The sequence below is a fragment of the Vigna unguiculata genome, chromosome 7 (assembly GCF_037176805.1).
Source record: "Vigna unguiculata cultivar grain cowpea cultivar isolate G323 ecotype 2 chromosome 7, ASM3717680v1, whole genome shotgun sequence".
Lineage (NCBI taxonomy): Eukaryota > Viridiplantae > Streptophyta > Magnoliopsida > Fabales > Fabaceae > Vigna > Vigna unguiculata.
The window spans coordinates 35,030-294,300 of NC_140798.1; the positions used below are offsets into that span (position 1 = coordinate 35,030).

General features: G+C 33.1%; 23 protein-coding genes, 3 long non-coding RNA genes and 2 pseudogenes across 67 annotated transcripts; 13 read left to right on the forward strand and 15 right to left on the reverse strand.

The window, feature by feature from the left end:
* Positions 1-5,214: 5,214 nt before the first annotated feature.
* LOC114193923 (uncharacterized) lies at positions 5,215-17,059 on the forward strand. 7 transcript variants are annotated; one of them, XR_014996470.1, is made up of 12 exons: positions 5,215-5,350; positions 6,107-6,349; positions 7,626-7,752; positions 9,774-9,912; positions 9,992-10,080; positions 10,767-11,098; positions 11,791-11,936; positions 12,668-12,836; positions 13,448-13,546; positions 13,818-13,900; positions 14,355-14,566; positions 16,600-17,059. XR_014996470.1 is itself a non-coding variant. In XM_085675434.1 (11 exons), exons 2-11 carry the CDS (start codon positions 6,107-6,109, stop codon positions 14,479-14,481), a joined length of 1,554 nt encoding a protein of 517 aa, XP_085531560.1. In that variant the 5' UTR covers positions 5,215-5,350; the 3' UTR covers positions 14,482-14,846. The 7 variants fall into 7 exon arrangements, 3 of the variants coding, with proteins under 3 accessions (XP_085531560.1, XP_085531561.1, XP_085531562.1); XR_014996469.1 differs by having other exon boundaries at positions 16,678-17,059; XR_014996468.1 differs by lacking the exon at positions 16,600-17,059 and adding an exon at positions 14,700-14,846.
* A 2,431-nt stretch (positions 17,060-19,490) lies between these two features.
* On the reverse strand, positions 19,491-26,315 carry LOC114171658 (uncharacterized). Of its 6 annotated transcripts, XR_014996472.1 has the most exons (9): positions 26,091-26,230; positions 25,796-25,897; positions 24,683-24,806; positions 23,531-23,620; positions 22,281-22,592; positions 21,729-21,870; positions 20,553-20,654; positions 19,817-20,475; positions 19,491-19,739 (listed from the first exon to the last, which is right to left on the reverse strand). It is a non-coding gene; the product is annotated as an uncharacterized LOC114171658 (long non-coding RNA). The 6 variants fall into 6 exon arrangements; XR_014996473.1 differs by lacking the exon at positions 19,491-19,739 and having other exon boundaries at positions 20,140-20,475; positions 26,176-26,315; XR_014996474.1 differs by lacking the exon at positions 19,491-19,739 and having other exon boundaries at positions 20,140-20,475; positions 24,724-24,806.
* An 885-nt stretch (positions 26,316-27,200) lies between these two features.
* Positions 27,201-38,722, forward strand: LOC114193928 (uncharacterized). 2 transcript variants are annotated; one of them, XR_014996479.1, is made up of 4 exons: positions 27,201-27,591; positions 28,660-28,767; positions 29,523-29,761; positions 38,229-38,722. It is a non-coding gene; the product is annotated as an uncharacterized LOC114193928 (long non-coding RNA). The 2 variants fall into 2 exon arrangements; XR_014996478.1 differs by having other exon boundaries at positions 27,201-28,767.
* Positions 38,723-47,741: 9,019 nt separating this feature from the next.
* On the forward strand, positions 47,742-55,578 carry LOC114171935 (uncharacterized). Of its 3 annotated transcripts, none has more exons than XM_085676258.1 (8): positions 47,742-48,193; positions 49,578-50,609; positions 50,740-50,846; positions 50,928-51,004; positions 51,077-51,143; positions 54,368-54,455; positions 54,538-54,597; positions 54,796-55,578. In XM_085676258.1, exons 2-8 carry the CDS (start codon positions 49,746-49,748, stop codon positions 55,399-55,401), a joined length of 1,869 nt encoding a protein of 622 aa, XP_085532384.1. In that variant the 5' UTR covers positions 47,742-48,193; positions 49,578-49,745; the 3' UTR covers positions 55,402-55,578. The 3 variants fall into 3 exon arrangements, with proteins under 3 accessions (XP_085532384.1, XP_085532385.1, XP_085532386.1); XM_085676259.1 differs by having other exon boundaries at positions 47,742-48,167; XM_085676260.1 differs by having other exon boundaries at positions 47,742-48,130.
* Positions 55,579-65,935: 10,357 nt separating this feature from the next.
* Positions 65,936-67,804, forward strand: LOC146884497 (uncharacterized). Of its 2 annotated transcripts, XR_014996699.1 has the most exons (5): positions 65,936-66,074; positions 66,188-66,289; positions 66,391-66,439; positions 66,545-66,819; positions 66,909-67,804. It is a non-coding gene; the product is annotated as an uncharacterized LOC146884497 (long non-coding RNA). The 2 variants fall into 2 exon arrangements; XR_014996698.1 differs by having other exon boundaries at positions 66,188-66,439.
* Positions 67,805-68,373: 569 nt separating this feature from the next.
* Positions 68,374-74,742, reverse strand: LOC114190888 (methylenetetrahydrofolate reductase (NADH) 2-like). 2 transcript variants are annotated; one of them, XM_028079959.2, is made up of 12 exons: positions 74,564-74,742; positions 73,846-74,268; positions 73,155-73,215; positions 72,963-73,045; positions 72,475-72,648; positions 71,886-72,059; positions 71,696-71,796; positions 71,498-71,609; positions 70,750-70,830; positions 70,482-70,659; positions 68,860-69,194; positions 68,374-68,756 (listed from the first exon to the last, which is right to left on the reverse strand). In XM_028079959.2, the coding sequence occupies exons 2-12, from the start codon at positions 74,248-74,250 to the stop codon at positions 68,673-68,675; spliced, it is 1,788 nt and encodes a 595-aa protein (XP_027935760.1). In that variant the 5' UTR covers positions 74,251-74,268; positions 74,564-74,742; the 3' UTR covers positions 68,374-68,672. The 2 variants fall into 2 exon arrangements, with proteins under 2 accessions (XP_027935760.1, XP_085532021.1); XM_085675895.1 differs by lacking the exon at positions 74,564-74,742 and adding an exon at positions 74,364-74,382.
* A 3,000-nt stretch (positions 74,743-77,742) lies between these two features.
* Positions 77,743-78,505, reverse strand: LOC146884498 (uncharacterized). Its single transcript, XM_085675504.1, has 4 exons — positions 78,495-78,505; positions 78,222-78,389; positions 77,953-78,046; positions 77,743-77,883 (listed from the first exon to the last, which is right to left on the reverse strand). The coding sequence occupies exons 1-4, from the start codon at positions 78,503-78,505 to the stop codon at positions 77,743-77,745; spliced, it is 414 nt and encodes a 137-aa protein (XP_085531630.1).
* A 265-nt stretch (positions 78,506-78,770) lies between these two features.
* LOC114191947 (BolA-like family protein) lies at positions 78,771-85,801 on the forward strand. The gene is made up of 3 exons (XM_028081421.2): positions 78,771-79,160; positions 79,252-79,319; positions 85,465-85,801. Exons 1-3 carry the CDS (start codon positions 78,894-78,896, stop codon positions 85,628-85,630), a joined length of 501 nt encoding a protein of 166 aa, XP_027937222.2. The 5' UTR covers positions 78,771-78,893; the 3' UTR covers positions 85,631-85,801.
* Positions 85,802-86,934: 1,133 nt separating this feature from the next.
* LOC114191539 (P-loop containing nucleoside triphosphate hydrolases superfamily protein) lies at positions 86,935-96,858 on the reverse strand. Of its 2 annotated transcripts, none has more exons than XM_028080763.2 (7): positions 96,037-96,855; positions 95,060-95,368; positions 93,700-93,983; positions 90,677-91,708; positions 89,872-90,040; positions 88,881-89,038; positions 86,935-87,438 (listed from the first exon to the last, which is right to left on the reverse strand). In XM_028080763.2, the coding sequence occupies exons 1-7, from the start codon at positions 96,680-96,682 to the stop codon at positions 87,196-87,198; spliced, it is 2,841 nt and encodes a 946-aa protein (XP_027936564.1). In that variant the 5' UTR covers positions 96,683-96,855; the 3' UTR covers positions 86,935-87,195. The 2 variants fall into 2 exon arrangements, with proteins under 2 accessions (XP_027936564.1, XP_085532004.1); XM_085675878.1 differs by lacking the exon at positions 86,935-87,438 and adding an exon at positions 87,445-87,643 and having other exon boundaries at positions 96,037-96,858.
* Positions 96,859-99,835: 2,977 nt separating this feature from the next.
* Positions 99,836-101,772, reverse strand: LOC114191882 (HXXXD-type acyl-transferase family protein). The gene is made up of 2 exons (XM_028081328.2): positions 101,223-101,772; positions 99,836-100,987 (listed from the first exon to the last, which is right to left on the reverse strand). Exons 1-2 carry the CDS (start codon positions 101,658-101,660, stop codon positions 100,040-100,042), a joined length of 1,386 nt encoding a protein of 461 aa, XP_027937129.1. The 5' UTR covers positions 101,661-101,772; the 3' UTR covers positions 99,836-100,039.
* Positions 101,773-111,286: 9,514 nt separating this feature from the next.
* On the reverse strand, positions 111,287-112,369 carry BHLH92 (basic helix-loop-helix (bHLH) DNA-binding superfamily protein). The gene is made up of 2 exons (XM_028079819.2): positions 111,957-112,369; positions 111,287-111,724 (listed from the first exon to the last, which is right to left on the reverse strand). The coding sequence occupies exons 1-2, from the start codon at positions 112,329-112,331 to the stop codon at positions 111,416-111,418; spliced, it is 684 nt and encodes a 227-aa protein (XP_027935620.2). The 5' UTR covers positions 112,332-112,369; the 3' UTR covers positions 111,287-111,415.
* A 657-nt stretch (positions 112,370-113,026) lies between these two features.
* On the reverse strand, positions 113,027-116,171 carry LOC114192479 (protein SIEVE ELEMENT OCCLUSION B-like). The gene is made up of 7 exons (XM_028082214.2): positions 115,916-116,171; positions 115,690-115,779; positions 114,900-115,312; positions 114,730-114,818; positions 114,501-114,637; positions 113,911-114,390; positions 113,027-113,825 (listed from the first exon to the last, which is right to left on the reverse strand). Exons 1-7 carry the CDS (start codon positions 116,102-116,104, stop codon positions 113,223-113,225), a joined length of 2,001 nt encoding a protein of 666 aa, XP_027938015.2. The 5' UTR covers positions 116,105-116,171; the 3' UTR covers positions 113,027-113,222.
* A 2,228-nt stretch (positions 116,172-118,399) lies between these two features.
* On the forward strand, positions 118,400-131,353 carry LOC114169299 (uncharacterized). 11 transcript variants are annotated; one of them, XM_085675893.1, is made up of 14 exons: positions 118,415-118,602; positions 118,835-121,258; positions 121,401-121,468; positions 123,515-123,582; positions 125,993-126,100; positions 128,774-129,028; positions 129,153-129,374; positions 129,468-129,709; positions 129,788-129,994; positions 130,066-130,158; positions 130,244-130,345; positions 130,428-130,646; positions 130,828-130,938; positions 131,025-131,353. In XM_085675893.1, the coding sequence occupies exons 9-14, from the start codon at positions 129,923-129,925 to the stop codon at positions 131,085-131,087; spliced, it is 660 nt and encodes a 219-aa protein (XP_085532019.1). In that variant the 5' UTR covers positions 118,415-118,602; positions 118,835-121,258; positions 121,401-121,468; positions 123,515-123,582; positions 125,993-126,100; positions 128,774-129,028; positions 129,153-129,374; positions 129,468-129,709; positions 129,788-129,922; the 3' UTR covers positions 131,088-131,353. The 11 variants fall into 11 exon arrangements, with proteins under 11 accessions (XP_085532016.1, XP_085532017.1, XP_085532014.1 ...); XM_085675892.1 differs by lacking the exons at positions 130,066-130,158; positions 130,244-130,345; positions 130,428-130,646; positions 130,828-130,938; positions 131,025-131,353 and adding exons at positions 123,937-124,745; positions 124,887-125,012; positions 125,096-125,201; positions 125,279-125,895 and having other exon boundaries at positions 118,403-118,602; positions 129,788-129,995; XM_085675883.1 differs by lacking the exons at positions 130,066-130,158; positions 130,244-130,345; positions 130,428-130,646; positions 130,828-130,938; positions 131,025-131,353 and adding exons at positions 123,937-125,012; positions 125,096-125,201; positions 125,279-125,895 and having other exon boundaries at positions 118,403-118,602; positions 118,835-118,903; positions 121,100-121,258; positions 129,788-129,995.
* Positions 131,354-134,060: 2,707 nt separating this feature from the next.
* Positions 134,061-137,574, reverse strand: LOC114191916 (protein SIEVE ELEMENT OCCLUSION B-like). The gene is made up of 7 exons (XM_028081371.2): positions 137,302-137,574; positions 137,128-137,217; positions 136,523-136,956; positions 136,254-136,348; positions 135,679-135,812; positions 134,980-135,465; positions 134,061-134,888 (listed from the first exon to the last, which is right to left on the reverse strand). The coding sequence occupies exons 1-7, from the start codon at positions 137,509-137,511 to the stop codon at positions 134,250-134,252; spliced, it is 2,088 nt and encodes a 695-aa protein (XP_027937172.1). The 5' UTR covers positions 137,512-137,574; the 3' UTR covers positions 134,061-134,249.
* Positions 137,575-142,535: 4,961 nt separating this feature from the next.
* LOC114191591 (pentatricopeptide repeat-containing protein At1g80270, mitochondrial-like) lies at positions 142,536-148,402 on the reverse strand. Its single transcript, XM_028080853.2, has 3 exons — positions 148,231-148,402; positions 147,483-148,017; positions 142,536-143,976 (listed from the first exon to the last, which is right to left on the reverse strand). The coding sequence occupies exons 1-3, from the start codon at positions 148,263-148,265 to the stop codon at positions 142,732-142,734; spliced, it is 1,815 nt and encodes a 604-aa protein (XP_027936654.1). The 5' UTR covers positions 148,266-148,402; the 3' UTR covers positions 142,536-142,731.
* A 9,157-nt stretch (positions 148,403-157,559) lies between these two features.
* On the forward strand, positions 157,560-159,142 carry LOC114189923 (auxin-induced protein 22B). The gene is made up of 4 exons (XM_028078650.2): positions 157,560-157,892; positions 158,133-158,320; positions 158,427-158,526; positions 158,757-159,142. Exons 1-4 carry the CDS (start codon positions 157,669-157,671, stop codon positions 158,830-158,832), a joined length of 588 nt encoding a protein of 195 aa, XP_027934451.1. The 5' UTR covers positions 157,560-157,668; the 3' UTR covers positions 158,833-159,142.
* Positions 159,143-164,116: 4,974 nt separating this feature from the next.
* Positions 164,117-168,062, reverse strand: LOC114191666 (serine/threonine receptor-like kinase NFP). Its single transcript, XM_028080998.2, has 2 exons — positions 166,742-168,062; positions 164,117-165,409 (listed from the first exon to the last, which is right to left on the reverse strand). Exons 1-2 carry the CDS (start codon positions 167,894-167,896, stop codon positions 164,672-164,674), a joined length of 1,893 nt encoding a protein of 630 aa, XP_027936799.1. The 5' UTR covers positions 167,897-168,062; the 3' UTR covers positions 164,117-164,671.
* Positions 168,063-169,470: 1,408 nt separating this feature from the next.
* On the reverse strand, positions 169,471-170,835 carry PNSB5 (NAD(P)H dehydrogenase 18). The gene is made up of 5 exons (XM_028079688.2): positions 170,564-170,835; positions 170,408-170,471; positions 169,969-170,031; positions 169,830-169,888; positions 169,471-169,761 (listed from the first exon to the last, which is right to left on the reverse strand). The coding sequence occupies exons 1-5, from the start codon at positions 170,768-170,770 to the stop codon at positions 169,531-169,533; spliced, it is 624 nt and encodes a 207-aa protein (XP_027935489.1). The 5' UTR covers positions 170,771-170,835; the 3' UTR covers positions 169,471-169,530.
* An 865-nt stretch (positions 170,836-171,700) lies between these two features.
* Positions 171,701-178,810, forward strand: LOC114189573 (acylamino-acid-releasing enzyme-like). Of its 2 annotated transcripts, none has more exons than XM_028078179.2 (18): positions 171,701-171,873; positions 172,233-172,337; positions 172,652-172,967; positions 173,281-173,505; positions 173,589-173,813; positions 173,936-174,004; positions 174,552-174,690; positions 175,063-175,214; positions 175,304-175,386; positions 175,476-175,597; positions 175,692-175,770; positions 176,449-176,626; positions 177,128-177,188; positions 177,323-177,445; positions 177,532-177,729; positions 178,206-178,274; positions 178,369-178,445; positions 178,518-178,810. In XM_028078179.2, the coding sequence occupies exons 2-18, from the start codon at positions 172,241-172,243 to the stop codon at positions 178,624-178,626; spliced, it is 2,322 nt and encodes a 773-aa protein (XP_027933980.2). In that variant the 5' UTR covers positions 171,701-171,873; positions 172,233-172,240; the 3' UTR covers positions 178,627-178,810. The 2 variants fall into 2 exon arrangements, with proteins under 2 accessions (XP_027933980.2, XP_027933979.2); XM_028078178.2 differs by lacking the exon at positions 171,701-171,873 and adding an exon at positions 172,102-172,120.
* Positions 178,811-179,206: 396 nt separating this feature from the next.
* Positions 179,207-189,633, forward strand: LOC114189572 (acylamino-acid-releasing enzyme-like). Its single transcript, XM_028078177.2, has 18 exons — positions 179,207-179,395; positions 179,475-179,620; positions 179,709-180,018; positions 180,790-181,014; positions 181,106-181,324; positions 181,425-181,493; positions 182,760-182,898; positions 183,578-183,729; positions 183,823-183,905; positions 184,000-184,121; positions 184,212-184,290; positions 184,972-185,149; positions 186,712-186,772; positions 187,027-187,149; positions 187,889-188,086; positions 188,505-188,573; positions 188,682-188,758; positions 189,376-189,633. The coding sequence occupies exons 1-18, from the start codon at positions 179,238-179,240 to the stop codon at positions 189,437-189,439; spliced, it is 2,472 nt and encodes an 823-aa protein (XP_027933978.1). The 5' UTR covers positions 179,207-179,237; the 3' UTR covers positions 189,440-189,633.
* Positions 189,634-190,456: 823 nt separating this feature from the next.
* LOC114191826 (Tetratricopeptide repeat (TPR)-like superfamily protein) lies at positions 190,457-194,520 on the forward strand. Of its 5 annotated transcripts, none has more exons than XM_028081240.2 (5): positions 190,457-193,047; positions 193,393-193,527; positions 193,802-193,934; positions 194,003-194,244; positions 194,333-194,520. In XM_028081240.2, exon 1 carries the CDS (start codon positions 190,554-190,556, stop codon positions 192,909-192,911), a length of 2,358 nt encoding a protein of 785 aa, XP_027937041.2. In that variant the 5' UTR covers positions 190,457-190,553; the 3' UTR covers positions 192,912-193,047; positions 193,393-193,527; positions 193,802-193,934; positions 194,003-194,244; positions 194,333-194,520. The 5 variants fall into 5 exon arrangements, with proteins under 5 accessions (XP_027937041.2, XP_085531590.1, XP_085531591.1 ...); XM_085675464.1 differs by having other exon boundaries at positions 194,014-194,244; XM_085675465.1 differs by having other exon boundaries at positions 194,152-194,244.
* Positions 194,521-196,313: 1,793 nt separating this feature from the next.
* Positions 196,314-205,762, reverse strand: LOC114191827 (uncharacterized; annotated as a pseudogene). The gene is made up of 11 exons (XR_014996737.1): positions 205,336-205,762; positions 204,970-205,255; positions 204,210-204,370; positions 203,441-203,501; positions 202,936-203,001; positions 202,747-202,832; positions 202,524-202,587; positions 200,294-200,506; positions 198,457-198,522; positions 197,249-197,328; positions 196,314-197,167 (listed from the first exon to the last, which is right to left on the reverse strand). The product of XR_014996737.1 is annotated as an uncharacterized LOC114191827 (transcript).
* Positions 205,763-205,880: 118 nt separating this feature from the next.
* Positions 205,881-209,967, forward strand: LOH1 (RNA-binding CRS1 / YhbY (CRM) domain protein). 4 transcript variants are annotated; one of them, XM_028079174.2, is made up of 4 exons: positions 205,881-206,439; positions 206,583-206,928; positions 208,585-208,992; positions 209,284-209,967. In XM_028079174.2, the coding sequence occupies exons 1-4, from the start codon at positions 206,351-206,353 to the stop codon at positions 209,806-209,808; spliced, it is 1,368 nt and encodes a 455-aa protein (XP_027934975.2). In that variant the 5' UTR covers positions 205,881-206,350; the 3' UTR covers positions 209,809-209,967. The 4 variants fall into 4 exon arrangements, with proteins under 4 accessions (XP_027934975.2, XP_027934976.2, XP_027934977.2 ...); XM_028079175.2 differs by having other exon boundaries at positions 205,882-206,439; positions 206,604-206,928; XM_028079176.2 differs by having other exon boundaries at positions 205,884-206,439; positions 206,570-206,928.
* Positions 209,968-211,031: 1,064 nt separating this feature from the next.
* LOC114190455 (tRNA(His) guanylyltransferase 2-like) lies at positions 211,032-214,142 on the reverse strand. Its single transcript, XM_085665120.1, has 2 exons — positions 213,873-214,142; positions 211,032-212,866 (listed from the first exon to the last, which is right to left on the reverse strand). The coding sequence occupies exon 2, from the start codon at positions 212,632-212,634 to the stop codon at positions 211,099-211,101; it is 1,536 nt and encodes a 511-aa protein (XP_085521246.1). The 5' UTR covers positions 212,635-212,866; positions 213,873-214,142; the 3' UTR covers positions 211,032-211,098.
* On the forward strand, positions 213,852-223,370 carry LOC114190454 (neurochondrin family protein). 6 transcript variants are annotated; one of them, XM_085665118.1, is made up of 19 exons: positions 213,852-214,065; positions 214,842-214,939; positions 215,031-215,208; positions 215,281-215,428; positions 215,512-215,648; positions 216,142-216,245; positions 216,376-216,471; positions 216,959-217,052; positions 217,877-217,997; positions 218,080-218,279; positions 219,381-219,472; positions 219,916-219,971; positions 220,322-220,411; positions 220,490-220,589; positions 221,849-221,950; positions 222,036-222,108; positions 222,622-222,785; positions 222,883-222,925; positions 223,008-223,370. In XM_085665118.1, the coding sequence occupies exons 2-19, from the start codon at positions 214,892-214,894 to the stop codon at positions 223,061-223,063; spliced, it is 1,902 nt and encodes a 633-aa protein (XP_085521244.1). In that variant the 5' UTR covers positions 213,852-214,065; positions 214,842-214,891; the 3' UTR covers positions 223,064-223,370. The 6 variants fall into 6 exon arrangements, 3 of the variants coding, with proteins under 3 accessions (XP_085521244.1, XP_085521245.1, XP_027935147.1); XM_085665119.1 differs by lacking the exon at positions 213,852-214,065 and having other exon boundaries at positions 214,399-214,939; positions 223,008-223,086; positions 223,285-223,370; XM_028079346.2 differs by lacking the exons at positions 213,852-214,065; positions 214,842-214,939 and having other exon boundaries at positions 215,034-215,171.
* A 648-nt stretch (positions 223,371-224,018) lies between these two features.
* Positions 224,019-225,554, reverse strand: LOC114192455 (CBL-interacting serine/threonine-protein kinase 7 pseudogene; annotated as a pseudogene).
* A 19,641-nt stretch (positions 225,555-245,195) lies between these two features.
* On the forward strand, positions 245,196-247,195 carry LOC114192220 (3-ketoacyl-CoA synthase 11-like). The gene is made up of 2 exons (XM_028081862.2): positions 245,196-246,113; positions 246,198-247,195. Exons 1-2 carry the CDS (start codon positions 245,331-245,333, stop codon positions 246,978-246,980), a joined length of 1,566 nt encoding a protein of 521 aa, XP_027937663.1. The 5' UTR covers positions 245,196-245,330; the 3' UTR covers positions 246,981-247,195.
* A 1,855-nt stretch (positions 247,196-249,050) lies between these two features.
* Positions 249,051-252,380, reverse strand: LFR (ARM repeat superfamily protein). The gene is made up of 8 exons (XM_028078157.2): positions 252,095-252,380; positions 251,542-251,711; positions 251,260-251,402; positions 250,870-251,126; positions 250,131-250,236; positions 249,916-250,054; positions 249,700-249,827; positions 249,051-249,618 (listed from the first exon to the last, which is right to left on the reverse strand). The coding sequence occupies exons 1-8, from the start codon at positions 252,363-252,365 to the stop codon at positions 249,363-249,365; spliced, it is 1,470 nt and encodes a 489-aa protein (XP_027933958.2). The 5' UTR covers positions 252,366-252,380; the 3' UTR covers positions 249,051-249,362.
* Between the last annotated feature and the right edge of the window lie 6,891 nt (positions 252,381-259,271).

Below are 259,271 nucleotides of genomic sequence, written 5' to 3' on the forward strand. Positions count from 1 at the left end.
CGCACACACACACACACAAGCACACATGCACGCACGGACACAAACACGCACGCACGCACACACGCACACACGCAGACTAGCACATATTCGCATGCACGCACGCACACAAGAGTTTAAAGTAAATCCATATAAAATTTGTGTATTATTTTTTATCACTTACTAGAAAGTCTAGCAAGAAAAGAGTTTAAGACTCTATTGAATCCCTCCTTCCATAACTATTTATTCCCTTTCTCTATTTTTCTTCCTATCTTCTTTATATTTTTTTTTCATAATTTGTTTTTCTTATTTTTATCACTTTAATCCACCACATATGGACCTTTAGATTTTTAATTAAGATGTGCTAAAAGGGAAAAGTTTTCTTAGTGCATACCAATAAAGTATAAACCAACGTCTTTATGTGATTTAGTGAACAACTTTTTATAATACCAAGGGTTTATGCCCCGTTATTTTTGTTACATCATCTCTATTATTTTGAAAGTCTCTTTCTCTAATTTTAAAGACCTAAAGTATGAAGTTAATTCACCGTCTGTTAAATGTGTTGGTTGATTAGAAACCTTCTAAATACAAAATATTTTTAAATAATGTTCGGAGATTTTATATCTTTGCAAATATAATTAAAGTAAAATATGTAAATAAATATAAATCTCGGAAGTTCACTCTATAAAATGGAATTGAATTTAAACTTATTTTCTAACTCTGCAAAATAAATAAAATGGATCATCAAACTTGAACATTTAAAATATATCCAGTGACGCATGAATGTGAGATTAAAAATAAAGATAATTTAGTTGGGTGAGTTCAGGAAATTATTTCTATGAAACGATAATTCACTATTATGGAAAATTATTTGAAGGATGTTTCAAAGAGGTTTCATAGAATTTATTTAAAGTCATTATACAAATACTCGTGTTTAAGTTTATATTCAAATTGTGAGAATTTTCTAAAGAGATGGCAAGTTTTTAGTTAAATTGTATTGCGATGCGAGACATACATATTTAAATAGAAATTGAATACACACAAAAATTGATAAATTTTCATATTATTTCGCCTTTCATTTATAACTTTTTGAACTTTTATCATTTTCATTATCCAATGTTTCTCTCAATTGTCATTTCAAGATCTTAAAAGAAGATCAATTAATTAATATGATTGAAGATGATTTTGTAGTTATTTGTCGGTATAAAATGAAATTCTTTGCATAAGTAAACTCTTAATTTCATCTGGACAGTAATGTATGCGTGTTTTTCCAGTAATAATGTTAATAATATAAAGTATATAGGCCTTGGCCCGGCCTCCATGCTTTTTCTCTATCTTCATCCCACACACTTTAATATTTTTCGCTTTTGTCTTTCCTTGTCCTCTGATTGTTGCCATAAACTAGTTAATATTCCCCATCCCTCTCATCACATAGAGAAGCTAGAAGTCCATGGGGTTTCAGCTTGTGAAGAAGAAATGTGAGAAAGATCTTGGTTTAAACTAGTGCCCTCAACGCAAGCAACAACAAACAACCAACAGCCTCACCCTACAGTCCTAGTAGAGTGCAACAGAAACAACCCAGCTACTACTATCTAATGGGGTCGGAGCAGAATTGATTTCCTCAGCACGAAAGAGTATCTTTCTCACTCCTTCAATCTCACGTGTCCTTCTATTTACTCTTCACGAATTTCATTTCTAAACCACAACACTTATGCTTTGTAGATTATTTGCCAGTGTTATAAGGGTTTTTCGGGTTAGATCTGAGGTCCCTAGTACATAACCTAACCCAAACTTGTATATTTTCGGTTGGGGATCGCTTCTCATGTTTTTTCATTGCCGTTTTCATTCTATTAAGCACATATCCTCCTCAGATCTCACGTCAGACGACGATAGTTGCTTTAGTTACTTAGTTTACATATTGGGTGTCATTGCTTTTCTGTATCGTCTTCTGGTTATACTTGAATCTGTTAGCCTTCGAGAACATTATGGACGACAAACAATTCTCACGGCCAGAAACCCGCCCGAGCTAAACTTGGACCGATCTGATGGCTGAATTATTAGTTTTCAAAGCTACCATTTTTTATCATTTAGTAGTAGCTTTGTAGAGAAATATTTCCCCATAAGCTAGTGTGAAGGGCGGCTTACTTCACTCCTTTTGGTGCAATTGGCCTTTTCTTTTTTATATTTCATTTCAATTTTGCATTCAGAATCTAGATCCATAGTATCACATCCACGCTTGCTTTATGTTTTGTTGTGTTACGTAAACCGTGATTTTGAAAAACTACTGAGAATTCTGTATGCAGAAGGATTCTCATGTTTTTGTATGCTATAGAGATAAGAAAATAAACCCATACAATCAATAACTATTTGAGATTGTTTTGTTTTTATCTTTTGGTAGGTATTGAAAGAATGCCTGTCTCTTATATAATAAATAGAATTTTTGCTTTATCTTTCTTTTAACAACCAGTAGATTCTTTCTTTCTCTTTCTTTTTTCCCTTTATGTGTGTAGGTTTGTGTCATATCCTAATAGCTTGGACTACCCACGTGGATAAGGTTGTCAAACTTTCACATTAACTCATAAACTGTTACAATTTTACGAGGGGTAAAAAACAAACTAACTTTCTAGATAAACTCCCATCAAATTTTGAGTCAAGAAGCTAGCTTGAAATCAAATACAATTTTTGACCCCCAAAGTGGCTGTGTCTATCAAGGCCCAAATGATTTGGAGAAATTAACTCCTTTTTAAAATATTTTCACTTTAGTAACTTATGTTTCAATTTTTGAACAAATGATTTTGTCATTGATGTAGTTTGATCTTTTAGTTCTAATGTACTATCAAACCTTATTATTGTGGTTTGATACTTTGCTTTGTAATATTAAACAAACTTTAAGGGTTCTGTTATATGGTTCTTATATATATATATATATATATATATATATATATATATATATATATATATATATATATATATATTTCTTCATAATTAGGAAGTATATGATGTAACTTGAAGCTAGAAGAATCTATACTTTTAAAATAATAATTAATTACTACTTGTATACAATTTTAACATAAGTTTCAGATTCTCATTCACAGAAGGAAAAATAGTATTAGAGTTAAATTGATGCTTTTGTGGAATGAGTCTTAAATGACTGTAAATTTTGTGTGCCACTGTAAATTATGGCTATTGAGATAATTACTTAAGAACGAATGGGGTGAGAAGATGAAGAGTCCTGTATTAGTTTATGATACAAATTTTGCTATCAGCAAGATAAAATTATTTTTAAATGCACAATTTATGTCAAATTTTCTGAGATTTGTCCTATAAAAGCTTTATAACGTCAAATAGTTCTGCAAATTGGTAAACAAAATCATGTTAAAACTTGTACTGTTTTTGTGGTTTTGTGACTTTTGATTTTCATGTAATTTCATAATTTGGTAAGTAAGGAAAGAGTGGAACTAGGGGAGTTATAAGATTAAGGAATAAGTCGTAACTTCCTGAAGGATTGCCCAGTTTTCCTTACATCCGCCAAAAGCCACTGTCATTTCAAATAAGTTATTTGCTATTTTTGGGGTTATATACAGGGTTCTGGCTCTCAGTTTCATACAGTTTCTTTTGATTAGCATTTATGGGGTCATGCTTAATGTAGTGCATTTTATTTATTTGGCTTGAATAAACTGCTTTTATATTTCAAGAATTATTTTCAGTTTCAACAACATTGTTTATTTTTACCCTTTATTGATTGGCCTATGGTCTCCATAAAGGAGCCTTCTTTAATAGATACATGCAGATTTTGTAATGCCTGATTCTTCTTATTTTTTCCTTGCACTTCTGTTTAGGAGTAGGGCTTATTCTCCACTATTCTGAAATCTTTCTTCTTTCTCATTAATAATACTGGATTCCAAAAAAAGAAATAAACCAAAGTAAGTATCCTCAGCTTGCCGCATCTTTGTATGTATCTCTTAAAAAGGGGTCAACCATTCTTTTACTCCTATGCTCTTTTTCTTTTCGTGTCTATCAACCTTTGGGATAAAAATAACTTGAAAAGTTTGGAGTTTTCTTTCAGTGCTCTAAACTTAGTATGCTATGAAGTCAATAATGTAACTATCACAATGAATGGGGGGCACACTTTTTCAAAATCTGAGCTTGGGTGACACAATAGGTCCTTGCATTTAGGAAAAACAGTTGTTATATGTGAAGGAAACATGGAAGTCTTGCATCTTTATGTCTGCAATTTGTGAAGCATGGCCAAAAGTCGAAAGCCAGACAGGTTCTTCAACCTGTGCCTGTTGTTGGACAGTGTGTGCTGCATGCCCCTTTGCAGTGAAGTTGTAATTGCACCTTTATTGTGTGTTTATTGGTTTAGGTCTTTCCTATATATATATATGTGATTATGTGAGTATTTAGGCTATAGAAAGAGGGTTATGGATACTGATGTGATGGATTTGTTTACAAATAAAACAATCAAGAATTACAGAGTACATTGAAAAATTTTGGAGAAGGGTTTTGGGTGAAGATAAAGAGTGAAAGAGATCTAGAGATAGGGAGTGAAATGGGGTCCATTGTTTGTATAAGTGATTTGTTTGGTGGTTATTCTGTGATTTGTGTAATGAGTAATTGTAGTATTGCAGACATTACTAGTAAAAAATGAAGACAACATTACACTAAAATAACTTCAACGAGAGCTTTGTTACCTTTTAATATTATTTCTTTTTTATGTTTATTGAGTTTTTAAATGATTGAAGTTGTAATATGCTAGAGTTGCTCATGCCTAATCAATTTGAAAGTCTTGGAGCCAAGCATCAGTAATTTGCATATAAATGTTTTCAAGAGAAAAGAATGTACTTTACTTTTGAGTGAAATGAAAAGAACAGTCTTTTGATAACATGATAATATGATCTGTCTTAGTTGCCTACTTTGTGAAAGAGCTATGGTGTAAGCATTTTAATTATTGAGAAATTTTTTAGCACAATACGATGTGAGCCATATTATGAAACTCTAATTTCTGTGTGCAGATTTATGATTTACTAAAAGAGAATCACGTGGTTTGTCTTGTATGCAGCTTTAAGTATCCATGCTTATATGTCTTTTAGCTTTAAAGTTATTGTATTCTTTGTTATTTCTCTCTGATAATGCTTGAATGGTATGTTGCTAGCCTTTATGTCAACATACTCTGTTTTGTGGAAATAAAATTTGAAATGAAATGTTTCTCCTCCCTTTGTTTACCTTTATATCAAACAATAGCCCCATCTTACCTTGTGTCTAGGCCTAACCCCAAGTTTCAATCCGGGGATTATTCTGCAAGTGGTTCTTACTTCAATTAAGGATTGCGGCTTAAATTGATTGTTTTGGGTCTTCTCAGCCAAAACTGGAGGTAATTCATCCTTAGTCTTTCTTAAACTTATGGTTCTAAGCAAATATCAAAGAACACTTAGATTATACACTTAGATTACACATGTTTATTGCATTTATTATTGATTTAAAGATTAAAATTTGTTTTTACTACAATAGATATTATTTAATGTAGTTCTAATTTTATATTTTTTGTTTGTTATTCATATTTTTTAAGAGATAGTTTTGGTTACGTGGAAATATTAGCATTAAATGGGACATCTTATTTAAAATTTATGAGGGTTAAAATTAACAATTCTTTAAAGGAATTGAAAACCTAATGAAGTTAAATTTAGAACCATAGAAAGGTATATTATTCGTAAAGAAATAGGAAAGGAAGTCACCCGTAACATTAATGTAATTGAATATATGATATTTTTCACTTTTCATAATATGAATATGTACCAACTTTTACTTTTAACATTTTGTGTCATTAGGTTTTTTATTTTATAATTGAGATTGAGAGAAATCACTTAGTTGTTAAAAACTTCTGTTTTGACCTTTTGTTCATACTTGATACATTAGATAGTATCTGGATTTTAGTAATATACTATAGCTAGGGTCACTTGGTTAAGTTTATGATATGAAGTTTGTCTTAATCAGTTTGACTGATTGTTAATTGATTCTGAGTGATTAATCATGTTTTGGACATCTTTGTAATTAAAAAAGAATTAAGGTAATTGTATATGTAGTTTCATGGTAGACACATGTTGAACTGTGACTATTGGCTTATTCATAGATGCTACCATCATCCACTGTTCTGTCTCTCGCCGGTGCTGGCACCGTACTGACAGTGATTTTTTCCGGCGAATTGGGTCATCTCAAAGCCAAGTGTTCTCCCAGACCCAGAAAGGTTTTCAGCCGTTGGTGCATAAAGGAGCTTTATTTACAGCAACACTCCATCAATGGTTTCAAGTCCAAGAAGCAAAACTCACTTTCAAGCTTCGCATTCGGTAAAAAAGCCGAAGACAGCTTTTTCTCGGTAAAATATAATCTTGTTCCTTGCAATTTTCGGTTTTTTTTTTTTTAAATTGTTGGTTAATTTAATATAGCTGCATAATATCATTTTAAAGTCCAGTTACAGTTTGGATAACATTTAGCACTTCATAAATCTTCTGGGTTGAGTTTGAATTTTGGGTTCCAAGGGAGAAAAGACTTAGATACAATACAAGTATCCTTTTGTTTATATTTGGAGTTTTACCTTATTAACATATATTGATTACCAACCTTTATTATGACAATTATTGATTTGAAACTCCAATTCTGGTTGGAAAACATTATAACTACCTAAGGAACAACAAAGTTTTGTCTTCCAGAAGGTGACGAATTGAAAATTTGAAAGCTTACTTTTATAAAATGTTGACTTAGGCATGTGTTCCGGTCTGGAATTAGGGACCGAACCAGAACTGGGAATCAACTCTGCCATCAAAGACCCCCCCTCTTTCACCCGTCCCTCATATATATATATAGGGTCTTTCAGTCTTCAAACGGCTATCTTACTGCCAGATCTTTAGCTAACCAACCTACTCACTTCTCCACTATTATCTCCTGAAATCTCGCATGGGGGGTGGTTATTCCTAAAATCCAGGGATATTTGTTTGTCACCTCGGCTACCTCGGCCCAAATGCTAGTCACCTCGGTGACCTCGGTCCAAATGTTCGTCACCTCAGCCACCTCAGCCCAAATGCTCGTCACCTCGACCACCTCGGCCCAAATGCTCGTCACCTCGGCCTGTGACTGAAATTCGTTGTTTTATGATAAATATTGATCGAGTCAGAATCCAAATGAGCATGTTGAGGTCGGCCATTCCTTGGACGGTACATCATGCAATTGCTTGCTTTGAAGTTTTCAATTATACAAATTTAATTCACCTATTTCACCCTGATTTTGGTGAAAAAAAAAGAGTATTAGTTTTCATGTCCTTTATCATCATGACAACAAGTGAACCTTGTCATCTTCGCCACATTTCTTTTTCCAATCCCCTTGTTATTCATCGCTATATATTCTAGTCTTGAAAACAGTGTACCTTATGAACTCACTTGGATGTTAACTGCTAATATTGAGAATATAGGTCAATTGTCTTTTATAGGACTCTTTCACATTTTATTTGTTTGTATGCTGCATGGATTTATAACATCAAATTTCAACTGACACCCTTTCTAAGGAAATTTAGATACTTTTGTAAACTTTGTCATGTTAATTGCAGTTGATGATCATCATTAAGGGGACGTAAGTAACAAAACTTGTGTACTTTGCAGGATGTAAATGAAGACACAGATGACATGTATGAAGATTTAATTAATAATTATGGAAAAGTGGTATTTAGTAGAAAAGACAAAAAGCCTGCTAGCGCAGAGATTGATGATGATGCTGAAAGCCTGTCATGTAAGCTGAAAAGAAGTCTTGTCAAAGAATTTATTTCCACCTTGTTTACATTCATGTACAATCTGTCTTTCAACCTTTTGGATTATATCAGGTTTCTTTAAGAAGATTCATCTGTCAGACTATCTGAAGGATGATAAATTACATAAGAATCTTGTAAAGCAATTTAGGAATAACAATATTAAAAAGTAGGGAGTTCATTTCTATAGTTTTTAGGTAGGTATATTACTTAGAGATTTAAAAATATATATACAATTTTTGGAGGTTACGCAGCGATAGGAACTTGGTTATTGTGGTGTGCTTAAGTCACACATTGAGTAACATGGAATCTTTGGTGGAGTATTTAAGTGCTTTGTTCTTGCCCGCTTAATGGCTAACTTTTGAGGTTGAATTTCCAAGTGTTTTAGTACTTATGAATTGGTATCAAAGCCAGTTGTTGGTGTGTCATAAAGAACTATGGATGTTCGATTATGTATTGAAGTGAATGGTTCTCTCTCCTTAATAGCCTAGACTTTTAGGGTGTGTTCCCCAAGTACACAGATACACATGCAACTATGAAACATAAATTCTGGGAGAATAAAGTTGAAATAAATTAATGCAGAAGAAAATAAGGAATATTCTTGCTGCCATGGGGCTGTAAAAGGAAGTGAATACCCATAAATACCCTGATATGCCTTCACCTTTGTTGGGTGATTGGAGCCTCATTTAAATAAATAACCTAAGCTCCAATGTTTTTACTGGACTCAGCTTGTTTGATATTTTGAATTTGTTTAGTTTATCTATTTGTTGGTGAAATTTTTTTATTGATATCGTTGTTTAACTGATAAATGTAATTGTTTTCATGTGTGGTTGTAAAAAAAATCATGGTACTTACCATGCCTCCATGGCCACTCTCCACCATATACCTGTTGTGCTTGAATTTGGCCAGGCTTTCAGTTCTGTGTCATTCTGACTTAATTGATGAGTAAGTAGATTCTGTTTTTAAGAATATTACTACATATGTGTGAACACAGTTAATCTCCATGTTAATTGTTATAACATTAAACATATACAAATAAATTTTAGTGGTACAGTTATAATTTTATTAAGTACTTGAGTCAATCTTCTTTGTGTGTTTCGAAGTAGAAAATCCTCTGCTAACACCTAATTTGTACATATGTTTTCTCACATTAGTTTTTACTTTTCTGTTTAATGTTCTGTACCATGGAATCTTTCTGTAAGATCATGTTATTTTCCCTTAAATACTAATACAAGTGTGTTCATGATAGGACTAGGAAGGTATATGTTAGGAGGAAAGTTGTTAAAAAATAGGTGGTTATAGGTTGTTGTCTGGTAGTTTGGAGGGGGGAGAGACTTTCAATGGAAGTTTATATATAGGGATAGGTAGCCTTGTCTTAGGAGGAAGGTTTTTGTAAAGGGGAGTGAACAGGATTATTGCTATCCTGTGTGAGGAGGGAACAATGTCCCTGGAAGCTTTGTACGTGTTACTTTGTTGGTTACAATCGAATAATCATAGGGTATTCAGTATCTTCGAGTGTGATATCTTTTTCTGTGTGCGAGTGCCGATAAACTGGTTTCACTTATCTAGAAACCTAACGGTTCAACTGTTGGAAAAACTAGTTCAGTTACTTTCTTCTTATACAAAACTATTTAAGAGAGGGAGAAATATAATGAGCCTCAAATACTGTCTAATTACTTAGTGTCATATTTGTAGTTGCTATGGAACTGGCTTCGGTTGCAAGCAAGGTTAAGGCAGCAGATATAAAGGTCTTGTTTGTGAAGCCACTTGTTTACTTTGTTGGTTACAATGGAATAATCATAGCCTATTCAGTCTCTTGGAGTGTGTAATTATTAATATCCTTTTGTGTGTGCGAGTGCTGATAAATTGGTTTCACTTCTCTCGAAACCTAATGGTTCAACTGTTCGAAAAACTAGTTCAGTTACTTTCTGCTTATATAAAACTATTAGAGGGAGAAATATAATGAGCCTCAATAGTGTCTAATTGCTAAGTGTCATATTTGTAGTTGCTATGGAATTGGCTTCGGTTGCAAGCGAGGTTAAGGCAGCAGATATGAAGGTCTTGTTTGTGAAGCCACTTGTTTACTGGACCCGATTTTTTATCATAGCTACAGCATTTTCCCGTCCGCAGATTGATGCTATCGGGTAAGGGCTTTGTCATTGATATCTTTGTACTGAGAAGGCAATGTTTGAGGATTTCATTTTTGTTGATATTGCGTTTTAGGTCCAGGATGAGAGATCGAGCTGAGAAAAAATATGGAAAAATTCCAACAGGAGATACAAAGCCCAACTCATGGACCCTGTTGGACTTCGGTAAGTGATTTTAAATTATAATATAGCATAACCTGCTAATAGAAATCTTGTTTTCACTTAAGAACAAAGCTTTACATGCCAATGCCATCGTACTCCAACCTCCCTTCTAATAGGTACCATGTAGTGCTGCCACTCAAATTGATGCCATCTTACTAAAGAACGTGTTTCTTAAGTTTTATATCTTACATTTCTAGCCAGTTTCTTTTATGATGAAAAGAAGAAAACTTTTAGAAAGGGAGGAACTTCATTTTCTTGAAGGATAAAATATCCACCTGAAAATTAACGAAGAACAGAGCCTGCTGCAGAAAGCAAGAGTACATCAATACAGTAAAGCCCTTTAATTGTCTCCATTTACCCGAAGAAATCCCTTGAAGTTGGCCATTGCACTCCAACAAGATGTATAAAGCATACACATGCAAAGACAAAACTTGTTAAATACTTTGTACTCCAACATGATGCAACAACATAACTTAGAAGATTCTACCCTCTTTGATCCCACCAGAGCCGTTTTAGCCAATCAACAAAAAATTGTGTCCGAATCCAAAAAGCCTATATAACCGCCGTATTATACTTTGTGACAGCAAGAATTACGACATTTCAAGAAACCGTCGCTCAAGTAAATAACGACAGTTAAAAATGACGTAAATTACAAAAATAAACGTCGGTATTTACATGTTTTTTTGTAGTGAACATGCTGTTGGCTCAACCCATTTTCTTCTCTCCCAACTTTCCCACTCTCATCAAGAAGACAAATTTGAGAGCTTCACTTCAGCCCCACAACAATTTTCCTCCTCTCAGAGTTTCACAAATGCCAAAACCACTTGGTGTGAGAGCAAGACCCAAAACCCTGTTGGCTCCGCTTCAGAAAAAGAGTGGTGTCCAAATCTGCCATAGCTTCAAGAAAGAGAGCGAAGTTGGTGGGAATGACGAAAGAGACTGGACAACCTCCTTTTTGCTCTTTCTCCTGTGGGCAGCACTCATCTACTATGTCTTCTTTCTCACCCCAAACCAGACCCCGGTATGTTCTTCACTCTTCCTTCCATTTTGGAATATGCTAATCGTAATATATGCTGTATTTTCGAACCAAGATTGGATATTCGTATGTGTATTACTTGTGATTTGTTTATATCAGTTCATTTGAGAATGAAAAATAATTGTAGAAGAAATATAATCTCCACCACAACAACAAAACCTTCTAATATTATTTGAGAATCAAAATTATAGTTATTATCCACAAAAGGATTTTTGCTAGAATCGTTGGCAAAACTAGTTGAGCTGAGGGAAACTAGTGGCAGGTCTAAAGAGATTCAACAATGTTAGAGTCCCTCATGGACTAAAATAGGAAATCAATATACTGTGTAGGATCTTTAAGGATTCAATATACTCTTTGGTCCTCTTATAAGAGCAAAGAAGTAGTCGGTGGCGAACCCAGAGTCATTATAAGGTACATAGTTGCACCTCCACATTTTTGTGAAATTACAATTACTGTATTAAACTTTTATTCTTTTACAGCCTTAAATTTATGTATTACCCTGCAGTTGAGTGAGAGACTCATATATTGATGTAATAGTATGTGATTATACTCAATGCCCCCCACTTGTGCAGGGTCTTGGATTCATCACAGAAAGTAGCCTTTGCAGTTTTTATCTTCCTATGCTTTTATTTTTCCTTTTCTTTTGACTTAACCTGTGAGGTTTTACTTTCTTTCAGTCAAGGGATTTATATTTCCTGAAAAAGCTCCTGAATCTGAAAGGGGATGATGGTTTCAGAATGAATGAAGTGTTAGTATCATTGTGGTATATAATGGGCTTGTGGCCATTGGTATATAGCATGCTCTTGCTTCCTACAGGAAGAAGGTACTTTCCTTTGATATATATATATATATATATATTTGTCCAACATAAGTAATATGTTTCTTTCATCAGATTTCAAGCCACTCATAAACCTCTATCTTTTAGTTGTGTTATGAAAATTTATAGTTCTACGAATTGAGCATGACTAGAAGAACATAGAGAAAAGAGGGAACCTTATGGAAGAAACTTTTCATTTAACCTTTTAAGCTTATATAAATTCTTAATATCTTTCACTAGAACTGGTAAAAGAAAAGTAAAAGGAGAAAACAACAAATCTAATTATGTGATTAATATCAGTAAGCACCACGTTGTACCAAATCATTCATGTATCATACTATTCAGTGTCATTTGACTTAAAACATTAATTTTAAGCCTAATTCAATCTTACAAAATAAGTTTGTATGGTAGAGTTCGCATCCATATATATATATATATATATATATATATATATATATATATAAATATGTATATTTATAATTTGATCATATTTTTAGTCCATGCGAGATTTCTAACCATTTCAGATTCAATAGATGATACAAATTGCTGCCTAGTTGAATCGTACAACAAAAATTGTGAACCATAAACATTGAATTAATTTGCAAATACATAGTTTATTAAGCCTTGCCGCCCTCCCTTGTGCCAGCATAAATACAATAATTTGTGTTTTCTTATGTATATGTCCTATTTGATAATACCTGAAGCTAGTTTCATATCTTCCTTTTGTTGTTCTACAGCTCAAAAAACAGTATTCCTGTATGGCCCTTCCTGATACTTTCATGTTTTGGAGGTGCATATGTACTTCTTCCTTATTTTGTACTTTGGAAACCGCCAGCACCTCCTGTTGAAGAAACTCAGCTTAAAACATGGCCCTTGAATTTTCTGGAATCAAAAGTAACTGCATTGGTAATGCTCATCTCAACCTGATTCCATAGTTAGGTGATTTTGCATGATCATAAGAAAAAAAACAACCCATTTGCAATCTCATGTTTATCATTGGCGAAACACTTAAAATGCAGTGTAGATTTGAGTTATAAAATGATTAAAAAAAGCCATTGCAGAGGTTGCCCCTTAGTGTTTTATATAAAAACATCATAGTTGTATGTCATTAGAAAACACACACACAACCTGCTGCATACATTGGTGCAGTGAAAGAAAAATATTTGGAAGGTTTTCATATTCAACTGCTTTTAGTCTTATTGTTTGATGAAATCAATCTATTTTTAACGTTTTGGATTCCTCTTCCTATTCTTTTCATTCTTAAACTTACCTGATCAATAAAAGCAGAATATGATCATGATGAAATTGAACAACCATGATGATTTGTAATAGTTTTCAAAAGGCCCTCTATTAGTCCTCATTGAAAAACTTTCTTCCTAGACATGCTTGTCAGCATGCCCCTTTTATGGAAGATCCATGGGAATAGCCCTATGGACAAATGTATAGCATAATCTCAGTAGTCTCTTCTTTTTAATTTATTTTATTGAAGGATGTAACTTATCGTACTTGCACATCAGATATCACTTGTTGCAGGGGTAGCCATCATAATTTATGCTGGTTTAGCTGGACAAGATGTGTGGAAAGAATTTTACCAGTACTTTAGGGAAAGCAAATTTGTAAGTTCATACCCACCATTTCAACAAGTTGGCATGACTATTCATTGTATTCATTATATAAGCATTAGCAGTGTCATAGACTTTTTCAATCTTGTTATCGTGATCTTTGCTAAATGAAATGCTAATGTAAATTCAACAATTGCTGGTCTACTAGGCCAAGTTCATGACTACATTAGAATGCAGTTCTTAGACTTCATGTTCATGATTTACACTGTTCATTTTTCATAAAATTGGAAATGTTAGGTGCTAAGGTTGAGTTTTCATATTGCAGATTCATATTACCTCCATTGATTTTATTGTACTTTCCACATTTGCACCATTCTGGGTATACAACGACATGACTGCACGAAAATGGTAAATTACTTGCCATATAAGTTCTTAGTTTAATTTTTACATTCAGTTCCTAGTCCTAGTTATATACTTCATCCGTTCCATGATAACTGCGGTTTTAGTTATTTAAAAAAAATTCCAAATTGACTGATGCTCTCACATTCCAATGAAGTATTAATTCTTTCTCTTCCTAGTTTATCCTCAAATTAATCACTCTTTTTTTCTCATTCAGAGCAATTTATTTATTGAAAAAGTGAGACTATTTTAGCAAAATTATTTCAAAAAGTGATATACTTATTATTCTTAATCTGTGTGAGAAGTGTCAACCTAGTTGAGATTAGAGTCGAGACAATGATGTTTTGGTTACCTATTTTGATTAAAAAAAACCTGTGTGTGAAAACCTTAAACTGCAGTTATTGTGGAACGGAGGGAATAAAAGACAATGTAGCACATATTTTAATGCTTGTCTAATTTGCAGGTTTGACAAAGGTTCTTGGCTTCTTCCCATATCATTGATACCATATTTAGGGCCTAGTTTGTACCTTCTCCTACGACCATCATTATCAGCAGTGTCCATTTCGCAAACTCCTGTTGAACCAGAGTGAAATTACATGTGATGACTGCCAATAATACATGTGCACACTTTCTATGCAACAAAAATGGATCTGGTTTCAAGTTTGGTTCAAGAAGGTAATTTCATTCTACGCAGTTCACAACAAACTGACATTAGCTACATTTTTATTATTAGATGGGATCCAGTTTCAAAGAAAAAACATTATTGTTTCTGTGACATCACTTAGCCAATCATAATCTTTGTGCTCAGGTAACTCAAGGAAAAAATCCATCTCTCAGCACTTTGTTGCTAACTGTGGTGTCAATGAAGTTAGTATGACAATAATATCCATAGTTATACTTTCCCGCATATGACATACTCAATTAATTATCTTTTAAATCAATTACTATCTTATAATTGATTATTGTCTTATATATTTAAATAATTAGTAATTATGTTACAAACCAAAGAATATAGTGATAAAAAAGAACAGAGAAAATGAGGGCACTGTGATTTGTATGTTATTTGCAATGAAAAGGAAACTACAATAGGAGGAAACCTCCAATTGCCCAGAGCATAGCTCCTATAACAGAGAATCACATAGTGCCTTGCCCTTTTTGCCTCATCAGACTAAGTAACAGAAAATACTCTCTCACCTCTAGCGACCTCTCCACTTACTCATGCCACCTCAGCATCCCCATTTCCCTTCTTTCTTTTGCGCACATAAACCTTCCATATCTTAGGTGTCATATGCCCCTCATGGACCAATGGCTCTTTCAGCCCATAAACTTGTTGGGTTTCCAACAACGTCACTCCCTTCAACAACAGGCTTGTCCTCAATTGGAAAGGAAAAGAGAGGCAAAGAAGAGTTACTCACCTAACCACTACTATAATCACTCATGGAAGGGAAAGGATAAAAAGAAACATGATAAGTCCCTTTCTAAGTTTCACCAAGAACCACCAAGTAAAAGTAAGTCACCAAGTGGTCATACTCTCCATTCCACTTCTCAAAGATTAAGTTCCATTAAATGTTTTAAATGTTTAGGTATGAGCATATTGCTTTGACTTGTCCAACCAAGAGGACTATAATCTTAAAGAAGAGTGATGATGTTGATAGTGAGCACCCATCTCCCCATTCTCCTTCAAGAGAAGAATCTTCTTCCTCTAGTAAAACTAAAACTTGTGAGGGAGTCTCTATGTTAGTGAGGCACATGATAGACCAAGTTCAAAGTGAGGTAAGCCAACTCAAAGATAAGACATTTTTCAAACAATATGCATCATTAATAAGTGGATTTGCTCTTTAATTATTGATGGAAGAAGTAGTACCAATGTGGTTAGCACAAGGTTGGTGGAAAAACTTAGCCTAGAAATCGTTCCTCATGCTAAGCCTTGCAAGCTTACTTGGATAAGTAAGGAGGGAGAAATAAATGTCAATAAACGAGTCCTAATTAACTTTTCAATAGAAAGCTACAAAGATGAGGTCCTATGTGATGTTCTCATGGAAGTCACACATATCTTACGAGGTAGGCCATGACAATTTGATGAACAACTTTACATGATGGCCATACCAACAAATACATATTTTTCATACATGGGAAAAAGATCACTTTACTACCTCTATGACTTCTAGTAGTTAATAAGGATGAAAATATAATAAAAGAAGAAAAAGAAGAAAAAGAAAAAGGATCTTTACCAAGGTGTTAGTTGCCTACAAAAAGAGTTTTCCAAAGCAAGATGTGCACCACCATTCTTCCTCTTCTTCCCAAACCAAGAAAGAAGAACAAAGGCACAAGCAAGAGAGGAAGAGTGACTTAGAAAAGTAACATGGCCTCTCCAAGGCTAGGGTTGGAATCCTTAGAAAAGATGGAGAAAGATCTCAAGAGAAATTACTTCCTCAACTCAAGTCAAGCTCCATTAACAAGGGTTTCAAGAATTTGAGGTCAAATTCTCTCAAAGAAGGGGAGGATGATGTAGGCTTGACCCTTACCAAGGATAGTGGCCCAAGACATATGGTTTGGAGAACCCATATGTTTAGATAGGGAGTTACCTAATCCCTTCCATTGTCTTAGCTTTCATTATGTTTGAATTTTCCGAAGTTGACTTTGGTTGACTTGACTTTGATGGACTTGTTGACTATTGACTTGAGTTGACTTGTTGACCATTGACTTAGGTTAACTTGTTGGCCATTGACTTAGGTTGGCTTGTTGACCTTAGTTGACATGGTAATCCTTATTTATTTGTTTTGTAGGTTTGCTTATGGTAATTAGGAGAGAATGAACACTAATGGGAGTGGATTAAGACATGTCTACATTGAAAGCATAAAGCATAAAACATGTGTGATGTGGATGAGAGAGGAAAACATAAAGCATAACACATAAAGCAATATGAACATATGGTCCTCCTTGTACCTTGGACGAAATTCACACAAAGAAACCACCTAGTCTACTCCATTTTTGTCATCTTATGTATTAGGTTTAACCTAGTTTCTAGAGGCTAGAGTTTTGTAATTGTTTAGCTACCCTTTTGCACTTTTGGTTTTTGTTTAGAGGCCCCTAGAACTTTCTATTTAAGGGGTGCTCTTTGACATGTACGATGGTTGATCAATTTGAGTATTTTCTATATTGTTTCAACCACATTTTCGTGAGCTTTTCCTCCAAGGAGTGGAGGTTCTCCTTTGCCTTGTCTTAAGTAATCAAGTGACGACACAACATCACTTATCTCCAAGGGTTGGTTAGCCTTATGACCCCACTATGAGTGGCATGCTCCCTTGCTCCATTACCATCTTCTTATGCTTCCATATTCTTCTTGTTTTCCTTCATTTTAATTTGGCAATTGTGTTTGTGTTGTTATCTTGTTTCATTTTCTTGTTCAAATCATTGCTCTCCTTCTATTGAACACCAAGAGTCTTTGTTCTTGAGATAATCTTATCAATGGCATACTCACACCACCATTATGATTATTTTGTCTAACTTCTATTAATTGATTAATGTAAATTAGATTATAATTGATCAAAATTATGATATTCATACAATATTACAGTAATATTAGTGTTATTGGATTATTGCTATGTTCCATCAAATGCCCTGATTTTATCAATATGGAATCCGTCACGATTTGGAAGATATTATCCCATGAAACTGATTGATTATGTGATGTTTTGAATGTTCCGAGCTTCATCACAACATTTTAGAATATGCAACTTCAATCATGTGCACTATTAATGACATGAATCTTATGTTTTTGAAAGAACCTCAAGGTGTAGTTGGATAGAGTATTCTAATAAAGCAATTCATTTTTTTTGGAGAATTTAAATTTTTTTGTAATGAAATGCTTTGTTTGAAAAGAGAAATTAAAAAATATTTAAAATATAAATATTTTTTAAAGTATTTCAATTAGTTAAATTATTAGAAATTTAAATACCCTTAAAATAAGTAGAATTTGAAAAAAAATTTCTCTTTCACGACCTTACACTCTGAACTAATACTTAAGTTGACTAATACGTTTTAAATTTAATTTAAAATTTTTATACATTAAAATAAAGACTTAATTATGTTTTAAGTCTCTTTTTGGGAACTTTCAATTGGCGTCCCCAATAAATTGTTGTGGTCTCTCCTTCAAATTTAAAACTTTTCAATTGAATCCCTACTCTTAAGTGTGTCTGTTAACTTTATGATGTGACAGTTATCTTGCACTCTCATTTTCCATAAATGTTGCAGATATTATTTGTTACAAAAGACGGTTATGACTTGATCTTTTCCTATATTGATTACATTTAAAGAAAATAATTTTTAAATTTACAAAAAAGTTGCAAAAAAAAAATTATAAAATATAAAACATGTAACTGGAAAATTATAAAAGAAAATTAAAAATATAAAATTACAAAAATTAACAAATTATAAAAATATATAATTCCATAATTCCATAATTACAAAATTACAAAATATATAAATATATATTTTATTTTATAATTTTATAATTTATAATTTTATAATTTTATAATTTTAGAATTTTAGAATTTTAGAATTTTAGAATTTTAGAATTTCATAATTTCATAATTTCATAATTTTATAATTTTATAATTTTATAATTTTATAATTTTATAATTTTATAATTTTATAATTTTATAATTTTATAATTTTATAATTTTATAATTTTATAATTTTATAATTTTATAATTTTATAATTTTATAATTTTATAATTTTATAATTTTATAATTTTATAATTTTATAAAATCATTTTATCGTTATCCTTTTATTTATATGGTTTACTGCACTCTTGTTTTAAAATAATTTAATAGCGTTTTTTATTTTTATTTTTATTGTATTTTCTCATCAAATCTATTGCTAAGTAAATTGTATTTTTCTTGGAGAAAGTAAATATTAGACTACCTGCTAATCCTGTAATCAAATTTGAATTATCTTCTTTTGATTTAGTAATATAGATTTTTTTCTTTTAAATTAAGTCTATTAACGTTACGAACACTACAAGAAAAAATATTTTTAACGGAGGTTTATTTTTACATTACTCAGGGTTAAAACCTCTACTAAGTTCTTTACCCGGAGTTTCGATTTCTCCCGCTAAATCATCCCTGAAGAATGTGTTAACCAGGGTTTTTACGAACCCCAGGAAGCACCAATCAATAACGGAGATTTTTTATCCTCTTGTATTTAACATAAGTTTTAAAACCTCAGTTAAGTTTTGTGGGTTTAAAACCCCGATTAATTACCATGAATTTTGAAACCTCCGTAAAATATCGTGGATTTTGAAACCTCCATAAAATACTATAGGTTTTAGAACCTCCATAAAATAACATAGGTTTCAGAACCCCCATAAAATACCATGTGTTTCAAAACCCCCTAAAATACCCTGGGCTTCAAAACCTCCATAAAATATTATAGGTTTCAAAACCTCTGTAAAGTACCATAGATTTTTAAATTATTATTATTATATTATTTTACTCATTTATCATTTATGTATTCATATATATTTTTTCAATCACAATTATTTACATTTATTCTATTTTTTTAATTATATTTAATGAAATTATACATAAATAGATATAAACTCATCAAATTGACATTATTTATAGATGACTAAATGTATATCAAAGTATAACAAATATACGAATTCAAATTCAAATTCAAGTACAATATTAGTCAGCAAAAACTATCATGAAGTACTGCAATGGTTCTCAAAACATAAAATGATTCAATTAGCTTCCACATTATATTATATTCTTCAACTATCACATGATTTTCCTCATGTACAGAACTTGTTGTATTAGTTGGCACACTTTCTTGATCAGAAACCTACAATATAAATGTGAATCATAATTACAAATGTAAACTCTGAAAAATAAAAGAAGTTATCCAGTCTTAAACATTACCGATGCAGGATTGAACATAGTCAACTCAGGAGGCAATTGACTTTGATAATTTTGAGAAAAGAAGTTCAGGAATTACAGTATGCCTTGGATCCATCTTACAATGTAATGAAAAGAAAGATTAATCATAATCCAAGATTCAAGTTGAGTGGATGAGAATGAAAAAAATTTAATTATAATTTGTCAACAAAAATTTTCCAATAAATTTCACGAAAATTATATCAGATAGCTACAACACCATAATAGTACTTCATGTAGCATATGCATGATTTCTAATGTAATTTGAAATATATTATTGAACATCTTTAAATGCAATGCGATAAGGATTTAGATTCTGTAGAAGTTAGTAGCTCTATAATTCCATTATTTAGCATCAATACAGTGATTTCTGTTAACACAAAAATAAAGACCATAATATAGTGATGTTAGATCTGGAAACAAGCTAAAGATATCTAATGGAAAAACAAATGAAAAAAATGTCTCCTGTGCAAGACCTAGAGCATGATATCCAGCACCTAGTGCACCATAGGCACCGCCAACCAAACCATAACCGACATGTTGTGGATAACTTGCAAGCAATCCTGGTCCTGACTTCTGTGTGTTTGACCCTCCAGACTTTTGATCAGACCGTGGCTTTGCCAAAGAGCACTCTAAAACTTTACCTGAAACATAGAATAAAGCTAATGAATATTGACAAACATTCACAAAAACAATCACACAAGGTTGGACAATGTGCTACCTTCTAATTCATATCTTTCAGTGCTTTCATAGCATTGGACCTCTCTGCAAAATGTACAAAGCCAATTCTGTTCTTTTCTTGTCCAGATTTTTTATCATATTGCTATAAAAAATTAGTCAAGTCAATTTACTTTGATTGTACTGCAATGAATATATTAAAAAAAATTGAAAGAACAAAACATCTTTAAGTGCATCAACACACTAATCCACCACAGCTTGAGTCAAGCCGGGTTGCAAAATTTTTTACTCACCAAAAAGTGAGTCAGGTTGAGCTAACTCGTATTTAACTCAACCCGAAGTGAGTAAACCCATGTGAGCCAGATTGGCTCAATTTGACACCCCTAGATACAATGTAGGTCCCTTCAAGACTCTAGTTAGCTAATGCATTCACAAAAGGACTTCTCTAGAACAATTTAGGGATCTCACGTTGAAGGGTAGTGTTGTTATACCAACTAATAGAATTTAATATTAGTCCCTTCAAATTCTTAGGCTCTTGAGCGGGCGTAAAGTCTTTTGTCTCCATAACACATCAACCTAGGAAGCTACATGACTCTAACCATGACATCACAGCCAAAAACCATCTCCCTGCCCACACCTCAAATTTTTTAGCTATAGAATCCATTTTTGCAGTATTTTCATGATTCACTTTTTCACAGTCGTGTAGAATACATGTATTTTTATTCAAAAACATGAATTGCATCCTCAACTTCTTTACAACAAAAAACAAGTATGACCTCTGCTTTCATCTCTCATCTATCCTAGCTCAGCAGTATCATTTCCAGCTAACCCAAGTATTTTCTAATAGACCACTGCTCTCCAATATAAGGATCTCTGTTCACTCAGCTCTTTGCTCGAAAGCCTTCATACTTTTTTCAACTTCTTTTGACTCTCCTCACACGTAACTTATGTGTTCCATTCTTATGTATTAATTCCGTCTTTTATTTATCACTTCATTCCAGTGTTCTCATGCCAGTTAATATGAATGTGCCTATAGTTGTGAATAGTTTTTGGCATTTATATATCTATAATATAAAATCTTTGATACGAAAGTCACCCAACTACAACATTTTTGTGGTCAGCCACTCCTCATTGTGATTGATAACTATGAAGCTAAAGAAACTAATAGATGATGATGTAAATTTAATGACTTAATGGGTAGACAGTCTGAAATGTGTACCTGAAAAAGAATGAGCACCCTTAAATCACTTTTTCTCAACTCCTCAAGCATTGAATCAAGAAGTTGCAACTTGCCACTTGCTTTTAAATCAAAATCAAGATACTGAGACGGTTCGAGACCCTTGTTAGGGATGACTACAACACTGTCGAGAGATACCACAATAAAAATAAACTATTAAGAAAATACACAAACACTTGACAGCTCTGGAGTTAATAAAAAAGAACACCAAATCAAATATAAAAAAAGTACACGTTAGTATATCAAATTCATTTTAATTATGAATCAGAAACACCAAATCAGAATTAGCATCAATTCATATGCAGCATAGGATGTTGAAATGAATTCAATATAAAACAAAATCAATTTTTATTAATAATACTGAATTGATTATATTGATGTCATACTCATTGTAATTATATCGCTCAGTAGTAAGAACTTGTTAACAGTTTAGCACTAAACATCTAATAATAATAAATACATTATTTCATGCAACTTTATATTGTTTTTGATGTTATGATATGCATGCAATTTATTTAGAAAGTAAAACCTAACCTTCCGAGTTAATATAAGAACATCACGAACAGCCTCAATGCTATCAACCTTTGATGAGGAGCGCAGAATAGAAGCATTTGACAGTAAAATAGAACAATATTGTTCAAGCTGCATATTAGATATTTGTACAGGAACCCAATACTCAACAAACCTAACGGAGTCAGACTTGCCTCTGTATGGATTATGACTTGACAACCTCTCCTTCAGTTGAGTGACACTATTAATGGAATTAGTTATTAAACCAGCTTCTTTTTCATTATTAATTTGAGAGCCCTGCAGCATGCTTGCAGCAATAGAATCCCCATCTTCAAGCTGATGAAAAATTACCAAGAGATCAAAGATGTACCCATAGATAAGCATAAATTATAACTATATGTGTGTTTGTGAGAGCATGTGTGCAAACCTGTGAATAAGTAACCAAACATTGATAATAAATAGAACTAGGTAACTGGTTATTCAAACTTTGAATAAGAAAAAATTTGGTCAAATGTGAACTCATTAACTATAATTATTGTATACAGACCAGCAACATTGTTACAGTCAAGTAGTATGCTTAATTTGAAGTAAATGCAAATTAAATGTTTCTTATAACAAAGACATAATCAGATTTTTTTTTCCACAGCAAAAAATGCTAAAACTTTAGAATCTAAAAGTGATAGAGCACCAATAGGTGAACCAGCACGCAGAACATGAAATCAAAAACAATGTAGCAAAGCAATGCACTTGCTGTCCGACAGACATCCTACACAGTATTATTCTCGGCAAACAAACTGCAAATAGCAATCCCCTTTGCCTAATTACACACTCTACAACTTCTAAATAACTGCCATCAGTTATTCTCTACGAATAACTGTCATCACAGTAGTATCTAATTCTAATAAAGAACTGCTGACGCAATGCAAGTTATTTTCTAGCACATATTCTACCCATAACTGCCAACATGACTGATATTATTATACTAGCATCTAACAGTACATGACTGCTCATACCAGTTATTATCAGTTCCTATTAAAAGGTGGTTGTTGTCCTCAATCACTGTCACCTTTAGAAACACCATTTTATCCTCTATTTCTTTCCCAATAAGCAAACCTTAACTTCCTTCTCTCCAGCAATACAAAATACTTTTCACTAAAAATAAATGGAAATCTGAAATTCATAATATAACATATTTCCTTCAAGGGTTTATCCTATTGTACCGATAAACCCTTTCCAACATTATGTGTATGAGTAACATTAGGATTGACTTTAACCTTTTCCAACAAAGTTGCTTTCTTAGGCTTCTCTTCTCTTCGAGCCTCTCTCTCTTTTTCTCTTTCCTTGCAGTTGTCATTATTTTCTCCCTGTAAAACAACAACCACTTTATACTATGATAAACTGCTATGAACATTTAATTGCGACATCAGCTTAAAAAATAGAATTATAGATAAAAGATACAACACAAAATGTATGACCTCACCTTAAACATAAAATCATATTCAAAATAATGCATAGATACATACATGTGTATAAATAAAAGATAGGAAGAATACCTATGAAGTCACACATTCAAAATTAACTCCAATTTAAGTTGTGGAAAAAGGAATTTATACTAAAATTTTCTAAGTAGAGTTTTTCAAGCACTTAAGGAATTTACTGTGGCTCATGGACAAGCTCAAAAGGTATTTTTTGTAAATACAATGCAATAATTGTGTCTCATTTGTTTTTAATGATGATGCCAATGATTTTTTTGTATGGGGATACTAACAGACTGCAAAAAAATTTCCTAAGCATTATAAGGGTCAACTAGATGTTAAAAATTCTAATATTAATATTGGTGGTGTACTGGACTTGGCATCTAAGCAAACCAAATGATTTGTTAAGGAGAGAAATAACAAATGCTAAAACTACGAAGCCAGACATCCCTTCGACGAAAAGGAGAAAATGTGTCTTTGAATCTGTTGGTTTACATAAATGCTCTACAATCGAGAAGCAACATAAGATACCATCAAAACAATTTGGAAAAACAATAGAGAGCAACCTGCTTTCGTCAAGTGATTTTGTGTGCTCTAAGGGTTCTCGTAACTATCTTTTAATAGCTAGTAACTTTATTCTCGTAAGTTACTCAACAATTATAAAACTTAACACCATGGTACAATACACACTATAAAGCTGTATACATGATCATACATTAAAATATCCCTACTTACCTTTAATATTTATGATAAAAAATAAATATTAAAAATATAGATTTTACTAATAAACTGACAAAGACAAAAATTATTACTTTTCTTCCAAAATATTTTCTTTAACTATTAATTTAATTATTTCTTAAAGAGTGTAGATAAAAGTCAACTAAAAGTCCAAGTTTCTATCTATCTAGTTCCAGGCTATAAAAGAAATGCATAGCATTGAAGACTTTCAACCTGGACTACAGCAGAAACACCTGAAAAATGAAATATTCAACCTTCACGTTTATAGGCCTTAGATTGGATACAGAACATCTTTTAAGAAATCCTTGCCCTCCCACTCTAGCATTTCAAAATTGAACTGCAAAACAATTCCTAACAATTGGTACGTGATTGAAAACTACGGTTAAAATAAAATATAAAAAAACTGGTAGCATACTGACAGTGTACATTACACCATAGTAATATTAAAACACATTAACAAAATTATTAAAAATAATGTATTATTACTTTTTATAGATTCACGAGCACTCGAAAGAAACATTATGAAAATATTGCCGAAAAGAAAAGTCAACTACCTACATCAAGGCAAAAATCATATAAAAAAAAGAAGTGATGCTTTAGCTCTAAAATTGATAACAAAACTTATCACTATTAATTCTAAACTGTTTGACTTTATTAGTGCCGCTCATTTCTCCTTATTGCACCATATTCCAGCAGTTATATTTATCTTTCTAATTTCATATTAGTTTATCAATTTATGAATGAAAACTGACTAAAATAACAATAAACTAGTTACTTTTGTATTATCAAAGGAACTATATGATTGGTATTCGTGAATCCAACTGGCAACGTTAAGCAAATCAGCACAACATAAAAACAGAGTTATTAACCAAATTCACATCAACTTAAATTGAGACATAGTAAATTTATGCTCAAACTATGCAAGTGTATTTAATTAATTCATACTTGGTTTCAAATGGCGTTTAAATTGAGACATAGTAAATTTATGCTCAAACTATGCAAGTGTATTTAATTAATTCATACTTGGTTTCAAATGGCGTTTACTTGCTATATTAAAATGCTATGCACAGGTCCAAGAATTTCATTCAACTAGTTGTGACACAAACATGGCAACAACAGCAGTTACCCTTACTGGACTATGACAACATCAAATCACATGGCCGCAAAAATTTTTAAGCTGTGACAGTAAAAATTATGTGACAGCAGCAGTAACCAATTCAGGTCATATTCACATCAGGAATTTTAACTCAACAACAATTCCCAATTCAATTCCCAACATTAGTATAAAATTAATATTAAGCTCACTAGTAAGGTTACAAACTCTACCTTATGAGGAGGTTGCAGACCGAACAATGATAAGCACCATTGCACCTTTTGCAAAACATGAACTTACTTGCAAAACACTTTCTTTCTCTCCAGCAAAATACTCTGCATCAAACAATAAATTAAAATTGTTTCAATAAATTTTCCTAATTATACAATAAAACTATCAAAATTATAGAAAATTGAAATTTAAAAAACTTGAATTCATATTCTTTTGGACAGACTAAATGAGTGTTTGATTTAGTGTCTCTTAAATGTTTAAATCGCAACAGAGTAGGATAAAGAGATAAAAACCCACCGAAAAGAGCAAGTTCAACACACCACACAAATCAATTGAGCTTTGTATCGGTTAAAGATTTTGAAACCCTAGTTATTGGGCTCACCGTCTTCGTCGTGTTCATCACTAGCGTCAGCTCCACCTTCGTCTCCGCTCTCATGCTCGACATCGTGGTCGATTGCCTCCATAGTGCCTTCCTTGTGCCTGAGGAACTATTCCTCGACGAGCCAGACGCCTCTCAGACCATCTGATTCCTCTCCTTCCTCCGCAACCTCGCCATTCTCGCTGCTGCCATTCTAGCTGGGCGAGGATCCTTGGATGTGACGCTCTCTGTTCGCTCACCTCTCCGTTCGCTCACCTCTCCGTTCGCTCTCCGTTTCTCCTTTCTCCTTTTCTCCTCTTCGTTTCCCCTCTTTTGTTTCACCTCTTTCTCCTTTCTCCTTCCTTCGCCTCCATTTGCACCTCCATTTGCGCCTCAGTCCACGATTGCCGCCGTTCGCATTTGCTCGATTGGGTTATTTGGTTCGATTGCTCGCATTTGCGCCTCAGTCCACTCCTTTTCTGTTTCTGGTATGACATTCATCAATGTATTGTTGCGTTTTTGAATTTAATCTTGCCTATTTTTGATTTGAGTGGCCAATTTTATGATTAGGTTCTGTGCGAGCAACATTTTTGTGATGTCTATACCTTGTCAAAATATCTTGAATGAATGAATGACTTTATTTCTGTCGAGCTTGAGTGGCATTGACATATTGTGTTGATTGCATTTCATCTTCATATCGTACATAGTTCGCCGTTGTTGCTTGTGCTTGCGGATCACTTGTCACTTGCAATTGTCAGTTTTTTAGTCACTTAAAGAATACTACCACCCATGTTCTCCTCTCATAAAGTCCGATCCATATTTCTATCCACACCCTGTCTTTTTCTTTTTCACCTAAAAATCCTTACCCACTGTATCGACTCCACGTGGCAGATTTTTCTCGCTTTCCACATCTCACACTAACACACACTTCTCTAACCCACACACAATTTTTTTGACGTTTTTTCACACACTCCTCATCCTAACAAACTTCAGAACAACAGAACAACACACGAAAAAAAAGATAACACCTCCTCGCTCATTCACGAAAAACCTCACCGGAACCAAACCCTCACAAAACACTCCCCTTCTACGATTTCTATCTCTTGTCGCTCCTCCTCCGCAAGCCGCCACGCCTCAGCCTCCTAAAACCTCATCCACCACGACCATCAGCGTCAACTACCAAAGCTCGCGAACTGGGCCTCCGACGGCAAGAGCCGCCGCTCGCCCTCGCCAACTACTGCTGTGCGGTACCTGAGCCCTAAGCTGCCAGTCGCCACTTTAATAGGTCTCAAATTCAGTCCTTCGAAATCAAGTTCGTGCGTGAAGCACGAATCTTCAACTAGAAATTTGAGAAGCTCAAACCCGCTGCCGAGGAGGTCGAGCACGTGGTGGCGCTAATGCTTCCCCTGTGAAGGTCAAAGACGGTGTTGTGATTGTCCTGTGAGATTTTTATCGTCGTTCATTATAAAATTGTAGACATTTGTTTATTTTGATACATTTTTGTGTTTGGGATTGGTATTGGTTTGGGTTCTGAGATTTTCAGTGATATGATATGGTTTTCCAGTGAAGTTGTAATTGCACCTTTATTGTGTGTTTATTGGTTTAGGTCTTTCCTATATATATATATATGTGATTATGTGAGTATTTAGGCTATAGAAAGAGGGTTATGGATACTGATGTGATGGATTTGTTTACAAATAAAACAGTCAAGAATTACAGAGTACATTGAAAAATTTTGGAGAAGGGTTTTGGGTGAAGATAAAGAGTGAAAGAGATCTAGAGATAGGGAGTGAAATGGGGTTCATTGTTTGTATAAGTGATTTGTTTGGTGGTTATTCTGTGATTTGTGTAATGAGTAATTGTAGTATTGCAGACATTACTAGTAAAAAATGAAGACAACATTACACTAAAATAACTTCAACGAGAGCTTTGTTACCTTTTAATATTATTTCTTTTTTATGTTTATTGAGTTTTTAAATGATTGAAGTTGTAATATGCTAGAGTTGCTCATGCCTAATCAATTTGAAAGTCTTGGAGCCAAGCATCAGTAATTTGCATATAAATGTTGCCAAGAGAAAAGAATGTACTTTACTTTTGAGTGAAATGAAAAGAACAGTCTTTTGATAACATGATAACATGATCTGTCTTAGTTGCCTACTTTGTGAAAGAGCTATGGTGTAAGCATTTTAATTATTGAGAAATTTTTTAGCACAATACGATGTGAGCCATATTATGAAACTCTAATTTCTGTGTGCAGATTTATGATTTACTAAAAGAGAATCACGTGGTTTGTCTTGTATGCAGCTTTAAGTATCCATGCTTATATGTCTTTTAGCTTTAAAGTTATTGTATTCTTTGTTATTTCTCTCTGATAATGCTTGAATGGTATGTTGCTAGCCTTTATGTCAACATACTCTGTTTTGTGGAAATAAAATTTGGAATGAAATGTTTCTCCTCCCTTTGTTTACCTTTATATCAAACAATAGCCCCATCTTACCTTGTGTCTAGGCCTAACCCCAAGTTTCAATCCGAGGATTATTCTGCAAGTGGTTCTTACTTCAATTAAGGATTGCGGCTTAAATTGATTGTTTTGGGTCTTCTCAGCAAAAACTGGAGGTAATTCATCCTTAGTCTTTCTTAAACTTATGGTTCTAAGCAAATATCAAACAACACTTAGATTATACACTTAGATTACACATGTTTATTGCATTTATTATTGATTTAAAGATTAAAATTTGTTTTTACTACAATAGATATTATTTAATGTAGTTCTAATTTTATATTTTTTGTTTGTTATTCATATTTTTTAAGAGATAGTTTTGGTTACGTGGAAATATTAGCATTAAATGGGACATCTTATTTAAAATTTATGAGGGTTAAAATTAACAATTCTTTAAAGGAATTGAAAACCTAATGAAGTTAAATTTAGAACCATAGAAAGGTATATTATTCGTAAAGAAATAGGAAAGGAAGTCACCCGTAACATTAATGTAATTGAATATATGATATTTTTCACTTTTCATAATATGAATATGTACCAACTTTTACTTTTAACATTTTGTGTCATTAGGTTTTTTATTTTATAATTGAGATTGAGAGAAATCACTTAGTTGTTAAAAACTTCTGTTTTGACCTTTGTTCATACTTGATACATTAGATAGTATCTGGATTTTAATAATATACTATAGCTAGGGTCACTTGGTTAAGTTTATGATATGAAGTTTGTCTTAATCAGTTTGACTGATTGTTAATTGATTCTAAGTGATTAATCATGTTTTGGACATCTTTCTAATTAAAAAAGAATTAAGGTAATTGTATATGTAGTTTCATGGTAGACACATGTTAAACTGTGACTATTGGCTTATTCATAGATGTTACCATCATCCACTGTTCTGTCTCTCGCCGGTGCTGGCACCGTACTGACGGTGATTTTTTCCGGCGAATTGGGCTCAAAGCCAAGTGTTCTCCCAGACCCAGAAAGGTTTTCAGCCATTGGTGCATAAAGGAGCTTTATTTACAGCAACACTCCATCAATGGTTTCAAGTCCAAGAAGCAAAACTCACTTTCAAGCTTCGCATTCGGTAAAAAAGCCAAAGACAGCTTTTTCTCGGTAAAATATAATCTTGTTCCTTGCAATTTTCGGTTTTTTTTTTTAAATTGTTGGTTAATTTAATATAGCTGCATAATATCATTTTAAAGTCCAGTTACAGTTTGGATAACATTTAACACTTCATAAATCTTCTGGGTTGAGTTTGAATTTTGGGTTCCAAGGGAGAAAAGACTTAGATACTGTTGAAATAATTATTAAATTTATATTAGAGTAATTATTAAGTCTAAAATAGGGAGTTGTGTGTTGGGAACTACTTCCAGCTGTATTTATAAGTCTAGTGCACTCTATGAGTTGTACCTAGGTATTTAGGGTAGTCTTTTGATCTTTCATCTTCCATTGTATTAGTTTTTATCATTATAAATAGAAGGTTATGAGAGGATCTATCAAGACCCTCCAATTGTGTATTATCCTATTATTTTCACATGGTATCAGAGCAGGTGGTTTAAGTTTCGTTGTGTTTGTGTTGCTCGCCGGCGGCCAATGGCTGGCGGAGTCAAGTCTTTCAAAGACTCATGTCTGAAGTATCTCAATGTGATCCTGCTCTAGTTTTCGTCTGGTCTGTCCACCGCACTTGTTGCCGCTGCGGCTGTCCGCCGCCATCCGCCACTATTCATCATTGTCTGCGGCTGTCCACTGCCATAAAACACTATCCAAAGCTACCCGCTGCAACTGTTCTCTAAATCGTCGTTGTCTGCCACTGTTCTGCCATTGTTCCGCCGTCGTCCTCCATTGTTCGCCGTCGGCCGCCGTCTCCGGCCACCTCAGTTTTCGCCGGCGACCACTGGATCTGGAGCGCCTCTCCGAGCGACAGCCACCCTCACCGATGCCGGAACCCAACACCCCTCCACGCGCCACCACGCGCCACGTCTTCTCCGCTGCGAACAGGCGCGTGCAGTCCACGCGCCGCCTTCTGCTGCTTGGAATGTCACGGTGCCACCTCCATAATGTTCGCCAGAGCCTCCTTTGTCGGTTCTGACCTTCAAAAGTTCATTTCGGTGAAGTCCAGAAGCCACCCTTATGAAAGTCCCGCTAGGTTTTTTGGTTTTCTTGTACTGTTTAGCATTTCGTCACTGTTACCAAAGTTAACGGTTGGAGGTTGCTCACGGCGTGAGGGGGAGTCTGTTTATGGTCATTATGTCTTCACGAACTTGCTTCTACTGCTATGCATATACTGTCTGCCTTGCCAGCCACGAACTTGCTTCTGCTGCTATGCATATACTGTTTGTCTTGCCAGCCACGCCGTTCAATACATGTATTGTTTATTTGCCATTGTCCACGCTCGATGGTAATTTTATAGTCTGCTGCAATGTGTAGCAATCAGCCATTGTTGGGTCTGCTGAGTTTGTCGCAATCAGCCACTGTTGGCCACCATCTGTTCTGATGGCAATCTAGTTTGTCGCAGGTTGTCGCTGTCAGCCACTGCTAGCCACCATCCATTGTTGATGGTAATATTGTCTGGCCGCAGTTTGTCGTTGTCCGCCACTGTTGGCTGCCATTTGTTGATGGTAATCTTGTCCGCCGCAGTCTGTCGCTGCTTGCCACTGATTGCTGCCAGCCCAAGATCGATGTTTGCTGCCAGCCCAGATTGATGTTCGCTGGCCATTGTCATATTGCAGTAACCTTCTTTGTCACAGAAACATCTCCAAATATTTTGGGAAGCAAGATGTCTACTTTGCAGTTTGTGCTCAAATCGTCTCTACCAGTGGAGTTCTGTGGACTTAATTGTTCTTTTGGTTTTGATAGCACACTCTTGAAGTCCATTATAATCAGTCATCCAATTCCTGTAGTTGTTGGCTGTGTCAAGGTTCCCACATCTATTGTCTCATCCAAGAAAAAAAGTTGTCAAAGAAGTTTGTACTATGTTTGTCAGATCAAATCAGCTTGCAAATGTGCTGACAGAAGAACTTGGATTGAGTTTATCTATTCCAAGCTTGGGACATACAATATGTATGCTCCAGCTTGAGGGGAAGTGTTGAAATAATTATTAAATTTATATTAGAGTAATTATTAAGTCTAAAATAGGGAGTTGTGTGTTGGGAACTACTTCCAGCTGTATTTATAAGTCTAGTGCACTCTATGAGTTGTACCTAGGTATTTAGGGTAGTCTTTTGATCTTTCATCTTCCATTGTATTAGTTTTTATCATTATAAATAGAAGGTTATGAGAGGATCTATCAAGACCCTCCAATTGTGTATTATCCTATTATTTTCACAGATACAATACAAGTATCCTTTTGTTTATATTTGGAGTTTTACCTTATTAACATATATTGATTACCAACCTTTATTATGACAATTATTGATTTGAAACTCCAATTCTGGTTGGAAAACATTATAACTACCTAAGGAACAACAAAGTTTTGTCTTCCAGAAGGTGACGAATTGAAAATTTGAAAGCTTACTTTTATAAAATGTTGACTTAGGCATGTGTTCCGGTCTGGAATTAGGGACCGAACCAGAACTGGGAATCAACTCTGCCATCAAAGAACCCCCCTCTTTCACCCGTCCCTCATATATATATAGGGTCTTTCAGTCTTCAAACGGCTATCTTACTGCCAGATCTTTAGCTAACCAACCTACCCACTTCTCCACTATTATCTCCTGAAATCTCGCATGGGGGGTGGTTATTCCTAAAATCCAGGGATATTTGCTTGTCACCTCGGCCACCTCGGCCCAAATGCTACTCACCTCAGTGACCTCGGTCCAAATGCTCGTCACCTCGGCCCAAATGCTCGTCACCTCGGCCCAAATGCTCGTCACCTCGACCACCTCGGCCCAAATGCTCATCACCTCGGCCTGTGACTGAAATTCGTTGTTTTATGATAAATATTGATCGAGTCAGAATCCAAATGAGCATGTTGAGGTCGGCCATTCCCTGGACGGTACAGCATGCAATTGCTTGCTTTCAATTATACAAATTTAATTCACCTATTTCACCCTGATTTTGGTGAAAAAAAAAAGAGTATTAGTTTTCATGTCCTTTATCATCATACTTGAGACTGAGACTTTAAAATATGAGTAGTGGACTGCAGTACCACTCTCTTCCTCTCCTATTTATAATGAAGCAAGCACGTACATATGAAAAGATATGAAAAGACTACTCTAAGATACTAGGCATGATTACATGCAACAGTAGATATGGCAGTAGGTAGTTTCCCACACTCAACCCCCTACACATAGGGTTAATGATACAATAGGTATAGGTAATAATTCTAACACTCCCCCTCAAGCTGGAGCATACAAATTGTATGAACCAAGCTTGGAACAAATGAACTCAACCTGAGGTCCCCTTAATGACTTGGTCAACACATCTGCAAGTTGGTCATTTGACCCAACGAACTCAGTACAAATTTCCTTGGTCATCAATTTTTCTCGAACAAAGTGGCAGTCAATTTCTATGTGTTTAGTTCTCTCATGAAACACTGGATTTGATGCAATGTGGAGAGCAGCCTGGTTGTCACAATACATCTTCATGGTCTGAATTTCACAGAAGTTAAGCTCTCGAAGAAATTGCTTTACCCATATGAGTTCACACGTGAGAGACGCCATTGCCCGATATTCAGCTTCAGCGGTGGATCGAGCCACTACATTTTGCTTCTTACTTTTCCAAGAGATAACATTTCCTCCAAGGAGGACACAATATCCCGTAGTAGAGCGTCTGTCAATAGGAGAGCCTGCCCAATCAGCATCACAGTACCCAGAGATTTGAACATTTCCTTTATCTTCATATAGCAAACCTTGTCCTGGAGCCTTCTTGAGGTACCTTAAAATACGGATGATGGCATTCCAATGTCCAAGACATGGAGTCTGCATAAACTGGCTAACAATTCCAACTGCGAAAGATAGATCAGGCCTCGTAATAGTGAGATAAATTAACTTTCCAACGAGCCTCCTATATCTCTCTGGATCGGAGAATGATTCGCCTTCTACTGTTGTTAACTTCTGATTCGGGTCCATAGGACTCTCTACTGGTCTGCAGTCAGTCATACCTGTTTCTTGTAATATATCAAGAGCATATTTCCTTTGAGAGATTACAACTCCATCTTTTGACTGAGCTACTTCAATGCCCAAGAAGTATTTGAGGCTTCCGAGATCCTTGGTTTGAAAATGTTTACACAAGTGTTCCTTCAGTTGAGATATTCCAGTAGTATCATTTCCTGTAATAACAATATCATCAACATATACTATTAGGTAGACACATTTCCCAGGAGAGGTATGTTTGTAAAAGACTGAGTGATCTGCCTCACTGCGTCTTAACCCAAATTTCTGAACAATGGAGTTGAATTTTCCAAACCAAGCTCGTGGTGATTGTTTGAGGCCATATAAAGATCGATGCAATTTGCATACCATACCAGACTCCCCCTGAGCAACAAACCCAGGAGGTTGCTCCATGTAAACTTCCTCCTCAAGATCACCATGAAGAAAGGCATTTTTGATATCCAACTGATGAAGAGGCCAGTGACGAATGGCTGCCATTGCAAAGAAGAGGCGAATAGTAGTCATCTTGGCCACGGGAGAGAAGGTGTCACAATAGTCAAGGCCATAAACCTGAGTGTACCCTTTTGCAACCAATCGGGCTTTGAGTCGATCAACCTGACCATCAGGGCCAACTTTAATTGCATACACCCATCGACAACCAACAGCCTTCTTACCCAAAGGGAGGGGCACGAGCTCCCAAGTATGATTGCTTTCAAGAGCCTGCATCTCTGCAATCATGGCTTGTCGCCATCCAGGATGATCAAGTGCTTCATTCACATTTTTGGGAATAACAACAGAAGACACTGAGGATAAAAGTGAACAATAGGAAGGCGATAATCGGTGATAGCTAAGAAAATTATAAATGGGATGTGGATTTCGAGAGGAACGAGTACCTTTTCTGAGAGCAATGGGCCAACCTAAATCACCTTCACCAGGAGTCGTGGGATCAAGAGACGAGGGAGAAGAATCTGAAGTAGGGGATTCACCATGTTCTTGAACAACTGGACTATTCGTCGGCGTCCTGTGTTGGAGAGAGTCAATAGGTGGAGATGATGGCTCAGGAGGACTTTGGTCGAGACTTGGAGGGACAGGCACATTGGAAATATTGTACTCAACCACGGGAATAGGAAGGACCTGCTGGATGACATGGACATCTTGAACAGATGGAGAGAAGTAAGGGGTCTGTTCAAAAAATGTAACATTGGCAGACATGTAATATTTCTTGGTTTCAGGAGAGTAACATCGATACCCTTTTTGAAGTCGTGAATAGCCCAAGAAAACACATTTGAGAGAGCGAGCAGAAAGCTTGTCTAACCCGGGAGACATGTCATGAACAAAATATACACAACCAAAAACTCTAGGAGAAGTGTGAAAGAGAGGATTGTCTGGAAACAGAATGGAGAAAGGGACCTTATGATTGAGAGAGGAAGATGGCATCCGATTAATAAGAAAACCTGCAGTTAAGATGGCATCTCCCCAGTGATGGACAGGAACGTTGGCACTAAGCAAAAGGGTACGAGCAGTTTCAACTAAGTGTCGATTTTTCCTTTCTGCTATACCATTTTGTTGTGGCGTATGAGGACAAGTAGACTGGTGCAGGATACCATGGGAACTCAAAACATTAGAAAGAGCAGACGAAAAATACTCTTTGGCATTGTCACTTCTCAAGATTTTAATTACTTGACCAAATTGATTTTTGATTTCATTCAAAAAGGATGTGAAGAGGGATAATAATTCAGAACGATCTTTCATAAGATAAACCCAAGTACATCTCGAATATTCATCAATGAAAGTAACAAAATACCTAAAGCCAAAAGATGAGACACGACTAGGTCCCCAGATATCGGAATGGATGACAGAAAAACTAGAAGTACACTTTGATTGAGATCTTTTAGGAAAGGTAGATCTAACATGTTTTCCTAGTTGACATGACTCACATTCTAAAGTCTGGAGACGACTAAGTTCAGGAAACATTTTCTTTAACTTGGACAGGTGAGGGTGACCAAGCCGATCATGTAACATTTTAGGATTGGGGGCTGCAACACATGACACACGTGGACGAGATCCAAAATGGTATAATCCGCCCGCTTCATATCCTTCTCCAATCCGTCTCCCCGAGCCACGCTCCTGTATAACAAAAGATTTGTCATCGAAGGTTACAGAGCAATTCAATGTTTTGGTTAACTGACTTAAGGAAATTAAATTGAAAGGACAATTAGGGACAAAAAGGACAGATTTTAGATTTAAGGATGGAGATAAGATGGCTTGACCGACTCCCTTTGAGGATGTTTTAGAACCATTTGCGAGGGTTATAAAGTGAGATTTTTCTTGGAATGAAATGGTTGAGAACAAGGAGGTATTACCAGAAATGTGATCAGAAGCACCAGAGTCAATTACCCATGAATTGTGACCTTCCATGGATTGGGAGATACAAACAGTTGATGTACTTGGAGCTTGAGATGACTGTGCCAAGCTGTTGGATTTGAGGCGTAGGTACTCTTGATACTCGTCCTCAGTGAACTTGGAGTCAGTAGTCTCTGCCTGGGAGACATTGGCTATTTTGGCAGGAAATCCATGTAAGGAGTAACAGTTTTCTTGAGTGTGACCCATCCTCTTGCAATACATGCATTGAGGACGTCCACGACCTCCACGTCCACCTCCTCTAGGTCCACGTCCTCCTCTTCCTCGAGTAGCGGCCATAACAGATGAATCTACTCGAGCATGAGATTCTTGAATTTCAAGTGTTGGGACTTTCGGGACACGAATCATACGCTGGATCAGGGTGTCCATGGAAGGGACCTCATGAGAGGTCAACAGTTGATCTCTAATGTGATTGAAGTCTGGATGAATGGCGCGAAGAATCATCACCATATAGTATTTGTCCAGCTTCTTCTTCATTTCATCTGAAGCGTCGACTTCGAGAAACATCCGCAGGTCTTCCACGGCTGATTGTGCTTCATTCATGAAGGAGATCATGTCATGATTGGTCATTTTCAGAGATGCCAACTTGTCCGCCGAATCATATAAGCGTTGGATATCGTTGGCATAGATATTCTGAGTCCTCTTCCAAAACGAGTGACATGTTTTGAATGCCCTAAGAGACATTAATAGTCTCGGTTCCACGGATTGCCACAACAAGGCACACAATTGAAAATCTGCTTGCTTCCACTGTTCGGCTTTTTCTCGAGGCACATGGCTTCCGTCTTTCTCAAGGTGGTCATGATGTCCTTGACCAAGGAACCACATCTCGACAGCAGCGGACCAAGAGAGGTAATTTTGTCCATCTAGCTTCTCGGAAGTAATGGAAGGACTTCCAGAGAATGAAATAACACTTCCAGAGGCCATTTCTGATCAAGGGAACAAAAAAAACAGAGAGCAGAAACACAGAAACGCAAAAAAACAGTGGAGATTTTTAAACGACCGAGGGAGATGTCCGCAAGGGTGACGTCTGGACCTCACTGAATCGGAGTTTTGAGGGTTGGAACAGCAACAGAAGACTCCGGCGAGAGCTACGGAGGTGGCGCCGTGAGGTTCCGAGCAGCAGAAGGCGGCGCGTGGGCTGCACGCGCCTGTTCGCAGCAGAGAGAGAAGCGGCGCGTGGCGGCGCGTCGACGGGAGGCTGGTTCCGGCACCGGTGGGGTTGGCTGTCGCTCGGAGAGGCGCTCCAGATCCAGTGGTCGCCGACGAAAACTGAGGTGGCCGGAGACGGCGGCCGGCGGCGAACAGTGGCGGACTGCGGCGGAACAGTGGCAGACAGCGACGGTTTTGTGAACAGTGATAGTGGGTAGCTTTGGATAGTGTTTTATGGCAGTGAACAGCTGCAGACGGTGATTAACAGTGACGAATGGCGGCGGACAGCCGCGGACGATGGCAACAAGTGCCAATGGACAGACCAGACGGAAACCAGAGCGGGATCGACCCGCTCTGATACCAACTTGAGACTGAGACTTTAAAATATGAGTAGTGGACTGCAGTACCACTCTCTTCCTCTCCTATTTATAATGAAGCAAGCACGTACATATGAAAAGATATGAAAAGACTACTCTAAGATACTAGGCATGATTACATGCAACAGTAGATATGGCAGTAGGTAGTTTCCCACACTCAATCTCGTACACATAGGGTTAATGATACAATAGGTATAGGTAATAATTCTAACAATCATGACAACAAGTGAACCTTGTCATCTTCGCCACATTTCTTTTTCCAATCCCCTTGTTATTCATCGCTATATATTCTAGTCTTGAAAACAGTGTACCTTATGAACTCACTTGGATGTTAACTGCTAATATTGAGAATATAGGTCAATTGTCTTTTATAGGACTCTTTCACATTTTATTTGTTTGTATGCTGCATGGATTTATAACATCAAATTTCAACTGACACCCTTTCTAAGGAAATTTAGATACTTTTGTAAACTTTGTCATGTTAATTGCAGTTGATGATCATCATTAAGGGGACGTAAGTAACAAAACTTGTGTACTTTGCAGGATGTAAATGAAGACACAGATGACATGTATGAAGATTTAATTAATAATTATGGAAAAGTGGTATTTAGTAGAAAAGACAAAAAGCCTGCTAGCGCAGAGATTGATGATGATGCTGAAAGCCTGTCATGTAAGCTGAAAAGAAGTCTTGTCAAAGAATTTATTTCCACCTTGTTTACATTCATGTACAATCTGTCTTTCAACCTTTTGGATTATATCAGGTTTCTTTAAGAAGATTCATCTGTCAGACTATCTGAAGGATGATAAATTACATAAGAATCTTGTAAAGCAATTTAGGAATAACAATATTAAAAAGTAGGGAGTTCATTTCTATAGTTTTTAGGTAGGTATATTACTTAGAGATTTAAAAATATATATACAATTTTTGGAGGTTACGCAGCGATAGGAACTTGGTTATTGTGGTGTGCTTAAGTCACACATTGAGTAACATGGAATCTTTGGTGGAGTATTTAAGTGCTTTGTTCTTGCCCGCTTAATGGCTAACTTTTGAGGTTGAATTTCCAAGTGTTTTAGTACTTATGAATTGGTATCAAAGCCAGTTGTTGGTGTGTCATAAAGAACTATGGATGTTCGATTATGTATTGAAGTGAATGGTTCTCTCTCCTTAATAGCCTAGACTTTTAGGGTGTGTTCCCCAAGTACACAGATACACATGCAACTATGAAACATAAATTCTGGGAGAATAAAGTTGAAATAAATTAATGCAGAAGAAAATAAGGAATATTCTTGCTGCCATGGGGCTGTAAAAGGAAGTGAATACCCATAAATACCCTGATCTGCCTTCACCTTTGTTGGGTGATTGGAGCCTCTTTTAAATAAATAACCTAAGCTCCAATGTTTTTTTACTGGACTCAGCTTGTTTGATATTTTGAATTTGTTTAGTTTATCTATTTGTTGGTGAAATTTTTTTATTGATATCGTTGTTTAACTGATAAATGTAATTGTTTTCATGTGTGGTTGTAAACAAAATCATGGTACTTACCATGCCTCCATGGCCACTCTCCACCATATACCTGTTGTGTTTGAATTTGGCCAGGCTTTCAGTTCTGTGTCTGTTTCATTGTGTATGTCCAACTCAACGGGCCATCCGGCTTGTCGGCACTATTCGGGTCATTGGCGTCGTCTGGATCATCTAAATCGTCATGTTTGTTTGGGTCGTTGGCCCGTCCGGATCATCAAGCTCGTTTGTGTCGTCAAGCCTGTCTAGATCGTCGAGCTTATCGGGATGGTTAAGCCTGTTCGGGTCGTCAGGCCTGTCTGGGTCATCAAACACGACTAAGTCTTCAGGTTTGTCCATTTTGTTGGGTCGGTTCATGATTTTAGATGTGACCCAAACCAGAAAATGAAACATCAAGCTAAGAAAGAACAGTTTGATCACATTGCTGCTAACTTTGAACTCAAGTTTGGGGAAACTGTGAGTATGGTTCAACGGCGTGAAAGAATTCTTAGGGAGCTTTTTTATTCTAAGCAAAGGCAGCAGTTTTTCTAGAATAATCAACAAAGGATGATTCCACAACAAGCAAGGCCAAGCATAGCACCCAATTCAAGGCAATCACAATAGATGAGGCCACAAAATTTTGTGCCATAGCAGTAGTACAGAACTGACCCTACAATTGAAGTTGTGTTCAAGACTTGAAAACTCAAATAGGGCAGTTGGCTACCTCCATGAATGAGTTGATGCATAAGAAATCTAGAACCATCACAACCCAGCCCGTGATTAGCGCTAGGGAAAATCAGAACCAGTGATAGAGGCCTAGAAGAAACACCAAAAAGAGGAGTTTTTACATTCTGTTTTAGAAATTTTTTCTGACAGTGAATTTTCTTTTCTTTTTCTATTTTTCTTTGCTATTTTGATCCCCTTGCACCTTGAGGACAAGGTGTCATTTAAATGTGGGGGGAAAGGCTCTTAAATTTTTGAAATTCCTAGCTGATAGTAATTAGTTTGATCTTTTAAGGAATTTGAGTCAAAAAAAATTCTCTGATTTTGTTCCAGTTTTACTGTTTCAGTTTGAATTGCTTTTTCATCAGTTTACTAGTTCTCTTTTTTCTGTTTTGATCATGTTAATAGTATATATTAGTAGTTTAATTCCGTGTTTTGAATTTTGAATGGACTAATCAGGTTTCCTAGCTCTATATTATTCCTTTGTGCTGAATTTTTTAGTTTCACTAACCGTTTAATCTGTTTTGATTTTTTTTACTGTTTAAGCTTTCTTACATGTTTCCTTAGCTTTCCTAAGTTGTTTTGAGTTGTAGAAAAGTGTTTTTGAAAGTCTTTAGGTAGTTCTAACAGTTTTTAGCTATTAGAGTTGTTGTTTTCAGCTAGTTTTCTGGCTTTGAGCTATTTTTGCTCCCCTTCACAATTTCTCTCTGTTTTTCAAACTTCCTAACATCTTTCTTTTAAATTTTTTTTAGCTGTAGCAAGTTGGTTTAAGAGTTTTTAAAAAGTTTTAACAGTTTTTAGCTATTAGGAGTTGTTGTTTAGATTTCTAGTCTTCTTTTTCTCGGTTTATGTCAGCTTTCATTTTGAGTCAGTTTTCTTTTCTGTTTTAAACCTTTTAACATCTTTCCTTTGTTGTTTTAAGTCTTAGGAAGTTGCTTTTAAAGTCTTTTAATGGGTTTAAAGATGTTTGAGTATTGGAGTTTCTGTTGAGTCATTTTAATCAGTTTTCAGTTTTAAATTCTTCTCACAGTTCTCATTGTTTGTCATCTCATTGCCTGGCTGCTGAAAACAAATTTATGGATGACATTTATGTTTGGATCACGTGATGTACATGGAAATGGGAACGAGAAAATGCAGAGAAAGCTTGAAATCCGTCAATCTGAAATTTTAAGAAAAACATGGATAAAGCTACTTAAGTAAGAGTAAAATGTTAAAATTAATTTTTTTTCAAATATATCATACCATTATCCCCTTCCTCTAAACAAAATCATTTTCATTATCTGAAATCAATTATTAGGCTACCAATAATCAATTCTCTCTCTGGCATAATCTAGTTCACATTATGAATACCCAAAACTGATAGTAGAAGAGACATAAATGTAATTGGATAGTTGCCGGTGAAAGAGATGCATGAAATCAATTACGTTAAATCATTCCAAAAGTCTTCCTCTTTTTATTTGACTCAATTTGATCCCTAATTTTGAAAAATAGCAACAATTCAGCTATAATCGTTAACTATGTCAGTGACGGTTAAATGAACAGTGACTAGGCATGTTGATGTGTTGTTTTTAAGTGATGTGGCTTTAGTTGAAATAATGAGCTGGAAAAAATTATATTAGTTGAATAATATAATTAGGGATTGGACAGAATAGAAGGGGACGAAAATCTGATTAGGGGAAACGAAACGATTTAGGGTTCTTTGAGAAGATAAGAGAAGAGAAGAGAAGGGGGAGGAGGGTGTTCAAATCCAAATACAATTGTGGTAGTCGTTGGTCTAAATCGCGCGTTCATTTAAATAGAAGGGGGGAAAAGGTGAGTTTCTCTCTATAATATGTTCATTTGTTTTGTTCGTTGTGTGTTGTGGTGTTTGTATTTTGGGGAAGCAGAATATTGGTCATGGGGCTTGTGTGTTTTGGGGGAACCACAGTATTGATTATGGGGTGAAGGTGTTTAAATATGGTTATGTTGACCCACCATATGGAAATGCTTTTACGATGTGGTCCCCCATGTTTAAGGTCGTGTTGAAGTGTCTCTTTCAGTGTGGTTTGTATTTAATATATTTTTTTTTGTCGGTATTTGATTAATATATAGGTGATGAATACATATTTTTGCCCTCATTTAATGTTTAATTCTGGGTATTTAATTGAATTTGTGTGCTTAAAGATTGATTTAATTGAGATTTCCTATAATTGGGTTTATTGAGCATGAGATACAAAAACATGTTAAAAATAGCTTTTTAGTTGCATAAATGTTCTTTGGATATTTTGAGTGTGTTAGTGTAGTGGCAGCTAAGTTAAGCTCATGGAGGTGTGGAAATAAATTGCTTAAAGTTTCATGACACCTTAAAGATAAATCCAAGAATAAGAAATTATCAAAAGCACAAAAATCCTAGCCAAGCATTCTTTGAAGACGGCAAGAAAAGCTTGAAAAAGTGAAGAAGTTTGGCTAAACCAAGAAGAGAGCAACAAAAAAATTGGACCTTGCGATTTTCTTTATCTTTATGATAGAACATAATTTGGGAAAAATATATCTTCAAATATTTTATTTAATATTTTTAAATAATTATCTTATTTAACTATATCATAAAATATTAAAAGATAATAACTACCAAATCTTTTTAAATATGACAAGATCTTTTTGAATCTTTTTAGATCCACAACAAACAAATATATCTTAAAGATATTGGATTATTTAGAAGATAATTTGAGGAGATTGCAAAGGGTTGATTTGGAAAATTAATACAAATATTAATTGGTGATAATTTATCATATACTTTTGATTAATTAATTAATTTAATTATATTAGATATTGATATTATCAACCAACTATATTTGTCAAATAGTCTATATCTCTCCAAATATTTTTAAATATTTAGCTTTATCTTTATTTTAAAAGATATTTGAGAGATTTTAGCAACCGAAAAGTCCAGTCCAAGTCCTATATAAAGAGAACAAGGGGGAAGCAAAAAGAACAAGCTCGGGAATTCGGAGTTCGGGAACCCTTAAGGGGGGCCTAATTTCGTTTCCTTTCTCTCTCTATTCTTCTTTTATTTTATTTTATGTTTCATGAAGTGCTAAACTTCTTGGGTTGATTCCATTGTAATTTCATTATGGATTCTGAGTTAGAATGAAATAATTTATTTGTTCTTTTTATTATTGTTGAGGTTTTAATTCATCTATGTCTTTTATCATTGAATCACTTAAAAAGTAATAATTTTAAATCTATATACATGTTGATCATATGAGTTCAAGGGTTTTTAAATTGAATTTAGACTTTACTTTGATTTTATTTAGAAACTTTCATGTGATTGAATGAGTTTTTACCAATATTTGAGACTTTACTTTGATTAAAGGTATTTACTTTAACGAAAATTAATTGAGACTTTAGTTTGATTAATTAAGCTTTTTATTTAGTGAGGAGATAAAAGAATAAACATGATTAGGCATAGTAAAATTTGATTGAGACTGTACTTTGGTTGAATTTACTGTGGATAATCTAAAAGTTCTCACTTTTAATTGAGACTGTACTTTGGTTAAAAGTGAGAACGCCAACAAATTAATTGAGCCTTTACATTGGTTAATTTGTAAATCTACAAAAATAATTAATTGAGCAATAATATTTAGATAACCGATGATGAATCTATTTTGAAAAAGCAATGGAATCAATCTATTTTCTTTACTATTGTTTCTATCTTATTTTATCTTTTTATCTTAATCCTCCCATATTTTTATTATTTTATTTGACTAACCGTTTTGTATATATTTTATAAGAACTAACTTGTTAAAAATCAATTTCGTGTTCGTTGGGAGATGACTTTGGATTACTTTACCCTTTCTATTTATTGACTACTATCTTAGCAATATTGACGTTGCTATAATTTAGTAGTACTAATTTGATCGCGTCAACGACAGCGTTATAAATAGGTTTATGTATCTATCTTTATACTTGTTTGCATCATGGACGGGGATTTTGAGGTGGTTTTTCACCATGGAGGTAAATTCTTAAGTGATGGGAAGTTGCGGTACAAAGGGGAAAGTACTACGTTGTCCTTCGACCTAGACATTTGGAGCTACTATGTTGTTTTAAGTGTGATAAAAGGGTTAGGGTATGTTGGAGAGAATCAATTGTGGTTCTCTATAGGAAGTGTTTTAGTGTTGGATGACATATTGCAGCTTCTATGTGATGACACTGGTGCGATGCATATGGTTAATATCGCGAGGCTAAAGGGTCAGGTTCATTTATTTGTGGAACTCACATTGTCTGAACCCCAGGTGATTGAAATGTTGGAATATTTTATGGATGAACCTGACACACAAGAGGAGGGGGCTGCAGCTAGTTTAGGAGAGGGTGTTGAGTGTGAAGGTGAAGGTGAAGGTGATGCTGAGTTAAGGGAGGAGGGAGGACAATGTGAGAGTGTTGCTGTTTTAGGAGATGTTGTTCAATGTGAAGGTGATGCTAAGTGTAAGACTCGAGAAATTTAAATAATTAATTAAATAATTATTTAATAAATGCGAGTAGTAGGAGTCTTTAAGGCATTTAATGCGGATTACTATGACGTGGAAAAGTACTAGCTCAAGTGGTTGAGAGTACTTGATTGTGTGAGAGGACTTGGGTTCAAGTCTTATGTATACCATTTGTGTGTCATTTAATTATTATTGTTTTTAATAATATGCTAGAGCATGTTGAGTGATAATATAATCATAAAATTATATTAATCATCACGAAACATGAAGTGGTTGAATGGTGGAACATTGATTTGGTCTTGGCAAGGTAAGGGGTTTAAACCTTGGTGAACCCAAATTAAACTTTATTTTTGCCAAAATGTTATTTGGCATGAAGGTGAAAGGGCAAGGAAACCCTAGCAGCCAAGGGAGGTCTGGAAAACTATCATAAGACAACAAATTGAATGGCATTAACCTTAGTTTAATTGTACTTTCGTTTTGCATCATTAAACCCACATTAAGACACCAATTATTGACCAATTAAGGGAAAAAGAGAGAGGTTTTGTGTCAGAGTAAGGTGAGTATATTGAGTGGGGCATTGAGGCTAAATTGAGGAGAACTAAGGAAGGCCATTGGAAGCAAGGGAGAACCAAGGGCTACTCAAGTTTTAAGCAAAGGAAACCAGGTTAGGGGAGCTGGACTCCGTCCTTTTTACTTGTGTTGTTAATATTGCATGATTAATTGAATAATTGGATGCATGTAATGGAATAAAACTGTGCAAATTCACGTTTCTGGAAATTTTCCAGAAACCACCTGGCGGGTGATGAATTTCCACTAGGCGACTCATCCCAGTTATGCTAATTTTGGGTTCCGGAGATGGAACCGCCTAGCGGAACGAGACGGTCCGCCAGGCGACACTTGGTGATTTACACAATTTTGGGTTTTCTAATGAGGAGCCTGGCGGTGGTGATTGAACTGCCAGGCGACGCGAGCCATATTGGCTCGATTTTGCTGTTTTTGGGGTTTTGGGATATGTTGGTTAGCGTAATTGGTATTGTGATTACGAATTCATCAAAAAGAGATGATTAAATTGTGAACTTTTAGTGCGACACGAGAGAATTAAATGAAAGTGGTGATATATGAACCAATCTTAAGGTTGGCACATTGGGGGGTTTCATGATTATGTGTGTTTATGGTAACTTGGTCATAGAATTGTGTTGGATATAGTCTAGTTGGAGTCTTGGTATCACGATGAAGTGGATCATGTAAGAAATAGTGAGCTTAGGCAGAGGAAAGTTTCAAGAAATAGGTAGTAGGGCAGTGCAGGTGCAGAAATTCTGGAATTTCACCAGAACCGCATGCACCGCCTGGCGGCACGGGGCTCGCCTCTAGACGCCACCGTAGAGACTGGGATTTGATGTGGTCGCGAGTGTTAGTTTATGGTTCTGGATTTTTGGTGAGTCAGGTCGTGCTAATTGGGGAATTGGAAGGATTAATTGAATAGAAGCATAGGTGATAATATATTGGGTTAGGGGTGTAATCTCTAGGATTTGAATGGAAGATGACTGTCATGGTAATGCAGTAGGAATTGCAGTTAGAGTGAGATATAAAGTGTGGATAATCTACTGTAATATGAATCATAATAAGACATTGCTAGGGTAAATAGGGGATGGTGAGAGTAATTGGAATTGAGAAATGTGAAGAATGATGTAAATATGACTAGGTGATGGGGGCCATGTCACGTAGAATTTGGGGAAGGCTTGGTAACAATTGGTAAATTAATAGAAGGAAGGGAATGAAGCTAATAGTGGTAATCTGATTTAGACATGTTGAATCTACGACTTAAATCAAAGGACTATAAGTGAATAAAGGTAAGAAGGAAATTGTATGCCAAGGAATACAATGTATAGACTAGTAAAGTACTGAATAGAAGGGTAATAGATACTCTGGAAGTGTGTAAGTGCGTGACTGGAAGATTGTAAATAAATAAAGTTCAGAAAAACAGTACAATTGTTGTACTGGTGTCGCGCTTGGCGATAGAGCTGAAGCCGCCAAGCGATAGCTGCCCAACAAAGAGCTACTGGAATGTGTGCTCCTGGTGGTGACGGTCTTCCCGCCAGGCGGTATCTGCAACGTGGATGAATCAGAGGCGCTACACGCTTGGCGGTACGCATCACCCGCCTGGTGGTATGTGTCCCCCGCCAGGCGATTTTACTGCAGCAACCTTGGGTTGTTGTTTCTGCGTGCGTGATCTACAAGGCTTTTAAGATACTTTAAAGGTCGGTTTGCTGGTGTTCCTTGAGTTGAGCTTGGAACGTATCCCTTGAGTTGAACTCGGGATAGGAGTTAAGCACGTGACATTCCTCGAGGTGAGCTCAGAATGACATCCCTTGAGTTGAGCTCGGGATGGCGGATGAACACGAGGAACCCTTGAGTTGAGCTCAAGTTGGCGAGTGTTGCCGGTGTGAGTGTGCTGGTTGTGGCCAGTACGGATGGGTCCAAATGAATTGTCCTCCTCAATAATTAGCTGACGAGTTTGGTAGTCTTGGAACGTTATGACTATGTTCGTATTTGGAAACTCCACCTAGCGTTACAGCGTGTGATCCGTAGCATGGTTTCCCGCACGTGCTCTATCGGTTGTGGCCGATAGGTATGGCAGCAAGACATCTTGAGGTACTCACTAAAAGACATAGAACACGAATAACATGGTTGTGGCCATGTGGTTTGGAATCAAAGGAAGGAATTCCTTTGGTGTGTTTGTGTGATATATATATATATATATATATACCTGTGCCATATATACATTTTTATTTTATTAGTTCACCCTATCTGCTTGTGTTTGGCGATGATCGTGTACGTGGTACACGGGAGCAGATGATGTTGCAAGTGGATCTGGTGAAACTTAGCAGCGGAGCGGGGAAAACTCATGGGAACAGTTTTATAGAGTTTTATCATTCATGGTTTTGGAATAAAGATGTAAACTATTATGAAACTGTTTTGGTATTTTATTGAATTTTGAGAAGATTTGAACTTAGTGTTATCTTTACTATGAAATAAATTATTTAAAATTTCTCTCGTTTTTGGAAAATGGATTTATAATAAATGTGATTTTATTTTCTCATTTTATTTTATTATTTAATTCCATAATATCAGGTTGAGATGTTTCATTTGGTATCAGAACAATGATTTTTAAAATATTTTTGAACCTTGATAAATGAACTTGACGTGTTTCGATTGTAATTTATGTGATGTGGTACTTGACTCTATATCTCTAATCTTAATAACTCAATATTAATAACGGTCAACACTTCGATTAAATGAAATAGAATTTGTAAAAAGAAAATAAAAAACTTAAAATGAAAAATAATAACTTTAGTCTATGACCCAACTTGGGCTTAAAAAAAAAAGAAAAATGATAACACTTCTCCACTAACTCACGAAAAACCTCACTGGAACCAAACCCTCACAGAACAATCCCCTTCTCCGATTTCTCTCTCTTGTCGTTCCTCCTCCGCAAGGCGCCACGCCTCAGCCTCCTGAAACTTCATCTACCACGATCATCGGCGTCAACTGCCAGAGCTCGCGAACTGGGCCTCCGACGGCAAGAGCCGCCGCTCGCCCTCGCCAACTACCGTTGGAACCTCACTAGTGCGGTACCTGAGCCCTAAGCTGCCAGTCGCCACCTTAATAGGTCTCAAATTTAGTTCTTTGAAATCAAGTTCGTGCATGAAGCACGAATCTTCAACTAGAAATTTGAGAAGCTCAAACCCGCTGCCGAGGAGGTGAGCTCGTGGTGGCGTTAATGCTTCCCCTGTGAAGGTCAAAGACGGTGTTGTGATTCTCCTGTGAGATTTTTAACGTCGTTCATTATAAAATTGCAAGACATTTGTTTATTTTGATACATTTGTTTGGGATTGGTACTGGTTTGGTGTTCTGAAATTGCAAGATTTGGTTTTCCAGTGTAGTTGTAATTGCACCTTTATTGTGTGTTTATTGGTTTAGGTCTTTCACACACACACACATATATATATACTTGGAATACTCCAAGTGTGAGTTAAATCCCATATTTTATAGAATAGACAAAGTTAAATATTATATAAGATGAAAGGCCTATAACTCCATTGGCTTAAGATTTTAGATTTTGAGGATAAAAATAGTAAAAATTGTGTCAAACGTCTTATATGTGTAAGACCAATGTCATATATATAGAACCATAATTAATGACTATAACCCACCCATCAATATGTGATTATGTGAGTTTTTAGGGTATAGAAAGAGGGCTATGGATACTGATGTGATGGATTTATTTAGAAATAAAACAGTCAAGAATTATAGAATACATTGAAATATTTTGGAGAAGGGTTTTGGGTGAAGATAAAGAGTGAAAGAGATCTAGAGATAGTTTTGGTTACGTGGAAACATTAAATGGGACAACATCTTATTTAAAATTTACGAGGGTTAAAATTAACCATTTTAAAAGATTCAAAACTAAATGAAGTTAAATTTAGAACCATAGAAAGGTATATTATTCCTAAAGAAATAGGAAAGGAAGTCACCCGTAACACTAATGTAATTGAATATATGATATTTTTCACTTTTCATAATAAGATTATGTACCAACTTTTACTTTCACATTTTGTGTCATTAGGTTTTTTATTTTGTAATTGAGATTGAGAGAAGTCACTTAGTTGTTAAAAACTTCTGTTTTGACCTTTTGTTCATGTTTTGTACATCTTTGTAATTAAAAAAAAAAACTAAGGTAATTGTATATGTAGTTCCATGGTAGACATATGTTGGACTGTTACTATTGGCTTATTCATAGAGTTTGGTCATGTTAAATAACTTTTCTTTATACTGTTTTGGGTTCAAACATTGTAACAGCTTAAGCCATGATATCATTCCCTCCAAATCTGACCATCAAAGTTTGTGCATATTCGTTTTTTCTTTGAGTAAAATGTTCATACTACAGTTGGAATCTGTTTAGAAAATGGGCTTAATTAGTAACTGTCTATTGGCTTAATTAGAAAATGTTCCTTTGTCACCTCTTTTTTATTTGTCTTATTATTCTCTCTCAATTGGTAAGCCTTCTTTCTCAACAGTTATTTGCCTCTGATTGTCACCTCTTTTTTATTTGTCTTGTCATTGTCTCTCAATTGGTTGTTGTTCTTCCTCAGTTGTTTGGTTCATTTCTTAACTGATATTTCCAATCTTGTTAAATTTGGCATGCAGGCAGATTCCATATATTTAATGATCGCAATTGTGTTTAATGGAGGTTGCTGTCCTTTTTTGCTTTGACCACGTTCAGAGTTATTGTGTTCCTTCCCACCCTTCAGATTCGAAAACTGTGTTTAACTGAAACTTTGAATTGTATAAGTTTCTTGTGTTTATGTTAACATAATGGCTAACAATGCCAACTCCTCCTCCAAAACCCAACCCCCTTATGCTCCTAATCCTAACCATCAAAATTTCTTACAAAACAATGGTGTGGGCATGACACCCCAGCCCCAATTTTGTTCTGGCAACCACCAAAGCCAAAGCCTGTCACCCCCTTTTATGCAGCGACTACCTATGAATGTGGCACCTTTCATGAATGCTGCAAATCATAATCATTTTCCCTTGCAAAACGATCAGATGCATCTGTGTCAAATGGGTATGCCTGGTCATCAACAGGGTCAACCCCTTGTGGGGGTTTTAGGTCCCCAAAATAACGTTGGCAATCCCAATTACAGCAATCCAATGTATCCTGTTCAGGGACAAGTCATACTGAATGCAGCTCAAATCAATTTGTCTCATTTACAGGGACAAATGTTGGCACAGAGTATTTTGAATATACTTCAGCCGTCTAATGTGAATATGAGTATGCCAAATGGCCAATTTCGTGCCCCTTATCCTATGCAGAATATGAATCAACAGTTACCTACACAAATGTCAAGCCCTTCTCAAGTGGTTCCGCATGGCATGCATCCTGGTTCCTTCCCCATGTTTGGGTTTCCAAACCAACTGCCTCAGGCTATGGTCCCTCAGAGTTCATTACTTTCTCCAAGTCCACAGTTAGGTTTTGAGCCTGGAAGGCATGTCCGGCTGCATATTGACCCGAACGAGAAAAACCTTGCTCCACCAAACGTGAATGCAAATGCTTTTGTATCACAGTCGCCTTTTTCATCTCATCAATTACAAGGGAATACTTATGGGTCACTTAATTCTGATTTGGCTCATACAAGTAACTCTCAACCTCCTGCACTTTTAAATTCGCACTCACAGGTATTTAAACTGAAGTGTTTTATGTCTTTTCAATGTATGTTAGCAGAATTTATTGTTCTACTACATGTAAATACTATTGTAAATGAAGCTGTGGTATTATATTTACTGCAAATCTCAATAATTGTTGCAGGTGAATCCTTATGGAAATATTAAAACTAATGTTCCAAATACCAACTGGAATGGATCACCCAGCAAAAACTTCAAAAATAGACCAACACGAGGGGGGTTTAAAGGAGGGTATGTTATTTTTTTTTCTCTTTGTTACTCTTGATCACTTGCATGTTTTTCCTCGGCGTTACAATTGTCCTATTTCTTTAGATTCCAGAAGTCTAAATTTAATGATGTGAATAATGGAAAGCGCAGAACTGGGTTTCTTAAAGATCATAATGGAAGAGGTTTGAACTTTTCTACCTTGTTACCCAGATGAAATATTTTCTATGGTTAGGCTAATGTTGTGATGGAAACAGGCCCTTACAGTGGGAGGGCAGCACAGGATAGTGTAAGATCAAAGGAACTTAAGCAGCAACTAGAAAGGTAGCTTCTGCTTCACTTTCTGATTCTTTTTTATCTGGTACCAGTCTATTACTTGTTTGCAGTCCTTTTTTAATTGTCTTTGTTGATAATGATAATGTGTAACAACGAGATGCTAATTAAATAGTTCTTAGTTTATTTGTTACTTCCTGAAATTGAAGGTTATTTTACATTGCTGATTCTGGAGTGCTAAAAATGATGCTAGTAGATATCAACTGAATGTAATATTTTCTTGAAAATGTGAGAATTTACTTGAAAAAGAATGATGTACACCACAAAAGTAGAACAATGTTAATAGAAAATTCTCGCCACTCAGCTAGAAGTTTTGGCATATTATCCTTGATTCTGTGTACAAATGTCCAGTTTTCTTAACTGTCATTACTCACTACCTATGGGCCATAGGGAAAGCCAACTCTATATTTAACCCTTATTTGTAACCAGCTCTAATACATGCATTAATCAACTATTCATTTTAGCTAAAGGTTAGCAATGTAAAAATTGTTGGCATATAAGCATATTGTAGTACAGGAAAATATTTCGGTCTATTTTAATTTTGAACTGTGAGATGAAGCATGGTAGTCAGAAAACATCTGAGACTGAAAATACTAGATGGACATAATGGTAACCATCAAGCCATGTTACAGGCTCACAATTGTGTCCACCACTGTACTTTGTAGGTCATGCTTTGAACATCTCTGAAAACAAAAGTTTATTTGGGATGACTGCACACACTCTTGCAGTGTATGTGGCATTAAGGGTCCAACAATGGTAACTTTTTTTTCCTTTTAATGGTTCTTATATAGATTCATGGGTATTTGATATTGATGATTAGGTGTTAAGAGGAGTTCCTTGGGTAGTTAAATTTAGTTTTAGAAGTTGACCTTATGTTTTTCTTTTAATAGCCATAATAAGCAAGGAATTTGATATGGTTTTACACACATGATTCAAAGACTAAGCTACAGGACATGCTTGTTCTCCTCCTTCCCATTTATCTCAACACACTTCTCCTAACCCTAACTACTATAGAATTCTTACCAAAATGGGGCATGCTTGCCTTTGTTTGAGTTTGCCACCAAGACATGTCATCGGGTTCTAATATTAGGAATTTTCTACGAGGATATATTGAAGAGATTTAATACCAATGAGTTAGAGCAAATCCATATAAGAAAGCATGGCACCATTTTCAACCCAAAATCTTAAGGATTTGTGTTTGTGGGTCTTTTTACCTTATACATCACTCAACTTTTTCATTTTTACTCAATGAGGAACTTTCAACTCATACTTAAATTTCTAACTAGCCAAAATATAATAGAGACCAAACAAAGATGATTTTTCTCCCAATTAACATTTTCTAGTTTGTTATGTTTAGGAATCATGGTAGGAAAAATACCAATTGATGCAGATGATGCAGGGTTTGTCATAGATAGGAAATCCACCTTAGGATATTTGCATGTTCTTGGGTAGAAATTTGGTGAGGAAAAGTAAGAAACAAAATGTTGTTGCAAGGTCTAGTGTAGAGGCTAAATTCCAAGCTATGTGAATTGTTATGGATGAGAATTATTCTAAATGATCTTAAAGTGGCATGTTAAGAACCTATGATTCTTTATCTTTTGTGATAATAAGTCAGCTATTAGCATTGTTCACAATCCAGTTCAGTATGATAGACCAAACACATAGAGATAGATCGACACTTAATTAAATAGAAATTAGATAGTGGCCTTGTTACTACTTGTTATATCCCATCTGAACTTCAGTTAGCAGATTTGTTTACAAAAGGTCTTCCTAGTAAGTGATTTCATGATTTCACATGCAAGTTAGGAATGATAGATATCCATTCCACTAGCTTGAGGGGGAGTGTTGTTAGGATATTAAATTACTAGAAGTTGTTAGTAGATTCTAAAGATCTCTTGTAATTATTACTTTAAGGTTTGAGTTCTCTATATATAGAAGTGGATGTACTGTTTTGAATCAATTGAATAAAAATCTTCTTTCGTTTACATTAATTCTTTCAAGTATGATAGTAGAGCGGGTGTATGTGGGGTGGTGGCAACAACAATAAGGGTAGTGAAAATGGTAACAGAGGCAATAATGGGAGGGATGGTGGCAAGAGCAGGGACAATTATGACAGGGGTGGTGACAATGATAATAATGGAGTTGGAGTGGTGTGAGAGTAGAAAGGTAGACTATTCTATCATGTTGCCTTCTAATCTAGCTCTTTTCATAGGATAAGAAATACATCCCACTAAGATAGATAGTAGAATTAGGGATGACAAATAAATCTACACTCGAGGAAATCTGTGGATAAAATTCGTAACAAATTCTAAAAGAATATTATTAATGGATAACCATGGATAATGGACAAGAGTATTTCAATTACTCGGTTCTTAATAAAACGGGTATGGATATCATGGTATCCAACCCACATATACTTGCTAATCATTATTAGTGAATTTTATTTGAATATTTGAAGAAACAAGTGGTAAAAAATTTAGTCACGAGTGAGAGAAGTATTATTCATTAAAGAATGTTTTAGAATTTGATTTTATATATTTATATTTGTTTTCTTTAGACCTATGAAATTTAAATTATTTCTAGAAAGATTAATTCTTTAAAACTTATTCTTTGGCGCAACTCAATTAAAGAAATCATATATGTTGCACCAAACAATTGATTAATAGAATCTTTTTTGCAAAGATGCTCTCGACTAGAAAGGTGAAACAGTTGGCAAAGACTTACATATGGAAATTTCTGTTGGAGGGAAATTTTCCAAATTGATTCTTGTAATGGAGGCATGATAAACAGATAATACATCTAGTATAGTATTTTTAACTTTTGCATTCAACATGGACATAAGTATGTGTTGTGTGTAAGACAAGTGTGGTAGTCAAACAACACATGTGGTTCTATATAATTACATCGTCCTGCCTCCCTTCAACATATTGAATCAATAAGGTTGTGGCCTTTCACAATTTCGGTACCAGACTTGTGATTTTTGTCCAAATAAATGTTTTCCAGAATCCAGATAACCTTCTAAATGAAATTAGATTTGCTTTTGGTGTTATTTTTATAAATTGTCTGCTTTCTTATTAGATTTTTATTGTCTTTTCACTATTAAATTACTTTTCTTAAACTTCGAATTTCTCAACTTATTCTTTTATACTGAAAATACCTTAACTCTAACCCTGATTTTTTAATGATTGCTATTATTTCATTTCTTGAATGGTTAGATCTTTCTCTGTGACTTACACTGAGCAAGAAATCAAACAATGGCGTGAAGCACGGAAAAAGAATCATCCTTGTAACAACTTTCAGAAGGTTGTAAACAAACTGATGTATCTACTGCTTGTGTTTATCAGATGTTATTTTCTAAATATCAATTCCTGAATACTAATTGCAGAGGCACTGTGAATGGCCGATGGACTCCAAGGTCATTAAAAGGGAGGTCTTACAAAGAGAGGTATACTTAGAGGGATGTTATTAGCATGTAACACTTCCCAATATAATATTATCATGTAAAATTTAATAATGTTGTTCAATATATAAGTTAAGAAAATAGGCTTTTTTAGCAGGAAATATATGTGCTGACATAAATATTCCTTGAACTCAGCAAATGGTATTCCAATTCATTAGCAGTGTATATATCTTGTCTTTGCAGCTTAAGGAGGTTTTAGCAAAGCAAGCTGAATTGGGAATCGAAGTTGCTGAAATACCATCACACTACTTTAAGAATTCTGATAATCAAGGTCTTCAGAATGAAGGGAAAAACAAATTTAGTGACAAAAGAAAGTTCCAAAACAAGTTCAACAAGAAATTAGACAGAAAAGGTCGGTTCGGCAAGAAGCAAAAGTTTGCTGACTTTTCAGAAAGCCCTTCATTAAAAATGAGGAAGCCAACTTTATTGCAGAAACTCTTGAGTGCAGATATAAGCAAGGATAAGAGCCACCTGTTTCAGGTTTTCAGGTTCATGGTAATAAATTCTTTCTTCAAACATTGTCCTGATAAGCCACTTAGATATCCATCAGTCATGGTTAAAGAGAACTGGTCTGAAGTTGACACTAAAAAAGATGTTCCTAAACGCGGGAACGAGGGAGCTGTCAAAAAAATTGCTAGCCTAAATAATGATGATCATAGTAGTGAAGACGAAGACAGTGATGTGGATGAGAATGACTCTATTGTACATAATAATCCACACAAAGAACTTTTTTCCTTGGTTAAAGAAGGATTTGAGAAATCTGATGAAGAGGGAGAAATTTTAGAATGAAATTCGAATATTGGTGCTCCACTTTTTGCAGCAAAGTTTTGAATACTGTAGTGGTAACATTTTTTGTTTAGTCATTTGTTTCCCTTATGGTTTTACCATCATGCGTAATGTTACAGTAAATATATTTTTGCAGCAAAGGTTTCTTAATACTAATATTACACACTATATTTGCGCAAATGTCTATCTGCTGCTTTTAGCAAAGGATTCAAAGATTAGGGAAAGTTTAAGTAGATATTTTTAATATATTTTGATTTGATTTCTTATTTACTATCCGAGCCTTTTTCCCATTTTTTCTTATTTTTCTTTTCTGCTAACATGTTTTTTTTACTATTACCATTTTTTTCTCTATTTGCACATTTCAGTAAAATTTTCCTCTCCATATTATGTGTATATATATATATATATATATATATATATATATATATATATATATATATATATATATATATATATATATATATATATGAGAAAAAACGAAAGAGATAATGAGAAGCGTCAAAAGTAGATTAACCCTCAAACTTACATTTTCTTTTTCTAAGTTTCGTCCTAAACTTTTTATATAGTTATTACAAATATTCATTCAGATATCATTAATTTATTTATAGAAGGTTGCATATTGTATACTACATTTAAATAACTTATTAATTCAAGTAAGGGTGACTTTTCCTACACCACCATAAGATATGAAATTCCTATATTAAATCTCATTAAAATTATAATAAAAATTCCTACACCTTATTAATATTTTCGATTTTTGGTTGGGTATTCCAGAAGTAATTTCTGGATTTAGAATACAAATATTTTCGAATTTTGAAATAATTTCTGAAACACTTGTTTTGGATTTTTTTTTTTTATTCCGAAATGGTTGGTACGGAAGGTATTTTTAATATGGATGGCACAAGCGCAAGGGGAAGGGGAAATGGGAATGAAAAGTAATTTTGGATTTTTACTTTGAATTAGGGGTAAAAGGGGAAATTTAAAGTATACGGGGTGCTGGAAGAAAAAAAAGTGGTGCGGGAAGTAGCAGCCTTCAAGTAATATGATTGTTACTAAGATTAGTTTTTCAAGCTTAGACAAAATTAATTGGGCTGCAGCATTTTTCTTTATTAAATGCATTTAAGTGTTAGATTGTCAAGGTTGTGTTTATAGTTCTTTATGAAGTATGTAATTGTATTAAAACACACGTACTCATATTTCAAGCATTTCAACAACTTGTATTTCTTTATTTGTAGAAGGTTAAGATCCATGAATACTTTCATGTATCTTTAATCATATTTCTTGTAAAAACTTTTCATTTTCATTCATTTTTTCATTTTAGATGAAGCAAGTAACACGTAAAAGGTATGCACAATTCGTATCGTTGTCATTCTTAATTTTAGGATGTTTGATTCTTCTTATGTGGTTCCTAATGTCTCTTAAGGTTTAGATAAACACTTTACAGAAAATGTTAAATATATTTTTCTAAAATATTCTTATGTTAAAAAAACAGATACAAATATAACCCTTCAACTACCAAAAGGTATGATATGTTACCTAATGTCACATTTTTTAGGACACATGTTTTCCCTTTTTAATCTTTGATCATTTTATGATTCCAAATTCTTATTATTCTAACCCTAATGAAAACCAGTCTAACATTGACTCATCTTACATACCAACGAAGGACATAAGTAATTACTCTTGCTCTTGTGTATTCTTATATGGAAAGGTATTTAGTCTACTTGTAATTCATATTTTGTTTTTAATTATTTTGAGTTACCATAATATATCTTTATCATATTTAGCAATGGAGGGAGGTTTCCTTGCCACGAGGATTTTCCTTTTATGCTTAAGTTCAAATTTGGAGCTTAATGTTTCCTTGCAGTGAAGGTTTCTTAAAATGTTACTTAGCGTCAAATTTCATCACTTAGTTGTAGGCTTAAATTTTACTTTTTCTTAGTTCATCTTTCTGGCTTGAGCTGCAACTTTTGGGGCTTAGTAACAACTTCATATTTTCTTCATTTTACTTGCAAAAGAGCATAAAATGTATCAAATTTCACTTTTTATATTTTCTCATAACCACAATATGTGTAATTAAGGCCTTTATGATCATTCTTTCATAGAATTAATACAAGATAAGTGTCTAAATGACATGCAATTTAACTAATACTAGACACTTAACAACATGTCCCAACTTTAGCTCTTTACTTGTCCTAAAAAAAAGCTTGAAACAGTTCCACAAAATGGTTTCAAAAAGATTTGATCATGGTTGTTTAGAAATTCATAAATCACACTTTATCAAAAAGCTAAGAGAAATGCAATCAAATACTTGAATTAGAACTAATGAAATCAGTTTGACACAAGTTATCATAGTTAAAGATTAAACACAAGGTCTCTCAAATGATTTTCTGCTTAAGTGCATAATTGCATCCTTCGAAGTTGTTAAAGTGTTTGTTGTCTTATCATCCTTTACAATTGTCCACTTAGCTCTTTGTATTTTCATTCTCCACAGCTATGTAGACATGATTGGCAAAGATCACAAAGGTCTTTTGGGCTTGTAACGTGGTTGGACTATCAAAAAACTTTGTTTTTCAAGACAAGCAAGACTTACTGCTAAAAAGGAAAACAACAATTTGCAAGTGCTATGACTCTAGCCTATTCCAACCATCTTTTTGTTTTGTTTTTCTCTTCTGCCAATTTCTTTTCAATTCATTCCTATTAGGTACTATTTGCTTTGATTTATCATTTTCAGATTTGAGGTGTCCAATTTCAATTTCCTTTTTGCTGCCATTTTCATTTTTCTTTGCATTCTTGGGTATGCTTTCAGCATACCCCAACTTTATTCCTTCGTCTATTTCACAAATCACCAATCCATTCATGGCACACACACATTCATTATATCCTTCTCATCATTAAGAAGGGTTTGATTTCCTACATTCTATGCTCAGGTGCATGTTTAAGGCCAAGGTTCAAAAGGATATTTTTCATTCATAATGAAGTAGGGTGGTTGTTTGGCCTTGGTTTATACAAAATATTCATCTAGTGTTTAGTACTAAAATGTTGCCTAAATTATACAATTCATTAGACTTTGAGTTCTCTCTAGCGTAGCTCCCTCTTCCAGACTTCCTTCCTTAAGAGTTGACCTCACTTCTCCTTATAAAGCTTTCTTCCATCTTCATGTATATCTTAAAGGAGTTAGGAGAGAAGTCATCATGGACCCTCTTGAAAGCCCTTTATTGTTTATATTTATAACACCTTAATGCATATTTTAATAAATATTTCTCTAAGTAAAATTCTTACACTTAATTTGTTGATTGACGATTGGGGTTTGCTTAACCATATTTATACTCTTTTCTTTACTCTTTATGCACTAGTGCATTAGGAGAGTGACATTTATTTGGTAGCATCAACGATAACTTATCATTATCTAAGAGCGATTTACGTATTTATGAAAATCAAAAGTTGTTTATATACTTGTAAGAGTGGTTTGTGTACTCAACTTATAATCATTGATTTAATTTGTAGAATCTCTTAAGCATAACTCAAGAGTTTAAAGTAAATCCATATAAAATTTGTGTATTATTTTTTATCACTTACTAGAAAGTCTAGCAAGAAAAGAGTTTAAGACTCTATTGAATCCCTCCTTCCATAACTATTTATTCCCTTTCTCTTTTATTTTTCTTTCTATCTTCTTTATATTTTTTTTTTCATTATTTGTTTTTCTTATTTTTATCACTTTAATCCACCACATATGGACCTTTAGATTTTTAATTAAGATGTGCTAAAAGGGAAAAGTTTTCTTAGTGCATACCAATAAAGTATAAACCAACGTCTTTATGTGATTTAGTGAACAACTTTTTATAATACCAAGGGTTTATGCCCCGTTATTTTTGTTATATCATCTCTATTATTTTGAAAGTCTCTTTCTCTAATTTTAAAGACCTAAAGTATGAAGTTAATTCACCGCCTGTTAAATGTGTTGGTTGATTAGAAACCTTCTAAATACAAAATATTTTTAAATAATGTTCGGAGATTTTATATCTTTGAAAATATAATTAAAGTAAAATATGTAAATAAATATAAATCTCGGAAGTTCACTCTATAAAATGGAATTGAATTTAAACTTATTTTCTAACTCTGCAAAATAAATAAAATGGATCATCAAACTTGAACATTTAAAATATATCCAGTGACGCATGAATGTGAGATTAAAAATAAAGATAATTTAGTTGGCTGAGTTCAGGAAATTATTTCTATGAAACGATAATTCACTATTATGAAAAATTATTTGAAGGATGTTTCAAAGAGGTTTCATAGAATTTATTTAAAGTCATTATACAAATACTCGTGTTTAAGTTTATATTCAAATTGTGAGAATTTTCTAAAGAGATGACAAGTTTTTAGTTAAATTGTATTGTGATGCGAGACATACATATTTAAATAGAAATTGAATACACACAAAAATTGATAAATTCTCATATTATTTCGCCTTTCATTTATAACTTTTTGAACTTTTATCATTTTCATTATCCAATGTTTCTCTCAATTGTCATTTCAAGATCTTACCTTAAAAGAAGATCAATTAATTAATATGATTGAAGATGATTTTGTAGTTATTTGTCGGTATAAGTAGCCGTTATTAAGATGGGCAACGGCTAGGAGTAGTGACACGGTGACATCACCGTCTGAAATTCGCTTTTCATCCTTTCTTTATACGAAAATGATATTCGAACATAAAATTTGAACTCATTTTTTACATGGGTGACGTGGCACCCTTTTTTTCTTTTATTTTTACTTTTTTTAAATGAAACTGAACCCATGGTCACGTACGCGAAAGTTTTGTGCAGTAAATTCTTTTTGACAAAACTAAAGGAGACGTGGAGAGAGAAAGTAAGACAAAATGGAAAACTTGTAGAGTGTTCGTGAGACAGAGAGAGAGAGAAAGTTGGAGGAAGTGGAGACAGCGTGAGAAAGTCGGAGAGGCGGAAACAGCGTGAGGAAGTCAGAGGAGAGGCGGAAACAACGTGAGAAAGTCAGAGGAAAGGCGGCGACGGCGTGAGCAACTCGAAGGAAAGGCGGAGACAGCGTGATCAAGTGTGTGGAAAGGTGAAGACAGCGTGAGGAAGTCGGCGGAACGGCCGAGAGAGACTGAGATAGTCGGAGGAAGTCGAGATAGAGAAGTTGTGGTGTTATAGAAGCGAGGCGGAAGGCGGTCACCGTGAGAGGACACACCTACAACAGCGACGATAGTAGAGGGGATCGAATCCAGTGGAAGCGAGTCGACGGCAACGACAACCATTCCACCGGAAGCCGTTCCGCAACACCGTTTTAGTGTAAGGTTCGTGTTTTTTTGTTCACCATTCGAAAAGGTTTAATCTTTGGGGGGAAAACGTTTGACAGAGTCGTTGGTGTTGTTTGCATTGTGGTGTAGTTTTGTAGTCTTGATTTTGTAGTGGCGTGTTGTGGTGTTTGACAATGTTGTGACAACTGAGGAAATTTTATCATGTGAACTGGTCATGAATATTTTGGTTTTTGTCTCCCAGTGTTTGTGTTCTCAAGCAATGAACACTCTGAAACTAAGGAAATTTTATTTGCTGGTCAGAAAGATGATCTTTAAAGGGGTAGTAGAACCATCAATTACGTTACAAAGTGGGGAGTAAAAGTACCCCAAATGGGGAATGCTGTTATATATTCTGGTTCATAGTACCAGTTTTAATAACCATGTTAAATTTCAAAATTTTGTTAAGATATTAAATTTTATTTTTAATTACAGCCAATTCCAATTTAAAATAACAGTTTTAATAACATTTTATTTTTGGAAGGAAATAAAATGTTCTTTAAACTTTCAATTACGTTACAAAATGTGGAGTAAAAGTACCCCAAATGGGGAGTGCTGTTATATATTCTGGTTCACAGTACCAGTTTTAATAACAATATTAAATTTCTACATTTTGTTAAGCAATTAAACTTTACTTTTAATTAGGACCAATTCAAATTTAGAATAACAGTTTTAATATCATTTTATTTTTGGAAAGAAATAAAATGTTCTTTAAACTTTCAATTACGTTACAAAGTGGAGAGTAAAAGTACCACAAATGGGAAGTGCTGTTATATATTCTGATTCTGAGTACCAGTTTTAATAACCACCTTAAATTTCTAAATTTTGTTAAGCAATTAAAGTTTACTTTTATTTAGGACCAATTCAAATTTAGAATAACAGTTTTAATATCATTTTATTTTTGGAAGGAAATAAAATGTTCTTTAAACTTTCAATTACGTTACAAAGTGGGGAGTAAAAGTACTCCAAATGGAGTGTTGTTATATATTCTGGTTCACAGTACCAGGTTTAATAATCATCTTAAATTTCTGAATTTTGTTAAGCAATTAAATTTTATTTTTAATTAGGACCAATTCAAATTTAAAATAACAGTTTTAATAACATTTTATTTTTGGAAGGAAATAAAATGTTCTTTAAACTTTCAATTACGTTACAAAGTGGGGAGTAAAAGTACTCCAAATGGGGAGTGCTGTTATATATCCTGGTTCACAATACCAGTTTTAATAACCACCTTAAATTTGAAAGTTTTCATAAGCAATTAAATTTTTTTTTATTATGACCAATTCAAATTTAGAATAACAGTTTTAATAACATTTAATTTTTGGAGGGAAATAAAATGTTCTTTAAACTTTCAATTACGTTACAAAGTGGGGAGTAAAAGTACCCCAATTGGGGAGTGCTGTTATATATTATGGTTCGCAGTACCAGTTTTAATAACCATCTTAAATTTCTAAATTTTGTTAAGCAATTAAATTTTTTATTTTATTATGACCAATCAAAAATTCGAAAAACAGTTTTAATAACAACTTTTATTTTTTGTAGGAAATAAAATATTCTTTAAAGTATCAATTACGTTATCAAGTGGGGAGTACAACTACCCCAATTGGGGAGTGTTGTTATATATTCTGGTTCACGGTACCAGTTTTTATAACCATCTTAAATTTCAACATTTTGGTCAACAGCCCCAATCTGCTTAAGCAATGACAAATACGTGTCAACCACAAACTGCTCAAACTCAACTTCATGCAATTGAAATTACAAAATTTCATAAATGGGTCAAAATCGGGGACTGCAAAACAATTTCCTGGGGACTTACGTTCAACATTGTGGTTCATAGCCCCATCCTGCGTAAGCAATGACAAATACATGCCAACCACAAACTGCTCAAAGTCAACTTCATATGGTTGATAATTCCTGGCCTCCAAAATATAATTCCCCAGTAGATTCAGTGAGGACTTCTATTACATATTTTTTATCTCACAGCAAAATGGGGAGTGAAGGGAAATTAAGTGGGGTGTTGTGTTAAATAATTTGGTTCTACCACCCACAACAAACAAACAAATATTACTGCTGCACAAAATAAATGCAAAACATCTAAAACCTGCAACATACATTTTCAAAACAAAAACACATAATAGAATCATGGACAAACTTTGTCCTGTAAAATTCATCCATAACAAACATTCATAAATAACTCAAAATAAAATAGCAATGGTGTTTTCAAATTAACAAAATCAACCAATTTGTAGTGATTTCAACTTCTTCTTTCCATAAACAGAATATGGTGTTTTTGTGGCAACACTCTTGAACTGCATCCGAGGTCGAACCTTCATACGGTCATACATATTGCTTTGTTATGCACCATCATCTTTTTCATCACTCATTACATCAGCACGTGGATCATTGAAAACATCATCACCAACTTCATCTCGGACCTCATCCTTCGGCTGTTGACCCTTCCAATTTGCAACCAACTCATCCAATGCGGACATAGATTGTTCCAAATCAACTATCTCTGCTTCATGATCTTCTAGCAAACGCTCTACCTCTTCCTTGTCTTTCAAATCTTGGGTTTTGTATTCAGTGCCAAAATTAGGGGTGGCAAAACGGGCTGGGCCCAACGGGCCAGCCCGTCAGCCCGTGCTAAAAGGAACGGGTTGGGTTGAAGATTTCAACCCGTCAGCCGTTCTGGCCCGTCCCGTCCAGCCCGTCAACTTGACGGGCCAAAGTACGGGCTGGCCCGTCCTGACCCGTTGGCCCGTTTTAAAAAAATAAAATAAAATAAAAATAATTAAAAAGATTAACTTTTTAGATTATATATTTTAAATGTAGAAATATATAATAGTATTGTAATTTAAATCATCAACACCTACAAATTAAGTTTGAATAATTTAATATGTAAATTTAATAATTATTTTAACTTATCTAATTAAAAACATTAACTAATCAATTAAAATTTAAAATAATATTTTATTTGATTAAATATGACTTTAATAATAATTTATATGTATATATAAACAAATTTAAAAAATAAAACAAATTAAAAAATTTGAAAACTAATTAAAAAAATTAAAAAAAAAACTAGACGAGCCAGCCCGGCCCGGCCCGTTAGCCCGTCCTATACGGGACGGGTTGTGATTATTGGCCCGTTTCTATTTGACGGGCTGGCCCGGCCCGGCCCGTTTTTTGACGGGCCACATACGGGCCAGGCCAAAACGGGCCGGGCTGGCCCGTTTGCCACCCCTAGCCAAAATGTTCAAATACTTCTCTTACAATAGCATGATCAAGTTCTTCCTTTGACACCGCCACATCAACAATAACCTATACAAGAAAACACATGTCTGACTTCAATAAAAACTTACAGATTTCAAACATAACTAATATAGTTAAACACGTCCACACCATGTCGTAATCAAATGCAGTCTTCATGACCTTGTCACCCACGCTCACATTCATCCAATACAACAATCGTGGGAACAAGTTCATCTTACACTTGAACGTTGACTGGCAAACAACCAAATGATCAAATGACAATAACTGAAAACATAAATCATTAATAAAATCAATTTATGGAAAATAAAAACCATATGTAAACAACATTAGAAAACATAAATCAATTTACCTCAAGCAAATAGGCACATCCAACCACATAAAACTCAAATCGACTTGGTTCGTTCTGCAATGCCAACGAAGCACTACACAAGCTAAACACCAAATACTCATACACTAATGTACCCCAATTATATTTTCCAATATTTTCTATGTCATCAAGAATTTTAAAAATAACGGGGAAAACACAACCCTTTTTACTTGCAAGCAAGAACTCTGATATTCCTAACACAACATATAGCTTGCAAAATAATTCAACATCACCAACATCATCATCAAATTTCATCAAAAAATCATATATCAACTTAACATCAACTCTTTGACGCCCAAAAGTATTCCACGTCTCACTCTCCACAACTTCCTCATTTAAATCAATTTTTTCTCCGACCACCCTCAATCCTAACCCTAAACAAACGTCTAATAAACTAAAGTCCACCACTTCACCACCAACATCAAAACCACCCCTTCTTTCAACCCATTTAATACATAATTGAGATAAAACATTTCTACTTATCTTCAATGATTGCTTTAACATGGGAAACCACCAGAACGGGGTGCTTGCAATATACTCCTTTTGTGCCACAGTTAACTTTTCGTTCAAAGCACCAATGCACTTCGCTTTACAGCAATGACGAAAATACATATCTGTAAAAAATCATAATGTTACGAATTTCACAAATATTATATACATTAAATGAACAATTATTTCACCACCTCAATCAATTATTTCAACACCCCAAACTGCCATGTTTTGTACACTGATAAAAACAAAATCAACAATACACCCAAATGGAAATTTGACTTTACTGAACCAAAAGCTCAATACGTGATTCCATGATTGGGAAACCCTACAGATAAGTAAAACCGAATTCAAATCGCACAGTTTCTGCCATATAAGAGGTTATTAAAAAAATCAACGATTAACAAATACATTAAGGCCAGAAAAAGGTTTCTATCCACCGTGGTCGTTGTTGTGTGCCGGAAGTCTTGGATTTTTGGAAGCCCCAGTGGCCGTCTTCTAAAAAAAGCACTAACTCTGAAAACTACGCCGTCGATGAGTTCTGGTCAGACACCTGTTCTCCGGCAACCACAAAAGTCTTCTTCTATGGCTTTTGATCTCTCTCTTTCCCTGTTTCTCCAACAACTGGGCTTTACCCACACGTTCCTATCTCTTTGTCTGCAACGCCTTCCTCTGCCTCTACTCTGACTTTCTATCTCATGCTAACTCCACCCTGCAAGGGCTTCCGATCGCCTTTCTCTCTCCCTCTCTCACCAACACTACCAAATTTTCCATTTTATCTTACTTTCTCTCTCCACGTCTGCTTTAGTTTTGCCAAAATGAATTTACAGCATAAACTTCCAAGCATGTGACCATGGGTTCAGTTTCATTTAAAAAAAGTAAAAATAAAAGAAAAAAAGGGTGTCACGCCACCCATGTCAAAAATGAGTTCGAATTTTATGTTCGAATATCATTTTCGTTCTTTTTATTCTGCTCATTGGCTCTGCTGTCACCTCCCATTTTCATATTTCATTTTCTTTTTCTTCGGATTCATACAAGCGTGGGTGAGCAGCATAAGGGTCTTCCCAATTATCTTAATTTTCGTTTATGTTCTTTCAACGGAACTTGCTTTTCTTCATCTTCTTCCGAATTTTCTGATTAATCTTTATGGCATTGCACGCACACATAGTATAGCAAAGTCAATGGACGCCTCAAAAGAAAACCGTCTGCCCTCTTCAGATCTTCAAGGTTGGTTCCTTCCTTATCCATTCTTTTCTTTTTAATAATAATAATACTTGGATACGAGGATGAGACTGAGTTTTCGTTGTTTTTAATGTTTCTCCTTTCCTTGAATCACAAAGGGCATCCAAGAATGGAGGAGAATCTGAAGCCCATCCATCACCGGTTGCCTCTCTGTAGTATCAATCAGAATTTTATGCCTAACAGAAGCCCTGTTCCTTCTCGTACACTTTGAAACCAATCTCTCTCTCTTTGTTTGTCTTTAAGTTTGACAACACTTCGATATACGTTCATCATCTTTTTTTGAATTTCTTTGATGATGCAGCAAGAGCAAAGGACACACAGTTCTGCATCACCAACCCCCTCATCCTCATGTACTCTTCCCTCTCCATAAACCACATGTGGATCATTTTATTTTTTATTTTATTTTTTAAAATTTGTTTACTCACTTGTCTTTCCTATCTATCCTCTTATGTAAGGTAACTAAGAAACAGAACATGTTGGTTCCCAACCCGAGTTACGACTTAGACTATGAAACCATAGCTATCGACGACGATGATGATGTCGGTGACAATGCAGTTCCAGAATTTGTCAAGCATATTGAAGCCATGCCCGACGAAATAGACAGGATTCTCAGTCTTTGAACGTTTTCTTGAAGTTGGGGCTTTGTTTTGTCGGTTGGAAGATGTTAGAAAAGGGCCCTGATTTCATTAATGAGAGGATGAGAGCCATTCTTGTTGACCGGCTTATTGAGGTACATTATTTACATTTCCATGTTGATGTCAAGGGTTGTTGAAGTTAGCTTCTCAAAACTTAATAAAGCTTTTAACGGGCTTCTAACAGGTTCACTAAAAATTTGAGCTTTTGGAGGAGACATTGTTCCGTACTGTCAATCTCATGGACAGGTTCTTGGAGCGTGTCAAGCAATGATCAGAAAGAAACTTCAGTTAGTTGGCGTAATAGCTATGATAGCTTGTAAGTATGATGAGGTAAGGGCTTAGGGGTTTAGGTGTATGGGGGTGTTGGGTGTTGGGTCTAGGGACGGGTCGGGGGACCCGGGGTCAGGGAACCCCGGATCGGTCGACTCGGTACGGTCGGGGGACCTAGTTGGAATCGGGTCAGTCGGGGAACTTGGGGTTGATCGGGGGACTCGGTATGGTCGGAGGCGTTGGGACTAGGCGCTGGAGTTCGGGACCTAGGGACGCGTCGTGTCGTGCCAGCGCGACTGGAACCCGGGGGCGCGCCGTGCAGTGATGGGACAAGGGGGAGGTGCCGTGCCGGGACCCAGGGCATCATGTTGGGACACGGGAGTCGGGGGCGCGTCTTGCCGGAACCTGGGGGGTCCCCACCCGGGGTGGCGTTGCCCCACCCGGCCAGGACGCGGGGCGCGTCAGTGCCCGGAAACGCGCATCGTGTCGGAACTTGGGGACACGCCCGGCGAGGGCGCGTCGTACCGGGACCCGACGTGCCCAGAAACGCGTGTCGTGTCGGAACTTGGGGACACGCCCGGAAACCGAGGGCGAGGCGTGTCGTACCGGGACCCGAGGCGCGCAAGTACCGTGCCGTGCCAGGACCCGCGCCGGGACACGGGGGATTGGGACACGGTGGCGTGCCGGGACCTGTGGGCGTGCCGTAGGGGGACCTGGAATCCCCTGTTGCGCCAGAGGACGCCCCCGGGACGAAGATGAAGGAGGTGTGTGGGGATCTAACAAAAAGTTAATAACATTTTTTTTATCCGATATAGCATTATTTATTAAAGAAAAAAGTTAACAACATTAACTTCACTTCATTATATCCACATTTTTAATTTAATACTTTAATAAATAATTGTCATTTCAAATTAATAATTAACTTGTCAATTTTATCAAATCACTATTGTTTAAATTTAATCACTGTTTTTTAAAACTTTAATTATTTGTTATCAAATTGAAATAACTTAATTTTTGTTATTATAGAAACAATAAACACACTATTCTATACTGGTTTTAGACTCTTTATGCTTGACGTTAAGTTAAATTAAAAAAAATCAATCTAATAAAAGTGAAAATAATACTGAATTAATACTGAAAAACTGATTAATACATTAATCATATTAATCTGCCTTGCCTTTTATGTAATTTTTTTCTTTTTTTGTTAATTTATTTTACTTAATTTTCACATTGGATTCTAAATTTTCCTAATAGACAGCCGATGCAGATGCTAAAGCGAGGATATCAACTAATTAGCAATTGGAATACATCTAGTGTCAACATAGGACAACGAGGTTGTCGAAAACAAAGAAATAGGGGAAAATATAAAAGGCACGACGAGACTCTAAACTTTTATTTTCGCAGTTCATTCATGTAAATATTTTAGGAAACAGGAATTCGGTCGTATACAACCATCAAATTCAGAGGACGGAGTAAGTTCTCCTCAAGTCTACGTACAGGTTACTCCTGCCACTATGAAAAATGACAAAAACAAAGACGCATGGGACACAAATATACCCCAAAAATAATTTGCCACTTCAACCATGTCTTATCATCATATTGAGAAGAAGAAAAAAAAAGGAAAAGAACTTGACAACCAAGTAACATTAGTAAAGAACGAATAAATAAGAAGCTCGCGTCAGAAATCTGCAAAGGCCGCAAAAAGATCACCATTGATGTAATCGTTGTCCACCAAACTGACCAAAAAGTAGCTTCCACCCACCTGTGACACAAAGAATTATCAAAGCTGCATGTAGCTGAAAACAAAAACACGGCACTGCCATCAAATACACATGTTTTACAGGACCATAGCCTTATGAACTAACCTCTTCAACAAATTTCCTGGATGCATCACCCTCAGGGTACAAGCTGGCCCATCCTCTTGACCAAATTTCAAATGCCTCATCCTTCCATACATTGAAACTGACAGGATCTACAATGGTCGGTTGTTTTATCTCCTTAGCTGGGAAGACACCCCATGTCACAGCATTAACATCAGTTTGACCCACATTAGATTTCCAGCATCCTTCTTTATTCACGGCCATATAAGTCAAAAAGGTTCGATCCTTGCATTTATCAACAAGTGTATCCAGCTTTTCCTTGGAGCAGAAGAACTCTACATATGCCTTCTGATAAACATACCCACCAGGTCCACCCCAGCCTAAGCCATATATCAAAAACAAAGGATTCAGTGTATGTTTATCGTAAACCCACAAATACGGACAAGATATCAATACCCTCAGTCATAAAATGCACTGGATATTCTGCTCAGAAAATCTCAATATATGTTCTGCATCCCTATTTTGTTTTCAGTATTCTGTTCAATCTTCCTTTTTAATTTTACAAGTATAGATAACCCTTCCCGTCATCTGGCCGTAGTAAGTTCAGTACTATTTCCTAATCGGCTTAACGTTAGTTTAGGATTCTAGGCTATAAACAATTTAAAGTAATCAATAAAACACTAGACCACTGTATCTGTAATAATGTAAATTTTACGAACAAAAATCATAGTAAACACCAGATTCGACATAATGTAACTTTTACTAACAAAAAATAAGGAAAATAAATTAGAAATATAACATAACTACAGTTCCCCATGTGTAGTCACATTCCCAATTGTGGCACCATACTAGTTATCCATTAGCAACACCATCAGATTTAGCAAACCAACAAGAAACATGAAAAAGAAAATACTAGGAAATTAAAAGGAAAAACAGATCTGCAGAGACAAAAATAAGAAATTAAAAAGGCTGGATTCTATGCTTTGAATTTACATTTGCTTCTATAGAATTTCCCTATTTAATCCAATCACAAGCTTCAATATTCAGGTAATTAATAAAGACAGGACAGAAATCAGACAGCCAGTGCTAAAAGTTAACATTCCTACTTATCCTTGTTGAAAATTTGAACCAAAGATTACCTACTGGAAGACCGTGTTCAAAGGGTAATCAACCTAACTGTTAGTAGCCTCTTTGACAACTAGTAAACAAATGATAGAAATAGCAAAAGGTATCAAAGTATTGGGGAAGGAAATGAGCCTTACTCAACCCTAATGGAATAGGATGTGCAATTCTTGTAGGGAATATTTTGGCAATATAAGCTAGACATCTTGGCATACTCCCATATCCCAGAACTGGCCATGTGCAGGTAACCTAACACCAAGACTTTAGGCTCTGAACCCCCATAAACTAGCTAAAAGGTAGATGGTTGTCAAAATCTTGTTGTAGCGAGTACTCTAATCATATCTCTAACAAATGTGGGATATCTTTGTAATATATACAAGTTAGGACAGAAAGGGGAAAGGTTGGCATACATTTGACCATAACCATGTAGTCGTTTGAGCTTCCATCCTGAACCTCTAGAAATGTTCAACTATCTAACTTCAATCAGAAAGTTAGTCATCTTTCTATATCATGCATAAATAAAAATAAACTTCTTTTACACCTACCTACAGTGGGAGAATCCGACTTTTCCCCATTAACAGCTGGCTGGCTATTGATTGTGAGGAAGCCCTTTGCGTTAATCCTCTCCAGCTGCTCATTGATGATCTTTGTCTCTGGCTGAAGACCATCTAATTCTGACCAAGGGTTGGTTCTCAACTTTCCAATGCAGTACATTCTAAACCTCTGGTATATAACAAAGGGGGTAAATTTAGATGATGTTTAAGTGTTAGCAAGATTATTCTAGCAATGTTCGAAGTGAAAAAATAACTCCACCTCATATATATCTTCAACGCTTTTCAAGGGAACTACCCATTCTTCAATAAGCTTCTTGTCCCGTGCACGAGGTCGCATGAACTACAAGAAAATAACGATGAATTCTAGCCCTAGCAAATAACAAGACATGTAGTTTTCACACTTCTGCTTCTGCCTTGTAATATGACCTTTCTATTCATTTTTTTTTTCAAAACAAGGATTTTATACAGCATCATAATCACACACAACAACATATGCTACACAAACCCTTGATTTCCAATGTAGGGCAACTAATATAATTCACATGAAATCCAAGGTTTCAAATTGCAATTTACACTACAACCATAATTGTAGCCACAATATTGTGGTTTTGGAGGTTACCACAACGGCATCAGAATCATAGTTGTGATTGCATCAACTACATTTGTCAACAATTTTCCACATTTCAATATCAACACAATTGTGACCAGAATTCAAAACCTCGACCTTAACCTATTCATAATAGAGAAGTATGCAAAGAGCCAATGTTTCTTAAAGGACTATTCTTATTAGATCCATCACTGCAGTATGTTTCACATTTGGATTGATGCTTTGCACTTTTAGTTTCTCCACAAAGTAATAATAAAATTTAATTTTAGATAAATGGTCTACTGTTAAACAATCGATTTTGATCTACTGATAGTGTTGAGACCATTTTATCCTTTGGGAAAGAAAATAAAAGCGTTAAATAATATACATAAAAATAAAATCAATAAGTAACCGTGTGCACCTGATAATCAGTTAATGCACCATATGATGGGTTACAGGAATCACCCCAACGCCCATGTGGGTATTGATCCCATCCTATGGTTCGTGATATGTAGCTTTTTGGACGATTTGCCCTATAATAGTTGTACAAGGAAAGTAAGAAATCCTTCATACAGATTCACTCATATTATGGAACACGACAATTGCAAAGGTAACATACCAAAAGATTGGACGGACATCTTCTTTAACACGAAAAACATTGGTGGGACGTCTCCATGGTAAGGATCTAGAAATCTTGGACTCTTCAATTAAGCCAAGGTTCTGCCAGAAAAAACATTAATATCAACTTTCAATCAACTTAAGTCTTCCAAAAATAACAAATGTACACATCACAGGCCATACGAGCCAACCATTAGTATTGCTAATGCTGATTTCTCCATATTTAGTGTATAAAGATGCAACGTCTTAATTCCATGAGATAAAATCTTTTTGCACATTTCAGTTCCCAAGTGAACTCCATAAGACTTGACAGCTTCTTCATTGTCCTTGATAGGCTCTAAAGCAGACATAATGTCAGCTGGTATCTAGATTATGTCATTGAAAATAAAACAATGTATTAGAGTCCATGGCACGTAAGTAATATAACAAATTGGTAAAAAGTGACAAGTACACGAATACTAAGTAACAAAGACATATTATGTGAAAACATTTTATCTAACATTCATCCCTAGTATTAGTTAAATATGTTCACTCGTCCAACACAACAATCTAGTACGGGATCAATCATTACTGCCAATGTATATTCAGGTTTATTTTTTATTAATATTCTGAAAGCACGACTGATATTTTCTTCCAGTATACTATACATGTATAAAGAGAGATCAATATTTAACATTCAAGTGCCTTTTTATTCTTTCTTTAGACCCCATCCAGCAACGTTCTTGAGATTTTTAAACATTTCCCATACTTAATACTTGGTCTACACACAAAAAATCTTACCTTTGTTTTACAAAACCCAGTCATGCGGAGAAAGCCCTTGTAATTATTAATGGGCATAATGCCAGGTACGATAGGACAAGTTATTCCAATTTGGCGACAGTCATTCACAAATTTAAGGAATGTATCCGTATCATAAAATAACTGGGTGACAATGACATCTGCTCCTGCATCGACCTGTAAAAAAAACATGAACTCAGATTAGGAGGCCCAAAAAAGAGGCAGACAGATCAACAAAAAATACCTAGCAAAAGAATCCTTCACCACTGCCTATCCCTCACTTGCTACTTTTCATTTTCATTTAGAAGAAGAATAGCCAAGTTTATCCAAGAATGCAGCATTTCTCTTAGGTATTTTTTTTTTCTTTTTGCCCTTCTTGTTTAAGAAAGAGTCATAGATTAAAGAACTCCTTAAATTATGTTCTAGACTGATAAAAAAGAAAAAAAAAAATTAACACATAAAATGGGTAGATTCTATTTCAACGACTAGACCTTGCTCTTCAGGTATTCAAGATCTTTTAGATAACCTTCTGCTGTAGCCAACCCATCACTTCCTATAACATCCGGATGTGCCTCTGAAGAGAAAGACTATAGATTTTAAGAGAAAATGATGGCAGGAAAAGGACCAGAAAAGCGCTTAACAGAATGAGATAATGAAGTTGAAAATAATGAAAAGTGTGTAACCTGGATAACCGGCGACAGTAATGCCAAAGTAGTCACCATATTTAGCTCTGATATGTTTCACCTACAAAAACATTAGCATCCACAAAATCAGCACTCAAGACCAGACAAACTGAACTAGCAGGATCAACAGCTAGTATAAAATTTAATGAAACTAAGCCCACAGCTTTATCATCACTAAGAATGCAGTATAATATTCCAGAACTCATTAACGATGGATTTAAAAAGTTTCATTCTTTGTATTTTCAGCCAGTGCAGAGTATCCAGGTGCTATGCCGATAACAAATTTCCATCAAGGAACATGACTGACCCACCTTTAGTGGGGTCTCCCCTCCCAAACACATGTTTTTCCATCCACAAGACTTTAATCCAAATCTAGTTCAAAAGAAGCAAGCCAATTCCACTCCAACAAACAACTTGTTGGTCCAGCAGATCTCATATAGAATAACAAATGAGACACTGACAGGTTATAAGAGAGGAGTCGGTCTGTGCAAAATCGAAATCTTTTTCTTAAAAAAAAGGGTTTCTACGAAAATAGCTATAAACCATCAAAGTCCTGCCAAATGGAGTCCAGAATTGGTAAAAGAGAGCCTGAGTGAGGGTGATATGGTTCTGTAACTATCCGAGCTGAGATTGGCAAAAATAGAATGAATTATATAAATATGAGGAAATTGGAGGCGAAAGAAATTGGTACCAGGTCGCGTGCACAGGCAAAGCCGCCTTCAACCTGCACAAATTTGTCCTGGCCATGTGGGGGGTCACCTCGAAGAGCAAGCACATTCTGGAGGCCATTGGACTTGATGGTCTGGAGAGCATGGTCTATCTTCTCAACAGGCATGTTAGTGCAGGTGAGGTGCATCATGGTCTCCACACAGACAATGTTCTGCATCCTGTTGGCAATTTCCAATGTTAGATCAGCAGTGGTTCCACCCGCACCCCAGGTGATATCACAAAACGAGGGATTGTGAGCCACCATGCGGTCCATCCTCTCAAACAAATTGTCCACACCATCCTCAGTCTTGGGCGGGAAGAACTCAAACGAGAACACCACCCTGTTTGGATCAGCTGCGGCCGCGCGTATTTTCTCTATGATCTTCATTTTCTACCTTTTTTATAGCTAAGACCAGGCCAAACAAAGCAGTAAGTAGATCAGATCAGCTAGATCCAACAACAGTCGATCGGAAAAAAAAATAAGAGATTGATTATTCATACAACAACATTTTACAGCTCCATCTCTCGCCGTCACATCATTTCACATTTAGTTGTAAAATTCGGGTGTGTAATTGTAAAGAAATGAATAGATACGAGTCATGGAAAGCAAAATCCTGAGCCGAATTATGAACATTTTATAATAATAGCATCAAGAAGGAAAGGGAAGGAAAAGTTGAAAGGAACGAGAGCAATAGTCGTACCTTGTGGTGTGAGGTGAGGAAGGGAGAGATAGAGCAAGCGCGCAATGTGAGGAGTGGAAGTGTGGTTATAGTTATATATAGACGAACCGACACATAAACAAGGGTAGATCTGCTGCGAGAGACGATAGTTGGTGGCAACTGGCTACCGGGTACCGGGCCTTGTTCAAATTTTCTTCACATTTATGGGTGAGTGGGGACAAGTAATGCTATTATGTTTTTTTTCACATTTCTTCACAAAAACTTGGAGATATTCTTTTTCAACCTTTTATTCAAAATGGGTTCAGCTGCCACTGTCATTTCGAATAAATAAATAATATATATAATGTATTGCTGGGACAATTTTTCGATATATGATACATGTGAGCATTTATAAGATGTTGTCTCTTTTAAAAATAAACTATAATAAAATAAATTCAAAATTGAAAGTTCACTAAATAATTATTGTACTCATATTAAATAAATATATATATATATATATGTCATAAAAAAGTTTTAACGACATTTCTAAACAAAATTTACCATTCACATATATACTAACAGTGTATAAAACAGATTACTAATTATATTAAAAGAAATCATTAAAGAAGGAAAGACGTGCAAAAGTAATAGATTTACAAGCAACAAAATAGTTATAATTTGATTTGTTTAAGAATAATAATTAAAATTTATTTTGAAGAGTAAAATAATAAATTAAAATATACTGTGAATTTTTTTTTTCTTCCCTATGATTTGAAGGCGAGTCTTTTATTAAGTTATTTTGAAGAGTTTACAAAAATAATTTAAAGACATCTTCCAAATATTTTTTAGGATGGATTCTTTCAAATATTCTACAGATTACTTATAACATTAAATCAATTTAAATAATCTGTTATTAAAGTATTCTGAAAGGACCTTAATTTATCCCAGCATACTTGATAATAAAAACATAGCTCCTACCTTGTATTATTCTTAGTTATATCAAAGAAATCACATTCAATCCTCTTTTACCTATCCACAAAAGTTGTGCTACTTGGCTAATCTAGGCTAAAGTTTTAGAAAAACTAGTTAAAAGCTGAGAAATTAACGTTTATAAAAACCTATTAATAGATAACTATTAAATTACAAGTTCTTAAAAGAATATCTATTAAAATAATTGATAATATATAAAATGATAGAAACAAATATGTTGGTATAATATTTGAATATAAAATTTATTTGGAGTACATAATTGTTATCTTTAATTTTTTTTTATAATTTTTATTTATAGATCAATGCTTTAAATTGCATTTGTTTTCCTTAAATTATTATATTTTTAAATTGAATGTTCTACTATTCATCTTATAATATATATTAAAACATATCCAATGATAAAAAAATTATTTGAAACAAACAAGAAACTTTCAATTATGAAAAAAACTTGTTGAGTGGGCAGTTTCAATTTTACAAACATATAAACACTTGCAGTTCATAACGGATCGAAATAAGAAAATAAATGTTGGCAAAACTATAGGGTTTTATATATTAATTTAACCTATAAATTTTAAACACAAGTTATACAAAGGATTAAATATATTTTTAATTAAAATTTATTTTTATTTGAAACTTAAGTATATTTTTTTTCAAACTTTAAAAATATATTGATATACTTATTTTAAACTAATTATATTGAATTTTTATTTTATCTGACAAACACATCTAATTGTGTGTTTTTTTAATGCCAACTAAAAACACATTTAATATATTAAAAAATTAATATAATTAAGTTAAAATAATTATGTCTTTCATTTTTTAAGTTTAAAAATTAAAATAAAAACAAAATTATAATCTCACGTGAAAATTCAACCTAAAAATATATTTACCTCTTACCTAAATTACTGTAGCAAACTTGCATTTACATTATTATTATTATTATTATTATTATTATTATTATTATTATTATTATTATTATTATTATTATTATTATATATTATTATTATTATTATTATTATTATATATTAGTTTGAGCTCAAGTGCTATTAATTCTCACATTCCTTTTTAATTTTATATAACTGCTGTGCTGCAGTTGGTGGCTTCGGTAGGTAAGGATTTGGTGGTGGACCAAATACTTGGGTGGTAGTTGGTGGAATTGGTATATTTGCGATGTCTTTTTAAAAATAGAGAAAAATAAAATATCCCTTATAGTTTTTACTCTTCTTCTTGAATATATTTTTGTTCACTTATAAACGTGTGACGAATCTTAATCGATATCTATTTAATTATTATTATTATTAATAATATTAATATACAGGTTTTTACTATCTCGTGTTTATTAAAAAATAATTAATATGTATTGATTAATTATTTTTATATTGAAAGTTAGAATAATTAAATACATTAATTAAAATATAAATATTTATAATAAATTTATAAAGACAAAAATGTTTTTTTAAATTTTTAAATAATAACTTTTTTATACAAATAAATAACTTTGGAATTTATAAAGTCTTTACTAAAGTTAAAGAAGAAAAAGAAAGTAATTGATATGCTAAGAGTCAATTTGGTGAAAATTTCAAATATGAAGGTTTAATATTTGAAAGTATGTTTTTAAGCTTTTGTGGAAAATAAAATAAATTCTTCAAAGTGATGAAATTATTACACTTTTTGTGGAAAAATTCTGCCTTCCTACTACTCTTTCCAATTAATTTTTTTTTTTTTAGAATATGCTTTATGAATGATAATTTGCTCATTGAATGGAGATAGTGGTAAAGATAAGAGCAACAATGAAAGAAATTTTGATTTGAATAATTACCTATAAGAGACAAGTTTTCTAGGAAATGATTGTTTAGGAATATTTGAGCATGATTTAAATTATGTTAATTTAAGCTTTTTTATGTTTAACTATATTTAATTTTAACAACATTAAAATATAATTATTTATTAATTATTTATGTTTTAACTTTTATTGATAAGTGTTAAATAAAATATTAACCACACATGTATAAAACTTATAGATATTTTTATTCTTTAAATAAAATAAAATTGTATTAATAATTATTAACTCAGATTTCATTTAATATCACATCTAGCTATGTATTTTTGTAAGACTAAATGTGTATTAATTATCTTAACCAATTCTTTTGTGTGACACCGTCCAAATCACTATGGGAATACTTTACAAATAGTACTATTTGTATTACATTTAATTGTGGAATTGTGGTGTATTACATGTACAGTAGAGCTGGAGTAATTAGCTCATACCCATTATTACCATCTTCATCTTCATCGTCAAAATCCCAGCTCAAATCATCTTCCTCATTTCCGAAAATTGCACTCTTCACGAGCTTAGTTCTCGCATCCTCGACCTTCAGCTTATGAAGCTTATAAAAATATCTGGTCTAGAAACTCTCGTGACTAGTCCTACTAGGTACAACCTTCTCATAAATTTTCTCAACAACCTCATTCTCTTCAAACAAATCCCTAATATCCTCCTCCTTCTTGTCTAACTCAAACCCTGATTTTCGGTCACTAAAATTTTCTAAATCCTCAAGGTCCTCTAAATAGTATTCACATATACCATTTCAAATCCAAACCCCGATAACTACTACCACCACACAACAATTCTTGCCAGCATTGCTATTGTTACTGTCATAATTGATCGAATCGAATGAATCAAAATCAGAGGCTAAAAACGAGTCCTTACCGTGAGAGATAATCAGTGTCGTCGAATTCCAAACGGTGATGTCGATCGATGTCGTCAATGGCTTGGCCAACGAACTCGAGCGACTCCTGCACCAACGTCGAGTACGCCAGAAGGTCCTTAACGACATGTGAGGCAGCTTCGCGGATCACTGTTGTCTCCTTCCTTAGCCTGCATAATCCCTAATTGCAATGTTTGCTCCCAATTTTTTAATTTGAATCTAATTACTTAAAAGTCTATTATCGTTTAAGATTATATCATTCCAAAGCCCTTCACCCTTTCTCCATCTCCCCTTTATGTATTTGGTCTGCCTTTATACATTTTTAAAATAAAATTAAATAAAATATGTAAAATATAATATTAATTTAATTTAATTTAATAAAATATATATTAAATTTTATTTTAATCAAATTTAATCTAATAAAATATAAAATTTTAATTTTCTACGAATAATGTTTATCTACCTATATTTATTTATGACATGTATTAAATCATATTTCATTATTAACATTATTTACTAATAATACCCATTTAAAATATTGAACATGTAAGCATGGATATTTTTGCATCATCCTGGTAGAGAGGAAAGGAAGGGCACCGCGCGTGGTTTATCTATCCCCATCCATTTCCAAGAAGAAGAAAACCAGCGCAGAGGAGATTGGAGATAGCATAAAGATGCGATCTCTGGTGTTCTCGCTCTCAGCCAACACCAACTTTCTGCGCCAAGCTCTTCCTCTTCTCGTTAAACCCTACAAAACCATTCTCTCTCCCACTGCTCTCACCTCCACATCTGGTTCACAATCCCTCCTTTGCAATACTCCACTTCTTGCACCCCTCAACCTATTCCCCACCAGTCCTCTTCGCAACTTCACTTCACGCGCCACCCATGTCAACGACGCTGGCTCCGTCGACTTGCCTCTTATTCAGTCCATGCAGAACAAGGTATTCTTTCCCACGCATAACAACCTATTCAGTCCATACAGAACAATATTTTCTTACACATCTTTTATTAAATGTCAATTTTCCCCAACAGATAAAGGAACAACTCAATGCAGAATCTGTCACCGTGAAGGATGCTTATGGCGATGGTCGGCATGTTAGGTGAGATTTCCTTTTAACCGATGAGTTGAAATTTTGTGTCTTAGAATTTAATTTAGTCTTTTAATTAAAGATTTTTTGGCAGGGATTAGATATCCTCTAAAACATAGAAACTGAAATGCAACGAAGTGCTTAAGAGCCTCAAAAGGCAATAAACTAGTAAACCTCCCTAATCCTTATCAGAAATGCAACTCTTAAAATAGACCATGAGCTGAACACCAGAGAAAGTCCACAGACTGGATAACACAACATATATTGTTGCAAACAAAAATCCCTTAAGAAGTATACACTTTGCTCCTCTCACTAACACCCCAGAATGGTCTTGACTATTGAGCTGTACTCCCAGGCCTATTGGCGGATGCCTTCATTTTCATGACTAAACTACACAAATATTTCTTGTTGAGTTGCATCACGAGTTGGGTAAGGTTCAAATTTAAATATAACTATACCAGCAACCTTGTATCGGTCAACATCAGAATACCTAACAATTTGAGTTTTTCTTTTTTCTTTGTAAATAAGGTTTTGTCAAAAGCATTCTTAATATATGTTTGGATCCACATATCTGCATTCCTATGGTCTTAACAGGGAAAGTTTAAAAGTTTATAAAGGCAGTGTGAAAATGAGTCACAAAGAGATAACATAGGTTACCAACTAACTTTAAGGATCTCCCAAGGTCTAAATACAACTCTCCTCGGTTAGGTACAAGTTTAATACTTGGATCCATTGGTGTCTATTAGCTTAGCTTCTAACATTCCCGTTGTTCTAAAATATCTCGAGCATATTTGCTCTGCGATATGACCAAAACACCTTGGACTGAACAACTTTAATACCAAGGAAGTATTGCAATTGACGAGGTTCTTTTATCTGGGAATGTTAAGCAAGACATTGTTTCAGATCTTTATCATTATTTGTGATAACACTTAAGATTAATAATAAAGAAAATATATTTTAGAGGGCTTGAATATGTTGGGTTTTTAATAAACTTAAATGTATTAACCATTATAAACTAACCGTTGTGAGTGGTTAATGCACTAGCCGTTGGAGTCTAGGTAGTTAATGAGTTAGCCGTTTATAGCCGTTTACAGTCGTTTATAGTCGTTGGGAGTACAATGGTAAGGAAATGTGGGTCTATAAATATATTATGTATTGTATGAATAAACAACAAGAGGTGAATAAAGTTTTTTCACAAGATTATAGAGTTGTTGTCTAACAAAGTGGTATCAGAGCCAGTTAGCTTGAGTGTTTGAGTGAAAAAAAGAGAGCTAGAGAGCTTGAGTGCTTGAAAAAAAGAGCTAAGTGTTTGAGAAAAAAGAGAGTGAGATGGCTAGTCTTACAAACAGTATTTCCCTGCCCAAGTTGACAAAGGCTGTCAACTATGACAATTGGAGTCTCAAAATGAAGGCCCTTCTTGGATCCCAAGAAAATTGGGAGGTGGTTGAAGATGATTTCGATGAACCAGCCAACACTACAGGTTGGTCAAATGCCCAGTTGAAAGTGCTGAAAGACGCACGTGTGAAGGACAAGGCAGCTTTGTATATCCTGTACCAAGCTGTGGACGAGTCTGGCTTTGAGAAGATTGCAAGTGCTAAATCTTCAAAAGAAGCGTGGGATATTTTGGAGAAGGCGTATAAGGGAGATGACCGAGTGAAGCAGGTGCGACTTCAAACACTTAGAGGCAAATTGGAGAGCATGAAGATGAAGGAGACAGAAGGAGTAGCCGAGTACATTACTCGGGTTGAAACTGTGGGAATCAACTTAGTAGAAATGGAGAGACGTTGCCCGCTAGCCGAGTTGTGGAAAAGATTTTGAGGTCTCTAACGGATGACTTTGAGAACGTGGTGTACGCGATTGAAGAGTCCAAGGACTTGTCAATGCTCACGGTTGAAGAGCTTGCCGGGTCCCTTGAGGCGCATGAGCAGAAGAAGAAGAAGAAGGTTGAGCCACTTGATCAATTACTCCAAACGAAGATGTCAATTAAAGATGAGAAAGCTTAGAACACTCAAGATAGAGGACGATATCGAGGAGGTATAAGAAGTGGTCTTGGTGGTAGAAGTCGAGGACAAGAAGAGAAAGAACAATCCGGTCAACAAAATTGGCACGGAAGAGGACGAGGTCCATGGAGAGGAGGTCAATCAAGCAACTCAAATGTTGAGTGCTTTAAGTGTGGCAATAATGGCCATTATGCAAAGGACTGTTACTCAGGCAAGTGTTTCAATTGTGGTAAGTCTGGACATTTTGCCAAAGATTGTAAATCTGAAAGTATAAAGGAAGAGACGATCAACCTCACAAAAGATGTTGAAGAAGAAGCAACATTGTTGATGATGGCGCGTAGCTCGGGAGCCGAGCATAAGCAAGTGGTGAACTCGACAAGAAGACCGAGTAGCATGGAGAATTCAACAAGAAGGCTGAGTATAGTTGATAACTCGACAAAACAGTCGAGTAGCGTGGATAGGTCAGCAAGACAACCGAGTAGGTTGCATAGGCTGGTGAGACATGTAGATAACCCAAACAGGGTGGTGGAGCGTGTAGATACCCCAGACAACATGGTGGATCATGAGACCAACTCGGTTAACTTGATGGAACGCCTACATAGCTCGATAAGTTGGTGGAGCGAGTGGATTACTCAGATATCTCGGTGGAGCATGTGAAAAGCTTGAGTAGCTCAGAATTTGAAAAAGAAAAGCTTCTAACCCAAAGGTTAGAGATTGCAAAAGGAGACTTGCAACAGAGTATTGAAAAGGAGGTTAGAGACAATTTAATTCTACAAGAAAGCGTAGAGGGAAGGAAACAAGCTTTGCAAAAGCGGCACTTGGAATTTGAAGAAGATGTTTCAAGTTTGCAAGAACAATTACAAGTTGAGAAGGATCTGAGAGTTGCACTGGAGGTGCAAGATGAGAAGTGGCTACTTGAAAAGGATGAGGAGATTGAGCACAACAATACATGGGTGTGGTATGATCTTTCAAAAGGAAATCGGCCTATTGATAAGAATTCAGTTAATGACAAGTCGGCCACAAAGACAAAGAACCCAATGAGTAACAAGTCGGTCAAAGAGAAGAACAAGTTTGCCAGTAAGGATGTAAAAACTGAGAGAGCAGAGAACAAGTTAGTCACAGGGAAAGCGAAGTACAAGTCGATCATAGATAAAGTGAAAGGGAAGTCAGTCATGAAGAAAGCAAAGAACTTAACTATTCATGAAAGGGACAAGCATAGTGTGAGAAGAGTTATTGCACGTTGGAAGCCGTGATGAAGAATAAAGGAACAAAGATGGAGAATAAAAGAAACATTTAAGTTTAAGGGGGAGTTTTGTTGAGTTTTTAATAAACTTAAATGTATTAACCACTATAAACTAGCTGTTGTGAGTGGTTAATGCACTAGCTGTTGGAGTCTAGGTAGTTAATGAGTTAGCCGTTTATAGCTGTTTATAGTCGTTGGGAGTACAATGGTAAGGAAATGTGGGTCTATAAATATATTATGTATTGTATGAATAAACAACAACAAGAGGTGAATAAAGTTTTTTCACAAGATTATAGAGTTGTTGTCTAACAAAGTGTTAACAAAATACACCTCTCTTATGATCTCATATTTATAATTATAGAATTTTGATACAATGAGAAGAGTACAAACCAAAGGTCCGAACTAGAAACTTAGGTACAAAACTGGGTACAACTCATAGGTACAAAAGGTAGTAGTTTCCAATACAACTACTTTCTACCCGAATTTAATATTTATTCTAACAATGTCAATGTCATTCACATATGTGTGGAACCAAATACACATGGGGAAGATTGTATACAAGGGAACGAGGATGTAGTTTTTGCTATCAACGACTCCATTTTGAGGAGTATGAAGACATCAAGTTTGATGAAGCATATCATTGGATGCCATGGACGGTTGGAATTGGCGAGACAAGTAGTCACTATGAAAAACACATATGGATGTATCTAATTATGTTTTATTTCATTAGAAAATGTTTGCTAGATAGGAATCAACTCTAGTTGATTTTTAACTAACCAAATTGAACTGTATTTAGAATAATCATTAATAAAAGACACATAATATTACTTACATTAAATGGACATTATTACTTCATCAAATGTACATAACATTACTTACATTAAATAGACATTATTACTTTATCAAATGGTGGTTGATTAGCGCCTTTTTTTTTCTGCAATACAAACAATTTCTTGATTGAAAGGCAAGTAACTTAATAGAAAGATAAGAATGAATATATATATATATATATATATATATATATATATATATATATATGTATATATATATATATATGTATATGTGTACAATAATAATAATTATCCATTGTTAGCATTCATTTGTTGGTTGTTGCTACAAAGTCAATAGTGGTAGTAAGATGGGATTTATGGCCCAACCAGTGTTATCAAATTTCGGCCATAGCAGCGCCATGGTGGAAATCGGCGACGGCGGCTGCTTTGTGCATATCGGCTGACGAATGCGAAACGGCGATGGCGGGAAAAAACGGAGTGGAGAAAGGAGAAGATGAAGAGAGACCACCGGGAGAAGAAACTCAGCAGCGGCAGCGCAACATTCTTGGAGAAGAGAAACCTAATCAGCTAGGATATATTTATTCTTTAAGGTTTAAAACACATGGATTGGGTCAGGTCCAATAACATCTAATTTAACCTAAGAGGCACACCTGGGCAGCAAACAGGTTTAACCACATGGTAAAAAAGATTTAAAACACATGGTAAAGAAGTAGATCAGGCCCAATAAAATTCAATTTAACCTCATATACACACAATAACCCTCTCTCTCATTCTTCTTCTGCCTCCTCTACCCTTGTTGTTATTGTCACACATTCAATGATCAGGACAACTTAAGAACATCCCACAAAATACACCTATTTTGCATTATAATTATATTTCCGCCATAACCCAATATTGATATCCGATATAACTTTATAAAGGAATTTTAGATATCTGATATTTTCCGTTATCTGATATTATCCATCGATAACACTGGCCTAACCTCTTGAACCATAACCTAATTCAAGTGAAATAAATAGATAACAAAATTTCTCATTCTATTTTGTTTTCTTATGAACCTTTTCATCCTTTACCTCTTAAAGTTTTTGGGTCTACATATTTTTGTTCATAATTTTAGTCCTGGTTTTAGTACATTATTTCCTAGGTCACACAAATGTGTCTTTTAGGATTCACTAGATCACAAAAAGATTATAAGTGCTTCTCTCTTTTTAACCGTTATTTTATCTCAGCAGATGCCACATTCAATAAATCTTCTCTTTACAAAGTCTCCTTCGTGTGTGTCTCTGTTTACCATGGTCAATATTCCTGTTAGTATAACTCATTACCCGTTCAAGCAATGGCTCAAGAAATATGTCAAACTTTTATGACTGAATATTATATTGGAAGACATGAAGATAGATTGGGATGAACCTATAAGGTTATATTATGATATTTAATTTGCGATTAGTATAACTCATTACCTTGTGCAACATGATAGAAGTAAATGTATTGAGGTAGTCAAACACTTTATCAAGGAAAAGCTAGACAGTGGCTTGATTAACACTCCATGTGTGTCCACTCAAAATAACCCTGTAGACATACTTACCAAAGGGCTGAACCGAAAGAATTATTGTGCTAAGTTAGGAATGAAGAACACTTACTCACCAACTTGGAGGAGTGGGGGAGTGTCAAAATTGTGGTGCTCATTGTGTATTTTGGGAAGTTTTTTATGGAGTATATAATTGGTTTAGTACTACAACTTACAAGTATTGACATCTTTCATTTTTAATACAATAAGAAAAAAAATTACATTCTTAGTACAATAACTTTAATTTTGTTAATTTTATTTGAACTTTGTTAATGGTTAAGATAACATGTTCGGCCTTTTATAATTGTCACTTGTGTTTGTTATAAGAATAATTAACGCTAATATGCAACTATGCTTGAAAGAACCACTAAAGATTTTAAATTTATAAAGCAGAAAACTAAACATAAAAGGTTCCTTTCAAGAATAATTGTATTTTAACATTAATTTTTCACTTAATAAAAACACATGACAATAATTTTTGTGCTATTAGCTGCTTTTGGGACTTTGATCACAGCTTGGGTGGGACATAACCCTAATATGTGGTGTGATGTTGCAGTATTGATGTGGTATCTACTGCCTTTGAGGGACAATCAGCCGTTAATAGGCAAAGGATGGTCTATAAAGCTATATGGGAGGAGCTTCAGAGTGTAGTCCATGCAGTTGATCAGATGACTACTAGCACTCCTGCTGAAGCAGCCGCACGAACTGACAGAGGATCATGAGAGCATACTTTGACTTCTTATTTACGCTCTTTATAGATTTTTGCATTGCTGTTTTCTAGGAATGAATTCCTAATTTTAAACTACCATTACAGTATTTCACATGCTACTGAACATCAGGTTTTCAATGCCACACATCCTTGGAGTTTCTACGTTAAATAATTTGGCAGTCAATTACTTGGCCAATCTTACTAGGTGAGGTCTTTTACATGGATTAAATTAAATAAAAATAATGCAATAAAACTCCATGGACAAACCTATTGACATCTAGATCCTTAAAAGTATTTGTCCATTCCTACTATCCTACATGATCTTATAATTAATTAGACGTGATTAAAATCTATGTACTTTCTTGCTATTATAAGTTCTTATTTTTTAAAAAGTTTCACTAAATATTGATATTATTCTCAATTATTGTATAGTTTTTCTCTATAATCATGATTCTATATATTTCATCCATCTATATGAAAATATGATAGTTATTTAATAGACTTGGGTACACGTAATTAAGTTTGTGTAACAATTTTTTAATTTTATCGTAAAAAATTATTAAATCAATTTCTATATGTTAAATGTTATTGATTTAGTTCTGATTACCCTGTTACGGTCTCAGTTTAATTAGTATAAATGTTACCTATTTTAATTTGGTCACTAGGATCAAATTAAAAAGGCACCACCTATGTTGATACCACTGGGTCTTAACACTCCATTAAAACTTGGCAGTTTCATTCATAATAAGTATTTAAGTTATATTTGTTATTACTCTCAAGAATGGTTTACACAACATACATCTCACACAAACTCTATAAAAAGTGTTCGACCAGGAAATACTATTTTCACTTAAACATTCTCCCTATTTAAGTATTAGAGTCCCTATTTTTATTTAAGTATGAGTCTTTTGCTGTATCTTCCCTAGGACCTTACCCTTGACTTACAGGCGCAAAATCCAAACCTGATAAGAACATTTTACATTATGCTGAACAAAAAAAAAACAAAAATTTACATATATAGAATTTAGTTAGCTTTTATATACAATGAACAATTAAATTTTGGAAAAACGTGAAGATAATCCTAGAATGTATGTTTAACCTAATTATTTTAGTTTGGGTTTGAAATAAAACAAACAAATAACTATATTAATTTACATTAACTTAATTAGTTACTTTATATTATTGATTTCATCATAATCATGTTTTTTGTGTTCGTTGGAGTCGATCCAATCCTGTAAACACGTCCAGAAGTAAAAGATCACAAAATATAAAACATTCAGTTTCTTAAATTACACATGATATGAAAAGTCAGGTCTGTAATGTGAAATCAACCATGCCATTCCAATTTTGAGGGTTTCAATGAGCTTTTGTTCCCGATTGTCATGCACGTGCGGTACTTTATATGCTACACAATATTGAATTTATGAATTGCTATACAACTATACAAGTTTTCACGACACGAAAGGAAAAAAGAAAAAAAAAAAAAAAACTATTCACCTGTACTTCCCGTCCCACATTAAATACCCATAGAACAATTGATAGGTAATTTTTAAATTTGTTTCATGCTACTATTGCACACTAATTAATGGAAGGTAATATTGGATTCATCCCAAGTCCGTATCCTCCAAAACTACCTGGCTCTGCATGCTTCACCCTACCAAAGTGTCTAATATGACGAAGAAGTCTTGCTAAGAAGGTATTGTGGCATATAGTCGAGCTGTCACAGACCAAAGCTACATGTTTGCGTGCTCTTGTGATGGCAACGTTGATTCTTCTGCTATCCCCGAGGAATCCAACAGCTCCCAATGTGTTTGATCGAACCTATTTTATTATTATTATTGTTAAAGGGGCAACACAAGTACTAATATGTCAGTTCATATGGAAGACGATAATCAAATTGTTTTTCAAATTCAGAATCTCTTACATGGATTACGTATCTCAGGATTTGAAGGTTCAATAATCAAACTGGTAGTGGTAACTAATCGTATGTCTCACCAATCATTAAAGAATAACTTTACATAACATCCTATATGCAGAAGTTAATTATGAACAAGTAAAATGAGATAGTGAGTAGAAGAGGACATTATGGAAGCAATGCAGTGACAGTATCAATTTTTAAGGAGTGAGTTTACATACTTCAGAAGATGGTGGTTAATGACATAGAATCGAGGTGTCCTATTGACCAAGTGATTAAATGTTTCATCCTTGTTATCACTATGTTTTAATAAAAGTAAAAATAAAAAATTCTATTGGGTCCATGTCCATATTTCAAACCCAAAAAGCTCTTGCATAAGGAAGCACAAGAGAAATAAAAACCATTCTTTTAAATGTGGTGACTAAAATAAACATAAGATGACTAAACTTCCGTTATTGAAAAGAGGGTATATGATGAAATCTTCAATAGTAATAGGATGTAAGGGACTTCATTTAACTGGCTTCATCTTACTCTAAATGTTGTACTGTGATCATACTTTAACTTTCACATGTTTATTGATACTTTCCAAACATTTATTTTTGGGAAAATTGCACTACCTCATCTTAAAGTCCTTTTAAATGATACTCACAACCCCTTTAATTCGTATAGGACAAAACTTACATTCACTACTATAGGTGCTCCTCAATTATATTTAAAGTTTCACCTTGGTAATATGCCTTTTTATCAAATGCATTACATATTACCAGAGTAAATCTCTGAAAATGATTGAAGAATAGCACCAACAGTACTGTAGGTACTGTATGTAAGTTTTTTCCCTTTAGATGGACCTTTACTCTGTAATGTCATTTTAATAATGTGACACAAATACTCCTTTATTACTCCATTTTTTTTCCAAGTGTCAGATTGTGTGTGTTTTGAGTTCAAGATTAATTAATTTTTCTAAATTATATCCTTACTTTCCATCTAACTTTTAATTAATTTACATACTTATCATAAAGAGTGGAAATGAAAAACAACTCATGCATTTATTGTATAGTATAAATGAAAAGGCTAAATTAAGAACTTCATAACTATATTAGGGAAAAAATTGTTTTTCTTGGTACGTGCACAAAAAACTTATATGATACTTAAAAAGAAACAAGTGTGGTATTGTATAGGGAATGATTGTATTTTGAAAACTAGAAAGGATATAATTGTCATTTAAGAAGACCTTAAGAGAGGTAAGCGCAATTTTTCTTTTAATTTTTCATTAAGTAATAACTTTCTTTTATTTGCTAACCAGAACATTGTTGAAATAATGGATCTAAAAATTGGATTTGGATCATACCATCGATAAAATTACTGCATCAGCTTCCCGACCTTGAAAACTGTCAATGGTTGCAACCTCTGTGCCTGCGGCTTCGGGAAACTCATCAAGCCTGTCCCTCAAAAGTTGTACTTGAGCAACATAGGGGGATTGCACGGCAATAGCAGCTGGGCTAACACCTGCATTTCCAGTTCAAATTAACAAAGAACTTACATCAGCAAACACAAATGACAAATTGAATCAAAAGATTTCAAAAATGTGAAAGACAACTTACTTTGCTAAAATATGATAACAAAAAGTGATATGCAGTAATATCATTTTCTTTTTCCTTGGATTGAAAATACTATGCTCAAATATTAAGGGGGGGATTGCACCGCAATAGCATAGTGGTTAGGTGAACGCCGCATTTCAGATTCAATTTAAAAAGAAAATCTTACATCAGCAAAACAGAAAATAAGGTTTCAAAGCTTAAAAGCCTGAGTGCATTGTGAAGTATGATGACATAAAATAAAATGCAGTAATATCCTCTCTTTTCTTTTTCTTGGATTAAATATAATATGCTTTATATATTAATGAGGTTTTGAAGCAGTAGAGAGACGCTGACACTATTTTTTCTACTCTTTCTATACATTCTTAATTATTGTGTGAAAACCTAAACTTTGACATCCGTTACTAGTCAAGACGGTTAATTTTAGATATCGAGGAATGAATTAATTATCTATTTGTAACAGTAGATTTTGGCCTATAAAGAGAACAGACTCATGCGCCAAGGTATGGACGAAAACACCCTTTGGAACAGACCACATTGGTCTAATGTTAAAGGTCCATTCACTATAGTAGTTGGGCCGAGGGGTAGTGACCAATGTACCATTTATTGCCCGCCTGTCATCTTTCAATCTTAATCATTGAGTTTTGTTCTTGCAATTTCTTTGTTAATCGTAAAACATTCACAAGGGAAAATGTTATGTTATAAGCTATTGCCGAAATTGAAACCTTAGTCAAATGTCATTACCAGCATAAATTAAGGAAAAGACATGCTGCAAAACTATCTCAGCTTCTCCTTCATTATAAAGTGAGCCTGTTCCAGCTGGGTCTAGATGCTCTTCGCAACCAACTGACAGACTTCCATATGGCATTCTGGTATCTAACAATAGTAGTGGGCATTGTGTTATCCAGGTAGGCTGCAACAACAGAAAAGTCAAACTTTCCATCCCTTTAATAAGCAAAATATGGCAAAAGTAAAACAGTCCATATAATTGCAACAAACAAGAAGCTAATCTTTCATTTGCTACATTCATACAGTAATGCTTGATAAATCTCTTTCATGAAAAGTTGTCTTTTGAACATTTGTAGCATTATATTGTCTATCGAGTTCATCTTCAATACAAAGGTTAAATCATAAGGTCTTATTTTAATTTATGTGGGTTTCCACAATGACACATCACTCTTAAGATCTTACAAGTTTTGCTCTAATGATCAGGTCCGGTACACTTTTTTATTTACACTTTAATACAAGTAAAACCTATGAGAAAGTGAAAAATAATGTTTTATTCTTATGATCCAAAGTCTTATCTAAGACCCTTTTAAGACCTTGTCAGGGTAACAATATCAAAGAAGCATGATACTGTCTAGAAAGATTTGTTTTGTAGAATGTTCATAAACTACTTGAAAGATTTTAAGTAGCATCTCTAGAAATTAAAGACCGGCAAAATAAAACAGCAACAGGAAAAAGGGTTTGAGACACATTAATTAGAACAAGATGTAAATAGAAATCCTCAATTCAATGAAAATGGAGATATCATTGATGGGCATACTACCTTAACGAAAGGAGAGTCTACAAGAAGATGAGAAGATACAGTCTCAGAGGACTTCAACAATCCTCCGTACATCTCCTTCGAAGCCCAACTAGAAATAGCATCATTCATTCGATATTGTGTAGTTAACCTAGTGGTGAGAATCCCTTCATGCAAAGTTGCAGCTCTTTCCAATAGAGATGTTCTTAGACCACCTTCCAAGGCCTTTCTGGATAGTATGACAGGAGCAAGTTGGCATTGATCACCAGCAAGAATACACCGCTTACCTTGCAATATAGGAATCCAACAAGAGGGTTCAATTGCCTGTCCAGCTTCATCTATGACGACCAAGTCAAAAGTATCTAGTCTTCGAATCAAAGGGTCAGCTGCTCCAGTATTTGTGGCAAGCACAACCTGAGCACTGGATAGAACTTCATTTACTATCTGTTTTTCCTTTTTCTTCAGTGACCTTCCCAGCTGCTTCAGAAGTTGACGTATGCCAGCAGCTAGTGAATCATCCCTTAAACAATGTCTTAGATCTTTTCTTAGATCTGACTTCTTCCTCTCATACTCTTCTCGAAAACTTGCAAGCTTAGCATTTACAATTTCTTCCAAAGACTTTGATCCCACTGTTTTTGATATCCGGGCTGGATTTCCAACCCGCACAACATTTAATCTGACATTTGAAAGTTTTTCAACCATGTTATCTACGGCTGCATTAGTAGGTGCTGTAACAAGAACCCGTTCACCTTGCTGAACAGCACATGCTATAAGATGCTTGAGCAAACCAGTCTTGCCTGTTCCGGGAGGGCCTTGGATAACCAACACAGGCCTCTTTTTATTCAAACCCAACGCAATTGCTCTCCGTTGAGAATCATCAAAGCTGTCACTTCCTAAAATTCTATCAGATTTTTCTTCTGCCCAGTCGGCGAAATTATTCTTCTCTAGCCATGCAACATCTTCCGCATCTCCAAACAGAGTAGCAACAACAGAAATCGAAGGATTCTTCTTACGCAAACCATTCTTCTGAAGCAGCATTAGAGCTTCACAGTTCCGCTGATAAAGTCATAAGCTTTATAAATTATGTGTATTTACACATAAATTAAGTGAACTAAGCAGTACAATTGTAATGAAATTAAAAAAATAGAACCATCACTGTGAATTATCTTAATTATATTAATCTGTACAAAGCTGAGATCACCAGAATGTAAAAATATTTTTTGGCAGAAAAAGTAGGTGCTGGGTAGTTAACACCTTTTAAAATATCACAATGCCTGACCTTTCCATAGCAAGTGGCAGAATGTTGTAACCACATGACATGTTTTACCCCACAACTCAAAATGGTAATTGAATTGATTACTACGTATTCACTTTATCAACATATAATAGTTAAGTTATTCACTTTCATAGACCACAAGAGCACTGAAGAAATAAGTTCACTAAGGACAATTAATACTATTTTTCAACCTCGAAGGCAAAGGAAATAAAGCAAAAGTTAAAAAAAAAAAAAGGTGCTGATCCATGTTTTATTAACAGACTAGGTCATGCAAAACAAATAAAAAGAAATAAGACAGCAACTGCAGGCAACAAACTATCCACTATAAAATAAAGTTGTTGAAATTATAGAAAAGAAATAGAATATTCTGAAATCAATATTGATTTTATATGGCATAATGTCACACAACATTTAACATTGACCCTTATCTATATTAGTACAAGACTCATAATCTGGATTAAATGAGGAAATAATTGATGAAAATATAAGCAAATATGAAAACAAATCTCAAGAGATAATCTAAGATATTTCAAATTACTCCAAGACATCCAGATTTTTTCATGCACTCTTCTAACAGAAGTAACTGAAGGATAGTAACTAACAAAGAACATCATTTACAAATTATTTCAAGGCTAAAAGTACATATGTTTCCGGATCAAATGCAGTTGATGTGCAACTTAAAACTTTGAAGTAATGAATGACTATTCTTTAGAAAAAGAAACATACACTTTTTAATCATGGCTTAAGACTACATACAACGTCTTTTTGTATCTTATCACCAAATCATGCTTCCTAATTATTAACAGAAATATTGACAACACTAAGTCCACTGGAATTTTTCAGTTCAATTCTTATTGTTTCCATCACAGTTCAATAGATGCTCATGTATGATGAGCGATCAACATATAATAATTAGAACAGAATATATAAGTATTATTCATACATAACATCAGCAATCCCTTAACCCCTAGAGCCCCTTGGCAAGGCAGAGAAGACAGCTATAATAAATCTAAGATTTAACTTAAGTAGATCATAGAATTTATTAAATACATCGAGACATACATGTTTCTTTTTTCATAAGCTTGGGGAAGACCTACGTAATATAAATAAGAAATTTTGAATCAACTAACTTCCACAGCTAGCCAAGCAGACAAGAGAGCAAAGTCATTATGATAAAAGTGGTCAGAGGTGATAATCTTTCTATATTGTCAACTGTCAACATCGTAACATCAACTTTCTAGTAGTAAAGAAGTTGTGGACTAGTATTACGAAAAGGAAGATGCATATTGACAGTTTATATAGTAAATATGTTCATTAGTTGAATTAACTAATTAATAGTTGACCATTTTATTTTTGTCTTTAGATACTGATGATTTTATTTTATTGTACTTGACTAAATGCAAATAGTAGACACTCATTACACCTTGATTTGGATCTCTACTCAAAACTTCTTAGCCTCAGCTTTCATAGAACTCATTGCACCCTTTCGCAATTTTTTCACAAATGTTTCTTAGAGCCACAAAAAATTTTGGTAAACACATAATAAAAAATGCTAGCAACACGCTCTTTTGAAGACAAACTATTATTGGATAAAAATTATAGGAAAACAAATATTTCTGTGTTCCATTCCACTTCCTATTTAATGAGTCCCTCTCATCTTACGATTTTGTAATTTTCAGTAAATTTTAACTAACAGTAGAGAATGTGTTAGAAAGAGAGAGTGTGTTGTTAAGAACACTAATCCAAGAAATCTAAAAATAGATTGCAATACCTCATAGGTAAGTGTATCAGCCAGTCCTTGAATACGGTCAATGCGCACATTCTTCCCAAATAGTTTAGAGAATGTAGGGTCACCATGGCGTGACTCTAAAGCAATTGTAATACTACAGCCATCATCTCCAAAACTGTTTACAAATCCTTGTATGCAAGAAGTTGTAATTGCACCCCTGCTGTCATATGTTCTTACACAAACCATGTCTCCAGGTGAAAGAGCAGTAGGTGGTAACCGGTGGTTCCCTTCAACCTTGAATAACACCAAATGCATTCCCCCCAGTCCTGTTTACAAAATGAATTATGACCATAGCACGCAGACTGGATTTGAGTACAAGTTACAAAGACTAAATTCATATAACTAGCATCCTATGCATGCATCCCATCAGTTAAGACAAGATGCTTATGCATCATATAGACGTCTACATATAGCTTATTGATTTTCTTAGGGTTTTTAACTTAGACTATAGACATCCAAGTGATCGAAAAGACCACACGTAATTATGATTTACATTCTAAACCTAGATGAGTAAAGGTTCATCTAGGTCTAAATCTATGATTGGGATTGGGACTTCAGTATGGAGTACCTAAGTCCCAAATCGAGTGTGAGATGTTTGGCAGAGTACTTAAGTGTTTGGTTCTATCTCCTTATTAGCAAGGTTTTGAGGTTGTGTTTCCAAAGTGTTTGGGTGTTTACCATTCTACCTTCCACGTTTATCTACTTCCTAACCTCAGTAATATATACTTTCACCCAATATTAGATACAGTAAATCAAGCATGTTCAAGTGGTTTTAGTAAAGATATCAACATTCTGCATTGGGCAGCCCTGGTTTGCTGACAGGCATGATCACATAATGATTGGTGAAGAATGTCAAGATAATCTATAAATGTTTTAAAGAACTAAGACAAATGTTGACAAGCATGATCACTTTGCAAAGAACAAATTGGAAAACCGAATTGAGTCTTTATTTCATGACTGATTTTCCATTAAAAACAATTGGGTACAATAAGCATAAATATCAATAAAATCAACAAATATAAAATCTTGAGTAGATGCAGTACATTTATGAGGCTTCCTCAAAATGAACAAAAGAAAATGGAGATATATCTCAATAACTGAATTGATTGGAAAACAGACTGCGAGTATGTTTCACCAAGATGTTTTATATAGTCCATATCTAAAATATTAATGAACTTCCTGTAGTTTACTACATCAGATCATATAACTCATTAGCATGTGAACTGTTCAACTTCTTATATAGCACACCAACATAAAGGAAAGACTAAATTTTAGAAGGAAGGTCAATGCAAGGTCATAATTTGTCTGAATAAGTGAAAAGAAAAGAGAAAAAGGAGAAGACCTGTAGAGGTACTGATGGCATTTAAATTACAAATGGTGTCGCAGTGTTCTTGTTGAGGCTGGCTATGACTAACCAAGAAATCAAGAGGTTTTGAAGAATCAGAAACATCATCTGGTTTAGGAACGGCATCCAATTCCTCCTGAGTAAACTCCAATTCAGCATCCCTTTCGACACAGAGTAGTTCTGACATGCGATTGGTGAATTCATCAATCCTGTGCTGTATTGCTTTGACCTTTCCCAAGTCCATTCCTAAAACACCTTGGACACTCTTGGGTTGTGCTATCTTTCTCACAACTGCCCTATGCTGAGCTGTAAATGAACCATTAGACAGTAAGACCATTTATTTTGAGTTAACAGAAACTGATAGAAAAATCCACTCCCATTGAACACGGATCAAAGATATGAGATACACACAAAGACACCACAAATAGAAACAACACAGCTTCATCTTAACACATTTTTTTTGTAATCAAGTAATTGGTATGGAATATTCACCAACTTTACCGATGACTCATCTCTGTCCTAATCACTGTTTTTTTTCTATCAACGAGGCTCGATCCTGAAAATTTGTCCATGGGGACCGTATCTCGTATTTTTTATGTCATAAGATTACAAGTTTTCTCGACGAAAGAATCATCTCCATTACACGACGGCTCTCAGTCAGAGTGTAACTCATTCTTCAGGTTGAAGGTTTTTCTCACCCCAATAACCTCTGTTTACATAGTAGTGAATGACTTATACAGACTCTGAATAAGCAACAAGTAATTGTTTCTCAAAATTCCAAGAGTCACCCCCTTCATAAATTGTAGCAACAGTTGCAACCTTTCACTTGTCAACTTATTAGATCTTGAATTCACATTAGAAATTTGAATTGATTTTCTCAGCACAGTTGGCTCAGGCGGAGGGAGCACCGAATGCATAATATAGTAAATTAATTTTGATTAGTAAGTGTTATGTAAGGAGAAATAAAGAGAAACCTGAATTGGCGAGCTGCTTAAGCAGTTTCCAAGACTTGGTGTCCCGCCAGTCCTGAATGGAGTTGTCGTTCTGCAGGTCTTGGAGAACAGCGCGAAGCTCCCTCTGAAAATGGTCGAACAGAGTGGGGTAGTGCGTGCAGGCCTTCAAGCAAACACCTTCAAGGCCAATGGGCATAGGAACAGCATTGAGATAGGGCTGTGCCTGCATAATAAAAGTGAGACCCGGTCCCATGCGCTCCCACAACTCCATCTCTCCCTGCATCTCCGCCGCAGCTAAATCAGATGACATGGCCCTCATGCTGTCGCGAATCCATCTCGTAACACTCTTCCCGAGATCCTTCTTCCCAATTGGGTCTCCGTTGTGATGGACAGCAGCAGCGTCCTCCACCACCACCTGAGTCTCGCAACTTCTTCTTCTCCTTCTTCTGGTTTTAGAGTTGGTGGAAACCTTGGGTTGGCTGGTGTTAGTAGCGTTCGGAATTAGGCGATAGAGTCGAAACGAAGGGGGGAAGGAAGAACGCAGGTGGGTGGAGGCATTGTTACAAGGGAAGTGGTGAGTTGGAGTTGCAGTTGCAGTTGCAGCAGGCCCCAATTTGGGCGTGGGTGGGACTCTGCCACAGAAGAAGCAAGTGAGCGCAGTTTCCATTACTGCAACTCAAGAAAGAACCATGGTATTACTAACTTGACTCATTCAGGAATTACTAGTAGAGCATAGATTTTTGTTGGAGAAGCGGCAAGAATAAAAAGATGCCATGGCGGAGAATTTGAACCGCGAACTGCATTTGAGGCGTGGAAGGAAAGAGGCTTCGTTTTATTTCTTTTTCTTTTCTTTTTCTCTCTTCGTTTATTTATGTGACACGAGTGAAAAGGAAAAGTAAGAGAAGGGCAAACTCAAGATCCCAGCTCTTGCTCTAATTGGCTCCTGCGATTTTGTGGCCTCACGTGGCACCCTTTAACCCTTCTACTTCCTGCTCACGTGTTTCCATCCCAACCCAAAGCTTTTTTATTTTCAGAATAATAAATTATTGAGCTGTATTTTAATATTCGCAAACGGTCACTATTTCTTTGTTTTTTTTTTCTGAACTCACTATTGTTGCGCCTTGTGCGCAATTTCTTCCTTCACTCGTTTTTTTCTCTTACACCTCATTCTTGAAAATGTGTATTTGACCCCATTTTTTTCTTTATTATTCAAACAATACTCATTGCCGGCATTAGTTGGTGTTCTTACCTGTGAACTCTTGTTTTAGACAATACATTAATAAAAAGTATTGTTGAGGAAATGAAAGTTGTATAGGTGTTAAAGTTACTTAAGTTTTTCAGATATACGTTTTTTTAATTTTGAACGATTTTAACAATTATGAATTTCACATAGATTTTTTTTAGTTATTTATGGATTGTAATTTTGAATTAATTAATCCAAAATAATAATTTCATATCCCGTGAACTTAAGGATTACACTATTTGAAAGTCAATTATAATTTCAACTTTTAAATTGTGAAATTCCTAAATTATTTTCAAAACATCTGATTCAAAAATATAATTTAGTTTTGGACCATGTAAAGTGGAGATGCATTCTAAACTATGCAATATAAAGTAAATATATTATAAATTATATAATTTAAAAAAATATTTCAGATTATATAATTTAAGAATATATTATATTAACATTTTGAAATTTCTCATATATCTTCTAATTCCTTGCATCTTCAGTGCCTTTTGCGTATTTATTTCCACTTTCCTTTTCTTTATTACCTTTCTCTCTCCATTAAATATATCTTTGTTGACTTTTAATTCATTTATCATTTAATCTCTTCTTGTCTACAAAATTTATTTGGGAGAATTTATAGTTCAAAACTTTTTCCAACCTTTTCTCTCGTTATCATTTGTTTCATTTTCTATCTTAAATTTTTTACATTATTGATCATTTTAAACGCCCCCTTATTTTCTAGGTAATTGTTTTCTGTTTCTAATGAAAATAATTTTTAAAAGGTTAAAATATTTTATTGGTCTTTGTTCAAAAATTTTAAGTAAGTCATCATATTTTGATTGTTCCAATTAATTTTCTATTTCTAAAAATATGATGAAATTTGGTAATTTTTGTTAGAACGGTATATATAATGACCTTAACTCATGTGTCAGTTTTATGTGTTTTTCTGTTCAATGTCATGTGTAAAGTAAGTGTGTTGCTACGTAGAGACAATGTGATGTGGTAATATTGTAGTACCAGTATAAAATCTTAATTTAGTCCTTATATTTATTTTTTTATTCAGTTCAATCCAATTTTTTAAAAATATTTGCATTGGTCAAGTGTCAATGTAGTATTAGTGGCATTTTTGAAAATACTTGTATAACTATAAGTTTCGTTTCTACGAATAATCTAAGTTTACCTAAGGTTAAATTTTTAGAAAAGTTACTTCTCTACCACAATATTTGTAGACTCATGTTCCTCAGAACCCTTTCTTCTCATGTTTTCTCTTCTCTCTTGCTTTCTCTTTTTTAACAAAAATAAATGGGAAAATCACCTTGTTTATTTATTTCAAACTGGTATATATACATATTGGGTGCATTATTTTCACTAATTCCTACTTACAAATTTGCTTAAGAATATTTAGTCCATAAATGGATTACTTGATTCTCACCCAATAACATAAATTCTCAATATATCATCAATCACATAATTTCCTAAGATATCAACAATTAACTATAACACCAATCAACATAATATATAAGCTTTCATCCTAACACTTTTAGTTTCTCTTCATTTGCTTCCTTCATTCGCAGGTTCTCATTGCATGTCTAAAGAGGTATTTGGTGTTTGGTATTCTAATGTTTTTGTTTGTTTTTTCATCATTTGCTCACCATTTAAAGAGCTCTCATGCTTGAGTATTTTTTTCATAGTGAATCATTTAAAATTATGTTTATAGGTTTGCATTTTCTTTTTTCGAACCCTAAAAATGATATGATGATATATTTGATTTATATATATATATATATATATATATGTATATATTGTAAATTCATGAAAATATTTCAATATTGTTCTCAATTTTTACATATGTTGTATGTATTTTGTTCATCCGATGGTATTAAATTTTAGTTTAATTGTTTAAGTTCTTTAATATAACGTGAGAGTTATTCAATGATTTTTTTTTAAATCTACAATAGACTTCAATTTCCCAATGAATCAAAGCCTATAATCGAATAGGCTTTAGTTGTTTTTTCAAAACCGAAGCCTATTTTTATTTATTTATTTATCTTATAATTTTGTATTTTTTAGGTTTTGATTTTAGAGACAATCGAAGTCTAACATCAAAGGTTATGTTTCAGTTTAAAACCGAAACAGAAAGACTTTTTTTTTTATCTCATTGATATATTTTGATTCGGGAATCGAAGTACAATATAAAAAATAACCGGTGTCAAAAATCCGTCACTGCAATAGTGTAACTACGGTGATAAAATTAAACTTATGAGAATAAGTAAGAAAATAAAAATGTTTATAAAACTTTATAAAAAATATGATAAAAATAAATAACAAATAAAAACATTAAAAAAAATAAAAAATGATTAATTGTGTGTTTTAAAAACAATTTGATAAACCATCGGACAAAACAAATAAATAAAATAAATGTATATTTAAGGGTATGATAAGATGAAAAATACTTAGAAGATTTAAGAAATGTTTTTAGATATCAAAGATAAGTTTTGTAAAGTAATAATGGGTTTGTGTAATTTAAACTTGAAATTGAGAATAACTATTTTCATATAAAAGAATATATTAAAAATGAGTGGTAATCATACGTAAGACATGAAAACTATTTAATTAACTATAATCCGCACAAAGTTGTGATTAACTATTTGATTAGGAGTTTTCTCAACTCTTACTTTACTTTATATAGAGACAAGGATACAATGGATAAAAGATTGAAAATGGATAACATTTGGGGAGAGAGAGAGAGAGAGAGTGATAAGAAGGTGGAATTTATTCCTGGATTGGTAATTTAGACTACAAGGAAGAAAGAAGGAGGTGCCTGGAATTTGAAGAAGGAGTATTAATAGTTGGTGGAAGGCGATTGTTGAGCACAGAGTCCAACTCCTTCTCAAACCTCTGCATGGCTTCAGAGGGTAAGCAAACGGGCATCACCAAACCTTCTTCGCCCTTATCATTTCTGAAGGGTATGTAAAAGCTAGCCACACCAGGAATGGCTCCAACACCTCCTTTGGCGGGTCCTCCATACACAGCTTTACCCCACCCAAAGTCAACGTCTTCGAACCCCGCACGTCTCACATCCGACACCAGATACGACCTCACCACCGTGAAGTGAGGCCGTCCTCGAGTAACCATCAGATCTGCCAACGACTGCATGTACTCCTCGCTCACATCCGCCTTCGCCTTCCTCACCAACTCCAAAGCATACCCCAAAGGATTCTCGCATAACTTTCCCGCAGTCGTAACCGCCACGGAGAAAGCAAAAACGTTGCCGTAGTAACCTTCTGGTAGAGGAGGGTTGAATTTGGAGCGCGCGTTCACGATGCAGATAATGCGGACCTCCTCGTCACTGTCGGGTTGCAGGGCCAGGGTGCGGCACCGCCAGAGGCACGCGGTCAGGACATCGAAGCTGGAGCACTGGTTCTGGTGAGGGGGGAGGAGGCGCCGGATGGCCGAGAGTTCGCTGCGCCCGAAAAAGAAGGAGCGGTGGGCCATGTCGTCCACCGGGATGATCGTGCCTTTTGTGTCCGGAACGACGTCGTACTCGCGGTGGATGCACGTCACTCGCGGTGGGTCCCGCGCGTTCAGAAGTTCTCTGCGCCACACCGGTGGGACCGAGGGCTCCTGCCTCCCGCGCGCTATCTCTCCCACCGCGTTCATGAACTGGACCAGACCCGCTGCGTCACTCATGGTGTGGTTCAGACGGAGCGCGAATATGAATCCCCCGCACTTGAGGCGCGTTACCTGCACGCACTTTGTCAACTCACGTGTTTTCACCATGCAAAATCTTATCATATTTTTCAATTTTTTAACCTTTTGTCCATTGTTTCTTACTTCCTGCTCGACTATTATTGCTGTGCTCTGCTTTTTTCTTTATGCTATTGGCTATTGGCAGTAATACCAGTGATATACTCTAAAGTGACGTTTGTGCAACTCTTTCCTTTATGAAGATGGTTGAAGTGTGAAAGAATGAATATACCTGAATTAGGAGAAGGGGAGTGTGAAGAACTCCTTGGGAGGAAGGAACATCGTAAAGAAGATTCTCCCAGCAGGGGAAAGGAGGTTGAAGAGCGTGGCCAAATTGAGTGAGTGTGACATCTGCATCAGCTTCAATGAACAAAACACCCTCCCCTGTGCAGTCCACCATGAGTTTACGACCGGCTCCTTCCCTCAGCCTACCTGCAAAGGGATAGTAAAACACAAGCGTTTTGGCCAAGGCCTCTCTGATAACCGCAACAGGGTCTGTACCGGCCTGCGCTGGATCATATCTATAGAACTGTATCACTGGAATCTGAAACCTTAACCCATCTTGGTCATCTATGTCTGAGAGTAGCTTCACTTCGCGAGGAGTGGCCTTCGCCGGAGCTATCAGCTCTGGCTCCCGCCTCTGCACCGTAAACACCAGAGATGTGTCCATTATCCTAAACGGTCAACCAAGAAAAGGAAAAGAGAATGAACACTAATGTGGAGGAGATGCATCCCACAGCACTTGTTTATATAATGGAATGAATGCCCCCACATGCCACATTCCTGCTCTCTCTGTCTCCACTCTTTTACTGCTTTACTGTTTTAATAATTTCTTCCTTGTCGACACCTCTTTGTCAAATTATTGGTATCAAAAGCACATTTCAAACTTAACTCTTAATTTATTTTAATTTAATTTTAAACTCATGATCCTTTTCTTTATTGCATTATTTGATTTTATTATTTGAAATGAGAGTAGTAATTATTATATACTTTCTTTCTTTTCTATCTTAATTAGTCGACAAAAACATATGGCTGGCATAAAGAAAATATCTAATTGGAACCCAACCATCCCCTGATCTTTGATTGTACTCCTAGAAAGTAAACTTGATTTGAGCACTAATAATTCAGTGATCCTTCCACTCATTGCAAATAGAACCGAACTTCTTCATAAAAATCCAACCTTTCTTTTACCTTTGTTTGTTACCATTTCTAAAACCACTTCCCTTCATAATCTATCTATAACTAATTTGTGAAAATAGTTTACATCACAACTAATTTTAAACTTAGATCAGTTTAAGTTGGATTTGATCGGATGAAAACATTAAATTAATTTAATTATTTCAATTTTATTGGTTGAATCCGTTGATTGATTCAATAAAATGGACATCTAATTTTAAACTTGTTCAATGTATTACTTTTTATTTTAAATTTTGATCATAAATATCAGGAATATTTTGACAAAAATATAAGGTTATTATTTAATAAATAAAATGGAAAGAGCTCCACAAAAATTATAATAATTAGTAATGGAAATATAAAGTAGACGTTGCATTTTTTAGTGTAAGAAAAATACAGTTATACTTTATAATTAGCTTTCTCGTATGAAATGTTTTAAATTTAATCTTATATAATTTAAAAACAAAAAGTGTTTTCTGGACCGGTATTGATGAGTTCTTTCTTTCGCATGAAGAAACTAAATTTTTGAAGGAAATCATTACAGAAGAGATTTTATGTGACATTCAATTTCTTCGATTTAAAAGAGTTTTCTCTTATATAGTAAAATCACAAATTTTCAAATAAATGTACTTAGTAAAATTTATTTGAAACCTAATTAAAATAAAACTTTTTTTTTTATATATTTCTTGATATTCTATATTACTACAATTGTAATAAGTCTTTTCGGTGACAGGAAAATATAGAAAAATAATGGATTTATATCGAAGAGTAAGAATAATCCATTCACTGACACATTACTGAAATGATCTTATCCTTTTTGTGCAAACATATCCTAATGTTTAACTTAGTTTTATATTATAGAAGTGAATATGCATAGTTTGAAAATGATATGACAAAACTACAAAATGTAAAATAATAAAATTATTATAAAAAAGATTTAAATATATACTTTTACATATGTCTTGTATCATATTATATCATAGTAAACATTGTTTTCTAGCCGAGAGTTGAATTATAATAATTCATCATGAGACAAAGGTAGGGATTCATAAGTTCTTGAGAAATATCTTTTATAGATGGGTCTTTGAATTATTAAAAAAAAAATTATTTAAGTTCTCTTATCCTGAGGCCGATAAAAGAAAAAAAAAGAGTTCTCTTATCTTAAGAATCTTAACAAAATTCATTTCAATAGTTAAGTGTTACTGACTGATGTAAAGATTTATTTATAAAATAATTTATTAAGGAAACTTATTCAATCAACGTGTTATATACTACTACAAATTTTCATATTTTCTGTTAATTTTCAATCAACGTGTTATATACTACTACAAATTTTGAAATTTTTTTAAGAAATATTTATAAATTTTGTTATAAAAAGAAATTATAAAAAATTACTGTCAAATTTTTTGTAAAATATTTTGTATAAAACATTTTTCATAATAAATTTTATAAGAAATACTTGCGAATTTTATAATTTTGTAAGAAATAATTATTTATAAAAGAATTACATGTTAATTAAAATTCTTAGGAAAAATAGTAGAAAAAAATCTTGTAAATTTTTTCAATAAATTTGTAAAAAGTTTCATGTATTTTTAGTAATGATATTATGCGATGTAAAAAGTTGCACGAGAGATTAATTAACTTAAGCTGGGAAGTACTTGTTTTTTTTTTTTCTCTGTGCTATATTTTTCTCTCACCAAATAAAGTGTAGAATTTAAAAGAAGTCTTGGTGCTTGAATTTAATAAAAGAAATGGTTTAGAAGATAAGATTTGCGCGGTCAGTTTTGACTGCAGATATCTTAATTCCTACTTTTGACCAATTTCTTCGTGTCAACTTTCCATATTTAAGGTAGAAAAACAAGTGGAATAAAATTGCTAAAGACTTAATCAACATTTTATTTTTCGTAATTTATTTTTATTTCCAATAAAAATAGTATTTTAGTTCTAATTTTGAAGAGAAATGGTGTATTCATACTTTATTTGATAACTCACTTTTTAGCTTAAAAAAATAATATTTCTTTTATTTGTAAAGAAGAAAAGATAACAAAATAAAATGTTAAATATAAAATTTGTTAGCTTTCAAAATATTATCATTTTATTTTAAGTTTTTAAATGTATTTTTATATATAAATTATACTCTTCATTACAATATTTTTATCTAAATCTTATTATTTACATAATTTTTTTCTCACTATTCTTGTAAAGTCATATTTTTTTCGTTTTCACCTCCATACAAACAGTGAGAATCTAAAAAATAAAAGTAGAATGGGAAGAGCAATAAAAACTGTGTAAATAATTATTTTCTTCTTTACATATGTAAACGGCTGTAATTTATTTTTATAATAAAAGGTTCGATTTAATCCATATCTAAAAAGTAGGGTAATGACATTTGTTATAAAATTACAGTGTTTCAGGACCCATTTAGTGTTTCCTTAAAAATATACCAATTCAATGTTAAATTATATTTTTTAGAGAAAATTCATAAAGTAATTTTGTAATAAGTACATATAATTTTGTTATCATAAATTTTACTTATTTAAAAGATAAATAAGAATTATTTTATTTCGGAATCTAAATTTGTTTTTACATATATTTAAGGAACAAAATAGTCCACGTGATGAGTTTCCACAGTCATTATTTGAGTCAGCTTGGGTAATTTGGTATGGATCAGACAAATTCTCGGTTGTTATAATCAAACAATTTATTCTTTGTTTGAAATAAATAATGCAACTTTAGTAGTGACTTTTGAAACGACTTGACTTGGTAGGTAGTGAGTCATGACAAAAATAATAAACACTACACTCCATGCATTAGCTTAATAATTTATCGTACTAAACAATAACCTATAAAGGGGAATCACACACAGCCAAGAATAGAAACCATAAAAAAAATATGAAGATATTTTGTCAGAAGTTTTTTATTAAATAAGTTGATATTATCATTGATCCCTCCAATCTCAACAAATTATTACCATCACAAGGTTTTTTTTTTTAGTTTCTGAAATTTAGAACAAATACTACAATATTAAAAAAATGGTTTAATTCCATCAACCAAAATTTCCATGTTAACTCTTAAAACTGATGTAGACAAAATCATTAAATTTAATAAAACAAAAGAAAAAGCAGATTATTAACTTTGAACAAGGAATGGTATACTAGTCATTGTTCGCGTGGCAGAGAAAAAAAATGTAGAAGTCAATTACTGTGGAATATGAACATGGAATTCTTAAAAGAGAAAACGACAAATTGATATTTGTTACAAAAGCAGCTTTGTCACTTTTTCTTTAACTCTGTTTCCTCGAAAATTTCCAAATTCTACTAGAAAACGACTTAAAAGACCATGAAAATGTAGTGGGGTTGTTGAAGATGGACTAAAAAATAGTTGTTGAGGTGGGAATGCATTGGAGCAAAGAGATATAAATACCAGTTTTGATCGATCGTCAAAAGTTAAGTTTCCTCCAACCTTCACTTGATCCATCACTTTTGTTTTTTCATATTATTTTTCCTTCTCTAAACGATAATTGTAATTTTAATATTACTTATTAAAGAGACAATTTTATTTTCATCTAGTATAAACGTTTAGTTTCGAATTGTAAACTATATTGTTCTCTGTCTTTTTATTAGAGCTATACAAGCTTAAGTAGGTATGATAAAGAAAGCCCTCTAACTCGGATATCTATCTATTCAAATTTTCCTCCATTTTCACATTAAATAAGTATTACATATTTAATCTAAATATCTATGACTATACATAAAAAATATTTCTTTTTTGTATTCATTTTTTATTTTCCTCTTTATAATATAATTATTTATTAAAATTTTAAAAATTAATCATTACTTTTATATAATTTTTATAAAATCGCTTATATCTTTTTTTTTAATGATTATTTTTTCATTCATTTCATTTCTAAAAAATATAATTTTAATTTGTATTAATTTGATAACATTTGTAAAATATAAAATTATATACATATAAAAGTGTAAAAAATGTTTATACACATGCGCAAGCATGTATTTACACTGGTGTAAAAAAAATTAATAAACACAATATAGAATTAGTTAACAGACTTTTTTAACTATGTACTATAGTTGATGTGCTATATCTTTTAGAAGTTTATATATATATATATATATATATATATATATATATATATATATATATTTTGTAGATAAAAAGTTAATTGATGTATAACATAGTGAAATTTTTAATGAACCCATGATGAATTGATTTTTCTTTTCATTTATAATCAACGAGACAATATGCAATTATTTTTATAATATACGTTAGTGGAATAATTGTATGTTTTGGTTTTAAAAAGATAGTAGGTTATAGGGTTTTTTTATTTATTTGAGTGATGGTTTAAAGTAGAATTTGTAAATTAGAGTTGGTTTATTTTTATTTTTTTTAAATAAGATGAAGTCGTCGGAAGTGATAAAAAATATCAAAGTTGAAGTGATTTTTTTTTTTGCAAATGAGAAGTCATTATAATAGAGACCAATTTTAATGTATTAGAAAAATGAAAGTTGTAAAGACTCACGATGACTTCACTTCAAAATAAATAAATAAATAAATAAATAAATAAATAAATAAATATATATATATATATATATATAATATTTTAAGCATTCTTGTTATATTTATTTATTTTTTTTAATTTGAGTTGATTGGTACACTAAATAGTAAAAATACAAAAGTATTATGAAATAAAAGTCGACATTAATATATTTTAACATTGATTAAAAATTTAAAAAACAACAATAAAGTTTGTAGATATTAAAGACATCATAGAAACAACTGTTCCTATCGTAACCAGTTTGTTGTTTTATCCAATTTTCAAATATATTTCAATATGTAATTTTTTATTATCTAATGTAATTATCTTAACATTTCTAGTTTAATGAAAAATATTGTTAAGTTTAACCAACTTTATCTATAATTTACTACATTTTATCAATTAATTATGTTAATTTATTCTACCAATCAACTCAAATTAAAAAAAACAAAGAAAAAACTCTAGGGTTAAAAAAATAAATATAACAAGAACATTTAAAAAATATTTTTTTTAAAAATACCGAAGTAAAGTCGTTATGAATTCTGGTATGTATCATGACAACTTTCACTTAAAAAAAATAAAAAGAAAACTAGTTTATATTGTAACGACTTCAGCTTTAATACAGTTATCACTCCTTTCATCCCTGTTTTATAAAGAAAAAATCAACTGACCCTCATTTACAATTTCCAACTCAAACCAAAATCATGAAATAAAAAAGAAAAACCCTAAGACTCTTTAAAAGAATATATTTATTTGACAATTCAATGTCATATTATTTTAATAAAAATTATCAATATATATATATATATATATATATATTATATTGTTAGAATAGATTGTTGAGTAAGTATATTTTGTTTTATGTGTTGTGAACATATAATTTCCTTTTCTTTTATTTCATCATTGCTGATTTTGTGGAGGGATGGAGTAAAATTTTATGATTCTAAACTAGGAAAAGGAAAGACTTGGACTTGGAAATAGGAACATGAATGCTCAGTATCCTCTCATTACTTATATATTGTTTATAACAAGAGAGTCCTTCAAATTGGCGAATGGAAGGAATAGTGCAATAATATAATAATATATAAATTAAAAAATAATATAATTAAAAATATTATTATTTTACCATGAATGTAATTTTGTCTTTTGTGCAGAACTGTATTGAGATGGGCACATGATACTTGGGCTGATTGTCCCAACTTCCCCGCCTGAAAATAACAATTGAAAAGAGAAATTTCGATCTTTAGGCATTTATCCACCTAGCCCTAATACAATATATAAACATTACATATTTTAATTTCAATTTTTACTATTGCATATGTAAGTACATGCATGTATTAAAGATTTTATTTGCATATTTTGCCATAACTTTTTTAATATAAATTGATTGAATTAATAGTTAGATAAACTTGAAATTATAAATTAAATAACATATAATATAATTTTAATTTTTTTAATTTCTATGTCTCTGTTACTTTCATATATTGTTTGAATCGAAATATAATTAATAATTTATATAAAAATCTATAAGTAAATTAAAATTATAAAAAGTGACGTGATAGAATTCTGCTACTTCAACTCACTAAATTCAGAAAATTTTGAGGATACGTATAAGAATTTTAAATTATTTTTTGAAAATCCGAATCCAACTCATGCTGCACCTGCATTTTTATGAGATGAGAACAGGGAGAGCTAAAATAATCTCTATATTATCTTCGTGCCTATCTCTTAAAACTTCACATCTTTTCTTTTTTCTTTTAATCTATTGTTATCTTTTAATTTCTATATCTAGCTAAGCCTTCCTTTATATGGGTTTAGGAGAATTTTTATATAACAATGATTCTTTATGTAAGAATTTAATGAATATTTATTTACTTATATTTGTCTTTGTATATTATTTTCTTAATACTTTTTAAAACTTGATTAGTGTGTCTTAACTAGTTTGAAATTAAATTACATAAGTTAAAATTAGTCTAAAAAAAATAGGGGTTGGAAAGAGGAAAAATACTGTTAATACCAGATATGCGTCTGCCCATTAAGAATATGAGAGAATTTCTTTTATTATTTCTATACCTTCTTGTTGTATAAATTGAAAAAAGTTTCAGTTATTTATGGGTAAGAAATATTTTGGACCGTAAATTTTTTTGAATTGTATAATTTAAATTTATGTTTTGAATTACATTTGGAAATAATATTTTTAATTGAACAATCTAAATATGCTTTTAGATAAAAAAAATGTAAATTAAATTATATAATATATAAATAAAATATATTTTAAATTAAGTAATCAAATTTTCCTTTAAGATTGTATAAGAGTGAAATACATTGAAAATTTAATGGTGGTGAACAATAATTTTCCCTTTTGTAGCTTAGTTGATAAAGTGGTTGTTATTTTCTGTTCATAGGTTGTACTATATGAAGCTAAATAGTTATGTATGACTAAAGTTGAATTTGGATAAATAACTTAGTTAAGCTAATTAGCCGTAGATTTCATTTATTTTTATAATTGAAGAAATCAATTTGAACTGTTAATTTGTATTGGTTATCCCACAAAGTTTGTTAAAATAAGTTGAAAACAACCATTTTCATAAGTTTCCAAACACTTGCAAAATGCAGGTAAGCTCAAATAAACCTTAAATAAGCTCTTCCTAATAGACCTAACTTCACCATAGCTTAGGAACGTGAATTCATGATTTCTGGATGTATTTATTAATGTAATTATTTTACTAGGGCTTTGGTGCCAAACCCAATGTTTCCTATCTATTGGTGGTTCTATAGTAATAATGGTTGCAAAATAAAATAGGTACACCTTAACATAATATTATGGAGTTTGTTGAGATTTTTTAAGAATTGAACCATCACGACAAAGTAGTCGTGAATAATCTTGATAATAATGTGAAACCGTATCAGAAGTTAATTAAAATATTGAAGATGCATATATATTCTTTGTTGGATTGGAAGATGATTTGGAGGAAGTTCGTGAAGAAATCTTGTGTAAATGAATTAGAAAAATGTTATGCATTGATCTAGAGAAAGACAATTTGCAGAACATTGAAAATAGAAGATATGATTTCTTATTCTATGGCTATGATGACAAAGAAGCAGGCAAAACAATAAAAAAGTTTAAAAATGGATAATTACAAATGTACTCAATATAATAAGGATGTGAACCCAAAGGAACAATCTTATGAAATCATAGGATAATCCAAGTAGTAGGACCACAATTGGGTATTAAAGAAGAATTAAAAAAAAAAAACCAATAATTATTGTGACAACCAATGAGAAAGGATGACAAAGGCCTAATGCTTGCTACAACTACAAGTAGCGATATTCCAATCACAATACTTTATTAAAAATATCTACTATTTTGAATAATAAATGAATAATTAACTTTGTGTGTTCTTATTATGTGACTTTTGATTTGATGCTAGACAAATTAAAAATCTTAAACATTTCTCATAACAAAGTATTTTCACAGCCAGTGGTTGTAAATCCACTATAATCGGAGAAGAAGATAATGTTTCTATTTCAAACAATCTAAACATATGTATTTAAAATTGTCAGTATCAAAATCTAGATCATCTTCTATTTTTTGAACTCCTAATGTTTTCTTTTGTTTGTTTTTTCTTATTACACCTTTTTCCACCTATCATCACCTTTCTCCACCTCCCTTCACTTCAATCTGTTGCAAACACATTTTTTTCCTCTCCCAAGAAGCTCCAATTACATGAGACTTTTGGGGTTGTCGAAATCTTTGAGAAGTTTAAGGACTTGAATTATGTTGAAGATTTGAATACGGACAATGCCAAGTGAATCATCCACTGTTATGAGAGAGGGTTTGAAATGTTCATTTCAATTCAAATACTAAAATAAATTTGTTGAGAGCTTAGAAGGTGGTGAGAGGTGGAGTGAAAAAAATACATTCTACTGTAGAACATAATCCAAAATTTGATATTATATGACATTTTTAAATAATAGGACCAAATTAATTTTATTTAACGAATATCAGGATTCAATTAAGAAAAAAAATAAATATAAAAAACAAAATGAATCATAAACTTAAATATATATATATAAATATAATTACTATTATATGTAATTTCATAGATAAATTTAGGGAATCTCTCTTCTATAACTTTTTAAAGATGTTTTTATTTATTTGCATATTCAATATTATTGCATAATGTAATAAGATGACAAAAGTAAACGAAAAATCCAAGAAATAATTACATAAAACATGAATCATAAGATGTTCAAGCCCCGTTCCAGTTTTGGAAAATTATTAATTCCTCTAAAATCATAAGGAAAAGACTAAAAGACCATTCTATTAAACATAGTTGTTTCTACACCACGCATGCCATTGCTCCTTAGGCCTCAGCTTGGTTCATTCATGGTTGCATTTATAATTTGTTACATTTTGGAAATCTTCATTTACAAAAAGAACACACTAATTCTAGACAGGGTATTTATGTAATAACTGAGTTAAAATTGAAATAGTGTTACACGTATACAAGCTTGACCACAAATAAAAAAAAGAGAGTGAATTGACCCACCCACCCACCCGTGTGTCTGTCTATCATCTACATTATTTACAAATTAAACTGCACCTATAATGAAATTCTAACTCTATATTTGCTTTTTCTTCCAAGTTTCCAATGAACCTTCCCATGAACTTCATTCCTTGTTTTCCAACAACATTATACCTCTTCACCACTCTCTATCTCTAACACTGCAAACAACTCCGTTGGGGAGAAACTTGATTTGATCCTCCTGCTCTCCACTCCTTCCTCTTTCAACCACTTCAGCCTCTCAACCATTGAATCAATTCCACACTCCGGATCTGCAACTCTCAAATATGCAATCTTGCTTCCTCCATCTTCGTTCCTCACACAAACACCTTCAGCATTTGCTTCAGCCTCGCAATTTTTCCTCTTCAGCTCTTCTCTGCATCCTTGTAGCCTTACAATTTCCTTTGCTGCTGTTTGAATCACAGAATTATTATCCGTCTGCCACAAAACATGAAATACAAACTGTTGGGGACATCCAAATTTCAAAATATATACATGCATTCTGTTTCCACCACTTTCCATCACTTTTACGTGAACAAGAAAAATTGGACTTTTAGAATTAAATTAATTTATGATTTTAAATTTTATCCTCAAAATGTTTATGGGAATATATATAAATAAATACACAGAAGATATTCGTAATAATATATATAAAGCAATATCTTTATACTTTGGTTCCATGTGGTAAAATTGAATGCAGGGCCAAGCAACATTGTCTCTGTCTCTGTCTTCTCATTCTCTCGTTGATCATGTGCCTGAAACTGCGATCTCTTTCATTCTCTTCTACGTTATTTCTCTCCACAGGGGAACTTTTTCTCAAGAAAGCAAGCATCCTCTTACTCATGCTCTCTGAATTTGACCCGTTTAGAGGGTTATTTCTTCTGGGTAGGTCTATATATTGAACAAAAGCACTTTGAGTTGCTGGAGGGAAAGCTTCAGCCTTGATCATATGGGAATTTTGAATTACATCGCTTTGATCAGTGGGCAAAAGGGGTTGATCCCAGAAAATCTCACCCAGAAGTTTCTCGGGAAAAAATGAATCCATGAAGTACTGTTGTGCTTAGTTAATTTAGTTAAGAGCGTAAACGAGAGAAAAGGGTATTTATACATTATATGCAGAGGAAATGGGGTGCGACTAGATAGCACATTGAAAACATGGTCAATTAAAACTGTGTTTGACCGTTGGTGGGTCAAAGTTTATACACATAATCAAGCTCCAACCAATTACTATTTTGGAGGGTAGCCCCCGATCAAGAACCAACCAAATGATGGACCCACTTCATCACCCACCTTTCGTGAAACTATAGTCAACTCTGTTTCCGTTGGATTGGGGATGTATATAAGCAAGAAAAAAACATAAAACAACTACAACTTGAGAGTGACCCAAATGAATGATGTCAACACTTGGCATTAATTTAGTTGAAGTTAGAGGTAAAAATAAAATCGTCAAACAAGGTTATTTCATGTAGTTTTTTAAATTAAACTTGATCAGGCAGTGTAGTCTTGGAACTTATAATAAAGAGAAAGAAGAAAAGTTTTAAAAGTTAGCTTACAGAAAACTTTTTTTTATGCAGCTACTTAGTGTAGTGTAGGTAAGATCGTGATCATATCTGTGTAAGCTTGATTGGTATTCAACGGCACCCTTATACACATTAATTCGATTATCTTTTTATTTTGACTAAAAAAAACTGAATATGATAGCAGTGGAAGTACTAAAAGGTTGTAAGGGTTGAAATGCGGTTGCAGAAGGAAATATTATTTATTGAATAATAATCTAACTCAGAAGATACAAAATATGGCATTATTTATGAAGAGGTCGCAAGGGACCGAGTCGTTGAGACTCACATGCATGCAAACATAGATATATAGTAAAAAACACACTTGGAATTCAGGTTGGCGTAGTTTCTCGAAAACAAACCGAGGTTGTAACTGAGGTTTAGGTTTGGGTTGTTGGAGATGTGAAGGCGTGGTCAGCAACATTGCCACCATGGCAGCACTTGTAGTTAACGGAGGTGACCTCCATGACGCGTCCACAAGAGGCATTAGGGCATGTTATGGTTGCGAGAACATCAAGAGTGTTGAATTCGCATGGTTGAGGAGCAGGAAGATGACGCTTGGTCTCATAGTACTCTTGGAAGGCAATGTCGAACCCTTCTTTCACCAGCACTCTGTCTTTCCACTTTTCGAAGTCAGCCACAGTCTGATACATGGGTTGGGCGTGCCCTAAAATCTTCACGTTGGACCCTTTGCTGAGAATGGCCCATCCCTGCGTGTCCTGCTTCAGGCAAAGCAAAGACTTCACAATCTCTTGGATCTCACAGTCCAACTTCTCCGAGTGCTTCTTCTGCCTCTTCCCTTCCACTCCGATCCAGAACCGAGGAACTATCTTCGGGTCATCCTTCCCCAAATGGTAATGCTCTATTATTGCATCTGCCCTCTTTATTGTTTCGTGCCTCTTTATTTTATCCACCGCCACACTGAACTCTCGGCTCCACTTCTCGCTGCCTCCATATATGAACACATACCTATCACCTTTCACCTATTCATTCACACACGCAACAATTTCTGGGTTAATCGGTGAATGTATATAAAGAAAACGCGGTAAGCTGGTTTTGGGGTTTTACCTGTATTCCGTGAAGATTTGTTTTCTTTACTTCATCCCAGAACCATTTCCATTTCTGCGCAAGTAGGTAGGCATCCGATTTTCTGAAAGGGAATGCGTCGATTCCCCATTCGAATATGATGTCCAAGGCATCATCGTTCAGCAGCACGCCCTGTGGCTTCACCACTGGAAGTATAGGTTTACCCTGGAACTTTAGTTCCTCCTCAATCAGCCTTGTTCCTGGCAAGGGTTCAAAGCACTCCACCACGTACCATTTTATGTAGCTCTTCAGAGTGTTGAACACCTCCCTGCGCGCATCACCCCATCCACTCTCCATCGGGATCCACAAGATCTTGAACTCCTCTTTCTTGAATCCGCTCCTGTCATTCGGATCCTCCACTAGTCCCTCGTAAATTGAATTCAGAAGCCGAATCTCGTCTTCTATTCTGTCCAACCCCGAAATGAATAGCAGCACGTACTTGTCTTTGAAAACCTCAACATTCTATTTACCAACAAAACAAACCATCGCTTTTTACTTATAATAACACGATTGAGAGCTTAAATAATTCTACACTGAATTAAAGCTTGACACAACTAATATATGATACGAACCACTGTCCTTCTGGCGTTGCCATCGTATATTTGAGCGTTCTGAGAGCCGTTTTTACTGATCAAAAGCTTCAAAAAGTCTACAATGTCTTTAGGCTTGTTAAAGTTCCTCTTACGCCTCCGGTAGTCTTCTACATGATCTGCATTTTTAAAACATTTCTTTTCATCTTCATCACTTAAGTAAAGTAAAAACTAGATGAAAAGGATGATATTGAAGGAAGCACACAAAAACCTTTTTGCTGCTCGCATATCACTAGTAGCCTGGCAAACTCATCCAGAGCGAGAGAAAGTTTGGCACGAAATTCCAGTAACGGATAGTTCCTGAAACATAAAAAGTTTAGGATTAATTACTCGACAACAAACATTTGACAAGAAGAACATGTTTGTTGAGATAAGACTTACGATACACCCTGGAGGTTGCTATTGCAAGCGACAAGGGAAGCGACAACCCAGTAAACAACAAGGGGGATCTGCTCCAATGCATCCGACAAAGCAGGAACATCCTCGGTGTCATAGCTTTCATCAGCGGACAAGGTTCCCCAACGACTGATCTTCTCAACAGCCTCCAGCACCAGCTTCACTGTTAAGTTCAGATCAACCACTGGAAGCTGTCTATGCTGTACCTGATTCAGCACTTTCAACGAGTTCCCTAGAGGGTCTGATGCCTGATAAAGGTTCCAGAAGTTTCCGTACTCCAAAGCGAAACCCGCTAGAGCCACCAACACTTTTGCATCCCACGAGAAGGTTCTCAGTTGTTGAAGAATCCTTAGGGTTGTTTGGTGTGCGTTCTCCAGCCCCCAAGGGGTTGTTATCATCTGTCACCATAATCAATTGCTAAAACCATGCAGCACCATAATTCATTGTTTTATGAACTAAAAAGTTTACTAAAAATTAAAACCATGCAGGTTTCATATTTCATTTAGAAATGATCTCATAATTTGTATTTTTTAATACAGTATATTATAGTTTTATCTTTAAATAATATACAAAAACATTAGTGAAATCATCCATCTAACGTTTTAATTCTGATAATGGTCTCAAGTTTTGCTTTAATAAAACGTGTGAAAGTATTAGAAAATATACTACTAACTATGTTCTAAGTATATTCAAATGGAGTGATTTCTTCGCAACAAAACGAAGACAAAAACATCGCGATATGATTTGTAATAAAATGGAGTAAGCGAGAAAATACATGGCAGGACATGAGCTTCAGTTTTGAGAATTCTGGTTTGAAAGTGCTTGTGGCAATAACATTTCCTGCAAAACCATTTTGCTCATCGATCTGCATGACACCCAAAATTGTAGTCAGGTATCTGAATACTTGAAGTTATACTTACTAATGACTTAAAAAAGGGAAGCTATAAAACACACAAAAAAAGAGATTTTGTAAGTTATGAATTTGATTTTTGTTAATTTACCTTGAGAATAGCCCCAACAACTCTACTTGATAGCTTGATAACGCTGGACACAACGTTGAAAAGTGGCTCACTATCAAACACTTCGTCATCGTAAGTGTGGGATGCGTACACTTTCTCAATGATCTCAGTGTCACTCAACTGAAATGGGTTTGGCAGAAGAGGCTTTTGTGCAGGTTTAGAGATCGACATGTTGCTACTTCGTACGTTAATTAATTTGGATGGAAATGATCGATGTCTTGTGCTATCATTAAATTGCTCGACCTATTTATAAGTTAAGATTCTCGGAGACTTTACATTTGGAATAATTATTAACTTTAGGCTGGAGGAGACAAATTTTAGAGAAAAATAAAAAAAGCACATAAACAAACAGCTTCTTTATTTGCTGTATAGAAAACGTGAAATGTGCCCTCTCGTGCAAAGTTCAGGTTTGCCCTAATGGAGTCTTTGGTGAGTGGCGATATGATAAAGGATATAATTGCCATGTTTCTGTTGGTGTTGGAATTCGATGAAACTTTAGCTTTCTCAAAAGATGGTAGGTCACTTGTCTAAAGGTGCAAGGCAAGAAGATTACCGTGGACAATGTTACCATGCAAACCTTATATGACAGTGATTTGTTTCCTTTGGAATGGAATTTCCTTGAACTTTTGTTTTCTAGAAGGACGTACGATTGAAGATCACTTGTCCATGGTACAAGGCAGGAACATTTCGTAGGTCTTCATGGTGAATTTTGTTTTCATCATTACGTTATTTTTATTTATACTTCAAATGAAAGCACTTAGTTTAACGGGTTCTTTGAAAGCGATGCAACGTACATGTATTCTTTGTTGAAAATAATACAAATATGAGTCAAAATTTTACATCAAATAAAAATAACAAAGTTATAAATCATTTATTATCTTAAAATTTTAGATCAGCGTCGTATATGAAATAAGAGGTTATATATAAATATATAAACCCATCGTTCATACCCGTATATCCTTTCAAATGTAATATGTGATTAGGCTTGAAAGTCAGACAGATATTTCTAAATATTATATATTCGTAATTGAAGGTTCACTCACTCACAATTAATTGCTTGATCTTGAAGCATTAAACAACTAAAATTGCGGTGAAATGAGGCATACTCGTTTTTCTTGTCATCTTTAAAAACTTGTGTTCATTCACAAAGAATTAATACAGTTGTGGTCCCTATGGTCATTTTATAGTTGTTAGGTTTATCGTTTTTTCCATTTGAATGATTTAGATCTCACCGAAGTGCCTTAGTGCGAAAATATTTTCCTTGAGAAAGACCGACCAAAGGTTAAGGCAAGAACATTATGTTGGGAAAAGTTATTCGATGAATGAGAGTCGTTCTGAATCAAATCGATGCCGACAAAGACGATGGTGTGACAAAGAAGCAAATCCTGATACGCATGGTAAAATTATTATTTTTATAATAACTTCATTTAATGAGAAGCTATGCTTTTTCTTTCCACAATTGAAAAGTGTGAAGTTATAAATAGATTTTTTATATACTTTTTTTTAGAAAAAGAAAAAAAAATTATTTTATTTATAGGCTATACCATGACCACAAAACATATGATCCAAGATAAAAAATAATTAACTAATTAAGACATTAGCATTATGATTCCAGGCTTTTACGTGCACGGAGTGCACCGTAGGCATGGTGATCCCAGTGACACTACTTTATCAAACTTCATCACAACAAATTTGACAATGTTTTTATAATTTATTTTATTAAAAATTTAAACTATCGTATAATGAAAATATATTATTTAGATAGGAATTTAAAAATTAAAATTCTAAAACTTTATGAGGACAATTGAATTATATAAAATTAAAAAGGTTCAAATTGCATCTAAATAAAAGGTAAAAAAAATTAAATTCATATTTTGAATTTATGTTCATCATTTCCGTTTTTTTTTTCAAATACATTCTAATGGAGATGTCTATCAGTAGTTTGCGTGGAAATTTAGAGGGAAAACGTTTCCTCATTACAAATTGACATGGGACTAGTGATAAAAGAAAATGTTGATAACTATCTTACAGGAATTAATTTTATGTGTTTACATGGTTCCTCTCACTGTCTCCTTGTAGAAAAGAATTTTCTAGAAATAGATTTTTGGTTTGCTGGAATATAAATTTACTTATCTAATTTGGCTCAGTCCTCCCATATATATATATATATATATATATATATATAAATTTACTTATATGTTAGGATCGAGTATTTATCACTAATTCAAAAGTTATAGTCATTAATCAGAGTATAACTTTTTTTACTAACGTGTATAGTGTATAATGCACTATAAAAATATCTAATTTTAGAAGGGGTTAATTAGTTGAGGTTATGATAACCTCTAGTAAAATACAATATATCAGAGATTTTAAAAACCCCAGTTAAGTACCAGGGGTTTTCTAAAAACCCCCGGAAAATTTAAATTTTAATTAATTTTTTCATTTTCATTTTTTTTGTAAGTTTTAATGTTAGAAACAGTGTCTCGTCTCAGGTGTCGTCGTGTGGTCGTGTTCTATTCAGCGAGCGTGGTCGTGTTCTATTCAGCGAAGAAGATCTGTCGCGTGGTTGTTCTTCAACGGAGAAGATCGTAAACGGAGAAGATCGTTTAAAGGTCTCACAAGAACCGTCCTCCACCACCGTTCTTCACTGACTCATGAAACTTCTACATGTAATTGCTCTCCCTTGCTTCCAATTTCATTTTCATACTTCGTCTTCGATTTTTCGATTGCTTCCAATTTCGTCTTTCGATCTCCCGATTTCATCTTCCAGCATTTCAATCTCTGTTTCGTTTTCATTTGATTTGCTACTGCATTCGATTTTTTCTTTCGATTTTGCCCTAATTTGGTTTCTCTTTTCGATTTTGTCACTGGCGTGCGATTTTGCCACTGGCCACCACCAAGTAACCATGCCATAGCCATTGCAATTAGAGTGAGTTCGATTTTGTCACTGCGTCGCGCCATTGCTGTCAGGTTTTCTGCTCTTTCAGTATTTTCTATTTCTGCTATTTGCATATTTCATTGCATATTTGACTGAGTGGTTCAACCTCAGTGATGATGATGCCCTGTTTGTTTCTTCAGTTTCTGCTATTTGCATATTTCATTGAATATTTGACTGAGGGGTTCAACCTCAGTGACGATGATGCCCTGTTTGTTTCTTCAGGGTGCTATTTGGTACATTTGTAAGTCAAAAATGACTTTTAGTTTTTTTTTTTAGATTTTTCTTTCGCAATTAGTGTGTAGAATTTGAATTCTATGGAAATGAATTTCGCAATTACTGAACCTGGAATAAGAGCAGAGTCACAGACATGTAGTGGTGTTTTTTGGTGGTGGATAGTTGCTACTGAAAATACAAGTTGATATGATCTGATATCTTAATTTTGCTTCTATGAAATACAATACTACTAAATGAAGAAGCCAATTACCAATGGATATAAAAAGTGGCAAATGAAAGTCTGGTAATTTGAAATGAAGATTATACCCGCGAGGAAATGGCAAGGGGAAGGATTCTTGTATTTAAAAATCATATAAAATGTATAGAATGTAGGATATTGAAGTAGATCATTGTGATCTATGCTTTGTTTTCCTCTCCTCTTGTTTTTGTCTTGTAACGTTGCTTTTGTCTAATCAAATTTCGCTGTAACTTGCTTCACCCTGATTGTATTAGCGAAATCCCTTTGGTTAATATACTAACATCTGTGTTTGGTTTGGAAGACCAAATTATGGTACAATCTTTATTTCCTTTTCAGTCTTAGGATTGTTTAGTTTCCTTTAAACTGTAAAGTGCTAAACGTAGAAAAAGACAATGCCGTTCATATGCTTAAGTCTTCTTTTTGTTCCATTATCATTTGTGGGCTTGAATTCAGAATGGCATTGATGTTGTTCCATTATCATTTTTTTTAGTTTCTTGTTTCTCAGTTCTTATAAACGTTTTACTTCATTTGTTTCTTAGTACCTGTCATAGTTTTCTCCCATAACAGAATGCTATAAGTCTAAACTTCCTGGTACGTTTTGCTTCATTTTGTTTTACTATATGTGTGATTAAGTTGTACTGACTATTGAGATGACTATACTAAAAAGTCCAATAATTTTATGACTATGTAAGATAAAAGATAAATGAAAATTATCGTAAGGAACTATATTGAATGGATTCCCTCTTAGAAAAGTTTGGGAAAGGGTACTGGCATGTGCTGTTGGTGAGTTTAAAATGTCATTGCCCTGTGGATATATATTTTTTAATTTGCATAGGAATGAAAAACATGTAAGTTTGAAACTAAAATGAGAATTATTGAAAATGAAAAGTGGGTAGAGAGAAGCATATGCAGGCATAGACATTAGTTGTAGAAGGTCTAAATTTGAATGGGGCATGCAGGGTGAGGATTCAATGTTGAATAATAGATATTAGTAATTGGACATTACAGAGGAAGAGGTTTCTCAGTCCTGTAGTGTAAGGTCAATCTCAGATGGGGTTCTCATTAAATACTCTCTCACCCTTTCACACTTCACCAATACTTCTAACACTAACCTTCAAAGTTTAAGGAAAAAATGTCTCATTTTGTAACATGTTTTATATATCTCATGTTTTACAAATAATTATTGTATATATATTTGAATGCAAAACATAGTGAATTTAAGAGTGAATGTTAATTTGTGGTTCTGCATAAAAAAAATGAAGGGTTCTGTTGGGGATAAGTTTAATAAATGTATATTATGGGTGTAGTATTGTGACACTGAGCCATTTTGGATTTGTGGAGTAGTGTTTGAAATAGTGTGGGATATTTTAATTCCCAAACTCAGTGCTCTAATTGATCACCTTTTGCTGCCTAATTCCAAAGGTCGTGAAGTCATCATGAAATTTTAGTGCCATGCAAGGTCAACCCCTGAATTAGTTTTCACATGCTCATTCTGTTCAAAATTTAATGACCTCACTCAATGTTAATCACTTTTCTTGGTGAGAATTGAATGCTCCTCTGCAACCAGAAAAATAGTTTTTTTTTTTAGATGTTGTTTAGGGAGATTTTTATAATCATATACACTTTTATATTGTTTTCTAATCAGCATTATATATATGCACAATATTTGATACTTACTATTTTGCCTTTTATTTCAAGAATAAATATAAATGTCCTAGTGTTTCTACTAGAATTCTTGACTTACCTAGACTTCCAGCTGGTGTAAAGTTTGATCCTTTTGATCAAGATATTCTTGAGCATTTGGAAGCTAAAGTGTGTTCTGATTTTCACAAGCTTCATCCGTTAATTGATAAACTCATTCCTAGTCTTGAAGGGGAGAATAGAATCTGTTGCACCCATCTAAAGAAGTTACCAAGTAATACTTGTGATTATTCATTTCCATTTTTCTCTCACTCATTCAACATTATTAAGAACTCTACAACAGGATTTGGCATAAAAAAGGTCTTCATAACTTTGAGTAATTTAACATCTTAATGTTTTGATGAACTCTACTACAGGAGTTGGCAAAGATGGCACAAGAAATGTCTTCGTAACCTACAAAATGTATATGATCATATGAAAACTTGTAAGTTCCATGTTCTCAAAGTGCACATTGCATCTCTAACTCTTGGACTATTTTTACTGTCTAGCATAGTGTATTAAGTTGGGTTCCTAAAAGGAAGTTTAATTGGAAGTAGTTTAGGACAAACCTAAAACAGAACCATGGTTTATTTATGCTTTATCTTAACCTTTCAAATATACATATATGTTAGTGTTTCTACTTACTTGATTGACAATTTAATTTGCATATAAATTGGTAACATAGACTACTTGTTTTGATTTAGGTTAGTCATCAGAAGCAAAATACCAGACAATCTTTAATATAGTTACAAATTATTATACATATAAAAAACACCTCTCAACGCTTACTGCACCTTGGTTCAAAACTGTTATGTTTATCTCCATTTCTAGTTGTGACATAATTCGTATCATTCTTTCAAATGGTATTTAATTATTTTGTAACAATAGAAAATGAAAAATATTAAACAAATATTTGTTTGAAAATTTAAAATTACAGAGTATAAAAATTATGCAAAAGAAAATTATAGCAGACCTCTGTTTGATAAAGTTTCTTTATAAAATATTCAATACTATTTTTATTAAAAATGCTTTATAACTGTTTTGAAAGGATGATTAATTATTTTATAATAATAGAAACTGAATTTTAAAATCTGTCTCAAATGAAGAAAAAGAAGTGAGGATGGTGCAAAGAAAACCGGGTTTTTCAACGATGGAAAAGTGATGCTTCGTGGTAACCTGGAGTTAGATATTGAGAACAATAAACTGAGAAGAAAGATAGAGCGCAGAGTGAAATGAGAGTGAGTGTGCATATCTGCATTTTCTGAGAGAATCTCATAGTGCAGTGAAGGAAAAAGACAGTTTTTGAGCATGCAGTTTACGAGAAGTTTTTTATCCTATATGAGAAATATACGAGCAGTTTTTGAAAGGCAAAAGTTTTTTTTAGCCATTTATTAATTTTTGGCTATAATTTTTTTTTAAGTATTTTCTTTATTATGTCATATAATTTTTTGATTTTGAACTTTGTGTTATGGTCCTGGTTAAGTTTGTAATTTTTTGTAATTTTGTAGGCTAAATACACGTGGATATAAGTTTTTTTTTTCCGTTGTGATATTAGAATAAAGTAGTTGATTTTGTGACATTTTTTGTATGGCAACATTAAAATAAAGAAACTGCGTATTATAATGCATGTAGTATAAATGTTTGGTGTGCAATATTTTATGCAGGTATACAATTTAGCATTAATTATATGTTCTTTTGGTTTCATTTATCGAAATGTTACAAAATATTTATATCAGTAATATTTTTATAATGTTACCTTTATAAAAAAAAAATATCACTAGAATTTTTGAGTAACAATTTGAAAATGTTCCTCTATTTAAAAAACAATGTTACTAAAGAGGATTCCATAATTAGTGTTCATTACAAACATAATTTATGTTAAACTAGAAGATGATTCCATAATTTTTGGGTGAGGGAATGCTGTATCAGTAGTGGCCCGTGCTGCAAAAAAGGGTCTGGTGAAGCCCAAAAGCAATAGCTGCTTACACCATCTATGAATCCAAATTAGATAATGTAAATAGTTTCTAGATTAATGTATTGAGGGACTAATTCGTGAATAATTTATTCTCAAACCAATTTATAAATAATAGTATTAGAATTTTTAGGATTTTAGAAACATAAAAAATATAAGAAATATTTTATTTGAATGAGTTTGCTTTATTTTATTTATGTACTCTAAATTAATTTAAATAAAATATATAAAATTTTATTTTATTCATGTATTGTATATATAATTTTATGATGCAAGCAGTTCACTTGCCTATAGAATCCCATTTCATGTGAGTGCATGGACCGCATTTAAAGAGAAAATGTCAGGCAACTCCATGGAATAGAAAGAAGGCTCTAAAATGACATTAATATATTTTCGTATGTAATCCGTAGATAATATCTAATTACATACGAATTTTGTTCATTACATACAGATTTTGTCCATAGAAAAAATCAATTTTTTTGTAGTGATATAATATTCCTAATTTCTTATGTTGCACAGCTAATTGACAGTGGGCAAGGTTCATTGCAAATTCACCAACTAATTCAGTTTTTGCAAGTAAAGTTAATGTAAGAATTTCTTATCCTTATATATTATGTATTATAGTTTAATCATTATGTTTTATCCTTCTATTTTATTATATATTCCAAAGTAATTCCATATTTGTAATAATGTTTAAGTTTCTATCTACCAGTACAACTAGTTAACCATTTTAGTCTTAATATTTACTAATAATAACACTAGTAATAATAGTTCTGTAAGTTTCTGCCTCTCACTTTTTCTTTCTTCACACAAAAATTATATGTACATATGGTTTTTCAACAAATTTCTACTTTAGATAGAAAGGAGAATTCATTATTCTCATTTATTATATTCATTATTGTTATCCTAAAATAATGTATGAATTATTTTGGCTTGAACAGACCCTATTTCCAATGGATAAATCTTGGATAGACATGCCAAGAAACACACCTCAATATATGGATGGCTTAAACAAATTTTTGGACTTTGCATTTGCTAATAGTGGTGTAAGGGGGAAAATAGTATGTCCATGTCAAAAATGCAACTTTAACAAATGGCAGGATCGTGAATTAGTGTATGAGCACTTGATTCTTAAACCTTTTCCAAAAGGATATACAATGTGGCTTCTACATGGGGAGAGAAGAGGAGTAAATGTGACTGATGAAACACGTGTAATGTCGCAAGAAGATAATGAAATAAATCCGATGTTTGACATGGTTAATGATGCATTTGGGTATCATCAATATAACAATGACATGGTGGACGATAAGGAAATGGGTCCAGAGTCAAGCCATGCCGGGAATGATGATATTGGAGATTTTGTTGATTTAATGAAAGATGGTCAAGAGAGTTTATATGAAGGGTGTGATAAATATTCTAAACTTTCATTCTTGATCAAGTTGTATCACATCAAATGTCTTTGCAAAATAAGTGACAAGGGAATGTCTATGATACTAGAGTTGTTGGCAGATGTCTTTGGACATGCTAAAATTCCACGCTCATTCTATGAAGCAAAGAAAATCATTAACAAGCTTGGTCTTCATTACACCAAAATCGATGCTTGTCCGAATGATTGCATGTTGTACTTTGGAGAAGACGCAAATCGGGACTTTTGTAAGAAATGTAAAACGTCTAGATGGAAGGCAAAAAGAAAAGGTACAATTGGTGCTACAAGTAATAAAAGAAAAAAGATTCCTGCAAAGGTGTTGAGGTATTTTCCTTTGAAGCCACGCTTACAGAGGATGTTTATGTCTTTAACATTTTGTTCTAGATATTTAGATGGAATTGAGACTGTATTCAATCGATTGCATCGTGTTGATGATGAACCTAATAATGTGTCTTGTAATGTAAGTACATTGTTCCCACCAATCGGAAAACCAGTTGGGAGTTTTACTTATTTCACTCTATCTACAAAGGAAAAGCTGCAAGCACATCGTCATGTGCTAACAAATTGCCCCATAGTTGACCCATTTATACAGTAAGTATTTATAGAGCAAGGCGTTTTTATATATTTGGTTTTTCATTTAACATTAGATAACATATTTTACGTGTTTCACATAGGGAATTTAGAGGCATTATACGAACACAACTAAGAAGCCGCACACGATCTTCCTCTGTGATAGACAAAAGGGTTCATAAAGAATTTGTTGAGTGGTTTTCACGTCGTGTACGTATATTTTCTCTAGAAATCTTTGATTTATGAGTATGTTATAATTTATATGATTCTTACTTTTTGTGTTTTAGATAAGGAATGAATCATTTGATATCCATTCAGATGATTTAAAGTTCTTGGCCATGGGTCCTATTGATTGTGCAAAGCGATATAGTGCCTACAATGTTAATGGGTTCAAATTTCGTATATTGGAGCGTGATCTATGGCTTAAAACACAAAACAGTGGAGTGTTTGGTACATTTGGGACAAGGAGTTATGCAAGTAGTAGTGATAATCAAATGCAGTTTGGAGGTGTGCCGTATTATGGTCGATTGATAGACATAATTGAGATAAACTACCATGGTCGATTCTCAATTGTTTTATTCAAATGTAACTGGGCTAATACAACTACTTCTAGAGGGATTATGAGTGATGAGTATGGATTTACATTAGTAAGTTTTGCACGCTTAATCCATACTGGTGATAATGATGATGATGAGCCATACATTAAGGCATCAGAAGCTCAAATGGTGTATTATGTAGACGATGAGTTGGATAAAAATTGGTGCATACCTGTACATGTAAAGCCTAGAGACTTATACAACATGGGTGGAGATGATGTTGACAATTTTCATGAATGTGAGCCATTTGAACAACAAAACCTAGAAATATTATTTTCTAACGAGGATGGAAATATACAACTAGCAAGGTTTTTTTTCCTTTTCTCAATTGTTGAGTCATTTTACTAATTCATCTTAAACTATTATCCTTCATTGTTTAATTTGATGTGTTTATCTTATTTGTAGACCACCGGAAGATGAAGAAAATATCAACCAAGAAGAAAATGTCAACCAATAAATCTTCTACATGGGGACATGTAGTTACACCTGCAGCTCATCATCAATCTCATTCAGGTAATTATGTCACTTCCTTAATACACCTGCAGCTTGCTACTGAGACCTTCAAGGGTCTACTATCTTTAAATATTTATATTGACATAAAATAAAAATACTTCTGAACATCTATATTTATATTTAAGTTACGAATCATTACCAAATGAAAGAAATGAATATCCAAAGCAGATATTAATAAGCATGTAGCAACTAACATGTAAGAGAGCACTCCAATTTCTCTTCTTTAAGGTTTCAACTTAGAATCATGTCTGCATGTTCTGTTTGTGAAAAAATAATTTTCCTTTCTGTTTCCTACTGCAGATGCTGTGTAGTACAGTTCTTTTCCTACTTCTTATATATTGCCCTTGAAAACCTCCTTCTTCTATTATTATCTCAGTTGTTCATCTATGGTGCACATTATGGAGAATAATTTTTGCAAAGAAGTTGGCACACAATTTGTTTTTTTAGGTGATTGTGTTCTAAATATGAAGGAAAATGACTGAAGGAATAAAGTATGGTACCATTTAAAAAATTTAATTCGTTTTTATGAAAGTTATAATCAGCTCAATTGAAAATAAAAACTTATTTTCATTCCTTCTAAACATTAAGCTGTTTCTAAAAAAATTTAAAAAAGTACTTTAATATGAAATTCTATCACTAAGATCCCATGACTCCATTTTAGATACTATCATTGCTTAGTTTGAGACTGCTTATGAGTTTATGAGTTTACTTGCCTAAAATTAAAAGCACTTCGATAAATTCACTGTAACTGGTACAATAACATTGCTAGCCCATGAATTCTGATAGAGGTACAGTACCATAATAAAGGACCGCGGAAACTCTACTCTTTAAAGTGTATGTGAGGGTGGGGGAGTAGCATTTCCATTCTAAAAAGTTAACAATTATTCCTCCAGAAATATTAAATTGAGATTTTTTTCCCTAATATGCCCCCCTAAATATAAGAATGATGCTAGGTAACATTCTATAAACTTGACTACTTAAATAAAAATTCATATTCATAGTATAAACTAAATATAAACATGGAAGGAAAATACTTAAGCTTTTATTTTATTTTCCCAATTAAAAACATTTATTTGAGTTACATCAATTAGATCTCCTGTACTAAATTGAATTGATTCTCACACACCAAACTAAAACTTGCTTTCTATGTCATTTAGATTTTATTAACTCCTAACTGAGAATCTAGGCTACTTTTTTATGGATGGAATATACAGGTCAGAGGTTGGTGCAAAAGTAGGTTATAAATCAAAGTGACTAAAACATTAAATTGATAGCAAGTGTATTGGCATATAATGTTTTGAACACTGACTTTCTTTCAAAATTTAAAACAGTGACCTAGTAAGACCTAAATAGTAGACAAACTATGTTCCCTGTAGTCAAGCAATAAGGAGGGCAAAAATTACATTTTTTAAAACGAAGCTTCTAGTTCTCTAAAACATTTAAAACTAAGTTTTTGGCCTCAGTAAGGTTCCAATAGGATCTCTAAAATAAGAGATACAAACCACTAAAATAAGAGATACAAACCACTGAGAGCTAGAATTAGCTTTTTACACGGCTATATCAGTGGCGTTATCAAGTTGGATTGTTTTGCTCCTCGAAATCTCATACACTCCCCACAAAATGCTAAGAAAATAGTTTTGGCCGAAATTTAAAGCAAAGAAAGGTGATCCAAACAAGCACAAGGCAATTCAATCCTCTTAAAAGAATGATCAATCACATGACCTTTAGTGATACATGAAGGAAACAAACTACAGACACAACCAGTGACAATTTAAACAATTGGTTAGCCTATAAATGATCACTCTAGTTGACCACACCATTCAGATACTGTTTTGGTTTTGTTTCATTGCTAGCCCACAATTTGTTTTGAGATACTGTTTCCATCTTTCCATCTCTACAATAGCTGTCTTCAGGCATTGGTACCATTAATTCTCCCATTGAATAGTTTGCATTGGTTTTAACATTTACAAACTGTTGGGATATTTCTACATCTTAAATTTGTTTGGTTGCAGATTATTCTTCTATGACTTATCATTTAGAAACTGACATTGCTTATGGTTTATGACTATTGAACGTCTAAATATTAGCTTTGATGTGACTTGTAAATATTATTTGTTTCTTTTTATTTTGGTTTGTGAGAGGTTTTTTTGTCACGAAATCTCGTTATATCTTTTTTTTAGGTACATTGATGAAATAGGTTGTTCTTAAGTTGACTTATGAATGATACTATTTTATATGCTGTAGTTAATAGTTACTTTCTTATATCCTCTTTATTTTTTATATCTTATCTTCCTTTATGCATGCAGGGTATTCGCTACTTATTATGAGTCTTGGTCTGTTATGTAATGGTGTCCACTAAGTGTAGATAATTTAAAGTCACTACTGTTATGTGTAATATTACAAAGCTTGTAATACTTTTTAAAGTCATATTTATGCTGCAACGAATCTACTTTAATTTCACTTGATGGTCACAATACTCCTTCGACTCTTGAATAAGACCACTTTCCCCACTTTATTGTGAGCGTGCAGACATTTGGTATTGAAAATATATTATAAATGATGTTAATATAATGAGGTGATACAAGTAATTATTAGCATGCGTTCTAAATAGACTTATAGTGATCCAATCTAAGGATTTCCAATCTAACTTTATCAATATTTATCTATTGTCAGGAGACTTGAAGATGAACTTTTCAACCTCAAGTAAGTCTAAGTCAAAATCTGAAGAAGTGAGTACTAATTCTTCACTGCCTAGTACTCAACCTCCAAGACTTAAAGTACAAATTCCAACCCCAATTACACCTCAAGTAAATATTCAACAAGGTCCTACATTTTCATTTTCCCCCCCACTTCCATCTGCATCTCAAGCAAGTATTCAACAAGGTCCTAAATATGCTTGCCCTCCACCTCCATCTGCACCTCGGCCAAGTAATTTGTTTTATCAAATTTCATGAATAAGTATTATGTATATAATTTGTTTTACATTAGATTTTGTATATATCAAATTGATTTTATATTCAGTTTTAGGAATATCTAACCAATTTATTTTCAGGAACCTTGAAAGTGAGGATATCTTCAACTAGCCAGCCCCCAATTGCGCCTCAATCTAATTCTCAGCCACCATATCAATCATTTCATGTTTCTGAACCAACAATACCAACTACATCACATTCATATTCTGAAAATGAAGAGGAAGAAAATGAGGAGACTGAGTTGCAAGTAGATGAACAAAGGCCTGCAACCCGGAAAAGAGCATGGTTTGTTAATGTCATTGGTAAGGAACTATATACAAAGTACTACATAATATATTATACATATATTTGTATTTATAATAAATTAGTAACAATTATTTTCTCACATTCCGTAGATGATCAAGGAAAGAGAATTACAAAACAACTACGAACCAATGATGTGTGGCATTTACCTCCTAGTGAAAGGATTGTTGTGTAGTGGAATAATGAGGGTCAACCAATTGCAGATGGTGGAGCATTATTGAATAGGTTCTTGGGTAGCATTGCAAGAAACTCTAATTCTCTTCCTATTAGTTATTCTAGTTGGAAGAAGATTCCTAAAGATTATAAAGAAGACATAGTTAAGAATACTATTCAGGTCAGCATTGTAAAAGCTTAATGTATGATTTAATTATACTATAACTCTTGTTAATTTTAACTGTTTTATGTTTTGAAGGCTAAGTTTGATGTCCATTCTGATATTCATATAAGCCACATCCTCAAATCACTTAACATAAAGTGGAGAGACCACCGACAGGAATTGTGGCAACTTAGAAATGATGGAACACGTACTAGAGATGAATTGATCACAATGGTTCCAGCAGGAATAGATAGAGATCATTGGGCTTCTTTTGTGGATTATCGACTAAATTCAAAAACAAAGGTATATTGAAACTATTTTTCATCAACATCGTTCAAGTTAATGATTATTAATTTTTATACGTTGATGATTAGGAGCATGCTCTGAAAAATAAAGATAATAGGGCAAAGCAAACCATTGCTCACACATGTGGATCTAAGAGCATTGCAAGGAAAAGAGATGAAATGGTGATAATACTACATATCTTGATGTGAACTTTTTGTTTCAATTTTTGGCTTTATGTGTTATATTTTTTTTTCTTTAATTTTATAGGAAAAAGAGTGTGGCCACAAGGTTAGTAGAGGAGAGGTATGGATAGCAACACATAAACATGCTAATGGAGCCTTTGTGAGTGATGAAGCGAGGGAAATCAATGTAAGTTCAATTCTAATAAAGTCTATAATTGTCAACCATACTTTGTGTTATTTTAATTAGTTTCTTCTTATGTTCTTTGTAGGAAAAAATTCAAGTATATGAATCAACATCATCATCATCTGTATCAAAAGAAATATCAAGTACTGATTCCTTAGCTTTTGCTTTCGGAAGCCAAGAGCACTGTGGATGTGTTAGGGGTTTGGGTTTGGGTCCTTGCCCATCTAAAGTGTTTGGCTCCAAGGGTCATTCATATAGTGGAGCATCTTCAAGTTATCCTTCTAATGCTCAGTTACAAAATCAGGTTAACTTTTTAGTTTTGATCATGATGCATTACTTTTATCAAATTTGACGTTTGAATATGTTTAAAGTAATATGTTATGTAAACCAAGATTGTCAAAAGAGCTCCATTTTGTTTCTTCAAAAGTAGAAAATATTATTTTCTCTATTTTGATTATTTTGATTAATTTTGTGTTTTAAAATAGGTTTCTACATTAACATCCCAACTCAATGAAATGAAGGCAATGGTTAATTTTTTGGTACAAAATTATCAAGGAGAGTTGCCTCGTGATTTTACTGTGCCTCATGCACCAACGGTAATATTTAAAACTTGATTAAATTAATATATGTTTGATATTATTATTTGGAAAGTTATTAATTATCATTATTTTTCATATGTTAGGTATCTGATCAAGGAAGTGTTCCTAACGAAGAAACAAATGATCAACATCCAACACCGCATTAGATGATATTTTTCGTTTACTTTTGAAATTTGTCAACAAATATGCTTCTAGGAAACTTTTGGTTAATTTTGGTTTTATTATAGGTAGATAGTGCATTGCTTATTATGTCATTGTCATTCAAATGCTACTTCTCCAACACTTATTATGTTAAGAGCATTATGACTGCTAGTTCTATTGGTACCATTTGAATGAATATTTGTATTGGTACCATTTGAATGAATATTTGTATTGATTGCTTATTTTGAAGTGGCATTGAAGGTTTTGCTTATTTGTATTGATTGATACCAAAATATTAAGTAATAAATAGGAAATTTTATAAAATAAGGTTCTTTTCGTACTCAAATAATTAATTAAACAAATCAATTATCAGGAAAGTACAACTTTAGCATTATAGCAATGTCATAATAATATGAGCACTAACTTTTTGGTATTAACAGGGGTTTTCAAGGAATTAATGGGGGTTTTTGGAACCCCAAGCATTACTGGAGTTTTTGTAAACCCCATGCATTACTGGGGGTTTTTGGAACCTCATGCATTACTGGGGGTTTTCAAAACCCCAGGCATTAATGGGGGTTTTCAGAACCCCAAGCATTAACGGAGGTTTTCGAAACCCCAAGTATTAATGGGGGTTTTCGAAACCCCAAGTATTAATGGGGGTTTTCGAAACCCCCAGTAAATTGCGCTACTTCCAGGGGTTGCTAAAAACCTCCGGTAATCCGTTAGCCACGCTTGCACTTTCAGGGGAATCTCAAACCCCTGGTAAAACCATTAGTGGGGGTTAAAACCCCCAGAAACACCATATATAACTCCCGCTAAAAACAATTATTTTTGTAGTGATGTGTATGTTTACATTCACAACTACATTAAAAAATATAAGTATTTTTCTCTCTGGTTTACATAGGATCTCTTGGATAATAACATAGAGAACCACATCTCACATTTCTAGATGATGTGACACTAAATCAAGTACCATAATACAAATATTATCATATTATTATATAAATATTATTTTGAAATTAAAAAATGTAAAATTATATTTTACTTTTTTCAATAATAAATAGTTGTCTGTGAAATTCGTACCAATATATGATACGGATAAAGTTCGCTTAACAAGATGTTAAATGTTAATTTTTTTAAAAGGAAAATGAAGAACATAAAATTATTTTTAAATTTTTTAATAAATAAATTTTTTTATTAGTGTCGGATATCGACAGATGCAAATAAATTCATTTTAATATCAGATGTTAATAGAGTTGGCAGTCAATACTATGTATAACAAAACTAATTATTTTTTATTTTTCTAATAAGTAACTTTTAAAAAAGTTACAACTAAAATTTTACTTATAAGTTTTAATCTGACATATCACATTTCTTTAAATATTGTATTAAAAAAATTAAACATAAATAAATAAATTAATACGGAAAGGTATTATTAAAACAATTAAAGAGAGAAACCAATAGAGCTGAAACTAGTACTCTATAAAAATTTGAATAAAAATATAATATTATTAAAATATATATTTATGAGATTATATTTCACAAAGATGGAGGCAATAGAAACTTCAGCAAAGAAATTATACGCTGTTACAAATAAGTCGTGAGACAACAAACACTTCAAAAGAATAAAAATAATATGAAGCAATAGAGATTTGAGAACAAATAAAAAATCATTGAAGTCTTATGAAGAATAAGTAAAATAATATTGAAGTCTTCAAGACAAATAGACTCCTTCATATGTTGAAGTCGTCCATAACAAATACAACTTTAACTTTTTACAATAAAAAATTTTTGCCCATGTTAATCACTACAAAAGTGTCACAAACATCGATGACTTCATGTAGTTATTAAAATGGATAATGATATAGTGACATGTAGAATTTGACTATTTCAGTCACAACCATACATGGCACTGACTTATTAATTTTTTTTATAATTTTTAATGAAATTTCACATCGACAGTGTTTGAAAGGTAGAAAGGGTTTGAAAATTAGAAAGAGTTTCAAGATCCAGGAACAAAGTGTGAGGCTGAAACCTGTCTTCAACTGCGTTCGTTTTCTCAAACTGGTCTTCCTTCTTCAACCTCCCGTACACTTCTTGAATCGTTGTTGTTGGTGTGCAACATATTTTTGTTGTTAAAGTGTTCTTCTTTATCTTAACCGCTGATGTTCCTCTTCAATTGGTGATCTTGAACCTATGTTGTTCGTCTTCAAGCCCTGTTATTCTAAAAAACTCATAAATATGCTTACTTATACTTAATAACTACTAACATATGTTACATGATTTGCACATTAGATATCCATGTTAATTATAGTTGAGCAAAAATGATTTTGTTGCTGGCATGTGTAGTAAACTATAAATTTAATTATGTGCTTATTGATGACTTAATAACTCTTAACTCATGATTTATGATTTACACATTAGATATTCATGTTGATTATAATTGAGCAGGAATGATTTTCAGTTGTTGGTTTGTGCAATAAACTGTAAACCTAATTATGTGTTTACCGATGACTTGATAACTATTAACTCATAGTCTATGATTTTCACATTAGATATCGTTGTTGATTATAGTTGAACAGGGTTGGCTTGTGCACTTGCTAAACTGTAAATTCAATTATATGTTTATTTATGAGTTGTGTCAACCCATAATTTATGATTTGCACATTAAATACTCATGTCGATTATAGTTAAAAAGGAATGATTTATAATGGATTGCTTATTCAATAAAAATAAAGTGTAAATCCAAATAAGTGCTTAGTGATTACTTAATAATTTTGAACCATGGTATATCATTTGTACATTAGATATATATGTTAATTATAATTGAACATGGATGATTTTCAGTTGTTGATTTGTGCAGTAAAATATAAACCTAATTATGCGTTTATTGATGACTTAAAAACTGTTAATCCATAGTCTATCAACTACACGTTAACAAGCAAGTGCCAAAAGAAGAGAGGAGGAGAATGTAGTAGTTTGATTTTGTGCAAGCCCAAGGTATCTCTTTAATTGAATCAAAATGAATTCAGATAAACAAACAGAAGCTGTTTGAAGCCATTATTTTCAAGCCAAAGAAGGGCACAGAAGAGGCTTCATGGCAACAGCTGACACGCACACAAATGAATTCAACAAAACTCATGATGGACGATGAATGAATGAATGAATTAAGAAGCGTACTTCTTCTCAATCATGACATCGCCACTCTCAGGAACTTCAGCCTGGTTGTGAGTGTGACCATGGCAGCACTTGTAACTCACAGAAGCAATCTCCATGGATCTGCCACAACCAGCATCGGGGCAGTTAATGGGGTGGAGAATGTCAGCAGGGTAGTTAGCCAACTGCATGTGGGAACATTCCTGAGGATAACCGCGCCGCTTCTGCTCATAGTATTCCTTGAAAGCAACGTCAAACCCTGCTTTCTCAAGCACCTTCTCTTTCCATATCTCAAAATCTGCTGCAGTTGCCAGCATCGGTTCCCCTCTCCCCAGAAGCTTCACGTTCGACCCTTTGCTCAGCAGAACCCACCCCGGTTGCTGCTGTTTAAGACACAGCAAGCTCTTTATCTCGTCAATCGTCGGGTCCTTGTGTGTCTTCTGAATCATATTCGCGAACAAGCTCTCTATGCCAATCCAGAACCGAGGAACAATCCTCGGATCTTCCTTTCCGAACGGGTAGTGCTCTATCACTGCGTCCGCCCTCTTGATGATCTCGTGCCTTCTGATTTTCTCCACCGCCAGTGTGAACTCTTGCACCCACTTCCTGTCACTGCCTCCGTAGATGAAGATGAAACTGTCCGCTTTTATCTGATCATTCACAAGTTTATATATTTCCCTTGTCAACACTTAAACACAACCAACAATATTGCTAACAATTTTAACAAGTTTATGCACTTACAATGTCTTGGAGTCTGGGATTCACTTTCTTCATTTCGGCCCAGAACCAGTTCCATTTCTGGGTAAGGACATCATCGTCAGATGGTCTGAAGGGGAAGGCATCGATGCCCCACACGAAAATCATGTGCATGGCATTGTAGTTCACCACTCTTCCCTGGGGGTTCAGCACAGGGATGATAGGTTTGTTCTTGTAGTTCAAGTCCTCCCTTATGAGTCTGATTCCTGCCAAGGGAAAGAAGTATTCCACCACGTACCATGGCATTTCTAGCTTCAGATTATCGTACTCTGCCCTGTGCAGAAGATTCCACTCTTCCACCACCGGCAGCCACAAGATCCTGAAGTCCTCTTTCCTGTATCCTTTCACTTCCTTAGGATCTTCTTGCAATCCCTCGTAGATTGATTGCAGCAGCCGAATCTCATCTCTGATACTGTCCAACCCAGAAATGAACAGCAGCACGTGTTTCTTCCTAAACACTTCGATGCTCACCTGTTTCAAAGGGACATCATCGTACACCAATTCAAGTAATAAAAAACATACAGAAACTATTATATATATGATTCGGACCAATCTCACAATCTTTACATGACACTTCAGAGTTTTATGAAATCTTTTGCATTGCACATAAAACATCGATAGTCACTATAAAGAAGCGTCTCCTTTTACCATTAGTAATTTTTTTTTTTTGAAATAATTACTTACCATTTGCCTGGTGAGACCATCGTACACATGTGGGTCGTGAACATCGTTGTGGTAGATAAGAACCTTGATAACCTCTACAATTTCTGTGGGAGTTTGGAGCAACTTCTTACGCCTCCAGTAGTCTTCTAGGTCACCTGAAATAATTATGCAGATGATCCTTATCAGTATTGAATTTCTATTTATATATATATTTCTTTCATGTCAAGGTTACGGTGACTAAAAGGTAAACATTTGAGATGACAACTAATTAATATCAAAAGTGGTTTATACATGAAATTGATTTTTATGTTAATTTCAGAAAAGCAAAAAAATAGGGTAACTGCATTTAATTTATATTAAATACTTCCACACTTTATAACAGGTGGATCATGTTTTTCTGTTTACATATCTCTTAAAAACATTTTTTTTTTCTTTTATCATATGTTTTCACTCTATTTTTTTTATGTTTCTCTTTCTTTCTGTCACATTAGCGTATCTATTACTTTGTCATTTTAATGTTTTTTTTTTCTTTCTCATCTCTTTTAGCCAACCTAACACTCACTAAACTGGGGTTGATCATAGTTTTTTTCCCTAACCTATTTTCTTCCTGCTCCTGGTCAGATTCGCCTTCAATTTGCTGATAACGGCGGAAAGCTTATCGTCGAAATTCGCTATTTCATATCTGTCATCCCTGCACGAAAGTGATTGCAACATATATATGAGCAATGTTATTTATATAATCAAGTTTATCACAATATATAAGAGAAATCGAAAAAATGAACTACATATAATATGATTGCAGGCTGAGATCATAGGCACATCTAACCCAATGAAGTATATCTAATTAGTGTGAGGATGAACTCACGATTCACCAAGGAAGAAGTCAAAATGATTAGCACAAACAATAGTGGTGATGATTGCCCAGTAAACAGCAACAGGGATCTCTTGCATGGCTTCAGCCAAAGCAGGGACATCCTTCAAGTCATAACCTTTGGTGGAGAGCCTCTCCAACTCAGTGATGCACTCAACTGCGATCAGCAAGTTCTTCACCAAACTGTTGTAGTCAGCAACGGCTTGCCTATTCCTCTCCACGATGTGAACTCGATTCATCTGTGCCAGTGATCTTCCAAGATGGTCTCCCGTTGGAACCTGAACAAGATGCCAAAAATTTCCATACTCCAAAGCCAAAGCAGCTAGAACTAGTATTGCTTTTCCATCCCACGAGTAGCTCCTCAGCTGGTCAAGTATCGACATTGCTGTCTGATGCGCGTGATGCTCGCCATGAGGTGTGTTCATCATCTACACTCTCAAAACTAGTTACTAATTAAGAATACATGCATATATGCATATTCATTCATAGAAAAGTTTGGTGAGCTCAACCATCAAAGTGAAGGTTTGTCATCTCAATTTCATATAAATTTGCATGCATAAGAAGGAGTGGTAATGAATACTATGGTGCAGAATATTGACCTGAGAAGCAATATGCTTGAGTTTAAGGAACGGTGGATCGAAAGTGGACAGAGCAACCTTGTCTTCGATAAGACCAACGGGTGTGCCAGTCTGCAAAAGAAACGGAAAAACGATTAAACACGCATGTTTGTAGAAGCGATGAATGCATAGATTCGTGAGTTGAATGTTAATTACCTTAACAGCAACACTGTCGGCAACTGCAGTAGCACGCTTGATGATGTTGGAAGTGACGTTGAAAAGTGATTCCACATCGTACCTTTCAGCGGTGTGGACGTGAGTGATGTAGACTTTCTCAAGGATCTGATCATCAGTCCAACCCAAAGGGTTCAAAGTGTTGGTTTGAACCAAAGGGGCTGCTGGGGAAAGTGAAGCTGCCAATGCCATTGTCGATGATCTCTTTGTATCTCACAGGTTTTGATGCAAGTGTTGTGGCTTCTGCTCTCACTACTTGGCCTATTTATAACAGTTAGAGTAAGAGTTTAGAGTTGCAGGAAGTGCTTTAGCAAAGAGAACCTAAGAGGCAACTCTTTTTGTGACATGGATGATGGATTTTACCGTTTAGCCTTTTGAGAAGGTGATTGATATGATGTGAGGAGGGGTAGTTTGGAGATTTGGTGATGATTTTTGGTGCAGCTTTTGCTTTAGAAAAGGATTGTTCTCAAAATGTTGAAGGAAGGAATAATTGTGTATTACTAAAGGTTAAAGGAAGCGAATTGATGAGAAGAGTGCGACAAGGTAGCAACGGATACCATCTTCTTTTGTCTCCGTGGGCTCATCCGATATGTAGTAATAACGTAACCTGCATGCATAGGATCACATCGCTTCGATAATGTTAATGAATGATCATGTGATGTGATGTCACCAGTCATCTTATATATCTTTAATACTTAAATTCAAAATTCGATAATTAACAAAACTAAATTATTCTCTGGAACTGTTAAACTATGTGGCACTATGAGAAGGAAAAATCTGACCGACTCTCAAAGTTATTATATATATGGAAATGATTAAAAAAGTGTAAATTATTAGATTTTGCCATTTTAGGTGCTTTATTTAAATCTTATCTTTTATTTCTTCCGGTTCTAGCTCCTGATATTATTACCAAAAGCGGAAAAGCATTTCAAATCTTACTTTATTCTTGTCTTTGAACGAAGTTTTGTACCCAATATAATCATTGGAAATCATAAACCTAAGTGTGTATATATATATATATCGATAGAGAGAGAGAGAATTTGACTAATTTCATTCACAAACCTAGATTATGATATCATCTTTTAATCCTGTTTTTTATAAATTAAAGACTGTATTTAAGATATTAGAACCAAATTCAGCCTTAGTTTTTTTTTTAATTTAGAAGGTAATAATTACTTATAAGCACAGGATAATAATATTTTTCCACTGAACCCAACTATATCAAGAATCAGCTAACTAAAATAAGTTTTTTTTATAACAACTAAAATAACAAATGATAATTTTAATTTATATATAGGTTATTTTAAATTATAAAAAAGTTATTTTTTATTATATTTTATTTTTCTATAATTCGAGAAACTCACGTCTCCTCACTTAAAGGAAGTGAAATATCTTACTGTTGCAGTGTCTTCTCTCTCGGGGTTCTTGAATTTAAATGTGTAGAATGAATCAAGAAATCATATATTAATTAAATTCTATCACTTACTTAAAAGATTTTATATAAGTGAGAATAATTATAAGAAAATTATTAAACGATAATTAATTGTGTGGGTTTGATCTCCTACTAATAATTTGGAGAAATGAGATGGGTAGGTTGGTTTGATGAATTTAGAAGGAGAAGAAATTTTGGGTTTAATTCTTCCAACAACAAAAAACTAGCAAACTAACATTTCAATAAGAAAAAAAAAATCAATTTTAATGATAAAGAATTATTAGTCACTATAATAACTAATTTATAAAATAAAAGTTAGTAATTACTAAAATAGTTATTATTATGAATAAAAAATTTAATTGGTCGCTAAATTAGTCTCTAATTAAATATATACTAAATTATAAACTAATTTCTCTCGTAGTCAAAGTCTTTATCGTTAATGTTAGTAACTATTTTAGGGTTTAATTATAATTTTATTTATTTATAATAATAACTATTTTAATAATCAATAATTTTTTATTTTTTTAATTGGTATTTAAATTGATTAATATACTAATAATTAAAGGTAATACGATGAAGTGTTTAAAAGATTTTATAAAAATATTAGAAATATTATAATTGTATATAATATTTTTAAAAGTCCCATGATATATATTTGTGAGGTTATTATTTAATTTTTGACATCTTTAACGTATTTCTTCCTTATAATTATGCATAATATTTATCTTTATTTACTGATAGTGTTTTTAGGATATTTTCCACTTCACAAACTATCAGTTTCCAACATCCAATGTTCGATTCAATTCTGGAGGCCTCTTTTTCAGCTGAATGATTAACTTGTTCAAGAAGATCGACTCAATACAACAGTATTGAAAAAAACCCTTCAAAAATAAATTCCATGATCACTCCTCTAAACCTGATTTCGTTGTTTAAGAAAAAGCAGATAAAGTAAGAAGTTGCATATCCAAAGTTGAAGGAAAGACGTCTGAATTAAGAACATAGAAGACTTTATTAAGAACATAAAAGACTTTACAGAGGCTAATTGTTGTGTACGTCAAGAACTGAGAGTGTGAGAGCATGTTGCTTTTTAGAAATGTATAAAAGGTTGTTCAGAGGTTCTGAATAATGCTGGTCAATTGCTAAAATAGAAAGTAATTAAGATCTAAAACCCTTTATTATGGGATATAGGGAATTTTATATCCTAATGAGTCATTCGTTTATGCTTTTCAGGTGATACCATATCAATATTTGCCATGTACCTACCGGGCAAAGCTAATTTGGTTTTCATATATTTTGTTTGAATTTTAAATTGAAAAGAAAAAGCACTAAGAAGAAAGTTTTAAAATATCTGCTTTTAAAATTATGTTTTCTTAGTACAGTGTGATGTCTTTATTATTAGTGAGGCTACATAGTTATACTTAACAAAACATAATATTCTTTTATATTGATATAGTAGTTGTTTCTCAATAAACATCCTTCCAGACACAAGATACTCCAAACCTAGAGTTAAAAATATTCAAGTTGCATAATTCTCGAAACTGGTTACAAGTAAATGTTGAAAGAACTACAGTTCCAGCAACAAAAACATTACAGCATAAAGCATCATATTGGAAAACTGGAAACATAAAAAATGTTATTATACATTATCAATGTCAATCAGTAAACTACTCCACAGTCCTGTTCATAGTTATAAAATCCTGGAAAGTATGGAGCAGCAAACTACAAAAGTATTATATAAGCTCAATTTCAAAGGAACAATGGTGAAGAACAAGCTTTGAAGGTGTCTTTGAAGGAAGAAGGAGTCGTGACCAAGCCACTTAGAGAAAGAAAAAGAAGATGTTTGGTTTCTTGGGTTGTTCTAATCACATGCACAACCTATTTATATTTTATCAACACTTAATTTCGTCTAAATAAATAAAATATACGTGAGAAATTTTAGGTGATTATACCATTTTCAATAAAATTGAAAACTAAAATGTAAAAAAAAAGTAAGAAAAATAAAATAAATTATACGTGATTATTATTTAAATAAGATTTAATTATATTTTAAGTACTTGATAAATTTGAAATTTTCAATTAAGTTTTTGACAAATTTTGATGATCTAATTTTTTCGATTGAATCTCATTTTTAACTTTTTTTTTTAAAATTGAATGTGAGTATTGAATGATTGAGATGATTATTATTTTGCCATGTCATTTTGCTAATAGTCACCACATATCATTTTATTATTTATTATTTTAAAAATTTATAATTTATAATTTTAAAGTTTATAATCTTAAATTTTATAATTTTATAATTTTAATACTTTAATTCAAAATTGTATAATTATAAAATTATGATTTTAGGATTATAATTCAAAATTGAAAATGATATTAGGTTTTGATGGTGTTATGTTTTTTAGGATAAAAATATAAAATTATGATATATTTTTAATTTTGAATTCAAATCATAACATCATATTTTTATAAATACAATTTTGGATTAAAATAATAAAATAATAAAAATATAAAATTATACAATCATGAATTATGAACTTCACTAGTCTGATATAAGTGCACGTATCCAGATAATATTTAGTCTAGAAGAGTAATTGTGTGGTATATTCTAAATTAGAAACTTATATGCATATGGACTATTTTATAATGCATTTTGTATCATTTTATTCAACTTACCCTGTATATTTCTTTCTTTGTTTTATCTACTCTTTTCTTTTATCATGGCCACCAATATGGTGAGCACGGGATGATGCAGACCTTAATGCATTAGTGGATGTGGAGAAGTCTTAAGTTCGAGGCTTAAGTTAACTAAATAAAAAATGTATAAAGTTTTGATAGAAACCCTTAATAGTTAAATCCTTAAGTTTTTACTTATGTTTGTATAACTAAATCCTTCTTATGACTGTATAAATATATTATATAAGTGTATGAATTTATCTGTTTTATGTTATTAATTATGGACTTCTTTAGTAGTTTCACTCTTAAATAAAACGTTACAACAATTACATTAGACATCGTATTAACTTGAATTCAAAAGTATAATTGTTGTGGCCAGCAATTTTATGTATAAGTATCTCACAACCTAACCCAATTAATTAAGTATATAAGATGTTAAATATAAGGTGATTGATGCCTAGAATTTATTTGATTATAAGTGAAATGAGATTTTAATGAATAACCAAATTAATAGACCAAAACTAAATCAAATTACCAAATTGTCAAAGCTCAAAATATATTTAATTCGTTAATAGAGCTGATAGTAATGTTATGTTTTTCTATATTAACATAGCATGAATTAATATATTCACAAATTCATCAGAATCTCAGTTCTATTTGTTTGTTGTTTTTATCATAAGGGTTTAACCTAATAATAAACTTTGTTGAGATGAATAAGTATTCAAAAGTATAAATAGTCAAGGCAATAAATTTAATCCACAACTCATACAGGCAACATATGCCGTCAAACTCGGCTTGCCTAAACATCCCTGAAACTTACAAGTTTGTTTTTTCCTTGAATTCGGGAAAATGAATCGTCGTATTTGATAGCAGAAAGCTTATAACAACTGAACTAAAATTTCTTGGCCGAAAAGAACCATCAAGTTTGAATATGCTAATATTAAACATTTTTTTCTTTTCCACTAGATACTATAAATACTACTACGAAAAGCGTTAATGTTATTTCATCCAAGCGGGATGGGAGTAACAACATTTATCTACTATCTTGTTGTCCTACGGGTAAAAAGATTGTAGCGTCTAATTAAAAAGGAAGCTTCACAACCAATGGACATTATAGAATCATAAAACCAGGACCTAAGTATTAATATATGCTTAAATACAAAAGTGCATCTAACATGTAAATAGCAGTAAAAGATAAAACATTCAAACTTGGATTGTGCAATATGCAATTCAACTAACTAACAATATAGTAGTTGCATGGAAAGAGTAGAAACAACTGTCGCAGAATACCGAATGTACCAATTTTCTCAATCAAGTAAATCGGAAAGTGCATTTTTCTTAAATGCGTCAACTAGAACCAACTGGCTAGCCACTGATTTGTTGGGAAATAAGTTATCGGCTTTCATCCTCTCTCTAATACCATACGCTGGAACCTTAGCGTTTATATATGCCTGTATCAGAGCTTCGAACTGACTTATTCGAGATGTATAGCCAGACTTTCTCATTGCATGAAAAATCTTCTCCGAGTTATGGACGTCACCCCTCTTTGCGTACTGCCCTAAAATAGCCATATAGGTGCTAAACATTGGTTGCATCTTATACCGTTGGATTGCCTTCTGCAAAATAGAGTCTGCCTTTTCGACTTCACCTGCTTGGATATACAATCTTACAAGTGCATTCCAGGTCAATGGGCCTATTTCGAACCCATTATCTGTCATTCGCTTAACCAGATCCTTACCCTTCTTTAGCATTTTATTATTTGCATATATCATCAGAAGAACAGAGTAGTTGTTGGCATTAAGTTTCCATTTCTTTGACGCCCTCTCAAAAATTGCTTCAGCTTCTTCAATTTTCTTTAACTTTCCCCAAGCTTCAACTGCAGCAAGGCAGTCATCAACCCTAGGCTTTGATTCACAAACCTTCCAAATTCTCTCCACTTCATCGGCCTTTCCCAGATTTGCATAAAGACGAATTAAAGTTGCGCATACCCACCGATTTTCTTTCAAGTTTTCACCTTCTATCTCCTTCAGTACAGTTTCAGCTTTTTCATTAAGCCCAGCTGAGGTATAATGTCTTGCCAAGAGTGTCTGAATTTGGATGTCTGGCTCAATCCCTTCCGCCTTCATTGTCTCCAATACTTGCTCCATTCCAGCAATATCATTGGCGTGGCCCTTCGTGTCTAATAAGATTCTGTAAGTAAAGATACAAGGTTTGACATTCTCTTTTTCCATCAGTAGTAACACATCAGCTATTTTCTTCTTGTCCAACTTCTTGTACAAAAGCAGCAACTGGTTACAAGTAAATGTTGTGAGTGGTAAATCCAAGTCCTTCATTTTGTTGAATATTCTCTCTGTTTCCATCATATTGTTCTGAGCAACGCAGTTAGCCAGCAGCGTTCGGTATAATAGCTCACCTCTAAAAGATTCTGGAACACTCTCAATGTATTTTTCTGCCTTTTGGAGGCCACGTAACTTGGCAATCAAATCGAGTTTAGAAACATAATCTCTCTCAGTAAATTCAAGCTTTTTGTTCGACTCTAACCACTGAAAGAGCTACAGTTCCAAAAAAATAAACATTAGAGCATAAAGCATCATATTAGAAAACTGGAAATTTAAAAAAGGTTATTATACATTATCAATGTCAATCCGTAAATTAAACAGATACACTAGTTATTACCACAACATAGAACACATCAATGGAACAAAACACCGTGCAATTCAACTGAAGGAAAAAAGTGCCACTAAAAAGATTTGCAACTCATCAATATGGGCAAAACACAACTACTCCCCAGTCCTAATCGTAGTTATAAAGTCCTGGAAAGCATGGAGCAGCAAACTACAAAAGTTCTATATAAGTTCAAGAAATTCTACAAGTTTTTCTGTCATAGGTATGCTCAATTCTAAGTAGCCAATGAATGCATGCCAATAATAATTTTCTCTGAATAGTTTCATTAATATCTAAACTATATAAGATGAAATGAGTTTTTCAAACTATTATCCACTAATCTGAGTTTTGAGAAAAAGAATCTTCCTGCTGATTGTATGGAAATATTTGGCCTTGTAGACTAGCATTCCATTTCTAACGTTATTCTGCTGCAAATGGTTTGTGTTTCAGATTTAATAATCCATACGTAGTAGTTTTTGAGGTCTGCATGTGTTTCGCAAAAGTTTGAATCCTACAGTTGAAAATAAGACTCTTTTCCAATTACCAATCTTGACTAAACCTATCTGTAAACACATTCCATGCTCGCAACCGGTTTTAACACTGTCCATTAATCCATTTTGGGTGTTCTGTACACACCTTTTGATAAATTGAATTCTGGTTTTGGATTACTTGCTGGAAATTTTGGCTTTTGTGTATGAGGAGTCTAATTAGTTGCTCCAAATTTGGGTGCTGAATCTATGAGATCTGTTTTAGAATACAAGGAGACTTTATTGCTTTAGTTTTTGCCTGATATTTATTTCGGCTGAGGGTAAATGCCCTTAATCTGATTTACAATTTTGAACAAGATTTCCTCAAATTATTGAAACTACTTGGAATTGTAACTTGGTTATGATTCACAAAGTATTGAGTATTACTTATGGAGTTGACTACTTGGAGACTTTTGCCCAGATTGCAAATATGAATACAATACGGTTAGAGTCATATTATCATTAGCAGCAAACAATGATCGGGACCTACACCAATTTGATGTGAATAATGCATTCCTAAATAGAGATCCTGAAGAGGAAATTTACATGGAGTTACCTCCAGGTTATGAGGAAATGGCTGCCTCAGGAACTGTGCAAACTGGAAAAAGCCTTATCTGGATTAAAACAATCTCCCAAAGCATGGTTTGGTAGAATCTCCAATGTGATGACGAGTTTGGGTTATAAACAAAATCAAGGACACCATACTCTTTCTTTCAAACATTCAGTTTTAGGGGAGGTAACGATTTTGCTGGTTTATATAGACGATATTATCGTAATCAGGGATGACAAGAGAGAGCCGTAGAAGCTAAGGGAATGTCTTGCAGCAGAATTTGAATTAAAGATACTAAGAAAACTTAAGTATTTTTTGGGAATTGACGTAGCCTATTCTAAAAAAGGAATCTTTATATCTCAACAAAAATGTCACTGATTTGTTCAAGTAAACAGGCAGAACAGCATGTAAACCAGCAAAAACTCCAATTGATCCAAATATAAAATTAGGAAGTACAAAGGAGGATGTGGTTGTGGATAAAGGAATGTAACAGAGACTTGTGGGCAAGCTTATCTACTTATCCCATACTAGGCCAGACATGCTTTTGCTGTTAGCCTAGTAAATCAATTTATGCACAAACCAAAGGAAGCACATCTACATATTGTCTTCAGAATTGTTCAGTACATAAAAGGTACTCCGACGAGAGGGATACTGTTCAAGAGAAACAAGAGCCTAAGTATCAAATCATATACGGATGCAGACTATGTTGGGTCAATTGTGGACAGGAGATCAACCACCGGATACTGCACATTTCTTGGTGGAAATTTGGTGACCAAGAAAAGCAAAAAACAGAATGTAGTGGCTAGATCAAGTGTCGAAGCAGAATTTAGAGCCATGGCTCAAGGAATATGTGAACTTCTTTGCTAAAGATTATATTAAATGATTTGAAGATGGGAAAAACCTATGAAACTATATTGCGACAATAAACCTGCCATTAGTATAGTTCATAATCCAATGCAACATGATAGGACTGAACAAGTTGAAGTGGATAGGCATTTCATTAAGGAGAAACTAGGCAGTGGGTTGATTTGTACTCCTTTTGTGTCTACACAAGATCAACTTGCAGATAGTCTTACTAAAAGTCTAAATAGTATCACATTTGAAGGAATTGTATCCAAGCTGGGAATGAAAAATATTTATTCACAAAACTTGAGGGGAGTGTCAAGAAGTATGCCGTGAATTTAAGCTTTATTGAGGGAAATTTATATTTACCTTTTATTCAGTTTGTTTGGTTAGATTTGATTCTGAATTTAATATTAGGAGATTGTAACAAGAATAAAATCCCACAACTATAGGGATTTATTCTCCCTAGAATTGTTTACTGTTTTATTTTTTAATTCAATTTTTATCTCAGAACACATGTATAAATATAGGTCAGCTAACCTAATAATTATATGTGAGAAATAAAGAAATTCTTCCCTTCTAAATTTGAGAAACAGCAACTGACAAAAAACTGCAGTAGCAGGATGGCACAGTGTGGGGATGATTTCCATAATGAGATTATAGATCTACAATATATATATATATATATATATATATATATATATATATATATATATATACACACACACACATAACAGTAATTTATGTTATGGATAATACTGGTCAATGCCACAAGATTACTAATTAACGGGATATGTAATATTTAATATATATATATATATATATATATATATATATATATATATATATGTATACACACACACACAAGGGTGTGCACATGGGAGCATAAAAAATAATATCCTTTTCTCATTATATGAGATTGGCTGCAAGATCAGATGATAGCACTGTGTTCAACTAAAATTAAATTCCCAGAAATACTTCCACTGCGAGACTCACGGACCTTTAGACATTCAAATCACCTCTATCATTTTTTCATTGATGAGTGTCACAGCAATATCTACTTGCATCCTAACAGTCCATATCCTATGCTTTCTTGTACGACTACACAATCATATTAATGTACTCACTTATACCACGCCAACTTTTCCTCCAGCATTCACTACCATAATACACTAAAACTTGATATTGAGCTTGGTAGCTACTTTGTGTTCACAATGTGTGTAGGTGCTTAAAAGAACTATTCAAAATTAAAAATATTTAAAACTTCCTGTTAGTAGCAGAATACAGAGTGATGTAAGAAAAAGATTTGCAAACTGTCACAACACAAGGGTGTAAACAGGGAATGATAAGCAGACTGGGTGAAAAATGTCAAGCAATAAACTTGAAACACCAACGGCAACCTAAATTTGTCCGAAAAATATTTGAAACGTTTAACTGGATAAATTGATGGCATATAAAAGTTTCACAAATTTACCTGGAAAGCCCTCCCATACATTTTACGCTTCCGAAGATTGCGCACAGCCAACAAGACCTCCTTCCGACCTAGTTCTTTCCCTTGTTCGACCCACTTATTGAGAGCAGAATCAACCGACAAACCCGGAGCTTTTACAATTTCCTTGAATAGTTCCGATTGAGTATATCTACCTGGTGATTGTTTCTTGGTTGGATCAGTCTCATCATCAGATAACTCCAGAGCATCATTTAGTTTTTCACCTTCCTCGTCCCCATCAGACAAGTCTGCGTCAGATTCATCATTACTCCCACCCTCCAGCTCACCATCATCCTCTTTCGTGCTGCTAGCATCGGCTTGCGAGGAAAGCCCGCGCCAGCCCACAGCAAAATTCAGGGAAGAAAGGTCCGTGGAGCAAAGCACATCGGCTGGCAGAAATCTACCGTAGGAGATGTTACGAGACTGGTGTATACCACCCTCACCCTCATTTTCAACACAAGTGGTAGGCACTAAATTGGCACAAGAAGCACGGATAGCTCCCGCATTAAGCCCTTGACTCCTACCACAATAAAAAACAAGCATAAACTAATCAGAAGCAGATGCATAAACAAAAATTAAACCAACAGTTTGGGAGAATCATTAGCCTAATCGCAGTGATAACCCTAGTTCACATAATTTGATACAATCAGGCAGTGTGCAGTAGGATTAAACATTAATCATATGATGGTGGAGAATCTGTGTCTGAATGAAAGAGAGTGAATTGGTTGGTTACCTGAGACGAAGTGAAGCTCGACGGAGTGTCCACATGATAAGAACAGAGTGAAAGAGGAAGCGTGAGAAATGGAATGAAGGCTTAAACCCTAGTTAGAAAACCCTCTCCTTTTATATCACCTGGGCAACCCTGCCTAAACCCTCCACACCCTTTTTTTTTTTTCTTTTACACAAAAATCCTACGTTATAAGAATGAAACTCTTCAATAAATTATACCAGCGGATTTTTATTCTTACTTTTCTGTCTTTCCATTTTTAATCTCTTTATTTTAAAATGCATCATGTTTAATCCTATGAATCATCTAGTGCCGTATAAGAGGAATCAAAATATTTTGGACAGTGTTCTATAGATAGTGATTTGAAGAAAGATATAAAAAATATTATTCTATAAATGAAGCATATCTATTCCTTTCTTACCTTAAGGATTTTCTTAATTTCTTATTCATGAATTTAACACTAATGTTGTTTTGTATGCTATGATCATAGTGCATACATGAATTTGGGATATAATTAATGTTCTCGTCCGTTGATTTGTGAGTGAAAGAAAAAAAAGCGGATAATCTTATAATTTTAATTTATTGAACTTTTTTTTATTTATACAAATTATTCAAAAATTTTAACAAATTTTAATAAAATTGTGTTCATCGTCATCTACGAATCCCTTCAAAAAATATATAAAAAAATCATTCACACAAATTTATTCATATCCATTTAAATTCATTCTCATCTACTTCCTCAAATTCATCAGAGAATATATTCAAAAAATTCGTTTTACCAATTTTATTTAGAAATTAAGAGTACATTTATCAACTTTTATCTTTTCCTATTTTTTAATATTGTAACGTCCCATTTAATTTATAAACGCAATTAAAGGAAACGCCACACATAAGATAGAATAACAACGTAGCTCTAGGATTCTCAACATCACCCCTACAAAACTAGGCACACCACAATGTCAACAAAAGCAGGATAACGGTCTAACTAAAAGTTTACAATGTAATAACCACGAATACAGGGGTCATAGCCCTAAAGAAAGCATGAAGGAAAGAAATATGGAATCCAGCCCAAATGGCTAAGCTGCAGAATCGTCGTTCCCTTGTTGACCACGAGAATCTCGCCCATCTGCTCCCATCAATCAAATTGATGATCATCGCAAGAAAGAACAGCCACATACAACACAACCATGCAACAAAACGGGTAAGCTAGAGCCAACACACATACATCATACAGTCAAATACATTATCATCATCTCATATCCATGTAACAGTCAAGCATGTTATGACTCTTCATTCAATACACTACGACTCGACTCGATTCATCCGGATATATATATAACTTGGTCGGATTCAGCGGATGCTTGCACTTGTGGTGGATGCCTCTGCTCGACCCTGAGCTGCTCGATCCTGAGCTATGTAATACAAGTGTTACGATGAATCAAATATTTCTCACCACAAGGTTAGCCCTTACTGGATTTCAGGCCTCCTGCTACTCTCACCATAGGAGTCAGTCCGCTCTAGGTGAGACTAACTGGCTCCTCAGAGTGTCAGGATGCAACCTTACCTTGAATCCTTACCTAGTTATACAGATGGGGCACCACCATGGACACCCACTAACAGGGGCCATGGGATTACGTCCCGACCACTGAAGCGTAGCCCCGGAGGTCTCACCTAGAGACCCCAAGGAATTACACGCTGACACGGACCAACATGCATAAAACAACAGTAGGAGAACATCAAAATCATGTTTACAATTCCATACCAACCCTTGAGGTTAATTCCTCATACGCATCATATTTTGAATCCATACCTCTGATCATCACCACCCCATGAGTCTAGGGCCTCATCTCATATTAATACCATGTTCCTTTAGTTCCACACCACTCATTCATTTCACGTGCCAATTTCATATCCAACCCGTCATACACAATTTATAATTCATGCCAAGTACACATAATATTCCATTATATACAGGTTTCTCATCATACAATTCACACTGAAGCCAATATCAATCATCCAAGAATAAACAAGCACCCAAACAGCGTACTGCCTCGCCCAACCCCTCGCTCAGGCTGAAGTGTTTCGCTCAGGCGAGCCCCCCCTTCGCCTAGGCGAGGGTTCGATGGAGCACTCAGGGAACATCACGGGATCTCGCTTAGGCGAGACCCCTCTCGCCTGGGCGAGATGTTCACTCGCTCAAAAGTTCGAGCAGGTCGCCTGGGCGACCTTTCGCGCAAAGGGGTTTAGGCGAGCCTTCGTCAGGCTCGCTTAGGCGAATCCGACTCGCCTGGGCGAGATTATCAGTTCTCGCCCTAGATTCACCTGCAACAGATTCATCATCTCGCCCAACCAAACACACAAAACAGCCCACACATCCAGAACAACGATTTAATCCATGCAAACAGTTCGCAAACTCAAGGAACGACAGGAAACAAACAACCTAGCTCAAACCCTAACTTCCCGTACCTGGAAAAAGGCTAACATTTGGGTTTTTGGGCACGAACAAAGACCACAGCAGCTCCTAGAGTAGTTTAACGAGCTGGAAACAAAAGAATATTATGAAACGAAGCTACCTAGTGCGGTCCCAATAGGAAATCTGAAATAACAGTGCTAACAAAGAGGTATGGGGCGGAAACAACTTACGCGGGGCGAAACTGGTTTAAACAAGCGCGGCGGAGACCAAAGATTGAACCCTAGCTGAGGTGATTGCGGCTGCTCAAAGGTTTGGGAGATCTGTTTCAGCAAAGTGAGAGTGAGTGTGGAATTAGGGCAGACCTAAGGACTTTATACGTTGAGTCGGCCTTAGGCCCACTTACAAGGGCAGCCCACTAACTGTAGGGCAGAAATAAAATGGGGGCCTTACAAATATCTAATAAAATTAATGAATTAATGAATATATAAAAGATGGAGGTAAGAGAAAAAAAATGTCCTTATTAATTTGAATAATACTATTGATGATGTTCTCCAAATTGCGCATAAATCTTGAATTCAATTATCATGAAGGTTTAGAGGTGATTATTAATGTAGGTTTAGAGGTGATTATTAATGTTGTAGACCAAAATATAAATAATATCAAATATGTAATAAGTTTAGAGACTACAATTTACAATGGTGGAATTCAACATATTTCTTGAAAAGTTTAGTGATATTAATACATAAAATGGATTATTTTTTGATGCCCCTACAAAATGATACAAAACTCACTGTACATTAAACTTGGCTTAAATATTAAAGACTGTTTTTAGAAGCTTGAATCACTGTACATTAAACTTGGCTTAAATATTAAAGACTGTTTTTAGAAGCTTGAACTTGATGGATGAATCTTATTAATATTGTCTTTCAAAGAAAGAATGGGGAGGATTGGAAAAATTTATACCTTTTATGATATCACTAACTTTATTTCCACCACAAGTTATCCTACTCCCAAGTGTATTTTTTACTAATTTGAAAATTTTAATGTTTTTGTTAAATATAATAAATATTGAATGAATATACTGTCATACTTACATATGGTGCAATTTTTTATCCAAGTACGAAGTCAGAAGCATTGCGTCATTATTATTTAAAAAAAAAAAAACACTTGCTTGGGAGCTTAAATTGGAAAATTCAAGAAAAAAACTATATCAAATTTTTGTCCAATATTTCAGAAAGTTTTTATTACATCATCTAATATTCAAAAGTGTAAACATCAACAATTTTCGTAAGGAAACAATTATTTATACTTTTAATTAGAATTTGATTTTTTAAGGGTTGTTCAATTAATGTAATTAAGATTTTTTTTTCTTCGATTTTATTCTTTGTAATTGTTTAATTGTATATAGATGATAGTGATGAAGATTATAATTATGGAAAATTAGAAGGGGTGAATTCTCCCACAGTTGTATTCATTTTTGACTCCGACTTTTACCTTACGCATGATAGAGAGGGAGAACAATCAAACATACATGGAGGTTTGGATACGTTGAACTTATTAGTTATGCTTTGATAATGGCCGGGAAGATAGACCGTTCAAAGCCTAAAAGCTTATTGAAGGCTATAAAAGGTGCAAAATGTTAGTATTGGCTTCCATTGAAGAGGAATAACCAATTGTAGTGAGATAGAGGTTCAAGGTTGGATTGGTGCCAAAAGTTTTACATAAGTAGAGGAGGTATTCTATAAGGAGATATTTTCAATTATGGTAAAATAATATTCAAAAAGGATATTGATGTTTATTATTAACTAGTACAATTTGGTGTTGAAACAAAAAGACACGTAAAGATAATTTTTCTACATGAAATCTTAAAGTAAATCGTCTACATGCAACTATATGAAGAATTTATTGAGAAGGAAGGGAATGTGTGTCTCTTGAAGAAATAATTATATGGCTTGAAATAGAGTCCAATGTAGTATATAAAAGATTTGATGACTTCCTAAGGTAGATATGGTTCTGAATGAGTGGTTATGATAGCCTACATCCTTAAAAGAGAAGAAAAGTATGTGGTGTTCTTGCTTTTATATGTAAATAATATTCTTACAAAAAGTCATAAAATGAGTTGGAGGAACTTGAAGAAAAATTGACCTTGAAGTTTGAAATGAAGGATCTTAGTCTCACGAGGCGTATATTGGGGCTGAAGATATAAAAGGGATCAAACAGTTGAGATATTGTGTATGTCTCAGTAGGAAAACTTACAAAAGGTGATTGAAAGGCTTAGGAGATATAAATTTAAAATTGTATAAACAACTTTGGGACACTACACAAAGTTCTCAATTGTCCAAGCTCCTAGTACAAAGAAGGAAAGGAGGGAGGTGAAGGTTGCTTAATATGCTAATGAAGTAGGAAGCATCATGTATGGATGGTCTGTAGGAGATCAAATATGGCTCATGTTATTAGTGTGGTTAGTATGTACATGAAAGATCATGGACATGCTCATTAGGAGGCTTAGAAGTGGGTATTGATGTATCTAAATTGGATAATATCCTTTAGTATATTATATTAACAATCTACCCATGATAAAGCTAATGTTAAGGGGTTTGTAGATGTTAATTATATAGAGAATTTTTATACCAAAAGGTCCCTTTCTATGAATTTTTTTACATGGTTTGGAATTGTAGCTTGTTATAAATCCAATTTGCAATCAGTGTTGGCTTTATCTATTATCCAAGCAGAGTATATCATGCTCACAAAGGGGGTAAATGAAGCCTTATGGTTGAACGGGATGACTGGAGAGTAGAAATTGTGCAGGATCGTGTGACTATTTATCATGATAATCAAGTGTCATTCATACAGTTGATCATCAAATTTACTAAGAGAGGACAAAGCACATGAATGTTAAATTGCACTTCGTACGAGGCATTATTAAAACTAAGGAGAAAGAAACTAGAAAATTGTCTCGAGAGAGAATTATGCACATGTATTGATGAAATTCATGCAAGGATCGATGTTCAGATGGTGCTTAAGGAAAATTAATTTTTCATTTGAGACAAAGGAAGATAATTCTAAGAACTCTTCGATTATTTGGAATTTAGGTGGAGAATTGTGAGGAATGACTCTAAATCATGTGCAACAAATTATGTACTAAAAAACTAAGTTAGAGAGTGAATTTGTCTTATGGAAAGGAATAAAAGGTGATCTAGTGGAAGGGAGCTAAAGATCGTCTTATAGTGATGCGAGCATTTAGTGCAAACATTTATTAAGCTTGTTTGTTTTAACAATTTTTTTTGTTATTTCCTTAGTTTAGATTCTATATATAGAGTTTGTTATGGGCTTAGATGTGTCTTAAGATATGATAATTTCTCATTTAGTCTTGAAAATAAGGATGTCAAATAAACTTACTTCGTGAGTATTATCCAAACTTGTCTTTATTTTTATGGAAAATCCTCGTATTGACTCAATATATGTAATATCCATTTTTTTCAATTGAGTATGGAGCAGACATGGAGATGTACATACCCATCCCGTCCTTGTCCCTTACCCATTCTAATATTCATTCCGTCTCATTTAAATTACTAAACCACTCATGACTTATGACATAACTCAAATAACTTATATATATATATATATATATATATATATATATATATATATATATATATATATATATATATATATATATATATATATATATTCGCTAAACTTTATGTTTTCTGTACGATGTTAAACACACTAAAATTATCTTATATAAAAATTTGGATCTCATCAGTTTTACATTAAGATTTTTGTTTTCTCATCTCATTTATGTCTTATTAACTTTAGTACCAAAGAATTTCTGTAAATAAATCTCATTGAATCATAAAAGAAGAAGAGAAAAAATAGAAAAAAGTATAACGAAAAATAAAAAATAATATTTCTAAGTAATTAAATTTTATAAAGAAAAATATTTATGGGTTAGTTAAAAATTATTAATTAAGGATATATAAATATATTTATTGATTTTATTTATTTTTTTATCTTAGTATAATTAAATCATGAAACGCCAACAAAATATGTTTGTTTGAGAAATTGAAAAAGAAAAAATGTTATCCGATAGGAGTTTGGGAAATGACGATACTTAATTAATAACCAACCAAATACATCACGGCATGTGGTTCCAACATCATGACAGCGACTATCATCTTCCCATCAGATGCCAACTATGATTCCCTATGCTACTTTCTTCTCTATACAATCGCAATTCAACTTCAAAATTCAAAATATGAGAGACTGCGTGCGTAACCAAATGAAAACCACAATTTAGAGTAATTAACTTTTGCTTAATCTACTTAAACCACAGAACAATTAAGTTTATTGAAATCATTATACAATTTAATTCAAATAGTTTAATTCAATTAATATATTCTATGCCCTAGCTTTTCCATTCACATGGTATGCTTCCTTAGAATTAATGCTCTTAATCTGCCTTCTACTTGTGAGATCTCCCTTATATAACATATACCTTTATTCGTAATATTAAAAAATTACAATAAATACTTTAAATTAAATAATATTTACATTTAACGAATAATATGACCAGAAAAATAATAAAAATATATTTTATTACATATTTTTATTTAAATATAAACATGGATTGTTTTAAAAGTGAAGTGAATAATATTGTCAATTACATCACGCAATAAAAATATATGATTACTTATCTCTATTTAGAATTAGTATTTCACTCCATTAGAAAAAAAAATCTCTTCTTTTTATCTCATTTAGAATTATATAATTTTATTTAAATCGACACGTTACAAAATCTTAAACATTATAAATAATTATTAATAAATCCATTTATAAAAGATAAAAATAAATATAAGCAATGAAAACAACAAGCATTACAGTATACTATATAACAATTTTCAAATCATCATCACTTAACCAACTAAATTTATTAAATTCAATAAGTATTATTTTAATACGCTCTATTTTTTAAAAGGAATTTAACAAAATTATTAATTACATCACACAATCAAAATATATAGTTACTGACCTCTAATTAGAATTAGTATTTCACTTTATAAAAAAATTATTTTTTTCTCTTCTTATATTTCATTTAAAATGAAATAATTTTATGTTATAAAACCTAAAATATCATAAGGAATTAGTAATAATTATGCTTATTAAAAAACTAAAGAAATAAATATAACCAACACATGCAAAAACTCCAAGTGTTATAGGCTTGTAATTTGGTCCTTTATTACACATTCAATTCGTTTTGGTTTCAATAGTTTTTTCGCTCAATTGAATTTCTTCAAGAATTTTGTTATATTATCGTATTATTATAATATAATGTCAAATAGTTATTTTGGTTATAAAAATATTAATTTTCTAAATGTTAAGTACTCACTCCCGTTATGTTCCCATTGCCAGGGGTGATAACTTATTTTGGATTCATACAGACTTAAATAATTTAGAAGTTAATATTTTTAAAATGGTTAAAAGTAAGCAATTTTAATTTTGATTTAAAAAAAAAATTAAATTTTTTTAATGTCAAAATCGTTGATTTATCTCTAATATTATATAACAATACGACGTGATATTTGTCAAAAAAAATTAAATAATTGGTCAAGAAACCATTTTATTGACTAGTGTATATGTGACATGTATAGTTTTTTTTTTTTAAGATACACATATTGAATTATACATATATATATATATATATATATTAAATAATGATAGAGATAAAAAACTAGTTTTAAAATTTATTAAAAAATGTTCTATCAAAATTATCCATTTCAGTAAGAGAAAGCATAATCATTTCTAACTTTTTAAGGTATAAAAGAAAATTATAAATCAAAACTTGGATCACCTAATTAATAACAGTTTCATTTTAGTAACTATTAATCTCAAAAAGTAACATTGGGTTGTAGCATCTGCTAGCTTTTAAAATATTTTGTTAGCTTATTCCAAACTTTGCCTTATACATTTGGAGGCTCAAGTTGGAAAAGGGTCATGAACCTATGATGCATGAATATATATATATATATATATATATATATATATATATATATATATATATATATATATATATATAAACTATGATTTCACATTTTTTTCCTAAGCAAAGTGTTTAGATTTCTCATAAAAACTTAATATTTGTAGCTACAAATTTTAACCCTCCAGACTGTAGTAATAGGCCTTAATTTTGTCATCTACTATTATATTATCTTAAATTTTGTGAAAATATTTTATAATTATATTTATTATTTTGATATTATGTTATAAACCCAAAAGCTAAAAATCCTAGCATCTATATACACACATTTGAAACTAAGTCGATTTTTTAATTTTAAAATTAAAATAGGGATTTATGTTTTATATATATTATTTTAGGGATATAGCAGACTATTAGCAGCCCCACATGAGTGGTTCTTACCGCACGATGACCAACCCTCACAAAGGTCCCTCCATTCACATGCGCTGCTTCCTTCAAATCAACGCTCCTTATTCCGATTTGTCCCCCGAACACATCGCAACCGTCCATCCACTCCCAACCCGACCAAAGGGTGGGTGAGTGTGTCCCACGTTTGTCCTCCAACTAGGGGGACATGTTCCTTTAAAGCCTCTGTGACTGCTACCGACACGTTATGTTGAAAAAGAAAAAGAAAAACACATTTTCTAAGTTGTATAACGTTTTTTTACATCTCATTGAGTCTAATCTTAATTTTTCTTTTTATTTCTTAACAACAAATTTGATTTTCTTTTGATAATCGTGAAAGAAAAAACCTATTAATTTTTTTTTCTCGTTTAAAAATTAGATTAGTTAAAAAAGATATATAAAAATTCGGTACTAGTCTTTTTCTTTAGAAAAAAACAATGCACCCCCACGACCACACATCCTTTATTCCAACTTTGCTATAAAATAGGCTTCCAATTTCAACTTTCTTACATTTACATACTGGCACTGCAACTCTGAAGGCTGCAACTTGCAAAGAGTATTAAGATTTGGAATATATTTTGGTGGTGGGAAATTGTGATCACAGAGAAAGATGGAAAGCAGAGTGGTATTTGAGAGTGATCTGAACCTCAAGGCAACGGAACTTAGATTAGGGTTGCCAGGGACAGAGGAAAAGGAAGACAAGAACCTGCATACACATGTTGTTATCAGAAACAACAAAAGGCAAGTGCGTGAAACTTCTCAAGACTCTGTTTCCATTTCCAAGGCCTCACATCACCAACAACACGTGGAGACTGTTTCAGCCCCTCCACCCAAGTATGTTAACCAAATTACCTTTCAAGAATCATGCTCATGCTCCTTTTTTTTCATAACTCTGAATCTGCCGTTTCTGCTAATCTTTCTGTGATAAGTATGAAATTGTTATAGTTCTTTTGTATTTAAAACATGAAGAAATAGAAGAATAGGTTGGAATTGGTTTGTTAAGAACTTTTGTTGTGTTGTTTGGATCTGAGTTTTGAGTTAATGGATTGAATGTGCTTATTATTGGGATTGCAGGGCAAAGATAGTAGGGTGGCCACCAATCAGATCCTACAGGAAGAACAGTGTGGAGGGTGAGGGGGATGGGATCTTTGTGAAAGTGAGCATGGATGGAGCACCTTACCTCAGAAAGATTGACTTGAAAGTCTACAGGGGATATCCTGAACTACTCAAAGCTTTAGAAACCATGTTCAAGTTGGCCATAGGTGAGACACCAATTTTCATTGTTGTCTTCTTTTGTTGTTGTGTTGTGGTGTGGTGAATGAGACAAGCTTGAATGAAAATAACCTGAACTGGGTTTTGTTGGATCAGGTGAGTACTCTGAAAGAGAGGGTTATAAGGGGTCTGAATATGCTCCTACATATGAAGACAAGGATGGTGACTGGATGCTAGTTGGAGATGTTCCATGGGAGTAAGTTCCCCCACTCTCTTTTGTTCATGTGTCTGGTGTGTTGTCTCTATGCTGTTTGTGTAAATGTTTCAGACGAAGAAAATAAGAATATATTTTTCCAGAAATGAAACTTTCTCATTTAAACTTTTGAGAAAATCATATTTCTACTTATTTGTAAGTAAGTTTCATCTTAGGGCAACACGATTTGTTTTTTTTTTTTTTTCTGATAAACTTATTTTATTTTTCTGCAGCATGTTTATGACTTCTTGCAAAAGGCTACGAATCATGAAAGGCTCGGAAGCAAGAGGGCTGGGTTGTGGTGTATGAGAATGAAACAACTAAATTACTATGGCCGTGATGAGGAAAATCATTCTTTCAGCTTGGATTTTGGAACTAAGAGATGTTGAATCAATGCATGCCAATCTGAGTTGAAATCTAAAGTAGGGAGATGGAAAACTCTGTCTATCTACAAGTTTTGTTGATATATATTTCTGGTTATTTTAGAACGATCTGTGATGAGGTGCTACATGTTGTTGCTTCCATTGAACCCTTTCAATGAGCAACCTCATACAAATTTGCCTTAAACCAAGTTGGTTGGTGAACAAGAGAGATAAAAGGGATTGATCTGTTCATCAAAGTTTTTCTTTTTTTTTCTTCTTTTTTTATCACACACACAAACACAGGGTAATACATCAAATATTCATGCAATGTTTTGTTATTCAATGGACACAAAATTAACTAAGGATGTGCTTCTTTAAATTTGGTGGGTGATCAAAAAGTTGTTAATGTGGTTTTAGCTAGGTTAGTGTTATGTTTAATTGGCTTTTGAGAAGATGATTTTACATTCCTGAAAACACGTAGTAAACTGATTTTGCGTTAGAAAATCATCAGAATCAAACACACTCTTTCTTTCTCCTACGTTGTAAACAACATTTTAATGTTCACAAATTATTATTCAAAAATTGATACTGAATTTTATTGTTATTTGTTTTTATTTAAAAACAAATTAAATATGAGCCGCTTAATTTCAAAATTAATTTCAACTGAAACTAAATTTACAAAGTTGATTATATTTATTAAAACAGAATGCGTCAAGATTGAATCCTACACAGATGGTATGAACTGAAAATCGGGAGTTGTCACAGAAAGCATGTTATATATATTGTTATAAAAATTTGAAACCTTTGTTCATAATCTTCCAATAATAATCAAAGAGAAAATCGTGGTAATAATATTAATTGGTCTTATCATCACCAATAATCCCACATACGCATCGTGGAATGAGTTGTAAGTCAAATCAAACCAAATTTGTTATGAAAAAGGAATTGGGTTAGTCTATGGATATAAATTAGGTAAGCATGTAGAGAGGTTAGCTGGTTGTCGGCAAAATAATTAATCTTCACACCATTTTATCAACAAAAATATAATGACCATACAAGCTAAGAAATCCATAATATACAAAATATCATGCTTAATCTTATAAATTTATATACCCTAAACCTAAAATTTATTTACCTTGGAAATTTTATAATTTATAAGACATTTGAATGCATTAAATTTGAATCCTTCTAATTTTAAGTTATTTTATTTTTAAATATTTTATTTAAATAAGACAATTTAAATTTATGGAATTTTAATTTGTTTGTTTGTATAAAATATTTTAATTACTATCAAATTCAAAAAACTTTTTAAGTGTCAAATAATTATTAAGAACTACAAAAATATTAATTTTGATAATATTTTGTAGTCGAACTTGATTGATGTTAGAGTTTTCAAGAAAGTTTTATTTTATTTTTGTAAAACTTTTTTTGAATTTATGTTAAATATTATTTTCATATCATAAAATCTTAAACCGGGTCAGGTCCAAGTAAGACAATACTAAGTTAGGCTTATCCAAAGTCAGGTCTGGTCCTTTTAAGTAAAAGTCAAGCCAAGTTTGGATCAGGTCGAGTCAAGTCAATCTGAATCTAACTTGAGCCGAGTAGCCTGGGTCCTAGTTAAGTTGAGTTGACTAGACACATATCAAGAAAAATTGGATCGATGCTAGGTCAAGTCAAGTTTGCCTTGGCATAGGCTAAGTTGAGTCAACTCAAATCCAAGTCAAGTTGAGTTAGTTCAGGCACATGTCAAGTAAAGTTAGTTTAAACCCAGGTTAAGCCAATTTTAGCAAATCCAACATTTAATCAAGTTGGGACAGGTCCATGTTCATTCAAGTATGAGTCAACCCATGTTCAATGTAGTTGGGCTAGGCCCAGGTTGGTCCTAGTTTGATTAAAACCAAATCTGACCTAGTTCGTTCGAGACCAAGTTGTTCCATATCGAGCCGAGTCTTCCCAAGCTCGAATCATTTTGAATTAGCCATACCTAGTCAAGTCAATTGAAACCTGGTCAAGTTGAGTTGAGTTGGTCATACAAGGTGAATTTAGCTGAGTCAACTTGGGCCAAAGTCAAGATGAGTTGAGGCAAACCCATATTTAGTGAAGTCAGAATGGGTCCACGTTCATTTAAGTGGAAGTCAACCCACACTCAATTGAGTTGGGCTAGGCACAAGTTATTCTTCATAGGCCGTTCAAGACTAAGTCAAGCTAGTTCAAGCCAAGTTTGCCTCGACCTGGTTAAGTTAAGGGAGTCTGAGTTAGTTGAGTCGAGACAAGTTGGATAACCATTATCGAGTTTTATTTGGCAAAGTGCAAATCCATTTGGTGTCATGAATAACTTTGGACATGAAGAAGGTGGCATTTCAATTAATTTGAGGGTTAAATATGTTTTTTGTTCCTTAACTTAGTCAATTGAAATTAGTTCCAATTCAAAACTTTGGTCAAATTTAGTTTCCAAAAATTAGAAGTGCATAAATTTAATCATTTTAACCAATTTTTGTTGAGTTTATTTGATGTTTTAAATGTATTTCATGATAATATTTGAATTGTTTACACTGTTTGACACCATGTTAGCTAAGAAAATATAATGAAACAAGTTTGAAACGTTAAATAAACTTAACAAAAATTGGTTAAAAGAACTAAATTCACACATTTCTAAAATTATGAGACTACATCGGATCAAAGCATAAAAAATTAATTTCAATTTTCACTGAAAATTAAAAAATTAAATATATATATATATATATATATATATATATATATATATATATATATAACCGTTAATTTTAATTTTCAGTGAGCATACAATGTTTTTGACATCAAGCAGTCTCAAGGTCAAAAACAACTTAATGTCAAAAAAGAAAGAAAGAAAACAAATATGATTTAGTAAATAAAAACAAATGTATTAGTTAAATTTGATCCATGACTTTTGGGATAAATATAAAGAACTAATTTTGGCCAATGAATCTCTCCTATACGCAGCAACATTCAATAGATAAAGAGACACTGTAAATAGGGATGAGCGGCAAACTGAGTTTTACTCCTAAAGGAAGTGTTGAAAGTGTAAGAAAGAGAAGAAGAACAAAAATAAAAAGAGGAAAACCCAAAGAAAAAAAGCGTAACATGTAAATAAATTATTATTTTAAATTACCTTATTGAGACACACTAATTTTTGCTGTTATAATTTATGTCGTACTTTTCTTTTGAAAAATCTACCAAAGATAAATACAGCTTACTTGTCTAATAATCCTAAATGAATTTCATTTAGTAAAGAAAAGAAAAAGACATAATTACATGTTATACTGTTCTCACATTATTTTTTGTTTAAATTTAAAAGAGGCGTGAAACATGAAAGCGACAAGATTTACTGAAGATACTGTTTGTCTGGAAATAATGAATGAAAAGCTGAACCAATCATTTCATCACTATAATCTTCACATTTCTAAAACCTAAAATTAGTGCAAGAATGAATAAGTTTATCATCCAGAAAAATTTATTATTGTTATAATCTATTCGAAAAAAAAAATGTGGCTGACATGTTTTACTTGGAACCTGTTTGATACGTAAAGAGACATTATTAATTTTGTATTAACCATTTTGTCTCTTTTGATAATGAATTGTGGTGTGAATGAATTAAAAGTGTGTTCTTGCACATGGAAGAGGTTTGTTGAAGAAAGATCCGTTACACGACGTTGTTTGATTGGTTAATAAAAAGTTAGATAAGTTTTCCTTATACAATGAATTCATATTTAAATTTTGTTTAAAATATATGATTATTTTTGTAATTTTATCACCTAAGTTTTAAACATATTATCATCATATATTTTTAATTTTTTTTCGTATTTTATTAATCTACAAAATACATAACAGCTTGTTGTTGAGAAAAGAAAAGTTAAACGTAAATTGTTATCACTTTTAATAAAGTAGTATCATTTTGTTTTTGTAAAATAATTTAGATATGAACGTGTTGTTGACTTTTATTAGTCACTAACTTTACTTTTTTTTAATGGAATTATCTTTAAAATGTTTTCATTTAATTAAAAATTACTTTTAATGAGACTCTGATTTCTTTATATCAAGTTGCAAGACAGGGTTAAATACGATATAAATATTACTAACTTCTTTTTATGAATGTAATTCTTTTGGGGTTATTGAATTTACTTGTATGTAAGATTTGAAGAAATATAAAACAAGGTATTGCTTAAAATACTGGTTAAGAAGTTAATTCTTTTTTATTAAAAATCATATTGTAATAAAAAATTTAATACCAATAGGATTACTTAATGTTCTGGTAAAGAAAAGTGCCAAATAATTTTTAACTTAAAAACAAAAAGAAAGAAATATTTTTAATTCTAGTTTAAGACTTGCTTAGGTCAAAAACAATCTTCCCTGACCATGAGAGTAATATTCTTATTTATAGTAGATGAATCAGTTACAAATATTACATATATACATAATAATGTTAAAGATAATCATCAATATCTTCCTAAATCTCAACCAACCTAAATAATAACTGATGTAACTATAATAATAACATAATATTCGTTAGTATTATTTCCTTAATCTTAGCTTACCAGGAGGCTAGTTTGTTACCTGACATCGACTCTATAGAGATACAACTCTACACCTATACTTATCCTTGCTCAACCATCGACTTTATGACGATGCCACCTCATATCTCTATTCTTGGTTGATCATCACCTTATCATCGGTAATATATTGACTTTATCATCGGTAAAATATCGTAATAAATAATCTAATACCAATAGGATTACCTAATAGTCAAGACAATCTACGGTTAAAGGCTTAAGGCTTATTATATGCATGTGTGATTATTTTAAAATATATTATTTTGACATTCAATAATTTTTTACACATATTTTATATCTATCATTTTATTCTTTAAAAATACAAAAAACAACTTTTTTAATAACCAAAATATCTCTAAAATGAGTTGTTAACGGGTGCAACCGGTGAAAAAAAAAACATTTTTCTCTATTTTTAATTAAAGGTACAATTTTTTATGTTTGTTATTTAATCCTTTAAAAGATAAAAGTACAGTTAGTTTTTATGCTCGATAACCTTCTTTTATCATGAATTAACTTACTGTTTCAGAACATATTTCCCGACCGATCTGAGATGCAAGATGAGATTCAACTATGATGTTTAACCGATTTCTATTCCAAGCACTGTGCTAACGAACATGTCTACATACTGAAAAAAAAAAATAAACATTGTAGAACACTACGTATGTTGCATTTTTCACTGTATCACAAAATTACACTAATTCACCAGTTTAATATGTATACATATAACTACACGACCTTGTTACAGTATAAAAACAAGTAGTTGGTTCTACAGCATGTGTCCAAACCTACCTAACCATGTGATATACAGTCCATTATTTCTCTCTTCCTCGTAAAATTTTTGTTCAGAAAGGCCTATTTGTATGGGATGGGATGTAGGAAGAAATGCCTAATGCTTATTGAGGGTCTCTTAAATCCTTTTCTGTGGTCAGCATATCCATGGCAAAAAGAAGACCTAAAAGTTTACAAAAGCCAGAGATCACCAAAAAACCCAAATGGTTTTCTTGGGATAAAATTATCCACATGGTTCTCTTACAAATTTGGATTCTCTACTGAATTTTTCTACGTTGTTTGTTCCTCTACTTCAAAATACACTAATCTTAATGCTCAGCAAAGGACAACACAAAAAATTTCCAGTAGTGAATCTAGACGTCTCTCTAACCAAAAACCAAAGAGATGAGATGAGTGAGCACCAGAAACCATCTACCTAGCCACCACCCGTGGTGAGCCAAGGCCATCATCTGAGATGTCAAAGCCCAAATCTTCACTTTTACAGAGTGCATAGACAATGTCCATTATGCTTGGCCTCTTTGACTGGTCTTTGTGCAAGCAAGCAATTGCAACAGTGAGAACACCCATCAAACTTTCCATTGAGCATGTCTCCCTTAAAATGTCCTTATCCATCCATTCCCTCAGTCTCCTAGCCTTCTCTTGCTCACTCTCCACTTCAAAGGTTCTCATAGCACTTGCCCACAACAGATTTCCCTCCTTATCAATGGCTTCCTTCCCAGAAATTAGTTCAAGTAACACAACACCAAAAGAGAACACATCCATCTTTGTGGACACCACTCCATCAGCCAGATATTCAGGGGCAATGTAGCCCTGTGTTCCCACAATGTGCATGGTGATGGCATTCATTCCAGACTTTGCAAGCCCAAAATTTGCAATTTTCGCTCTCTTGTTGTAGTCCAACAGAATGTTGCTGCTCTTTATGTCTTTGTGCACAACTCGTGGCCTTGTGTGCTCGTGGATGTATTGGAGGCCATTGGCAATGTCAATGCCTATTCTTAGCCTTGTTTTCCAGTTCAACTTTTCCTTTCTCTCCTCATGCAACCACGAGTATAGAGATCCATTCTCCACATATTCATACACTAGATAGCAGTTTGCTTCTTCTTGGTCTATGCAGAATCCCTCCAACTTCACCAGATTCCCATGGTTTACCTTCAACACAGAAAATCACACATTGTTAATCAACCACTCAAGCATCAATCATGCTTCACATATATAATCAACCCAGTGCTAAAACTCTTACATGGATACTTAGTAGCCTATTATACTATTATTTTGATACTTGTTCATTAGAAATGTAACCACCTAAATTCAACCACTACCTAAGGGCTCAAATGGGAATACGTATTAACCAATTTGTCATGAAATGGATAGAGACAAAAAGGTAAGCGGCGACTTTGTCTTTCGTTGTGCTTTTAACTGCACCTGACGTGCTGCTTTTTAGTTAAATCATTGACACCATACTCTATAATAGTATTAATTAACCCTGACCTGAAAAATATGACAAAGTTGGAAACATCTTTTATTAAATACCTAGAAGCAACTATGCCGTCAACCACTATTGTTTTATTCCTCTAGATTGATGCGTTTCTGACATACAAACATGAAAATAATGAACATGGACAATCACCAACATAAATCAAGTCTGACAAAGTTTTACAAATCCATTCAGACAAGTTGCTTTACAAATGAAGGTTTGTTCGCACAGCAACAACAGAATCATTAATTCTCAAGCCAGATTCCGATCAATTTTTGTTCCGAGTATTAAAATAATTCTGTATCTCCAGGGTATCTAGAGGTTTATTCCCTTGGTTTGATTATGCTAAATTATAAAAATTAGTGGCAGGTTGACTACTCATCAGACAAGTCACTTCACTTAATATCATCTGATTAAATCATCAACATAAGATATTCATTAACTCCCACCCTATTTTATTCAAAGTAAAGTTCTTTTGACTCTAACCTTATCATCGACTGTTTCAAATTTCAATCTGTTCTTACATATTTGCTTCTGCCGTATCCGGAATAACACCAGGAACTAGCACAAGTTATTGATCTTTTCATTACTTTTCTTAAGAGACACATCAATAAAAAGTTTGACTGATTATGTTGCATGGAAGTTAAATTCTAAAAGAAAATAATTCATACCCATAACGTTTTTTCTATTCTCATCCAACAACAAATACCATAATATTAAGTTTTTTAAAATTCATAACAGTTTTCTAAAACAAAGAGACAATAACTTCCTCAAAACTTAAGCTTACCATAATTTTCAGGTGATTAGCAATGCAAATTTTGTCAGAGAAATTAAATTCAAACATGTACAGAATTCAGTTTCACACCTTAATCCAAATTCCAATCACAAATGATCCTAAAACTCTGTAAAGTGATGGCAGATGAAAATGAAGAACAAACAACGAGTGATGTTCTGCAAGAATGTGAGAAAAGGACTAAGGAAGAGATATTGGTGTTGTGAGTGGTTACCTTCTGCAAGATCTTGAGTTCCTCATAGGCATTCCACTTCATCTTCTTGATGGCAAAGAGCTCCCCATCAATCTCCCCTTTGTAAACGGATCCTTCAATCAAGGACCTTTCATCAAACCCATCCGTGGCCTCCACCAGTTCCTCAATATCAAAAACCCTATACTTGTCCAAACAATCCGATACATTCGCCATCAGTTTCAAATCCAAACCACCTTTCTGACCCTCTTTCCCTCCCGAATACACCTTCTTCTTCCCTCCCTCCACATCCTCATCCTCATCTCCCAGCCTCTTCTTCATCACAAACTCTCTCCACAGCCACACCCCACTCACCAACACCAGCAACAACCCCACGACCCCCAACCCAATCCCCAACCCTCTAACAGTTCCCGTCCTATCCCTGCCACTCCCACTCCCACTCTCAGTCCCATTCCCACCAGGCGGCGCAGCCGGAGCCACCGCAGGCTGCGACAGAGACGGAAGCTGCTCCACAGGGATGAAAATGGTGTCGTAGTCATATAGCGTGTCGTTGTTGACGTCAATTATAGCTTGTTCCTGAACCCCAAAAGCTGAGGCAATGGAGGAGATGTTGTCCTCGGGTTGCACAACGTAGGAGATCATGTAATTGGTGTTGTTGGTGTCGGGGCATTTGCAGAAGACAGGGAAGATGGTGACCTGGCCGATGGAGAGGTTGGTGGCGACCAAGGTAGGGTTGACGGTTTCGACGGAAGGGTAGGTGGTGAGGTTGTTGAACTTGTAGGTGGAGACGACGAAGAAGGTGTCGTTGGGTTGGATGGTGTAGGAGATGTTGGCGTAGGAGAGGGAACCAAAGGTGGCATTCACAGGATTGCAGGAGCAGCTCAGGGGGACGAAGAGGGGCTGGTCTTCGACCAGGGCGGAGGACACGGAGGAGATGTTGCTCGGCGTGGCGATCATTTGGCGGCTCACCTCGAAGAGGTCGCCCACGGCGGCCAGGTCCAGGAAGTTGGGGGCGGAGGCGCGGTAGAAGGCGTAGGCGGCGCAGGTGCGGGTGCCCGTGCACGTGAAGCCCGTGTTGTTCATCTGACGTGGCGTTTGGGCGTGGGAAGATGGGAGCAAAAAGAAGAAGAAGAAGATGAACATGAGAAGGAGGAAGTGATGAATTTTGAGGGGTGTCATTGTGTTTGTGTAGGTGGTTGGTTTTGTTTTGGGGTTCTGGGTTTATATTCGAGTCATCGTCTTCTTCTTCTTAATGTTTATGTTGTGTTGTGTGACAAGTTTGTCTAAATTCTGGTCAAGATGTTTGAACAATGAATTTTCAGATTCCTTTTGATGAAGGGTGTTCCATTTTCTACAGCTGCCTTCTGGCACACGATTCTAATCATTAAAGTTTTGGCTTTTAATAATTTAATACAATTTATACAGTAAACTGAAACTGAGAGAACTGATGATCAAGCTTCAAAATCTTGTAATCTTGTCTCTCTCTCTCTCTCTCTCTCTCTCTTTGAGACAATTACATTACATTATAATAATGTTTTCCAATTTTATTACCTTCATTTCATACTTATCTTTGGTTTGGGGATATAAAGACTGAGAGGGAAGAAATTTCAGACGTGTAAAACCAGGTAGAGAACTAGAAGTGGAGTCTGCACTATGCAGAAAATTGACCGAGAGTAGTTATTATTCCAGGTGTTTAATAATTAATGAATTAGTGCATGTGAAATAATGTCAAACTTGGTGTCATTTCTTAAACTAAACTTGATCCCAGAAGTCTTAGAAGTTGACCTTAACGATCTAGACTTCCATTATTGATGAGATGGCACCTGGAATTTTAATGGTTTGACTGGCTCATAGCACAACTTTCGAGCAGTTTATGGCAGAAAAATCAATTTTGGTTCGATGTATTTAACTAAGGACCGCTATGTGGCCTCATTTACATTCCAAAGTGACCTTCACAAGTTGACAATAAGAGATAAGGATTGGAAATGGAATGCAGTGTATTTCAGCAGTAAAAGAAATAATGCATAAAAATGGTGATTAGAAAAATCAATACTTAACACAGTAGAACAATCTTTACTATAGAATATGTTATACCAAACTTTACTGATGGCATCCACTGAACTTTTATTCTTCCACTGAACATGGTATTATTTTTCTATTCAAACTTAGAGTTTTATCTTAATAATTTAAGTTATTTATATAATATGGAAAAGCACATTATTGGTTGGAATTATAAAAGCTGGCCAAAGAATCAATGAAGGTTCGAGTCAAATGAACTGCATTATCTACAGCACATCAAGGTTTTAGAAATTATTTTTCATCTTCTAGGTTAATCTCTATTTATAATGTCTCAAAACACTTGCTCAGGTTAATCTCTGCAAAAAGCGTTGTGCTCTCTGACTGCAGATTTTTCGTTTCTAATGTAACAGATGTTCTAGATTATAGCATAAATATCTGATAAGCTTCCATTTTCTTTAAAGATTACAAAGCTAACCGATAGATATTAGACTTTGTTGGCAAATATTAGAAGTCAAGCCATCACCAGAAGATGCCATGACACCATAGCATACCAGAAGTCATCATAAAACTTTTGACTTGCGTGTTGTTACCTTGGAACATTTATAATGGTCTATGTATGAGTAAAATAGAACTTAAGTTTCTGTTTACAAATAAGAAGGTAAAAAGAAAAAAAAAAAAGGACATACACCTCTTGAAACAGAAAAATGGGAAAAGTAAAAAGTGAAAACAGAATATGAAATTGAAATGGCTATATTTGGAATCAATCGTCATTATAAGTGATGAAATATATACAATTATCTCTTGGTTATGTCGTCCTTCTGAATAGTAGTATCCCACAGGTCACCATATTTTTCATTGAACTCCCATATGTTCATGGTATTGTAGTCATTTATCAACTTGTCTCGAGCTCCTCTTTCCATATTGTATATGTGAGGTTCAAAGTGGTGGGGTTTATCAGGTTTATCCATCTCAATAATGCAAAATACGATTACAAATACGCCTGCTGCAATGTACAAGTACTCCCCCTGAAAAATTGAAACTTGTTAATCACAAAGTTATACAAAACTAACAATGCAAATGCACATTCTGTTACCGGAACATTGAAGTACACTCCAAGAGCAATGGCTGGTGGAAAGAGCCATGACATAAGCCCTGCATAAAATGAATGATAATAAGATAAAAAAGACCATTATATATATTGAAAATGTTGTGAATGATAATCAAAAACACACCCTGGAATCCTGTGGGGGGTTCTGCTGCTGCTATCTCTTCCATAATTGAACCCCAAAATGTTCCTGAAATGAATATTCACCATCAACTTTGTCATCAGAAAAGTATGCACTTAGACAAACCTGACATCAAACTTTACAGATATAGAATAAAGTACCAACCTACCTGTTAAAATCATGTCTGAATTATACATTTAGGCACTTAACCATTTTTATTCGGTGAATTTTATTATCTGGTTTTCTATTCCATATCGGTATTTTATGGATTCATCAAGTATATGATGATGCTCTGATGTCAAGGGAATGAACCCCATAATTCTCTTACAAATTTCTACATCATTCATTTTAATCTTTTTGTTCATGGTACGGAGCAAGATAAAAAAGAATGACAGTGATGAAAAAGAGTGAAAAGAAAGTTGAAGTAAGAAAGAAAAACACAGACGTTTCTGTTCTTCTCCTTCATAGTAAGTGTGGTGACCATCATAAATTCCATACTCAAAATCATCCTGATATTGGCATGAAAGAAGTGAAAGTGATAATGGAAACAAAAGGGTAGAAGAAAAGAGAAGAAAGCAGAAGAATGGTTGAGAAGATATACAGCATCAATTCCATTTGTGGCATATACGTCTCTAGGATCTTCATTGAGGTCAGGCTCTATCTCATTGAAACCAGCTTTCAACAAGAACAACCTTGTTGGGGTGTTACCGTTGGTGAAGATCTTGGTGAGTGGTGTTTGAGAATACGAGAATGTTTTGGGTTGAGAAGGGATGGGAGGAAGAAGTGAGAGTGAGGAACACACTGCCATCTCTGCTTTTTCTTTCTTCTGTGTCTATCTATCTATCTCATCCTATATAACATGCTCCACACAACAACACTACAAATTTTATATTCAATTATCTTATCAACTTTGTTATACTATAACTGTTTTGGGACAAGAAAGAGATAATTATTTAATATAACTTCAAAATAGTTATTAACAGTACTTTTTTTATGTTATTCTTCTTTTGATAGAAAGACCTTAAATACTAGCCTAATGTACATGATGATTTATGTTTGTGTATTCTAATATTTATTTCTTTTAATTATTAATAAAATTAGTATTAGTTTTCCTTTTTCTTTCCCTTGTATACATAATTTTTCTCTTGTTATTTTATTTTGCATATTTTAAATTATCATTTTCATATAATATCTAACTGTGTAGTTAAATTGGCACTGAGTCTATATGTATAATTATTTTCCAAACCAATATTATTTAGAATAAAAAAAATCTAATCTTATAGAAAAAATGAAATAAGTTTATTTTAATTAATAATACTAGGTTTATTTCATTAGGTTATAGCATTTTCATTATAATTTAATAATTTATAAATATATTTCAAATTAATTATACAGGGATTGACATGTGAAATTGTTAAGCAAGCCCTTCAGAATTGGTGTATGAGTGAGAAACGGTTTTCTTTCATGAATTGGAAACAAGTTTACTTTGGAAAAGAAATTCTAGAGGGATCTCCAACATTTTTTTTTAAAGATTCCTGTACTGTATGTTAAAGAAAAATAAATTATTAAAATCAACTTGAGCACTGATGTTAATAACACTTTAAAAAAAGTATCTATACAAGACAATGACAAGGCTGTACCAAGAAAAAGATATTTAGTAAATTACAAATATCAAAGTATAATAAATAAGTTTTTTTGGATGAATAAAAAACTCTCCCCCTTCAGAAAAAAACATATTTTCACTATTCTTAATTTCACCACCCTCTCTCTCTGTCTCTCTGTGTGTTCAGAGTCAAACAAGACACTACAAAAACCTGTATTTCTCTCTTTCCATCAAACTTAAACACAGTTCCGTTTTCCTTTGATTGCATTTAGTACTCCACTCATTCACACAGTTCACACCAATCAAAGGTACCATTACATACTCTCTCCTCATTAACCTCTTCAATACTGAATCCTGCAGTATTCATTAACTTCCTTTTAGCATCAGCTCATCTTCCGATGTATTTTTTTTTTCATTCTCTGTATAAAAAAGGAAACTTTTTCCCTTCCCTGTATCGCTTACCAATTGCCACCCTTTTATACTTCACTAACTAATGCCACTGCACTGTTCATTCATGTTCTTCACTATATTATTTCTCATCTTTTATGCACCAAGGTGTTGATTCCCCTGTAGGCTAATCTGCATCATTAAAGAAACAAAAGTGTATTTATCCTTTATAAAGCAACTAGCAAGCTAATTGCAATGATCTTTGGTGCTTTTGTTTCAGGCTTGGAAATGCATAAGGAAGCTGAGGATGACTATGCTCACTTTTCCAACTTACTTCAAGAGTTCACCAGTATTCCCAACATTGACAAGGCATGGTTTTTTAGCTGTAAGTCTCATTTGTTGCCTTCTTTGAAAAACAATGAACTTTTCAATTAGACTAAAAGGAGAAAACTAGAAATAACTCACATAAGTTAAAATTAGATGAAGAAACTTAATGAGAGAGCTTTTTGTGAAGCAATTCATGCATTAGCTAATTTAAGCTCTCAGGAGAAGAATTTATTTCATTTTGCATTCTTATTGTTTTCTTCTCCATTAATTATTGTTGAGAAGTTTATCGAAACATAGTTCATTTATTTCATTGATCTGTGATAGTTCCATTGCATTGCTAGCAAAATTGATATTTTACCCTTTTGTCTATAGCTCCAGGGTTGCACTTGCAAGGAATGTTTGCAGTTTCCCAACCAGATCTTTTAACAAACACGAGGAGGACATCCATCATGTCCTGTAACATTCTAAAAGAAATGGACAGTTCTGTGAAGTTTCTGTGGGCTCCGTTTCCAATAGAGATTTCTGGCGTGTCTATGATTGTTCCATCACCGTCTGGCTCAAAGCTCTTAGTGATTCGAAATTCAGAGAATGAAGCTCCTTGTTGCTTTCAGATTTGGAGCGCTTCTCGAATGGAGAAGGAGTTTCACATTCCTCAATCACTGCATGGCTCAGTATACAATGATGGATGGTAAGTGATGTGTTATTCATGTCTTTTTGTGCCTTTGATGCTTGGTTACTTCAAAATTAGTTGTGTAACCATATGCACCGGATATCAATACATGTATTATGTGACTCTCTTTATATTGAATCTTTACAGTCTAATTCCTATATGTGTGTATATAATATTGTATTCAATACTTGTACCTGTATCTGCACAGCATAGTTTGGCATTATTCAATGTTAAAATGTTATTATTTTTAGCTCATTAAACTATTACTACAGTAATGTAGATCCTTCATGCCATGCAATGACATTGGTTTTTCCTATTTTATATGGTTTAGGTTTGAGGGTGTCTCGTGGAACATAAATGAAACATGTATAGCATATGTAGCAGAAGGGCCCTCTCCTGCAAAGCCCACATTTAATGGTTTGGGGGGTTACAAGATAGGTGGTTGTGCAGATAAGGATTCAGGTTATTGGAAATGTCAAGGGGACTGGGAGGAGGACTGGGGAGAAACATATGCTGGAAAGAGACAGCCTGCACTATTTGTTATCGACATCAACAGGTTTTTCATAATTCATTTCAATGAGGGATTATATTTTGATATGCTTCTTATATAGGAATGTTAGTTTGGTTTGTATTTTACAGTGGAGAGGTCCAAGAAGTCAAAGGAATTGACAAATCTTTGAGTATTGGCCAAGTTGTGTGGGCTCCATTTAGTGAAGGCTCAGAACAATACCTTGTTTTTGTTGGGTGGTCATCCAAGCCAAGAAAGCTTGGCATGAAGTATTGCTCCAACAGACCTTGTGCATTATATGCTGTTAGACTAAGAGCACTGCATCATGAGTCAAAATCTAATAAAACAGTGCTCCAGTAAGTCGCATTAGTAAGACCTTATCAACTCTTATTGTTTTGGGACTCTATTTGAATATAATTACTTATTGCAAAGTTGGTTATTTCTGAATTGAATTATGAAAACAATGTTTTACATGTAGGTCAACTGAAGAATTTCATGCGCTGAACCTTACTCAAACTATAAGCAGTGCATTCTTTCCACGGTTCAGGTAGGCTGGTCACTGGTTGAATCACATGTTTTAAGACTTTTTATCCAATAGTTATTAGGTTTTGGTTGTGCACGTATTAATTAATCTCCATTTGTTTCAAAATATTGAGGGTGGAAAACATTTTTCCGTGAAGTTTTTGGTGTATATAACTGTGATTTTGTTCACAAGAAAATGGAAACATTTCAAAAGATGAAGATGACTAGAAGAAGGATCAAGTTATTGCTATCTCAAATCATGTCAAGTCAACAGATTGTGGCAGTAAGGCTTGAAATTCTTGTATCTGGTGGATGGTGGTTGTAGCCAAAGGATAGGTTTCTTGGATCTGCATTAAATTTATGTTTTTCTATTCCTTTCTTATAACACTGTCTCTTCTTACTTTCCCGTGGTCATTATTTTCTAATATTTTATATGAACAAAGTGACTTGTCTCGAGTTAATCAAATATTAGCTCATGAAACTATATTACTTGTTGAGAAATATTAGTACAAATATTAGTACATGAGTTGTGTCCTTAAAATTCTGACCGTTATTCATGAATTTTTCACCAGTCCAGATGGAAAATTTCTTGTGTTTTTATCTGCAAGAAGTGCTGTGGACTCTCGTGTGCATAATGCTACAAATTCACTTCACAGAATCGATTGGCCAACTAATGGAAAACCTTTCCAATCTTCCAAAATTTATGACATCGTAAGCTGTTCCTATATGGCCAGTTTGATTTTAATGTATTTGGTTTAACTGCATTCTTTAATAACTTAGAGTGAACCTGTTTTTTCTTTCTCATCTAGTTCATTTATTAAATACACTGGATTCAAGTCCAAGTTGTTAGATACACATAGGCCATGTAGTTTTTCATTTGTGATTTTCAGATTGCTTATGCTAGTATTGAGGATCCTTGCTATTTTACAAAACAAATCATGATATGATACTTGATTGATACTATAAATAAGATTCTTTTTTTCTTCTTCATCCTACCCCTTCTCTTAGTGAGATCTAAACATAGGTCAATTAGTGCATATTGTTTTCAGTTAATAACTCAGGTCTTTCTAATCGATTTTGGAGATTCCTGTTGTGATGTGCGCTGAAGACGGTTGCTTTCCTGGGCTTTATTGTACCACTATTCATAGTAATCCTTGGTTATCTGACAACTGCACAGTGATTATTTCATCCATCTGGCACAGCAGTGAAGTTCTGCTCTCAGTGAATGTGCTGAGGTAAGTAAATAACAACAGGAATGTTTTTTGTTCCATTTATCAAAGGTTGTCTATTCTTTGTTATCAACTCTTTTTTCATCACATTATAGTGGGGAGATAGTACATATCAGCCCAGCAGATCCAAATTTCTCGTGGAATCTTCTTACATTGGATGGGAACAATATTGTTGCCAGTAAAAACAACTGCTCAATTTGTCAATTCCTGGGACTTTTGAAGTGGAGGAATATGTTTTATCCTTTTTCTTTGTCGATCCTTTTTCAGTTTCCAGCAGTCCGGTTGATGTTGCTCAAATAAAGTATGGAAAGGCCATTGAGAAGGAGACAAACAATACTACATGGAGTTGGTCAAATATATCTTGTCCCATATTCAGATGCTCTGACAAGGTTTGTTCTATTTTCTTGTCAGATATTATCATAAGTCATTGTTCCAAACATATTTCATTCTATTTAGAAGTGAATCATAGGATTTTGGCTGCAGGTTAGATCTATGCTGTCCTCTCTCCAGTCTAGTATACTGAGGATCTCAGTCAAGGACGCTCATGATGGTCAAACAAAAGGTTTTCTAGTTATTCTGGTTTCTTAGGCGTAGATATTCAGTGCTAAGTTGAATGACTTAATGAAATTTCAGATATGCTTTCATTTGCATCTGTATTTTCTCAGAATCCAATTGATAAGGTATCCTATTGAATCATATGAAATTCAATCATACTTCTCGTCAATAATGAGGAGAATTAACCTGATTCATGTGATGAAAATTTATACATATAGGACTAAATTCACTATTGAAAATCATACTCTGATTGTTCCCCCCACTCTCCCCAACATGCACTGTCCCCACCATGTCCTCTCCCAAAAAAGAAAATGAACAAAAGCTAGCTTTTGATTGGTGCATTGAAGATAATACTATGTCTTATATCTTGCATAAAATCTTGATTTTATTGACAAAGAAACAAGAAGAAACAGGAAATTAGAAATGAAGATAGTTTATATGTTCACTATAAGGGAGCTATGATAACCATTTAACAGAAAGCATAAAAGAACTTTGTGTTATGTGACTATTGAAAGTATTTGATTTGATAAATTGATCAAGATTGTCTTATACAATACAACCACTTATTTGGTGATATAGTACTTCAGAAACACACTTATTAATTACGCCCTATTAATAAATCTTCTTCAAATTTATTAACCAGTCAATTGACTCTAATATCTATCTATTTTAATTTTAATTTCAGGTGCTACAAAACCTTTTGAAGCTATATTTGTGTCTTCTAAAACCAATAGCAAGATTGAAGTTGATCCGTTAATTGTGATCCTTCATGGAGGGCCCCAAGACGTCTCTTTGTCATACTTTTCTAAGTATTTGGCTTTTCTATCTACAGTTGGATACAGCTTGCTGATTGTAAATTACAGGTAGCCAACATATTCTTGAACTTCCAAGCATTAGTTTGATTCAGTATTGTTATGCCAAGAGAGATGAATGGCCTGACCTCAAACAGATACAAGTCTTTGGGCCAAAAACTATTGTTATGCCAATTTTTGACTCTTTCAATTGATTCCTGAAATATTTTTAGATTTCTTTTTTGGTTGTAGAACCTATCATTTGAATCCTTAGAAAAGGAAGCAAGTTTACAGTAGGAAAAAACTAGAATACCAGAGAAAATAAAGAACACGACTCTTTGCTGAATAAGTTTATAGAGTTTAAATGAGAATGTTAGCATATATGAAATTTAAATAGCTTTCCGTAAAGTAAAATATACTCAATATGATACTGGAATGGGAAATAAATGTGGATACCCATAAGAAACTCATTATGAACTAGTAGAGCTTAAAGAACCTTTAAATGTCAAAGCATGGATAAAGACTGTTTTTAATCGTCCATTTTGAGGTTTCATATATGTTATTATTTCTCAGAGGTTCATTAGGATTCGGTGAGGAAGCATTGCAATCTCTTCCAGGGAATGTTGGGTCTCAGGTATTTATTATTTTCTATATACTTTGATTAGATTATGCCATAGAAGCAAAGCTTTAATTTATAAGCTAGTCTAGCTATATATATATACACTAGATTTTCTGGGTCGGAACTTAATTTTAGTTTTTCATATATAGGATGTCAATGATGTTCTCTCTGCCATAGATCATGTCATCAACTTGGGTCTTGCTGGTCCATCTAAGATTACAGTAATGGGCATTTCACATGGTGGTTTTCTGACAACCCAGTTGATTGGCCAGGTGCAATAACTCACTTCATAGATGTTTTTATCTCACATGTTGCATCATCAATTTGCTGTAACATACAAACTCTGCATTTGCTGCAGGCACCGGACAAGTTTGTAGCAGCGGCTGCAATCAATCCTGTTTGTAACCTTGCAATGATGATTGGAACAACAGATATCCCTGATTGGTGCTATGTAGAAGCTTGTGGAACCACTGCCAGAAATTGCTTTACTGAACCACCTTCTGCAGATGATTTGACTCTCCTTTATAACAAGTCTCCCCTTTCACACGTTTCCAAGGTATGTAAATTGAGCTGAATAAACTCTTGTAGATTGAATTTTGCTGGTATGTATAAGAGCTCTTAACAAAATCATATTGAAAAATGAAATCTACCTTGATCATTAAAAAGAAAACCATAAAAAACCCTTTGCTCATTGCAGTATAAGAATGTAGAGGCATAGACATCTCATTACTTCTGTTACCGATGATAATCCTTGCAACCGTTGTTAATCTTTTGAGCAAATTGAGTGGACCATATTGTTTTTCACTTGCAAATGAAGCTTAACTTCCATCTCCTTTTTTCCTTTGTGTCCTTTCTATTGATTCTATATATGAAGTAGTTTATATAGTATTTACATGGACAGATTGACCTCTTAAAGGTAGTTTTTTTTTTTTTTTTCATCTTAAGATACATGCTGAGATTGTCACCTTAAAACTCCTACTGGATACAGTTGAATTCTGGAATTATATGTTTGTATTTTGATGAGTTCTGCAGGTAAAAGCACCAACACTATTCCTATTAGGTGCCCACGATGTTCGTGTTCCAATTTATGATGGGTTGCAAGTAAGTACTTAGGAGCTTTTAGATAGTTACAGTCAGGAATTGCCATCTTTATTGGTGCTATTGACAGTAAAACTTCAACTGTTTAAATGTGCAGTATGCTCGGGCTTTGAAGGAGAAAGGAGTAGATGTCAAAATCATTATGTTTCAAAATGATGTTCATGCACTCAAAAGGTAGAGAAAGGCTACCACTAGAATGAGAGAATCACTCTTGATTTTAACTTATTTTATGTTATATTTTTGCAGGCCACAATCTGACTTGGAATCTTTTCTTAACATTGGGGTGTGGTTCAACAAGTACTGTAAACACGGGGCAAGTGAATCACAAGTAATGGATAGAGCCATGAAGGATTAAAAATGTCGCCAACTATTTGTTATAATAAAAATGAGGACCAGACTATTTATTACCCTCTGCTAGAAACGTGTTGGAAACAATGGTGTCAACATATTTTATTTATTTTGCCTATTCCCCTTAATTTTCACCAACTATTTATTACTATTTCATTATCAAATATTTAAATTTAAAAATTTTAAATGTATTTTTACTTTTTATCTTTAAATATTTCTCTTTTATACAGTAATAATATAGGTTATAATAAATCACTTGAAGAATATGATATATATGAAGATGTTTAACGTGGGTACCACTAGATACCACTTACCACTACTTCCATCAAAGTTGTTATTTATTTTCGGTGAACTATCATCAACAAAAAAACAACATACTTTCATGAGTATTTGGTCATAGGCACATGTGTTAAAATTGTGTAAATTCAACTTTTAGAAACATATTCAGAAATATATTTTATAATGAGCAGTTAGTGAACAAATAAAATATGATTAATGATTAATGTTGATATTAGTATTATATTCTTGTAACATGTGGAATTATGGCCATGAATGTTTAAGCCATAGAGAGAGATACAGTGATAAATACATAAATAAATCGGTAGTGTCCAATGCAGCATGTTTGGTAGCACAACCAGCGTCGGTAATTGGTGTACAAGAGTAGCACCATCTTTGTTTTCCCCATTCTATCTTCCTAATCTTAATCCTAATCCACTTTGTTTATTGTCCACGCTCATCACTCCAAATCCAACAACGCTCTCGCTTCCGCTCACTGCGTAATATTTTCTTCCCTAATCATCCATTTCGTTATTCATTCATTCGCTCGTTCATTCTATTTGCTTCAATCTGCTGCAGAAGACGGTTTTCGTTTTCACCAGTTTCACCAATGGACGACGAACACCAAGCCACGGAGCAAGAATACGCCTTTCACTCCGACCTGCTCCACCAATTCACCGCCATCCCCTCCGTCGACAAGGCATGGCTTTTCAACTCCCACACCGGTCAGTTTCATCCACTCCAATCCCCTTCATCTTTCACTTCACTTCCCGGTGCTCGTGCTCACTATTTGTGTTTCGTTTTGCATGGCAGGCTTGGCTTCGCAGGCAATGTTCTGCGTTAGTCAACCCAACCTTTTGACCAACAAGAGGAAGAAGTCCATCGTCTCCGCTTCCCTGCTCAGACAAAGCGACGCCACCGTTGCGTTCCACTGGGCTCCCTTTCCGATCGAATTGACCGGAGTCTCCGCCATGGTTCCGTCGCCTTCTGCCTCCAAGCTGCTTATTGTTCGGAATCCCGAGAGTGAAGGTCCTTGCCGCTTTGAAATTTGGAGCTCCTCTCAACTGGAAAAGGAGTTCCATGTCCCTCAATCAAAGCATGGTTCTGTGTACATTGATGGATGGTAAACTTATTATTGCTCTTTTGTTTGTTTGAATAAACTTTTCTTCGGACATTACAAAAAGTGAGAAGATAAAATCAAATAAATTATCGGATAACTTAAAAAATCATCTTTTTCTTATAGAGTTTCTACGATTTAACTTACAATCTAATTTTAATTTGTGTAGAAACTAATTTTAACTTAAATAAGCTAATTTTAACTTTCGAGAAAGTTTCTTAATTTATTTGTTATTATTTTCTTTTCGTATGCCTGTAAGTGCTTCTGGAGTAGTTTATTCAAATAGGTTCTTATACTGCTTTAGCTATGTTTGATATATACATTTTTCATAGATGACACTTATGGGAGATTAGAAGATACGGAAGTAAAAAGAATTGAGCTTCTAAATTTAACTCATTATGCACTTCAACTGTTTAAAAGTTAACTGATAGAGCTCCTATAAGGGTCTGTTTTGTAGGGAGGAGAGAACCATAGTGGATGAAATAAAAGTGGAAAACAAAAGTGTTTTTATGAAGAGAAAGGGAGAAAAAACAGGGACAGAAATAGAGATATGAATGGAAATAGGTCAGAGGTAGAGTGAAAAAGTACTGGTAGACAGTAATATTAAACTGACGTACATGTTTGGAAGTGTTTATTTCTCGAGAAATAATTGCTTAGTTTTTAAAAGGTGAAAAATGAGTAATAATTTATTCAATAATGTGCCAAATCAAACTTGTGCACAAAACTCTGTTACCAGCTAAAATTTATGAGCTGGAGTACTGTTTTGTGTTATTGTAGGTTTGAGGGGATCTCTTGGAATTTGAATGAAACTTGTATAGCGTATGTAGCTGAAGAGCCAGCTCCTGCAAAGCCCACATTCAATGATTTGGGTGGCTACCAGAAAGGTAGTTCTTCAGACAAGGATGGTGGTACCTGGAAAGCTCAAGGAGAATGGGAGGAAGAGTGGGGAGAGACGTATGCAGGGAAGAGGCAGCCTGCCCTTTTTGTCATCGACATCACTAGGTTTTGTATAATATATGGTTTTATGTTAAGTTGATAATGAGTGATGTAACTTTTTAGATAGAAAATGCTAACTACAACACTAATTTTGCAGTGGAGAGGTACAGGCCGTCAAAGGAATTGACAAGTCTTTGAGTGTTGGACAAGTTGTGTGGGCTCCAGCAGTTGAAGGCTCTGTGCAATATTTGGTCTTTGTTGGATGGTCATTTGAGACAAGAAAACTTGGTATTAAGTACTGCTATAACAGGCCATGTGCATTATATGCTGTTAAAGCACCATACCATGAGTCAAAAGCAAATGAAACTGAGACTGAGTAAGTGACTTTTGTATTACCTTTCATTTTGAAAGTGAATATCTTTTTATTAAGTTTGGTTGTGCTGAACTAAAGTTTGAAGGTGTATTGATTGATGTAGCTCAACAGAAGATGTTCAGGCTGTTAACCTAACTCAAACCATAAGTAGTGCTTTCTTTCCACGGTTCAGGTAATAGCCAGGATCATTTTGCTTTCATTCTATTTATTTCACATGCTGAAACGAAGTCCCACACCCTAGGCCCCACAAAAAGGTAGAATTTTTAGTTTTCCAGTTTTTGGTGTGCAAATAACATATTGGTCTGAGTATTTTACACATGTGCTCTTGCATTTATCTCAGATTTTGCCCCATACCCCACTGATTTGGGGTCCTACAGGACACCTCTTGATTACACTTATACATTACACTAGTCCCCCTTAATTTTTAAAAAATATTACATGATGGTTGTTGTACATATTCAACAAATAGGGGTATGATGTGAAAAATGAAAAACTCTTAGCAGGATGTCAGCATAACTTACATCATAGGTTATTGACAAGATGATAAAAAAGTTAGCTAATGGTGAAAGTAAGTGGTTACTGCTTCAGCTGATTATTTCATGGCTATCAATCTCCAGTTCTGAGAGCGATACTTGCCACTGTGGATGGTGGCTAAAGCATAATAAATACCTTTTTCCACAAAATGATTTCATTTTAACAAAGTTATATTTTTTATTTTTATACTTTTGAAAAGGCTGTAGAATTCTCGGTCAACTGCCTATATCTGTAGAATGTGAAATTACTCTCTGTGGCCTATATTCCTTGAGGCTTACATTACATTCTCCATTATCTTTTTTTCCTAGTAAGATGTGTGAGAAACTATAACTCAAACATTCTCCTGAAAATTAATTATATCCTAAAATGGAACATGTTATCACTTATCTGTTTTAGTCGTATGGAAGTAGTTCATCTTTTCTTCTATTTTGAAATTTAAGCAATGAGTTATTAGTAATAAACATGTGGATTTAATGTCTGTCAACTGCCCGTTTTTTGAGAATATGAAAGTAATCTTGAAGCATATATTCCTTGAAACATACATTAGATTCTCCATTATTATATTTTTTTCCCTTGTAAGATTACTTCTATAAGAGTAATCTTTTGCATCTTATTTTCCCTAGACCTGTATACCAACTGCCAATTTTTGGAGAAATTGAAAGTAATCTTTGAGGCATATATTCCTTGAAACTTACATTACATTCTCTATTATGAGTGTCTTCTTGTAAGACGTGTGAGAAATAATGTTTAGTTACCTTCTAAAATTGTACACGTCATCACTTGTTGGTTTTAGTCACATGCATCTCTTTTTTTTTTCCCATGAAATTTAAGCAAAACGTATCAGTAATAAGAGTGTGAATTTGATTTCTATGATCTTGATTCCTATGCATTAATTTTCTACCAGCCCAGATGGAAAGTTTCTTGTATTTGTATCTGCAAGAAGCTCAGTTGATTCTGGCGCCCATTCTGCTACAGATTCACTTCATAGAATTGATTGGCCTAAGGATATGAAGCTTTATCAATCTTCTAAAATTCATGAAGTGGTAGTTTTTTTTTTCTTGTTGTCTAATTTAACTTTAATCTGAACAGATGCCACTGAGATCTATTTCTGTTGTTTCTCTTTTATTTATTCATTTTATCAGAGAGTATGAACTTCTCAACTATCCTATGCTTAAGAACTTGCTTAGAAAATATAAAATTTTAACTATCAGTCTCTGTATGTTTATGGTTTTACATGAAATAATTTGTTAAAGCTTTTCTCTGTAATGGTTGAGTGGGGACAATATTCTTGTTGAATGAAAATCTATACAATCTTTTTCAGTATCTTTACTTACTAGACAGGAATTTTCCAATTGGTTTTCTGTGGTTAGCATGTTCAGCACAGTAAATTGTTATCGTTTCTGAATCCTGGCTTCAATTTCCGTAGAAGATAATGAATGGATGGGTATCTTTCACAGACTCATGTCTAGCATCAATTTCATGAATCATGTGGCTGTTTGTACTGAGGAATTCTTGCTGTTAGCAATGTTTTAAAAACCTAATACTAGTTGCCTGAAGCAACACCCAGATGTAACCTATGAACTCATTTTTATATTTTCTAAAACATTTTCAAAATAAATGTGGAAATATTCATTTTGTTTTTTATTGCTTCATTGTAATATCTTATTTTGGTCTCCCAAAAACTCATACTAATTTTTTTTGCCTTTATTTCAAATTTTTAAGATTCCAGTTGTGTTGTTTGCGGAGGATGGAAGCTTCCCAGGGCTTTACTGTTCAAATATCCTCAGCGATCCATGGCTTTCCGATGGCCACACTTTAGTTATAGCTTCTGTATGGCACAGCAATCAAGTTTTACTTTCCATCAATGTACTGAGGTAGCTATGACAATGGTAATACATTTTGTTATGTTTGTGTAAAACTTTATACAAATCATGGCGATCAACATTCTACCTTTTCATCAAATGTAGTGGAGAAATATTGCGAATCACCCCTGCTAACTCAAATTTCTCTTGGAGTCTTCTTACATTGGATGGGAACAATATTCTTGCTGGTACTAACCATTAGCTGCTCAATTTGTCTTTTACCATTTAATATTGGACTTATGGCACAGGTTAGTTTATTTTAACTTGTTCAACTTTATATAGTTTCTAGCAGTCCAGTAGACGTTCCTCAAATAAAGTACGGAGCTATTGTTAAAAATACAACTAATGATAAAGAATGGAGTTGGTCAGATGTCTCAAATCCCATATTGAAGTGCTCGGACAAGGTTTTGTTCATTTTCCTTTTCGAATATTTGTAGAAATTCATTAAAAGAAAGTGTTACATGCTCAGTTGTATCATTGGAGATTGGCTACAGGTTAGGTCCTCTATCTCGTCTCTGACATCCAGTATAATGAAGATCTCAGTCAAGGATGCTTCTGAAAGCTTAACAAAAGGTATCTTTCTTTCTGGAGTCTTCTTTAGGCTAATTAAATGCACAGATTTGCCTAGCTCTTAAGCTTACCACCAATGGCTAAAGTAAACTCTCGTGGCGATCAACATTCTACAATAGTTCTGCAACATAACCAATTCAACACTCAAAGAAGAAGAAACCCAGCCAAATAATTTTGTTGGACATCTAATGTTGAGTAGTATAGTATATGAGAAATGTTATTCATTCTCCTCAACATTCTTACTTCATAAAAAGTAAAGAAAAAAATTTTATGATTGGTTCATGAAGATGATGTTAAGCTCTAAATAGAACATGTATAAAGGTGCTGAAATTGAAATTTTGAAAAGCTAAATTATGCTAGGGAACAATAGAGAATGAAGACGGAGCAACTTGAGTTGAACTGTCTTGTCCTTTATGGATAGTACTAGTAGGGTTAGGTGTGGCTGAACTTTTCAGGATAAACAGTAGCAAAATATAATTGATAGTTCTTGAAGTGATTTGATGGTTTAGAGGATCTTGATCATCCCTAAAGCTATAAAACTGATAGCAGAGTTGAGTTAAAAATAAGTAAGTCTAAAAGTCAAAGGCATTTTATTTGCTTGATCTTTGGTTACACAGACAAGGTTACTCAAATTTCTTGTGGAATTTATTTTTTTCTTTTTTGTTATGTGAACTTCAATTTCAGGTGCTAGTCAACCTTATGAAGCTATATTTGTGTCATCACAAACTAAGAAAAGTGATGCATGTGATCCACTAATTGTGGTCCTTCATGGGGGACCCCATTCTGTCTTATTGTCAAGATTTTCAAGGCCATTGGCTTATCTTTCTTCGGTTGGATATAGCTTGTTAATTGTTAATTACAGGTAAACAATATCCTCTTTTGTTCCCAAGCATTTGGTCAAGGCCATACAATTTACATTCATGAGTTTGACGTGTTCAATCAAGTTCCTGTTAATTCTTTATGTAGTGTTTGACCAGGAGATGGATTCTTATTCTCACAGTGATGGTCTTTCTAATCAGTGCTGGGAGACTTGGTATTTTTGACCTTGAACCACACATAAAAGAAATAGCACTACTAGGTCTATGAATCTGCATTATGTCATTAGTTATAAGTATTAATTCTATTATGAACTCCATTTCACATCCTGAATTTAGAGGGAGCTTTGGACTTGTAAAGTTGTTTGTCAAGATAAAAGGTAGTCCTATTCAGTAAGTTTGAAATTTGAAAAAAATATTTGAATGATATGCCACAAAAGGGTTAAGAAATCAAAATCCTTTTGGTTGGGCCAAGGGCAGAAGAATAGAGTCATGGAGACCAAAAGTGGAACTAATTTCCTATCATTTGAGTTAATATGATTCCAAAGGAAATATCTATTTCCATTTGTCTTCCGGTCCAGAGCAATGTTCTTAGACACCATCCAATTAGCAATAGCGAAACCTCCATCTTTCTTAGGCTTTGGAATAATTTGAAACATAGTCGTCTGGAATAACAGGAATACATAGAATCAGAGAAAATAAATAAAGAATGAAATTGACAAAAAGCGAGGAGAGAGCTAGGATCCTCGACAAAATACTTCGGCTAAAGAGACTTGCACTTTTCATACGACTGAAAAATCCTATCCTATTTTATCTGATTCTCTCCTTTTTTCCTTATAAAAAAAAAATAAATCTAACCATAATATTGAACAAGCATAGAAATTCATATCTGTATGATTCTTATAGGACTTTAGAGATCCAATGCTGTCAAGTTTCAGGTTTGGGTTGGGTGGTTTGCCTGCCCCCAAGATTATAAATAAAATTACTCCAACATCCTCCTTATTATTGTTTCAAGTGAAATGTTAGTTTATAATATAAACTTCTAATTCTATTAAAAATCTCATTTCAAGGCACGAAGTTCCCTGGTATGTGTTACTGACTTACAGAATGCACAGGAGAATTCAGGCCTTTATTACATTCATGGTTGATTCTAAAAAATTCACCTTCGGGGAAATCTTTTCACTCATGTAACTTCGATGGTATGCTAACTTAGGAGTATTTTGTGATCGTTGAAGATGAGTTAAACTGATATGTTCTGTCAATAATGAATTCTTCGTTAGGTGTTTTTGTATCAAAAGCCATTTCTAAATGGCGTTCAATTATTCCCCAAGTTTGTAATATATTCCCCAAGATTAATGATATTATTTAGTATCCTATCCTATTTCTCCTATTTATAGTTATTTTATGGTTTGGTACTAGTGTAAGCCCAAAGTTCCTTAGAATGAGACTAGCATTAACATTAACCCCAATACGTTAACAATAAGTTTGTTGTATCATATATGCTAAGTGTTTTAATGTAAATGGAATAAGGCCTCTTTAGATATCCAATTATAGATGAAGACATGTCTAAATACAGTCTGCTCTAAGCTTACTTGATAATATTTCTCAGAGGCTCAATAGGATTTGGCGAGGAAGCCTTGCAATCTCTTCCAGGAAAAGTTGGCTCTCAGGTATGTGGTAATGTTTTCTTTTATTTTCTAAATTCTTCACTTGTTAGTGCTGTTATGTTATCTATCCAACATCTCACCTTTAAAAGCAAGTTCCAACTCCCAAAACCATTATCATATTCTGGTCATACACACACACACACACATGTATATATATATATATATATATATATATATATATATATATATATATATATATATATATTTTTTTTTTTTTTTTCATGAGGTTGGATCTGATCATGATTTTGTACGTGCAGGATGTCAACGATGTGCTCACTGCTATTGATCATGTCATTGACTTGGGACTCGCCAGTCCTTCAAAGATTGCAGTTCTTGGTGGCTCACATGGTGGCTTTCTGACAACCCACTTGATTGGCCAGGTGCAACTAGTTCTGTTACTTTTAAATTCTGATTGTAACAGTATTGTGATAATTGGACGATGGATTTATATTAACCTTAAAAAGGTCTATAGCACATAATTATTTGTGCTCAAGAATAGTCACTGAAATAGTTTATGGTACTGAGGGCTGCTTATCCATTATTAGTATTGATTGACATTATGACAACAACTTCAACATAATAGTTGTCGTTAAAAGTATTGGTGAACAAAATGGGTCACAAAAGATGGTGCCGTACTGGTACCACATTAAGAAGAGAGAAACTGAGAAAGGATATGATGAATTTCGTGTTATCTGTACAGACATGAGTATTCTTATTTATAATGAAGAAGAAATACAATAATAAAGAACAAAATCAATACCTAATAGAGAAATATTTGGTAAGATGTTTCCTTGTAAAATCATATCATATCTCCCATTTATTGTTATCAAACCATATTTTTAACACTTCTCTCGAGCTGGAGCATGTATATCATGAGACGAATTTGTTACAAATGTCATTAACACAAGAGTCCTTAAGAGAATCAAGTTAACTAGTTGGTTGACAAATGATATATTTAACATGTCCCTCAAATGTGAGAAAGCTGTATATAGGTGGATACTTAACTAAGTTTGCAAAATTAATATCCACTTTAATAGTGGTGTGGCTTTGTCTTTTAAAAGTTTGGGCTTTTACAATTCCGTTGTGGTTTTGTTTTTCATGTATTTCTGATTGCTGTAGGCACCTGAGAAATTTGTTGCAGCCGCTGCTAGGAATCCTGTGTGTAACCTTGCACTGATGGTTGGTACAACTGATATCCCTGATTGGTGCTATGTGGAGACTTATGGAACCAAGGGTAGAGACAAGTTTACTGAAGCACCTTCAGCAGCGGATCTAACTCTATTTTATAGCAAATCTCCTATTTCACACCTCTCAAAGGTCTGCACCCAGATATGGTTTTGAATATTAAACTGTAGTTATATTATTAATCAGTATTGTAAGCATGCTTCAAACTAAAGGATTAGAAAATAACAATTGCAAGAGCACTTGTATCAATAACAAGCCTGCAGTTTTGGCATCAAGGAGTAGTTGAGAATTAATATTTTGAACAAAATGCATTAACTAATATAATTTTTCATGATTAATGCAACTTTTGTTGCCTAGAATTTTGATTTTATTTCATTTTTTCCTGTTATTCCGTTGAATTACATGATGAAGTTGTATTGTAGTATCCAGTAAACGGATCTCAATGTTACTGCTCCACCACACAACTTAAAATGAAGCCTGTTTATGACATTTCGTGGTGCTTGCTGTTAAAATCTTGTATTGACGATTTATATTTTGATGATATGTTCAGGCAAAAACACCAACGCTTTTTCTACTTGGTGCTCAAGATCTCCGTGTTCCAATTTCGACTGGACTACAAGTAAGTATTATTGAGCTTTAACATATAGCTGCAAACTCTGGGGTGATTTTGCCTTGTAAACTAGAACAGTGTGACAGATAAATAAAACCATATTGTTTAAATTTGTAGTATGCTCGGGCTTTAAGGGAGAAAGGAGTACCAACAAAAGTCATCGTGTTTCCAAATGATGTTCATGGAATTGAAAGGTAAACAAATCTTAACACAAACATCTCTCTTTCGTCTATAATGAGGGCCTATTCTGGTAAATTTGCTCACCAGAGAAAAAAAAATATTAAAAAATAGTGAAATAAATTTCTCCATAAATTAATACTAATTTTGGAGAAGTTAATAGGAGAGATGTTTTGCAAATTACTGAATTTAGTTTAGTACAAATTCACGTTTGGTCCCTGTAAAACTTTAATTTAATTGGTGATTGGTTTGGTCCATTGCTATAATATTATTGAGTTGTTAACAGAGAATTTCAAATATACCTGTCAGAGAATAACATATATTAAGGTTAATCGTCAAAGTTACTATTAATATCATACATACATAAATGAGTAATTGACACTATTATCACATGCATATGAATAACATTTCTTGTATGTAAATAATTAGATTATATGTTAACATTGGAGCAAAGTTACTTAATTTTGAAAAATCGAATGATTAAAATTTTACAGGGACCAAAGTTGCATATTTGTGAATCTACAAGAACTAAAATTTTTAAGGCTTTTACTGTACACAAAGGTTGTCATATTCTTGTTTACTTCTCTTAGAATAATTGCAATTGATAATATTGTTTGGTTCAACTTTTGTCCAGACCACAATCTGACTTTGAAAGCTACCTTAACATTGCGATCTGGTTCAACAAGTATTGCAAATGAGATGCATTTTCAGACAAGTGACTTGGGGCACAATATTTTATTTCTGAAATGGAGTGTGGAGCATACCGTATTTGTAATTGGAATTTCTATCTTTTTTTAATAAAAAGAATAATTCACTCAAGGTAATGTTGCTTCGTGTTTATTAAAAGCACTAGACACTCAATATTTAATATCACCGAATTTCCCATTGTTTATTTGTTTGCGGATAATTTTGTACAAACCAAGGACGATTGTTTTTATGTATCAATTTTTTTAGCACTCTTATATTTTTTTTATGTTCTTAAAGTTCGAAATATTAATCTATTGTACAATTTGAAATTAAAAAAATGTTTTGAATTATACAATCTAAAAATAATTTTAGAAATCTAAAAATAATTTTAGATGACACATTACAAATTATAATATATTTCTAAATTTATAAATCTGAAAATATATTTTCATATTGTATAATTTAGGGTAGTATTTTTTATTGTAGAATATAAAATATAATTATAATATATTTTTAAATAGAGTACTTTTGGATTATATAATTTAAAATATAATTTCATGTAATTTGAAAATATACTTTTTATTACATAATCTACAAATCTAAATATGTTTATTTTGCTTTAGAAAGAATACCTATTGAAATTATACAATTTTTGGATCCACAACATATTTCTAAAGCATAAACAATTTAGATTGATGTATTTTCTTTCACTCGTTATTAAGTTGTTTGGTGATTGATGTAATATCCACTGTGAAGGAAAATAAGTTTCTATTTTATATGAAATATAATTTTGGATTACATTGTAATGTTTAAATTATGTAATTTGAAATATAATTTTGAATTATGAAACATAAAATATAGTTCTAGATTGGAATATTCCAAAAAGTTCTGAATTGCAAAATTTAGAAGTGTCTTGAATTATTACTATTATTATTCTGAAATATATTTAGAACAAATTATGAGATGTGAAATATGAGGTGGGAAAAGAAAATATGGGGGTACAAATACCCAAAGAACATTGCCCGTATCAGAAAATACGAAAGAATAAGATAAAGGAATTCGAAAGCGCAGAGGCAACTCTCTCGTCGTGCTTTGTTTGCATCACTGAGGTTTGACACCAATGCAATGCTGGCCAAGTTTCGTCTCTTAGATACCAATCTTTTGGGTTTCACCAACACACTTCCTTCTCCATCCGATTCCGCTGCTTTCATTCCCACTAAAACCACTCTCTCTTCCAGTAAATATTTTTTCAACAAACTGAGTTTAGATAAAAATGCTGATTCCACCACCCCAAAGAAGAGGGTCGATAAGAAGCTGCACTCCACGTGTTCGACGAGATGGGTCTCTCACGGTGGACGCGTTCCATCCATTCTCCACGCTCTCGACACCATTCACGACTTGGATAACGCTCTAAGGCAGTGGGAGGAGACTCTCTCCAGCAGGGAAATCAGTGCAATTCTGAAGGCCCAGGTCTCTTGCCAGAGGGCTCTGCAAATATTCGAGTGGTTCAAGAAAAAGGGTTGCTATGACTTGAACGTCATTCACTACAACATAATGCTCTGGACCCTTGGCAGAGCGCGCAAGTGGGAGCTCGTGGAGAATTTGTGGGGCGAAATGAATGCTAAAGGGGTTGCACCTCTGAATTCCACGTATGGGACCTTGATCGATGTTTATAGCAAAGGTGGACTCAAAGAAGAAGCTCTTGCTTGGCTTCAGAGGATGCAGAGTCAAGGAATGGAGCCTGATGAGGTCACCATGGGGATTGTTGTTTTGTTGTACAAGAGGGCGGGAGAGTTCCCAAAAGCTCAAGACTTCTTCCGAAGATGGATTAGAGGTGCCAATGTTTGTTTAAGCTCGAATACGTATACTACCTTGATTGACACGTATGGGAAGGGTGGTCAATTTCGCGCAGCATGTGAAACTTTTGCTAGGATGATCAGACAGGGCATGACCTTGAATACAGTCACACTCAATTTAATGATTCACTTGTATGGAAACTGTGGAAGGCTACGACAAGCTTGTTTGTTATTCCAGAAAATGGGAGAATTTCGGTGCATTCCCGACACTTGGACGTATAACATCCTCATTTCGGCTCATATTAAGAATAATAATGTCAACATGGCAGCTAAATGTCTTGCAAGGATGAAACAGTCCTGCCTTAAGCCAGATGTTGTGAGTTACCGTATCCTCTTGTATGCATACTCGACAAGGAAAATGGTCCAAGAAGCGGAAGAGCTTGTCCGGGAGATGGACGAAAGGAATCTTGCAATTGATGAGTTCACCCAATCTGCTTTGACTAGAATGTATGTAGAATCAGGTATGCTTGAGCGATCATGGTTGTGGTTCAGGAGGTTTCACCTAGCCGGGAATATTAGTTCTGGCTGTTATGCTGCGAATATTGATGCTTATGGGGAACGAGGGTACACTTTGGAAGCAGAGAAAGTATTTATGTGCTGCAAAGAAAAGAAGAAGCTCACTGTCCTCGAGTTTAATGTGATGATTAAAGCTTATGGGATAGGTAAATGCTATGATAAAGCATGCCAATTGTTTGATTGTATGAAGAAATTTGGTGTTGTTGCAGACGAATGCAGCTTCAGTTCTCTCATACATATTCTGGCCAGTGCTGACAAGCCGCACGATGCAAAATCTTATCTTGAAAGAATGCAGAATGCAGGACTTGTGAGTGACTGTGTTCTATACTGTGTTGTGATAAAAAGCTTGGCGAAGTTAGGTCAATTGAAAATGGCTGAAGAATTATACCAAAAGATGCTTGGATATGCCGTGCAGCCTGATGTCATTATTTATGGTGTTTTTATCAATGCTTTTGCTGATACGGGAAGTGTTAAAGAAGCCATCAAATATGTTAACGAAATGCGAAAGGCAGGATTGTCAGGGAATCCAACTATATATAACTCTTTAATTAAGTTGTATACTAAAGTAGGCTACCTGGACGAAGCACAAGAAACGTACAAATTGCTTCAATCGTCAGATGAAGGTCCTTCTATATTTTCCTCTAATTGTATGATTGATCTTTATACTGAACGACTTATGGTTGAACAAGCAAAAGAGATATTTGAGAGCTTGAAGAAGAATGAAGTTGCAAATGAGTTTTCATATGCAATGATGCTATGTATGTATAAGAAAATTGGAAGATTGGATGAAGCCATACAAATTGCAACACAGATGAGAAGACTGGGTCTTTTGACTGATGTATTGAGTTATAATAATGTGCTTGGTTTGTATTCTGTGGATAGGAGGCTAAGGGAAGCTACAGAAACTTTCAAGGAAATGATAAAATCTGGGATTCAACCAGATGATTTCACATTTAGAGCTCTTGCTAACATTTTACTGAATTGTGGAGTTTCAAAGCGGGCTGTTGGAAGGCTAGAAGTCATGGTGAAAAAGGATTCTTCTCATGGTTTGCAAGGATGGATGCTGGCACTCTCATGTGCATCTGAAGGAGATAATTCTCCAAAGGAATAGATGTGCTTAATTATGGAAAAACATGATTGGAATTTACATGGTCTGGCTTTCCTCTGGTGCTGGGTTTCCTTTAATTTGGTTACTTGCTGAGGCTATGATTGGAGCATTTCAAGCACGGCATTTAGAATTACTAGTGGTAATTTCTATGATAATCTGTTATAATATGGCTTGGTAGTTTGAATAGAGGTCCATAAAATTAGTCAAAGTATATGGGAATATATGATGAAGATAGGGTAAATTGCTATCGGTTATATTTTGTTCCAGAGTTGCTGCACGTTGAATAGAGGTCCATAAAATTAGTCAAAGTATATGGGAATATATGATGAAGATAGGGTAAATTGCTATCGGTTATATTTTGTTCCAGAGTTGCTGCACGTTGCTATTCATTTCTTAAGCACCATTTTCTCCGCCTGAACAATTCCAAGATTTGAAAGAGCATACCTTTACCTAATCATAACTATAATTCTCTCCTGTTTTGCAGGATTCTTGGATGGGAAAAAGTTTGGAATCCTTCTACGCGTATTCTTGAAGGTCAGTGATGGGAACTGGAGTGTTGAGACCTCTTGTGATTGGAACTAAATGAACTGCTTTTCCCCTTTTTCCTCATTTCAAGGACGTAAGTCATTTAGTATACACGAGGAATAGGAATAGAATGAGTAAGAAAATAGAGGAAATCTAGAAATATCATACCAATATTTTAAATGTTTAATATGGAAATTAATCAAAAAGAGATTTTCAAACTAAATTCATCTCATAGATTACTACCAGGCCAATGAATTAATTCTGTATCTAATTATCGGTGGTTAGTGTTTGGAATGCATTTCCCCCCTATTGTTTTAGTTTAATATGTGCAATTAGCCCTTGATGATATTTGTTATGTAAATGTTCAGATAAAATGTGCGCAGTTTTGGGAAGTTGTTCTTTTTTTTTTTGAAGACATCAGTCCTACTTGCTAGCTTTGTGGTTTGGAGAAGATATGGTTTGTCAGTAGAGGTTTTTAATCCTGCACACCTCATTGTTCAGGTATACTTTAACCTTATTACCTGAAGCCAGCATGATTCTAAAAAAGTTGAACTAACTTTATACTGTAGCTGCATGGTAGGGCCATTTACAACTAAATGAAACTCTATCCTGGAAAGTGTGTTATTCCATATGCAAGTCTTTACTCGACATACTGGTGGTCAGTTCTCAATTATTATTTGTCAGAGTTACATACTTAAATAGCATGCAATTCAAACAGATGTGAGGACTCAAACGGTCATGTACTCTATGGAATGCCTGAATCTGAGTTGTTTTGGCCAAGTCTAAGCTTACATTTTCATTCCAATAGAAAGTAAGCAATTTTGCATGCTATCTTTTGGGGGAGACATTTTCATTATTTATGTCTAGTATATTTATCACTTTTTTCGGACTTTTTTCAGCTTCAAGAAAAAGTAATTTTGTTGCCGGCAGATCTAATGGAATGGAAAGCTATAGAAATCTACCAGAGAAGTATGGTTGCATCCCCATAGGATTTTCCCCTATTATACAATTTTAGTCATTCATTTTGAATAAAATTGCAAACGCCAAATTTCAATAAAATTTGAATAATTTCTCCTTTGTTTTTAAATTTTCCATTTTCTATTCACAAGTATAGCATAATTGCACAAACCCTCTCATCCTTCTTTTCAAAATTACCATAACTCCCTTCTTTAAATATCATTAGACCATAAAGTTCCATTTTATTTTTTTTCTCGAACAAATGTTATAATGTCAATTATGCTGTAATATTTGTGTGGTGTTTTTTATGTATGGTTTTTCTTTTATCCAGATTAGTTAAAATATTTACTCAATATATATGCACTTCAGTATCTCAATATACCATGTAATAGTTGAGATGAGACTCTATCTATTCTGAAACAAGTGTTGCAAACATGGAACTCTTTTGTTCGAACGTGCCTTTTACAGCTGGGATTTTAAAATCAGTATTGGATAATTAAAACCTACGATAATCATGTTAAAACAAAAAGTCCCACCAAAGCTTAAAATATCCTTTCGTAATTGATTTTATAGTAACCACAGATGCTGCAACATTGATCGTTATTGATCTCTATTCCCTTTGCCAGCTTAAATTTAAAGACATTAATGTAATTAATTGTTTTTTAGGGTTAAAAGTTTATTACTTTTAAGAAATACCAACTCACTAATTTCCCAATCCTCTTGCCAATGGAATACGCATTATTCTCCAGCCCCAAGCTGACGTTACAGAATTATACTCTATTTGAATACTGTTTTTAAGAACATTTCAATTGAAGTTAAATCGTAATTTTGATTTCTTTTCGACTTCTATTTCACGATATTGTTGTTTTTATTTTATTTGCTTTTAGTTCAATTCACCTTAAGATATGATACATTCATTCAATATTTCACCAAAATAATATTGTAGAAAAGTTAAACCAACTGGTGCTCTAAAATGGAGGAACTACTCTTAGATTATGAGTTTTTCTTCCAAAGAGAAAAGGATGAGTATGTTATATCTCATTGAAGAAGCTATAGTCTAGAATAACTTTCATCCCACTATATTATTCTACTTTTCTCCCTTTAGTTAGCAAAATTTTAATCAAATGATTATTTTTCTAAAATTACCTACTATTAATCAAGCTTGTCTATGTATACCACGAAACAATACCAACTTTTTAAAAACATTATGCTTGTGTATAGTAGTGGATATCAAAAAATAAAATTAGTAATAGATAAAAAATGAATGCTTTTAATAAATACTCGTAAATAGTAGATACATGCGTTTTAATTATCCACTTGTCAATGAATGTATATAAATATTATGATATTCCTATTCTTTGATATTTGGTATTTGCTGTCAGTAATTTTTTTTTAATTAAGTAATAAACATTAATAATTGAAAAACTATTTAATGTTCATTTTTATATATTTCTTATTTCTTATTTACACTTATGGAATCATAATTATTTAAAAATGATTAACTTTATTTAAGTTTATATTTTGCAGCGTAACTTGTTTAAGTTTATCTTTTTCACAGGCTGATTTTATTTGTAATAAAATTTATAGTACAACTTTATTTAAATTATACTTTTAAGATAAAAGATTTATGTGGAAATTTACAAAAGATAAAAAGAGTACTCATGCTATTCATTGATATTCACAAATATAAAATAATTCGCATCCTCTTTCAAGTTATTACATCATGAGTAACAGGATCGGTAACAAATGAGATATTTCTAGATAAAACCGATTTTGTTTAGATCGTTTTAGGGTTAAGTTTGTCGTCAATTGGTTTACAACTTACATAAAATATTGATATACAAAATATATAAATTACACAATTCTTTTCTTTAATTTAATTAAAAGTTACATAAATATCTTATAATATATGAATAATTGACATGAAATTATAATTTTGTAAAATTAAATATCTTATTAGAAACTTAAAACATAAAAAAATTGATTAAAACTAAGAATCTTAAGAATTGTTTCTATAAAAAATAAAAAACATAAAATAAATCTACTATAGGTATGCAATGAATGAGTAGCATGCATGGCATGAAGACAAGTCCACAGAAATGAGTGTGGCAAGGAATCTGTGACAATGGAAGATGTGATGAGGTGTCATCAATTTGTAGGTCATCATTTGGAACATCCTCAGAGCCTGTCTGTCTAGGTTATTGTCTTCAACCAACCATTATTGAGTATGTTAACACCTTCATTCACAGAGTGAATGCTATCTTCCAAAAACAAATCGTTTTGCTTCCTTTTATGATGGTCCCAGAAATGCCACGTTGCCAAAATGTAGGTAACCTATGCTTCTGTGTGTTGAGTTTAATAATACTACGAATTAAGAGCAACATAATACATTATGAAGCTTCAACCCTTACACAGTATGCCACCATGCACACATGTGACGCCTTCATTTTTCTTTTGATGTCATGTATGAACTAAATCCATTCCACTAACTGCACAATAAGTAACATCTCAGCATTCATCAAGGATCAACCTGGTGAATGCACATAATCCGTTGCTTTTTGTACTTGTCACACAAATGATTCCATCATGACTATCTATCATTTATTTCTTCAATAATTAAACTAGAAAGAGATAGATCAAGAATTTTACCTGATTTCATGTTCTATCTATAGCCAATTTGTACCATCAAATGACGATAATATCGTCCACGTATTATTCTATGCCACACGAAATGCATCAAATTGTGGGAATTCAACTGCATCCGCTGCTGTACAAGCCTGCAATCAAACATCATTTAAATAAGTATTTCAATCCATTCCACTCTATTACATTGAAACTTGAAAAAGAAAATCACTTACCATCTAACTAGACACCTCTGAATTCCCTTAGATATGGGACGAATGAATGGTGGATCCCGTTGAGCATAAAGCAGTCCCACCTTCAAAAATATACAAAGAAGGGACGTTTCTTGAAGATGAAGACATTAAATTTACAAATATATGTCATAATTACAAATACTAAAACCATGTCTTTATAATAAAAAATATCAAGAACATATTTGGATTATTCTAGGCTCATTTCTTAACTATTAGAGCATATCAAATATCATGCATTGATTTTATTGATCTCTTTCTCTCTATAAATAAATCACATACACTATCACAAAGGTGTGATTTCAGTTCAATGTTTTTCTTCTCTAATAATTTAGCATGGTATCTAAAGCCTCTTGAAATTGTGTCGGCCAAGTGGATCCATGGTTGTCAAACTCAGCTTAACTCGTTTGAGTTTGCATTTTTACATAGAGCTTTCGACTTAATTAGGAAGTAAACTCGCTTTTGACCTAAGCTTGGTAGAATCGGTGGTGAATTCAATGAACTCACAAGTTTGTCATCGAGTTGGAGAGTTCGAATGAAAAATTTTTCAAACCCCTAAATGATAACCACCATAGTCATTCTCAATGTATTGTGTCTAATACAGACCACACAATATGTATTTATACATTTAAATATAATCAATTACATTAAAGAGACATAATAATTAGAAATCAATCATCTTAATTTTCACGATTATGTAACGATTGATTTCCTATAGATCTATATCAGCGGATTATATTCTAACAATTCTATATTATTCTATTATCATATCTTAATTAGTAGATGATATCAAATATCTTTTATTTATTGTATTGATCTCTTTTCCCAATTATAAATAAAACACCCATATTGTCACAGAAACACAACTTCAATTCAATGTTTATCTGTTTCCTATAGTTTGACAATATATTTTAAGGAATTTAGGTCAGGTTGTCATTGTAGATAATTAGTAGTAAAAAGCTCAATAATTCACCTACGCTTGTATTTGATGGTTTTTGAATTTTCAACTTAAATTTTTACCATAGTAAACAAACCTTTCACAAAAACAGGAAATACAATTATCAGAGCGAGCCCTTTCAAAAATAACTACTAATGATCATCTACATCTCAAAACTTCATATTGAATGAGCTAGTAAAATAAAAATTGACAAGGAAGATCCTAAAGGCCAATGGCTTTTATTAAATTAACATACCTGTGACAAAACAACAATAGATGGATCATCAAAGATTTCTTCACTATAATCACTTCGGTAATTGACCTGCTCGAAGACAAGGATCAACATTACTCAACAGATTCCAACCACATATTTGCACAGTTGATAACTAAACAAAACAGTAATACCTTCTTGTAATATAAATATCTAAGCATAATACCAATGTTATCAAAAGTGAGTCCTTCATTGACCCGGTGATAAACCATGATACTTACAACAAAACCTAATCCAAATGCCTAATATATAGCATCAAACTTTGGGTTATTGCTTTATTTAATCTTTCTCTTATAATTAATATCAACCGTAGATAATGACATGGAGCAATTGACCATAGCTGAGATAACAAATATAGTCGATAGTGGTCGATAGTGGAATAATAAGAATCTGCCTGAATATTAGAAAAGATTCTTTCCCGTAAAGCTTATTCTAAGAAACAGAAAGAAAGAAGTCCTGATTAAAACAAATCCCAATATTAAATGGACAAAATCAAATTGTATATGTATGCTTCCAAGATCATTTCATTCCCATTGTAAATAGAATTCTTTTTTCCAAGAGTTCCTTTCAAGTATCGTAGAATGCAATAAACTGCTTTGAGATGAATCTCCTTAGAATCATGCATGAACAGACTTCCAACCTCTACAACATAGGCAATGTTGAACCTAGAGGGACAAGTAGATCAATTTCCCGACAAGCCTTTGATAAGATTGCCTACCCATAGCTACATCTTCAATTGATTCACACCAAGTTTGTGATTCTGTTCAACAGGTATCACCACTGGTTTGTATCCTAATTTCCCAATTTCATGAAGTCAAACCTACCAAAGGGGTTATTGCTTATGAAAAAAGACACTACGATCCTGAAAATAGATATTAATGCAAACAATGCAGGTTTTGTCAATGACAGAAATATCTACCTCCGGATATTGTATATTTCTTGGAAGAAAGCAAAACAAAGGACAAAGTATCTCGTTCTAAAAAATAAGCTAAATTATGAGTCCTTGCTCAAGGTGTGTGAAAAACTCTAGGTGAAACTTATACTAGATGGCCTCAAAATAAAAAAGAACATTCATATGCCATTATATTGTGATAACAAGTCAGCCATGAAAATAATCCATAATCTACTACAACATGATAAGACAAAACATTAAAATTGACAAGTACTTCACTGAAGATAATCTTGATAAAGGTCTTACTCTTAAAACTGTGAAATTTAAATTCAACCTCAAGCGAATTAAACGGTGAGGTTTGTACTCACTTATATATTATAATTTGGTCATACTTTTATCTTTAACATACTCCCTCCCACCAAGGATTGAACATCTGAAGTGTACAACATTGGTACAAAAAGTAATTTGACAAAAACATATTCTAAAAATATACCTCTTCTCATCACCTCCTTGCTTATAAGAGATGACAATAATTATAATAATTTGTAGGTATGTAAGAACACACTTTTCACATTTATTACATGTAGCAAGTAGGATAGTATAGCCTAAAAATCACCTTCAACAAACAAAAGCTCAAAAATTAGGGACATTATCCCATAATTTTGAACTCTCTGTTAGACAGTACTATTTACCTTGGCATCTTAGCTTTGCTGACACCACAAAGGATATCTATCATTTATCATCACATGAAAATTTATTAAACATAAGAAAAACGAAGAAACAAAAAGCATGGGGTCATTCCATGCATTGTGTTTCCTTATGCATGTTCATATGTTTTATATAACTTTTCTCCGGTGTCATTCATTTTTCAAAAAAACTATAGTCGCATAAGAGCCAAAATATAATCTGGTGAAAGATAAGAAAGTTTACCGCAAATCCTGTATTAGCAAAAGACTGAACAAAATCCATTAATTGAAGCTTTGCCCATTCCTTGTGCAACTTAGGGTCATCAATTTGTGGGGGGTGCCTCCAAGCTGCACCAAAACGTAATCTGTCTTCTGAAATTTTTCCACTGTGTACATCAATTGCAAATTTTTGCAATAACTCCAAAGCTCTATCCATAGCAGGATTCACAACAGTAATCTGAATGAAGTTGAATAATACATGTCATTAATCATGAATACAGAAGACAGAAGACCAACAAAATTAATTGAAGTCAACTAGAAACAAAAATAAAATAAAATGACACATTATATTTTAAAAAAATGCAGTCCACAAATTGAACCTCCAGAAAAACAGGAAAAACTTACAATGATTCCCTATTCTTTATTTTAATTCATCATATTTTTCCTAATTCAACTTTTTTTATTATTTGTAAATAAATTAGAGTAAGTTTTACAAGATAATGTGAAATTTTATGAAACTGTAGAACTGAATTGATTACACACAGAGGAGGATCCATTGAGATATTTTAGAAAGTTTTAGATTTTATTCTGTCAAGATATTTTTGGAAGTTTCAGATTTTATTCTTACTGGTTTTAATTTTGTATATTGGTCGTGTGTTGGCTTTATTACTAGCAAATCAATCCCACAATCTCTGGGATTTGTATTCCAAAATAGGCTTTGCTTGTTTCCTAAATTATTCAATCAATGTATGTATATATATCATTTGTATGTAATGAGACCGAAAAAGAGAAAACATTTTCTTCTAATTTTGAGATGGAAATAAGCCATGGATTTGGGAATGGAGGCAATAGAAAAGAACAATACTTGGAAAACCTGTTGGCCATTATTATCAAACCTATCAACTCGCACAAGTCTGCGAGTTAGGTTACTGTTCACAAGTTGACTTGTTCACAAAGTTGTTTTCCAGTAGTCTTAGAGAATTGGAACAGAGAGAAGAGAGAAAATAATGATGAACAAATATGTATTATTCACATTCTTACTCAATCACTTATTTATATGTGGTAATTCCTGACAGCTGTCTAATGTTGACAGTTGTACAAGAAAAGGGAAAACAATATTATAATTTGTACAAATACAAAGGAAACCCCATAATATACTAACATTAACCCACCCCCCAAACTCAAGGAGAAAAATTTTCTCACAAAAAATTCTTCACGTTGAGTTTGGCGAGAAGAAGAGCAAAATGAGTTGAAGTAAGAGTCCTTGTTAAAATATTTGCCCATTGATCAAGAGCTTGAATGTGAGCAATGCACAAATGCTGAGCTCAAGACCAACAAAATAATCTAAGTGACCCAATTGTTTCAAAGAAAAAGTGGCATGAAGTTGTGCAGTAATATGCTTTATGAGACTAAGAACTCCGAGTGATAAGAGTATCATCAACATAAACCATAAAGTAAATCCTCTCAGAGCCCTTTTTATAGATGAACAATGAAGTGTCACATGTACACGAAATAAACCCAAGTTGATGAAGAGCAGTTTGAAGGTGAGTGAACCACCTTGTTTAACTTGTAGACTAATGATTTATCAGATGCTTCAAATCCAGGAGGCTGTTGCATAAAAATTGTCTCATCCAAAGATCCATTTTAAAACGCATTGTCCACATCCCGTTGGAAAACTTGCCAGCCAAAAGAAAGAACAATAGTGAGAACAATTTGGATTGTTACTGGTTTAATGACTTGAGAAAAAGTTTCACGGAAGTCAAAAACATGAACTTGGTGAAACCCCTTAGCTACAAGTCGTGCTTTATACTTGTTTATAGAACCATTATCATTTTTCTTAACTCTAAACACTCATTTACAACCAAATGCTTTTCTAGCAGGTGGTAAGGGAACAAGACCCCAAGTTCTTTGACTGATCAAAGCATCATATTCTTGTTGCATTGCAGCCTGCCAGTTTTTATCCTTCAGTGCTTGTTTCACATTAGTTGGTTCAGAATGAGACAGCAGTAGAGATGGATGAATCTGATGTTGAAAAATATAAAATTTGGACCTAGTTTGCATTGGATGAGTATTTAGTACAGGTGCATGTGTAGGATCTGACAGAGGGTGTGGAATCATTTAAAAAAAACAAAAGTTAGTCACTTAAAACAAATGACTAACTTGCCTTTTAAGAGGTTTCCTTGAATACTCCCAAAAATATATCATATAAAGACATCACTTTGAAAGATATATTTCATGCCCAATTTTGAACTTACTTGCAAATAGGCTATATATGCATCTACAATGTCCTCGAAAGTACTAGCCTTGTCTTCTGTTTGTCTACAATTAAGCAAAAGCATGAACTAGTAAGACATCCAGTTCCATTGATGTGTAACAATGGCACAAACTTATGATAATATAAAACACTTGCAGATAATGGTCAAAAGAGTAATATAATAGTTTTTATAACTGTATACAATTCAAAAAAGAAATGCTTACTTCAGATGATGATTGCTTTGTTTAAGTGCATCAAGTTCAAATAGATGTCGAGGATTTGGCCCAAGCACCTCAGCGATCACTTTCCACTGAATTTAAGAAATATTAATTAAAACTTGCAATGATTACTAGAAACTAAAATAAGAATTTAAACAATAATAAAAAATCATCTAATGGTTGAAATATTCATACTTCTGAAAGACTAAAGTAGTCAGTGACAACGTGCATTTTGGCTTCTTGTGGAGTCCATCCAAAGGTCTGCCAAGCAAAAGTTGTTCAAACAAAAATATGTACTAAAAAATATGAAAAAGAACTTATACACATAACTATAAGGATAGCATATCTAAAAACCACCTCGACTTCATCATAACCAGATCGTAAGAGGAAGCAATCTAATAATTACAACAACAAAATCTTTTCTCAACTTTCCTTCCTAGGAAACTTAACCTCAAAAGGTAGCATAGTGTATCTTACATTGTTATCAGTCACATCTTTCTATAGAAAGGAAGGTAGACATCTATAAAATACAATTGTAGACTAATCCTATATTCCATATTTCATGCTTAATTCGGAGGAATCAGCATGTTCGTCCATGTATCTTATCCTAAATATATACACAAACTCTCATAATGATTTGTTTGTATTGGTTTGTGTAGAAAGAAAGAGCGGAGGAGGAAAACATTGGCTATTCAAGTACCTCACGTGAGATAAATATCTCCATATATCCAAACTCCAAGAAAGCTTCATATGAGTAGTAACTGGGGCAAATAACAAGGTATTGGAAATAGTATTAGAAAGAATACAAAAGGTAAAATAAATGTAGAAATGGCAGCACCAAATATTAAATTAGCCTAAGTCTTTCATAAGAATGAAAGAATTCAGAATACATGAATATGTATAACAAGAAAGTCAACCTAGACCCAAGACCAATGAAAAAGCATTTAGTCATTGTTATAGGAATTTTATGCAGCAACAGCAGTTATTTTTGGAGGTTGTGTTGCTGAAATTGTGCAGCATAAGTACATATAGATACAAGCACTCTTTCTGACTATGAGGTTGTTATTAACTGTATATTTGCATGTTTATATTTCTTGTATTTAATGTATGTGTTACATTTTTAATGTTCATGAATCTAATGATTCACTATACAATTCAAAAAAATATAAGTTCTCCATACAGAACATGTATCTCGATTCAACTACTATGTTTTGTCACTGGTCCTCTCAACATACACAGATAGTTTCCCCGCAGTCAAAAGTTGATACATCTATCAAGAAGGTTCCAGTGCCTTCAATTCAAAAAGTAATTATTAGAAAATTTAACAACCACAAGATTCCAAAGTAAAAAAGTATAAGTCGTATTAGCTGGAAAAAATAGAACCAAAATCCAATCACTATGTAAGAACTTTGTATTGGTAAACTGCGAAAAAAATGAGAAGGAAACAAAGTTTAAGATAAGAATATCACCTATCAGATGTCACCAGGATAACAGGCAGACAGCGCTCGTTTGCACCCAAAGCAATTATTCTCCATGATAGACTATCATGATATAGGGGTCCACCGACTGATAACTTGTTATTTACCGTGGCGTGCTTTAGAACTTCAATATTGTTAATAACCAGCTTTGGCTGCAATTACTTGAATATATCATCAGTTTGAACACCTCATGTCACTAACTATACAATAAGAAAGAAAAAAGTAATCCAACATGACTTCGTGATGGGTTTATATATATTTTTCACATAGGTTGGTTATAGTCATGGTCATTGAAAGATTGTGGTTTTATATGGTTATATGACATTAGTCTTACACATATAAGACTTTTGACACCATTTTTACACCAAAACCTTAAAGCAACGGTGTTATGGGCCTTTATCTTTATTTTTATATAGTGTTTAAGTTTGTCTTTTCTGTCTAATGTGGGACTTTGACTCTTTTTAACTCACTTCGTAGCATTGATAACTAAGCATACAATCTTACAAAAAAATCATTTCTGGATATATATTAGCACGAAATGCATCTTTATCATGTTCAACAATTTAATTCAAGGTTCATAATTATGGTCCAAAACCACAACTGCAGCTGCAACATCATGGTTTTGGAGGTCCCCAACTGCAACTGAGAATACACCAAACAGGCTTGCCCGAAATGAAGAGAATGGCATTCATGAGTGCAATTTAAAACCCTGATTAAATTGAGTATTTTGCAAAACAAACCAATAATGTACCTGAAAATGATCAATTTCAGCAGCTTGTGACAACAACTCCAACAACAAGCATGGCCCTCCACCCTTGCTGAAGCTCGATCACCTTCTTGGCCAGCTTTAATGCCACAACCGATTCCTTCATGTAAGAAGCCTCCTCAAAGGACAAGCCATTCTTCTTCTCCCCAAATCCCAATATCCGACCAGGAAGCCCACGGGCTGTGTGATGGGCCAGGGTCAACTTTCATTTGCTCCGCGAAGTCGACGTATCCGGTGAGATGAGGACCTTTATTCCAGTTGGGTAGTAAACCTGAGAAAAAGAAGGGAGAAACGTGAAATGCGTCTCAGAAGAAAGAATTTAGAGAGGGGGAGGGAGAGAGAGAAAGGCACGTTGAAGAATGAGGGTGGTTTTGCCGACGCCTCTGGGGCCGTGAAGGAGGAGGGGTTGGGGGACACGGTGGTGCTGCGCGTGGTTGTTGAGAATGGTTTCTAAGAGGGGTCTCGGAAAGACTCTCCATGCTTTCTTTGCTGCCATTTTGCGCGTGGTTTCTTTGCTCTGTTTTACTCGGTCACGATGCTGCTTACGCACGCCACCACTTCGCGGCAACGCACTCCGACTACTGCCACTGCCTCCGCCTCACTGGCTCTGCACTCTACACTTTCGCCGCCTCCAACTACTTTTAATTTTATGATATATAAATTAAATAATAATTCTAATTTAATAAAACAATTACATAAAGATCTTATAATATATGAATAATTAACCTTAAAATTATAATTTTATAAAATTAAAAATGTTGTTAGAAAATAAAACCATAAAAATTGATTAAACTGAGAACCTAAGAATTGCTTCTATAAAAATTAAAAACATAAAAATAAATCTACTATAGAAGACTTGAAATATGTTTTAGTCTTGAAAAATAGCAAGGTAAAAGCGACGACACTGTTCAGGGAAGGAACAAAAAGGCATTCTGGAGCTTCAAAATCAAATGGGGCGTTCTCCCAAACCTTCCATTTCTCGGTAAAGTACCGGTCTTTAGCTTCGTCTCACTGTGCACTTGTTGCTGTGGTCAGGTTCAGAGATCTTGAGATTATTTTCTCCCTCTTCACATTCCAAAACTGAGTGCGCTTGAAATTTTGAAGTGTATAAATTTCGTATCTTTTTTTGTTCCTCCTCCAAAACTCAACCCCCTTGTGCTCCTAATGCTAACCACCAAAATTTCCTGCAAAACAATGATGTGGGTTTTCTACCCCAAAACTTGGTGACCCCTTTTATGCAGTCATTACACATGAATGCAGAACCTTTCACTTTGTTGTCACTTCTGTGCATAAGGGCAAAATCAGCAAGCATGTGGTAGTTTCTTCTGCACTCAATTTCATTTTCGTCTTTTAGAAGTTGGGAAATATGGCGTGGAGGCTTTTAGCATTACGCCCTCTCACTAAAATTCACTTCCACAACATTCTCTCCTCCAATTCCTCATTTCCAAAAACAAGGTACTAATTTCAAACCTTGTTTTACATTTCTAGGACTAGTCTTGTATTACACTACTTATCATTTTTGAGTTTTTTAATCTTTGCTTTAGTTTATAATATTGTGAGAATAAAAGAAACATAATTGAAACAGAAGTTTGCTTCAGTATTGATTTACACTGCTGTAGCTTGGACTATGCTGTGTGCAAGGTTCGTGGTCAGGAACCTATTCTTTATCAGCTCCATTATATGAAAGCATGCTCTATCCTGGGAAACATAGGCTTTCATTCATGTCCATTTCTGAAGTATAGCAATAAGGTTGTAGAGAAACAGTATCAGGATTCTGAGAAGGCCCCAAGTGGTAATGAGGGTGATGGCAATGCCAAAGTAAATAGGAAAAAATTGAAGGGGAAAAGAGCAGTTGTAAGATGGCTCAAGTTCTTTCGATTTAAGAAGAAGAAAGAGTATGAAAGGATGACAGCAGAGGAAAGAATTTTATACAAATTGTTGAAAGTAAGTTCAATTTTTTATTTTTTTACTTGTATATCGACCCTTTCTATTGTTTTCAAATAGTATGTATGGTTTTTAACCTTTGCCTCCCTGTGCTTGCTATATCTATACATACGTTTGTATGTCTTATTAGTATTTTTCATACCACTCTTGATAAAAATATATCTGTTGCTGTTGGAAAGTTTGTCATGGAATAGTGTTTTGTTCTAATGTATGCTAAAACATGTTGCTTAAGAAATCATCTGGAACACTAGAAGCCTCTCAAGCAATATTTTGTGCAAAGAATGTAGAGATAAATTTATTGTTCTCTGTATTTAATATTGGAATCCTGCACTATAACTATTCAAATCTTTAAATACATAATTTCAGTAACATAAACATGAATTAAGCCTTTCAATGTTTAATGATGATTTACAGAACTATTTTAGTGCATTCATTTTTATAATAAGTTAACAACTTGCCATCTAATTCAAGTATTTTTTTTTCTCTTATAATTTGCATAGAATTTGTCAAAATATGTTTGGTAAATTGTCTTTGAAGATATCTAGATTTTTGAGAGAGACATTGTTTGGTACTGAACCCGAAATCAGGGTAAAAATGTAATCTTTATATCTTAAAAGTCAATCTCTGCCCTAGCATAGTATCTATGTGATACATACAGATATGTTGTACATAAAATTCTTTCCTTTACCAAGATATTTGAGAAACCTGTATTCTTCCTCCCAATTCCTCTCAGTTTTCAATTGATTCTAGCTAACCACCCTTTATCACCTTTCTTGACTGGAGGGAAAAAGCTGTTCTGTTATGAATAAAACTAATTTCTGATACTGCATAAAAGTAGTACTACCACTCTTATTATTCCAAACCTGGGCACTGAGAGACATTTCATTGCTTGAATAGGAGATATCCATTCATAGTTTCTCTCTTACCCTTATTAGCTTTAACTTCACATTTTCAATTCAACATTTTAGTTGCTTACCCTTTGTTAATGGCCCTTGAGAAAAAATGTCACCCCCACTTATCTTTCACAAACAAGGGTGAGGAAGAGGTTCTGTGTAATAAGCTTATTATATATGAGTGGTAGAATTGGATCAAGAGTAGAATGAAAATGAGGAAAAGAAATGTAGTATTATTCATTGGACATCCATTTGCTTGAAGTGATCCAGACATAGGCGAAGATACCTGAGGTAAATCCCTCCTCCAGGTATTCATGAGATCCTGGTCCTCTCCCAGTCTGCTGAGGAGACCCCAAACATCCTGGATCTGGAGGAGGAGTGGATCTTACCATAGATCGTCTTAAAATGGGTAGGCTTGACATAACCATTATAATTGGCATTGAACCAAAACTCTGACCAAGAAGCTATCTTGTCCATTTCTGTGATCCAGAGATAAAAATATACACAAAACAGCTTCATGGTTTTGAATACTCTCCCAATCTGCCCACTCCAATAATTTTTCTTGTCCTGGTACAACATCATGTGTTTATCAGAGCAAGACATTTTTTTTGTCCTCTAACGAAGGTTGATCTTAGTGTATCTGTGTACAAACTATTTGTTCTGTAATTGAATACGTCATTAGAGTTAAAAGTGTTATGAAAGCACTCAATTTGATTTTGTTGTGTCAGTTATTGAACAAACAATGCTTTCTCTGTCATTCTAGGCTCGAAAGAAAGAAGAGAGACTTTGTGAAGCCCTAAAAAAGATTGAGCCTTCTGAATCTTCAGAAACAACCCACGATCCTGAGATATTAACACCAGAAGAACACTTTTTCTTCTTAAAGATGGGCCTTAAATGCAAAAATTATGTGCCAGTTGGAAGGCGAGGAATTTACCAAGGTGTAATTTTGAACATGCATCTGCATTGGAAAAAACATCAGACTTTGAAAGTAGTGGTGAAGACATTTTCAGCAGAGGAGGTTAAGGAAATTGCTGTTGAGCTGGCAAGATTGACTGGAGGTATAGTGCTTGACATTCATGAAGATAACACAATAATAATGTACAGAGGGAAAAACTACTCCCAACCACCAACAGAGATTATGTCTCCACGAGTGTCTCTTTCGAGAAAGAAGGTACGGTGTTTGTGTACTCAATTTTTAGTCACTTTTTAATACAGAATAGAAATTGAGTTTACTGGGTGTGGGGTTTCAAAATCCTCCAACAGTTCTTGGTCTTTCATTGTCCAGAACTTTATGTTGAAATTTCTACAACATAACGCTTCAGTTGCACAACCAGACTATGTTTGAAATTTTGCATTTGCGGACCTTGGATGCGTACATACAATCACTCCTGTTCAAGCTACTTGTCTGTTTATTTTAAAAATTCTTCAGTGCCTTGATGATGTTTATTCTCATCTTTTGCAGGCATTGGATAAATCTAAATACAGGGATGCTCTCCGTGCTGTGAGGAGACATATTCCAAGACTAGAACAAGAACTTGAAATTCTGCAAGCGCAATTTAAAAGTGCAGCAGAGAGTAATACATATGCTTCTGACACAATCCAGAACATTGACAGAGAGAGAATTTCAAATTTTCAGTCAGAGAATTCAGATAAACACCAAGAGTTGATGGATGATAACACTGGATGTACAGAAGATGAGACAGATATGGACTCTGAATTGGATTCTGATTCTGATAACTTATCAGATATATTTGAGACGGATTCGGATGTAGAGAATTTCACCAAAGAGGAAAAACCTCTTTATTTGGACGAGTTTGATAAGTTTCCAGAGCAAAGCGATGGAGAAACAAATAATTTTGAGGACCATCTACGACAAATGTCTCTAAACTCAAAAAACATGCAAAAAGACCAAGACTTACCAAAGCTGGATGAAGTTGATAAGATTTTTCTGCATGCCACATCCTTTCTAAAGAAAAAAACAAAATGAGAAATTTGCAAAACGCAAGTGTAATCGTCATACTTATAGAAAGTATTTACAAAAATTACAAAACGCAAGTAGCCTTAGAGAAATTACGATGTACAACAATGAATGGCTTTGCTATTGATTCATTCTTTAAATTACAAAAATTTTGGATTTAGCACTTTATTTGATACGCTTAGTATTTACTAGTCATTAGATCAAACCTTATCCATGTTGAGTCATGTCATTTAGGATTAGGGGTAAAGTTCTCCCAACACCATTTTTTACAAGCATTAATGTTGAAATTGTCCGTAGGGAAGTGGAGTTTTTTGCTACTTATATCATAAACTGGTGCACTGCTCCTATTTTAGTCTACATCGTGGAAGTTATAATTTAGGAAAATGTTAAAAATTGTGAGCTCTGTTTGCTGCATCTACTTTATGTAACGTGTAGGGAGCGAAAATAGTTGGCTTTAAGTGTTGAACTGTAAAAACAAGAAACAGCATGCAAAATCTTGTTAAGGGAAATGTTAATAGTATACCAATAGTAACTTACTATCAAAACGTCATGAACTGAGTAAATTCTCATTAGCCTTTTGTCACCGTTTTTTCTAGTTTTTGTCAAACTAAACCTGATTAAGATTGATGATTTGTTTGGTAAGAAATACCCATGATTACATGCTTTACTTAGTTAAATTTTACATTCCATTAGTTAATTAAGATGATAATAAACTTGTTTGCATGTACATTTTACATTCAACTCAATTATGCATAGAAAATCAGATCAGTATTTGTTGTCACGCTGATAGACTGGTTTTACTGCAAAATTTGGTTTTCAACTGTGATTTTGTAAATTTTACATTGTTTTCCAAACATTTTCATTGCATAAAACATTGTTTTAGTTCACTTATGTATTTTGTCAAACATCTTGTGCATTTTCAGTTTTCCGTTTGGCATTTCATCAATCACAGTACTGCATTGTTTTAGGTGGTTTTAAACATATATACAAATTATTGCACCTATCTATTTTAATTTATATAAATCCGGTTATTGTTCTTTTGAGTTTGGTAGTCATGGTCATATGCAGCAATGATGTAACTAAACTCGATTGTTGGAAAGGGAGGAGTAAAGGGATCTACGACTGGCATGCGTATTTGTACTATAAGCAATAAAATATATGTAGCACTTTCTGATTTCAAGCAAATTAAATAAGAAAATATAAATATAAAACCTAGAACGTGAAACCAAACCAGTAAAAATTTCCAGCTACAATAAAAAGTAAAAATTTAAGTTGGAGACTCAATGACAACATATACAGCTATTCATCAAGGACGTTTAAGTGTTCCAACCAAAAGGTTGGTCCAATAATGTCAACATGTTCTACAATGACCTTTCCTTTACTTTCAAAAGAGTTACCATTCTCCTCGTGAGTTAGAACAGTGTCTACTTTGTCCCTATAAACTGAGGATCCTTGTCGGAACATGACTGGTAATTTATTGTAGTCAATAGCCAATTCTTCAATTTTCTTTTGCAACTGACCACCCTTTAAACTATTCTGGGCTTCCCTTTTGCTTTTTCCAGATGCAACCAGCTTCCAGAAACAAGAGTTATATTGATTGTTGATGTGGCAATCCACCTGTCTCCATGAAAGGTAGTCCCTCAGAATCTCAGTAGATGGATAGCACACTGCTCTCCCATCAAAGGAAGGAGGGTATTTTAACTCTCTCTGTGGGAAGAACTCATTCCATCTCATCACATAAGTGGATGTGAAGAAAGACACAATTGCTGAAACCATTTTATTAGCTCTCCTTTGGTAAAGATTACTGGTTTTCTTAATAATAAAACTGTACTCATCACTAACCCCATAGGCAAAGACTATATCCTCCCAAAACTTTTCTAAGACAGCAACTGCACACAAATTCATCAGGTTAAGGGCTCTATCATCATTTGGCTTCACAAATTCATGTACCTCAGAAAATCTGTGGAAGTGGCATCCATCTATTCGAACTACAATCCATGTAGACGGCATCAATTTGCTATCAAACTCAAAGGATCTCACATACTCTGGAGTCACATTGTTAATCTCTTCGATAAAACCACCAAGTTCCTTCAAAAGAACGGTATGCTCATTCCAAAATCTCTTACCCGCTATTTTCTTGGAATGCACAGTGATTATCTTCCGTCTGTGCCTTTTAATTGGAGCACCGTTATCTGTGTATTTCACAACATCCTCTACCACTGTCTTCAGAACACAAGAACCTTGTCGGAATATTGGCTCCAGTGTATTGTAATTGACATTGAACTCATCGAATAAAAGATTGTTTAGCTCACTTTTGTCAAAACCCTTGATAAAATCCCATGCTTCCTTCTCATTCATTCCACGTTCAACAAGACGCCAAAGGCATTGCTCATGTTGATTACTCAAATGACAAATATTCTGCCGCCACAAAAGATACGCTTGAAGGGCTTCTATGGACGCACAAGGTATGACTCGCCCGTGGAAGGAAGGAGGACTTTGCAGTTCCTTGTGCGGAAAGAATTCACCCCATTTTCTCAGAAAGACAGAGGAGAAAAAAGAAGTAATGATGGATAACACTTTGCTAGCACGCCTTTCGTAAAACTTGGAGGTCTTCTTCAATACAAAGGTATACTCATTGCTAAATCCATATGCAAGGACTACATCTGCATACTCTTCAAGAATTTCAACGGCACAAGAGTTCATCAGCTTCAATGCGTTTAGATCATAAGGTTTGTGAAGGCTACAGGCATTTATCCAAACAAGGATGATATTGGGAAACATGACCTCGTCTTCAACTTCAAAACACTTGACATACTCATATTTGCTGTTTGCCATGCTGCATGCAAAAGTTTACAAATGTTATGCTCTTTCTTCTCACATAAAACAACAACTACCACATGCTTGCTGGCTTTGCCCTTGTGCACAGAAGTGACAACCAACAGCCTACTCACTATTATTCACAAAATCAATGTCAATTATCTCAAAGCAAAACTTCGATCTTCCCCCACCAATCACTTCAAATAGGACTTGCAAGCACGCCAACAGGTGCAGAGAGTGGCAGTAAAAGCTGTAATTTAAAAAGAATTAGTATTGCTTGTGAGTAGCAAGAGATTCTAACATTATAAAAAGTGTATTACTTATTAGTGCACAGAAGTTAACAACAACAAAAGCCTTATCCCACTAGAAGCACACACAAGTTAACAAAGTAAAACTATTATAATAATAATAAACAAAAATAAAAATGAGTGTATAACATGATGTGATCGTAAACACAAGAAATCTATACGCTTCAAATTCAATTAAACTCAGTTTTGGAATGTGAAGAGTGAGGAAAGGATTTCAAGAACTCTGAACCCGGCCAGAGCAACAAGTGCACAATGAGAGGGAGCGAAAGAAAGACTTTACCGAGAATGAGGAATGTTTGGGAGAACACCCAATTCGATTTTGAATCTCGCATTCCAAAAAGTGAAGACTGAGGAAAGGGAATCAAGAACTCAGAACATTATGGTTTAACATAAAATCCAAAGCCTACATATGTTGCCAATTCTCAATTTAGTTGCTTTACATAAAAACTTGCGGAATCGTTCTCTGCAAACATTATCAGTATTTGAAATTTCTTCCTACCTATAAGGAACTAAATTAAGAATCTATAGGGACCAAATTAAGAATACATAAAGAAAATTAACTTTAACAAGGACCAAATCGGTGACCTTTACACTATTGCGTCTAATTTAATAAGGTTTTTAAAAGTATCAAAGAGAAAATTTGTGCCTGGAGTAGGGGCTGAATTATATTTTTAACCTAAAAAGATTGTTAAAAACATTAGAATAATCAAGTAAAGGGATTATGAAGTCCTCAATAAACTGACCTAGCTCACTCTACAGAGACACAAAATTGCAAACATTGACAGAAAAAGAGGAAGGCAAGGGATTAACAGTACCATGGCCACCCAATCCTCATGAAATTTAAAAATCAAGAATTTAAAAAGAACATATTTTGGTGAGCATGGTTTAAAGTAAATAAACCCTGAGATGATTAGATACGAGGAACAAGACGAGGGTTTAGGAGAATACATTTCGCATGAACTTGCTTTGCTGAGGTTGCGCGGATTGTCGGCGAAAGTGTACCTAAGAATGATTGGCAGTCACATACACACCCAACTTGCCAATTTCTACAATCCCTTTGGAAGTGACCAGAGACCACATCGTACCTTTCCCATCACCAACAAATACAACCACTCAACTACAACAGATTCAACAGATTCAAGTACTATGTTTGCACTTCCCACACAATTTTGTGTTTTCCTTAAAATACCCTCTCTCTTTTTTCATAAAGCACTTCCTTTGAGAAGTGTTTAAAAAACAGAAACTGCTTATAAAAATTGAGTATCTTTTATGCAGTAAAACCGCTACTTTAGTACGGGAGAATTAAATTCTCAAGTTGTTAAAAGAATGATTTTGTGAAAACTTTGGTTAAGGATCGTTTTTTAGAAACATTAATTCTTTCAAATATGATTTTTGAAAATAAAAACAAACATGAGAGTGTCGAAAATTAAAAGATTAAAACCCAAAACGACAGCGGTTTAGTGTGCGTGAGTGAAGAAAACTCACTAATTAGGGTTTCACCCTTATTTTTCTGCTGCTCTGCACTGCTCCCCTGCACCGAACAAATTATATTATAAATCTTTCTTCTATTCCTAGTTATATATTTTTTAAAATTTTGAGCTTTAGATTTGTTTGTGGTTTTTAAGTCAGAATTACGTTGAATATAATAACTTTGTTTTCATATTCTCAAAATATATATAGATAGAGATATACATAGATATAGATATATAGATATTGATATATATTTTGATATACTGAATAATATTTTCTACTTAATTTCAATTTCGTTTAACTCTCACTCTCTAGTCCTTTCTTCTTTTCTCTCTATTCATCTCTGCTGCGTTTTCCGGCAATACACCGTCGCTTCCCTGTTCCCGATAGGTTGCTTTGTAGGTGGACTTCAATTTGTGACTTGCTCTGTGATAACAGTTATTACAGTTTAATTTAGGTGAAAATCGTTTGAATCCCCAATAACAATTACTGAACCAATGTCTGAGGAGAAGATGAGTGAGGAGCCTTCCACTGAACCTGAACAGGTACTTCCTACACCACTTTCATTGATGCATTTTCCGTTGTTTCTCTCTGTTCTCTGAATGTTTAAATTGTAAATGGTGTTCATGAATGAAGGGAACTCAGAGTCCCAATCTGGAGGACTGCTTGAAACTGCTGAAAGGAGAGCGAGACGAACAGCGTCTTGCTGGGCTACTTCTGGTCACCAAGTTCTGCAAAGCTGAGGATCACTACTCTCTTCGGAGGGTGTATGATGCGGTTGGCCCTCGCTTTCTGTATCGCCTTCTTAGAACTGGTACTTAACTTTTTTCCTGCTCCTTCTCTATTCATTTCTAATGTGTTTTTCACACTATCTTTTTTGAATTAGGTATGGGAAGTGGCGTCAATGAGAATCGCGATGCATATTTAAGCCTATCCATCACTGTGCTTGCTGCATTTTGTCGCGTTCCAGATATAGCTTCTTCGGAGGACATGGTTTTGAATATTCCACTTGTGTTAGAAGTTATATCCACCCAGTAATGATCTACACTTGCTTTCATACACCTTATTTTGCCTTCAGCTAGTCCTTTTTTTGTTTATTTTTTAATCTCTTGTTAAGGTCTGGCTCGTCTGTTCTTCAAGAATGCTATGAGTTTTTGTACTTGGTGTCAGCTGCTTCTGGAAATGGAATCACGAGATTTTGTGAATCTGGAGGCATCAAGGTACTAGCTTCTCAAATGAGTGCTTTGCAAGACGGTAAGAATCCATTGCCTGCTGGTAATGCTTGCTTTTACCGTACTGAAAAGTAAGGGACTGAGTGAAACCATTGGCAGTTAGTGTATTTTAATTTTTTATATTGGGGTAATACACTAACACAGTATGTACAACAGTTAGGAATGGAATGTATTGGTAAACAAGGCTGTACTATCTGTGTTTTGAGCTCTGGAACGGATATCAACAAGATATTGGTCCAGAATGCTGCATATCCTCAACGTGAATATTCTTTATCATTTTGTGTGTGTTAACTTTCAAGGCTTGATCCCCTGCTCATCACCAAAAATGTTTACGGTTATAACTTTGGTGTCCCCGAGAATTTTTCTCTCTCGAGATTTCGTCTTATGTCATTCAGTAATTCTTATTTGTAATTACCACATTTTAGTGCGTACATAAACACATCTACTAACATGTGAATTATAAACATGTGCTCCTGATTGTTGTTTACTTATCAGTATTCTCAACCACTGTGCAGGTTCACATGTGATGGAATTATCTTTCAAACTTCTGCAATTGATTGTGGGTAGGATGTCCTTTGAAATAATCCAGAATAATGACTTATCTGATATCTCAGTTATTGTAAGTGTGCTTCTGTAATATTTCTATTCTATACTTAATTTGTTTTCATTTTTATTAACTAATCTTGCATCATGAAATAAACATATATAATGTCTTTGGTGAAGCAATATTTTGACACGTCCCTCTACAGGTGGCAGCATTAGCAAGGCAGTTTGCTGTCTTGCACAATTCCTTAAAATTTGAAGCACTCCACTTGCTGAATGCCATTCTTACCTCAAAAGATTCGGTATGTGATCTTGTCTTACTCTGTTTTCCTTCAGGCATGGTTTTATGGTGTAGTGATATTCTAGTATACTTGAAGATAAAAAATCTACTTAAATTGATATGGCACTGGAATTTGGTTTATTTAGAGTTGTTTCTTTCCTGATATTTTATCAAATTACTTCTAGATAAGAAATTAGATGCTGTTCTCCATATTCTAGTCATCTCTCTGCAGTGTAAATCAAGTGCATTTGCTTGTTGGAGTATTTGGTTCATAATATAGAACCTTTTCATATAAAGGGTCTATTTTGAATTGATGGTTTATGCTCCTTAGGAGACCAATATGTCCAATCTGCCTTGTGGATGACCAAAAATTTATAAATTGAATTCATGACCTTCTTGGGTTCAAATCTATATACTTTGAGCATAATAAGATATCTATTTTTGTAATTTATGTATGTGCAACTTCATTCATTTACCTTGCAATTGACTACAAGTACTTCACATTTCAGACACAACTTCGTGATGCCCTACGATTACTTCCTCAAGATAGCTGGTCAACCAATATCCGCACTGGTATAATGGCTGTTCTGCAGAACCGTGTTGGTATGTTGAGACAATTTGCTTAATTATGTGCACAGTTCATTTTACCTGTTGTTTCAGTTTCTCTTTATGCATTCCTTCATTAGGTTCTTAAAAGTTGTAATTTTAGCCATTTCCCCTCAGCTGATAAGCATGATGAGATGGAACGTATGTAGGGAGAATAAACTCTGAGAGTATAGAAAACCCAATGGACTAGGGAATTGAAATTTTAGGAACGATTCCCTGTGTTCAAGGATAAGAGTAACAGAGATGTGACACTGAGAAAAAATATTTTGATGGTAATCTGTCTATTGCAAAACGTAACCAGCACATATATGCATTGGGTGGTTACACTCGCACAGAGGAAATGAAAAGCTGTAACCAACCTCTCCAGTTCCCTATTTTAATAATTGTTCATTGCCACATCAGCAGATCACGTTAAAAGGAAAAAAAAAACAAATAAAAGTGCTAACATATGAAGCTATAAAGTATGAATGAAAAAATAAAATACAAGTTACAGTATTTATAAATGACACCATATAAATGCTGTAACAAGTTACATACTTGTTTGATCTTGCATACTGAAAGGTTTTAAGACAGCAGGCTTTGTTGTTGCAAGAAACTGAACACCTTATGGACTAACTGCTGTTGTCTAGTCTGGAGAGTTGGTTTTAATAAGGTGGTTGGTTTGAGGGAAAGGTTGTGGATGCACTTCCTCTTTGCCCTTTTATATGGTTATTCTGAAGCTTTATATCACATGTTTTAATCTTACTGTACTGCATTATGGTTTTTTTAAGACAATAAAACACTAAGCTGTATGAATTGCTTGATTTATTATTCATGTACAGCTCCTGCTGAAAGGTTGCAGGCTCTCATTTTAGCCGAGTCTATGGTTTCCATGCATGGAGAAGATTGGTTGGTTAGCCAACTAAACACAAATGAAGCACGGGATCCAGCTTCAGCTGACATGTAAGCTGTGCTTGCTAATAATTTTCTTAATCATCTGCGTTGTGAGCGTCTTGGTTTATTTTCTCACCCCTTCCCATTTTAGGTGTCTGTTGCTTGTCTTGGAGCAGTCAAGGGTCGAAATTGCTGTTCTACTGAATGAGTTGGCATATTTGAAATATGAAGCGTCTCAGGATACTTCAGCTACTGCTGAAGCAATTTTTTCAAAGCGACATAATGTGGCTGTTGCTTACTCTTTGGTTGAGAAGATAATAAAATTGATATCAAATGTTGAGGAAAATGATGGTATATTCAAAGAAACTCAATCCACTCAGCCTTTAAATTCTGTTTTTTATTTTTATTTTAATGAAAAATGTAACAAAGCTGAAAATGGTTCCTCTGCAATAATTCAGTCCACTTGATCTATAATTGTGACCACACTGTTAAAATTATAGGGACATAGGCAAAGGATTAAATAAAAGAGATCATATTGATGTGATATGATATTATGAAATAGTTATGGATATTTTGGCACATATGATGAATATCGATTCACATTTTGGGTTACAAACTGATAACCAATACTGACAATAACAACTCAAACCTGGAGTAAGAAAATTGCTGGAGGTATTATTTAGACGAAAAAGGCTATTCAAAGGAATTAGAGTTTTGTTGCCCAGACCCAAAGCTCCTACAGAGAAAAAAATCCTTTGCCCGATAACTGACCAATGATCAAAAGACATCCCTCACTCCTCTCGATGCCCTTTATGACCAAATTCACACATCATAAATCCTGCATTTCTCTTTCTTCTACCTCATCATTCATTCCCTGCCCCTTACTTCAACTGGAAACTCTCCAAATTGTGGGGTTGGTCAGCTGTTGCATTGCTGGACTTTTAGTGCCTAAGTTAGCATTTAAGGCTTCATCACAAACGTTAATTTGAATACACACACAGACATGTACGTATGTATGTATAGAAGATAAATTTGGGCTGGATGGGTTCTTCTCAATTCTATTATCTGTTAAATGTGATGATTATTAGGCTGTCTAGAGTTTTCAGCAGCATTTTTAGAACGTATAGGGGTGAGAATATGAATACATGGCTTTTAATTGCATTTCAAATGATACTAAAAGATTTCAACATAATGTAATTTTTAATTATGCTGGTTTAGTTGTTTATACTCCCATATAGTGAATATAGTGAGCTAGTTTTGTCAATTGTAAACCATATGGATACCATTTGGAAATTCGGATTTTATTTCTATTGGGATTTTAATTACTTGGTAATGTGATACTTGTCTCACATTTTGAAACCAGTGCTGCTGACACTTTTGGAAACATGTCTCTGTGGTTAAGTTCTTGTTAATTGAGTATAATGCATCTTCATCGTACTCTTTCTTTTACAGGAAACCTCCTAGATGAAGGCACACTAACAAAGCTGATTCTCCAGCTTAACGAGACAATTGCTGTTGTACTAGAGTATTTGGAAGATGCAAAGGTAAGGCTGATGTTTAATTGCTTAATGTAATTTTAATTATTAGTGTTAAGAGTCATTGTTGGTGTCAATTGTGACTCATGTAATTTGTTAGTGCATAACTCCTTTGTACTAAATAATTCCCTAGTAGTAGAATATCTTTCGATGGCTGTAACTGCCTTGGTTAGACAGTTACAACTAACTCTCTTTTAATATGTTGTAACAGCCTTGGTTAAACAGTTATAACTAACTCCTCTCGAGTCTGCTGTAGTATAAATACTTGGGTAAACAGAGACTCGTTATCTTTTGTACAATTCAATTTCATTATACAAGTTGTTTTTCTCTTTACCATACTTTGTACTGCAGTCTTAAATATATAAAGTTCATCCGATTATAGTATTATTCTCTCCTACTCTCTTTATCCTGCTTACAAACATATATCAAATTATAATGGTGAAATCATACAGGAACATGGGCAAAAGAAAGGGGATGATTTACTTGCTTCAGTGCGAATTATTGGGAGGTATGTTTTACCGTTTCTTTCTTTTAAATTATGTTTACTTTGACACTTGATGGATTAACAAGATTTATTTCAAATCATATCTGGAAGACATCTTTCATATATTGGTGTGACATTTGTTATGTAAAAGTTTCAACAATGATAGACCTTCTTAACCTGTATATTATTCATGCTTTCACTGTCATACCATCGCAGTGTATGTGTAGTATCAGGAAAGAAACATGCAGATTTAATTTATTTTCTAGAAGCCAATTGCAATTGTATAGATCATCTTAAGCTAATTTAGATAGTTGTTTCATCAATTTTCACCCTGTTCCTTCATCTTATGCTAATGTGGATAGTTTTTGTTTCAGCTATCTTGCAGAAGCGCCTCTAGCATGCAAGGAGAAGGTTCAAGATCTTTTAGGGTATATGCTTTCCATTGAAGGTGAAGATGAACAAAGGTATCTTCAAAGATAATTATGGGCAAAAGAAAATTCATTTATAGTGGAGCATTTGCATAATTTAACTCTATGTCCCAGGCCCTTCTACTCTGTTTGCTTTCTTCTACCTATGCTGTCTCAAATTACTATGAACATTGAAGGATGCAAAGCTTTGGCTTCTTGCAAAGGACTTGAGGCTGTGAGTTATTTTTTGGTTCCAATACTTGTATTTTTAAATTAAAAATTTCCATTTATCCTTCTCTTTTTTTATGTTGGTTATTCTAACGATTGCTTGAATGATGTGTAGTTCATCTTGATATTCTCACATGGCTTTCACATTTATTGCTGTTAAAGATAGAGTTTGATTACATCAAACAGGGAAATATCTCAGAAAATATTTCTCATTATTAGTTATTGATTTTGTTCCTTATTATTGTTATTTCTTCTTTATTATAAAGAAGAGTACTCAAGTGCGCATAAGATGCACAGTTACGAATAATGTTTTTAATGATATCAGAGTGGTATCATCCTCGCAACATCCTTTGTCACTATTCTACTGCTAAGTTCCCTTAAACAAAAATTTGAAACTCTAATTAGTCACCTTTTCTGTTGTATTTAATTATGTTTGTACTCTGATTTGTAGTTGTCATTCACTGACTGTGTCACTTTGATTTGTAGTTGTCGTCCATTGACTGTCATTCTGATATCTTGGCTAAACAATAACCATGGCAACATTTTTTCTCTCTGACAATCGCAGCTTTCTTTGACCATTTTTGCTCTAATAACCGCCATGCCTTGTGAGCTTTTCTTCTCTTTGGCAGTTTCTACTCTCAAGCATATTTTCCATTTGGCAGCTGTCATGTCTTCTGATCATTTTTTTCTCCTCCTTATCTTTCCTACTCTACGATCATTTTTGCTCTTGGCAGCTGCTACACCATCCAAGCATTTTTGGTTCACCGGCAGCGGTTGCATCCTTGGACCTCCAGTGTGACTCTGCAATCAGAGCCATCGCCCTTCTCGAGGGACCACTACGTTGCCTGACTAAAGGGCAACCACTGCTATGGGCCTCAAGCTCCTAAACACGTGATCTTTACACACTTGCACCCAATCAATGTGTGAAGCTTTGTCATTATAGACTTTGTTAGCTCTAGCAACTGACATGTTCGCTAAATCTATCAAGAAGTTTTGTGTTGATGACATTTTTAAGGAACTTGACTAATGATACATGTGCTCTAGCTTGATGGAAAGCCTTAAAGATATGATTTAATTATATTAAATAGGGAAATATGATATAGTTTGATTACGTCAAATAAAGAAATATCTTTGCTCGTTATTAGTTATTGATTTTGTTCCTTCTTACTGTAATCCTTTCAATAATTGCAATGACATCATTCAATTACAGTAGTAACAGAACAATTTTTATTGTCTGGCTGCTAAATATGTTGTGTTTATTTGTAGGTTTTAGATTGCTTCAATAAATTAGTTGGGTCAAATGCTTTTCTTGAGGATAATGGTTGCATTTTTTTGGCGTGTGATACAATAGTGAACCTACTATTGAAGGTGATTTTCTTGTCATAGTGACCAGTCTTATAATAATATATTGATTGTGCAAAATTTGACACGAGTATCACCTTTTTTACTGTAGAAAGACAAAGTTCATATGATGTTGGATGAGTCAGCTATTGTTCGTCTTCTTAAAGCATTAGCTCATTGGTCAGGTATCATACTTGTCAGCAACCATTAAAATTAGTGTTTTCTCATGTGAGAGAAGGTAATTTTTGATAATTAGATCTCACAATGGAGAAAAAAACATAAAATTCTTGAAAAGTGTAAACATACCAAGGGAATTGTTCAATCATTCCGAGATACTATAATCAAATCTCCAAAGGAAAGGGAAGTAATCTTGAACAAGATCTTGAAGATTGGAATTCGGAGAAACTTTGGTGTCTTCTTGATATTTCATATTGCCATGCTTGGTCCAATGTTTATTATGTCAAGTGTGATCAAGCCCCATGAGAGAATTATGACTTTCAAAATTAGAAAATCCTAGTAAATTAGATGGAATGCTTAGAAACATTTCTCCATGGAAATTTTATGTGTTACTGACTGATCCTTTTACTGTTAACTGTATCTCTGACAAGTACCATTATTTGTTTATTGCTTCATTTGTTGAATTGACAGTATGAAGTAAAGCATGTATCTTAACTTAGTTGCTGAAACATGGTTTGTAGATAGCACTGATGAAATGTCTAGTATGATGATGGCTTCAAGCATCTGTGCACTGGTATTTGAATATACATCAGAAGAGGCTCTTTTGAATCGACCTGATTTCAACTATAGCACTCTTCGCACTCTTTATCTGCTCATTGCAAGATGTCTGACTTCATCAGAACAGGTGCATTGTGAATTCCCTTACATTACTAATTGTCAAGCCTACGAGTTTTGGGTGGGTTCTGTGCTAACACCTGATTGTTTGTTATAATCTGTTGCAGGATACTAAAGAGGATATGGATCTTTCGGAAATTATCTCATCTGGTGATTATGTTTACTTTAATGCTAGTTATTAGAGCACCAAAGGGTTTTGAGGTAGTTGCATTTTCTAACTCTTATTCTGCAGGCTTCTCTCGATGGGCTCATCGGTACCCCCGTATCAGAGAGGCTATCAAGACATGATTTTGATCCTCTTAATCTGGAAGGTAGCATTACTAAATTCAATGTGTCAAAGGCTTGGGTTTGGCTAAACACATGACCAAACCCAACATAAAGTTAGTCTGTGACTGTACCCGTGAACACTGTTAAAATTTTTGTTTAGTATAGTTTATTGAGTTCAATTTTAATTCATAGAAATCTTTTACATTACATTCTGACTGCTTGTTACAACATTAAATTACCAGGTATTCATTGTTAAAGTGAAGTGATGTTATACATCCAGATGATAACCCTAGTGCTATAAATGAAAATCTAAGCTCTACTTTTACAAGTTTTTTTCTTATAGCGGTATCTCTTTTGCTTGTGTTACACACCATAATCATGGGGTGAGTCTGTTTGAGTTTTGTTTTTACTCTGATAGAAATATATATACTTATTAATTTTTTTAAAATAAAACAGAAATAGAAAAGTAAACAGAACCGAACATTGTTTTCAAAACAGGGACAGTGAGGGGTGCATGATTGATTATACCCGTAAAAATTTATATTTATCTCTGTACTTAATTTTTATTTTAGTTTAATTGTAACTATTAATTAAATGTTTTTTTATAAATAATCATAACAAATAAAATACTGTATTATGAGATTAAATGTTAAAAGGGAAATATGCTTTCAATATCTAATATAGAAATAATATAGCTGTTAAATAGTTATGCATAATTAAAATTCCATAATATTTACAATACCATGAAACCTGGTTTCATTTCATGTTAAACACAAAAAATAAAACTCTTTGATAATTGATATTCTACATTAAAATGGGTTAGTACAAGAACAGTGGGCGATAGAATTTTAATCATAAAAACACTGTTTATAATTATATAGTTAAAGAGAAAGTAATTCTTACTTCTACCTTAATGAAAACTAGTATCATTCAATCCATGGAGCTGATTTCTAGCCCAACAAAAAATGCTATGTGCTTAACAAAATTATGATTTTATTGAGAGTGATTTATTTATAAAATAACTTAACAAAAGTTAATCATATGCACATACTGAGAAAAGGATGAGATGAAACTGTGCTACTGATTCTGCTTATGTACACAAGACTTCATCATTCTAAACTCTATAACAGTGATGATACAGAGTACTCTGGTGATGGAAGCATTACATTACTCATTGTGATGCCATGAGAGAACAACATCTTCAAGGCCAAGTCTCCAATCATCCCAATGAAGCTGGTCAAACTCCATGGCACCATCCACCACTTTAATAGCCACAAGGAGTAACTCGGACACAATCTCAAACACCTCAACGACCAAACCCACCTTCCCCTTTCCCAACCCAATTGCACCGTTCTTTCCAACCTCAACCCTAAACCCTAACCTCTCCGCAACCTCCTTCACCTTCGCCTCCACCGTTCCCACGCTCTTCTCCGAACTGAACCTTTTCTCCCTCCGCCTCCCCTTCTCCGACGTCGTTTCGAACAGCCCCCGCAAGTCCAACCCCGACGACATTGATATTATGTCAAAAGCGTTCATCCCCAATTTGTAACCGTCGCAGCACTTGTTGTATAAATCAGACTCCACCACACTCTCCTCCAACACGTTACACCAAACATGCTTCTTATCCTTCAACCATCTGTTATCGAAAACTCTTTCAAGCGAAATTCGCGATTTAGGGTTGGGGTCCAGCAACTGGTGGATGAGGCTGCGCGCGGATTTTGAGATCCACGCCGGGAACTGGTAGTCGCGGCGGGAGATTCTGCGGCACATGGCCGGAATGTTCGAGTCGTCAAAGGGGAGGTGGCCGGCGAGAAGGTTGTAGAGAATGACACCGCAGGACCAAGCGTCGGCCTTCGAGCCATCGTAGCCGACGCGGCGTAGGATCTCCGGCGCGGTGAAGGCCGGCGTGCCGCATGCGGTGTGGAGGAGGTTATCACGTAGGTGCTCCGGGAGCGCGGAGAGGCCGAAGTCGGAGACCTTGAGGTCGCCGGCGGCGTCGAGGAGGAGGTTCTGCGGCTTGAGGTCGCGGTGCGCGATGCCGTGGCGGTGGCAGAAGAGGAGCGCAGAGACGAGTTGGGAGAAGTATCGCCGCGCCAGGGGCTCCGGGATGCGGCCGCGCCGGGAGAGCTTGGAGAAGAGCTCGCCGCCGCCGGCGTAGTCGACAACGAGGTAAATTTTGGTCTTCGTGGCGAGAACCTCGTGGATTTTGAGGATGTTTGGATGGTTCTGCAGGCGGCGCATGGCGTCGATCTCGCGCACGATGCGGGGCTCCATGGCGGCGTCGACCGTCTTGGACTTGTCGATGGCCTTCACGGCGACCGTGGCGCCGTCCACGAGTGAGCGCGCCTGGTACACCTTGGCGAAGTTGCCGCGGCCAAGGAATCGCGTGAGCTGGTACCTACCGAGGATGGTGTTTGGTGGCGGCGACGCTTCCATCGCTATGGAAATGAATTACCACGCCAACCAACGGTCTCAGAGTGTGCTTCCCTATATATACAATTTTTCTTTTTCCTCATTCCCATTCTGCCCTTGCCTTTTGAACAAAGAAGGAAACAAAATTCAAGTTCGATTAACGTTTACCTTAATTCTCTCAAACTTTGAAGATATAACTAAAAGAACGTAAATTCTTATGTATCTTTTTTTCTTGTCATTTAAGATTTATATTTAAAATCAATAAATATCATAAATTTACTTCTTCCAATTGTTTCTCATATTAAACGCGTAAATATATCAAATAAAAGGTAAAAAAAAAGTAATTAATGTTACCTTAAATTTTAAAACGATATAATTGAAACAAATTTTTTAGAGTATATTGAATCGTGTCACTTTTGCTCCTGAACAAATCGTAAATATCCCTTCCAGAATCGTGTGTTAGGAGTTTTTTTTTTTTTTAACAAGAGAATTTTGATATTATTTTTTTAGGTTTTAAATTTTTTTAATTATTCGCATAAAATTTAATAACCTATTTATTTTTAATTATAAATATACTGTTTTGGAAAGGTGATGGTAAATCGATATTAATTACTCTCTTCTAAATATTGTTCATATTACTAATTATTAAAGCATTTATGCAATATATAAAAGAAGGGTTTTACTTAGTTTTCAAATGAACAAATTCGTCTTCAATAATACATATTGTTCTCTTTTTATTTCTGAAAGGGAACGTTATTTTTATGGTAATAGTACTGTATTATTATTTGTTTACTTTTTTTCATAAACGTATTTTGACTTAAATAAAAGGTGAGCTTTTTTTTTTTTTTTGGTAGTATGCTAATTATGTTTAATAATTGAAATCAATAATTCGTTCATATCATAGGATATGACTGGAAAATCGTTTTAAGGAAAAAAAAATACAGTATTTGTTGGGACACAATAAAGAGGATCTTTAGAATAATTTATTTATGGGAATAGTGTAATTTGAGAATGAAGTATATAGTAGTAAATCATTATAAAATATAGTTCAAATATTAAGGTTGGAGAGAAAAAGAGAGAAAATATTAGAGGGATTTTTTTATGAAGTTTTCAATTTAAATATAAATATTTCCAAAAAATTTACCAAAACAAGGGATTCTTTGCGAATGACAGTATTAACAAAAGTAACCTAGGGGAGCTTTTCAAGTTATATATAATTTAAAATAGTAATATTTATTATATGGAGCCAAAAATTCTTTAAAATTTTAATATTGTATTTAATTTTACGCATAATTATTAATTTTAAACCAAACTATCATCATTTCATATATTTTATTCTATACTTTTTTTTCATATATTTTATGGTTATAATCTTTTAGAGTAGATATCATTTTGAAAATCCCTCCATCTTCTTTTAGATCCTTTTAATGAGTATTTTAAGATATTTTTATTTTCTTAATATTGTTATTATTTGGTGAATAAATAAAATTTTTATCGTTTTTATCAAGTCAAATAAACCTTATAAAATTATTGTCTTTCTTCTTATCCATCGTCAGTCTTCTTTTGTCAATCTTAGTTATCATATTTTGTTATGAATTCATCTTTGGAAAAATGAGTTTAATTCAAATAAATCTAATCTTGTATTTTTGGGTGATCACTTATCTATTATATTTCTTAATGGCCTATTATTATTCATGTGATTAAAGGATATACAAGTGTGGCTTAATCTAGATTTAAAATGTGCTTAATTCTTATTTTATAATGTTATAAGATGGGATTTTCTCGATAAAGTAGGAACCCAAAGCTTGAATTGTTGGTTGCCCAAGTAAGAAAGAGAACACATAAATTCTCTTACCTCTTCAACTATATCAACTCAAGTGATTAGAGGAAGTTATGTAATATCACTCAAATTACATGAGTCCTTGTTCAAGTGACATACTCAATTTAATTATTATTTTCATTGATTATACTTCCTTATGTGAAATTATTTTAAATTTTGTTAATTTGTAATAAAAATAGTGTAATAGTTTATTATATTTCCTTATTGACGTAAATAGATTCTTTCTCTCTTTATATATATAATAATGAATAGATACTATGAATTTGAATGATGGGAGGATATAGAAAAGTATGTATTGTTTTGATTTTAGTTTTAGTTTGAGTATCTATTTTGAATACATTTTGGGTTGAGGTACATCACATGTGCAACAACCCAAAGAAAAAGAAAATTTGTGTGCAAAGTACCATTCTCTTATAAAGTCAAGACCCATTATAATTGCAAAACTTATTAATAAAAAGGTATAGTTAATGAGTGATGAATAATGAAAAAATCAAAGTCACTTATTCAAGAAGGTTGCATTTCACAATCATTGTTCATTAAAAAAAGAAAAACAAATATCCCATGGTCACTAATTTTTCTGACTAAAACAAAAAGCTTAACTAATAAGACCCACCATTTTCATTTCCTTTTATTCATAGAGCCGTGTTGCCTATCACTATTGCTTGTTCCAATTCATTGGGAAATACAACTTCATTCACCATCCATAAATTAATAATAATAATTAAAAAAAAACCTTGTCCAACCATAGTCCTAAACAAATTTACTAAAGTAAACACCGTCTTTACTTTACATATTTTAAGTGAACTTTATCTTTAGTGATGCACGTTGCCAATTTTGATATTTCATCACTCAATTATTATAATTTTATCTTGAAAAGGTTCGCAGAATTTAAAAAAATAAATATATATTCACAAATCACTCTTGGAGAAGTTGATGACGAATGAGTGCTATTTTAGGTGAATATAGGAAAAAAAAAATTGAAGTGGGTTGATAAAAAAAAACGTAGTCAAATGATACGAGGTAGCCACCGCACGCAGGTTATGTTTGGTTTCATCTAATTTTCACCAATATTCGGAGATTCATGCTTGGCTTCACTTTGAAGTCTTTACTTTCTCTTTCTCTTCCTAATTTCAATATTGGTTCGCTAGTCAAACTCAACAATATTATATGTTCTATCGTTTTGAATAAAAAAACAGAGGAGAAATAATGCTTGTGTATTTTTGTTCTCAAGTGTAACTATTATATATAAAACTCCAACTCCCTTTTATTTTAAAGCAGAGAGATTCATTTCCTACACATTCAATTCTTTTTATAATCTAATACCTAGTGTGTCGATTAAAATTTAAAACACCATTATGAAGATTAAAAAGTAAAGTTCTAAAATATATATTAAAAATGATGAATTTAATTCTTATGTATTAATAATATTAAAAAATATTTTTGTAAAGTGTCATATAAGAATTAATGTACATTCTTTTTATGAAAAGTTTGTTTCAATATAAAGTATCATAAATAATACATAAATATCATAATAAAAATAATAAAAAGTATACCATTGCTCTACATTTTTCTTTTTGTATGGCATCCCTTTGTATTATTTGTCTACTCTTTAAACCTTTTTGCATCTTTTAATCTTTGTATTTTTACAAAGTTTACTCTTTATTACATTATTTGCATGGTATATTTTTTATAGTGTTAGATCGTCTACTACACTTTTCTGCATCAACTTTCATTTTCTCATAGAGTTTACTTTTTACGTATTTTGCATAATCTAACCTTTGTGATTTTAGATTATCTATTATTTATAATCTTCAACATCATCTAATATTTTTATTTTTACAAAATTTATTCTCTATATTGTTTTGCATGTATATCATTTATTCTTTATTTTTTTTACATCATTTAACCTTTGTATTTTTTATAAAGTCTACTTTTATATTTTAGTGCATCGTCTACTTTTTATACATAAAAAGAGTCAACTCTTTACATTTTTTTCTTATTGTCTAACCTTATTTTCAAATTGTCCACTGTTTAAGTTTTTTAAATCATCTAACATTTGTCTTCTTAGACAATCCACTCCTTACATTGTTCAACATCATCTAATCTTTCTACACTTTAAACTATTTATTATTCCTTTTCTTAATTCCTAAATCTCTTTTAATATAATATATATTTACTAATAAAAAAAAAAACACGCAAACGAGGTCCACTACCTACGCATGGTCGCAAGCTAATATGAATAAAAAAATGTACATTTTTCTATGAAAAAATTGTTTTGAAATATCAATATCATGAATAATATATATAAATTTAGCAACATTCGTTTATATTTTGATATATATAAAAATAAAAGAAAAAGCTTGAGTGTTATTTAGTAAAAACATAAAATTGCACGTGAAGTTTAACAAAAAATGAAACACGTTAAAAATAAAAAATGGAGTATGTAGGGCAAGAGTAGGGTCATGCAAGGGTAGTTTGAGAATCACAATAACCCTGACAAGTGTTATGCATGGGACCAAATAAATGAGTAGCATACATGGCACGAAGAAGACAAGTCCAGAAACATGAGTGTGGCAAGGAATCTGTGTCACAACGGAAAACATGATGAGGTGTCACCAATTTGTAGGTCATCGTTTCCAACATCCTCAGACCCTTTGTCTGTCTAGGTTATTGTCTTAACCAACCATTATTGAGTACGTTAACGCCTTCATTCACAGAACCAATCAATTTGGTTTTTCTGCATTTTATGGTCCCAGAAATGCCACGTTACGCAAATGTAGCTCACCAACTTCTGTGTGTGTTTGAGTTTAATAATACTGTAATTAAGAACAACGCAGTATACTCCGAAGCTTCAACCCTTACACAGCATGCCACCATGCACACATGACGCCATGGTTTAAACCTTCACTTCTCTTTTCTCATCATTTTTATTCCCATTCCTCATGTCTCTCATTTTAATAATCACCCTTTAGGTTCTATCATCACTATGTTATAACAAAATCACATCACCAAATCATTGTACATCTTTCACTAAACATCTTATTTGACTTTTGATATTTTAATCGTTATAAATTTCATTATATATGTGTGTCTCTTCAGTTGTGTATTTGTTTGTCTTCTTCTCACTCTATAATTGATTAATATGTCTTGTTATTGTGTCAATCATTTTCAAAATTTTGATATACATACGCCTCCTTCATTGAGGTTTGTGATACATATGTTTGCTCAAAGAGGAAGAACATGCTAAAATAGCATGGTTGGTGTTTGAAACGAGTAAAATCGTAGAGAAAGAGGCACAAATTCCAATGATTGATATAATTTCTAAAGTCATTGATATTTTGATATCACTTTTTTTTTTACTACGGTCTAATATTACCTCCCATTACTATTTTTTTTTTCTTCTAAAAATATAAAAATTAACTTTTATTAATACTATTTTATCATTAAACAAATTGTCAATGATCCTCAAATGATATCAAACAATATTCTTGCAATTTCTAATGTGTTATAAATATTCAAATCAATATCAGTCTCTTTACATGATTCAATTATTGAGGAGAGAAGTAATTGTAAACTTCATAATTGATTAAAAACTAAAATTTATAAGAATATCTAAGTTCTACTTTTTTTAACAAAAACAAATACAGAGAAGGAAATAAAAAAAAAAATCACGCAACGATTAGATTCCATACCTAGAGAAAAATAAAACAAGTCATCTTTACAAATTTTTCCTATTATCTTGGTAGATTTTTACTATAGTAATTTTAAAATGATCTTAAACAACACGAGCATCTTTTTATAGATAGTATTCTACTCTAAATCTATTGTAACAGAAAATGCGGGCACCATATCTTATGTTCTATCTCTTGTTCTATTTACGATTGAATAACGTTAAAGAAAACGTAGTAGGAGTGTATATAATTTTTTGATAACTAAAGCATTTAATTTACAAAAAAAAAAGTGTTTTTTTTTTTTAATTCTAACTTGTAATTTACCTAATATTTAATTAAGTTTAATTTAATATGTCATTTTTAAATAAAAAGTGGTAATGATTTATTAAAAATATAAAAAAAATTATTATTTTATCAAAAAAAAAAAATATAAAGAGAAATTTCATTTTATTGCTAATATAAAGGGTGTAAGTGTTTTCGAAAATGGGTTATTACAACTTATACGTGAGATAATGAATGTTTATTTTAAAATTAAAGAGTATATGAGTATTATCTAATGTGTCATGAAGATAAATAAGTATAACTCTTCTATAATTAAATAAGAAATATCAGTTTAATGTTGTTATCTTATATTTTTCTATAATGAAAATCATTTGTAACACTCTTAATTATTAGAACTAATTGATCATTACATATATTTCATATATATGCGCAAACGCACACCTTAGAAAAAAAAATGTCTTACTTTAAAAACAGAAGAAATACAGAATGGTTAAAAGTTATAAAAGTGATAAAAGAGAAATAAAAAAACCACAAACATATATAGAAAACTAATCTTTGATAAACCTTAGGTTATATAAAACATTATAGTTCTTGTGGAGGCATGAAAATACAAAGAAAAACGATTAATATTAATAGAAAGAAGAGAAACTTCCAACAATATGTCATAAGAGAAGTCCAAAAAAGCTCGTATTTATTTATTTGTTTACTTCTCCTTTTTGTTTATGTATTATTATTAAATACAATTTAATCCATATATATAAATTAAATAATATTTTAATTATAACGTACAAAATATACTTAAAGCAAAAGAGAACGCGAAAAATACAAATTATTTTTAAAAAAATTATTTCAGTTTTATATTATTATTTACAAAAGTTATTAATTATATACTTTGATGCCATCTGGCAAGGACATTGTCCGTTAAAATAATTAATTCCTAACATATTAATTTAAGGAAAGTGACAAACAACGTTAACTCAATTATTTATTTTAGATTCTTAATCATTATTTTATGCAATGATTTATTTGGCTCCATGCTTTTTTTTCTCCTTTGGGAATTTGCCTTAATTAATTATCATTCCACTTGTCTGGTGCTACATGTCACAATACCATGACGGAGATTTTCAGCGGTAGACTTTGAAAATAGTTTTTCAAATTAAAATTATTAAATTATGCAAGTTGTGATAATATTTATATAAATTTTATGATAAATGACTTTAAAATAGTTATTACCTTTATTTAAATGCAAGCTTTTAATACAAGAAAAAGAGTATATATATGTAAAAAGGAAAGTATTGAAAAATAATATAGTAAGTTACAGCTTTCATATTCATAAAATCAGTTTATTTTTTCATAATTTATTTTGCAAATATAATTTATGGTTTCAAACATACACTTGAAATTATAAACAGTATTAATACTTAGAAAACAATTAAATTTTAAAAATTATTTTTCAAAACGTACTCTTGGAATAAAATTGAAATTTTAATAACTAAAAACCAATATTCTTAATTATTTTGGTTTTGTAATATTCAAGTAAAACCATGATAATTTGTTGATTAATGTAACCAAAGTATATGATTTGTGCAAAGACCAAAAACCTCAGAGGTAAACTTGATTAAATTGATTAAGGTGATGTAACAAGAAGATATTTTTACTAATTTAAACTAAAATATGTTTATTAATTTGTATTGGAAGGTTGGATTAGTGGTTCCTGTAAGAATGTATAATAATAAACCAATTATCAACGGAGTAATCATGATATATATTTTATTAATTTCTTCAATGAAATAAAGTGACACTTGCTCTATTTTTCATACAGAAACGATTCAATAATTCAGCCAACCTGTCGAGTTTTATGAGTTAAATTATCTTTTCCAACTTTAATTAAACTTATATTTAACAAACAATTACTTTATATTAAAAATTCATTAAGTAAGAAGTAAATGTTCAAGTCAATTCTTCTTTTTGTCCTTTAGGTATAATATTAAATTCTATAACACATAAATAAAATCATACGTATATTTTTCAGAATACATTTAGAAAACATCCTTATTATAAAACTTAAAATTTTATACTAGCCATATAAACATCTAAATTTAGAAAATAAAATGTGATTTTGTAACCATTGACAAAATTACACATTGTTGTTTTATTCTTCCTATTTTTTGTCTTTAATGATCACCATATTTGTCGTATTAAAGTTTTGACATAAAAATACATTTTCCATTAAAGTTTATGAGCCGACAGGTGGTATAGTTGGTGTGGTCCGTTGAGAAGTGAGGATGAGATAATAATAATAATAATAATAATAATAATAATAATAATAATAATAATAATAATAATAATAATAATAATAATAATAATAATAATAATAATAATAACTTTAAAATACATCTTTAATGTTTACTCATTTATTATTTATCAGTCATCTTTCCTTCTTTTTTTTTTAATTATAAAATCAAGCAAAGATTTCTTTAAAATGGATTATTGTGACTTCTAAGAACTGTACCAAGCAGATAACCACCAATTTTTCATCACTTTAACCTTCTGTTAGGTTGATTTCACATAGGAAATGATATTGTAATACTTTTGACAAGTATCATATTATGAGAATACAACTTTCATATTTTATGAAATGAAACAACAATTATTTCATAAAAAAAAAATGAACCAATTATATACTTGAGTGTTAAGCTTTTTGTGACAGTAATGTTCTATGGATGAGACTCATTTTGGATTCTTTTTCTCTTTTCTCTTTGTCAAAAATTGTATTCTTGGTGCTTCTCTTGTTTATAAGTATGTTTTTCTTTTGTACTTTTTTTTTTCTTAAATTGTCTATTTTTAATCTTTTCCATCTTGAAATATACTATATTTTGTTCTCTAAATTATATAAACAATAGAGGTTAGAAATTTTATATTAATTACAAATAAAACTAATTTATATTATTGGTGTGAGAAACTCATTTTACAAACTAATTTTAAGATTGAGTTAGACTTAAAGTTTATTTCTTAGTATGATATTAGAGTTATGATTTTAAGCATATCCTAACAAGATTTGCTGATTGTTTAGTCTATTATTCCACTATGTCTCCGTGGAGGGGTGACTACAAAAGATGTTCATTTACACTATATAAGTGAGTCTAAACATCATTTTACAAACTAATTTTGTAGGGTTAAATTAAACTTAAAATCTATTTTTTAACAATAAAAAAAATAAGTAACTTAAAATACACTTCTTAACGATAAGAAAAAAAAAAGACTTAAATTGTAACTTTTTCACACAAAAAAAATTAAATATTTGGATTATTTTTAACACCGAAAGACTAAAAGTCATATATTTCAAAACTAAGAAAGATTAAAAAAAATAAAGAGAGATTAAAAGTATATATAAAAATATTTAGAAGAACAAAAACATGTTTAGTATTTCTAGTTTCAAAATATCTGTTATTCAATAATTTTCATATAGATTAGGAATAATAATAAGTAGTATGGTTGTATGAAGGTGCAATGTCGTTTGCTAATGGAAGTTGCAATTATCTGAACCTACATCTCAACATCAAAGTAAAAATATCTGCAATAAAAAAAGAATTAAAATGCAGCAATAGTTATTGAAAGGTATATTTAAAAAAGAAGGTGGAAGCAAATGGGGTTTTGTTAGTGCGATATGAATAAGAAGATATTATTATATAGTTTGAATTGAACCACTGAGAAGAGATTATTAGATATTATGTCTATATCATGTCACATTACTTTATTCTCTAAGCTTTCTCATCAACAATAAAAGAAGAAAAGTTATTTGATGTAGACAAACAAAAAAAAATTGCTTAATTCCCAAAATATGAGACAAGCCTTGGGTGCCCTTTTGCTTGACCTAGAGTCACATAACAATTAGGGTTGTTTAGGAAAATAATAATTTTTTTATCATTTTTTTTCCTTTCTAATTTTGGATAAACATGTTTTGTTAAGATGATCATGTTGAAATAGGATAAGACTATCATCAATAATATACCTCTTTTTTTTAATCTTTTTGTTTAAGATGTAATAATAATTTCACATGCCAATTGTCTTACGCATTCATAATAAAAGATTTTATATAATATATGTGATCTAGTTGGGAAAACATGAGTTTGCAAATGAAAAAAGTAAGTGTGTAATTAAATATTTTTGTTTTATTTGTCACTAACATTATGAATAAAACAAAGACCTATGTATTGGATAAAATTCTCACTTTCTTCTTAGTACAAAATTGAATTCAACTCCCTTTTTTAAACAGTTAAATGATGTCGTTCTTATAATATTAATTTGGGCTTTTAAGCCTTTGAAAGTCCATTATTAACTGGAATGTACATAAGCCGGCCCAGGCTAACTCAAGATTCAGGGAATTTCTTCCTGCACCCGTACTTTAATATTTTTTAAACTTCCAATTATACCCCTACTGAAATTATTAGAAAAAGATATTTTGGTTTGTACTATATATAGATATTACAAATTATATAATTTATAATATAAATTTAAATTTTAGATTAATCCACAATATTTCATTATGAACTATATAATTGTAAATTTAAAAGATAATTTTGAATGTAAATTGTATTTCGAATATACAAATTTATATTTTGAATTATACAACTTGTAATATAAATTTAAAAAAAAAATCTGAAATATAAATATTTTCTGAATTGTACAATTCACAGTATAATTTTGAAAATCAAAGTAGTGTAAATTTTTTAATAAAAGGTAATTAGGTGATTTCATTAAGACTATATATGTGCGGGAGGAAAACATGAGGGTGCAGGAAGAAAATCTTCAAATATTCATGTCCATGCACTCTTTCAAAGCCACATACGCATAGCCTTATTTCTTTTCTTCATTCCAGTGTCATTTTTCTTTTAGTGCCTTTAATAATAATTATTTTTTTGGTTTATTTTAAAGTTAAGAGTGTTTATTTTTCATATTTATTTATTGTTTAAAAAGACACCTTTTAATCCTGTGACGTTATTGTTCGTATTGGTATTATTGAACCAAACCAATATCTAGACTCATTTTTTCTTTCAATCTATAATAGGTACGCGTTTGCATGTACAGAGAGAGAAATTAATAATAAAGAGAAAGAAATGTAAGTTTCTCATATTAATATTTAGGTTAAATATGTTTTTCTCCGTAAATTTTAGAATTAGTTCATTCTGAAAATTTTGACTAATTTAGTGTTTTATCTTTCAAAATATGTGGATTTAGTTATTTTAATCAAATTTTGTTAAGTTTATTTGATATTTCGTACACATTTCAGGACTGTATTTGAGTTGTTTATACTGTTTGACACATCTTTACTTAATGTTAAGTCAAATACTATTATGAAACATGTTCGAAATGTCAAATAAACTTAACAAAATTTGATTAAAATAACTAAATTCACCTATTTTGAAAGATGAAAGATTAAATTGGTTTAAAATTTTAAAATAAACTAATTTCAAAATTTACTGAAAGTTAAGAGATAAAAATATATTTATAATCCATATATATATATATATATATATTGTAGATGAATAATTGCTGTAAGAAAAAATTGAATTAAATTGCACTGCAATGGTTGTAAAAACACAGCTAGGATGTTGTAGACATGGCACTACGTACATGTCTCCAAAGTCAAACACAGATAAAAGAGTATTCAGCAATTCATTTGGAGTGGGGTTTCTTGTGTTATCCATGTCCATTTTATTTATACTTTTCCTACACGATTTTAAATTTTCCAATAATACACATTAATTATTGCTGCGACAACACATGTTCTCTTGTTCTCTCACTCCCAAATATTTAATGCTTTGTAGAAGGTCAGAAATTAAATCTTTATATTTTTCAGTAAATTCTATAAACAATATTTTTAATCATTTTAATCAGCTCAGCATATTCTTAATTAGTGTTCAAAATTTTACAGCTCTGATGGCCAAAAAAATCGTCTCTTTGTTTAAATCAACAATTCACTTATTTAAAATGTTAAAACCATTCATTTAAACATTGTGGCTGTTATATATTTTAAATGATTTCATATATTCCTTGATAATTTTTAATTAGGTTTTTAATAGTATTGTCACCATTAAATAACTAAAAACCCACCTTATCTTTGAGCTCTTGTTTACACTGGCGTCCATTTAAAAGTACTTGTACCATCTTTTATATTACTCACAAATAAATATATATAATCTTTTATTAATCTATTTCAAAAGTTCTCAGCCTTGCAATTTAATTTTAAAGTGCACAGAATCTAGTGATATGCAAAGGTCCAACATTAAATGCCTTTTATGTAGTTTAATTCTTAGATTTTTGGCACCTCAGCCTATATTCAAAATACTATCTCCGATATGTTTATGATGGTTCTTCTAGTTAATTTTGTTACTCTTATCTTTTTTATGAAGATATTTATATTTGTGTCTACATGTAATGCTTTTCATTATAATAACGTTAATTTAAGAATAATAACATTAGTTTTCGGATTAAATTATCATAAACATAAGAAAAATATATTAATTTTATGTAGATAATAATTGAATTTGCAGTTGAAATTCAAATTAATTTCAATAGAAAATCCTTATATTTTTTTCAAATTAATTTCTTTTATCAACAAAGTTAGTTGTTGGTTTTTATTGTTAAAAGATACATCTAATATATGTCAATCAAGAGGAGAGTGAATTGGTTCTGTAAATATTTTCCTAATTTAAAAGAATCTTGATTTTATTTTCAATCCTTGTAGACTCATTAATCAATTTTCTAGGTTTTATGTTAATGGATGAGTTCAACCAATTGGGAATAACGTTGGAGATGAAAGAAATAAGAGAACACAATGATTTTATACCGGTTCGATTCTACACGAATCTACATCTAGTTATCTTCTAGCAACCCGAGCTAGAAGATTTCTACTGTATCAAAGAGTTTACAAGAAATACAAATGCTCCTTAATAATTCTAAGCCATGTGACATCAAGAACTTGATAACCCTATCAAGAATTACTCTCTAATGCAATGCTACACACAATTGCATGAAGAACACTCACCTACACAGTGAATAATAATGAAAAGAAATGTAATTCAAAAAGAATAAGGAATGAATACACCTAATTGTTGTGTAGATATTACAGTTAATCTTAATACCAAGCATGAGATAGACTTCATCATCAATCTCCTTGAATACCCAACAGGATCATCTCTCAAGAATGCAATAATTCAATGTTTCTCAATCTCTCAAAAATTGCTTCCCGATTTAATATTGCATGTTTTTCAAACTAAGTTGAGATTTATTTTAAAAGCATAATTTTGCTGGTTAGATTAATGGATTAGGTGTTTTGCCTAATGGATTATCGTGACTGAATTTTGATTGTAGTGGTTGTAGTGCATTTAGATAATTCATTAGTTAAATAACTAATCCATTAATATGTTATGTGTTGCACATATTCAAGAATTTTATAATTGATCTATGCAGTTCAAGCTTGGTTTACATTTAATCCTAAGCATATACTATTCATTCAAGTGAAAAATCTAACTTATAACTAAAGGCAATGTCTCAGCACTTTGCTTGACTTTGGACATCATCAAAACTTTAATTGAGTAAGCTTCCACTTTTAATATTTATTAGTGGGAGGAGTTGAACCCAAAATCTCTCTTACTTTTTTTTTTCTAAAATCACCAAATTAACTTTATATTTTCACATATTCTTGTAACTATAAGTATGATTAACTTTACATGAAGTCCTTATATTAATTAGATATAAGTACGAGTAGGACCCAATTTTTGTATGAAATATGTTCTATCATATCTCATCCAATTTTTGTCTCATTGTTTATCTCCAACTTCATACTTATTTTTTATTTTAAGTTATTAAAATATATTTAATTTATTAGGTAGCATAAAAAATATATATTAACTTTTTATTTAGTTCTTATTTTCTTAACTTATATATAACACATATTTAATTATTTTTTTATAATTATTTGAGTTTTATCCCATTATTATTTGATATTCATAATATAAATTCTATTTTGATATTTAATATTAAAAAAACGTGTATACTTTGTTTAATACTTGATAATATGATTTTGTTTTCATTATCTTTTTTAAAAACATATTTAATAAATATTTGAAATAAACAAGTACAAGTGCAAATATACTTATTTTTTCGATGAAGATGAAAATTATACCAAAAATGTTAATTTAAGAAAATGAATTTTTACTTCATCCTTACTTATAATTTGATCAAAATTTTATTTAAGTATTTTCATTCTTATACTTTTTTTTCTCATTTTTATCTCAATCTTTTTAATTCTTATAAATCTTTCCATTTTTAATTTTGTAAATCATGCTTTAATTCTTAAAAAGTGAGATCTATTGTAATTCTAAAAGGTTAACTTAACCTCTCACTTTGATTACCTTAACATCGAATAGATTTTTACGTTGAATGTTTAAATTTATACCATATATTTATAAAATTGACGAAATAAATAAATTATAAAAATATCACGTGAAAAGCATTAATATAATATATATGAAGAAATTAAAAATGTTGACTTCCTGACAACAATATAGTACTGTACGACGTGATGGGTTACTTGCAAATATTTTTGTGATATTTTCTCTGTCAAATCATAAAAAATGAACAACCATGAGTAATTTCATTTATTATACGAAAATAAATTAGTTAGTAATAGTATTTGCTATATACAATCCTGAAGTTATGCTATAATAAAAAGTTTAATCATGTACTTGGTTATGTTGTTAAAAAATTTAGATTAATGTATAAAAAAAAAATACAACATAATTGATTATGCTGTTCAAAATTTTAGATTTTTTTTTTAAGTACTAATGTGATACCGTAATCAATTATAATTTTTCAGTGTATTTATCACATTATTTAACAATGATATCATTACAAAGTACATACTAATAATATCGAATAAATTTAGTAATACTAAATAAAATTATTTATCTCTTTTCTAAAAATACATAACATAAAAACATTCAATACATAGCGAAATTTTTAGTTTTTTCAATAAGTTAAAAAAAATAGTGTTTTTATATATTTGTAGTTTACTTTTTTGAAAAATAATTATGTAAAATATATTTTTTTAATTTTTTTATCAAAATTTTAATAAAACGTATAAATTTTACTTCTCAAGTTAAAAAATATTTATGTGATCAAATAGAAAGTTAAAGATGAAGTTTAATTAATATATATATTATCCATATAACTTCCTTATGTTATCATATTAATGATACAACACTTCAATTTAGTGAAAGAGTGTGAAGGTTTAATTACCATTATTTTTTCTTTGAGGTAGTTTTACTTATCTATCACCATTCGGCTTGTACCTTAATCTATCTTATAAAATATTTTCTCTGTAACTCAACTTTTCATGAAAGCAATTATTGTTAAAAATTAGCATAAAAGAAATTTTTAACCTAAAATAATAGTTCATTAAGTAAAAATTGATACCTCAATACTTAAGTAACGCCTAAGTGGTTTATCTTTCCATCTACAATTCCTAACTTAATGTAAAACTTGATAATTACTATATATATATATATATATATATATATATATATATATATATATATGTAACATTTATGTATTTATTATTCAAAAAAATGGCATTTGGATCAAATGAAACTCGACTCGTAATGTTTCGGATTTCAAATTTGTGAATGAAATAAAAAAAGTTATTTTAATTAAAATTATCAGTCAAGTTTTTTTGATGAAATTGATAAAACTCAGCACTATAATAAAACTTACATAATTAATTTAAACTTATTTTAAGAAATAATTATATATCCTAAATTTTTTAAATATTTTATCTCTTTAGTAAAACTTTTATCTAATAAAGCAAAATTTTTATCACTTATAATACATGCGTCTGCATATATACTACTCTAAGATATATATTAATTTAAAACTATTATTTATATATATTGAATTGACGTAAAACATGTTTTTGAGATGTATATAAAAATACAAAAACCTTTTGACTACACTTATGGATATAAAATTATGTTTAGATATATTCATATATGAAAAATACATTAAAATAATTCAAACTTGTTAAAAAACTTGAAATCCATTGTTACATATCTCGATTTTCTAAAGTTAGATGATAAAGTTTTTTTTTTTTTTTTGTAAAAAAAGTACATAAGTTGTAATTGAATAAAGTAAGATGATACCCAGTTGTTTATAGTTTTGATATTTTTTAAGATAAAATGTTGTAAGCAAAGACTAAGTCGTGAGTAATGAATGATTGGTTTTGTAGGTTTTTGGTGGCTTTGGAGAGGGTGAAGGCTTGTTGTTCTAAGACAATGACTCATAATGATGTCTTAATGAAGAGTGGTGACTTTTCAAATTTCATGCAAAGTAATTAACATCAATCAAAGTCAGAATTAGGTTACATATATTAATTTTCAATCTCCTTCAAACGATAGGAACAAGTTAGTGTCAATTTTCTCAATAACAATGGTGACTTCATCAACATAACAACAATAGCAATGAGTATTGATGTGTTGAGAAGAATGCAAAAAGAAGAAAGGTTGTTTTCACTCATTTTCTTAGGAAGCAAATAAAAAATAGAAGTGGTGTATGGTAGGTGGTTTCGTGTGAAATAATAGAATGTTATGCCCTAAAACGTGTCTTTTCTTTGTTAATTTTTTGAAAATTGGAAGAAATTGAGGTTGCAACCAATAGGTAGGTGTTTGGTGGGAAGGTTTAGCATTTAAGAGACAAATAGTTAAGAGTTTGTTGTTGGATGGATGATGAATGATGAATTAATTGAATATGATATCAACACTCATTCTTCTATTCTAGACACAATTACCTCACACATGTCTTATGTTTATTTTCGCGTTCTAATTATTTCATGTTTTTAAGGTTTGTAACACATTTTTCTCATTAAATTACAACGATTATTTTATGAATCAACATATGTTCATAGTACTTAATTAGGGTTAAATATGTTTGTTAGGTTTACTTGATATTTCGTACACATTTAATGATTGTATTTGAGTTGTTTATACTATTTGACACATTTTTGTTTTAATGTTAAATTAAATACTATTATGAAACACGCTTGTCAAATAAATTGAACAAACTTTGATTAAAATGACTAATCCACGTGTTTGGAAAGATGAAAAACTAAATTGGTCTAAAGTTTCAAAATTAACTAATTCTAAAATTTACTGAAAAAGTTAAAGGACAAAAACATATTTATCCCTTATCCCTGTTTAATTACTTATTAATAACCTTTTCCATAGGTAACTAAGATAGTAACAATGCTTATTTATTTCATAAACCTACCTAGACGTGTGTCACAAATCTGAATTGCCCATTTAAAGTTTTATGGTTTAAACAGTTTCAAACTTATCTATTGCTTTCAACCATCCAAGTTATGTTTATGTTTGATGATGTTATATTGGATTTTATCATTATCTTATTTTTGAAATAAAAATAACTGATATTACAAAATCCTTTGTAAGTAAAATCAATGTTTCATCACTCAATCTTTGTAAATTTTATGAACCTATATTTTTTATGTATCTTATCACTGTGTTTTAATAATTTTTACGCATTTTATTAATATTAAGCCTTATGCACTGATATTTTACGGAAAGCAGTTGAAAAAAGAACTCGAAACGACGTCATAATTAATTTTAAAATTAATGATCTTTCTTCTAACTCGTTTATATATTATTACGTGTTTGTTTACAGACGAATGAAATATGTCAAAATAAAATAATATGATAATAATTTGTAACACTCTAATTTTACAGTTTTAAAATATACAACCAAAATAAAAAATAAAACTAAATATCATAAAAAAACTACATGTTTTTTTAGTTTTATTATAATAAATTTCTTTTTACGTTAAAACATTATCAAAATCACAAAACAAATATATAAAGTATAAAAGTGAACTAATTATTTAACTCTATATAATAATCAAATTATATATATATATATATATATATATATATATATATATATATAATATGAAATATTTAATCCGTCAAAGGTCATTCATCTAATTGTTATACATATATAATAGTTGGTTATTTCTAAAAGATTAGTATTAAGTTCAAAGTAAAAAAAGAAATTAACATTTATTACAATATCTAATTTATATGAAATTTTTATCATCTAGCATATAAATCTCATCTATAAACTTTTATCCTTTTAAATTAACCTCTTTTAAATTTTACTTCTTTTCTTTCTTTTCTTTAACTCGTTTATATATTATTATTGATAGGAAAGTAAATTGTATCCCATTATTTTTGCTGTAAATATATGAAATTTTTTATATTATAATAGCTTAATTATAAGAGTAAGTAGCTAACTTATAAGAGAAGAATAATCAAATTAAAAATACTTATTTGTGGATATATTTTTCATATGTTTATGAATAAATTAGAATCCTATTATTCCATTTACTTTTACAATTATGCATTTATAGATAAACAAAATAGTGAAAATAAAATAATATGACTCAACAATTTATGCAAAGCAGATTATACATTAATGGATGGTCAATTAGCTCTCTGACAACGGGTAAAATAATAGATTCAACAAACAATAAACTTAGTTAGGATAGGTTATAACTTATGATTATGATATCATGTTAAAGAACATACTTTTAGCGTATCTAAACCTTATAAAATCATCTTGTAAGGTAAAATTTTCATCCACTTATAAACTGAAAGGTGAGATAATATATTTTTCACACTGAGACATATACATCTTAATCTTTGGACTAAATATTAATGATTGGTCCAATAATGACCTAATTAACAACAACTAACTCAACTTTATGAAACTGACTTGGAAAGTGAAATAAACAAACTTTGAAATAAATAATTTTATTAGTTCCTTACTATAATATATATACACACACGATGTAATACAGTGTGGTTTGGAAATTTTGGTTGATCATTATTTATTTTTTATATGTCCATTAATAAAAAATTATTGAGTCTAATCGAATCGAAACACTATAATATATTAGCTAAATTTTATTAAAAATTATAATTAATAATAAATGGGAAATGAGAGTAAAAAAGTTAAAACTAATAATAAATTTCAATGAATAATAAAAGATGATAGACAAAGTTTTATGGGTAAGTTTTCTAAACTTATTTTGATGCAGGGATGGGAAAAGTTAAGCCGATTCTAGAACTTATTTATGGAATAAAGAGCATGTGCATTTGAAGTAAAGTGATGCATCAATTTATTACTTAAGCACTGATTATAAGGCTTACAAGAGGATGACTAAAAACTGTGTATTAAGGGTTTCTTGGTTTTTTCTAAAAAACACAGAACAGCTTTCAGTGGTGAAACATTTATAGTAATATAAAACAAACACACTCCATGAGTATAATATAATATTTTTTACTACATTTTCCACAATCATTTTCTAAAGCAAGATCGTTAATACATGAATAAATTAAAGGAAAATACTTTCTTTGACATATTTTACACCTTCATAACCTACTACTTATAGAAGTATTTCGATCATTAAAAAAAAGTTAATTTTCATATTTCAAAGGTAAAAGAGAGATAGTTTAAGTTTTATAGAAAATTGTAAGGGATGAGAAGACAAGAAGATATATAAAAGGAAAGACAGAAAGCAATAGCTTGTCATATACATTATGTTTATAGTTCACCAATTACCAACGTACGCTTTTGACCCAACCAACCCTCCTCTCACGTCCATGCATTTTCTTCCATACACAAACATTATTTTTTATTTATTTTTTCTTCTTTATTATATATAATATGATTTTTGAAGATAGAAGAAAATATGCAGTATTTTCCCAGTTGGCAAATTGAATGCCTCTGCATGTTCTCAATTAAAAGTTCGTTGGGGTAGTTGTATCCACTACCCATCTCTTCTTTCCCACTTACAATCTTTAAAACCTTCTCATCCCCCACATTTTTTTGCACCACCCTCCACTTTTCTTCTACATTTTCCTCACAATAATCAATTCCATACAACAAATTCTTTTAGTCACGAACTTTCCATAAACCATTCTGTCACAAGTTTTAATTTTTTCTTCCCTTGATGGCAGATCAGAAGAATCAGAACCCGAATTCGGGAACTGTTAATGTTGTTGAATCAGCAGCAAAAGGAAGGAATAAACTCCCAAACTTTCTGCTATCTGTGAGGCTCAAGTACGTGAAGCTAGGGTACCACTATGTAATCTCCAACGCCATGTACCTTATGCTCATACCCCTTCTTGGGGTAGCCTCAGCTCATCTATCCACCCTTTCCATCAAGGACTTTCTCCAACTCTGGGAGAATCTCAAGTTCAACCTTCTCTCAGTCACTGTGTGTTCGAGCCTCATGGTGTTCCTTGCTACCCTTTACTTCATGACCCGACCAAGGGGTGTGTATCTGGTGGACTTTGCATGCTACAAGCCTCACGTGGACTGCACGTGTACGAGGGAGACTTTCGTGGAGAAGTCTGGTCTCACGGGGACATTCTCCGAGGAGAACCTGTCCTTTCAGAAGAAGATTCTAGAGAGGTCTGGTTTGGGACAGAACACATATCTGCCCCCTGCAATCTTGAGTTTGCCACCGAAACCTTGCATGGCGGAGGCTAGGAAAGAGGCTGAGGAAGTGATGTTTGGAGCCATTGACCAGCTTCTGGAAAAAACCGGGGTGAAGGCTAAGGATATTGGGATTCTGGTGGTGAATTGCAGCTTGTTCAATCCCACGCCATCGCTCTCTGCCATGATTGTGAATCACTACAACCTCAGAGGGAATATTCTAAGTTATAATCTCGGTGGCATGGGTTGCAGTGCTGGCCTTATCTCTATTGACCTTGCCAAACAGCTCCTCCAGGTTTATATACATCTCTTTCATATAATGTTTAGCAGAGACAGTTTTGTTTTGTTTTATCTGACACAATCACATGATAAATTTTAGGTTCATCCGAACTCTTATGCCTTGGTGGTGAGCATGGAGAACATAACTCTGAACTGGTATTTCGGCAACAACCGATCAATGCTGGTGTCGAACTGTCTCTTCAGAATGGGAGGGGCGGCGATCCTCCTCTCGAACCGCTCCGGCGACCGGCGGCGGGCGAAGTACCAACTGGTCCACACCGTGCGGACTCACAAGGGAGCAGATGATAAGTCCTATGGGTGTGTGTTCCAAGAAGAGGATGAAACAAAGAGAATCGGTGTGGCACTCTCAAAGGACTTGATGGCAGTGGCTGGAGAGGCTCTGAAAACCAACATCACAACACTGGGACCACTGGTTCTTCCCATGTCGGAACAGCTCCTTTTCTTTGCCACCTTGGTGGCTAGGAAGGTTTTGAAGATGAAGATAAAACCCTACATCCCTGATTTCAAGTTGGCATTTGAGCACTTTTGCATCCATGCTGGAGGTAGGGCAGTGTTGGATGAGCTGGAGAAGAACCTTGACCTAAGTGAGTGGCACATGGAACCTTCTAGAATGACCCTATACAGGTTTGGAAACACTTCTAGCAGTTCCTTGTGGTATGAGTTGGCCTACACTGAAAGCAAAGGGAGGATCAAGAAGGGTGACAGAACATGGCAGATTGCATTTGGGTCAGGGTTTAAGTGCAACAGTGCTGTTTGGAGGGCTTTGAGAACCATCAATCCAGCAAAGGAGAAGAATCCTTGGATGGATGAGATTCATGAGTTTCCTGTTCATGTGCCTAAGGTGGCACCGATTGCTTCCTGAATCAGAAAAGAAACAACCTTTTTCTTTTTCTAAATCAAACAAAATTGTTCAGTGTGAATGTTATAGGTGATGATGATCTTAATTAGGTTATGTGCAAAAACAACAGAGAAGATTATTTTACCAATGTCTTTGCTCATGTAACAGTGTGTTCAAGTTAAAGAGTTTGCATGCAGCTATTCTCTGATTGAACATATATTTTCATTGTTTTCTGATAAGGATTTCTCTAACTGAATGACCTGCATGATTATTAGCATTTGTGTTCGATATTACGTTTGTAATGTCATTTTCAAAGTTAATACTTAAAATTAGGTTCTAGTAGAAACGATAAAGTTCGACTTCATCATATGTTATAAAAAAAAAAAACGATTATTCTAAGTGAATAACAGTTTCAAGGAAATATAGCATCTTGGATGTTTTAGCTGGAAATAAAGTGAAGAGATTTTTTTTTCCTTTTTTGGGTGAAGCTACTCAAAGTTTCTCTTACATCATGGAGGAATCATTGTTTTAATGTAAATGTAATTCAATCAGTCAATTTAATTCTCCTAAATGCAAATAGAGACATTTAATTATTATGACATTTTTTTCATTTATGGTGGGTTTTCATTTTCAAATATGGTGTGCTTAGACTTTTCGTTGTTCATACATGTATAAAAAAGATCTTGTTATAAACGAAAATATTATATTTTTAAGAAAATTATTAATTATCTAAACAGAATTTCTGAGATCACGATGATCTCAACTAAATTTTATAAGTGTACATCCAACCACACTAATAAAGTGGGGTTTTAATTTGTAGCCATGTAGTAGAATACAGCCATATATAAACCCAGTGAACTTGTGCCATAAAATAGAGAACAAAACACTTATTTGGTGGACAAAATAACCTCAAATAAATACGTTCTTAAAACATTGCTTAAATAACATTTAATATATGTAGATAAAATCATTTGAATTGTTTAAAAAGAAACAGACGCCAAATAAATAACTGTTATGTCTTTTATTATCATCAATACTTTCTTTTTTTAATAAATATTTATATTTTTGTTAATAACTATCTGTATCATTGTATATGTAGAAATCGGAAAAATCGTGTTTTGTATTTGCAAAGAGAAGCATCCTATAGAAATATTGGATCGTCTTCTCTCATTCCAAAATGAGTATTCAAGTACGTAAACTTTTCATTTCAGAAACGAAGGGGATAAGTAAAGAATTTTATAAAAAAAAAATTCTTTTTTTCTATTTTGTCTCGATATATAGTCAGAACTCTTCATTCTATTTTTTCGTTTGCCATGTTTCATCATTCAAGAGCTACAATTTTAACTATAAAACTATTTATATAATGATAAGTGCCATGAGAGAAGATTTTTGAAACAAATTACAATTCAAATCATACAATTCTTACCGTTCTAACTACTCTGGTTGAATACAATTGGAAAGATTTGCATAGAAATCGTCATCCATGATTGTTGGTACATAAGAAAAGCAAAAGCTTATGAATTGGGCAAAGAAATGACAAAGTGATGGGTGTGGGAACTAGTTTTAGATCTATCAGTCCCTAACCTTGTTTGTCAATAAAAGGGAAGAAAGCTAAGTAGAACTAGAGATATAAATATGGATCAAAGCTTGTCACTTGGTTGATGTTTAATATTGATGGCTGGTCGGAATTTTAACTGTGTTGATGCTAAATACACTGGTGCATGTGTTGGGGACATGTGATCATGAAAGGTTTCAGTGAGACAACATTGGTTGTACACTTGTTTGTTTGCCAAATTAGCATGACAGAAAATATGAATGACATGTTGATGAGTCTGAACATCCCGAACCTTTGTTCATTTCATAACCACTTTGACTTTAATTAACAACAAATAAAATAGGTGAATGCGACACCTAATAGGAACTTGGCAACGATGTTAGGGAGAGTAGAACCCTGGCTATTTTTCTTTTTTTTCTTGTAATTGAATATTGTACTGCATGTATGATATGTGGTTAATCCCGTAGACAATAACTTAACAATTTATTAGGATGCGTGTTGATTTTTGACCTAATAAACTGATCAGATATGAACATAGATTGAAATAATTCCTAGAGACCATTTCTCATTCTACGAATTGGGCATTTTCCAGCCAATACATCTAAAATGAAATTTCTAATCTTCACAAGGGTCTTGAACTGAAGATAAATAGAAACTAAAAGGATTTCTCATCATACAACTGGAGTACATTACAACTTGAATACACACGAGGTATTGTACAATCCTAGAGAGAAGACATGTACATATAATTTGAATCTTCAAACGAACCAGTCATCCACAAAGCTGTAGAAGTAGCAAAACTATATGTAGAACTCATCACTAATGAATACCGTATCAAGGTTTGGCGTCGTTTACATACCCCATATGCCACGAGCCGTTGCCACTTTGTTATTTGGTCTAGATGTTAGTTCGTACAATATCCTTGCAAATGTATCAGAATATCTTCCATCAGTGAAAAGTATCTCAGCAAAGGCATTCTCATAGGCTAGCAGCAAACTTCTGTTCTGCGGTTCAGAAACTAGGCTTTCCAATATCATGGCAGCTTTCCGGCAAACTTCTGGAACCGGATGTGGTGTCTTTATCACTTTAAGCAATCGATCAATAGCCCTGTGTTTGAGGGATTTTCATGAGTGTTCACATAATCAAAATATGTTATAGTGTTCTAAAAAAATGGAATAAGGGGTTCACCATCGCTCGTTAGCAATCTTCAACCTGCAGTCCATATTAACTTCTGCAAGGTTATAGAGTGCACCTATAGCAGCTGCCTGTGCATCTAATGCCGGCATGCTGATGAGATCAATTAATCGCTTGTGTATCTGCAGAAATAAACCAATGTTGATTATATTTTTTCAAAACATGCAACAAACTAATAAGCAACATCACACGCATAATATAAAGTTTCACCTGCGGAAAAAATGGAAGCAAGAAAGGTTCATTGTCAGGATTAATGATCAAACGCCCAAGTAATTCAGCGGCAGCACAATGCCAGGCTTTGACTGCAGATTCCAACATCCCCATAATAGCCTGAACTGCCCGTTTCTCTCTGTAAGTAATACAACAATTTATCAATCAACAAAAGAGAATTACAATTTCGCAATTATTCTAGATCAATCACTTACGTTATTTTAATAAATGATGGTTTGGATGAGCTAAATATTCGAAGATCCAGCAGTGGAGCTAAGTTAACAATTGTCTCCAAAGCATTTGTGACAAGTTCGTCATCCTCTATCAACATTATGAACATTAAGATTATAATAAAATAGTGAAATAAAACTTCACGTGATAGGGCAACACATAATGGTAATTAAAAGGGGGAAAAAAAATTCATCACAGATTTCCAGAGTTTCTAGAAACCTACAAAAATCAGATTCTTCTTTTTGTTTTACATAGGTCTCCTTAGAATGAAGTTCTGATAGAAGCACAGTTGGAATCTAGATGTGGACACCTCTCTTTACAGGGACAAAAAATCAACATAAGACATAAGGTGTTTGGAATACACTTAAACTTTAACGGGTAAGTTATATCGAATAGAACTTGGCATGAAACTGATTTATAAAAGTCTAATTCAAAGGTTGGTATTGTTATGAGGATAGGGAATGATAGGATTTGCTACACAATGGTGCCTTAAACTCCACACGAAACCGGTCAATGTCTTTGCTCATTGTTTAGGCAAATGGATTAGGGAAATCAAAAAGCAACATTACTGAAAAAGAATATAAGAACCAATACATAATGATAGGGACCTAAAACCAAATAAGAAAATTATCACGAACAGAAACCAAAAAAGTGGAAACTAGAGGGATAAAATATACTTTAAACCTAAAAGGATAATAGGTTGTAACAAGCAGGTATCCTCACCAACAAGATGATCTTCTATGCATTGGAAGGCCGTTTCCAAACAATGACGATGTTGGGCCATTATAACTTCATTATCTGGCATGAAAGAGAAGTTCCTAATGATATTGGAAGCAGCAACAGCACATTGCTGTTTTTCTGCTCGCCCTTCATCATCTAAATTGAACAGACCATCTTCATCAAGCCATAACTCTGTAAAACGAGATCTTGTCACACCGCTGTGCTGTGTTGATTCTGTACCAGCTGAGCCAGATCCTACACTGCACAAAGAGAATCATCTTACAATGAAATTTATTTTCTCTTACTACCCTCATCTCCAAAAGGAAAACATACAATCAATTGAAAAATTGAAAACTGAAAATCAAAGATGATATTCAAGAAGAACAAATTTACCCAGGGCGGTGGTGAGCACCAGTCGAGCCCAACGCCTCATATTCATTCCCAAATCCAGTCACAACAGAATTAGCACCTAATGTTCTGACTCTTGTTGACTTGGCTAATTCTTTTGGGAGTGCTATATCCCGCCAATCGTCTATCTGTTTTATGTTACAACAGGACCGTATAAAATATTAAAAAAGGTAATAGTTTCAACAACAACATACAGGGAGTTAAAAAAAAAAAAAAATCTTCTATGAACGTTTTCATAAAATTCAAAACAAGATTGGTGGCACATACAACTTGAAGGAGCGCATCAAGCAAGCCAGGAATTTTCGCAAGAGGAGTTGCATCCTTTCGCATGTCATCCTTTTCTTTAAATGAGAGCAGCGTAAGAGTATTCAGAGCCCAGGTCAGCTCACTCTTCAGACCACTTTGAATAGCCAGAACGATTCTTTTATTGTTCTGATCTGTAAGAGAAATATAAACAAAAAAGGGTTCAAAAAAGAAAAAAAAATTAAAACATTGCAATTTGCAAAAAACATTGCTCCCAGATACTTAAGAAATCAATGTTATCCTTACACGGCATACCCTAGCCACAAAGTGGACTTGCAGTGTTCTACGCCTAATATGCGAATAATTTTCTCGAATTGAAACATCAAATTAAGTGGTTATTCATGTCATTAACGATAAATAATTTGTTTATTAAAATTCACAATATGATTATTAGTGCAAAAGTGCGTGTGTTGTGCAAGTTCAGGCACATTCAAACAAAATACAATTTTTAAAGAGAAAATGTAGACCTAATTATGAGTATAAAGAGTCATGGTATGGGAAGAAGCTGTGAACTAACCGGCAAAGGAGTTGTGAACGTGAAGGGAAGGACCAAGAAGGGTTGACGGAGCCGCCGAATCGGCGGCGGAAGCCGAAGCGGAGGCACTGCTGCTTCCGCTTCCGAATGGACGGCCCCTCTTGGCCGGTGGCGCCGCCCCGCCTCCGGCGGATCCACCGGACTTGCCCTGTTCCCTCTTCTGCATCTCTGTCACTCTAGGGATTTGCGGGTTTGCGGTGCGATGTCGAACTGCTTTGCTTGGTATCTTGGTTGGGCTGCTTCTTGGATCCATGGTGCAGAAAGGCCCAAGATATTTCTAAGCAATTATAATGTACACCTCCCATATTTCTAAATATAACCCCATCTATATTTTTATTCCTAAAATACCCATACTAAAGGAAAGGCTGAGATTACATTTCCGTGGAGTTTTTCTTCTTTTTCGTCAGGAATTGTTCATATATTTGGATAAGAATTTCATGTCGAATAACTTTAAATATTAATTAAATAACTCTTTCATAAAACATAAAAATATAGCAAAAATTTTGATATTATTAAATATTTAATTTAAAAAATATATAATTATCTAAATATCAATCAACATTATTAAATAACAATTTTATAAGAATCAAATTGTTACATAAAAAAAATAAAGAATGATTAAATATATATTGTTGAAAAAAATTATGAAACTATGAAAAATAAAATAATATAAAAAATAATTAAATTACCTATAAAATTAAATGTATTTTAATAATTAGAAATGAAAATACAGATGATAATGAACCAGATATCACAATCGAAATAGGACGAAGATTGATATTGGTACTTAATTTTTTTTTTTAATATATTTTAAAATATCGAAATTAATGTCCATTGATGTATCTTATAAACACAGTAGATGATCAATACATAAAAAATACAATAAAGAATCCAAATTTCTATAGGTACCAAAAAAGTTTAAACTATTCAGAAGTTGGGAACGTTTAGAAATTAATGTAAATTCAGAATTTGTATTATATAATTCAAAATAAAATTCCAAATTCCATGTTTTACACTTTTATACTACCCAATATAAAAATACATTATAAATTTCCTAATCCAAAAATGTAAAAACATTGTTTTGAATTCCATAATCTAAAATTCTAAAACTTGCATAATAATTTAGACATTCCAACAACCCCATGGATGATGTATATGAAGAAACCACGGGGTGGAAGAAGAAATAACCTTACCCAAATAGGTTCCTGGGCTTCTAAGTAAATATGTCAGGCTTGGAACATTGTACAACCCTTTTGGGCTTTCTTTACCAAGAGGACCATAAATAATATATAAATCTTAAAATAAATAAAGTTCCAAAAATTAAAATCTCCACTAAATTCAACATCTTCATGAGTTAATAGGACCTACCTGTAGGACATTAATCCCACCAAACTAATAATGGATAGTTCAATAATTTTTCTATTGTACATACAATAATAGTTGTATGTGTAAAATACTTTTTTTATGAAGTTTCGAGGGAGTCTTACAATAAAAAGAGGACAAAACATTTTATCATGATTTTTTATTTTTGTCTTTTTTATCATCAATAATTATCTGGTACACTTTACTACTCCACTTCTAAAATAACAGCATTTAAAATAACTTCGATTAAATTATACAATATACATTTTTACACATTATTTTAGTCTTAATCGAAAGCATGGACACAATGTTACGAAGAAAGTGAATGATGAAGAGGAATGTAAAAATTAATAAGCAAATAATAGAATTAAATATTCTACTAAGGGGTTTGGTTTGAGTTAGATATGAGTATGGGGAAATGACTCTTGTGAATTCAAAGGTTTCAAGGACTATGAAAGTGGTTCAACCAATCAAGGACTCCACATCAAGATATTTTAAGGTTTTTCTATGGTGTTTCATCATACAGGACCTACTTGGTTTGTTTTTTGCTTCATTTTAGGTACTTAAAGTTTCAACCAATTGTTGTTTTGGTTGGAAGTTGTGAATTACAAAACATTGAGCAAAACCAATAATCTTAGGTAGAAGGTTTTGGCAGGTTCTTTGGTATGAACATGTGATGCTTGAGTTTGTTATATAAGAGAATAAAATTCTTAGGTATATTTTTATGTTTTGGTGATCTTTGTTTAATGTTGTTCTCCCCAAGAGTTGGTGGTAATTTGATTTCAGTTGGTTTTGGTGAGGATCATGCATCTGCAATATCCGTTGATATGATTAAGGAGGGTTGTGCACACCATGTATTTGATTGTTTGCACAGAAACGTCAAAATGTATACACAGTCTTAATGTCTGCTAGGTTACAAGGTCAGGTGTGAGCTATAGTTGTATGAATCCAACAGAACAAAAACAGTGAATTAACATCAAATCTCTGGCTCCATGTGTAGGGCTTCTATTATGGCTATACAGTTATAGAATCCATATAATTATTCATCCAAATCATAGACCTTGTCAGTGTTTGTTCCAGTGTTACCATGATTTGTTGGTAACTCTAGGAGTAGATTAAAGATGAGGGATGAGCTTTTTTTAGGAATAATGAGGACCACTTATGTGTGCTTCTGATCACAAAATAGCTAAATACTATGTAATTGATGCATTATGGCTATGTTGTTGTTAATCATGAAACTGCCAAAATTATGCAGAACATAGTTATCTCTGCCAGCTAGTGGATGGGCCAGTTGATATACATGTATAACTTATGCTTTTCGTAGCATCTAATGTTGATTACTATTTTTCCAAAAGCTACTTTCCTTGACCCTCCATGTCTTGTAGCATTAGTTGTTCTAATAATAATGTTACTTCATACATATCCCTATACTTTTCCTATTAACAGATTTCAATTAATATTATAAGGTAGTTGACATATGTGTGGTTCTCATCTATATCTGCTTTAGGCTTTTTAGTTTGATTTGAGGGGTATCAATGTCAACAATAATTTCATGGTAATTTTTTTACTCATCTACATTTGGTTGTGTATTTCATTGTTGCACTCTAAATTTTTAAACAATTGGTGAATGGATTTTCTCTTTTTCTAAAACTAAAGAAAAAAGAATAAAAAAAAGCTGAAAGAAAACACCTTAAAGCTCAACAACGTAGAGAACATGGTATCTAAGGTTGATTCCACGTTTGTTACATCGCTTTCGGTCACAGAAACAATAATAAATGTTGATTTTAAAGTTTGAAATTTAATCTCTCTCAACTACTGGTCTTTCCAAGGAAATTCAACCCATCTAGAACTTTCTTCAATGCCAGTTTAATGTTGAATAATTGGCTCGACCAACCCACACACACAACATAGCATTATCTGATAGAGAAAAGTGAACCAATACCATTTCTGCATAGTCAAATTAAACATTTCATGCAAACAAATGCTTTTATTTCTTTATAATTTCAAGGGGGGCATAATGTTAGAACAAAAATAAAGAACCCCACCATAAGATGATGTCCAACTATGGTGACAAATAAGAACATAGGTAGCCAATTTTGTGGATTAGTTTCGATTAATAGTGTGTGAGGTGGGGCACTCAACCTTTGTAATCTTATAAAAAATCTCAGCAACACTGAACAGTGTCAGTGTCCGAAAAGGTAACCATAAAACCTAACATAATAGGAGCTGCAGAGTAATTCTACTCCATCTCTATGTCATACAACTTCTGCTTTTGCATTTTGCAGTAGCAGAAATTAGATTTCCCATCAACCAAATCAAACCAGTAAAAGGGTGATGAATAGGAATAAGACTACACCATCAAAGTGATAACAAGATAATCTCCACTTAGAACATGAATCATGATGTATTTTGTAAAATGAGAATTATCTTTCTTAGTTGATGTGAGAATATTTTAACTTAACTAACTGCTACTAGTGTTTGATTTGAGATACTGCAAGAGAAAATTGTATCCTCTGTAACAGTATTTTCTGATTCAAACAAGATTATTTGATGTAACCAGTAAGAGATATATTGTACAATCTGAGGAGAAAAGAAAGATAATGGTGATTTCATGATGGCAAACATGGTAAAGGGTAAAGGCAGTGCAAAGAGACAAGCAAAAACAGATGCACTAGCACTATGTCACACAAACACACCACACTGGTTCTTGTACAAATATGTATAAAGTAATAACTCAAAAGCAGTGAAAGGCTTTTCATTTTCTAAGATCCTTTATTTGTTTTTTCTCTCTGCTCATCTCAAAATGTCATTTACTGTATTGGGATTATGCCACAGGCTTCTAGGATTCCTCCACTGGAGGAGCAGACCATGAAATGGAAAAGCATTATATGCAGAATCTCAAGATCCAAATGATCCTAATTCCTGAGGCAAATTTCCTTTTTTTTTTGTTCTGTACTTCAATTTTATTTTTTTCCCTGGATGTTTCTGATTCCTGTGATGCATAATATATATACTTTTCCTAAAGCAGTGATGCAAGCTGTTCTGTGGTGAATAAGTTAATGAATCTTATGCTATTTTCCTCATGATGTTGATTGTACTGCTTCACCACACTAACTACACACATAAGAATATCCAATGAACCAATGGTAGCAGAGAGATAGCCATACCTCATATGGTAACAATTAAGTAAAATTTAGAGGACCCCATTTCGGCTAATTCATAATTAAATTGAAAGCAACACCTTACTTTTATTTTTCACCCTTCTATTTTTTTTCTTGTTCACTGCATGAATCTTGAAAGCAACATCTGAATCACCAGATGCTGCTTATTGGCTTAGAGTTTATATGTCAGTGGTGGTTTTCCTCATAAAACTGCTCCTTCTCTTGCCCTTTGGAATTGTGATTTAGCTTCAAAATCAATGGAAGAACAAAAACCTATCACAAACAACCTATCAATAAAAATGGTCTAACTCAACATTAAAAGATTTTGGCTTTTGGAAAAAAATTTACTCATTTTACTCTTTACTTGATTAAGTTACATGCCAAACATTTCTTGGATTAGATAAAAGTTTGAAACTATTGATTAAACAATGAAATTTAGCCATGAATATGAAGGTTGTATTTAAGTGAATAAACAATTGATGAATAGTTTTTATTAATAAATTATTTAAAGAGTGTAATTTGGTGTGGTTGGAGGTCGATAATTGATATTGAAATGGAGGAAGCTGTCTCTTTCTCCCATATGGCATCAGTTTTGTCGTATATGAGTGGGTCGTGGCTCCCCAGTAACATTTATTGGTAAAATGAGTTGCAACTTGTGCTCTAAAATACCACAAGAGATGACCAATCATTAATTATTCAATATTCAACCCCACAAAAATAATATTTTATAATCGTAACATCATCCACAATTGCTTCAGTTAATCATGTTGGTTATAATCATAAATTAATTATATTTGAAGAGAATTATAGTTTTTTATTGGGGTTAATAATAAATACGTCCATGTGTGAATTTAAAATTTCTAACATTATTAAAAATTTGATGATAAGTATTCGATCAACTCCTATTATACACATATCTACAAGTCAATGATCAAAACTAATTTAATTTTATCATAATAGTTTTCTACAAACTAAATATTTCACGGCATAATCTAACTCTGACTAATATTGATTAATTTATTTTACTCTAGATATTGGAAGAAACTATGTATAGTAAATAAAATATAAAAAATAAATAAATAGATTGTGATTTTTAATAATATGAAACTAATGTGTCATTTAATACATTAAACATTGGTTAGAAGGTTTTGTGCGTGTGGGGTCATGAAATGTTGATTTTTTGAAGTTGATTGAGAGAGTCGTATTTCTACTTTTTGTTTGGATAATGAAAAAAGTTGGGTCCGATGTGCGTGTCTGAGTTATTTTTGTGGACACTTCTGTTCCTAAGATTATGAATGTTTCGTAGACATTACCATGACATCCAAAACAAGATAATATGATGTGTTGGACAGTGTTAATTTTGTTTCCCTATTATGGGCTATTTATAGGACAAGCCTCCTAAAATTCCAATCACAAAATGTTCAATTTATTAAACTTCTGCAACAAAAGTTATAAATCAAATTATTGAAAATTTAAAGTGAAGTTTGTATTGAAAAAAACAAATGAAGTTTACTGAGACACTTTTATGTAAATGGAAGTTAAAAGGAATATCGACTTCAAGTATATAAAATTTAAAATTACTATATGCGAGCCTTACCTTTATTTTTAATCAATTTAGTGTAACATCTAAAAATATTTTATTAATATATTTAAAAATAAATAAGAAATGGAATATGTATATAGAAATTAAAAATTTATTTATTGATATCATTGCAATTATAGGAAGTATAAAAATAAATTGTTTGTATAAGGATAAAATATCTGGTATATGATAAAAATCCTTTAAAAATGTTAAAATAAAATACATGAAAATATAATTAAATATAAATTCGTTAATATATATATATATATATATATATATATATATATATATATATATTGAGATATGTATAATAATAAGAAGAAGAATTATATATGATGATACATTGCGTTGGTATTAGTTATTTTTTTCATACTTGTATGTTATTATCATTATCATAATAAAATCATATTTTATTACAAACTTGGTGGAAGAGTGTAGATTTCATATTAATTATTATAATTTTATTATATTACAAATATTGTAATATATATATATATATATATATATATATATATATATATATATAGAGAGAGAGAGAGAGAGAGAGAGGGGATTTTTAAGCTCTGATGATTTATTCGTACATAAAAAGTACATTTATTGTATAGTTTACATTTATATAATTTTATACTTCATCTGTGCTATTGAAGAAAATAAAATACAACTAAATGACTTAGAATGGAAGGTGTACAACATAAGTGGAAGAGAATAAAATTTTAAATGAAATTTGGAAGAGAAAGGAAATAATATAAATAAATTTCTTTTGAGTAGTTTAAAGATTAAACTTTTTACACATAATTATTTTATGAATAAATATAACAAGGCATAAAAAGTAAATGATTCATAATATTTTATGATTAAAGCAAAAACTAAAATCCTTAAACTCATTACAAGTTAATGATATTATTAACTTAGTCAACTAACCCTTTCATCCCTCCAATAATTTAGATATGCTTTTGATTTTATTGCTGCACACTTTATTCCATCATATACTTATGTCAATCAAGTCATGGAGAAAATATTTCAGGTTGAATATAGTAAAATCAATATAATAATT

Bases quoted from the DNA above. Each gene is read 5' to 3' on its own strand.
- LOC114193923 (XM_085675434.1), top strand. From the start codon at position 6,107: ATGCTACCATCATCCACTGTTCTGTCTCTCGCCGGTGCTGGCACCGTA. The intron at 12,837-13,447 runs GTAATGCTCATC...CTTGCACATCAG, and splicing joins AATCAAAAGTAACTGCATTG to ATATCACTTGTTGCAGGGGT. The intron at 13,547-13,817 runs GTAAGTTCATAC...TTCATATTGCAG, and splicing joins ACTTTAGGGAAAGCAAATTT to ATTCATATTACCTCCATTGA.
- LOC114171935 (XM_085676258.1), top strand. From the start codon at position 49,746: ATGGCTAACAATGCCAACTCCTCCTCCAAAACCCAACCCCCTTATGCT. The intron at 51,005-51,076 runs GTTTGAACTTTT...TGATGGAAACAG, and splicing joins TAAAGATCATAATGGAAGAG to GCCCTTACAGTGGGAGGGCA. The intron at 54,598-54,795 runs GTATACTTAGAG...TTGTCTTTGCAG, and splicing joins GGGAGGTCTTACAAAGAGAG to CTTAAGGAGGTTTTAGCAAA.
- LOC114190888 (XM_028079959.2), bottom strand. From the start codon at position 74,250: ATGAAGATCATAGAGAAAATACGCGCGGCCGCAGCTGATCCAAACAGG. The intron at 72,649-72,962 runs GTCTAGTCGTTG...TTTTTTTTACAG, and splicing joins TTGAATACCTGAAGAGCAAG to GTCGATGCAGGAGCAGATGT. The intron at 72,060-72,474 runs GTAAGATTTTTT...GACATAATCTAG, and splicing joins CTGGGTTTTGTAAAACAAAG to ATACCAGCTGACATTATGTC.
- LOC146884498 (XM_085675504.1), bottom strand. The intron at 78,047-78,221 runs GTAAGGACTCGT...AGAAAATTTTAG, and splicing joins GACACTGATTATCTCTCACG to TGACCGAAAATCAGGGTTTG. The intron at 77,884-77,952 runs GTTGTACCTAGT...CATAAGCTGAAG, and splicing joins TTGAGAAAATTTATGAGAAG to GTCGAGGATGCGAGAACTAA.
- LOC114191947 (XM_028081421.2), top strand. From the start codon at position 78,894: ATGCGATCTCTGGTGTTCTCGCTCTCAGCCAACACCAACTTTCTGCGC. The intron at 79,161-79,251 runs GTATTCTTTCCC...TTTCCCCAACAG, and splicing joins TTCAGTCCATGCAGAACAAG to ATAAAGGAACAACTCAATGC. The intron at 79,320-85,464 runs GTGAGATTTCCT...GTGATGTTGCAG, and splicing joins GGCGATGGTCGGCATGTTAG to TATTGATGTGGTATCTACTG.
- LOC114191539 (XM_028080763.2), bottom strand. From the start codon at position 96,682: ATGGAAACTGCGCTCACTTGCTTCTTCTGTGGCAGAGTCCCACCCACG. The intron at 89,039-89,871 runs GTAATGACATTT...CTGGAAATGCAG, and splicing joins CTTTTCCTTAATTTATGCTG to GTGTTAGCCCAGCTGCTATT. The intron at 87,439-88,880 runs GTATGATCCAAA...ATAATAAAATAG, and splicing joins ATGCAGTAATTTTATCGATG to GTTCGATCAAACACATTGGG.
- LOC114191882 (XM_028081328.2), bottom strand. From the start codon at position 101,660: ATGGACACATCTCTGGTGTTTACGGTGCAGAGGCGGGAGCCAGAGCTG. The intron at 100,988-101,222 runs GTATATTCATTC...AAGTGCGTGCAG, and splicing joins CTCCCCTTCTCCTAATTCAG to GTAACGCGCCTCAAGTGCGG.
- BHLH92 (XM_028079819.2), bottom strand. From the start codon at position 112,331: ATGGATTCATTTTTTCCCGAGAAACTTCTGGGTGAGATTTTCTGGGAT. The intron at 111,725-111,956 runs GTATAAAGATAT...GTTTTGTGGCAG, and splicing joins TTTTACCACATGGAACCAAA to ACGGATAATAATTCTGTGAT.
- LOC114192479 (XM_028082214.2), bottom strand. From the start codon at position 116,104: ATGTCGATCTCTAAACCTGCACAAAAGCCTCTTCTGCCAAACCCATTT. The intron at 115,313-115,689 runs GTATTTTCTCGC...TTATGGTGACAG, and splicing joins TGAAGCTCATGTCCTGCCAT to ATGATAACAACCCCTTGGGG. The intron at 114,391-114,500 runs GTTCGTATCATA...GTTGGTAAATAG, and splicing joins GCAACGCCAGAAGGACAGTG to AATGTTGAGGTTTTCAAAGA.
- LOC114169299 (XM_085675890.1), top strand. From the start codon at position 123,949: ATGGATAAATCTTGGATAGACATGCCAAGAAACACACCTCAATATATG. The intron at 125,013-125,095 runs GTAAGTATTTAT...TGTTTCACATAG, and splicing joins ATAGTTGACCCATTTATACA to GGAATTTAGAGGCATTATAC. The intron at 125,896-125,992 runs GTTTTTTTTCCT...TCTTATTTGTAG, and splicing joins GGAAATATACAACTAGCAAG to ACCACCGGAAGATGAAGAAA.
- LOC114191916 (XM_028081371.2), bottom strand. From the start codon at position 137,511: ATGGCATTGGCAGCTTCACTTTCCCCAGCAGCCCCTTTGGTTCAAACC. The intron at 136,957-137,127 runs GTCAATATTCTG...TTGAGAGTGTAG, and splicing joins TCAAGCATATTGCTTCTCAG to ATGATGAACACACCTCATGG. The intron at 135,813-136,253 runs GTTAGGGAAAAA...TAATTATTTCAG, and splicing joins CAGGAGCAGGAAGAAAATAG to GTGACCTAGAAGACTACTGG.
- LOC114191591 (XM_028080853.2), bottom strand. From the start codon at position 148,265: ATGTGGACACTCCGTCGAGCTTCACTTCGTCTCAG. The intron at 148,018-148,230 runs GTAACCAACCAA...TTATTGTGGTAG, and splicing joins CGAGCTTCACTTCGTCTCAG to GAGTCAAGGGCTTAATGCGG. The intron at 143,977-147,482 runs GTAAATTTGTGA...TTGGAACTGTAG, and splicing joins TGTATGGGAGGGCTTTCCAG to CTCTTTCAGTGGTTAGAGTC.
- LOC114189923 (XM_028078650.2), top strand. From the start codon at position 157,669: ATGGAAAGCAGAGTGGTATTTGAGAGTGATCTGAACCTCAAGGCAACG. The intron at 157,893-158,132 runs GTATGTTAACCA...TTGGGATTGCAG, and splicing joins GTTTCAGCCCCTCCACCCAA to GGCAAAGATAGTAGGGTGGC. The intron at 158,527-158,756 runs GTAAGTTCCCCC...ATTTTTCTGCAG, and splicing joins GTTGGAGATGTTCCATGGGA to CATGTTTATGACTTCTTGCA.
- LOC114191666 (XM_028080998.2), bottom strand. From the start codon at position 167,896: ATGACACCCCTCAAAATTCATCACTTCCTCCTTCTCATGTTCATCTTC. The intron at 165,410-166,741 runs GTAACCACTCAC...TCTGTGTTGAAG, and splicing joins AACTCAAGATCTTGCAGAAG to GTAAACCATGGGAATCTGGT.
- PNSB5 (XM_028079688.2), bottom strand. From the start codon at position 170,770: ATGGCAGTGTGTTCCTCACTCTCACTTCTTCCTCCCATCCCTTCTCAA. The intron at 169,889-169,968 runs GTGTGTTTTTGA...CATTTTATGCAG, and splicing joins ACCCCCCACAGGATTCCAGG to GGCTTATGTCATGGCTCTTT. The intron at 169,762-169,829 runs GTAACAGAATGT...TCAATTTTTCAG, and splicing joins GAGTGTACTTCAATGTTCCG to GGGGAGTACTTGTACATTGC.
- LOC114189573 (XM_028078178.2), top strand. The intron at 173,814-173,935 runs GTAAGTCGCATT...TTTTACATGTAG, and splicing joins TCTAATAAAACAGTGCTCCA to GTCAACTGAAGAATTTCATG. The intron at 177,189-177,322 runs GTATTTATTATT...TTTCATATATAG, and splicing joins CAGGGAATGTTGGGTCTCAG to GATGTCAATGATGTTCTCTC.
- LOC114189572 (XM_028078177.2), top strand. From the start codon at position 179,238: ATGTTTGGTAGCACAACCAGCGTCGGTAATTGGTGTACAAGAGTAGCA. The intron at 179,621-179,708 runs GTCAGTTTCATC...TTTGCATGGCAG, and splicing joins GCTTTTCAACTCCCACACCG to GCTTGGCTTCGCAGGCAATG. The intron at 188,087-188,504 runs GTCTGCACCCAG...TGATATGTTCAG, and splicing joins CTATTTCACACCTCTCAAAG to GCAAAAACACCAACGCTTTT.
- LOC114191826 (XM_085675462.1), top strand. From the start codon at position 190,554: ATGCTGGCCAAGTTTCGTCTCTTAGATACCAATCTTTTGGGTTTCACC.
- LOH1 (XM_028079174.2), top strand. From the start codon at position 206,351: ATGGCGTGGAGGCTTTTAGCATTACGCCCTCTCACTAAAATTCACTTC. The intron at 206,929-208,584 runs GTAAGTTCAATT...CTGTCATTCTAG, and splicing joins TTTTATACAAATTGTTGAAA to GCTCGAAAGAAAGAAGAGAG. The intron at 208,993-209,283 runs GTACGGTGTTTG...CATCTTTTGCAG, and splicing joins TGTCTCTTTCGAGAAAGAAG to GCATTGGATAAATCTAAATA.
- LOC114190455 (XM_085665120.1), bottom strand. From the start codon at position 212,634: ATGGCAAACAGCAAATATGAGTATGTCAAGTGTTTTGAAGTTGAAGAC.
- LOC114190454 (XM_085665118.1), top strand. From the start codon at position 214,892: ATGTCTGAGGAGAAGATGAGTGAGGAGCCTTCCACTGAACCTGAACAG. The intron at 219,972-220,321 runs GTATGTTTTACC...TTTTTGTTTCAG, and splicing joins TCAGTGCGAATTATTGGGAG to CTATCTTGCAGAAGCGCCTC. The intron at 220,590-221,848 runs GTGAGTTATTTT...GTTTATTTGTAG, and splicing joins CTTGCAAAGGACTTGAGGCT to GTTTTAGATTGCTTCAATAA.
- LOC114192220 (XM_028081862.2), top strand. From the start codon at position 245,331: ATGGCAGATCAGAAGAATCAGAACCCGAATTCGGGAACTGTTAATGTT. The intron at 246,114-246,197 runs GTTTATATACAT...GATAAATTTTAG, and splicing joins TTGCCAAACAGCTCCTCCAG to GTTCATCCGAACTCTTATGC.
- LFR (XM_028078157.2), bottom strand. From the start codon at position 252,365: ATGGATCCAAGAAGCAGCCCAACCAAGATACCAAGCAAAGCAGTTCGA. The intron at 251,712-252,094 runs GTTAGTTCACAG...TTTCTCTTACAG, and splicing joins CGTTCACAACTCCTTTGCCG to ATCAGAACAATAAAAGAATC. The intron at 249,828-249,915 runs GTGAAACTTTAT...TTATTTCTGCAG, and splicing joins TGCTTCCATTTTTTCCGCAG to ATACACAAGCGATTAATTGA.